Source organism: Pimephales promelas, chromosome 10 (assembly GCF_988280905.1).
Source record: "Pimephales promelas chromosome 10, fPimPro1.hap1.1, whole genome shotgun sequence".
NCBI lineage: Eukaryota > Metazoa > Chordata > Actinopteri > Cypriniformes > Leuciscidae > Pimephales > Pimephales promelas.
Window position 1 is genome coordinate 5,478,085 of NC_142778.1, and position 288,358 is coordinate 5,766,442.

The 288,358-nt window shown below is 38.1% G+C and overlaps 1 protein-coding gene and 3 long non-coding RNA genes across 8 annotated transcripts; 1 reads left to right on the plus strand and 3 right to left on the minus strand.

Annotated features, from left to right (window-relative positions):
* Positions 1-39,095: 39,095 nt before the first annotated feature.
* Positions 39,096-40,140, plus strand: LOC148977293 (E3 SUMO-protein ligase ZBED1-like). Its single transcript, XM_089116634.1, has one exon. The coding sequence runs from the start codon at positions 39,121-39,123 to the stop codon at positions 39,982-39,984; it is 864 nt and encodes a 287-aa protein (XP_088972760.1). The 5' UTR covers positions 39,096-39,120; the 3' UTR covers positions 39,985-40,140.
* A 13,583-nt stretch (positions 40,141-53,723) lies between these two features.
* Positions 53,724-64,497, minus strand: LOC120459912 (uncharacterized). Of its 5 annotated transcripts, XR_016169843.1 has the most exons (10): positions 63,184-64,497; positions 62,947-63,036; positions 62,750-62,852; positions 60,651-60,873; positions 60,455-60,521; positions 58,687-58,743; positions 58,534-58,593; positions 58,318-58,364; positions 57,804-57,914; positions 53,724-55,592 (listed from the first exon to the last, which is right to left on the minus strand). It is a non-coding gene; the product is annotated as an uncharacterized LOC120459912 (long non-coding RNA). The 5 variants fall into 5 exon arrangements; XR_016169846.1 differs by lacking the exon at positions 58,687-58,743 and having other exon boundaries at positions 62,750-62,812; XR_016169844.1 differs by lacking the exon at positions 58,687-58,743 and having other exon boundaries at positions 62,750-62,847.
* An 8-nt stretch (positions 64,498-64,505) lies between these two features.
* LOC148977294 (uncharacterized) lies at positions 64,506-217,651 on the minus strand. The gene is made up of 3 exons (XR_016169847.1): positions 217,374-217,651; positions 65,076-65,749; positions 64,506-64,858 (listed from the first exon to the last, which is right to left on the minus strand). It is a non-coding gene; the product is annotated as an uncharacterized LOC148977294 (long non-coding RNA).
* On the minus strand, positions 79,860-82,314 carry LOC148977295 (uncharacterized). The gene is made up of 3 exons (XR_016169842.1): positions 81,730-82,314; positions 81,016-81,126; positions 79,860-80,841 (listed from the first exon to the last, which is right to left on the minus strand). It is a non-coding gene; the product is annotated as an uncharacterized LOC148977295 (long non-coding RNA).
* Positions 217,652-288,358: the final 70,707 nt, after the last annotated feature.

Below are 288,358 nucleotides of genomic sequence, written 5' to 3' on the forward strand. Positions count from 1 at the left end.
AAGGGGCTAGAGCCTCCATTTTTGCACTCAGGTCTAAGTCTCATGGCCATCTATCAGAATCCAGAGTTTTGTGAAGATTGGAGAAACTTAATTTTTCGCCCAAAAAAAAAAAACGTAAGGGGTACCACTGTCGTTTTTTTTTTTCGGGGCGAATTTTTGAGTTTCGATATCTCAGCTCTGGAAAGGGCTAGAGCCTCCATTTTTGCACTCAGGTCTAAGTCTCATGGCCCTCTATCAGAATCCAGAGTTTTGGGAAGATTGGAGAAACTTTATTTTTCGCCCCAAAAAAAAAAACGTAAGGGGTACCACTGTCGTTTTTTTTTCGGGCCGAATTTTTGAGTTTCGATATCTCAGCTCTGGAAGGGGCTAGAGCCTCCATTTTTGCACTCAGGTCTAAGTCTCATGGCCCTCTATCAGAATCCAGAGTTTTGGGAAGATTGGAGAAACTTAATTTTTCGCCCAAAAAAAAAACGTAAGGGGTACCACTGTCGTTTTTTTTTCGGGCCGAATTTTTGAGTTTCGATATCTCAGCTCTGGAAGGGGCTAGAGCCTCCATTTTTGCACTCAGGTCTAAGTCTCATGGCCCTCTATCAGAATCCAGAGTTTTGGGAAGATTGGAGAAACTTAATTTTTTGCCCAAAAAAAAAAACGTAAGGGGTACCACTGTCGTTTTTTTTTCGGGCCGAATTTTTGAGTTTCGATATCTCAGCTCTGGAAGGGGCTAGAGCCTCCATTTTTGCACTCAGGTCTAAGTCTCATGGCCCTCTATCAGAATCCAGAGTTTTGGGAAGATTGGAGAAACTTAATTTTTCACCCAAAAAAAAAACCGTAAGGGGTACCACTGTCGTTTTTTTTTTCGGGCCGAATTTTTGAGGTTCGATATCTCAGCTCTGGAAGGGGCTAGAGCCTCCATTTTTGCACTCAGGTCTAAATCTCATGGCCCTCTATCAGAATCCAGAGTTTTGGGAAGATTGGAGAAACTTAATTTTTCGCCCAAAAAAAAAAAACGTAAGGGGTACCACTGTCGTTTTTTTTTCGGGCCGAATTTTTGAGTTTCGATATCTCAGCTCTGTAAGGGGCTAGAGCCTCCATTTTTGCACTCAGGTCTAAGTCTCATGGCCCTCTATCAGAATCCAGAGTTTTGGGAAGATTGGAGAAACTTAATTTTTCGCCCAAAAAAAAAAAACGTAAGGGGTACCACTGTCGTTTTTTTTTCGGGCCGAATTTTTGAGTTTCGATATCTCAGCTCTGGAAGGGGCTAGAGTCTCCATTTTTGCACTCAGGTCTAAGTCTCATGGCCCTCTATCAGAATCCAGAGTTTTGGGAAGATTGGAGAAACTTAATTTTTCGCCCAAAAAAAAAAACGTAAGGGGTACCACTGTCGTTTTTTTTTCGGGCCGAATTTTTGAGTTTCGATATCTCAGCTCTGGAAGGGGCTAGAGCCTCCATTTTTGCACTCAGGTCTAAGTCTCATGGCCCTCTATCAGAATCCAGAGTTTTGGGAAGATTGGAGAAACTTAATTTTTCGCCCAAAAAAAAAAAAACGACAGTGGTACCCCTTACGTTTTTTTTTTTTTGGGCGAAAAATTAAGTTTCTCCAATCTTCCCAAAACTCTGGATTCTGATAGAGGGCCATGAGACTTAGACCTGAGTGCAAAAATGGAGGCTCTAGCCCTTTCCAGAGCTGAGATAACGAAACTCAAAAATTCGCCCCGAAAAAAAAAACGACAGTGGTACCCCTTACGTTTTTTTTTTTGGGCGAAAAATTAAGTTTCTCCAATCTTCGCAAAACTCTGGATTCTGATAGATGGCCATGAGACTTAGACCTGAGTGCAAAAATGGAGGCTCTAGCCCCTTCCAGAGCTGAGATATCTAAACTCAAAAATTCGGCCCGAAAAAAAAAACGACAGTGGTACCCCTTACGTTTTTTTTTTTTGGGCGAAAAATTAAGTTTCTCCAATCTTCCCAAAACTCTGGATTCTGATAGAGGGCCATGAGACTTAGACCTGAGTGCAAAAATGGAGGCTCTAGCCCCTTCCAGAGCTGAGATATCGAAACTCAAAAATTCGGCCCGAAAAAAAAAACGACAGTGGTACCCCTTACGTTTTTTTTTTTGGGGCGAAAAATTAAGTTTCTCCAATCTTCCCAAAACTCTGGATTCTGATAGAGGGCCATGAGACTTAGACCTGAGTGCAAAAATGGAGGCTCTAGCCCCTTCCAGAGCTGAGATATCGAAACTCAAAAATTCGCCCCGAAAAAAAAACGACAGTGGTACCCCTTACGTTTTTTTTTTTGGGCGAAAAATTAAGTTTCTCCAATCTTCCAAAAACTCAGGATTCTGATAGATGCCCATGAGACTTAGACCTGAGTGCAAAAATGGAGGCTCTTGCCCCTTCCAGAGCTGAGATATCGAACCTCAAAAATTCGGCCCGAAAAAAAAAAACGACAGTGGTACCCCTTACGTTTTTTTTTTTTTTGGGCGAAAAATTAAGTTTCTCCAATCTTCGCAAAACTCTGGATTCTGATAGAGGGCCATGAGACTTAGACCTGAGTGCAAAAATGGAGACTCTAGCCCCTTCCAGAGCTGAGATATCGAAACTCAAAAATTCGGCCCGAAAAAAAAACGACAGTGGTACCCCTTACATTTTTTTTTTTTGGGCGAAAAATTAAGTTTCTCCAATCTTCCCAAAACTCTGGATTCTGATAGAGGGCCATGAGACTTAGACCTGAGTGCAAAAATGGAGGCTCTAGCCCCTTCCAGAGCTGAGATATCGAAACTCAAAAATTCGGCCCGAAAAAAAAACGACAGTGGTACCCCTTACGTTTTTTTTTTTGGGCGAAAAATTAAGTTTCTCCAATCTTCCCAAAACTCTGGATTCTGATAGAGGGCCATGAGATTTAGACCTGAGTGCAAAAATGGAGGCTCTAGCCCCTTCCAGAGCTGAGATATCGAACCTCAAAAATTCGGCCCGAAAAAAAAACGACAGTGGTACCCCTTACGTTTTTTTTTTTGGGTGAAAAATTAAGTTTCTCCAATCTTCCCAAAACTCTGGATTCTGATAGAGGGCCATGAGACTTAGACCTGAGTGCAAAAATGGAGGCTCTAGCCCCTTCCAGAGCTGAGATATCGAAACTCAAAAATTCGGCCCGAAAAAAAAACGACAGTGGTACCCCTTACGTTTTTTTTTTTGGGCGAAAAATTAAGTTTCTCCAATCTTCCCAAAACTCTGGATTCTGATAGAGGGCCATGAGACTTAGACCTGAGTGCAAAAATGGAGGCTCTAGCCCCTTCCAGAGCTGAGATATCGAAACTCAAAAATTCGCCCCGAAAAAAAAACGACAGTGGTACCCCTTATGTTTTTTTTTTTGGGCGAAAAATTAAGTTTCTCCAATCTTCCCAAAACTCTGGATTCTGATAGAGGGCCATGAGACTTAGACCTGAGTGCAAAAATGGAGGCTCTAGCCCCTTCCAGAGCTGAGATATCGAAACTCAAAAATTCGGCCCGAAAAAAAAACGACAGTGGTACCCCTTACGTTTTTTTTTTTTGGGCGAAAAATTAAGTTTCTCCAATCTTCCCAAAACTCTGGATTCTGATAGAGGGCCATGAGACTTAGACCTGAGTGCAAAAATGGAGACTCTAGCCCCTTCCAGAGCTGAGATATCGAAACTCAAAAATTCGGCCCGAAAAAAAAACGACAGTGGTACCCCTTACGTTTTTTTTTTTTGGGCGAAAAATTAAGTTTCTCCAATCTTCCCAAAACTCTTGATTCTGATAGAGGGCAATGAGACTTAGACCTGAGTGCAAAAATGGAGACTCTAGCCCCTTCCAGAGCTGAGATATCGAACCTCAAAAATTCGGCCCGAAAAAAAAACGACAGTGGTACCCCTTACGTTTTTTTTTTTGGGCGAAAAATTAAGTTTCTCCAATCTTCCCAAAACTCTGGATTCTGATAGAGGGCCATGAGACTTAGACCTGAGTGCAAAAATGGAGGCTCTAGCCCCTTCCAGAGCTGAGATATCGAAACTCAAAAATTCGGCCCGAAAAAAAAAACGACAGTGGTACCCCTTACGTTTTTTTTTTTGGGCGAAAAATTAAGTTTCTCCAATCTTCCCAAAACTCTGGATTCGGATAGAGGGCCATGAGACTTAGACCTGAGTGCAAAAATGGAGGCTCTAGCCCCTTCCAGAGCTGAGATATCGAAACTCAAAAATTCGGCCCGAAAAAAAAAACGACAGTGGTACCCCTTACATTTTTTTTTTTGGGCGAAAAATTAAGTTTCTCCAATCTTCCCAAAACTCTGGATTCTGATAGAGGGCCATGAGACTTAGACCTGAGTGCAAAAATGGAGGCTCTAGCCCCTTCCAGAGCTGAGATATCGAAACTCAAAAATTCGGCCCGAAAAAAAAACGACAGTGGTACCCCTTACGTTTTTTTTTTTTGGGCGAAAAATTAAGTTTCTCCAATCTTCCCAAAACTCTTGATTCTGATAGAGGGCCATGAGACTTAGACCTGAGTGCCAAAATGGAGGCTCTAGCCCCTTCCAGAGCTGAGATATCGAACCTCAAAAATTCGGCCCGAAAAAAAAACGACAGTGGTACCCCTTACGTTTTTTTTTTTTTGGGCGAAAAATTAAGTTTCTCCAATCTTCCCAAAACTCTGGATTCTGATAGAGGGCCATGAGATTTAGACCTGAGTGCAAAAATGGAGGCTCTAGCCCCTTCCAGAGCTGAGATATCGAAACTCAAAAATTCGACCCGGAAAAAAAACCGACAGTGGTACCCCTTACGTTTTTTTTTTTTGGGCGAAAAATTAAGTTTCTCCAATCTTCCCAAAACTCTGGATTCTGATAGAGGGCCATGAGACTTAGACCTGAGTGCAAAAATGGAGGCTCTAGCCCCTTCCAGAGCTGAGATATCGAAACTCAAAAATTCGGCCCGAAAAAAAAACGACAGTGGTACCCCTTACGTTTTTTTTTTGGGGCGAAAAATTAAGTTTCTCCAATCTTCCCAAAACTCTGGATTCTGATAGAGGGCCATGAGACTTAGACCTGAGTGCAAAAATGGAGGCTCTAGCCCCTTCCAGAGCTGAGATATCGAAACTCAAAAATTCGCCCCGAAAAAAAAACGACAGTGGTACCCCTTATGTTTTTTTTTTTGGGCGAAAAATTAAGTTTCTCCAATCTTCCCAAAACTCTTGATTCTGATAGAGGGCCATGAGACTTAGACCTGAGTGCAAAAATGGAGACTCTAGCCCCTTCCAGAGCTGAGATATCGAACCTCAAAAATTCGGCCCGAAAAAAAAACGACAGTGGTACCCCTTACGTTTTTTTTTTTGGGTGAAAAATTAAGTTTCTCCAATCTTCCCAAAACTCTGGATTCTGATAGAGGGCCATGAGACTTAGACCTGAGTGCAAAAATGGAGGCTCTAGCCCCTTCCAGAGCTGAGATATCGAACCTCAAAAATTCGGCCCGAAAAAAAAACGACAGTGGTACCCCTTACGTTTTTTTTTTTTTGGGCGAAAAATTAAGTTTCTCCAATCTTCCCAAAACTCTGGATTCTGATAGAGGGCCATGAGACTTAGACCTGAGTGCAAAAATGGAGGCTCTAGCCCCTTCCAGAGCTGAGATATCGAAACTCAAAAATTCAGCCCGAAAAAAAAACGACAGTGGTACCCCTTACGTTTTTTTTTTTTGGGCGAAAAATTAAGTTTCTCCAATCTTCCCAAAACTCTGGATTCTGATAGAGGGCCATGAGACTTAGACCTGAGTGCAAAAATGGAGGCTCTAGCCCCTTCCAGAGCTGAGATATCGAAACTCAAAAATTCGGCCCGAAAAAAAAAACGACAGTGGTACCCCTTACGTTTTTTTTTTTTGGGCGAAAAATTAAGTTTCTCCAATCTTCCCAAAACTCTGGATTCTGATAGAGGGCCATGAGACTTAGACCTGAGTGCAAAAATGGAGGCTCTAGCCCCTTCCAGAGCTGAGATATCGAAACTCAAAAATTCGGCCCGAAAAAAAAACGACAGTGGTACCCCTTACGTTTTTTTTTTTGGGCGAAAAATTAAGTTTCTCCAATCTTCCCAAAACTCTGGATTCTGATAGAGGGCCATGAGACTTAGACCTGAGTGCAAAAATGGAGGCTCTAGCCCCTTCCAGAGCTGAGATATCGAAACTCAAAAATTCGGCCCGAAAAAAAAACGACAGTGGTACCCCTTACGTTTTTTTTTTTGGGCGAAAAATTAAGTTTCTCCAATCTTCCCAAAACTCTGGATTCTGATAGAGGGCCATGAGACTTAGACCTGAGTGCAAAAATGGAGGCTCTAGCCCCTTCCAGAGCTGAGATATCGAAACTCAAAAATTCGGCCCGAAAAAAAAACGACAGTGGTACCCCTTACATTTTTTTTTTTGGGCGAAAAATTAAGTTTCTCCAATCTTCCCAAAACTCTGGATTCTGATAGAGGGCCATGAGACTTAGACCTGAGTGCAAAAATGGAGGCTCTAGCCCCTTCCAGAGCTGAGATATCGAAACTCAAAAATTCGGCCCGAAAAAAAAACGACAGTGGTACCCCTTACGTTTTTTTTTTTTGGGCGAAAAATTAAGTTTCTCCAATCTTCCCAAAACTCTGGATTCTGATAGAGGGCCATGAGACTTAGACCTGAGTGCCAAAATGGAGGCTCTAGCCCTTTCCAGAGCTGAGATATCGAAACTCAAAAATTCGCCCCGAAAAAAAAAACGACAGTGGTACCCCTTACGTTTTTTTTTTTTGGGCGAAAAATTAAGTTTCTCCAATCTTCGCAAAACTCTGGATTCTGATAGATGGCCATGAGACTTAGACCTGAGTGCAAAAATGGAGGCTCTAGCCCCTTCCAGAGCTGAGATATCGAACCTCAAAAATTCGGCCCGAAAAAAAAACGACAGTGGTACCCCTTACGTTTTTTTTTTTGGGCGAAAAATTAAGTTTCTCCAATCTTCCCAAAACTCTGGATTCTGATAGAGGGCCATGAGATTTAGACCTGAGTGCAAAAATGGAGGCTCTAGCCCCTTCCAGAGCTGAGATATCGAAACTCAAAAATTCGGCCCGAAAAAAAAAACGACAGTGGTACCCCTTACGTTTTTTTTTTTTTGGGCGAAAAATTAAGTTTCTCCAATCTTCCCAAAACTCTGGATTCTGATAGAGGGCCATGAGACTTAGACCTGAGTGCAAAAATGGAGGCTCTAGCCCCTTCCAGAGCTGAGATATCGAAACTCAAAAATTCGGCCCGAAAAAAAAACGACAGTGGTACCCCTTACGTTTTTTTTTTTGGGGCGAAAAATTAAGTTTCTCCAATCTTCCCAAAACTCTGGATTCTGATAGAGGGCCATGGGACTTAGACCTGAGTGCAAAAATGGAGGCTCTAGCCCCTTCCAGAGCTGAGATATCGAAACTCAAAAATTCGCCCCGAAAAAAAAACGACAGTGGTACCCCTTATGTTTTTTTTTTTGGGTGAAAAATTAAGTTTCTCCAATCTTCCCAAAACTCTTGATTCTGATAGAGGGCCATGAGACTTAGACCTGAGTGCAAAAATGGAGACTCTAGCCCCTTCCAGAGCTGAGATATCGAACCTCAAAAATTCGGCCCGAAAAAAAAACGACAGTGGTACCCCTTACGTTTTTTTTTTTTGGGCGAAAAATTAAGTTTCTCCAATCTTCCCAAAACTCTGGATTCTGATAGAGGGCCATGAGACTTAGACCTGAGTGCAAAAATGGAGGCTCTAGCCCCTTCCAGAGCTGAGATATCGAACCTCAAAAATTCGGCCCGAAAAAAAAACGACAGTGGTACCCCTTACGTTTTTTTTTTTTTGGGCGAAAAATTAAGTTTCTCCAATCTTCCCAAAACTCTGGATTCTGATAGAGGGCCATGAGACTTAGACCTGAGTGCAAAAATGGAGGCTCTAGCCCCTTCCAGAGCTGAGATATCGAAACTCAAAAATTCGGCCCGAAAAAAAAACGACAGTGGTACCCCTTACGTTTTTTTTTTTTGGGCGAAAAATTAAGTTTCTCCAATCTTCCCAAAACTCTGGATTCTGATAGAGGGCCATGAGACTTAGACCTGAGTGCAAAAATGGAGGCTCTAGCCCCTTCCAGAGCTGAGATATCGAAACTCAAAAATTCGGCCCGAAAAAAAAACGACAGTGGTACCCCTTACGTTTTTTTTTTTGGGCGAAAAATTAAGTTTCTCCAATCTTCCCAAAACTCTGGATTCTGATAGAGGGCCATGAGACTTAGACCTGAGTGCCAAAATGGAGGCTCTAGCCCCTTCCAGAGCTGAGATATCGAAACTCAAAAATTCGCCCCGAAAAAAAAAACGACAGTGGTACCCCTTACGTTTTTTTTTTTTGGGCGAAAAATTAAGTTTCTCCAATCTTCGCAAAACTCTGGATTCTGATAGAGGGCCATGAGACTTAGACCTGAGTGCCAAAATGGAGGCTCTAGCCCTTTCCAGAGCTGAGATATCGAAACTCAAAAATTCGCCCCGAAAAAAAAAACGACAGTGGTACCCCTTACGTTTTTTTTTTTTGGGCGAAAAATTAAGTTTCTCCAATCTTCGCAAAACTCTGGATTCTGATAGATGGCCATGAGACTTAGACCTGAGTGCAAAAATGGAGGCTCTAGCCCCTTCCAGAGCTGAGATATCGAACCTCAAAAATTCGGCCCGAAAAAAAAACGACAGTGGTACCCCTTACGTTTTTTTTTTTGGGCGAAAAATTAAGTTTCTCCAATCTTCCCAAAACTCTGGATTCTGATAGAGGGCCATGAGATTTAGACCTGAGTGCAAAAATGGAGGCTCTAGCCCCTTCCAGAGCTGAGATATCGAAACTCAAAAATTCGGCCCGAAAAAAAAAACGACAGTGGTACCCCTTACGTTTTTTTTTTTTGGGCGAAAAATTAAGTTTCTCCAATCTTCCCAAAACTCTGGATTCTGATAGAGGGCCATGAGACTTAGACCTGAGTGCAAAAATGGAGGCTCTAGCCCCTTCCAGAGCTGAGATATCGAAACTCAAAAATTCGGCCCGAAAAAAAAAACGACAGTGGTACCCCTTACGTTTTTTTTTTTGGGGCGAAAAATTAAGTTTCTCCAATCTTCCCAAAACTCTGGATTCTGATAGAGGGCCATGAGACTTAGACCTGAGTGCAAAAATGGAGGCTCTAGCCCCTTCCAGAGCTGAGATATCGAAACTCAAAAATTCGCCCCGAAAAAAAAACGACAGTGGTACCCCTTATGTTTTTTTTTTTGGGCGAAAAATTAAGTTTCTCCAATCTTCCCAAAACTCTGGATTCTGATAGAGGGCCATGAGACTTAGACCTGAGTGCAAAAATGGAGGCTCTAGCCCCTTCCAGAGCTGAGATATCGAAACTCAAAAATTCGGCCCGAAAAAAAAACGACAGTGGTACCCCTTACGTTTTTTTTTTTGGCGAAAAATTAAGTTTCTCCAATCTTCCCAAAACTCTGGATTCTGATAGAGGGCCATGAGACTTAGACCTGAGTGCAAAAATGGAGACTCTAGCCCCTTCCAGAGCTGAGATATCGAAACTCAAAAATTCGGCCCGAAAAAAAAACGACAGTGGTACCCCTTACGTTTTTTTTTTTTGGGCGAAAAATTAAGTTTCTCCAATCTTCCCAAAACTCTTGATTCTGATAGAGGGCAATGAGACTTAGACCTGAGTGCAAAAATGGAGACTCTAGCCCCTTCCAGAGCTGAGATATCGAACCTCAAAAATTCGGCCCGAAAAAAAAACGACAGTGGTACCCCTTACGTTTTTTTTTTTGGGTGAAAAATTAAGTTTCTCCAATCTTCCCAAAACTCTGGATTCTGATAGAGGGCCATGAGACTTAGACCTGAGTGCAAAAATGGAGGCTCTAGCCCCTTCCAGAGCTGAGATATCGAACCTCAAAAATTCGGCCCGAAAAAAAAACGACAGTGGTACCCCTTACGTTTTTTTTTTTTGGGCGAAAAATTAAGTTTCTCCAATCTTCCCAAAACTCTGGATTCTGATAGAGGGCCATGAGACTTAGACCTGAGTGCAAAAATGGAGGCTCTAGCCCCTTCCAGAGCTGAGATATCGAACCTCAAAAATTCGGCCTGAAAAAAAAACGACAGTGGTACCCCTTACGTTTTTTTTTTTGGGCGAAAAATTAAGTTTCTCCAATCTTCCCAAAACTCTGGATTCTGATAGAGGGCCATGAGACTTAGACCTGAGTGCAAAAATGGAGGCTCTAGCCCCTTCCAGAGCTGAGATATCGAAACTCAAAAATTCGGCCCGAAAAAAAAACGACAGTGGTACCCCTTACATTTTTTTTTTTGGGCGAAAAATTAAGTTTCTCCAATCTTCCCAAAACTCTGGATTCTGATAGAGGGCCATGAGACTTAGACCTGAGTGCAAAAATGGAGGCTCTAGCCCCTTCCAGAGCTGAGATATCGAAACTCAAAAATTCGGCCCGAAAAAAAAACGACAGTGGTACCCCTTACGTTTTTTTTTTTTGGGCGAAAAATTAAGTTTCTCCAATCTTCCCAAAACTCTGGATTCTGATAGAGGGCAATGAGACTTAGACCTGAGTGCCAAAATGGAGGCTCTAGCCCTTTCCAGAGCTGAGATATCGAAACTCAAAAATTCGCCCCGAAAAAAAAAACGACAGTGGTACCCCTTACGTTTTTTTTTTTTGGGCGAAAAATTAAGTTTCTCCAATCTTCGCAAAACTCTGGATTCTGATAGATGGCCATGAGACTTAGACCTGAGTGCAAAAATGGAGGCTCTAGCCCCTTCCAGAGCTGAGATATCGAACCTCAAAAATTCGGCCCGAAAAAAAAACGACAGTGGTACCCCTTACGTTTTTTTTTTTTGGGCGAAAAATTAAGTTTCTCCAATCTTCCCAAAACTCTGGATTCTGATAGAGGGCCATGAGATTTAGACCTGAGTGCAAAAATGGAGGCTCTAGCCCCTTCCAGAGCTGAGATATCGAAACTCAAAAATTCGGCCCGAAAAAAAAAACGACAGTGGTACCCCTTACGTTTTTTTTTTTTGGGCGAAAAATTAAGTTTCTCCAATCTTCCCAAAACTCTGGATTCTGATAGAGGGCCATGAGACTTAGACCTGAGTGCAAAAATGGAGGCTCTAGCCCCTTCCAGAGCTGAGATATCGAAACTCAAAAATTCGGCCCGAAAAAAAAACGACAGTGGTACCCCTTACGTTTTTTTTTTTTGGGGCGAAAAATTAAGTTTCTCCAATCTTCCCAAAACTCTGGATTCTGATAGAGGGCCATGAGACTTAGACCTGAGTGCAAAAATGGAGGCTCTAGCCCCTTCCAGAGCTGAGATATCGAACCTCAAAAATTCGGCCCGAAAAAAAAACGACAGTGGTACCCCTTACGTTTTTTTTTTTTTTGGGCGAAAAATTAAGTTTCTCCAATCTTCCCAAAACTCTGGATTCTGATAGAGGGCCATGAGACTTAGACCTGAGTGCAAAAATGGAGGCTCTAGCCCCTTCCAGAGCTGAGATATCGAACCTCAAAAATTCGGCCCGAAAAAAAAACGACAGTGGTACCCCTTACGTTTTTTTTTTTGGGCGAAAAATTAAGTTTCTCCAATCTTCCCAAAACTCTGGATTCTGATAGAGGGCCATGAGACTTAGACCTGAGTGCAAAAATGGAGGCTCTAGCCCCTTCCAGAGCTGAGATATCGAAACTCAAAAATTCGGCCCGAAAAAAAAACGACAGTGGTACCCCTTACGTTTTTTTTTTTTGGGCGAAAAATTAAGTTTCTCCAATCTTCCCAAAACTCTGGATTCTGATAGAGGGCCATGAGACTTAGACCTGAGTGCAAAAATGGAGGCTCTAGCCCCTTCCAGAGCTGAGATATCGAAACTCAAAAATTCGGCCCGAAAAAAAAACGACAGTGGTACCCCTTACGTTTTTTTTTTTGGGCGAAAAATTAAGTTTCTCCAATCTTCCCAAAACTCTGGATTCTGATAGAGGGCCATGAGACTTAGACCTGAGTGCCAAAATGGAGGCACTAGCCCTTTCCAGAGCTGAGATATCGAAACTCAAAAATTCGCCCCGAAAAAAAAAACGACAGTGGTACCCCTTACGTTTTTTTTTTTGGGCGAAAAATTAAGTTTCTCCAATCTTCGCAAAACTCTGGATTCTGATAGATGGCCATGAGACTTAGACCTGAGTGCAAAAATGGAGGCTCTAGCCCCTTCCAGAGCTGAGATATCGAACCTCAAAAATTCGGCCCGAAAAAAAAAACGACAGTGGTACCCCTTACGTTTTTTTTTTTGGGCGAAAAATTAAGTTTCTCCAATCTTCCCAAAACTATGGATTCTGATAGAGGGCCATGAGATTTAGACCTGAGTGCAAAAATGGAGGCTCTAGCCCCTTCCAGAGCTGAGATATCGAAACTCAAAAATTCGGCCCGAAAAAAAAAACGACAGTGGTACCCCTTACGTTTTTTTTTTTTGGGCGAAAAATTAAGTTTCTCCAATCTTCCCAAAACTCTGGATTCTGATAGAGGGCCATGAGACTTAGACCTGAGTGCAAAAATGGAGGCTCTAGCCCCTTCCAGAGCTGAGATATCGAAACTCAAAAATTCGGCCCGAAAAAAAAACGACAGTGGTACCCCTTACGTTTTTTTTTTTGGGCGAAAAATTAAGTTTCTCCAATCTTCCCAAAACTATGGATTCTGATAGAGGGCCATGAGATTTAGACCTGAGTGCAAAAATGGAGGCTCTAGCCCCTTCCAGAGCTGAGATATCGAAACTCAAAAATTCGGCCCGAAAAAAAAAACGACAGTGGTACCCCTTACGTTTTTTTTTTTTGGGCGAAAAATTAAGTTTCTCCAATCTTCCCAAAACTCTGGATTCTGATAGAGGGCCATGAGACTTAGACCTGAGTGCAAAAATGGAGGCTCTAGCCCCTTCCAGAGCTGAGATATCGAAACTCAAAAATTCGGCCCGAAAAAAAAACGACAGTGGTACCCCTTACGTTTTTTTTTTTGGGGCGAAAAATTAAGTTTCTCCAATCTTCCCAAAACTCTGGATTCTGATAGAGGGCCATGAGACTTAGACCTGAGTGCAAAAATGGAGGCTCTAGCCCCTTCCAGAGCTGAGATATCGAAACTCAAAAATTCGGCCCGAAAAAAAAAACGACATTGGTACCCCTTACGTTTTTTTTTTTGGGCGAAAAATTAAGTTTCTCCAATCTTCCCAAAACTCTGGATTCTGATAGAGGGCCATGAGACTTAGACCTGAGTGCAAAAATGGAGACTCTAGCCCCTTCCAGAGCTGAGATATCGAAACTCAAAAATTCGGCCCGAAAAAAAAACGACAGTGGTACCCCTTACGTTTTTTTTTTTGGGCGAAAAATTAAGTTTCTCCAATCTTCCCAAAACTCTGGATTCTGATAGAGGGCCATGAGACTTAGACCTGAGTGCAAAAATGGAGACTCTAGCCCCTTCCAGAGCTGAGATATCGAAACTCAAAAATTCGGCCCGAAAAAAAAACGACAGTGGTACCCCTTACGTTTTTTTTTTTGGGCGAAAAATTAAGTTTCTCCAATCTTCCCAAAACTCTTGATTCTGATAGAGGGCAATGAGACTTAGACCTGAGTGCAAAAATGGAGACTCTAGCCCCTTCCAGAGCTGAGATATCGAACCTCAAAAATTCGGCCCGAAAAAAAAACGACAGTGGTACCCCTTACGTTTTTTTTTTTGGGTGAAAAATTAAGTTTCTCCAATCTTCCCAAAACTCTGGATTCTGATAGAGGGCCATGAGACTTAGACCTGAGTGCAAAAATGGAGGCTCTAGCCCCTTCCAGAGCTGAGATATCGAACCTCAAAAATTCGGCCCGAAAAAAAAACGACAGTGGTACCCCTTACGTTTTTTTTTTTGGGCGAAAAATTAAGTTTCTCCAATCTTCCCAAAACTCTGGATTCTGATAGAGGGCCATGAGACTTAGACCTGAGTGCAAAAATGGAGGCTCTAGCCCCTTCCAGAGCTGAGATATCGAAACTCAAAAATTCGGCCCGAAAAAAAAACGACAGTGGTACCCCTTACGTTTTTTTTTTTTTTTGCGAAAAATTAAGTTTCTCCAATCTTCCCAAAACTCTGGATTCTGATAGAGGGCCATAAGACTTAGACCTGAGTGCAAAAATGGAGGCTCTAGCCCCTTCCAGAGCTGAGATATCGAACCTCAAAAATTCGGCCCGAAAAAAAAAACGACAGTGGTACCCCTTACGTTTTTTTTTTGGGCGAAAAATTTAGTTTCTCCAATCTTCCCAAAACTCTGGATTCTGATAGAGGGCCATGAGACTTAGACCTGAGTGCAAAAATGGAGGCTCTAGCCCCTTCCAGAGCTGAGATATCGAAACTCAAAAATTCGGCCCGAAAAAAAAAACGACAGTGGTACCCCTTACGTTTTTTTTTTTTGGGCGAAAAATTAAGTTTCTCCAATCTTCCCAAAACTCTGGATTCTGATAGAGGGCCATGAGACTTAGACCTGAGTGCAAAAATGGAGGCTCTAGCCCCTTCCAGAGCTGAGATATCGAAACTCAAAAATTCGCCCCGAAAAAAAAAACGACAGTGGTACCCCTTACGTTTTTTTTTTGGGCGAAAAATTAAGTTTCTCCAATCTTCCCAAAACTCTGGATTCTGATAGAGGGCCATGAGACTTAGACCTGAGTGCAAAAATGGAGGCTCTAGCCCCTTCCAGAGCTGAGATATCGAAACTCAAAAATTCGGCCCGAAAAAAAAACGACAGTGGTACCCCTTACGTTTTTTTTTTTTGGGCGAAAAATTAAGTTTCTCCAATCTTCCCAAAACTCTGGATTCTGATAGAGGGCCATGAGACTTAGACCTGAGTGCAAAAATGGAGGCTCTAGCCCCTTCCAGAGCTGAGATATCGAAACTCAAAAATTCGGCCCGAAAAAAAAAACGACAGTGGTACCCCTTACGTTTTTTTTTTTTGGGCGAAAAATTAAGTTTCTCCAATCTTCGCAAAACTCTGGATTCTGATAGATGGCCATGAGACTTAGACCTGAGTGCAAAAATGGAGGCTCTAGCCCCTTCCAGAGCTGAGATATCGAACCTCAAAAATTCGGCCCGAAAAAAAAACGACAGTGGTACCCCTTACGTTTTTTTTTTTTGGGCGAAAAATTAAGTTTCTCCAATCTTCCCAAAACTCTGGATTCTGATAGAGGGCCATGAGATTTAGACCTGAGTGCAAAAATGGAGGCTCTAGCCCCTTCCAGAGCTGAGATATCGAAACTCAAAAATTCGGCCCGAAAAAAAAAACGACATTGGTACCCCTTACGGTTTTTTTTTTTTGGGCGAAAAATTAAGTTTCTCCAATCTTCCCAAAACTCTGGATTCTGATAGAGGGCCATGAGACTTAGACCTGAGTGCAAAAATGGAGGCTCTAGCCCCTTCCAGAGCTGAGATATCGAAACTCAAAAATTCGGCCCGAAAAAAAAACGACAGTGGTACCCCTTACGTTTTTTTTTTTGGGGCGAAATATTAAGTTTCTCCAATCTTCCCAAAACTCTGGATTCTGATAGAGGGCCATGAGACTTAGACCTGAGTGCAAAAATGGAGGCTCTAGCCCCTTCCAGAGCTGAGATATCGAAACTCAAAAATTCGCCCCGAAAAAAAAACGTCAGTGGTACCCCTTATGTTTTTTTTTTTGGGCGAAAAATTAAGTTTCTCCAATCTTCCCAAAACTCTGGATTCTGATAGAGGGCCATGAGACTTAGACCTGAGTGCAAAAATGGAGGCTCTAGCCCCTTCCAGAGCTGAGATATCGAAACTCAAAAATTCGGCCCGAAAAAAAAACGACAGTGGTACCGCTTACGTTTTTTTTTTTTTGGGCGAAAAATTAAGTTTCTCCAATCTTCCCAAAACTCTGGATTCTGATAGAGGGCCATGAGACTTAGACCTGAGTGCAAAAATGGAGACTCTAGCCCCTTCCAGAGCTGAGATATCGAAACTCAAAAATTCGGCCCGAAAAAAAAACGACAGTGGTACCCCTTACGTTTTTTTTTTTTTGGGCGAAAAATTAAGTTTCTCCAATCTTCCCAAAACTCTTGATTCTGATAGAGGGCAATGAGACTTAGACCTGAGTGCAAAAATGGAGGCTCTAGCCCCTTCCAGAGCTGAGATATCGAACCTCAAAAATTCGGCCCGAAAAAAAAACGACAGTGGTACCCCTTACGTTTTTTTTTTTTGGGCGAAAAATTAAGTTTCTCCAATCTTCCCAAAACTCTGGATTCTGATAGAGGGCCATGAGACTTAGACCTGAGTGCAAAAATGGAGGCTCTAGCCCCTTCCAGAGCTGAGATATCGAAACTCAAAAATTCGGCCCGAAAAAAAAAACGACAGTGGTACCCCTTACGTTTTTTTTTTTGGGGCGAAAAATTAAGTTTCTCCAATCTTCCCAAAACTCTGGATTCTGATAGAGGGCCATGAGACTTAGACCTGAGTGCAAAAATGGAGGCTCTAGCCCCTTCCAGAGCTGAGATATCGAAACTCAAAAATTCGCCCCGAAAAAAAAACGACAGTGGTACCCCTTATGTTTTTTTTTTTGGGCGAAAAATTAAGTTTCTCCAATCTTCCCAAAACTCTGGATTCTGATAGAGGGCCATGAGACTTAGACCTGAGTGCAAAAATGGAGGCTCTAGCCCCTTCCAGAGCTGAGATATCGAAACTCAAAAATTCGGCCCGAAAAAAAAACGACAGTGGTACCCCTTACGTTTTTTTTTTTGGCGAAAAATTAAGTTTCTCCAATCTTCCCAAAACTCTGGATTCTGATAGAGGGCCATGAGACTTAGACCTGAGTGCAAAAATGGAGACTCTAGCCCCTTCCAGAGCTGAGATATCGAAACTCAAAAATTCGGCCCGAAAAAAAAACGACAGTGGTACCCCTTACGTTTTTTTTTTTTGGGCGAAAAATTAAGTTTCTCCAATCTTCCCAAAACTCTTGATTCTGATAGAGGGCAATGAGACTTAGACCTGAGTGCAAAAATGGAGACTCTAGCCCCTTCCAGAGCTGAGATATCGAACCTCAAAAATTCGGCCCGAAAAAAAAACGACAGTGGTACCCCTTACGTTTTTTTTTTTGGGTGAAAAATTAAGTTTCTCCAATCTTCCCAAAACTCTGGATTCTGATAGAGGGCCATGAGACTTAGACCTGAGTGCAAAAATGGAGGCTCTAGCCCCTTCCAGAGCTGAGATATCGAACCTCAAAAATTCGGCCCGAAAAAAAAACGACAGTGGTACCCCTTACGTTTTTTTTTTTTGGGCGAAAAATTAAGTTTCTCCAATCTTCCCAAAACTCTGGATTCTGATAGAGGGCCATGAGACTTAGACCTGAGTGCAAAAATGGAGGCTCTAGCCCCTTCCAGAGCTGAGATATCGAACCTCAAAAATTCGGCCTGAAAAAAAAACGACAGTGGTACCCCTTACGTTTTTTTTTTTGGGCGAAAAATTAAGTTTCTCCAATCTTCCCAAAACTCTGGATTCTGATAGAGGGCCATGAGACTTAGACCTGAGTGCAAAAATGGAGGCTCTAGCCCCTTCCAGAGCTGAGATATCGAAACTCAAAAATTCGGCCCGAAAAAAAAACGACAGTGGTACCCCTTACATTTTTTTTTTTGGGCGAAAAATTAAGTTTCTCCAATCTTCCCAAAACTCTGGATTCTGATAGAGGGCCATGAGACTTAGACCTGAGTGCAAAAATGGAGGCTCTAGCCCCTTCCAGAGCTGAGATATCGAAACTCAAAAATTCGGCCCGAAAAAAAAACGACAGTGGTACCCCTTACGTTTTTTTTTTTTGGGCGAAAAATTAAGTTTCTCCAATCTTCCCAAAACTCTGGATTCTGATAGAGGGCAATGAGACTTAGACCTGAGTGCCAAAATGGAGGCTCTAGCCCTTTCCAGAGCTGAGATATCGAAACTCAAAAATTCGCCCCGAAAAAAAAAACGACAGTGGTACCCCTTACGTTTTTTTTTTTTGGGCGAAAAATTAAGTTTCTCCAATCTTCGCAAAACTCTGGATTCTGATAGATGGCCATGAGACTTAGACCTGAGTGCAAAAATGGAGGCTCTAGCCCCTTCCAGAGCTGAGATATCGAACCTCAAAAATTCGGCCCGAAAAAAAAACGACAGTGGTACCCCTTACGTTTTTTTTTTTTGGGCGAAAAATTAAGTTTCTCCAATCTTCCCAAAACTCTGGATTCTGATAGAGGGCCATGAGATTTAGACCTGAGTGCAAAAATGGAGGCTCTAGCCCCTTCCAGAGCTGAGATATCGAAACTCAAAAATTCGGCCCGAAAAAAAAAACGACAGTGGTACCCCTTACGTTTTTTTTTTTTTGGGCGAAAAATTAAGTTTCTCCAATCTTCCCAAAACTCTGGATTCTGATAGAGGGCCATGAGACTTAGACCTGAGTGCAAAAATGGAGGCTCTAGCCCCTTCCAGAGCTGAGATATCGAAACTCAAAAATTCGGCCCGAAAAAAAAACGACAGTGGTACCCCTTACGTTTTTTTTTTTTGGGGCGAAAAATTAAGTTTCTCCAATCTTCCCAAAACTCTGGATTCTGATAGAGGGCCATGAGACTTAGACCTGAGTGCAAAAATGGAGGCTCTAGCCCCTTCCAGAGCTGAGATATCGAACCTCAAAAATTCGGCCCGAAAAAAAAACGACAGTGGTACCCCTTACGTTTTTTTTTTTTTTGGGCGAAAAATTAAGTTTCTCCAATCTTCCCAAAACTCTGGATTCTGATAGAGGGCCATGAGACTTAGACCTGAGTGCAAAAATGGAGGCTCTAGCCCCTTCCAGAGCTGAGATATCGAACCTCAAAAATTCGGCCCGAAAAAAAAACGACAGTGGTACCCCTTACGTTTTTTTTTTTGGGCGAAAAATTAAGTTTCTCCAATCTTCCCAAAACTCTGGATTCTGATAGAGGGCCATGAGACTTAGACCTGAGTGCAAAAATGGAGGCTCTAGCCCCTTCCAGAGCTGAGATATCGAAACTCAAAAATTCGGCCCGAAAAAAAAACGACAGTGGTACCCCTTACGTTTTTTTTTTTTGGGCGAAAAATTAAGTTTCTCCAATCTTCCCAAAACTCTGGATTCTGATAGAGGGCCATGAGACTTAGACCTGAGTGCAAAAATGGAGGCTCTAGCCCCTTCCAGAGCTGAGATATCGAAACTCAAAAATTCGGCCCGAAAAAAAAAACGACAGTGGTACCCCTTACGTTTTTTTTTTTGGGCGAAAAATTAAGTTTCTCCAATCTTCCCAAAACTCTGGATTCTGATAGAGGGCCATGAGACTTAGACCTGAGTGCCAAAATGGAGGCTCTAGCCCTTTCCAGAGCTGAGATATCGAAACTCAAAAATTCGCCCCGAAAAAAAAAACGACAGTGGTACCCCTTACGTTTTTTTTTTTGGGCGAAAAATTAAGTTTCTCCAATCTTCGCAAAACTCTGGATTCTGATAGATGGCCATGAGACTTAGACCTGAGTGCAAAAATGGAGGCTCTAGCCCCTTCCAGAGCTGAGATATCGAACCTCAAAAATTCGGCCCGAAAAAAAAAACGACAGTGGTACCCCTTACGTTTTTTTTTTTGGGCGAAAAATTAAGTTTCTCCAATCTTCCCAAAACTATGGATTCTGATAGAGGGCCATGAGATTTAGACCTGAGTGCAAAAATGGAGGCTCTAGCCCCTTCCAGAGCTGAGATATCGAAACTCAAAAATTCGGCCCGAAAAAAAAAACGACAGTGGTACCCCTTACGTTTTTTTTTTTTGGGCGAAAAATTAAGTTTCTCCAATCTTCCCAAAACTCTGGATTCTGATAGAGGGCCATGAGACTTAGACCTGAGTGCAAAAATGGAGGCTCTAGCCCCTTCCAGAGCTGAGATATCGAAACTCAAAAATTCGGCCCGAAAAAAAAACGACAGTGGTACCCCTTACGTTTTTTTTTTTGGGGCGAAAAATTAAGTTTCTCCAATCTTCCCAAAACTCTGGATTCTGATAGAGGGCCATGAGACTTAGACCTGAGTGCAAAAATGGAGGCTCTAGCCCCTTCCAGAGCTGAGATATCGAAACTCAAAAATTCGGCCCGAAAAAAAAAACGACATTGGTACCCCTTACGTTTTTTTTTTTGGGCGAAAAATTAAGTTTCTCCAATCTTCCCAAAACTCTGGATTCTGATAGAGGGCCATGAGACTTAGACCTGAGTGCAAAAATGGAGACTCTAGCCCCTTCCAGAGCTGAGATATCGAAACTCAAAAATTCGGCCCGAAAAAAAAACGACAGTGGTACCCCTTACGTTTTTTTTTTTGGGCGAAAAATTAAGTTTCTCCAATCTTCCCAAAACTCTTGATTCTGATAGAGGGCAATGAGACTTAGACCTGAGTGCAAAAATGGAGACTCTAGCCCCTTCCAGAGCTGAGATATCGAACCTCAAAAATTCGGCCCGAAAAAAAAACGACAGTGGTACCCCTTACGTTTTTTTTTTTGGGTGAAAAATTAAGTTTCTCCAATCTTCCCAAAACTCTGGATTCTGATAGAGGGCCATGAGACTTAGACCTGAGTGCAAAAATGGAGGCTCTAGCCCCTTCCAGAGCTGAGATATCGAAACTCAAAAATTCGGCCCGAAAAAAAAACGACAGTGGTACCCCTTACGTTTTTTTTTTTTTTTGCGAAAAATTAAGTTTCTCCAATCTTCCCAAAACTCTGGATTCTGATAGAGGGCCATAAGACTTAGACCTGAGTGCAAAAATGGAGGCTCTAGCCCCTTCCAGAGCTGAGATATCGAACCTCAAAAATTCGGCCCGAAAAAAAAACGACAGTGGTACCCCTTACGTTTTTTTTTTTTGGGCGAAAAATTAAGTTTCTCCAATCTTCCCAAAACTCTGGATTCTGATAGAGGGCCATGAGACTTAGACCTGAGTGCAAAAATGGAGGCTCTAGCCCCTTCCAGAGCTGAGATATCGAAACTCAAAAATTCGGCCCGAAAAAAAAACGACAGTGGTACCCCTTACGTTTTTTTTTTTTTTTGCGAAAAATTAAGTTTCTCCAATCTTCCCAAAACTCTGGATTCTGATAGAGGGCCATAAGACTTAGACCTGAGTGCAAAAATGGAGGCTCTAGCCCCTTCCAGAGCTGAGATATCGAACCTCAAAAATTCGGCCCGAAAAAAAAAACGACAGTGGTACCCCTTACGTTTTTTTTTTGGGCGAAAAATTTAGTTTCTCCAATCTTCCCAAAACTCTGGATTCTGATAGAGGGCCATGAGACTTAGACCTGAGTGCAAAAATGGAGGCTCTAGCCCCTTCCAGAGCTGAGATATCGAAACTCAAAAATTCGGCCCGAAAAAAAAAACGACAGTGGTACCCCTTACGTTTTTTTTTTTTGGGCGAAAAATTAAGTTTCTCCAATCTTCCCAAAACTCTGGATTCTGATAGAGGGCCATGAGACTTAGACCTGAGTGCAAAAATGGAGGCTCTAGCCCCTTCCAGAGCTGAGATATCGAAACTCAAAAATTCGCCCCGAAAAAAAAAACGACAGTGGTACCCCTTACGTTTTTTTTTTGGGCGAAAAATTAAGTTTCTCCAATCTTCCCAAAACTCTGGATTCTGATAGAGGGCCATGAGACTTAGACCTGAGTGCAAAAATGGAGGCTCTAGCCCCTTCCAGAGCTGAGATATCGAAACTCAAAAATTCGGCCCGAAAAAAAAACGACAGTGGTACCCCTTACGTTTTTTTTTTTTGGGCGAAAAATTAAGTTTCTCCAATCTTCCCAAAACTCTGGATTCTGATAGAGGGCCATGAGACTTAGACCTGAGTGCAAAAATGGAGGCTCTAGCCCCTTCCAGAGCTGAGATATCGAAACTCAAAAATTCGGCCCGAAAAAAAAAACGACAGTGGTACCCCTTACGTTTTTTTTTTTTGGGCGAAAAATTAAGTTTCTCCAATCTTCGCAAAACTCTGGATTCTGATAGATGGCCATGAGACTTAGACCTGAGTGCAAAAATGGAGGCTCTAGCCCCTTCCAGAGCTGAGATATCGAACCTCAAAAATTCGGCCCGAAAAAAAAACGACAGTGGTACCCCTTACGTTTTTTTTTTTTGGGCGAAAAATTAAGTTTCTCCAATCTTCCCAAAACTCTGGATTCTGATAGAGGGCCATGAGATTTAGACCTGAGTGCAAAAATGGAGGCTCTAGCCCCTTCCAGAGCTGAGATATCGAAACTCAAAAATTCGGCCCGAAAAAAAAAACGACATTGGTACCCCTTACGTTTTTTTTTTTTTGGGCGAAAAATTAAGTTTCTCCAATCTTCCCAAAACTCTGGATTCTGATAGAGGGCCATGAGACTTAGACCTGAGTGCAAAAATGGAGGCTCTAGCCCCTTCCAGAGCTGAGATATCGAAACTCAAAAATTCGGCCCGAAAAAAAAACGACAGTGGTACCCCTTACGTTTTTTTTTTTGGGGCGAAATATTAAGTTTCTCCAATCTTCCCAAAACTCTGGATTCTGATAGAGGGCCATGAGACTTAGACCTGAGTGCAAAAATGGAGGCTCTAGCCCCTTCCAGAGCTGAGATATCGAAACTCAAAAATTCGCCCCGAAAAAAAAACGTCAGTGGTACCCCTTATGTTTTTTTTTTTGGGCGAAAAATTAAGTTTCTCCAATCTTCCCAAAACTCTGGATTCTGATAGAGGGCCATGAGACTTAGACCTGAGTGCAAAAATGGAGGCTCTAGCCCCTTCCAGAGCTGAGATATCGAAACTCAAAAATTCGGCCCGAAAAAAAAACGACAGTGGTACCGCTTACGTTTTTTTTTTTTGGGCGAAAAATTAAGTTTCTCCAATCTTCCCAAAACTCTGGATTCTGATAGAGGGCCATGAGACTTAGACCTGAGTGCAAAAATGGAGACTCTAGCCCCTTCCAGAGCTGAGATATCGAAACTCAAAAATTCGGCCCGAAAAAAAAACGACAGTGGTACCCCTTACGTTTTTTTTTTTTTGGGCGAAAAATTAAGTTTCTCCAATCTTCCCAAAACTCTTGATTCTGATAGAGGGCAATGAGACTTAGACCTGAGTGCAAAAATGGAGGCTCTAGCCCCTTCCAGAGCTGAGATATCGAACCTCAAAAATTCGGCCCGAAAAAAAAACGACAGTGGTACCCCTTACGTTTTTTTTTTTTGGGCGAAAAATTAAGTTTCTCCAATCTTCCCAAAACTCTGGATTCTGATAGAGGGCCATGAGACTTAGACCTGAGTGCAAAAATGGAGGCTCTAGCCCCTTCCAGAGCTGAGATATCGAAACTCAAAAATTCGGCCCGAAAAAAAAACGACAGTGGTACCCCTTACGTTTTTTTTTTTGGGCGAAAAATTAAGTTTCTCCAATCTTCCCAAAACTCTGGATTCTGATAGAGGGCCATGAGACTTAGACCTGAGTGCAAAAATGGAGGCTCTAGCCCCTTCCAGAGCTGAGATATCGAAACTCAAAAATTCGGCCCGAAAAAAAAACGACAGTGGTACCCCTTACATTTTTTTTTTTTGGGCGAAAAATTAAGTTTCTCCAATCTTCCCAAAACTCTGGATTCTGATAGAGGGCCATGAGACTTAGACCTGAGTGCAAAAATGGAGACTCTAGCCCCTTCCAGAGCTGAGATATCGAAACTCAAAAATTCGGCCCGAAAAAAAAACGACAGTGGTACCCCTTACGGTTTTTTTTTTTTGGGCGAAAAATTAAGTTTCTCCAATCTTCCCAAAACTCTTGATTCTGATAGAGGGCAATGAGACTTAGACCTGAGTGCAAAAATGGAGGCTCTAGCCCCTTCCAGAGCTGAGATATCGAACCTCAAAAATTCGGCCCGAAAAAAAAACGACAGTGGTACCCCTTACGTTTTTTTTTTTTGGGCGAAAAATTAAGTTTCTCCAATCTTCCCAAAACTCTGGATTCTGATAGAGGGCCATGAGACTTAGACCTGAGTGCAAAAATGGAGGCTCTAGCCCCTTCCAGAGCTGAGATATCGAAACTCAAAAATTCGGCCCGAAAAAAAAACGACAGTGGTACCCCTTACGTTTTTTTTTTTGGGCGAAAAATTAAGTTTCTCCAATCTTCCCAAAACTCTGGATTCTGATAGAGGGCCATGAGACTTAGACCTGAGTGCAAAAATGGAGGCTCTAGCCCCTTCCAGAGCTGAGATATCGAAACTCAAAAATTCGGCCCGAAAAAAAAACGACAGTGGTACCCCTTACGTTTTTTTTTTTTGGGCGAAAAATTAAGTTTCTCCAATCTTCCCAAAACTCTGGATTCTGATAGAGGGCCATGAGACTTAGACCTGAGTGCAAAAATGGAGGCTCTAGCCCCTTCCAGAGCTGAGATATCGAAACTCAAAAATTCGGCCCGAAAAAAAAAACGACAGTGGTACCCCTTACGTTTTTTTTTTTTTGGCGAAAAATTAAGTTTCTCCAATCTTCCCAAAACTCTGGATTCTCATAGAGGGCCATGAGACTTAGACCTGAGTGCCAAAATGGAGGCTCTAGCCCTTTCCAGAGCTGAGATATCGAAACTCAAAAATTCGCCCCGAAAAAAAAAACGACAGTGGTACCCCTTACGTTTTTTTTTTTTGGGCGAAAAATTAAGTTTCTCCAATCTTCGCAAAACTCTGGATTCTGATAGATGGCCATGAGACTTAGACCTGAGTGCAAAAATGGAGGCTCTAGCCCCTTCCAGAGCTGAGATATCGAACCTCAAAAATTCGGCCCGAAAAAAAAACGACAGTGGTACCCCTTACGTTTTTTTTTTTTGGGCGAAAAATTAAGTTTCTCCAATCTTCCCAAAACTCTGGATTCTGATAGAGGGCCATGAGACTTAGACCTGAGTGCAAAAATGGAGGCTCTAGCCCCTTCCAGAGCTGAGATATCGAAACTCAAAAATTCGGCCTGAAAAAAAAAACGACAGTGGTACCCCTTACGTTTTGTTTTTTTGGGCGAAAAATTAAGTTTCTCCAATCTTCCCAAAACTCTGGATTCTGATAGAGGGCCATGAGATTTAGACCTGAGTGCAAAAATGGAGGCTCTAGCCCCTTCCAGAGCTGAGATATCGAACCTCAAAAATTCGGCCCGAAAAAAAAACGACAGTGGTACCCCTTACGTTTTTTTTTTTGGGCGAAAAATTAAGTTTCTCCAATCTTCCCAAAACTCTGGATTCTGATAGATGGCCATGAGACTTAGACCTGAGTGCAAAAATGGAGGCTCTAGCCCCTTCCAGAGCTGAGATATCGAAACTCAAAAATTCGGCCCGAAAAAAAAAAACGACAGTGGTACCCCTTACGTTTTTTTTTTTGGGCGAAAAATTAAGTTTCTCCAATCTTCCCAAAACTCTGGATTCTGATAGAGGGCCATGAGACTTAGACCTGAGTGCAAAAATGGAGGCTCTAGCCCCTTCCAGAGCTGAGATATCGAAACTCAAAAATTCGGCCCGAAAAAAAAACGACAGTGGTACCCCTTACGTTTTTTTTTTTTGGGCGAAAAATTAAGTTTCTCCAATCTTCCCAAAACTCTGGATTCTGATAGAGGGCCATGAGACTTAGACCTGAGTGCAAAAATGGAGGCTCTAGCCCCTTCCAGAGCTGAGATATCGAAACTCAAAAATTCGGCCCGAAAAAAAAAAACGACAGTGGTACCCCTTACGTTTTTTTTTTTTGGGCGAAAAATTAAGTTTCTCCAATCTTCGCAAAACTCTGGATTCTGATAGATGGCCATGAGACTTAGACCTGAGTGCAAAAATGGAGGCTCTAGCCCCTTCCAGAGCTGAGATATCGAACCTCAAAAATTCGGCCCGAAAAAAAAACGACAGTGGTACCCCTTACGTTTTTTTTTTTTGGGCGAAAAATTAAGTTTCTCCAATCTTCCCAAAACTCTGGATTCTGATAGAGGGCCATGAGATTTAGACCTGAGTGCAAAAATGGAGGCTCTAGCCCCTTCCAGAGCTGAGATATCGAAACTCAAAAATTCGGCCCGAAAAAAAAAACGACATTGGTACCCCTTACGTTTTTTTTTTTTGGGCGAAAAATTAAGTTTCTCCAATCTTCCCAAAACTCTGGATTCTGATAGAGGGCCATGAGACTTAGACCTGAGTGCAAAAATGGAGGCTCTAGCCCCTTCCAGAGCTGAGATATCGAAACTCAAAAATTCGGCCCGAAAAAAAAACGACAGTGGTACCCCTTACGTTTTTTTTTTTGGGGCGAAAAATTAAGTTTCTCCAATCTTCCCAAAACTCTGGATTCTGATAGAGGGCCATGAGACTTAGACCTGAGTGCAAAAATGGAGGCTCTAGCCCCTTCCAGAGCTGAGATATCGAAACTCAAAAATTCGCCCCGAAAAAAAAACGTCAGTGGTACCCCTTACGTTTTTTTTTTTGGGCGAAAAATTAAGTTTCTCCAATCTTCCCAAAACTCTGGATTCTGATAGAGGGCCATGAGACTTAGACCTGAGTGCAAAAATGGAGGCTCTAGCCCCTTCCAGAGCTGAGATATCGAAACTCAAAAATTCGGCCCGAAAAAAAAACGACAGTGGTACCCCTTACGTTTTTTTTTTTTGGGCGAAAAATTAAGTTTCTCCAATCTTCCCAAAACTCTGGATTCTGATAGAGGGCCATGAGACTTAGACCTGAGTGCAAAAATGGAGACTCTAGCCCCTTCCAGAGCTGAGATATCGAAACTCAAAAATTCGGCCCGAAAAAAAAAACGACAGTGGTACCCCTTACGTTTTTTTTTTTTGGGCGAAAAATTAAGTTTCTCCAATCTTCCCAAAACTCTTGATTCTGATAGAGGGCAATGAGACTTAGACCTGAGTGCAAAAATGGAGGCTCTAGCCCCTTCCAGAGCTGAGATATCGAACCTCAAAAATTCGGCCCGAAAAAAAAACGACAGTGGTACCCCTTACGTTTTTTTTTTTTGGGCGAAAAATTAAGTTTCTCCAATCTTCCCAAAACTCTGGATTCTGATAGAGGGCCATGAGACTTAGACCTGAGTGCAAAAATGGAGGCTCTAGCCCCTTCCAGAGCTGAGATATCGAAACTCAAAAATTCGGCCCGAAAAAAAAACGACAGTGGTACCCCTTACGTTTTTTTTTTTGGGCGAAAAATTAAGTTTCTCCAATCTTCCCAAAACTCTGGATTCTGATAGAGGGCCATGAGACTTAGACCTGAGTGCAAAAATGGAGGCTCTAGCCCCTTCCAGAGCTGAGATATCGAAACTCAAAAATTCGGCCCGAAAAAAAAACGACAGTGGTACCCCTTACATTTTTTTTTTTTGGGCGAAAAATTAAGTTTCTCCAATCTTCCCAAAACTCTGGATTCTGATAGAGGGCCATGAGACTTAGACCTGAGTGCAAAAATGGAGGCTCTAGCCCCTTCCAGAGCTGAGATATCGAAACTCAAAAATTCGGCCCGAAAAAAAAACGACAGTGGTACCCCTTACGTTTTTTTTTTTTGGGCGAAAAATTAAGTTTCTCCAATCTTCCCAAAACTCTGGATTCTGATAGAGGGCCATGAGACTTAGACCTGAGTGCAAAAATGGAGGCTCTAGCCCCTTCCAGAGCTGAGATATCGAAACTCAAAAATTCGGCCCGAAAAAAAAACGACAGTGGTACCCCTTACGTTTTGTTTTTTTGGGCGAAAAATTAAGTTTCTCCAATCTTCCCAAAACTCTGGATTCTGATAGAGGGCCATGAGATTTAGACCTGAGTGCAAAAATGGAGGCTCTAGCCCCTTCCAGAGCTGAGATATCGAACCTCAAAAATTCGGCCCGAAAAAAAAAACGACAGTGGTACCCCTTACGTTTTTTTTTTTTGGGCGAAAAGTTAAGTTTCTCCAATCTTCCCAAAACTCTGGATTCTGATAGAGGGCCATGAGACTTAGACCTGAGTGCAAAAATGGAGGCTCTAGCCCCTTCCAGAGCTGAGATATCGAAACTCAAAAATTCGGCCCGAAAAAAAAACGACAGTGGTACCCCTTACGTTTTTTTTTTTTGGGCGAAAAATTAAGTTTCTCCAATCTTCCCAAAACTCTGGATTCTGATAGAGGGCCATGAGACTTAGACCTGAGTGCAAAAATGGAGGCTCTAGCCCCATCCAGAGCTGAGATATCGAAACTCAAAAATTCGGCCCGAAAAAAAAACGACAGTGGTACCCCTTACGTTTTTTTTTTTGGGCGAAAAATTAAGTTTCTCCAATCTTCCCAAAACTCTGGATTCTGATAGAGGGCCATGAGACTTAGACCTGAGTGCAAAAATGGAGGCTCTAGCCCCTTCCAGAGCTGAGATATCGAAACTCAAAAATTCGGCCCGAAAAAAAAACGACAGTGGTACCCCTTACGTTTTTTTTTTTTGGGCGAAAAATTAAGTTTCTCCAATCTTCCCAAAACTCTGGATTCTGATAGAGGGCCATGAGACTTAGACCTGAGTGCAAAAATGGAGGCTCTAGCCCCTTCCAGAGCTGAGATATCGAAACTCAAAAATTCGGCCCGAAAAAAAAAACGACAGTGGTACCCCTTACGTTTTTTTTTTTTGGGCGAAAAATTAAGTTTCTCCAATCTTCCCAAAACTCTGGATTCTGATAGAGGGCCATGAGACTTAGACCTGAGTGCAAAAATGGAGGCTCTAGCCCCTTCCAGAGCTGAGATATCGAAACTCAAAAATTCGGCCCGAAAAAAAAAACGACAGTGGTACCCCTTACGTTTTTTTTTTTTTGGGCGAAAAATTAAGTTTCTCCAATCTTCCCAAAACTCTGGATTCTGATAGAGGGCCATGAGACTTAGACCTGAGTGCAAAAATGGAGGCTCTAGCCCCTTCCAGGCTGAGATATCGAAACTCAAAAATTCGGCCCGAAAAAAAAACCGACAGTGGTACCCCTTACGTTTTTTTTTTTTGGGCGAAAAATTAAGTTTCTCCAATCTTCCCAAAACTCTGGATTCTGATAGAGGGCCATGAGATTTAGACCTGAGTGCAAAAATGGAGGCTCTAGCCCCTTCCAGAGCTGAGATATCGAACCTCAAAAATTCGGCCCGAAAAAAAAAACGACAGTGGTACCCCTTACGTTTTTTTTTTTTGGGCGAAAAATTAAGTTTCTCCAATCTTCCCAAAACTCTGGATTCTGATAGAGGGCCATGAGACTTAGACCTGAGTGCAAAAATGGAGGCTCTAGCCCCTTCCAGAGCTGAGATATCGAAACTCAAAAATTCGGCCCGAAAAAAAAAAACGACAGTGGTACCCCTTACGTTTTTTTTTTTTGGGCGAAAAATTAAGTTTCTCCAATCTTCCCAAAACTCTGGATTCTGATAGAGGTCCATGAGACTTAGACCTGAGTGCAAAAATGGAGGCTCTAGCCCCTTCCAGAGCTGAGATATCGAAACTCAAAAATTCGGCCCAAAAAAAAAACGACAGTGGTACCCCTTACGTTTTTTTTTTTTGGGCGAAAAATTAAGTTTCTCCAATCTTCCCAAAACTCTGGATTCTGATAGAGGGCCATGAGACTTAGACCTGAGTGCAAAAATGGAGGCTCTAGCCCCTTCCAGAGCTGAGATATCGAAACTCAAAAATTCGCCCCGAAAAAAAAACGACAGTGGTACCCCTTACGTTTTTTTTTTTGGGCGAAAAATTAAGTTTCTCCAATCTTCCCAAAACTCTGGATTCTGATAGAGGGCCATGAGACTTAGACCTGAGTGCAAAAATGGAGGCTCTAGCCCCTTCCAGAGCGGAGATATCGAAACTCAAAAATTCGGCCCGAAAAAAAAAACGACAGTGGTACCCCTTACGTTTTTTTTTTTTTTTGGGCGAAAAATTAAGTTTCTCCAATCTTCCTAAAACTCTGGATTCTGATAGAGGGCCATGAGACTTAGACCTGAGTGCAAAAATGGAGGCTCTAGCCCCTTCCAGAGCTGAGATATCGAAACTCAAAAATTCGGCCCAAAAAAAAAACGACAGTGGTACCCCTTACGTTTTTTTTTTTTTGGGCGAAAAATTTAATTTCTCCAATCTTCCCAAAACTCTGGATTCTGATAGAGGGCCATGAGACTTAGACCTGAGTGCAAAAATGGAGGCTCTAGCCCCTTCCAGAGCTGAGATATCGAAACTCAAAAATTCACCCCGAAAAAAAAACGACAGTGGTACCCCTTACGTTTTTTTTTTTGGGCGAAAAATTAAATTTCTCCAATCTTCCCAAAACTCTGGATTCTGATAGAGGGCCATGAGACTTAGACCTGAGTGCAAAAATGGAGGCTCTAGCCCCTTCCAGAGCTGAGATATCGAAACTCAAAAATTCGGCCCGAAAAAAAAACGACAGTGGTACCCCTTACGTTTTTTTTTTTTTGGGCGAAAAATTAAGTTTGTCCAATCTTCCTAAAACTCTGGATTCTGATAGAGGGCCCTGAGACTTAGACCTGAGTGCAAAAATGGAGGCTCTAGCCCCTTCCAGAGCTGAGATATCGAAACTCAAAAATTCGGCCCGAAAAAAAACGACAGTGGTACCCCTTACGTTTTTTTTTTTTGGGCGAAAAATTAAGTTTCTCCAATCTTCCCAAAACTCTGGATTCTGATAGAGGGCCATGAGACTTAGACCTGAGTGCAAAAATGGAGGCTCTAGCCCCTTCCAGAGCTGAGATATCGAAACTCAAAAATTCGGCCCGAAAAAAAAACGACAGTGGTACCCCTTACGTTTTTTTTTTTTGGGCGAAAAATTAAGTTTCTCCAATCTTCCCAAAACTCTGGATTCTGATAGAGGGCCATAAGACTTAGACCTGAGTGCAAAAATGGAGGCTCTAGCCCCTTCCAGAGCTGAGATATCGAACCTCAAAAATTCGGCCCGAAAAAAAAACGACAGTGGTACCCCTTACGTTTTTTTTTTTGGGCGAAAAATTAAGTTTCTCCAATCTTCCCAAAACTCTGGATTCTGATAGAGGGCCATGAGACTTAGACCTGAGTGCAAAAATGGAGGCTCTAGCCCCTTCCAGAGCTGAGATATCGAAACTCAAAAATTCGGCCCGAAAAAAAAAACGACAGTGGTACCCCTTACGTTTTTTTTTTTTTGGGCGAAAAATTAAGTTTCTCCAATCTTCCCAAAACTCTGGATTCTGATAGAGGGCCATGAGACTTAGACCTGAGTGCAAAAATGGAGGCTCTAGCCCCTTCCAGGCTGAGATATCGAAATTCAAAAATTCGGCCCGAAAAAAAAACCGACAGTGGTACCCCTTACGTTTTTTTTTTTTGGGCGAAAAATTAAGTTTCTCCAATCTTCCCAAAACTCTGGATTCTGATAGAGGGCCATGAGATTTAGACCTGAGTGCAAAAATGGAGGCTCTAGCCCCTTCCAGAGCTGAGATATCGAACCTCAAAAATTCGGCCCGAAAAAAAAACGACAGTGGTACCCCTTACGTTTTTTTTTTTGGGCGAAAAATTAAGTTTCTCCAATCTTCCCAAAACTCTGGATTCTGATAGAGGGCCATGAGACTTAGACCTGAGTGCAAAAATGGAGGCTCTAGCCCCTTCCAGAGCTGAGATATCGAAACTCAAAAATTCGGCCCGAAAAAAAAAAACGACAGTGGTACCCCTTACGTTTTTTTTTTTTGGGCGAAAAATTAAGTTTCTCCAATCTTCCCAAAACTCTGGATTCTGATAGAGGTCCATGAGACTTAGACCTGAGTGCAAAAATGGAGGCTCTAGCCCCTTCCAGAGCTGAGATATCGAAACTCAAAAATTCGGCACAAAAAAACAACAACAGTGGTACCCCTTACGTTTTTTTTTTTGGGCGAAAAATTAAGTTTCTCCAATCTTCCCAAAACTCTGGATTCTGATAGAGGGCCATGAGACTTAGACCTGAGTGCAAAAATGGAGGCTCTAGCCCCTTCCAGAGCTGAGATATCGAAACTCAAAAATTCGCCCCGAAAAAAAAACGACAGTGGTACCCCTTACGTTTTTTTTTTTGGGCGAAAAATTAAGTTTCTCCAATCTTCCCAAAACTCTGGATTCTGATAGAGGGCCATGAGACTTAGACCTGAGTGCAAAAATGGAGGCTCTAGCCCCTTCCAGAGCTGAGATATCGAAACTCAAAAATTCGGCCCGAAAAAAAAAACGACAGTGGTACCCCTTACGTTTTTTTTTTTTTGGGCGAAAAATTAAGTTTCTCCAATCTTCCTAAAACTCTGGATTCTGATAGAGGGCCATGAGACTTAGACCTGAGTGCAAAAATGGAGGCTCTAGCCCCTTCCAGAGCTGAGATATCGAAACTCAAAAATTCGGCCCGAAAAAAAAACGACAGTGGTACCCCTTACGTTTTTTTTTTTTGGGCGAAAAATTTAATTTCTCCAATCTTCCCAAAACTCTGGATTCTGATAGAGGGCCATGAGACTTAGACCTGAGTGCAAAAATGGAGGCTCTAGCCCCTTCCAGAGCTGAGATATCGAAACTCAAAAATTCACCCCAAAAAAAAAACGACAGTGGTACCCCTTACGTTTTTTTTTTTGGGCGAAAAATTAAATTTCTCCAATCTTCCCAAAACTCTGGATTCTGATAGAGGGCCATGAGACTTAGACCTGAGTGCAAAAATGGAGGCTCTAGCCCCTTCCAGAGCTGAGATATCGAAACTCAAAAATTCGGCCCGAAAAAAAAACGACAGTGGTACCCCTTACGTTTTTTTTTTTTTGGGCGAAAAATTAAGTTTGTCCAATCTTCCTAAAACTCTGGATTCTGATAGAGGGCCATGAGACTTAGACCTGAGTGCAAAAATGGAGGCTCTAGCCCCTTCCAGAGCTGAGATATCGAAACTCAAAAATTCGGCCCGAAAAAAAACGACAGTGGTACCCCTTACGTTTTTTTTTTTTGGGCGAAAAATTAAGTTTCTCCAATCTTCCCAAAACTCTGGATTCTGATAGAGGGCCATGAGACTTAGACCTGAGTGCAAAAATGGAGGCTCTAGCCCCTTCCAGAGCTGAGATATCGAAACTCAAAAATTCGGCCCGAAAAAAAAACGACAGTGGTACCCCTTACGTTTTTTTTTTGGGCGAAAAATTAAGTTTCTCCAATCTTCCCAAAACTCTGGATTCTGATAGAGGGCCATGAGACTTAGACCTGAGTGCAAAAATGGAGGCTCTAGCCCCTTCCAGAGCTGAGATATCGAAAATCAAAAATTCGGCCCGAAAAAAAAACGACAGTGGTACCCCTTACGATTTTTTTTTTTGGGCGAAAAATTAAGTTTCTCCAATCTTCCCAAAACTCTGGATTCTGATAGAGGGCCATGAGACTTAGACCTGAGTGCAAAAATGGAGGCTCTAGCCCCTTCCAGAGCTGAGATATCGAAACTCAAAAATTCGGCCCGAAAAAAAAACGACAGTGGTACCCCTTACGTTTTTTTTTTTTGGGCGAAAAATTAAGTTTCTCCAATCTTCCCAAAACTCTGGATTCTGATAGAGGGCCATGAGACTTAGACCTGAGTGCAAAAATGGAGGCTCTAGCCCCTTCCAGAGCTGAGATATCGAAACTCAAAAATTCGCCCCGAAAAAAAAACGACAGTGGTACCCCTTACGTTTTTTTTTTGGGCAAAAAATTAAGTTTCTCCAATCTTCCCAAAACTCTGGATTCTGATAGAGGGCCATGAGACTTAGACCTGAGTGCAAAAATGGAGGCTCTAGCCCCTTCCAGAGCTGAGATATCGAAACTCAAAAATTCGGCCCGAAAAAAAAACGACAGTGGTACCCCTTACGTTTTTTTTTTTGGGCGAAAAATTAAGTTTCTCCAATCTTCCCAAAACTCTGGATTCTGATAGAGGGCCATGAGACTTAGACCTGAGTGCAAAAATGGAGGCTCTAGCCCCTTCCAGAGCTGAGATATCGAAACTCAAAAATTCGGCCCGAAAAAAAAACGACAGTGGTACCCCTTACGTTTTGTTTTTTTGGGCGAAAAATTAAGTTTCTCCAATCTTCCCAAATCTCTGGATTCTGATAGAGGGCCATGAGATTTAGACCTGAGTGCAAAAATGGAGGCTCTAGCCCCTTCCAGAGCTGAGATATCGAACCTCAAAAATTCGGCCCGAAAAAAAAACGACAGTGGTACCCCTTACGTTTTTTTTTTTTGGGCGAAAAGTTAAGTTTCTCCAATCTTCCCAAAACTCTGGATTCTGATAGAGGGCCATGAGACTTAGACCTGAGTGCAAAAATGGAGGCTCTAGCCCCTTCCAGAGCTGAGATATCGAAACTCAAAAATTCGGCCCGAAAAAAAAAAACGACAGTGGTACCCCTTACGTTTTTTTTTTTTGGGCGAAAAATTACGTTTCTCCAATCTTCCCAAAACTCTGGATTCTGATAGAGGGCCATGAGACTTAGACCTGAGTGCAAAAATGGAGGCTCTAGCCCCTTCCAGAGCTGAGATATCGAAACTCAAAAATTCGGCCCGAAAAAAAAACGACAGTGGTACCCCTTACGTTTTTTTTTTTTGGGCGAAAAATTAAGTTTCTCCAATCTTCCCAAAACTCTGGATTCTGATAGAGGGCCATGAGATTTAGACCTGAGTGCAAAAATGGAGGCTCTAGCCCCTTCCAGAGCTGAGATATCGAAACTCAAAAATTCGGCCCGAAAAAAAAACGACAGTGGTACCCCTTACGTTTTTTTTTTTTGGGTGAAAAATTAAGTTTCTCCAATCTTCCCAAAACTCTGGATTCTGATAGAGGGCCATGAGACTTAGACCTGAGTGCAAAAATGGAGGCTCTAGCCCCTTCCAGAGCTGAGATATCGAAACTCAAAAATTCGGCCCGAAAAAAAAAAACGACAGTGGTACCCCTTACGTTTTTTTTTTTTGGGCGAAAAATTAAGTTTCTCCAATCTTCCCAAAACTCTGGATTCTGATAGAGGTCCATGAGACTTAGACCTGAGTGCAAAAATGGAGGCTCTAGCCCCTTCCAGAGCTGAGATATCGAAACTCAAAAATTCGGCCCAAAAAAAAAAACGACAGTGGTACCCCTTACGTTTTTTTTTTTTGGCGAAAAATTAAGTTTCTCCAATCTTCCCAAAACTCTGGATTCTGATAGAGGGCCATGAGACTTAGACCTGAGTGCAAAAATGGAGGCTCTAGCCCCATTCCAGAGCTGAGATATCGAAACTCAAAAATTCGCCCCGAAAAAAAAACGACAGTGGTACCCCTTACGTTTTTTTTTTTGGGCGAAAAATTAAGTTTCTCCAATCTTCCCAAAACTCTGGATTCTGATAGAGGGCCATGAGACTTAGACCTGAGTGCAAAAATGGAGGCTCTAGCCCCTTCCAGAGCTGAGATATCGAAACTCAAAAATTCGGCCCGAAAAAAAAAAACGACAGTGGTACCCCTTACGTTTTTTTTTTTGGGCGAAAAATTAAGTTTCTCCAATCTTCCCAAAACTCTGGATTCTGATAGAGGGCCATGAGACTTAGACCTGAGTGCAAAAATGGAGGCTCTAGCCCCTTCCAGAGCTGAGATATCGAACCTCAAAAATTCGGCCCGAAAAAAAAACGACAGTGGTACCCCTTACGTTTTTTTTTTTAGGGCGAAAAATTAAGTTTCTCCAATCTTCCCAAAACTCTGGATTCTGATAGAGGGCCATGAGATTTAGACCTGAGTGCAAAAATGGAGGCTCTAGCCCCTTCCAGAGCTGAGATATCGAACCTCAAAAATTCGGCCCGAAAAAAAAAACGACAGTGGTACCCCTTACGTTTTTTTTTTTAGGGCGAAAAATTAAGTTTCTCCAATCTTCCCAAACCTCTGGATTCTGATAGAGGGCCATGAGACTTAGACCTGAGTGCAAAAATGGAGGCTCTAGCCCCTTCCAGAGCTGAGATATCGAAACTCAAAAATTCGGCCCAAAAAAAAAACGACAGTGGTACCCCTTACGTTTTTTTTTTTTTGGGCGAAAAATTAAGTTTCTCCAATCTTCCTAAAACTCTGGATTCTGATAGAGGGCCATGAGACTTAGACCTGAGTGCAAAAATGGAGGCTCTAGCCCCTTCCAGAGCTGAGATATCGAAACTCAAAAATTCGGCCCAAAAAAAAAACGACAGTGGTACCCCTTACGTTTTTTTTTTTTTGGGCGAAAAATTAAGTTTCTCCAATCTTCCTAAAACTCTGGATTCTGATAGAGGGCCATGAGACTTAGACCTGAGTGCAAAAATGGAGGCTCTAGCCCCTTCCAGAGCTGAGATATCGAAACTCAAAAATTCGGCCCAAAAAAAAAACGACAGTGGTACCCCTTACGTTTTTTTTTTTTGGGCGAAAAATTAAATTTCTCCAATCTTCCCAAAACTCTGGATTCTGATAGAGGGCCATGAGACTTAGACCTGAGTGCAAAAATGGAGGCTCTAGCCCCTTCCAGAGCTGAGATATCGAAACTCAAAAATTCGCCCCGAAAAAAAAACGACAGTGGTACCCCTTACGTTTTTTTTTTTGGGCGAAAAATTAAATTTCTCCAATCTTCCCAAAACTCTGGATTCTGATAGATGGCCATGAGACTTAGACCTGAGTGCAAAAATGGAGGCTCTAGCCCCTTCCAGAGCTGAGATATCGAAACTCAAAAATTCGGCCCGAAAAAAAAAACGACAGTGGTACCCCTTACGTTTTTTTTTTTTTGGGCGAAAAATTAAGTTTGTCCAATCTTCCTAAAACTCTGGATTCTGATAGAGGGCCATGAGACTTAGACCTGAGTGCAAAAATGGAGGCTCTAGCCCCTTCCAGAGCTGAGATATCGAAACTCAAAAATTCGGCCCGAAAAAAAAAAACGACAGTGGTACCCCTTACGTTTTTTTTTTTTGGGCGAAAAATTAAGTTTCTCCAATCTTCGCAAAACTCTGGATTCTGATAGATGGCCATGAGACTTAGACCTGAGTGCAAAAATGGAGGCTCTAGCCCCTTCCAGAGCTGAGATATCGAAACTCAAAAATTCGGCCCGAAAAAAAAACGACAGTGGTACCCCTTACGTTTTTTTTTTGGGGCGAAAAATTAAGTTTCTCCAATCTTCCAAAAACTCTGGATTCTGATAGAGGGCAATGAGACTTAGACCTGAGTGCAAAAATGGAGGCTCTAGCCCCTTCCAGAGCTGAGATATCGAAACTCAAAAATTCGGCCCGAAAAAAAAAACGACAGTGGTACCCCTTACGTTTTTTTTTTTTTGGCGAAAAATTAAGTTTCTCCAATCTTCCCAAAACTCTGGATTCTGATAGAGGGCCATGAGACTTAGACCTGAGTGTAAAAATGGAGGCTCTAGCCCCTTCCAGAGCTGAGATATCGAAACTCAAAAATTCGTCCCGAAAAAAAAACGACAGTGGTACCCCTTACGTTTTTTTTTTTGGGCGAAAAATTAAGTTTCTCCAATCTTCCCAAAACTCTGGATTCTGATAGAGGGCCATGAGACTTAGACCTGAGTGCAAAAATGGAGGCTCTAGCCCCTTCCAGAGCTGAGATATCGAACCTCAAAAATTCGGCACGAAAAAAAAACCGACAGTGGTACCCCTTACGTTTTTTTTTTTTTTTGGGCGAAAAATTAAGTTTCTCCAATCTTCCCAAAACTCTGGATTCTGATAGAGGGTAGTGTTGGGCGATATGCTTAATTTTCAGATCGCCATATCGTCAACCTGTGAGATCGCCGATACACGATATTATCGCATGGGGGTGGGCGGGGAAATAATTTACTTATTTCCTAATTTATTTTAAAATTTATCGACTTATTTATGTACTTTTTTACGTATTTCACTTATTTAATTAATCAATTCATTTACATTACTTACTTTTAATCTCTGAATGACGTACCGGAAATTTGTATCATTGTCATAATTCTGCGAGCCAAGATGGAGCTGGTTAACAAGAAAAACGTCACTTCGCCTATTTGGCAATTTTTTGGTTTTAAATCAGACGCGAAAGGCGAGCCAGTTGACAGAACACAAGCAATCTGCAAAGTTTGCACGAAAGTTGTGTGCGTGAGAGAGTCTCAAACGACTAACCTGTTCGTACATTTGCGAACTCACCACCCGGCGGAGGCTGCTAAACTAGCGCCAGAAAAAGCTGGAGTGACGGCTGGAAAAGATCCAACACATCAGCCATCCATCGTCGAAGCTTTTTCAAAAAGCACCAAGTACAAACGGAACAGTGAAAAATGGGCCCAGCGCACGGCAGCTGTTTCCAGGTATATCGCAAAGGAGATGGTTTCCTATCATACAGTTGAAAAGGAAAGTTTTAAACAATTACTTCAGACGTTTGACAAACAATACGAGTTGCCTGGCCGCAAGTATTTCGCCAAAACTGCTATCCCTGATCTCTACAATAAAACAAGGGAGATCATCACTAAGGATTTAAAAGCAGTTGACTTTGTCGCTTTGACCACAGACATGTGGTCAAGCATAAATATGACCCCCTACATGTCCGTAACAGTCCATTATATTTCAGAGGATTGGAAATTGAACGCAAAATGTCTTGACACAACATTCGTCCCGGAGAACCACACTTCAGAAGTTCTGGCGGAGGCGCTGACAGAGGTCGTGCATGATTGGGACATAGAAGAGAGTAAAATTTCTTGTGTCACAACTGATAACGGGGCCAATATTGTTGCAGCCATACGGGGGCTCAAATGGCCATGGCTAAACTGTTTTGGCCATAACTTGAATGTGGCAGTGAATTATTCACTACAGAAGGAAAAGGCAAGAACTGAGCGTGCTTTTGGCATCTGTCGTTCAATTAATGGAGCATTCTCTCACAGCTGGCAAAGACGACGAGAGCTCAGCAAGGCGCAGGAACAGCTCAATCTACCACAAACTATGCTGGTAACGGTAAGTCAACGAACAAATCTTAATTTTGTTGGTTTAAAAAAAAAAAGAAAAAAAAAAAGAATCCAAGCCTATTCCTAATAATAATAGACCACGGAAAATAAGGAAAACTTTAATACCTAAAAGGCGAGGGGAATTAATAAGAAGAATGAAAATGAGAATAATTGTTATTATTGTCATTAATTAATTATAATATTATTATTATCATTATCATTGTAGGATTGTGCAACTCGTTGGGGATCAACGTATGCAATGGTGGAAAAAATACTGGAACAACTCCCTGCAATCAAACGGGTTTTTGCTGATGACAAGAGCCGTCGCACACTCCCAAACGTAACTTGGCAGGACACTGCTGTACTTGAGGCTGTCAAAGATGGATTGAAGCCTGTCGCAGAATTTACTGATATTTTATCAGCTGAGAATTACGTGACAGTCTCATCTCTGCTGCCCATGCTGCATCATATGAAGGATATCCTGAAGGAGGAGGAGACGGATGTAAAGATGACGGCAGAAATTAAAAAGGGAATCTTAGAAAAACTTGAATCAAAATATGACGACAACAGACTTCAGTTGATGCGCAAAGCCACCCTCCTTGACCCACGCTATAAGGGGGATCATATCAGTGCCGAACAGCTGGATGAGATCAAAAGTCAGCTTGAGGTTGAGATGGTTGCATTCTCGAAAGCCAAAATCAAGACACCTGTACGCATTAGAGTGGAGGAGGAGGAAGGCGGCGAGAAGGAAGAAACAGAAGTAGCGGGTGCAGCAGCTGAAGTGCAGCCGGCTAAAAGGGCTAAAACTCTAGGAAGTCTTCTGGGCAGAGTGAAGCAGGCGTCCACCACAATTCCCGCAGACCAGCGAGCAAAATCAGAGCTCACATCATATTTACAAGAGGAAGTTATTGATGGTGATGACAAGCCACTGGAATGGTGGAGAAAAAACGGAAGTCGCTTTCCTTTAATGGCAAACATGGCTCGAAAATACCTGTGCATTACCGCAACCAGCACTCCATCAGAGCGCGTGTTCAGTGCAGCGGGTAACATAGTTACTCCCCACCACAACCTTCTCAAACCAGAGAGAGTAAACCAGCTTGTTTTCTTAGCTAAAAATCTATAGACATAGATAGCCTACCTGAATGGCATAAAAGTTATATTAGGCTAATTGTTTCTGGCCTTGTGTTTGTTTTAGGAATACGTTTATTCGGGAACATTTGAGGTAACCTAATTATTTTGCTCTTTCTTTTTTTTTGTAATTTTTATTTATTAAAGCCTATTTTGTTATTTTCAATAAACATATATTTTTTTATACGTTGTCTGCTGATATTTAAGTATTTCACTGCACTTTATTTACTCTGAAGTATTTCGTGTTACAGAAAGTCGTATTCTGAAGTCATCGTTAAATTGTTTGAAATAAAGCAAGCTGATGTCATTTTTTATTGTTGACTGATTGTTGTGTGTTCGGACTTCGGCCATATTAGACTGTTATTATCTATCCTTTTAATTACACAATAATATTAATATCAATTTGTTATTAATAGCCTATCAATAAAATTGTATGTTTAGGCTAATGCAATACCCCAAGGATAACGCGATCCCAGAGAACTACACACGGAGATTATTAAATGATAATAATCTCCATGGCTCATGTGAAATTGTGAATATAGGCTAGGTCCTTGCGATTCAATTTTGAAATTATATGTATGCCTAGTTTTTTTTTTATTTTATTTAAACATTTTCACTTAAGAGTAGCCTTGGCCTAATTCTCATTTTTAAAACTCAAATGTGCGTGGTGTTGCAAGTGTCGGTTAGGCTTTGCGGTGATGTTAATGTGAACAATAGGCTATGGGCAAATTAATTGTAGGCTAATTCATTTATTAATAACAATAATAATAATAATATTTTTATTTATTTAGTAATAAAAAAAATATTTATACATTCATGGGAAACGAGCCAAATATCGTACCAAATAAACAGCCATCGGCGATATCTCTGACTATCGTCGATACACGATACTATCGTCGATCGGCACAACCCTAATAGAGGGCCATGAGACTTAGACCTGAGTGCAAAAATGGAGGCTCTAGCCCCTTCCAGAGCTGAGATATCGAACCTCAAAAATTCGGCCCGAAAAAAAAAACGACAGTGGTACCCCTTACGTTTTTTTTTTTTGGGCGAAAAATTAAGTTTCTCCAATCTTCCCAAAACTCTGGATTCTGATAGAGGGCCATGAGACTTAGACCTGAGTGCAAAAATGGAGGCTCTAGCCCCTTCCAGAGCTGAGATATCGAAACTCAAAAATTCGCCCCGAAAAAAAAACGACAGTGGTACCCCTTACGTTTTTTTTTTTGGGCGAAAAATTAAGTTTCTCCAATCTTCCCAAAACTCTGGATTCTGATAGAGGGCCATGAGACTTAGACCTGAGTGCAAAAATGGAGGCTCTAGCCCCTTCCAGAGCTGGGATATCGAAACTCAAAAATTCGGCCCGAAAAAAAAACGACAGTGGTACCCCTTACGTTTTTTTTTTTGGGCGAAAAATTAAGTTTCTCCAATCTTCCCAAAACTCTGGATTCTGATAGAGGGCCATGAGACTTAGACCTGAGTGCAAAAATGGAGGCTCTAGCCCCTTCCAGAGCTGAGATATCGAAACTCAAAAATTCGGTCCGAAAAAAAAACGACAGTGGTACCCCTTACGTTTTTTTTTTTTGGGCGAAAAATTAAGTTTCTCCAATCTTCCCAAAACTCTGGATTCTGATAGAGGGCCATGAGATTTAGACCTGAGTGCAAAAATGGAGGCTCTAGCCCCTTCCAGAGCTGAGATATCGAACCTCAAAAATTCGGCCCGAAAAAAAAAACGACAGTGGTACCCCTTACGTTTTTTTTTTTTGGGCGAAAAATTAAGTTTCTCCAATCTTCCCAAAACTCTGGATTCTGATAGAGGGCCATGAGACTTAGACCTGAGTGCAAAAATGGAGGCTCTAGCCCCTTCCAGAGCTGAGATATCGAAACTCAAAAATTCGGCCCGAAAAAAAAAACGACAGTGGTACCCCTTACGTTTTTTTTTTTGGGGCGAAAAATTAAGTTTCTCCAATCTTCCCAAAACTCTGGATTCTGATAGAGGGCCATGAGACTTAGACCTGAGTGCAAAAATGGAGGCTCTAGCCCCTTCCAGAGCTGAGATATCGAAACTCAAAAATTCGGCCCGAAAAAAAAAACGACAGTGGTACCCCTTACGTTTTTTTTTTTGGGCGAAAAATTAAGTTTCTCCAATCTTCCCAAAACTCTGGATTCTGATAGATGGCCATGAGACTTAGACCTGAGTGCAAAAATGTAGGCTCTAGCCCCTTCCAGAGCTGAGATATCGAAACTCAAAAATTCGGCCCGAAAAAAAAACGACAGTGGTACCCCTTACGTTTTTTTTTTTTGGGCGAAAAATAAAGTTTCTCCAATCTTCCCAAAACTCTGGATTCTGATAGAGGGCCCTTACGTTTTTTTTTTTGGGCGAAAAATTAAGTTTCTCCAATCTTCGCAAAACTCTGGATTCTGATAGATGGCCATGAGACTTAGACCTGAGTGCAAAAATGGAGGCTCTAGCCCCTTCCAGAGCTGAGATATCGAACCTCAAAAATTCGGCCCGAAAAAAAAAACGACAGTGGTACCCCTTACGTTTTTTTTTTTTGGGCGAAAAATTAAGTTTCTCCAATCTTCCCAAAACTCTGGATTCTGATAGAGGGCCATGAGACTTAGACCTGAGTGCAAAAATGGAGGCTCTAGCCCCTTCCAGAGCTGAGATATCGAAACTCAAAAATTCGTCCCGAAAAAAAAACGACAATGGTACCCCTTACGTTTTTTTTTTTTGGGCGAAAAATTAAGTTTCTCCAATCTTCCCAAAACTCTGGATTCTGATAGAGGGCCATGAGACTTAGACCTGAGTGCAAAAATGGAGGCTCTAGCCCCTTCCAGAGCTGAGATATCGAAACTCAAAAATTCGTCCCGAAAAAAAAAACGACAGTGGTACCCCTTACGTTTTTTTTTTTTTGGGCGAAAAATTAAGTTTCTCCAATCTTCCCAAAACTCTGGATTCTGATAGAGGGCCATGAGACTTAGACCTGAGTGCAAAAATGTAGGCTCTAGCCCCTTCCAGAGCTGAGATATCGAAACTCAAAAATTCGGCCCGAAAAAAAAACGACAGTGGTACCCCTTACGTTTTTTTTTTTTGGGCGAAAAATAAAGTTTCTCCAATCTTCCCAAAACTCTGGATTCTGATAGAGGGCCCTTACGTTTTTTTTTTTTGGGCGAAAAATTAAGTTTCTCCAATCTTCCCAAAACTCTGGATTCTGATAGAGGGCAATGAGACTTAGACCTGAGTGCAAAAATGGAGGCTCTAGCCCCTTCCAGAGCTGAGATATCGAAACTCAAAAATTCGGCCCGAAAAAAAAAACGACAGTGGTACCCCTTACGTTTTTTTTTTTGGCGAAAAATTAAGTTTCTCCAATCTTCCCAAAACTCTGGATTCTGATAGAGGGCCATGAGACTTAGACCTGAGTGCAAAAATGGAGGCTCTAGCCCCTTCCAGAGCTGAGATATCGAACCTCAAAAATTCGGCCCGAAAAAAAAACGACAGTGGTACCCCTTACGTTTTTTTTTTGGGCGAAAAATTAAGTTTCTCCAATCTTCCCAAAACTCTGGATTCTGATAGAGGGCCATGAGACTTAGACCTGAGTGCAAAAATGGAGGCTCTAGCCCCTTCCAGAGCTGAGATATCGAAACTCAAAAATTCGTCCCGAAAAAAAAAACGACAGTGGTACCCCTTACGGTTTTTTTTTTTTGGGCGAAAAATTAAGTTTCTCCAATCTTCCCAAAACTCTGGATTCTGATAGAGGGCCATGAGACTTAGACCTGAGTGCAAAAATGGAGGCTCTAGCCCCTTCCAGAGCTGAGATATCGAAACTCAAAAATTCGGCCCGAAAAAAAAACGACAGTGGTACCCCTTACGTTTTTTTTTTTTGGGCGAAAAATTAAGTTTCTCCAATCTTCCTAAAACTCTGGATTCTGGTAGAGGGCCATGAGACTTAGACCTGAGTGCAAAAATGGAGGCTCTAGCCCCTTCCAGAGCTGAGATATCGAACCTCAAAAATTCGGCCCGAAAAAAAAAACGACAGTGGTACCCCTTACGTTTTTTTTTTTTTGGGCGAAAAATTAAGTTTCTCCAATCTTCCCAAAACTCTGGATTCTGATACAGGGCCATGAGACTTAGACCTGAGTGCAAAAATGGAGGCTCTAGCCCCTTCCAGAGCTGAGATATCGAAACTCCAAAATTCGGCCCGAAAAAAAAAACGACAGTGGTACCCCTTACGTTTTTTTTTTTTGGGCGAAAAATTAAGTTTCTCCAATCTTCCCAAAACTCTGGATTCTGATAGAGGGCCATGAGACTTAGACCTGAGTGCAAAAATGGAGGCTCTAGCCCCTTCCAGAGCTGAGATATCGAAACTCAAAAATTCGGCCCGAAAAAAAAAAACGACAGTGGTACCCCTTACGTTTTTTTTTTTGGCGAAAAATTAAGTTTCTCCAATCTTCCCAAAACTCTGGATTCTGATAGAGGGCCATGAGACTTAGACCTGAGTGCAAAAATGGAGGCTCTAGCCCCTTCCAGAGCTGAGATATCGAACCTCAAAAATTCGGCCCGAAAAAAAAACGACAGTGGTACCCCTTACGTTTTTTTTTTTTTTGGGCGAAAAATTAAGTTTCTCCAATCTTCCCAAAACTCCGGATTCTGATAGAGGGCCATGAGACTTAGACCTGAGTGCAAAAATGGAGGCTCTAGCCCCTTCCAGAGCTGAGATATCGAACCTCAAAAATTCGGCCCGAAAAAAAAACGACAGTGGTACCCCTTACGTTTTTTTTTTTTGGGAGAAAAATTAAGTTTCTCCAATCTTCCCAAAACTCTGGATTCTGATAGAGGGCCATGAGACTTAGACCTGAGTGCAAAAATTGAGGCTCTAGCCCCTTCCAGAGCTGAGATATCGAAACTCAAAAATTCGGCCCGAAAAAAAAACGACAGTGGTACCCCTTACGTTTTTTTTTTTTGGGCGAAAAATTAAGTTTCTCCAATCTTCCCAAAACTCTTGATTCTGATAGAGGGCCATGAGACTTAGACCTGAGTGCAAAAATGGAGGCTCTAGCCCCTTCCAGAGCTGAGATATCGAACCTCAAAAATTCGGCCCGAAAAAAAAACGACAGTGGTACCCCTTACGTTTTTTTTTTTTGGGCGAAAAATTAAGTTTCTTCAATCTTCCCAAAACTCTTGATTCTGATAGAGGGCCATGAGACTTAGACCTGAGTGCAAAATGGAGGCTCTAGCCCCCTCCAGAGCTGAGATTTCGAAACTCAAAAATTCGGCCCGAAAAAAAAAACGACAGTGGTACCCCTTACGTTTTTTTTTTGGGGCGAAAAATTTAGTTTCTCCAATCTTCCCAAAACTCTGGATTCTGATAGAGGGCCATGAGACTTAGACCTGAGTGCAAAAATGGAGGCTCTAGCCCCTTCCAGAGCTGAGATATCGAACCTCAAAAATTCGGCCTGAAAAAAAAAACGACAGTGGTACCCCTTACGTTTTTTTTTTGGGGCGAAAAAATAAGTTTCTCCAATCTTCCCAAAACTCTGGATTCTGATAGAGGGCCATGAGACTTAGACCTGAGTGCAAAAATGGAGGCTCTAGCCCCTTCCAGAGCTGAGATATCGAAACTCAAAAATTCGGCCCGAAAAAAAAAAACGACAGTGGTACCCCTTACGTTTTTTTTTTCTTGGGCGAAAAATTAAGTTTCTCCAATCTTCCCAAAACTCTGGATTCTGATAGAGGGCCATGAGACTTAGACCTGAGTGCAAAAATGGAGGCTCTAGCCCCTTCCAGAGCTGAGATATCGAAACTCAAAAATTCGGCCCGAAAAAAAAAACGACAGTGGTACCCCTTACGTTTTTTTTTTGGGCGAAAAATTAAGTTTCTCCAATTTTCCCAAAACTCTGGATTCTGATAGAGGGCCATGAGACTTAGACCTGAGTGCAAAAATGGAGGCTCTAGCCCCTTCCAGAGCTGAGATATCGAAACTCAAAAATTCGGCCCGAAAAAAAAAACGACAGTGGTACCCCTTACGTTTTTTTTTGTTTTGGGCGAAAAATTAAGTTTCTCCAATCTTCCCAAAACTCTGGATTCTGATAGAGGGCCATGAGACTTAGACCTGAGTGCAAAAATGGAGGCTCTAGCCCCTTCCAGAGCTGAGATATCGAACCTCAAAAATTCGGCCCGAAAAAAAAAACGACAGTGGTTCCCCTTTTTTCCTTTTTTTTTTTTTTGGTGGAAAATTAAGTTTCTCCAATCTTCCTAAAACTCTGGTTTCTGATAGAGGGCCATGAGACTTAGACCTGAGTGCAAAAATGGAGGCTCTAGCCCCTTCCAGAGCTGAGATATCTAAACTCAAAAATTCGGCCCGAAAAAAAAAAACGACAGTGCTACCCCTTACGTTTTTTTTTTTTGGGCGAAAAATTATGTTTCTCCAATCTTCCCAAAACTCTGGATTCTGATAGAGGGCCATGAGACTTAGACCTGAGTGCAAAAATGGAGGCTCTAGCCCCTTCCAGAGCTGAGATATCTAAACTCAAAAATTCGGCCCGAAAAAAAAAAAAACGACAGTGCTACCCCTTACGTTTTTTTTTTTTGGGCGAAAAATTAAGTTTCTCCAATCTTCCCAAAACTCTGGATTCTGATAGAGGGCCATGAGACTTAGACCTGAGTGCAAAAATGGAGGCTCTAGCCCCTTCCAGAGCTGAGATATCTAAACTCAAAAATTCGGCCCGAAAAAAAAAAAAAACGACAGTGCTACCCCTTACGTTTTTTTTTTTTTGGGCGAAAAATTAAGTTTCTCCAATCTTCCCAAAACTCTGGATTCTGATAGAGGGCCATGAGACTTAGACCTGAGTGCAAAAATGGAGGCTCTAGCCCCTTCCAGAGCTGAGATATCGAACCTCAAAAATTCGGCCCGAAAAAAAAAACGACAGTGGTACCCCTTACGTTTTTTTTTTTTTTGGGCGAAAAATTAAGTTTCTCCAATCTTCCCAAAACTCTGGATTCTGATAGAGGGCCATGAGACTTAGACCTGAGTGCAAAAATGGAGGCTCTAGCCCCTTCCAGAGCTGAGATATCGAAACTCAAAAATTCGGCCCGAAAAAAAAAACGACAGTGGTACCCCTTACGTTTTTTTTTTTTGGGCGAAAAATTAAGTTTCTCCAATCTTCCCAAAACTCTGGATTCTGATAGAGGGCCATGAGACTTAGACCTGAGTGCAAAAATGGAGGCTCTAGCCCCTTCCAGAGCTGAGATATCGAACCTCAAAAATTCGGCCCGAAAAAAAAAACGACAGTGGTTCCCCTTTTTTCCTTTTTTTTTTTTTGGTCGAAAAATTAAGTTTCTCCAATCTTCCTAAAACTCTGGTTTCTGATAGAGGGCCATGAGACTTAGACCTGAGTGCAAAAATGGAGGCTCTAGCCCCTTCCAGAGCTGAGATATCTAAACTCAAAAATTCGGCCCGAAAAAAAAAAACGACAGTGCTACCCCTTACGTTTTTTTTTTTGGGCGAAAAATTATGTTTCTCCAATCTTCCCAAAACTCTGGATTCTGATAGAGGGCCATGAGACTTAGACCTGAGTGCAAAAATGGAGGCTCTAGCCCCTTCCAGAGCTGAGATATCTAAACTCAAAAATTCGGCCCGAAAAAAAAAAAAACGACAGTGCTACCCCTTACGTTTTTTTTTTTTTGGGCGAAAAATTAAGTTTCTCCAATCTTCCCAAAACTCTGGATTCTGATAGAGGGCCATGAGACTTAGACCTGAGTGCAAAAATGGAGGCTCTAGCCCCTTCCAGAGCTGAGATATCTAAACTCAAAAATTCGGCCCGAAAAAAAAAAAAACGACAGTGCTACCCCTTACGTTTTTTTTTTTTGGGCGAAAAATTAAGTTTCTCCAATCTTCCCAAAACTCTGGATTCTGATAGAGGGCCATGAGACTTAGACCTGAGTGCAAAAATGGAGGCTCTAGCCCCTTCCAGAGCTGAGATATCGAACCTCAAAAATTCGGCCCGAAAAAAAAAACGACAGTGGTACCCCTTACGTTTTTTTTTTTTTGGGCGAAAAATTAAGTTTCTCCAATCTTCCCAAAACTCTGGATTCTGATAGAGGGCCATGAGACTTAGACCTGAGTGCAAAAATGGAGGCTCTAGCCCCTTCCAGAGCTGAGATATCGAAACTCAAAAATTCGGCCCGAAAAAAAAAACGACAGTGGTACCCCTTACGTTTTTTTTTTGGGCGAAAAATTAAGTTTCTCCAATCTTCCCAAAACTCTGGATTCTGATAGAGGGCCATGAGACTTAGACCTGAGTGCAAAAATGGAGGCTCTAGCCCCTTCCAGAGCTGAGATATCGAAACTCAAAAATTCGGCCCGAAAAAAAAAACGACAGTGGTACCCCTTACGTTTTTTTTTGTTTTGGGCGAAAAATTAAGTTTCTCCAATCTTCCCAAAACTCTGGATTCTGATAGAGGGCCATGAGACTTAGACCTGAGTGCAAAAATGGAGGCTCTAGCCCCTTCCAGAGCTGAGATATCGAACCTCAAAAATTCGGCCCGAAAAAAAAAACGACAGTGGTTCCCCTTTTTTCCTTTTTTTTTTTGGTCGAAAAATTAAGTTTCTCCAATCTTCCCAAAACTCTGGATTCTGATAGAGGGACAAGAGACTTAGACCTGAGTGCAAAAATGGAGGCTCTAGCCCCTTCCAGAGCTGAGATATCTAAACTCAAAAATTCGGACCGAAAAAAAAAAAACGACAGTGCTACCCCTTACGTTTTTTTTTTTTTGGGCGAAAAATTAAGTTTCTCCAATCTTCCCAAAACTCTGGATTCTGATAGAGGGCCATGAGACTTAGACCTGAGTGCAAAAATGGAGGCTCTAGCCCCTTCCAGAGCTGAGATATCGAAACTCCAAAATTCGGCCCGAAAAAAAAAACGACAGTGGTACCCCTTACGTTTTTTTTTTTTGGGCGAAAAATTAAGTTTCTCCAATCTTCCCAAAACTCTGGATTCTGATAGAGGGACAAGAGACTTAGACCTGAGTGCAAAAATGGAGGCTCTAGCCCCTTCCAGAGCTGAGATATCGAAACTCAAAAATTCGGCCCGAAAAAAAAAACGACAGTGGTACCCCTTACGTTTTTTTTTTTTGGGCGAAAAATTTAGTTTCTCCAATCTTCCCAAAACTCTGGATTCTGATAGATGGCCATGAGACTTAGACCTGAGTGCAAAAATGGAGGCTCTAGCCCCTTCCAGAGCTGAGATATCGAACCTCAAAAATTCGGCCTGAAAAAAAAAACGACAGTGGTACCCCTTACGTTTTTTTTTTGGGGCGAAAAAATAAGTTTCTCCAATCTTCCCAAAACTCTGGATTCTGATAGAGGGCCATGAGACTTAGACCTGAGTGCAAAAATGGAGGCTCTAGCCCCTTCCAGAGCTGAGATATCGAAACTCAAAAATTCGGCCCGAAAAAAAAAACGACAGTGGTACCCCTTACGTTTTTTTTTTCTTGGGCGAAAAATTAAGTTTCTCCAATCTTCCCAAAACTCTGGATTCTGATAGAGGGCCATGAGACTTAGACCTGAGTGCAAAAATGGAGGCTCTAGCCCCTTCCAGAGCTGAGATATCGAAACTCAAAAATTCGGCCCGAAAAAAAAAACGACAGTGGTACCCCTTACGTTTTTTTTTGGGGCGAAAAATTAAGTTTCTCCAATCTTCCCAAAACTCTGGATTCTGATAGAGGGCCATGAGACTTAGACCTGAGTGCAAAAATGGAGGCTCTAGCCCCTTCCAGAGCTGAGATATCGAAACTCAAAAATTCGGCCCGAAAAGAAAACGACAGTGGTACCCCTTACGTTTTTTTTTTTGGGCGAAAAATTAAGTTTCTCCAATCTTCCCAAAACTCTGGATTCTGATAGATGGCCATGAGACTTAGACCTGAGTGCAAAAATGGAGGCTCTAGCCCCTTCCAGAGCTGAGATATCGAACCTCAAAATTTCGGCCTGAAAAAAAAAAACGACAGTGGTACCCCTTACGTTTTTTTTTTGGGGCGAAAAAATAAGTTTCTCCAATCTTCCCAAAACTCTGGATTCTGATAGAGGGCCATGAGACTTAGACCTGAGTGCAAAAATGGAGGCTCTAGCCCCTTCCAGAGCTGAGATATCGAAACTCAAAAATTCGGCCCGAAAAAAAAAAACGACAGTGGTACCCCTTACGTTTTTTTTTTCTTGGGCGAAAAATTAAGTTTCTCCAATCTTCCCAAAACTCTTGATTCTGATAGAGGGCCATGAGACTTAGACCTGAGTGCAAAAATGGAGGCTCTAGACCCTTCCAGAGCTGAGATATCGAAACTCAAAAATTCGGCCCGAAAAAAAAACGACAGTGGTATCCCTTACGTTTTTTTTTTTTGGGGCAAAAAATTAAGTTTCTCCAATCTTCCCAAAACTCTGGATTCTGATAGAGGGCAATGAGACTGAGACCTGAGTGCAAAAATGGAGGCTCTAGCCCCTTCCAGAGCTGAGATATCGAAACTCAAAAATTCGGCCCGAAAAAAAAACGACAGTGGTACCCCTTACGTTTTTTTTTGGGGGCAAAACATTAAGTTTCTCCAATCTTCCCAAAACTCTGGATTCTGATAGAGGGCCATGAGACTTAGACCTGAGTGCAAAAATGGAGGCTCTAGCCCCTTCCAGAGCTGAGATATCGAAACTCAAAAATTCGGCCCGAAAAAAAAAACGACAGTGGTACCTCTTACGTTTTTTTTTGGGTGAAAAATTAAGTTTCCCCAATCTTCACAAAACTCTGGATTCTGATAGAGGGCCATGAGACTTAGACCTGAGTGCAAAAATGGAGGCTCTAGACCCTTCCAGAGCTGAGATATCGAAACTCAAAATTTCGACCCGAAAAAAAAAAACACGACAGTGGTACCCCTTACGTTTTTTTTTTTGGGTGAAAAATTAAGTATTCCCAAGCTTCACAAAACTCTGGATTCTGATAGAGGGCCCTGAGACTTAGACCTGAGTGCAAAAATGGAGGCTCTAGACCCTTCCAGAGCTGAGATATCAAAACTAAAAATTTCGACCCGAAAAAAAAAAAGACAGTGGTACCCCTTACGTTTTATTTTTCGGGCGAAAAATTAAGTATCCCCAATCTTCACAAAACTCTGGATTCTGATAGAGGGCCATGAGACTTAGACCTGAGTGCAAAAATGGAGGCTCTAGACCCTTCCAGAGCTGAGATATCGAAACTCAAAATTTCGACCCGAAAAAAAAACGACAGTGGTACCCCTTTCGTTTTATTTTTTTTGGGTGAAAAATTAAGTTTCTCCAATCTTCCCAAAACTCTGGATTCTGATAGAGCGCCATGAGACTTAGACCTGAGTCCAAAAATGGAGGCTCTAGCCCCCTCCAGAGCTGAGATTTCGAAACTCAAAAATTCGGCCCGAAAAAAAAAACGACAGTGGTACCCCTTACGTTTTTTTTTTTGGGCGAAAAATTAAGTTTCTCCAATCTTCCCAAAACTCTGGATTCTGATAGAGGGCCATGAGACTTAGACCTGAGTGCAAAAATGGAGGCTCTAGCCCCTTCCAGAGCTGAGATATCGAAACTCAAATATTCGGCCCGAAAAAAAACGACAGTGGTACCCCTTACGTTTTTTTTTTTTTGGGCGAAAAATTAAGTTTCTCCAATCTTCCCAAAACTCTGGATTCTGATAGAGGGCCATGAGACTTAGACCAGAGTGCAAAAATGGAGGCTCTAGCCCCTTCCAGAGCTGAGATATCGAAACTCAAAAATTCGGCCCGAAAAAAAACCGACAGTGGTACCCCTTACGTTTTTTTTTTTTTGGGCGAAAAATTAATTTTCTCCATTCTTCCCAAAACTCTGGATTCTGATAGAGGGCCATGAGACTTAGACCTGAGTGCAAAAATGGAGGCTCTAGCCCCTTCCAGAGCTGAGATATCGAAACTCAAAAATTCGGCCCGAAAAAAAAAAACGACAGTGGTACCCCTTACGTTTTTTTTTTTGGGCGAAAAATTAAGTTTCCCCAATATTCTCAAAACTCTGGATTCTGATAGAGGGCCATGAGACTTAAACCTGAGTGCAAAAATGGAGGCTCTAGACCCTTCCAGAGCTGAGATATCGAAACTCAAAATTTCGACCAGAAAAAAAAAATTACAGTGGTACCCCTTTCATTTTTTTTTTGGGCGAAAAATTAAGTATCCCTAATCTTCTCAAAACTCTGTATTCTGACAGAGGACCATGAGACTTAGAACTGAATGCAAGAATGGAGGCTCTAGACCCTTCCAGAGCTGAGATATCGAAAATCAAAATTTCGACCAGAAAAAAAAAAAAAAACGACAGTGTTACCACTTATGTTTTTTTTGGGGGGTGAAAAATTAAGTATCCCCAATCTTCACAAAACTCTGGATTCTGATAGAGGACCATAAGACTTAGACCTGAGTGCAAGAATGGAGGCCCTAGACCCTTCCAGAGCTGAGATATCGAAAATCAAAATTTCGACCAGAAAAAAAAAAACGACAGTGTTACCCCTTACGGTTTTTTTTCTGGGGACGAAAAATTAAGTTTCCCCAATCTTCTCAAAACTCTTGATGCTAATAGAGGGCCATGAGACTTAAACCTGAGTGCAAAAATGGAGGCTCTAGACCCTTCCATAGCTGAGATATCGAAACTCAAAATTGACCCGAAAAAAAAAACGACAGTGGTACCCATTACGTTTTTTTTTTTTGGGTGAAAAATTAAGTTTCCCCAATCTTCTCAAAACTCTGGATTCTGATAGAGGACCATGAGACTTAGACCTGAGTGCAAGAACGGAGGCTCTAGACCCTTCCAGAGCTGAGATATCGAAAATCAAAATTTGACCCGAAAAAAAAACGACAGTGGTACCCCTTACGTTTTTTTTTCGGGCGAAAAATTAAGTATCCCCAATCTTCACAAAACTCTGGATTCTGATAGAGGGCCATGAGACTTGGACCTGAGTGCAAAAATGGAGGCTCTTGACCCTTCCAGAGCTGAGATATCGAAACTCAAAATTTCGACCCGAAAAAAAAAACGACAGTGGTACCCCTTACGTTTTTTTTTCGCGTGAAAAATTAAGTTTCCCCAATCTTCTCAAAACTCTGGATTCTGATAGAGGACCATAAGACTTAGACCTGAGTGCATGAATGGAGGCTCTAGACCCTTCCAGAGCTGAGCTATCGAAACTCAAAATTTCGACCAGAAAAAAAAAAACGACAGTGTTACCCCTTACGTTTTTTTTTTTTGCGACGAAAAATTAAGTTTCCCCAATCTTCTCAAAACTCTGGATGCTGATAGAGGGCCATGAGACTTAAACCTAAGTGCAAAAATGGAGGCTCTAGACCCTTCCAGAGCTGCGATATCGAAACTCAAAATTTCGACCCAAAAAAAACGAAAGTTTTACCCCTTATGTTTTTTTTTCGGGCGAGAAAAATTAAGTATCCCCAATCTTCTCAAAACTCTGGATTTTGATAGAGGGCCATGAGACTTAAACCTGAGTGCAAAAATGGAGGCTCTAGACCCTTCCAGAGCTGCGATATCGAAACTCAAAATTTCGACCAGAAAAAAAAAAAAAAGACCGTGGTACCTCTTTCGTTTTTTTTTTCGGGCGAGAAATTAAGAAGTGCTGCCATGCTTCTCTTCAATGCAGTTTATATATATATATATATATATATATATATATATATATATATATATATATATACTGTATATATATATATATAATTACTACATGCAGAGCGTTACTGGCATTTGATTGGATGACAAACGTCCAATCTCATGGATTGCAGGCTTTAAACTAGGTGAAATGCTCCAGAAGTTAAAAAAAAGGGGGCTGACATGTGATGTCCATTGTAATGGACACAGGGTCTGAATGGGTTAATCAATGTCTGACTTGCTTGCTTTTGGGCTCCTGCTGTGTCTTTTGTCTTTAATATACAGAATCAATTCATGATACTGTACCTGTTGTTGGAAAGAGAAAACTACATGGGTCAATCTCCCATATTTCTTTTTTGGGGCAAAAAAGGCAATATATTGTATTTAAATCAAGTCATTTTTCTCTTTCACACAGAAAATAATATTATGGTAACATTGTTAACATTAGTTATCAGGAACTTACTAAGACTAATAAATGCTGAAGAATTGTTAATTATAACTTTAACTGACATTAGTAAAAGCAAAAGTTTTATGTTAATATTATTTAATGGACCTGAACTGACATTGAGTTGTATTTTTATTAACATTTTCAAAGACGAATAAATACTATATCAAATGAATTGCTTTTTGTTAGTTAATTTTATAATGCACAAATGGTAACTTACTGTATGTTACTAACAGTTTTCAAATGATTTGTTTTTCACATGAAGAATTTGAGATCTACCTTGAAGTAACTGTAATAAAACAGTCTGGAAAGGTTTAACATGAACATATATGATAATCCAATGAAAAATAGTAGAGACAATGTTATATTTCAGGTTCATTGTCTTAGGTAGTACTTAATGTCGCCTCAGTGGCGGGATCAGAAGATTATCGTCATGACTAAAACTAAGCTGACATTACAAATGGTAATTTGCTCTAATCCAATTAAAAGGCTTTTTGCGGAACTTTGCACATGCTGTGTACGAGTAATATGATGATTAAAAGTGCTACTGTTTGAAGGTGTGTGTGTACTAGTCTGATTACAATTTAAGGACTTTGTGTCCTCATGTAGGTGTATTCAGGTTTTAGGCCACGTCCGCTACATTGAGGACTGATGTCCTTGTAATTTAAAACGTTAAATAAACATGATGAATGAAGTATGTAATAAAACACAGTTTACTGTGATTGCTAAGTTTAGAGGTTAAAAAATGCCATCAGCACAGTATAAAAACCAGGCGTCCTCTTGATAATGATAGGTGTACCAACATGTGTGTGTTGACATTTGCTTTCACTTATATTCTCTGAACTTTATAGTGAAGTAGTGTGTGAAGGTCACACAGAACAAATCTGAAGAATGGCTGATTGTTTTTTTTATCAAGAAAAGCATTTCCCAGAGGGACAGAAGAAAGTGATTGTGATTTTGCAGGTATTGCTCATCGTCATACTAGCGGGAACACAATGATGGCTGAAGTGTTTTCATTTATCTCATTACCCATTTATTCTTGCGAAATTGAAATTGCACAAATAGTTCGATAAGCTATGAAACATTTTAAACAGAGCTGCCTGCTAGGTTGGCGGTCTGCATCATTGTCTTTTTAAATTGTGACTGGCATACAATCTCAATATGTCTTAATGTACTGAATAAAAAAGATAGATGGGTAGATAGATTGAGTGAGTGCAGTAAAGAGGGATATTAAGGAAGTGGTTGTGAAACGAATGATGGAAAAGGGGATCTTGCCAGAGGAGGGCGAGCTAGCAGGTGTTGCAAACCCAGTTTCTGTGGGTGAGGAAGCGGAGCAGACAAAAACCCGAGGAGCCATTCAGCAAAGATTCCACTGAGCTGCCATCTCCACCAGACCCATTATTGGAGTTGGAACTAAGCCGGCAGAAGTCCCAAAGTCAGCTGTTGCACATACAAACAGTCAAGCTTGAAACTCAGAGTGCCATCCATCTGAAAGACAGTCAAATTGAGATACACATAGTTAAATTGATAGACTATAGCTGACTATTTGCAAATAATAGCTCATATTAGCATCTTAAATGCTAACATTTATATTCTCCTTTATACAAATTAGGAAATAAGTAAATCAGTCCACAGCCAAACAAAATGCTCCACTCTTCTCCACAATGGTAACCACTGTAATAGGTGGTTTGCAGTCACGTGATTGTGTTGACGCGCGGAATGCAGATGGAGGGCAAGGAGTGAAGAGCGCAATGGACGAGACGGAGGAAAATCCGTACTTTACTACTTTAGACGCTATTACAAGAGAAATATATCAACAGAAAATCGAAACATATGTTGGACGTGATCCTTACGTTATGAAGAGGAGCGATTTTCAACTGAATTGAGAGATTTGCCTGCCATCGAGGCTGTAAATATCAGCAACTAACTCGTCTTACAGACATACTTTGACTTTACAAAGTTCGGAAACTGGTACGTTACACAAAGAGCCACATAAGTGTATTTAAACACCTGAATAATGTAATTATAAGCCACATAAATATTAACTCACTCACAGTTGACGAAGTGATCACTGCGCGCACACACACAGGCATTTTCCCATTCGGCTCCTCCCGACCGCAGATGTAGGTTTTAAGGCATTTTCCCGGTGTTTTCCTGTCAATTTCTTGTATTTCCCCCCCTTATGAACAACAACTTTTGTCACACGATAAAAACTCCTCGTGTTTTGATCGATTTGAGCAACCGTAAACGACGCAAAACACAGGCATTTTGAGTGTGTTAAAGTGCTTCCTAAACATACAAATCACTTCCTGCCCTCCATTTGTGCTTCGCGCCATGGCAACGCAGTTGCGTGACGTCACGTGAAAACAAGCTATTTAAATGGTTCCAATGTAATTTAACATTAAACACAATTGTACACTATCAAGTCTTCCCCTTTTCTAAATTTCACAAAAAACAAAACATGAAATAACACTTAATTTTAAGCACCGCCCAGTTTCAGTTAATGCAACACAAATCAATCATGTCATCTAACACAAACGAATTAAGTAAACTTTAATTATACATATATTTAAGCAGATTGAACACAATCAAATTAAGTTCGGGCAAAATGGCAGTTGACTCGCACTATATGCCACTCTCTGGATGTCAGAATTTTTTACTTTATTTAATAGTTTGTGTTTAGACAACGCATTACTATTTTGTACTGCTAAGTTGAGACATAATTACATAGACCTTATTGGGAAAAAAAAAAAGCGTTTCAAGTAAAAAAAAATGCAATTATTATAAGTAAGCTAAATATAAACATGTAAAGTGCACAACCTTCCCAGTTATTTATTTTTTTTTTTTTGAGTTCTCCAACTACTGGTCCATCTGGCACGAGTATAGCAATGTTTTCTCCGATCACTTTCACTCTTACTTTAATGACGTCTTTACTACCTTTCAGTGGTGGTAGTTGTGTAGGCTGTCAATGGGGGGACAGAAAGCTTGATTTAATTGAAAAGATCTTCATTTGTGTTCCACAGAAGAACGGACAGTGTTGGGGAGTAGTTAACTACAGGTAGCGACGCTACTAACTTTAACAAGTACGTTTTTCAGTAGCTTGACTGTAGAACGGTCACTTTTAAAACAGTGTAGCATTTCTAGTTGCTAACTACTATTTTCCAGGATGTAGCATGCATGCTAGACTAGTAGTTGGTGATGCTACTTTGTAAATAAAGACTATGCGCTTGCACACACGCATTCTTTTACTACAGTGCACTCGAACCCAACGCATATGACTCTGTGTGGACACAAATTACATAGGCCTAATTAGTCTTCTGGCTAAATTTCATCTTCACAAAGCCAGAATCATTCACTTGTAATCACATTTTTAGAATTGTTCTCATCTCCTCCTTTTACAGACTCACGTTTTTGTTGATTACATGGAGATGTCATTTTCGAAAACTTGCACTTTGTATCCGTTTTCAAAAGTTTGCATTTTCAGGCCAGCAAGGTGCCATTGTTGTGTAAATGAACAGCCAAAACACATAAAAAAGTTGGTTGTGTGTAAATGGCCCCTACTTTGAAACAGCTAGCTTTACAAGCTACAAGCTAAGTTAGAGTAGCATCCCCAAAACTGTAAAAAGAAAGTCTTACAGGTTAGGAATGATATGAGGGTGAGTAATTAATGTCAGAATTATCATTTTGAGGTAAACTTACCCTTTGAGGTGTGATCACTGCGGTCAATATTCATGATTTATGAAGCACATGCTGCTCACACAGAAGTCACTTTCAAACCAAGCTGCTCTCTGTTGGTCAACGCAGAGAAATCTGTCCACACACAAAATTTCTGATTGCATGGATTCCTACAGAAATGACTGGATTTCGCCCGTAAATATTTGCAGAATAATGCTGCTTTAAAAAAATGATATGATCAATAACTCACGGCGACATACGTTTTAACATTAATTTATCAAAATAAAAGTTTTCAACGTTTTCAATTCCATTGTTCTTTTATAAGTTCCAATCAATTTAACTTCAAAGTACTTTTTTTATAATATAATTTGAAATTACTTCTAATGCTAATGCCAATTTGATTCTACACAACTTCAGTTCAGTTGCTGCCTTACATTTTTAAGTTTAAATTCTTTAGGTGAAAATTTACAGTGTGTGACTTTGACCACAACTTTACACATTTCACATAAAAGGGCACTTAAATATCCCATAGACTTACATTGTAGATGGTAGGGCTCCTTTGATTTGGAACAGATAGCAACACACCTACAATCACACAGAACACCTTAGCAAACACATTGCCACAACATGGCAGACAATTTACCCTGACAAGCACCACCAAGTTTCAAAATCAAATTATATTCGCAATCCCTTTTGATACCACTATCAGCGCAGAAATTATTCACTTTAACTGCACACCTACACCAATACTAACCATTGGAAAGTGAATTTTGTTGTTGCAGAGGTCAGAAGGCCAATGAGTGCAGTGGTCCATCTGAAATTATAAGGGTGTATCCATATCCATGTTATTAAATCATTTATAATGTGGGTCTTGAACCCTGACAGTCTGAGTTATATTTCCATTCACCAGTTGTCTTCAGCACAAGGAAATCCTAATCAGAGAGCTGAGAGGAGGCGGATCCGTCTGTGAGGGAGGAAAGGGAACTGAGGAGGGGGGCAATTTTTCTTTGTGGGAACATCATTAGAGTAACCGATCCCATACATGAGGTGAATGAGAATAGAGCTGCCTGTGAGGCACCATATCGCTTTATTGTGGAGAGTTCAAGCCATGTCTGATCATATCTGTGTGTATTCGACTGCCAAATGGATCCTTTTATCAAAGATGGCCGCATGCTGTTCTCACACCCTCACACTCTAAATCCCTTGAAGTCAGATATTTAATGTGTTCAGTGTAGAAATGATGGATTACAGATGCATAATGGCCAAACTAGACTAACATTTCTCCACCATGTCTAGTATGTGTTACAACATAAGATGCACATACCATCTGTTCCCTATCAGTCAGTCACGTCAGAACTGAACTGAATCCCAACCGAGAATCGAGATCCCAACCAAATTGGGATCTCGTCTGAGAGCTCAATCACCTTAGAGTGGTAACAGAACAAGCCAATGGCGAGTGAGATTTGCACCGCAAGCCGCTCCCCTGCTTCTATGTATATGGCTACGTCCACATTAATCCGGATACATTTGAAAACGGGGTTTTCGTTTAAAAACACTCTCCGTCCACACTAGCATTTTCAGGTGTTTTCCGACGTTTCAGTGTGGATCAGAAGCTTCTAAATTCACTTTACTGCGCATGTGTGAAACTTCACAAAAGCTCACTGAGATGATACAAATGGGAAAATAAATAATAATGTCATCGCACAATAATAGGATAATTTTATTTAGCAAAATATCTCACCATCACGGATGCGTCCAGGTCGCATTCAGTCACCATATGTCTGGTCTAAAACGCAACTGCTCTCCTGTTTTGCCGCAGGACAGCAAATGTGAGTAGACTACAATGGTGGCATGGAATTCTCTTCCTCAGTTTTTGAATTTGGGAACGAATACAATGAATTTTCGTAAAAGATTAAGACTTTATTTATTTACATTTGAATAATAATAATAATTTTTATTATAATAATTTTTATTATTTTTGTGTTGTTCCTGATATTGAAGGTTGGAAAAACATCGTGATATCTATGAACCCTAAGAGTATGGCAACAACTGTGTATTGTGTTAATGTATAATGTAGAGCTGGTTGTTTTTTTTTTTTTTTTTTGTGTGTTTCTTGGTACGTTGCCGTGTTGTTATGTATGTATGTGTACACTCCTTCTTGTCAACAAAATGTATGGTTTTATGTTATAAGAATATTTTTTGTGTTGAAGTCTATAGACCCCAGGAAGAATAGCAACTGCTTTTGCAGTAGCTAATGGGGATCTTAATAAACAAACAAACTACATTAGCTGTCATCTTTGCAGTACTGTGCTATGAAGAACCGCACATATTAAGTAACATAGAAAGTAACATATTTTAGCAATAGTGTAAAAATGAATAACACACAACAGGCACAATACCGATAAACATGAACATCTATTGGTACTACATGGATCACATGACTAAACTTACGTCATCGTTTTGAAATACCTCCGGTTTCACTGTCCACACTACAACGCGAACACGGCGTTTTCAAATTTATCCACTTTGGAGAGCGTTTTCCAAACAATACGTTTTTGTTGACTTAAAACGGCGTCTCAGTGTGGACGGAAGGCCAAAACGGAGAGAAAAATAAACGTTTTCAAACGAAAACGTATTAGTGTGGACATGGCTTATGGCAGCGTGCGAATACTCACATCAAGATTTCGCTTTGGAGCCAAGTGGACAATTGTCTTCTCTCTGCTCGCAATCCTTGTTTCGTTTCTAGAGAACAAGAGGAAAGCTGTTTGTGTGTGGTGTGAAGTAGTGTTTCAGCGGAGGTCATGGTTGCTATGTGTGTGCATAGTTAAGGGCATTACATTAACTGATCAAAAATAATAAAATTATACTAACCTGGCAGTGAAATTGGGAGCTCATTTTCCTAGAGGTCCCACTGTATATGCTGAGCGTAAGCCGCTCTGCAACAGAGTCTAGAGATTCGCAGTTCTTGATTGAGAAGATCTCCTTCTTTTGAACCTCTGTCTGTTTCCATAATCTCAACTTTGTTCCCGATTACATACAGCTGTGGCTCGGGGTTCTGATACAGGAAGTAATCCTCTCGCACCTTGCCACCTCTCTTTCTCAGCAGACCACACAAAAAGAAAGAGAAGGAGAGAAAGAGACAGCTTATCAGGAGAAACCAATCGCTATGTACCTCCACAGGCTAATCTGATCAATAGCTCTCTCTTTATGCATGAATACACAGGAGCTGCCGTATACAGATTCAGCTTACTACAGTCCTGTGTAAACACACCTGTGCAAAACCATTCATTTAATCACTGTGCTTTGACCTCAGATGTGTTTGAATAAACCTCACAGGCACAGAGAGTTCAGGCAGAGCTGCATCGATTGGCTGTGGCCTCTGGACCATTTGGTATTCATTACAATAGAAGAGATAATGGCTGAAAAATAGATTCTAAAAACCAATTTTAATTTAAATACACGCACTAAATAAAGGAATATCGATCTGGAAAATAATTTGATTCTTTCAGAACGGTTTTCATCTGCATCTGTTCACCCGAGGACTAGTGTTCTAAGTTTGTTGTCGCATTCATCATGTGTTAGTTCAGTTTTAAAATATCAATATGTTTGTGTTGTGAGCATTGACATGCATGGTGTCTGTTTTCGACCTGCTTTTCTCTTTTTGAGGCTTTTAAGTTGACTCTGAATTAGAAGCATTGCTATTTTAAAGGCAACTTTGTCTATTGCTTTATGTTGGATTAGCAAACACCATGGGCTGTCCGCTACTATAGATTAAACTGAGTTTGGTTCTTGAACTTTAATTTAATGTTAATTTAGGTTCTGCCTGTATTCTAGATCCTTGTTTGTTATTATTCTCAAACATTTCTTGTTCTGCTGAATGCGTTCTATGTGTAATTAATCCCTTTGTCATGATACTGCCATGTCTTAGATTTTTCCTGCATGGTCTTGTGGCAGGATCATGACAGAACCATGTTTTGTGTACAAGCCCGTTTGGGGCCATGTGCTTGTGTTGTCTCGTTTTGAAACCCCGCCCCCTTGTTATCCTTGTCTTGTCGTTATTGTCTAGTCAGTTTCACCTGTCCTCATCATTAGTGTTCCCTATTCCCATTGTGTTGACTTAAATGTTTAAAAGTGAATCTTTTGTTTGAACTACATTAATTATTTTTGTTGAACTAACTAAAATCTATATTTTTTTTATTCCTAGCATGCTTTGAGAAGGACTAATAGAAAAATGATGAAATCAATAGTTGCATTATTAATTATTTTTAGTAAATGGAAAAACCTGTTGTGTAACATTCTGATGGACAGTTTCTAATGTTTAAGTTTTTGTGTATACAACTGTAGTGAGGCGGTAGCTGCACTTGACTACGCCACTCCAATTTAGTTTGGGTAGGAGACCCCAAGTCACTAGAGGGTTTCCCACTTGGCTATCCAATTAAATGAATCAAGGCAAAATTAATATTTAATCAAAGCATCACTTTTATTAAATACAAGGATTCTGATCTCATCTGCTTTCACTCAAAGCTGGTCGATTGTAAGCTTGAGAGAGGGTGGTACAATTAGCTAGGGGAAGCAGATCACTTCAAAAGAAAATACACACAACAATGAAGAAATACAATAAACCCCAAAAGAAAATACAAAGTTTCTACATGCCACGCCAAACACACAAAAACTGATTAGTCATGGGCCAACCAAACAAAAACACACAAATCATGAAAACCAAAAATAAAGGTAGGGAAAAACAATGGTCAGTTGAACAGGACAAATCGAATTCTACAAAAGGAAAAACAACAGTAAATAACAAAAAACACATTCTCATTAAAACAACTGGAATTAAAACATAACATTGAATACTAGCACCACAGCATAACACCATTTCCAACTAGGAACAACTTGACCATATATTTATTTCAATCATCATGGTTAAAATATGCTAGCCATTCCAACATTACATCAATAGAAATAAATACCTTTTGGCTAACTTCAGAAGCCCCAGGAAATACAGCAGCGGTTAATGCCCATCGCTCATCCAACTCCACATGGCAAAACATGAGAGCCTATAAAGCAACTTCTCTACAAAAATCATTCACCCAATACATAAAACACAGGGTTGTCAACAATCACTTAAAAAAAAAATAGAACTTGCTTTGATAGTGTCAACACTCACGTGCTGTGATGATAATTCAGTATTCACCACTCATCCAACCAAACTTTATCAGCATTGGGGCGTTTAGGCCTCTCTTCTAAAACAATCCAACTACAAGACAATGAACAGATTAAGTACAACTGGCCCATTTGCATTAACATTTTCACCAAACATCACTGGCTCTTTGCCAACACATCAAAAAGATTTGAAACATCATAAGTATAAAAAAAAACCCACTTCTTATTAAAATCAACTTACCAAAGCTTGTTCTTCCAGTGACCATGCCAAACAATTCAGCTACTGCAACTATTCTTCTTCTTCTTTTGGTTTTATGGCAGGTTGCGAACCAACTTTAAAGGTGCATACCGCCACCTACTGTGATGGAGTGTGAAAAGAATGAACTAAATTCTAAATCCTATTATATAGCCCACTATTCTTAATAAACCTCATGATTGCCTTTATTTGTTTTCCTGAATTTGAACCATCATTTAATAATTTGGTTATAGTGAATTCCTGGCACCCTACTGCTTGCAATTGTTCCTTAAGAATGCTCCTTTCTTTATTATACGCCTTACATTTCTTCAATATATGTTCTGCTGTCTCCTCTATTGAACATACTTCACATAAACCTGTGTAATGTTTCCCTATAATGTGTAATAGGTTTGAATGTCCTGTTCTTAAATGTGTGAAAATAACTTGTTCTCTTCTACTTAAGTTGTGGATTATATTGCCTCGCTTTATGTTTTTTGTACCTTATAATAATGCCGACCTGTATGACATGAGTCCCAAACTGTCTGCCATTTCTTATTACACGCTTCTAAAATTAAATGTTTTCCTTCTGCTCTACTGAGTGAAATGTTTATATGTGGTCCTTCACTGCAACTATTCCTCTCACAGGAAGTGGCATATTTAAAGGGAAATTACACCCTCTATACATACCCTCATCAGCGCCCCCTAGTGACTTAGCTACACAACTGAAGAGTAACTTCATTACATTAGTGCGCAAACATGTAGTGTAAGAGTATTAATTAAAATGGACTAAATTTAACTAACAATGTTTGTCTAAAATTAAGATACAAGTAACTTCATGCAACCTAATAATATTTGTAATGCACCTATTGAATTTTTTAAATAATTATTTAATATTACTGAATTACATAAAATAATACAGCCATTTTATGAACTATGGTGGAACACTGAAAAGGGTAAACATTTACTGTCAAAAAGATATTTAAGAAATTTCACATAAATAAATAAGCATAAATTATTGATGATTAATATTAATGATGTTATCCTAAACATGTTTTGGACTAATGAAATTAAATGAAAGTAAATTACGCATCATGCACAACTCTTCCAAACAACTTTGGGCTTAAAATGGTTGGCCAGCCCTACTTTTGAAATGCCATATTCTTTCTGATACCATCCTCTGCTATCAATTCGACACACATTTCCATCATCTATATGCAATGCGTTTATCACATAAGTCATTTTATGTTTAGCACCTAAGTTGTTCATGATTCAGGGATGATGATGATCATCAGTATAAACATCACATTCAAGGCAAAATGGTCGCCTTGCTGCTCGCTGTTTTATGCAGGTAGAAAGTTAAAACATTTCAGAATGAAGCATTTCCTGTGGACTGTGCAGTAAAAAAATATACACAAATACACAAAAACAATATTAAGATAACCAAGCAATGTGCGTAAAGTGCAGTGCAGTGTACTAAATAATGTATCACCATCAGCATTCTTAATTAAAGTGCAATGTTTTTCATGTCAGAGTTGAGTCGTCTGATGGTCTGAGGAAAGACGCTCCTGAGCCTTTCCACTTTTCCGTCAGACCACAGTGGCGTCTGCAGGTTAAATAGTGAGTTTACAGAGTGGGTTTAGTCCTTAGTGGATTTGACTTTGCATTGCTTGATGTGAATGACCTGTTGAGAAGAGACAGTTATAGTTATACTCATGGCTACGAGCACCACTCTCTGCAGGGCTTTACGATCCTGAGCTGAGCAGTTCCACTACCATGATCGGATGAATTGAGTTCAATTAAATTACTAATTAACTAATGAATTAATTTATATAGCCCCAGTATAAAAAGTTTTTAAGATTGCCGGGGAAACCTAGTCTCACTTGGTATACAGCCTTCACCTGGCTTTCTTTACTTGGGCTTGAATGCGATGAGTCAAATCCTCAGAGATGTGCCCTCCAAAGTATTTGAAGCTGCTCACTCTCTCTACTGGTGTCTACACATAATTCCCTTTATTGCTGTTAGAGTGGGTAAGAGTAGCAAGCAGGATATGGAAGAGAGCATCCCTCAGCAGACCTATTGGGGCGATAGGCAAACTCGAGTGGGTCAATCTTGTTAGGGATGGAGGAGCACATGGTATTCTTGATAACATTCACAATTTGCGACACAAGTGCCGCTGGTCTCCTGCTTCAGAGCTTTACGAACCTCGTCCTCCAATACAGTGATCGCACGCTCGTCTCTAACGCAGCTGTTTATTCCCCCAGTGGTTGTCGGCAGACTGACAGTAGCACAGTTTGTCTCGAGGCACGCATAAAAGGTGTTCATTTCATCGGCCAGAAAAGCATCTGCACTTACCGCAACCGTGGGTCTTCGTCCAAAAGTGCTAATAGTCCTCAATTCCTGCCGCATGCGTCGGCTGTCATTCAGTTGGAAATGAGGCTCCACTCGATCTCGGTACCATTCTTTAGCGGCTCTCATTGCACGTCAGAGAGCATAAAATGACGCTTTTTAGTCGCTCATGTTACCCACACAGGCCTTTGTTAATATTCCGCAATGGGGAAGATAGTGGCGTGATCTGTAAAGAACAGTAAAGTTATCGGATGGTGTTACAGCTATATCCGGAGCTGAGTGGTTCAACCATGTTTTGTAGTACCTAATGTCCCTCTGGAATCTTATCCTGGCTTTGAGGTCATTCATCTTATTCTCAAGCGACTGGATATTGGCGAGCAATATACTGGGCAAAGGTAGACTATGTGCTCCAGTGTAGAACCCCAGCACGTTTTCCTTTGTGTTTTTTGTTCCGTCACATCGGAGGAGATCTCTCCTGTCTATTATTCCCGTCCGTCGCTCAAAGTATCTTAGGTGGCCACGTTGGGTCAATGGATAAAACGCCACAGAATAGGTGAGTAAAGTGGTTTCTGATGGTAAGGTAAGGTAATCACTGCAGATGTTGTATGTGCAAAGGCAAGAGTAATTCTAAATATTGCGGACCGTCCTAGTCACTCAGCTTAGACTGTTTGTTTTTATCTAGTATTTACTCGACACAGCGTAAGCGGAATGACCAGGACAGCGTCCGAACATGGCGGAGCCATCGACTTAAAAAATTCAAGCTCTCTAAGTCCTCACAAACTTTTACCTGTCTTTGGGTTCAGCCTTGACAATGTTATTGCATCTTTATTTGTTGTTATTATAGTGCTCTAGTATTGTTGTGTCATGAAAGGATTTATGTTGTTTCTTGTTGTTTTTATGAGGTGCATTTCTACCCCCAATAAAACATGATTATTGATGAGTTGAATTGAGCCAAATGACCTTGTGCAATTCCTATTCAATGGAAAGAGACTGTGATTTATAGCTGTCTTTGCCCATTTAAATATTTGGCCATTCAACGTGTGTATATGTTATGTCAGGGAATAAGACACAGCCGTCACATCTAAATTTATTCCTGACTGAGCTTCAAAGGAGACAGGAAACAATTCCATTTAATAAAAGAAACTTGCATATTACAAAATAACAAAACCACCCAATTGATTCCAATGAGTGCGGAAAACAAAGTAGAAAAAGAAGCATGTATTCAACAGTATTCTAAAGTGTTACAGTATTTTCTTGTAAAGTATATTGTTCTTGTAATAAGTACTCTTTTTAAAAGTATAATAAAATGTAATACTCTTTTTTTTCTCAAGGGCCCCACTTATTCAACAGTTACTAAAAAAAATAATTGAAAATTGTTTTCTTAAAGTTTATTCGTACTGTGCTGTTATCTAATAGGGGTAGAAAAAGACACACTATTAATTTAAATTATTATAATATTTTCACCTTTACTGTTTTAATAACACATGTCAGTTATTTAATTTTGGTTATTTATTGATATCTATAATATCTTGCTATTTTTCTCGGACTGAATAAATGCCTATCCACTGAATAACTTTGCGATTTAGATTGTTAAAGGGATAGTTCACTTTGAAATTAAGTTTTGGTATGTTTTAGCTTACCTCAAGGGCATCCAAGATGTCAATGTCAATGTTTCCACAGTATTTTCGATTTTGATATTTTTAGGTCAAACCGTTCTTGTCTGTCAGTCATGTAATGGAAGTTTATGGGGTTCACCGTGAGTCTACCTCAAAGAGCATGCAGAGAAGTCCAAATTAAACATGATTTAATGACTTTATCCCTTTAATGGTATTCACTATTATACCTGAAAGCGTTAAATTCAAACTGCCGAGGCCACTTTGGCATCATACAGTGTCTTATTTTATATGCCATCACTGCTGCAAAGTGCCTTGTCATTGTGTGGAAAATGCCATGTTAGAACAGACGCTTTTGTATTGTAGCAAACTGGACTACGGAATGCATAGCGGTCTCTAATAGCAGTGTTTACATTGCTGACAACAGTACACCCATCCCACTGCAGGAGACAATTGCTGTCGAATCATACAGTAGTGGAAGGTGCGTCAGTCAAGCAGGAATACAAGGGGGAAAGGGTCTGGGGGGAACGACAGGGAGGAGACAGAAAGTACTGCACTTATCGCAGCTGCACAGATGGTGCGACAGATGAGATGGGAGTGGAAGACGGACAGATAAGGAGGGAGAGCAAGATGCCAAGAGGGATGAGAAATGGCAAGTATGTGTGTGTGAGACAGCGTACTTAAAGAATAGTGTTATAAAGATCTACATTGGGAACTGTTTTGATCAACATTGGGTCATTGGGGGAAAAAATGGCATCTACCAAAATTTTATAAAAATCCAAAAATTTACCAATAGATTCTACAGTTTACAGCTGAAATGACCACTAGTGCCATTAAAACACCAACAAATTTCACACCAATTATGATTACAGTGGCAGATTCTCGATTAATGAAGACTTATCTTTGTGCGGTTGCTAGCACAATACTGTGTTATAAACTCAAAACACTTTTACCATAGTCCAAGATTTGTAAACAAACACATTTTGGCATTTGGATCACATATGTTCCGTATCTAAGCTCCATATGTTAGGAAACCTACTCTGGACCTGTTACAGTACATGCAAACATAGGCCTGGTAAATAATTGGATGGTTGCTTCAACAACAGATTTATCTCACATTTGTTTGAACTGGTTAAGTTTAGGTTAACCGAATTTGGCAAACATTTTTCCCAAAAGCCCTGGTTTTGATATTTATTATTCAGAGAGCTGCTGGGAAACTCTTTTTCCACACATGGTCTCTGAAATTCATAGTCATTAGGGGGACAGTCTCAGGCTCTTGATTCTTGAACCACCCAATCCATTCACTAGCTATGTTTCCATCCACCTATTTTTATGCACATTTTGGGATATTGCATAAAAAAAAAGAAAATTCTCCATGGAAATGCCAAGATGCGCATAAATTCAAAAAAATTGCATAAAAAATGGATGCTCTCAGTTGAGGCTAAACATTTTTTGTATCCAATAAAAAGACATGCATAAACTACGATGGAAACACATTTACTAAATAAGTCCCTCGACGCACAACAACCTCACATGACTACGGAGGATGTGATTGGATAACTGGACCAACCAGCTGACCAATTCCATTTTACAGCATCTCAAGTGTTAGTTTGATAATCTGAAATGCTGTTCTTTTTTCTTATTTTTAACACATGGGCTGCTTTATTAGCTAATGTGTTAAGTGATATTCCAATTTTGCACGTAAGTTAAATTCACAACTGGAAACATATCTAGTGACTGTTTGATGCATTTTGCAACCAAACTTTTAAAGCTGTTGTGAAAATCGTAAGCCCAAAGAGCAATGCAATGGGGAATTGCATTGCGGAGGTTCTTATCAATGATTTGGTTTACAAAATCATGATTTAAAATGATCAGGTTGACATGATGGGTGAATTAACACATGGATTTGCCAAGCCAGGATGATGCTAACTTCTGGGATGGCCTAATACATCATAACTGCTTAGCTCTATTGCAATTACATATTTCTGATACACTCTATTCATCCTCCATCCATCAGACAACCAGGTAGTCCCATCCAAAACTCACCCTAGTGGTTGAGCCAGAACTTCACATGCTCCAATAAACAGAACAATGTTTTGACAGCACAAGGTTTACACTTTTTGAGAAGTCAACCTGCAGGCTTACTCAAAATTTACTCATTAAATCATACATTAAACCTGGATAGGAAGGAAAATTTGACACCTGAAAATTTGACACCACACACCGCCTTATTATTCAGAAAAACTCAAGCCAAGATCTCAGCACATTAATGCAGGCAAGGACAGGTGGGAGGACAAGTAGTAATACGAATATGACAGCGTTTAATCAGATCCATTTAGTATAATTCAAAGTAATAAATGGAACTAAGAATAGACTACAATGTGAGATCAGCAAGGGCTCTCTTGTATGAGAAAACAATCATTTCTCAGGAAATGTCTGTTTGAACGGAGCTGAGACTCTTGTGCTCTGCTTTTGCATGGGATGAGCTTCGTAGTCTCCTCTAGATGTCCACCAGATGCTTTCAGTGCTGTAGGTTTATGTCTAGCTGTGTGAGTGTATGCTGACTCAAACATAGACTACATTGAGCAAGATTTTTTGAGTGAAGCTGAGTGCAGTAATTCGCTTTTGATGACTAGATGTGTTCACTTTCTAAACTTGCTTATTAGTGGTCAAAACTTGAGCCTCGATGATATTTTTTTTGTGTCTAAATATGGCTTGGATTTCTGTGGGAGAGAAGTCTGTGGAAAATTTCACCCCTTTAATTGCACATTAGGCTGATAACGTAGAAACTTATTTGCACACCTCTCATTTAAAATACCGATGATCATTCATGCATATACAGTAGCAAGTTTTAAACAAAAATTACCTTAAACATTTAATTAAGTTATGGCTTGTTTTTAATTAAAAGTGGTTCCATAAAAACCCTCACCTAAAGGATTATTAAGAACACCATACTAATATTGTGTTTGACCCCTTTTAGTCTTTAGAACTGCCTTAACTCTACGTGGCATTCAACAAGGTGCTGAAAGCATTTTTTAGAAATGTTGGCCCATATTGATAGGATAGCACCTTGCAGTTGATGGAGATTTGTGGGATGCACATCCAGGGCATGAAGCTCCCATTCCACCACATCCCAAAAATGCTCTATTGGGTTGAGATCTGGTGACGGTGGGGGCCATTTTAGTACAGTCATCTCATTGTCATGTTCAAGAAACCAATTTGAAATGATTCAAGCTTTGTGACATGGTGCATTATCATGCTGGAATTAGCCATCAGAGGATGGGTACATGGTGGCCATAAAGGGATGGACATGGTCAGAAACAATGCTCAGGTAGGCCGTGGCATTTAAACGATGCCCAATTGTCACGAAGGGGCCTAAAGTGTGCTAAGAAAACACCCCCTATACCATTATATCACCACCACCAGCCTGCACAGTGGTAACAAGGCATGATGGATCCATGTTCTCATTCTGTTTATGCCAATTTCTGACTGTACCATCTGAATGTCTCAACAGAAATCCAGACTCATCAGACGGCAACATTTTTCCAGTCTTCAACTGTCCAAATCTGGTGAGCTCTTGCAAACTGTACCCTCTTTTTCCTATTTGTAGTGGAGATGAGTGGTACCCGGTGGGGTCTTCTGCTGTTGTAGCCCATCCGCCTCAAGTTTGTGCGTGTTGTGGCTTCACAAATACTTTGCTGCATACCTCGATTGTAACGAGTGGTTATTTCAGTCAAAGTTGCTCTTCTATCAGCTTGAATCAGTCGGCCCATTCTCCTCTGACCTCTAGCATCAACAAGGCATTTTCGCCCAGAGGACTGATACTTTTTCCCTTTTCACACCATTCTTTGTAAACCCTAGAAATGGTTGTGCGTGAAAATCCCAGTAACTGAGCAGATTGTGAAATACTCAGACCGGCCCATTTGGCACCAACAACCAGGCCACGCTCAAAATTGCTTAAATCACATTTCTTTCCCATTCTGACATTCAGTTTGGCGTTCAGGAGATTGTCCTGACCAGGACCACACCCCTAAATGTATTGAAGCAACTGCCATGTGATTGGTTGATTAGATAACTGCATTAATGCGAAATTGAACAGGTGTTCCTAATAATCCTTTAGGTGAGTGAATATCGCCCAGTTTTTAGTGTCACATGACAAATTATGACACATTTGGACCTCCTGAGAACATCTTTTGTGTTTCATGAAAGAAAGTAATAAGCACGTAAGTAGTGCAGATTTAGAACAACATGAGGGTGAGAAAATATGATTTCCATTTTTAGGTAGGCTAAACTATTCCTTTAAGTATAGACAAATGACGCTTGTCTTAGCAATTGCTGCTAATTAATCCCTAAATGATTACTGGATGATTGCGTGAGAAATGAAATATTTAAATGACAGAAAACAGTCTTCCTTTCACTTCATCGGTCTCATTTCAAATGCAGAGTACCTCAGCAGTGAGCTAAAGGTGGTGAGTCAAGCGGCTCCAACTGTCAGAGACCTGCTGCATCCTCATGGGTTTGATTAACATGGTGGCAAAGTTGTTTCGTTTCATCAACACTACACATTATATGAATTCTCGAGAGTCTTCTCAGCATCGTTCAAATCATGAGCACCAGAGAGGGAGAAAGCAACAGACAGACAGGAAGCTCACCCACCTTGTTCTTTGATTATGTTTTAATCAGTACCGTCCAAGTGATAATCTCCTCGTCTTTCTACAAGAAGCCCTCCTCCTTTCCAAGTCTCCTGAGCTTCATTAATTGGAGGTCTAGCCTTGATGAATAAACGGAAAAAAGGAAACCGCATGCATTTGTCCCTCCGATTGAAATCATTCCTTTGGCCGAAATACTCCAAGGCCTAGTTTCATAAAAATTCTTGCCTCCAGCTTACATCTCTGAGTAACTGAATTTCATATAGAGTCAGAGAGTTTGAGATCGCTATGTTCAGAATGTTTACACTCAGTCCGGCTTGCTTTAATTGGCTGTATCTGATGTAATTTTCTGTTTCCTGGAGTCATTCGGGAGTTAACCAAGACTTTACTAATGAAATTGTGTTCTTGGCATTAAAAGCGATATTGATTCAGGGGACTTTACTGAAATCCAACTTGTCTCAATGCCAACGGATAAGAATGCAGTTCACCAGCATAAGGAGCTGCTTGATTCTGCCTTGTCATAGCTGAAGCTAGTGCATTTCTGATTTAATGGTGTAGACAGAATCTGCCTGGGAACTATAGCAACTGCTTTTTCCTTTGCTACGAGTACTTTTCTTAGGGTGTCTCTTCAGATGGTGTTCCACCAGTGTAATGGATTGGGATAGAAATGGTAATGTTGTCTCTGGCATCGACTTTAACTTTAAAGTGGGAGGAAATCCTTCCCTCAGCTAGGTTATAGAGAAAAAGCTTGGGGCAGGACGGATTTTCTAGCATTCTGGCAGGGGTCCTTGCCTCAGGGCTTGATTGACTCGGAGACTGCTAATGTTTGGAACCACTGAATTATATTTCGCATGATCCATGGGAAACTCAAGACAACCATGGCTGGTATGAAGAGCTGATGGAAGTTCCCTCAGGGTACACAAAGGTTGACTAATACCAGAATAGCGCAGTGTGAAGGTTGCTGGCAGTGCTACAGTGATGTTCCAGCAGACACAAAATGTTTTACATTTCACTATATTGCATTTTGGTGGCAGTTAGATTACACCGTATTAGAGCAGAAAAGCAAATTGGGGTTATTTTGAGTTGGTGAATTTAAACTGAAAATGAAAAACATTAAACTGACTATAGCAGCATGAAGTCAGATAGGCATTTTTTTCATTTACAAATCATATTAGTAACTTCAAAAAGGGAAAACATTACGCAAAATAACACATGCAAGCAATGTAGCCAGTTAGATTTGAATTCAGAAAGGCAAATTACTGTTTCACGAGTACATTTGGCCCGAACCCAGAATACTCACCCCTTATCCCTGGCTAGGAAAGTAAGGCGAGTGTGAGGAGACGGGGTGTAGAAAACTATCGAGGAACATAGGTGAGTCGGCTATACATATATAGGCCTCCTCTCGTGCAGATCGGATTGTCAATTTGAACATGTTCCTCCCAAGCTTTAGTTAATAAAATATATCAAGTGTAAAAACCATAGACTGTAAAAAATATAGACAAAGCGTCTGTGACGTCACCCATAGACTTTCTGAAGAACAGTTTTGAGGCTGTTTATGGGGGGTATGGGCGGCGCCATATTGGAAAAATCTTGGGAAATACAAAATACAAATGTTCAGAAAGGATACAGAGGTGGTATGATGTGTCATAAAAAAATCACCCCCTCACAGTTGTCAGGCACTCGGAACCTATCCAAAAATACAATAAAATTCATGGGACCAAACTGTAAAAGCATGAATTTATGCTGTGAAAACGGACATTTTAACATGCTGTCTATGGATATTTGCTCCCTTTTGGGACCTCCCTCTTGCGGATTTTAGATGTATTGTAGTTTTTCGCACTTCTGGGTAGGCTTCATTTTTCAGATTAGAATGTTGCCGCTTGGTAAAAACACATCCCTGGGGTAACACTTATTTTCTTGCAAAAGTTTCAACATTTTTCTCACAAATGTCACAATAAAAAATATTTCATATGAAACATTGCACTCATTCGTCAGTGAAAAACATATCGTTGAAAAATGGTGAGAAGAGGACTGATGGTTACACTAGCAAAGCTCATACCTCACTTTAGCATGAATGCTAGAACATTAAGCTCCTGAAGAGCAGTGAGCTGGCGTGGGCTCACATTCACAAGAATGACAGGGTGGGAAAAAAAATACAGCTTAAGTAGGTTATGAGTGGTACTAAAAAAGGAGAGCGTGTGACTGAAGAAGTTGTGCAAAAACTTTTGAGTAGTCTGTCAAAAGTAAGTGAATATCCAACCGCAAGTGAAGCGTGTTTTGCTCGGAGCTCACCTCTCAGGGGAATCTGTGATGTGCTGTGCCAGGTGACAGCTTTACATTTATCGTCTGTCTTATTTCATTCAGGTAAATTAAGGTGAGCTTGAGGGCAAACATGTCTGTCTGTTTGGGTGATGTGGTTATTGCTTTGGTGTTGTGTAGTGCTCTGATAACAAGGATGAGCGTCTGTTGTCAAAGCCAAGGAGGTCTATATTACCTGCAGAAACCTGTGTAAATAATCTGTCACTGGCAAAACATCCAGTGTGCATCCAATAAGCAACTTATGCATTTCCTCAGAATGCACAGTTGTTTATGAATGACTGTCAATGGAGAAGATTCCTTTCGCCAGCAAAATGGTGTAGATATGACCATGTAAATCAGAGAAATCAGAGGTGTCTTGCTCATGGACACCTTGACACTTGGTCGGGTGGAACCACCAAACTTCTGGTTTGTCAGACTGATCTCATGAAGTAGCGTGTGTATGACACGCCAATTCGTATTTCCATTTTTGGCGTGCTATCAAGACGCATAATCGCCTTTCAGAGTGTTTATGAACGCTGTTGACTTAACGTTATATAAATATATGACTTACCTCAACCCTGTCCCTAAACCTAACCGTCACTGGGGTTAATGGCATTTATGACTGGAGATTTGACTGTGTGTACAGACACGCGGAATGACTCGGACGTTAATGGCGTAGACATATACGCATACACGCGGATAGCTCAAAATGCGTAGAGATGACACGCCACCTGACTCGAAAGTGGCGTATATGTTTACGCAAAAGTCATGATGTCATGTTGGGTTTGTAGAAGGCCTACATGAACCTATATGTATAAAGATGATTCCACTGGGTGGTGGATTCCTACATAGACACTACGGTTACACCGTTATTTTAAGGTGTCATTGTTACAGTGTAATTATATATTTAAGTACTGAATAATATTAAGCAACTATAGGGTTAGGATAGGATTAGGATTTGGTTGAGGGTTAGTTGCATGTAATTATGCATAATTTACTGTTATTATGGTAAGTATGTGTAACATATGTAACAAGGACACTGTGAATTAAATTGTTACTGACACTTATTAATCTTCTGTTTGCTGACCTTCTTCAGGTGTCCGTGAAATGCAGCAGAGGTAAGCTTTGCCACCTGTGTATAATGTCAAAATCCAGGACTTTACTTGTCCAGTTCCAGTTTCTAAGCTACTGTTTGCCTTAATCCAGATGCCAGACCAGCAGCTTCTACAAGTTCCATATAAAATGTTAAAATATTGTCAGGCTCTACAAATAATTTGACTTCTTTGCATTGTCTTTTTACGTGGAGGTAGCCAATTTGCCAGCCATTTTAAACAACACCGCTGAAGGCATAAGGGTTGTTTGGTATCAAACTGTCTCAATCCTCGCTTCATTAAATATGAATGAGTTTTGTAGAATCCATGAAATTTTTTACAGACTTTGATGGAAGTTAAAATCCTGAACAGTGACAGGAAATACTTCCTTTTCTTTTTCCTTTATCTTTTGTAGTTGTTAGACTTTTGTATGACATAAGGGTGTCCAGCCAGGGGGGTATTCCAGAAAGCAGGTTATGTGACACATACCCAGGTAAGTTTAAGTGTAAGTAATTGGTTAACCTTAGATTTCAGTTCCAACTTTCATTGTATTTAAGTAGTCATAGCAACTTAGGCTCTGAACATAACCTGCTCCGGAGGTGGCAGTGTCAGAATTGGGTGGGTGTTTAGACCACGTATTGATGTGTTTCATGATCCAAATGAATATTTGCGGGAGCGTTACCGTTTTTCTAAATAATCGGATAATTGGTCATCCCAGAGAGGGTATGTGATATTACAGTTTCTTGTGTTGTTCTTTAATACTTCGCCACAATAAGAGGTAAAATGACATTTAAAAAAAAATTCTCTGATGTAATAAAGGGGGAATGTATTATATATTCATAACTCTATGGGTCTCCCAGCATTTTCAATTTCGGTCACAGCAGAAGTGGTCTCTTTATCATCACCCTACAGTGCAAATAAGTATATGGATGCTTGGTATAGCAAACAAAAACCTGAAGACAATAATCGCTTACAACTGCGACTGAGTGTGGTGTTGCAGGAGGGTCAAATAATACAATGTCGCCATCAGCAACTGCAAGACAATAAAACCATGATAGCCGATGTATATTCTCAAATGAATACAACTAATAAAAAAAGACATTAGGAACTCTAAGAGTGCCAGATTACATACAGCATATGCAGAAAAAAAAATAATGAAACAAATAATAAAAAGTGAAACAATGCCTGTAAAATGCCCTTTTTTGATGGTGTCGATGATTTTATTAATTAAAAACACATGATTTATTAACGTTATCAATGCTTTTATCAAAGTACTAATATGCTACACCAACATTTTACTAAGCCACTTGTGTTGGTAGCAGAGTCCGACGAACTGCCCCCTGGAATCCTATGGACCACAGGTCGCTCTTAATTAAGGCCAGGACAGTGCCAGATCCTCAGCCGGAGTGAGGAAAGGTGGAGGTGGTCCCTAACTTGTTTTATGGGCCTCAGCCTTCCTTGTATTGGCTACATAGGACTGAATAAAATTGGCTTAAATTACATGGCTTCAGTAACAGATTAGTTTTAAAAAAAACAACCTTTTTGGAGATTGTTTTAATGTTTCATTTTGACTAGGGTCGTTCTTCTGGCTCCAGAGGATTACACCTGATTAAACAAGAAGCCAATATATAACTAGCCAATTATGCACATTATTACAGTAATATTAAGAAATGTATGGAGGCAACATGACATCATGACTTTTGCGTAAACATATACGCCACTTTCGAGTCAGGTGGCGTGTCATCTCTACGCATTTTGAGCTATCCGCGTGTATCCGCGTGTATGCGTATATGTCTACGCCATTAACGTCCGCGTCATTCCGCGTGTCTGAACACGCAGTCAAATCTCCAGTCATAAATGCCATTAAGCCCAGTGACGGTTAAGTTTAGGGATGGGGTTGAGGTAAGTCATATCTTTTTTTTACCTAGGATGGTAAGGGAACAGTCATAAATGCCATTAACCCCAGTGACGGTTAGGTTTAGGGACGGGGTTGAGGTAAGTCATATATTTATATAACGTTAAGTCAACGGCGTTCATAAACACGCTGAAAGGCGATTATGCGTCTTGATAGCACGCCAAAAATGGAAATACGAATTGGCGTGTCATACACACGCTACTTCATGAGATCAGTCTGATGGAGGGCAAAAATTTCAAATTTCATAAACTCATGAATATGGTAGTACTCTGTCCGTTATTTTTTTCCAAACCAACTGTTTCTTTTGCTGATGCAGCAGTATTGATTTTTTAAAAAAAGTTATATGGACATATATTCTTCATAAGCAAGCATTAACTCAGTTTCACTGAAGTATGTAGCTCACGTTTTTCTCGGTGACTCCTGAAATCGGCGATCCATTGAAAATGTCTTTATGTACACGCCTTGTGCACGCATTAACTTTGGGTTACCAATAGGAGGTTGATTGAACAAACTCCTCAGGGGTGTTTTGGAACCTATATAACCAGTGTAAGCAACCGATTAATCAGCCGAGAGTTCAGTTTATATGTAGTTAACCTTGCTTTCTGGAATACCCCCTAGTTCTGCCCCTGGAAGGCCACTGTCCTGCTGAGTTTAGCTCCAATACTAAGTCAAAACTGCTAATCAAGGTCTTCCTCTATACAAAAGAAAAAAAAAAGAATAAAAATTGCACGCAGGTGTGTTGCAGGAGGTTCGAGCTAAACTTAGTAGGACAGTGGCCTTCAGGGAGAACACTGAACACTCCTTGTGTGGCATTTCCATTTATTTCCAAGGTTATCCAATCCAGCTCTTGGAGGGCCTGTCTTGTTGAGTTTACTGTAGCTTCAGCCCCAATTAAACACACTGAACAAGCTAATCATGGTCTTCGGGATTATTATATATTTCCAGGCAGTTGCTTTGGGAGTTAATCCTGTAGGACAGGGGTGCAAAATCAATTCCTGGAGGGCCAAAGCCATGCAGAGTTTATTTCCCAGCCCTGCTCCAACACACATACCTGTAGTTTTCAAATAAAGCCTGAAGAACTTAGCTGGATCTCCAGGGACAGAGTTTTGCACCCCTACTGTAGGACGTGGCACCCTTGCTCCAGAAAAATATCTGACATTTATCAAAGCATTTTTCAGGTTTCATACACATGTGCCTGATGAAGACCTGAGGATCGAAACTTAGCCTTTTATTACATTAGTAATAAAAGGCTTAGTTTATTACATTAGTTTATTACAGTAGTAATTTTCAGTGTGCGGACTTCACACTTCTTTATTTGTTTATATCACTTAGTTGTCCTGCACCTGAGCCCAATCTGGGTGTTTTGATGTGCACACCATTTTTGTATTTTTTGATGCTTGCATTAACCACATAGAAATGCAAATGAGACAGTTTACTCAGGGTATGCAAATGTACAGTGTAAAATAATGAAACAGGCCTATTGAACAAGATAAAACCCAGGATTAAATTAAACCCATATTAACCATTTCAGCGGTGAAAAATAAACAGATTGGAACAGAACTTTAATCTTAAAATCCCTAGTTGAATAATTGAATTTCTAGTCAGCACACAACCTGCACAGGTGGCAGAGAAAGTAAGAAAAGGCTATACAGTGTTCTTGCACATGTTCAAGTAGTCTTGTGACAGTAAACACACACAAGTGCTCAATGATCCTCACGTAAACAGTCTCCCTCCTCCATATGTTACAGTGGCTCTGTCCTCATTTCTCATTACCCTATGGAAGGTGTCACTACAATGGGTGGAGCACAGGGTTGTAAAAGATGCATAGATCAGACAAATGGAGCATCTCCTTATGGCTCTCTCGTGACAAGAGCTCTGTTGCGTATGAAGACTTCTGATCTCAGCCAGATGTTTTTTATCGTGCTTAAAGGGAAGGCAGAATTTACCACTTACATTCCCGCCTCATACCTCTGCAGCGCTAGGAAGCTGGTGTGGCTCATTGACAACATCGTCTTGGATAATAAATGTCAAAGGCTTAAGGTTTATGATGCAGAATATGACAATTTGCCTGTGCTTCAATTCATTTTCTAATTCTTGCTTTTATGGCGTGTTCAGGAGACTGTGATTTTTTTTTGCTGCTGAATGTAATGAGGCCTCCATGAAGGAGTATTACTTGAATTATGGTTGAAATAATAATTAACCAAAAAAAGTTCTGTTATCATTTATTTACCTTCTTTTCAGTCTATATCCCCAGGTGAAAAGGAAATGTATTTAAAATGTACTTATTTTGATATACTTAATGTATTTTAAGTGCACCGTATTAAATATGTATTAAATGTGCTAAATTGAAACAACTTCAAGTATATTAAGTGTACTTTAATATGTATTTAAGTTCAATTTTAAGGTAATAGTAATATATTTTATTATATTAAATTGTGCTAAAATGGAACCATTTTAAGTACATTTAATGTAATATAATAGCACTTATTTAAAGTGTATTTTAATACACTTTAAATCGATTTTAGAAATACAGCATTAGTATATTTTAGCTTCACATTAATGCGTTCTAAGTATATTTTAAATATAATTTCAGCTTATTAATAATGTATTTGTAGAACAATATAGGACCCACTATTAACATATTAAAAATATATTTTTTCCAAAAACCATTTAATATAAAAATAATATATTTTAATGTATTAAAAATACAGTTAAACATTTTAATTCAACAAAACCCAGTAAAAAAATATTTCTACAAAACACACAAACACTCTTTGAAAGATAAACTTTAATGCACTACATCAGTAAAGCATTATGAAAACTAAACAAAATACATTAACATAAAATGCATTGATTTGCAGAGGTATTAAACAGAACAAAAAATAAATAAATAAATAAATAAACTAACTGAAAGGAGTAGTTCACTTTTTAAAAAAAAAACTTTTGCTGATAATTTACTCACCCCCATGTCTTCCAAGATGTCCATGTCTTTCTTTCTTCAGTCGAAAAGGAATTAAGGTTTTTGATGAAAACATTCCAGGATTTTTCTCCATATAATGGACTTCACTGGGAACAAAACGGTTCAAGGTCCAATGGCTAACAGTCAATTTGTCGTGAAAGCATGAGAATTGCTCAATTGCGAGAGTCTCGTGCTGAATGCTTGAGAGTTGGCAGCCCTGACAAATCTTTTTTCAAGTCAATTCATTCATTTCGTTCGTTGAATGAACCTAATGACTCAGAAAAAGATTTGTTAATTTTGATGAACGAGTTTGAATAGGAGAGTTATGAACATGCATAACAGAACAGAGCATGGCGACCATTTGAGCTTATAAAACTTAAACGTTGTTTTTTTTTTTTTTTTAAATGACCGATCGTTTCGCTTGATAAGACCCTTATTCATCGTCTGGAATCGTTTAAAGCCCTTTGAACAGTTTGCACAGAAACTGCCTTTTGGACCTTGAACCGTTTGGTTCCCAATGAAGTCCATATGGAGAAAATCCTGAAATGTTTTCATCAAAAACCTTAATTTCTTTTCAACTGAAGAAAGAATGACATGGATATCTTGGCATGGGGGTGGGTAAGTTATCAGCAAAAGTTTTTTTTTTTTTTAAGTGAACTAATCCTTTAAGTCAAACAAAGTGAAATACAATAGCAAAAAGTAAAGTGGCCAAGTCGTGAGTAAAAAGAGAAGTTCGTGACTTGTTCAGTCTGCCATAGACTCTTTTGGGGACATCAGAACCACCGAGGGAAATCTGGAAAGAATAAAAAAAACAAGCATTAGTATAAACTTGTTCGTTTATAATTCTAATAAAAAGCTGTCACTTTGTTACTTAATTCAGAACACTTACTGAAGTATTAATGCACAAAAGTCAGATATAATTATTATAACAAATAGGATTTTTCTTTATCATAAAGAATTTTCTTACCATGTCTGAGGTTTCAGGAAGACAGCTCAGATGATCTTGGGCTTGAGCTGAATGAACCTCGTTTCATGGACTCCAGGGCCTCTTTTAGAGATGATAGTATCCCTGGAAGCTCTACAAAAAAAAAATAAAGTTGCATGTTATACAAAGTTAGGGCAGAACAAACACTAGTTTGTGTTCTTCATATATAATTTGTATTTTGTTTAAATGGTAAAACATATTTAATGAACCATTACTGTAACTTCCACGCTATTATTGAAGTAATTATTCATTATTAATAAAGACAGAACATTCTATTGAAAGTTACAAGTTGGTGACAGCTGATAACTTAGTAACTAATAATTAATTAGATTTTACTATGAATTAAATATCACAAATGTGAAAGTTTTATTAGAGCTTAAAATATATTATAATATTTAAAACACAAGAAGTTACTTAGGGACAATCAAGCCTGTCGTGTAATCACCATTAATAACCTTTTTTCTGAAAACACAGTGTGCAATGTTTTTATAGTTGCATTATGTCACTGTCTAGATCTATAACAATTAAGTTGATAGACGTCAATGGATAGACGTTAATGGATAAACTCGCTTTAGTGTCAAATCAACAGAAACGCCAGTAATCCACAGAACATCGTCATCAACTTCTGAAAATATTTTCTAAACCCAAAGTGAGAATAAAGCCAATTACACTAATCACTTAAACTAATAAACTTACCACCAAGAAGTAAGATCTTTTCTGGCAGTATCTTGCTCTGTCCATGTCGTGGCGGCGCAGCTCTGCGTTGTCCTCTTCACTGCTAAATTGTTCGCGGGAGCTGACGACCTGGTAATCTGCTCGTGTGTTCTCTTAATATTAGATCGGTGCTATCCACATTCACTAGGTCCGAGTCAGTGAAATAACAAAGCAAAATTTGGAAAATACATGATTTCTGTTGAGATATCCGTCCGAAGCTAATGGAATACCACAGACAGTCAGTATCCGTTGTCCGCGCCCCGCCCAACATGTAAGTTCAAATGGCAGTGTGTGATTGGACGATTGCCGGCAAGCTTGTTTTGAAAAGATTGGCTCTGATTGGTCCAAATGAATGCAACTGGAAATATTAACTAACATCCACAAAAAAGAAACAACTCTGTTAATATAAACCTAACATGCTTTATAACAAGTTTTTTTATTCATTTTGACTAAACAAATGTAAGAGTCAAGCTTTAAGAAATTTATTTTGTTTTTCTAGTATGTACACCTGATCTTTTATGTTGATGTGTGCACGTACTGGTATTCACTTGTTTTGTGGAAAAGACTATTTGATTAATTAATGCAGAAGTATAGAAGTGCATTACTTGTTAGTCAAATTTTAGTGCTTTTCATAATTATAACAAATTAATTTAAAAAAGTAGTATTACAAGTATTACAAAAAGTGTGGTAGTTTTTGGTATATTTCTTAAAAGCTTAACTGAGCACATATTTATAATTAAAGTGCTACTTCTAGTCTTTGTAGAAATATACAATTAATTTCGATACATGTTTAATTGCCTTCATGTTAGGAAGGGAATTAAAGGGACTTGAATTTTTAAACTTGAAGTGAACACAAAAATACTTTAATTTAGCAACAAGTATGCTTTCTGTAAATACACTAAAACTTCACTAAAACTGTGTTTGTTTTTAGCATATTTCTAAAAGTGTAATTAAGTGTATATTTATTATCATTGCGTTTCTAGTAAAACATTTTTAAATATAATTAAAATATGTTTGTATTTAGCATATTTCTTAAAAATGTAATTAAATACCAATGTACTTCTAGTACACTTTTTAGAAACATATTTAAAGCATGATTGTCATTAGCATATTTATTAAAAATATAATTAAGCACACATTTATTACCAATGTACTAATAATATACTTTTTTAGAAATACATTAAAAGTATGCTTTTCTATAGTGTATTTCTTAAAAGTGTATTTAAACATATATTTATTACCAATGTACTTCTAATATACTTTTTAGAAATACATTTAAAGTATAATTATCATTAGCATATTTATTAAAAATATAATAAAGCATACATTTATTACCAATATATTACTAATATACTTTTTATAAATACATTAAAAGTATGCTTTTCTATAGTATATTTCTTAAAAGTGTAATTAAATATATATTTATTACCAATGTACTTCTAGTATACTTTTTAGAAATATACTAAAATGCAATAAAATACATTTTTAGTACACTTTAAATAAGCATGTTGTAAATACAAATGTATTATAAACACACTATTTGTATTTCAAATATATTTTTAATACATTTAATACAACGTCTTTTTCACCTGGGTCCTTTACTGTATTTTCGTATGTGGAACATAGAATATAGAATATAGTGGGTGAAGATTGCTTATACTGTTCTGGGCTGCGTTTCACAAAAGTATTGTAAGCCTAAGTTAATCGTAAAGAACATTGGTGGCATTTTTTCTAGGATAAACTTAGGCTTACAATGTTTTTGGGAAACACAGCCCTGTTCCATACAGTGAAAGTGAAGGAGCATGGACCACTATCCAGCTTCAAATATGACAAATAAGCACCATACAGTACAAGTATTATAAAAAGTTATCTGTTGTTATCTATCTAAAAATCTCCAAAATTTTTATTTGGTTAAAAGACATGTGAAAAAAAAAAAAAGCATTTAGTGTTATCACTGACATTAAACTTTGTGTTTCTTTGCACAACATCTCCTTTTGGAATGAAGAAAATGGTAACACTTTATTTCGCTAGTCCACTTTAGACATTCTACTAACTATAAGTAACTTTTTCAACTACATGTCAACTGTCATTAGAGTATTAGTAGACTGTCAGCTTAATATCTGCTAACACTTTATTTTGTTGGTCCCCCAACAGACAGTCAACTGACTAAGTAACTTGGCGACTACAAGTAAACTTATTCTCCTAACCCAAAGCCTAACACCGAAACCATAAGCTAACAGTCTACTATAATATACTAAAACTCTAATGAGAGTTACTTGACATGTAGTTGAAAAGTTACTTAGAATTAGTAGATCGTCTAAAGTGACTATCGAAATAAAGTGTAACCAAGAAAATTTTTAGAACAATATGTGGGAGAATAAATGATGACAGAATTTTCATTTTTGGTTGAACTATTTTTTATGTTATTCTACTCTGGGTTCCATGCAAAGCACAAAAATAAAGTTGTTCAATTCCATTTCTCCCTTTTCTTTTGAAAAACAAGTTGTGACATTTCAACAAAAATAAATCAATGAAAAGCGAACCGTAGCTTATTGAAACAACACAGCAGTTGGTGCTGCGACATGGTGTCCTCAACCCGAAAGCAGGTGAGGCAGCGTATGCTTGTAAACACACCGTGCTCACATTGTCAGAATGTTCCTAATGCACGCAGAACCTGCCTCATTCACCATCTGCATTATTATGCTCATGTAAATTCTTGCTCAACTGTGTTTCTGCCAAGTGCCTCCCTCAGACTCACAGAACAACCGATACCTTACCATCTGCACACAGCAGGAGAGATATACCACCAACCCCCCTCCAAACTGCCACCCATCAGAAAGCTGACAGCTCCTTAAGAGAGCGGCGAGGATGAGGCGGAATAGGTTGGTGGATAACGGAGTGGAAAGTGAATTGCGTTATTGATTTAAATGTGGTCTCATGATCTCATTAACAGCTGGAGAAGGTATGATAAAGAGCACAGGGCCTGCACATAAATGTCGGTCTGCTGGTTTCAGATTCTCTCGTATAATGTGCTAGAGCTGTATGCCGATGTGGGAAATGAGCCACAAAATACACCAAGACTTTGGTTTGATGAAGTGCCTCTGAAGTGCTGCCTTAAATGATTTACAGAATTTGGGAAAATAGGAGACTTGTGTCCTGGATAGAATATTCCAGCCCAGGCTCATTCGAAAAACTTACCCATGGCAACGTGAAACGCTAAAAGCGTTTTTAGTTTTTTTTTTCCTGAACAGATATTACGTCAGTGTTTGTACATATCACTGCAGTTTGGAAATGAAATGTCCGGGGAGTTGCACTAAAAGATGAATGCTTCATCACATTTTAAAATAACGTCCACTTACACTAAAGGCTCATACACACCGGGACGAATATCAGCACGCGTTATTCGTCAGCGTTTTTTGTGTTCACACCTACGCGATTTTTGCTGACGATGAGCCGAGTGAACGTGCAAATTCATTCCCTGACATTAGATGGCGCCAATTTGCTCTGCAATACTACTCCATGTCAGTTATCTTTTATCAAGATGTTTGTAGTCCCTGTCGCGTTTATCATATAGTTCTTTTTGTTCTAGCACCAATGAGAACAGCAGCATTCATCTTGCCTCGTCTTATTTCTTCCTGGCTGTGTAGACGGCGATGCTACTTGGTGTATATCTTCTTCACCGTTGCATATGTGTGCTCGGCAAGACCGTTTTGTGTTTGAGCGCCCCCAAGTTGTGTTTTACTTTAACTTCAGAAGCTCCAAACTAGTGAGCAAAAGTGGCAATCTCATTGGTCGGATAGTTTTTGACGCAGCGCGTCAAACAAAAAAAAAACAAACCCGAGGCGTTTTTTTAAAAAATGACGCTTTTACGCGTGGCGTTTTTACTCGTCGGTGTGCACACTCACATTGCAACATGACATCGTGACTTTTGCGTAAACATACACGCCACTTTCAAGTCAAGTGGCGTGTTATCTCTTCGCATTTTGAGCTATCCGCGTGTATGCATGTATGTCTACGCCATTAACGTCCGCGTCATACCGCGTGTCTGTACACACCGTCAAATGTACTAGCGAAACGAAGCAAAATGTACATCTACATCAGGGGAGCTATCTTTTTTTTCCCTAGGATGGTAAGGGAACAGTCATAAATGCCATTAAGCCCAGTGACGGTTCAGTTTAGGGATTGGGGTTGAGGTAAGTCATATATTTATATATACAGTAATAACGTTAAGTCAACGGCGTTCATAAACACGCTGAAAAGCGATTATGCGTGTTGATAGCACGCCAAAAATGGAAATACGAATTGGCGTGTCATACACATGCTACTTCATGAGATCAGTCTGCACATTGGTGCCCTTTGTTTAGTCACGAGGCGTTAAACGTCGGCGAATAACGCGTGCGGAATTCGTCCTGGTGAGTACACCTACCAGATAGGTAGGCCTTAAACCTACCAGATAATGTAAACAAAAGCAAATGCTACATAAAAACGCAATTGAAACCATTGTACTTTAACTTGTTTTTGAACTTTGAGCTCTCATATATCGTGACACGTCTTTCACAGGGTTCGTACCTGAACTCTCCGCATCACAAGTACAATTCTGTACCGGCTACTGAAAAATATGAACATGAAAAACTGAACATATGGAGCTGGTTAAGTGATGCAAACTCTAAAATATATTCGTTTAAAAAACTGCACAATGGTAAAAAGTGTTCCCTTTCGAACGGTCAATCGTATTGCGTAAACTTGCAGAGCATCAAGGTCTTTCATTGCAGTTAGTTTGTTAGTCCCTTTAGTGTGGAAGCTGATTGTAGAAGGTGTTTCATTATTGAACCTGACCTTTTCTCTTGCACAAGGTTGGATTTATTGTAGACTCATTATGTTACTTTGACTTTCGTTATTTCAAGCTGTGTTAGAGAATAAAAGGCAACAGGGAGTGTTTCTTTACAATAAGTTCAAATGTGGGGGCTTTCAAATTGTCGTCAAAAAGATATTTGTTTTGTTCATGGTGTATTGTCCAATAAGTGACACTAAAACCATGGTTAATTTTCTCAGAAACAGATAAACGTGAATGTGGAAATGAAATGTCCAGCGAGTGGCCCTAAAAGCCCTTGATGCTTAAACACATATGAAAATGATGTACCACCCATACTAAACCCTACCCGAAAACTAACCTTAGTGCTAGTTATTGGCTGAAGCCATGCCATTTTAGTTGCATTCTACAAGTCTTTTAGATCCTTACCTGTGGACTGTCACAAAATCCATATGCAACTGGTTATGTGATGCAAATGTGAAAATGTTTACAAATCATTCCCTATGGTAAAAGTGTTTGGAGGTAAAAACTCTTGTGCAAGGAACCGAGAGAAAATAAGTCTTTGTTAATGGCCAATCAACCCTAAAAGGATTAAAAATGTAAAGGTATTTTACTGTCACTAGTGTTCATTTCAGCAGACAAGTGAATTGTATACAGTGTACATATTTGGAGTTTAGCAAAAGTGTACTGTAGGTAGAGGCGTGTTTTTCCAATGAGCCTATGTTGCAAAGTGTGAACAGAGAGAGCAGCAAGAGGAAGTCTGGAAGGGAGTCTTAACTCGGGTTTTGACCAAGTAATCAAACTCATTTGAGAGTGTGAAAGCACCCTCGAGGGCACTCTTTATGCCATTGTGAGACACAGCAGAGAGAGCCGTAGACCTGCCAGGAGTTTGTCTCTGCATCTGTCTCTGGCTTGGAGCAATGGCATGGGAAGCCTTGCGCTTGTTGTGCAAGAGATGCAGGATCAGCTTTCAGCCCTTCTGCTGGTCTGTCAGCAGTCTTCAGTCAAATCTTCTCACCAGCTGGCCCCACAGGTGTCTGGGAAATTAACCAGGAGTGAGGAGACATACTTCCACAGCTTCCTTTCCTGTTTATACCAGTGTCACCTCCTCATAAAAAGGCACCATTATGATAGCCGGCAGGCATTTTTTGTCTGAGTCCTGTAAGGACAGTTGGAGACTTAAACAGAATGGCCATTTCAAAATGCCTGCTAGGAAGCCAGTATGTCCCTATAACTCAGAGAAACTCCTCTATTGTCCATCTTGACCAACTTTAAAATAATCTCTCCTGACAAGTACTTTTTTCTTTATAGAGTCAATATAATGCTTGGCTACCTTGTTTTTAAAGACCCCATGTGCCTGAATACAAATTGAAAAAAGGGAAAGTGAAGGCCAAGTATGGTAACTCATGCCTGAAATGTGTCCTCTGCATTTAGCATTCAAGTTAGTGCACACACATTAAGAGTAATGAGTAGTGAACAAACTGCAAACCGAGAGTACACAAACCTGGAGCAAACCTGGCGCCCAGGGAGCGATTGGGGGTCAGGTGCCTTGCTTAAGGGCACCTCAGTCGTTTCCTGCTGGTACTGAAAAGTACCGAAACAGGTTGCGAACCTGCAACCTTTGGGTTAACCAGAGGGTAAGTGTCTTGCTTAAAGGGAACAATGGTGAAAGTCATCGATTTAGACTAGCAGAGTTTAAACCTACACATTTTCAATTACTAACCCAGACCATCATATAACGCCAACCATTCTGTGGCATGAAGCGGGTCAGGGCTGGGAGCCGTGGTAGTGCAGCGAGGCCGGTGGCGTGAGTGTCAATGAATTTCACCTGGACACCACACTTTTCTTGGAAGGATACGAGTAATGCCTAGATACCTACATGATTTTAAAACGCACGCTTCACACTACATGACTTGGTCTCTGTGAAATCAGGAGTGTTCAAGATGTTGAGCTGTTCACACCACACGACACAACGTGATTGATCCACAACAGGAGGTAACGCGCTACTCGAGTTGACAACAACTCTGTCACCCAATGATTCTATCTTGTCTACAAACCACGTTATGTCACGAAAAATCACGAGATTAAACCAACTGGAAATGATGTGAAATAGCAGGCGCACCAATACCCAGAGAATAAAACGAAGAACACAACACGCGAATATGGACGTCAGAAACTAGTGCAGCAAACTGTTTGCGAGATGTTTTGCTGTGAGAAAAAAAAAACGATTTACCCGGTACCTCAACCAATGCCTTGCTCTGATTGGCTGTAGCTCATGACATCATGTGAGGTTGAGTCGTGCGACAGCTCTGGATATCTAGCATGCTAGATATTTTTCTGGGCTCGGCGGCGCGTCTGCGAGCGTCTTTGATGTGTTGTTGGCTCTTTTATACTAACAGATTGGCGAGCGTTTATCGCCCCCTCGATTTGCACACGATAACACCCTGACCTAGGGTTGGGTATCGTTTTGAATTTGAACGATTCTGATTCCGATTCCTTGTTTCGATTACGGTTCCTAAAGATTCTCGATTCCGATTCTTTTAAGAGGCAGGGTCAAAAAAGTTTAGCTAACCTTGCTAACCAACAGTCTTTCTGAAGGAAATACTCCTTCTGTCAGAAATACTCCTTTTGTCACAAATTTTGCATTTTGCCGAGATTTCGTTATTTTTAGAAAAGTGAAGCCACACTTTGGACCACCGACGTAAGCTACTCACGTTCGACTCGCGTGGTTATGCCAACACTTCCAGTAGACGCTTCTTCGTTGGTGTTGTTCAGCGGTTTCCGGTCGGCGGACTGTGAATATCGAAACTAGGAATCGAAATTTTAACTCTTGAACGATTCCGGGCAAAACGAAAAAGTTAGTCCCGGTTCCAATCGATACTCGATTCTCGATACCCAACCCTACCTGTCGGCGAGCTCAACGATTTGCAAATTGGGCTTAAAATCATGTAGTGTAAACTAGGCTTAAGAGTAATGACAGTGAGGAGGGAGGACGTTGTTGTTTGGTTTTGCAGCAGTCATCCACTACGAATTGCCACTTTACTCTCATTTTGTTGTTTGTTCATATGTGATTAAACTTATATTTTACTTCACCAATTTTGGACACGCACACATGTACGCATTGTGACTGTAAGTTAACTCTTTCCCCGCCAAACACAGAATTTTCCGTGTTTAATGAAAAAACGCATCCCCGCCAAACACGGAATTTTCCGGGTATCCGTATTTTAGGTGGTATACGGTAAGGAAGACCCGCGCGCATGTCCTGAATGAGTGCGCAACTCTTTGATCAGAGAAACAGATTGCAATCGTCTCAAACAGTGGAGTAGTGAGAATGTATCAGACAGACAATGCAGAGGTATATGGCTGAAGTACTGGAGGTTAATGGACTCGGAGTCCGATCACTCTTTATTTGATAATTCTGAATCTGATCGGGATGAAGTAGTCAGTGAGAGAGATGCACATGTTGTCACAGAAAGTTCTAGCCATGGACGTGCCGCAGATAGATCGTATAATATTATTACACTATAATATTTATGTGTGTGTGCAGGCATTTATGTGTGGCTGTCTAAATATGAAGGTGTAATTGTCAAATTATTTCTCTCTTTGTGCACATTTACCACATTGTAATATGTATTTGTGTGTGTGTGTGTCTAGGCCTGTTTATTGTAATTCCAATTATTCATTATTCACAGGTAGAACACAGAGAGGCAGAGGCAGAAGTTTTATTGCAAAAGTTACATTTCCCTTACATCCTGGGAAATTTGATATATTTTACATTTATTTATGTTTTTAATTTATTTTGGAAAGTTGTATATATGAAGGAAACAACATCTGAATGTATTCTGCTTTTAAATGCACTTGTTTGATAAAAATACCTTTTTCTCAGTTTTTTGTCCAAAATGTTGTGTTTTTGACAAAACCTACCTCTGTTCAAGAGGCAATAAAAAAAGAACAAATGAAGATAAAATAAAAACGTTTTTTTTTGCCTAAAAGCAGAGGCTCAGATTTTTATTTTTATATATATCATCTTCATATATTCATGGAAGAAAATATTCAGCGGGGCATTAAAATTTAGCGAAAATCGTCAAAAACCCTGGCGGTGGCTGGCAACTTTTTTTTAAAACGCTGGCGGGGAAAGAGTTAATGCAGAGCCTGAGGTGTAATATCTCAGTAGGAGTTAATGGAGGACTGTGAAAGGCTTTTGTCCTTCTCTCTCTGCGTAATAGCAGCACTTGATTGTCTGCCCGTCTCACAGTGTGAGGCTAAAAGCGTTTCACAGAAAGATGGTTGCATTTAAAAGATCTTTAATTTGCCATCTTATGGTCAAGCATGTATTTAATTGTTTGTGATGGAATGGCTAATGCACTGCGAACAAAGGCCTGTTGTCCATGTAGAGAGATGACAGACGGACTGCTGATGAATCCACTGATGGTCGTGACTCAGCACTGCTGCTGGTACACTGTTTTCCTCACAGATAAATGTTCTGCTCTTTTTCAGAATCTTTTCTTTTCTGCTGAAGTGAAGTTCCTAATGACTATAACGCCTAGATGGTTAATGAGAGGGATGGAGAGAAAGTGAAGGCAAAAAAAGCAAAATGGATAAGTAGCCTAGGAAGTGCATACATATGTTTGATCTCTGGCCAGTGAAGATGTGGGAGTTCAACAAATGCATGTATCCATGGGGAATAACCCTCCTCTCAACTCTTTGCTTCTCCTTTCTCATCATCCCTATTTCCAACTTTCCTCTCATCCTCAAGCCTTCAATTGGACTTAAGATTGATCTTTATTTTCGTTGTTTGATCTCAGCTTATTCATCTTCTGACTTTCCTTCATATAAGGTATCTGACATCAGAATGATTTTACTAATCTCGCAAGTCCGGTGCTTATGATGCCAAACCAGCTGAGTAACCTGTTCACACTTAGAATGAGATATATAATGATAACTGGATTAGAGTCCACATCAATGGATGAGAACGTTTTATGCAGCTTTAAATGCTCAAGTTCTTTAAAAGTCATGTGGCATGTGTGGCTGAAAAAAAATTCTAAAAGTGATTCCAATAATAATGTTCCTCTGATTATTATCATTACTGGCACAGACATCTCTATTCTTTTAGAATTGGAATGATTTTAAAATGTTATCGTCCTTGGTGTGAATGGGCTTTAAGCAGTCTGTCTGATCTTTTCTTTTGCAATTTCCATTAATTGTCTAGTTTTGCAAACCACATTTCTTATCATCACTAAAGTAATGTACAGTTTGCGGCTTATTTTGGTCAGGAAATGCTTATTTAGAAAAAAAGGGTCTCTCTAATCAACATGAGAAGTGTTGGCACGTCAAAACACTGTTTGTTTTGACGTGCCATTTAGGTGAAGGATTGTTTGAAATAGTAACAATAGACAGGGGTAGAAAACACTCATTCAAATAATTACATAGTAGTGTCAATCAATGAATGTTCAGTTCTTAGCCCATTGTCTGTCAATTTCTTCATAAAAACACACCCACATCTTTCCTGCTTTATCATTTAATAGCTGAATATGCTTTCGTTTGTAATGAGGGCTGATCAACCAAAGTCGCTCACCCAGTCACCACACACCTAAAAGTCACAAAACCCTACATAGTTAACTCTGCACCACAATGCAAGAATACAATCTGCTGTTTACCATCTAAAGTAGCACGAATGTGCAAGAGAACAAGCTCAACATGACATCTCAATTATTATTTTGCATAAACAGCAGCCTGTGCCAACGATTTGTGCAAGCATGCCCAAATGAGAGCGGTGATGAGATCACTGTTCTGTGTGTTGGGTTAAGCTGTGGGCTGCATGTATCGAACAAGCTGGAAACCCACTTAATCACACCCAGCCAATGCTCCTCATCATCTACAAAATCGAGTCAGCCGTGAAATTAAATTGGTTTATTCAAAATATAACATTCGATCAAATGAGCACTAGAGACCACATCATTCACAAAAGGCTTAGATACTGGTAATTCACTCTTGTTTTTTTTTGTCTTTGTCAGAAAGGCAGCAGGCTTACTACACTGTAAAAGTGATTATAATTTAAAAACCATAAAAAAAAAAGACCATAAAGCAAGACCATAAAAATGCAACGGTTAAATCCTGTTAATTGGTTAACTGACGGGACATTTCATTTCATTTTTACAGCAAAAAAACAGTTAAATTTACAGCTTATGGAAGTAAAAAAATAAATCATATGCCATACAAAAACAGTACATTGTCATTTCCTGTGCAACACTTAACACTTGATGGTTTTACATTGAAATAACTATGTTTCTTATGGTTTTTTTTGATGGAATGGTTATGTATATTACAGTTTATGTTCCATCTAATGTTAAATTAAAGGTAAACTATGGAATTTATTCCCCCTCTAGTGGTTAAAAACAAAACTGCATGCATTTTGAGGAATAACATTGTTTTGGTTGTGCTTTGGCTCTGTGTGACTGTGCGGATGAATCAACACATTCTCATCCTTTAACGTCATATAGAACGCTATGTGCAAAAACGGCGCTATACTACGCACATGGCACCCGTTATCGTTAATTTAACACGCGCTGTGAGGGCTAAGTTTAGGTGTGGGGTAGGGTCTGCGTGTCATATTCACACTAAAGGATTTATGACGTCTTGGGTTCGCGTGTTATATTAACGATAAAGGGTGCCATGTGCGTAGTATAGCGCCGTTTTGCATAAAGCGTTCTATATGACGTTAAAGGATGAGAACGGGCTGGTTCTCTTTCAGTCGAGAACGAATGGGGATCACGGCAGGGAGCCAATCATCTTCGAGTACCATTTAACGAGCCAATGGGAATTGGCTTGCGTGATGACATCACACACTCCGCCAGTTGGGTCTTCGGGTCAATAATCTCGAATAAAAATTCTTCCGGCCTGCTCAATCATGCCGCCAATGAGCCTGGAGACTCCATCCCCTGGCTGTCCAGCTGGGCAGGGACCACATCGGGGCAGCATAGTTACATCTCTTGCGGCTCCTCAGCGAAAAAGCAATAGCGGATTCTGTGACACGCCAATTCCCATTGGCTCATTCGATAGTACTTAAAGATGATTGGCTCCCTGGCGGGATCCCCATGCAGTCGACGTCGACTATGTCCGGTGGGTTGCATACGCAACCAGGACGTTCTTTCTCATACTGTAACTTAAAAGAGAGAGATTATCCTACTGCTCATAAAACATTCACTAGTTTTAAGATTTACATTTAGACTTGAGATTTAACCAGTTTAGATGGAAAGGATCTCGAGCTGACTAGCTGAAGACATTAGCTATATCCATTAATAGACACGGTACTTGAAAATAAATTCCAGCACAGCGCTACAACAACCATAATGAAATGACCCTTACCAACAGATAATGCTTTACAATAAACTCTGTTGGGGAGCTACATATGACCATTTATCTGTTCAATAAAATACTTTACTCACATGTTGAGGATTAAAATAGGCATCTCTGCATCACTTACACAAAATTTTAAATCCCTCAGCTCTTACCATCTCTGAAACGCAAAAACTTATATATGAGTACTGTATTTACCTCAGTTTGTGAAAAAGCTTGGGATGAGCATTGATTCTACATGGTTTGGAGGTTGTCAGTGTATTATAAATGTGAAAAACAAATTTTATTACTTCAGTAGGTTGGTATATTAACATAATATCAGTTAATGATGAATGTTAATTTAAGCTCAATCTTCCGTTTTTTTGTTTTTTTTTTGTTTTTTTTTTGTTTGTTGTTTTGTTTTTTTACAGTATCTAACCGCGGCTTTGATTCTGAGTTTCAGTAGATCAGTAATTATTCAGCTGTGCATCAATGTTTCATGAAATTAATTTGTGAATGCATTGTAAAATGAATTACAAACATTACAATTAATTACAATAATGTTATTTTGTTTTGATAAATTAGCTATGATTTTGACAAAAAAAGAGATTGTAATAGATGCAAAAGTTCAGCGTACAATGGTTTAAGTATTTCAAATTACCTGCATACATGAATATATTGGTTTTTTGATGTAGAGTATTTTCATGCGTAACCTTTTGCAGAATCTCATCTAGGCTTGGCTGAGTGTTGTTTATTTCTGCTGTTAGCAGTAAAATGTCAGCATATAGCCATCTCTCAGCCGCCTCTGTAGTTACTGACCCCAATTTATGAGAGATGCAGAGGAGGTGCATGATGTTGGAATCTGTTATTGCGACATATTTAGCATTTTGTAAATCTTATGTTAACTGATGATGTGTTTAAAATTATAATTTTAGCATTCATTATACACATCTAAGCCTCTAGGGGTACTTGTAGGACCAAGCCCTATAATTTTGTTGTTCTTGTTATATTACAGAAGGATGAATTAATTAAACAGTTGTGCTGCATACAATATTTGCATACAGTATTTCAGCACAAATACCTTTATAAATAAATCGTGAGTTATTGATATATCATCACTCAAGACCCTTCACACAAATCTCTGATTGATCATGCATATCCACATTGTTTGTAGTCTTAACTTTTTAGTCATGTTGGTAGTTCTGAATCAAATCTATTTTTGATCGAATCCTTTAAAAATGCTATGGGTTGTTAGAGTTTGTATGAATACTCTCTTCAAATTGTTTCTATTAAGGGCACGCTAATTCTAATTTTCAAATATTTTTAGCCCGTTCTCATCCCAAGGCGTCATGTAACTGACGCTTTTGACTATGCGTCAATATCCGACGCACATGGCACCCTTTAGCGGCAATATGAGACGCGCCTCCTAGTGGTCTAACCCTAAACCTACCCACGTCATCTAACTGACGCTAAAGGTTGCCATGTGCGTCGGATTTAGACTCATGGTAAAAAGCGTCACTTAGATGACGCCCTAGGATGAGCGTCATCTAACTGACGCTTAAGGTTGCCATGTGCGTCGGATTTAGACGCATATGGTCAAAAGTGTCAGTTAGATGACGCCCTAGGATGAGAATGCGTTGATATTTTGATGCAATATATTCATTCACCTTGATTCCCTGGTTTAAAAATGTCTAATAGGGTTGGAACTTATTTCTGTGGGACGGTGGCCATTCAGGAACAGGACTGGACACCCCTGGTCAATGGGGACTTTCATTATACACTCTTAAAAGAAAACGTTAAAACCTTTTAGGTGCCACCATCATCATTTTATGGATATAGATTTAATTAATTAGTTGAACTGGATTGGATGTTACATGATTTGATATCATCTCATATATTTATAGTAACTGTTTCGAGAGAAAGCTATATGAATGGCTTGCATTCTGCATTTATTTTCTGCAGACGACACAGACCTCCCGTACAGAATATCTCAGAGGAGCGAGCCATCTCTCTCAATCTGTGATTTCAAATGAAGCCTATCTTTCTCTCCAGGCCCCGCTGCACCATTACTTCACTGATATTGTGAAGATACGTCTCAGTATCTCTCCTCTAAGCAAGGCAAATAGCAGAGCGTGTCTGTGGCGTGGCGCGTCACTCTAATGGTGCTTTCTGTCACTCTGACACCACTTCATGTCTAATCTTTATTGAGTGTTATTTTCAACTGCCATTAAAGTGGGGACATGTCAGCGGCAGCCAAAAAAACACCAGTGGGATCGAATCGCCTTTTTTACATGGAAAAAAAGTGGGGAAGACGTGCGAGAAAAAAATGACTAGATGTAGTGAAAACAGCTAAATGTGTTGTGTACGGATGGCAGTCATTTGAACCCTGATCGTCACCGTACTTTTGCCTATGAATATCAAATGCGAACACTTCAGCGGCGGTGCTCACATCTTCAGCCATTACTTCGGAATAATACACACGTTAGCTTCCCCCCTCACTGATGGTCCTAGCGACGAAGAGAAATCTTTTCCAATCGTATAAAATCATTTACCAACATAATTTGAACCGATGAATTTATTCAGTAGCCATTCAGGAGAATTGCCTCGCCATTCAGAGATTCAAAAGTCAACCAAAGTAACGACCTCAGTGTGGATGGTGTGGAAAGCATGGCTCTTCACTGGAAGCGTAGTGTCAGGTGCATACGTTATAGGTCAATAACACTCATTATTTCCTGGTTAAATGCCATGAATAATGCAGTCTTTCCATGTTATATTTAAATCTTTCCAGAGAGCTGTTAGCAAGTGTTTCAGAATACATGCGGGAATGAGGTGCATCTATTTCCATATTTTCAAAAACATCTTTCTTGGAAACATCTTGCACTTTCATGAGTTTGCACGTCATGATTTGGAAACACTTCACATCGAAACCAATATTAAGAAGTGTTGAAAGACATCTGTATATACCACTCTGCACATCGGAGTGTTGATATTCAGAGTTTCAGTAAATATAAGACCCAGAAAGATAATCGTTGGTCATTAATTTAAAAAAAAATGACAGATTTTTGCTTACAGTAAATCATGGGAATGTTTTGATCTTACTCAATATGGCATAACAAATCAATAACGAGATGGCATGTGTTATAGTGTGTCTAAAAGTCCTTTATTGTAATCATTTTAAAATGAGTCACTCTTAATATGGTCCCTACTTTATATTGGTGTCTTTAAGTACTTTGTTTTTTAAAAATGTTTGGTACAATAATAGCCCTACTTATTGTGTTCATGTATTGCGAAACCCTTTTTTTCTACTATTGAGGTGTGACACGGGTAAGGTTAGGGACGGGTTTGGTAATATGGTTAGGTTTAAGGGTGGTTTAGGAAGTAATGAAATGGTCAATCAACAGTGTAATTATAGATGTAATTACAGAAGTTAATGACAGATGTAATTACACGTAGGCATTTAAAAAAATATATATTTCTGTCATGACAACTCTCGGAGTATTGGCATGGTAATGGGTATGATGGCTTTTCTCACATGTTGGGGTTAAGCTGGTGAAACTGTTATTAAACCCTTAAAATCGCTATATAAACAGACATTACAATTTTTGGATAAAAAACCTAACCATTTTCATTCTTGTGGTATCATAGGGAAACATAACTTTGACAATTTTAGACTTTTTTTCAAGTTTGTGTATGGTTAATAAAATCCTAAACGGTCTGTGTTACGTGACTTTATTCATCTTAGCTGTTAAACCTCTGTGAGATCTATACCAGACTATCACTTATGAACTATTAAGTACTGTAAAAAACATGTACCGGTAAATTGTTAAGAGTAATTCTGATAAAAAAATAAAAAATAAAATAAAATAAAAATTTAAAAGAAGTAATTTACGCTCACAAAGGCTGCTAGTCAAACATAAAATAAAGCATGAATATTATGACATCAGTAAATCAGCATGTTAGAATGATTTCTAAGATCACGTGCACTAAAGTCTGGAGTAATGGGCATTCAGGAATAAATTACATATATATATATATATATATATATATATATATATATATATATATACATATATATATATATATATATATATATATTTTTTTTTTTTTACTATATTCTTTTATCAAATAAATACAGCCATAGGGAGCAAAATACACTTCTTTAAAAAAAAAAAGAAAATTGAAAAAAAATATTATTAACTTTTTACCAGTGGTGTATTGTGATGATCTGCGGCTGGAGTGCCCGCTTGAGCCTCTGGGGGGCACTCCTTCCTAGTTTATTGTTTCATTTATGTTTTACCCTGGACTGATTATGGTTTATTTCATGCACCTGTGTTTTATCATCTTGTTTAGTTCACCTGTCTTAAGCCCGAGTTTCCCCTTTGTTCGGTGCTCAGTATTGTTTGTGTCTAGTGTCTGACTGCTTCTAGTGTTTTTCTAGTATCTCCTAGTTTCCTTAGTATTCCCTAGTTTCACGGTTCCTGGACTCTCTGCCTGTATCTGGTCCTCCCGTTTGCCTTATCCCTGAATTGTTTGATTGCTGATCTGGACTGCTTACCTGGTTTTGACCCCTGCCTGTTTCCTTGTACCTGTCTCTGGATTCTCCTCTTTAATAAAGCCTGCGTTTGGATCACCTCTGTTCATGTTCCATGTGCAGTTTCATGACAGAATACTGAGCCACTACTGATCCAGCGGCTGAGAAGAACACGGACCTCGCAATGGATCCCACAGCACAGATCGTATGCCTCCGCCAAGGAGAACGTCCTCTCAAGGTTTTTGTGATGGATTTTTTGAAGCTCTCTCATCAGTCCTACTTGGATGATTTTTGTTTAATGATATTCTTTCGGGGAGGACTGTCTGAACCGCTCGGCTCTGATATACCGTTTCCGAGTCCAAGCTGGACTCTTTCCCAATATATGGATCTGGCCCTTTCCATGAGCGGTTCGCTTTTTACTGTGGATTTTTTGGAACTGTTGCTTCACAGAGGACCCGACGATTCGGCATTTTACAAGGTACCCACTGAATCCATGCATCTAGAGTCTCCCGGTGAACCAGCGTTTCACACGTGCTCCGCCGAGTTTGCGCTACATAAAATCCCAGTAGTTGAACCAGCACTTGGTGAGGAGTCCCCCGAATCCACGCGACATGTGAATCCTGTTGTTCTAACACTTCACGTGAGCTCCGTTGCATTCCTGCCTCAAGAGTTTTCCACTGAGCGCGTGCCAGCCGAGTCAAGTGCCGGGCCGAACGAGTCAAGTGAGTCAACGGCCGAGTCAAGTGAGTCAACGGCCGAGTCAAGTGAGTCAACGGCCGAGTCAAGTGAGTCAACGGCCGAGTCAAGTGAGTCAACGGCCGAGTCAAGTGAGTCAACGGCCGAGTCAAGTGAGTCAACGGCCGAGTCAAGTGAGTCAACGGCCGAGTCAAGTGAGTCAACGGCCGAGTCAAGTGAGTCAAGTGTGTCCAGGTCCAAATCAAGTGAGTCAAGTGTGTCCTGGTCCAAATCAAGTGAGTCAAGTGTGTCCAGGTCCAAATCAAGTGAGTCAAGTGTGTCCTGGTCCAAATCAAGTGAGTCAAGTGTGTCCTGGTCCAAATCAAGTGAGTCAAGTGTGTCCTGGTCCAAATCAAGTGAGTCAAGTGTGTCCTGGTCCAAATCAAGTGAGTCAAGTGTGTCCTGGTCCAAATCAAGTGAGTCAAGTGTGTCCAGGTCCAAATCGAGTCAAGTGAGGGAATCTCCACTTCAAGTGAGCGCTGAATCTCCTCTTCAAGTGAGCGCTGAATCTCCTCTTCAAGTGAGCGCTGAATCTCCTCTTCAAGTGAGCGCTGAATCTCCTCTTCAAGTGAGCGCTGAATCTCCTCTTCAAGTGAGTGAGTTGTCCAGCCCAGCGAGTGTGTCTAGCCCTGTGACGCGCCGCCGCAGGAGGAGAAGGAGGACTCGTTTGGTTCGCCAGGCCCCGGTGAGCGTGCCCAGACTCCTCGCTCTGCCGGCCCCGCCTCTGCGCCTCGCCCTGCCGGCCCCGCCTCTGCGCCTCGCCCTGCCGGCCCCGCCTCTGCGCCTCGCCCTGCCGGCCCCGCCTCTGCGCCTCACCCTGCCGGCTCCGCCTCTGAGCATCACCTTGACTGCACCCTTCAAGCTCCGGGAGACCTTTCCTGAACCCGTTTACCACCCAGAGGTTCCTCCCGTGAATTTTCCCAAGTATTTTTTGGGGGGGGGCACTAGGTACTCTGCGGAGGCCATGGAGGCGACACTGACATGGACCGCACCTGAGTCTGCTCCGCCCTCGTCTCTGCTTGAGCCTGCTCCGCCCTGGCCGCCATCACGTCCGGCTCCGCCCTGGCCGCCATCACGTCCGGCTCCGCCCTGGCCGCCATCACGTCCGGCTCCGCCCTGGCCGCCATCACGTCCTGCTCCGCCCTGGCCGCCATCACGTCCTGCTCCGCCCTGGCCGCCATCACGTCCGGCTCCGCCCTGGCCGCCATCACGTCCTGCTCCGCCCTGGCCGCCATCACGTCCTGCTCCAACCTGGTCACCCACGCTCCACGGCCCAGGCCCACCTTGCCTGTGTCCTGGTCCCGTTCCCCTGCACGGGCCTGGCCCTCCGTCCCTCCCCCGGGATCACCTTCACTCTGCCCCCCGCCTGGATTGTTCTAGGAGCGTCTGGAAGCCGCTCCTTAGAGGGGGGGTTATGTGATGATCTGCGGCTGGAGTGCCCGCTTGAGCCTCTGGGGGGCACTCCTTCCTAGTTTATTGTTTCATTTATGTTTTACCCTGGACTGATTATGGTTTATTTCATGCACCTGTGTTTTATCATCTTGTTTAGTTCACCTGTCTTAAGCCCGAGTTTCCCCTTTGTTCGGTGCTCAGTATTGTTTGTGTCTAGTGTCTGACTGCTTCTAGTGTTTTTCTAGTATCTCCTAGTTTCCTTAGTATTCCCTAGTTTCACGGTTCCTGGACTCTCTGCCTGTATCTGGTCCTCCCGTTTGCCTTATCCCTGAATTGTTTGATTGCTGATCTGGACTGCTTACCTGGTTTTGACCCCTGCCTGTTTCCTTGTACCTGTCTCTGGATTCTCCTCTTTAATAAAGCCTGCGTTTGGATCACCTCTGTTCATGTTCCATGTGCAGTTTCATGACATGTATGTACACAATAAGTGCACTCTATCAAATTATAAACAATATTAATTTAAACATTAGTAGTAAAATACACTCAATATAAAGTACACTGTAAAAATGAATGCGCTAGATCTAATCATCAATAGAACTGTGACAACAGATTACATGCAATGTCATTAATTAAATTGAACAAATTAGAACTGAGTAATAATTAATCAAATTAATTCCTTAAAAGTTAACCATTTAAAATGAGTAAAATTTACAAAAAAAAATAAACAAACATATCTGAATAACAGATAGACGTCAAAGATGAATGAAGAACTCTTTATTTTATATTGCCAATCAGAATCACTGAAGGAGAAAAACATAATTTCCAGTCACCATTATGGTGATCAGCGTTTCTTTTTGGGCTCTTTACCCTTAAATTTTGTTTGGCTGATATACCTGAGTTATAACAGTCAGATGAACAAATAGAAAAGGTGATCTGATGATGGTGGATATGTTTAAACAATCATTTTTTCACACTCATTTGACAGGTTAACTTTTACTGGTTATTACTGGTAATTATTACTCAATTCTAATTTGTTAAATTGAATTAATGATATTGTTTGTAATCTGTTCCCACAATTTTATTGATTAGATATAGCATATTCATTTTTACAATGTAGGTCCCTTAATACAGTTAATTAACCAAATTAGCCAAACAATTTAAAGGACGTTTTACACGCTCAAATTTAAAACGATTATCAGCATTTTGCAATGGCTTTAAATGCAGCATATTCAAACTGAATCATTATAGACCTCTTTCTACATGCAGACTCTGATGATACTTTTCCACAATTATGAATTATTAAAATTGGAAAGTGGTTGTAATCTGATTGCAAATTGCAACATGGCATATACATTTTTTTTTTCTGCGCTACCTCGAAATGATTGATTTTGGAGCTTCTGACCTGGTTTCGGATGTTTTGGCCATCAGGAATTATAGGGTAACCGGTGCTTTGATCATGCAGAGGTGACTGCGGTGCCCACAGGTGTAACTGTGAGTGCTTCAATCTGTAAAGTGCTCACACCTCACAACTTTTACCCCCCTCTCTCTCTCCATCTCATTCTATCCATCCCCTTCCATTTCCCTTTTTCTGACCTTCCACAGGTGCCCTATTACCTCAGAATAAAACCATGAGGTGTCAACACAGGAAAGGCTCAAATCTGTTTTAAAGCACTAAAGCGGGTAGAGGACTGTGAGAGTAATACTAGCTCAAGGCTCACATCTTCTCCCTCTCTCTTTATCTATCTGTCATTGCATCGCTCCCTGGCACCACCTTCCGTGCCCCTCGTCTTTCCTTCGTAATGGGATCTTCTGCTTGAAGAAAAATATCTGTGATAGAATTACTGTATACTTTTATTTAAAGGAATAGTTCACTCAAAATGAAAATGATATCATCATTTACTTACTTTTGAATAACTATTTTGGTTGCTATCTTTCATGCAACTATATTCATTGGTCAATAGTGGGCTGTAATTAATTAACGAGTAATCTAATTAGAGTCATTTAATTTTTTTTCCCTTGAATAAGTATTACTCTTATTATATTTTTATATTATTACTCATTTACAGTCACTTCTGATGTAATTGCATTAAATACTGTATGACAATTTCATTTAAAACAATAGTAGATTTTAACATCGAATATTTAATGTTAAAATGCATGTTTTTATTGTAACTGGTTGAGATTAATAAAAAACTGGTCGAGTTTGATATAGAAAGTACTAGAAAGATCCACTACTTTTTACACAGAGTAATTTAAAGATAAATAATAATAATAATAATAATAATAATAATAAGGCAAACCTTACAAAATTCTATATTGTTCAATCGATAGGTTGAGTTCTTACCTGCGACTGGATCGCTAAAGGCCCAGAAATACTCACAATGAAGTCTGATATACCAATATCAATTCTGTTCTTTTGAACTTTCTATTCATCAAAGAATCCTGAAATAAAAATGTAAAAAACTGTTTTCAACATGGATAATAATCATAAATGTTTCTTGAGCATCATATTATAATCATTTCTGTAGGAACATGTGACACTGAAGATTGGAGTAATGATGCTGTAAATTCAGCTTTGATCACAGGAATAAATTGCACTTCACTATATATTCACATAGAAAACCGCTGTTTTAAATTGTAATAATATTTCACAATATTACTGTTTTTTTTTTTTTTTTTTTATCAAATAATTGCAGCCTTGGGGAGCAGAAGAGACTTCTTTTAAAAACATAAAAAAAATCTTACCGATCTAAAACTTTTGACCGGTATAGTGTGTGTGTATATATATATTATTAAACCTCTGTTATGGTCTAAAGAAGTACACTTACTATCCTTGTCATGACATTCGACAATAGAAGTAATTATGAAATTGCATATCAAGATGCAATTATGTCCTACTTATGTGGGTAAAAAAAAAGGACCCCTAAATTCAACTAAATGCATTTAATATACATTTAAGCTAATACATTTTAATGTAATTGTAAATAAAATGCAATTAAGTATCAAAAAGCATTACATTCAGTTCACACTCAATTCTATTCTTTTAAAGAATATAATTTACACAATAAGTACTCATTTTAAATGGTTACTAAAGTGTACTTTTTGACATGAGCTTTTTTATTTTGTTTGCATGACCAAGAATGACCACTATATGCTTCCTTTTCTAGAGAGAAATTTAAATACGAAATGACAGATTTTTAATTGTTTTAATTTCGAGTGAACTATACCTTTAAGTCTTTAATCAGAATGAGTCAGTCATTGGAAAATACTTCAGCACTCACTGAGCAACAGTCGACACAACTGAAACAACAACCGGTTTGAAAAGCAGTCATGAAAAAAAACTTTGAAAAAAGTTTTACTTTGGCATTTGTCTTTTTTTCAGATAGCAAATGTGTAAAGAAAACACTTATCTCTAACATCAACTGCTGACACGGTGAAACAGAAAAACAGCAGACCATCAGAGTAAAATGATAGCGAATGAACAAAATGACTTTCATCCTTTTTTGCTCGGGGGGGTTTGATCATTAGCATGATTTCCTCACACACAAAAGTGTTTGATGTTTTTTTTTTTCCAGATCATAGATGCGTTGCAAATAAATTCTAATGTTATCTTTAGGACAGACTATCGCTGTCATTTTGAAAATTATATATTTGTTCAGACAATGTAGTGAATCCACAAGGGTTTCTATAGTAATGATGTGCAGCATCAGCACAATGCCAAGACGCTTTCTCCTGCAAAAACTGTCAAAGTGGAAATCTGCTCGTGTCAATTTATGACATCTCGCCACGATGCTAAATCCATGAGGCGTGTGTGAGAACATGCAGTAAGTGACAGAGAAACTTTACACGTTCATGCATGTACTGAATTCAAAATTTGTCCACTCATTTATAATTTGCTACACAGTAAATATCTGAAACCTGTATGAGGAACAAGTCATCTGTATTCCGACACACTTTGTATGACAGTAAAGTGTTGCATTGCGAAATCCAAATGATTAAAAGTACACTATGTAACTTTTTCTTATTCAAAATGAACAAAATTTCAATAACAAGTCAATATGTCATCTGTTTATATTTTAGAACTATATGGGTTTCACAGGAAATTGCATACATCCCTCATCCGTATAGGATTTTCATCAGATTTCAAAACACATATGAATGTGTTTGGGATTGGGTTTCTAAACATGAAGCCATTTACAAAAACCTGAAATATCACTGCCTGTCTCAACAAAACTTCTTTGTGATGTTTAGAGACTCGGAACGGTTTGTTTGGTCATCACCTTCCCTTCATCTTCCCATTGTTCTCATCAGTGTGTACAGCACAGTCTATCCCTAAAGCATTATTGAGTGATGGAGTGATAATGTTCCCACATTGGGAAAATCATGTTCAGACTTATAATGTGGCTTTTCACCACACACCAAAGCTGTTAATCATTAGCACTTTGTGCATTCAGAGTATTCACCAAAAGTGATATTTTAATGAGTTCATATCGTAAAAGACACTCCAATATCTCGTGCTTTAAGGCGCTCTTACAAGGATTGCTGATTGTCATGATAATTACAGCACAGACTCACGGTTCGTGATGATTTTTTCTTGGCACCAGCCATGCACGACTTGGGCTCTTAAAAACATTTTAATACAAAGCCCAATCAAGGCATAAACAGAAGCTCAGAGCTATCAAATCAAAAAGCTTTCATAAACCTTTATGTCTCTCTTGGTGCCACCATCCACAGTCCTATAGTGTCTTCATAACAAAAATGAAAGGAAAATCAAATCATAAACAAGGCCTACAGATACAGCAATAAAAGATAAAATGATTTGTACTGACATCTCAAAAAAGAGTCTGGCACCAAAAAAAACCCAACAGATAGATTAAGTTTGCACTTTAAATCCTAAAATATTTGATCTAATAGCCAGGCTTGATATACATGCCAGTGTGGCCTTGCAATCATGGGTCAAATGAACTATAAGGCACCTGTTTTAAAAAGTCAATCTAAAAATTGTTACTTTTGTTAAACGTCCTGTGTAAATTGCTAATTATTATTAAGTGGCACCATTTGTGTCTACATACAGTAGTGGCCAAAAGTGATATCCGGCCTAGAAAAATGGAACAAATTGACCCTTTATTCAAAATATAACTAAAAACTTGTTAAAGATTTTGTAATACTGCATGTTTAGTGGTGTAGGTAACACACACAAAAAAGGAATAGTTTAAATAGACTTTAATAATAAACAGTACACAGGAGATAAACAACACATTAAATAAAGATGATAACCGAAAGAGTACTAAAAATGGAGCATATAAGCAAGAGATAACAAGGAACTTAATGAAAAGTTCATGGACATAGGCTACATCCGAAAACTGATAATGCTGCCTTTGGAGGGCACATTCCAAGGTAGAAAGCAGCATGTCTGAAAGCTAGTTTTACTTCCTGTCTCCTGAGATACCTTCATCTGATCGATATTTCAAGGTATACTTCACTGCTTTTGATATCCCAATATCAAAGCTTTCCATTCAGTGACAGCTGAGCCTGAAAAAATAATGCTGGTCATCAATTTGTGTGTAAATGTACATTTTTGATCAATGTTTTCCACTTATGATGTATTTTCTAGTGAGAAATTGCTACTGTAGTCATTAAATATTCACTTAGTTTTCACCAAAGCTATAGTTCTGTGCTAGAAGTCTGTCCTAAATCAGTTTTGTGAGGTAACATTTTGCGCAAATGCTGCCTGTATAGTCATTGCCTGATAGGGCAGTGAGGTAACAAGTTTTCAGATGCAGCCATAGTCAGAAAGCAAGAAACCCTAAACTAAATAGAGCAGGGAAACAGGAACTAAGGGAAACAGAACATAATATCAAAATAAAAGTCCATAGAGCCAAACATAATCATTATAAATAGATTACATTTTGAAATACTAGTGATGTCTTTGGTTATAGGTAAACAGCACATAATGGAGTAGTGTTACTTAGCGATAGTTCACTTTGAAATTAATTTTTGATATGTTTTAGCTTACCTCAAGGGCATCCAAGATGTATTTTCAATTTTGATATTTTTCGGTCAAACCGTTGTTGTCTATCAGTCATATAATGCAGGTTTAGGGGGTCCACCTCAAAGAGCTTGCACAGATAAGTCCAAGTTAAACATGATTGAATGACTCGTAAATGTAAGTACACATTGATGGCCTAAGACACGAAACGAGCGGTTTGTGTGAGAAAACGAACAGTATTTATATTGTTTTTACCTCGTGTAACCACAGCCACGTCCAACTGATCTGACGGCACGGGCGCTTCGGTCTGCGCATGCGCCGGAAGTGATCGCTTACGTGTGTACGTCACTCATTGTTTACACAGAGATTTCGGAAGTTTCACCTTTCACTAAACATATTTAGATATAATGAAATCGTCTTCCATTGTTTAGATCTTCACAGTGAAAGGTAAAACTTCCGAAATCTCTTTGCTCGCTTTCATCACTTTCAGGGACTCGCCGAACAGAGTTCCCTCTCTCACCGACGGCTCGACCCTAATTCCCCATGCTAAATCGGCCCAAGAAAGATACTTTCTAGCCACTACTTTCAAATACTACTCAAACAGTCCTGAGCTGCCTGCAAGCAAACCCATTTTTTTAAAGGTTGTCTTTGAGGGACAGCTCAGTTCATGTATAAGTGTGGATTGAGTCTGGACCTGCGGGAGATCTATAGGCAGAGAGAGGTAGGAAAACAAGACAACTGATACCCGCTGTAAAGTCCTGGAATGAAGTGAGAAAGAGTGTTTACACAGCGATTTCTATAAAACACCTTCAATTTGTACTTAAATGGTAAATTAATTCCGGGAAATGTAATTTCTGATGGACGGCTGGTCTCTGTGGACCTGTCTGTGTAGATAGAGGAGCCTCAGGCAAGATGGGCTGGACTTTAGAAAGTCGATAGCGGTTGAGAGTATGTACCAGCGGGAGGCTGCTTCGGTATCAGCGTCACACATTGATAAGTGGGTAAAGCAGCTCTTTAATCCAATGCCCTCGGTTAAAGTGGCCCTATTAAAGGCTCTTGATGTTGTTTGCCACAGCATGCTGTTTACTCCCCACTATATTTGTTGCACCTTTCAGCCAGTCTCATTATTAGGTCGTCGCCCACCAGCGCAGGGACTCCCCGTCAAAGCGCTCCACATTAACACAGCCCCTGTCCCTCATGGTCCCAGCCAATTAATCCTAATATAATTAGAAAGTGGTGAGAAGCAAAGGGTCAGGTATTTATATCAAAATCTCAAGCTCCACTCCAGTTTTCCACCACAGCAGCCAGAGAGCTCTTCTCCAGGCTCCTTTAAATATAAAACACACACTGCTGTTTGGCTCCTGTTCAAGGATACGTCCTCAGACCCTGCAGGGATGCAACGAGGTTGGACAGAAATTAGTTGGTTGTGAGAAGAGCTCTGCGCTACGGTCCTCTTCCTCAGTGGAGGGGGAAACAAATGTTTATTTCCGGACACATTTAGTAAAGCACCCAAGTGCCATGTCGTACAAGTTAATGTTAAATGACGATATGAAATATTTACAGTGTTCGAGCCCAGATGCAGGGATGCGTGAATTGCAAAATAAATTAACAACCAAATGGCGCGTGGCATGAATTTATATGCAGATCGAGTTGCACAGGTGGAATTACCCAAGCCCAGCTCTTGTACAGTCAGCACATAGTTTATATTCCTGAATCCCATCTACCTCTTGAAAATTACACGGCTTCATTTCAAATGTACCTTTTATTCGTAGTGGAAATGGGCTGATTTATATGCTGCTGATATTTGAGAGCTGTGCTGACAGTGTGTGGATTCAACTTATGGTGACAGTGAAGTGAGAATATACTAAAGTGTGACTGACCTGGGTTGATGGGGTCATTGTCAGCTAGTTTGAGTGTTACAACATAACCAGCCCACAATCAAACATGTTACATCCCACTATTTGACTATAAGTGTCACGAGTTTTGAGAATATTTTTTAACATCCAACGTTAAAATATGTCTTTTGTTAAGATTTCATCGTAGTGTAAACTTAATGTTAACGTTGGCCACAGACTTTGATTGATCCTGGTTTGGTACCCTGCAAAGGTAACACTTTCTTTCAATAGTCCAACAACAATAACCGAGTAACTACAGTGAATAGGGTGCATTAAATATGCTCTCATTTGCATACAATTCCAGAGAAGAAATCTGAACATTGGACAAAGCCCATTTTGAAATTACATTTCAGCAGTTCGCTGATGTATTAGAGTTAAAGGTTTTACAGAGAAGTTCCTTTTTTATCACTCTTTCAGAAAAAAAATGTCAAAAGCCAGGAACAAACCAGGCAAATTGTATACTGTATGAACAAACCCCTCTGGGAATGCCTTCAGGTTTTAGATTTGAATAAAATTGGAAAGTGCTACTGAAGTGGAGATTTGGCTCAAAAACTAACTTTAAAAATATGTAGTGCAATTGAAATCATGTGTAATAATAAAGATAAAAATGTTTTGGATGTTTACTCTCAAATAGTCTGAAATAAGACACATGAGAGCAAAACAGCCCCAAATCTCAAAATTGACCCTATAGTGTCTTGCCTTAATTCATTTAATATGTTTCACTCAAAAAAAAAAAAAAAAAAAAAAAATCATTTGTCATCAGTTCATTCAATATTGAGCTTCAGCTCATGCAGCTCAAATCGGTAAACAATTAATGATTTTAATTATTGGATTATTTTCTTCAAAATCATTGTTGATGCTTTTGGTTATATAGATACAGTATATCTATAGAACACACAAAGTTATTTTCCATACCTAGATCTAGATCTTAGACTGAGTCGTTTTCACACCTGAAAGTCCGCACCAAGCTCCGCACCAAAGTTCATGTTTTGACACATTTTATACTTTCAGAAAGTTTTGGTTTGGTTTCACACTGCATTAGAGAGCCTAAGTCCCGCCCCTCCGCTTCCGGCTCATGGGACCTTATTTCGGAAAAATACGAATGGCAGTCAATGGCAAGAGACAACTTATCTTTTTATTCCGTCTGAACTGTGCCCTCAATTACACATATGATGTTTGTCAATTTAAAAGATAATTCTGAAAGTCAAAAATGTGGCAGTTTGTCATAAAACAGAAGAGTAACATTTAGTTTTATGTGAAAATGGCTCTATGAACTACATCTCCCAGGAAGCGAAACAACGATTGAGATCCGCTGCTCGTGTGTGTGCAGTCTGGTACAAAACACTCAGGTATGATGGCGTAACGTTATGATTATAACGTAAGACTATAGAAACAATGACAGACAATAGCCTCAGTAAAGTTAGCTTCATTTATTGGGAGAAAATGTGCGCCTTTGGGGTTTGTAGTCTTTGTAATTAAGTCTTATACCTCAACGGTTTTACATCAAACTGCGACTTTCTTATAAGAAAATCTATTATTCGAATATTACATAAAATAAGGAATGGAATTCGAATAGTATTATAGAGGAAGATTGACAGCCCTACTATATGTTGGTTCGTTTCATCAACTCATGAGCTGATTCGAACGAGAGCAATCAGTGTGGTGTGAAAACGAACCAAAACCCCTGAAAAATGCTACAAAGTATCATTTATCACCCTTACTACATGTTAGTAGCAAACACCTAACTACATGCAGTCCCTCCAGAAAAACACGATTATGCGATCGCTGAATTCAATGCAAAATCAGCCAAAGTCCGCATATTTATGCGGGGGCCGCATTTTTTCAAATACGCCGCAGTTTCGCCGCATAAATTGCCGATTTCCATGCAAAATATGCGGGGTTTGCATAATTTCATAATCCTCGCATTTTCGTTGCAAAAAAGTCACATGTATCTTAGCAGAAAGTTGAAAATGTTGCGTTTGCTTCACATAAGAGCAGCCATTTCCCCCTGTTTCCATGGGAACGTTATGAAGTGACGCAATTACGGGACGCCAGACAGACTCACGGAGGCGATTGACATCTCACAAATCGAACTCGTATTCTGTCTGTCGCACGTTCTACTGTCACATCGTTACTTAATAAACAACATAAGATAAAAGAACTATAATCAATCAGAAATTACCCGCACACATGGGGTGTTTGAGGCGCACATATAACACTGCAGAGAGTTCGCATAATCAATCAATTTTTGCCCACAACAATCACAAAAAAAACTCCACGTTTTTCTGGAAGTACTGAATACTAGTATGGTAAATGTTAAATATAAATCGCAAATTTTTTCACAAATTGTTGGAAATTACCACCACAAAATCAGTCAATTTAATCGCAAAAATCACAAAAAAAAAATCGTGAAATCCTGGAGGGACTGTACATGTTAGTAACTACATGTCAAATACCAGTCATTAGAGTATTAGTAGACTGTATGCTTACTATCTGATAACTCTTTATTATGATGGTCCCCCAACAGACATTCAACTTACTAACCATATCCCTAACCTACTAACTATTCGACTAACCATATCCTGCGCTGGTGTGCGACGACCTAATAATGAGACTAAAGAGCTGCTTTACCCATTTATCAATGTGTGACGCTGATACCGAAGCAGCCTCCTGCTGGTTCATACTCTCAACCGCTAACCTAACCTACCAATGCTATAATAAGAGTTAGTTTATATGTAGTTTCAAATTAATGAGAGTTTATATTCATTTGAAAAGTTTCTTTTGGTTAGTGTCTAAAGTGCAAACAAAGTGTAAGCCCTGCAAAATTGAACATTTTAAAGATCTGGCTTTTCTGTGGTAGTGACATTACAGATTGGACACCAATTCTTGCATCATTTTGGCATAAAATTGACATACAGTAGGGGGCCTATCAGAATTGCCAGTGCACCAACTACGTACCATATTGGATCAAGCTGTGCGACCCGCCCTTCTCGTTTACCCTCTATCAGTCCATCTGTTGTGGGATGCACTGGTGCGAGAGGTGATTCCTGCTTGGCATTGGGTGTGTTGAAGACTGTAGGGTAAGCTCTTTCACAAAAGGGCCATGGTGACATCTGTTGTCCAATGTCCCAGATCAGCTTTCCTCACTGGTTCATGGTGCAACTCATGTCAAACAGATGAGTATAATCTGTCCATCCAATGTGTGAATCGTATTCCTACGGTCATCGTGTCCAACTTGTCCTGGTTTTTTAAACCTCAGCTCCTCCCCGAATCTCTCATTACCTCAAAGTCTCATGTCCCAAAAGTGATTAATCATGCTGTTTGGACACCTTCCTCCCCCCTCCTCTCCCCTGGCAAAAGCATGATTTCCAATTAAATCTCCTAACTGCAAGGTTAAAAGCCAATTTCATGCACCTTACTCTTGATAAATGGGTGATTGACTCAGTCTTTCATTCGCTCTTCTTCCTTGGGTTACCTTTTGACATTGCAAAGTTGAAAGACAATGACCAGATGTGATGTTCTTTGTTTAGCTTCGGATTTTGGTGGTCCGAAGGCTCCCGCTCTCTCACTTTATTCCTCGTCTATTATTTTCTTCTTTGTTTATCCTTATCCTCTTCCCATAAACAATAAAAATAAAATGAGCATTAGTAATTGGACTCATGCCATTATTTGCTGTTCATAATTCGAAGCATGCTATCTGACTTTCTAATTATGATTTTCTAAAAAGAATATTAAAAGAGCCACAAAATACTGGATACAAGGTAATTGTTATGAAAACTATTTATTATTTTTTTAATGAATATCTCTCTAGCTGGGCACACAAAATATTGCCAATTAAAGTGCTTAGCAATCCACAGAATATAATTAGAGTCTCTCTGCAGGTAGAACAGTACACCTTTAAAATATAATAAGGCCGCTAACAGCCATGAACACAATTTTTTTTTTTAGTTCATGAGAACTCTTGAATTCACTTTTAAAAGATGTAGGCCTACACAGTCTTTCTTTCTGACCACAAATATTTAAGGCTTTTGCTGGAGCCTTTTTGACCTTTTATTTACTTGTATGGACTACTTTTATGGTGCTCTTATTGGCATTTTATATTTATTATTATTAGTATTGTATTTTGTATCTTGATAAATGTGGTCACTATGAACTATCTGTCATTATATACAAGTTGAGATTCTTTAAGAAATCTTCTTTTGTGTTCCTGTCTCTAGCATGGCAGGCTCTCCCTAACTCATCCAGGGACACGACAACGACAACAAATATTTTCCTTATGCACAGGTACTGACGTCATCAAAATGATCCCTGTTCATGGGGATCATCCGTAAAAACGATGTAGGATGCATGCCAGGCCAGTAGATGGCGATGTCACTTTGTAAAGAACACTATAGACTATAGACAGGCCTAACCATAGATATCTATATAAAGGCTAGATATGTCGTCCACGCTGCTGGCCAATGGAGGTCGACGTCTGCACCTGGCGGCCATCTTGTCACAGGCAGCTCGCTCACTCGTAACATTGTGTTAATGGTACATGTACTATTTAAATGACCATAACTTGCTCAATTTTCTACCGATTTTCAAACGGTTTGTTTTGTTATAAACGTCAGAGATGTAGTTATGACACTGCATACTTATGAATAAAAAGTGTATAAATAAATAATCATCCAGATAATTATAGCCACGTTAATAACGTTTGTAAACCAAACCGTTTGTAAATCCGTCAAGATTTCAACGAGATAAGATTATTTGTGTTCGTGCTGACCACTCATCTTACATCAACTTGTCTGTGACAAGATGGCCGCCGGTGATGACGATGGAAACTCCGCCGTAACACATCTAGCCTTTATATACATATCTATCGGCCTAACACTATAGACAGGCCTGTACACTCACTGTATTCCAGACATCACGGTATTCCGAACACTAGACCGTTTCCGCAAATTCTATAATAGACACTTCTTGGTTATTTCATCTTATGTTTTCTTTGCCTCATCCTCTTTCGCTTATGACTAACCCAGCTTATAGTTGTTAAAATGTATGCGTTATATATTAGAAATGACTCCTTCTACCTGTCCGAAACACTGTGAGTAGAATTTTTCAGCCATCCGGAACACCGTGAGTCAAAGTTATAGATAATACGCATGCGCATGACGTCAACATTTTGCACAAATTTACATTTCTGAATTTTACATGGAGATGATAACACTTATTTTCCAAAAACTTGCACTTTAAAACCTGTTTTCAAAAGTTTGAGTTTTCAGGCCCCCGAAACACCATTGTCATGTAAATGGACTGGCAAACCGCATAAAAAGTATTCTGTTTTTATTTGAAAATGGTGTCATAAACGCCCCCTCAGCTTTCACAGTCACCAGAGTACTAGCACCTGCCACTCACTAGCCCTCATAAACAGTGTAATAGCGAGCACGCACACACACACACACACACACACACTCTATTTGTTTGACCTCGCCATTACCTGGGAAATTCCTAAGCCCTAAATTCCGTAAGCTTCATTGATTTACTCATTACTTTATTCATTACTTTGTTCCAGATCATGTCATTGTTATGAAGATGTCATGCCAGTCTCATGCACACCCCTTCAAGTAAAGTGTTACCCAAGAGGGTAAATGCAACTGTTTTTAACTGAATTAGCCATTAATTCACCAAAAACTTAGTTATGAATTGCCATTTGATTATGTAAATGACATTTTTGGGGGGTGAACTAACCCAACTTGCCATTTCATGGAGTGTTAAAACGAAGCTCAGGAAGGAGGAAACCTGCCTAAGTTTGACAGTAATTACATTTCAGAAGTTTTATTTTAAAGCAGGACCTGAATGAATAGTAGCTACTGTATAGTGCGGTCCTGGTATCCCGAGAGAAAAGACCATGCCTCGGAGCTTTCTGAAACTAATGATTCATTACTTTCCTTCAACCTGGAAAACGAAACATTGATCTTAGCATGTGACAAAGCGGACAAGATTAACAGTGTTAGCGTCCATTGATTTACGAGGACTGTCCATGCCGAGGAAAAAAAAAAAAGCGAAAAAACAAGTTTGTTTTTCTCTGACACTTTGCCAGTCATTCTGCTCTAGGGATGGTGCTGGTATTTATGGTTCAGTAGACTCTCTATCGGCCCAGCCAGTGTTCAAGCATGCAAAAGGGCACAAGATCCACCAGGAATTATGCTGCCAATGGAAGATTATGGGTGCCAAGAAATCACTGTGGTGAAACTAGACTCCAACTAACCGACTGTCCCCTTCAGGTCATTTTAACAAGCAGCAAATTGCAAGAGAATAGTGTGATGGTCTTTAAAATACAATGAAAGAACTCACATGGAACAAATATGTATTTCCCAGCTGATCTGGATTTTGCAGTCTTGAGCATGTAAATCTTTACTGTTGAACTCACCTCATCCTAATTGGAAGCGAGCGATTTTTCTGTTCTTATCGAAAGCAAAATGCTACTCAAAGCAACAAATTCACAGCCAATCAGAAGCATATTTGAAATACACAGTGACGGTGTGTAATATCAAATTGTTTTGGACCGGTTAGTTTTGGTGCCGTGACCCAGGTGGGAGTGAGTTTTAGAGGTTCCAATCGTTCTTCAAAATATCTTCCTATCTTCTTCCAACAACTTGAGGGTGAGTAAATGATGACAGAATTTTCATTTTTGGGTGGAGTATCACTTTAAGACAGCAGTCGTTCACTTTGAAATTAATTTTTGGTATGTTTTAGCTTACCTCAAGGACATCCAAGATGTCCCCCAAGATGGTTTGTTACCGCAGTAGTTTCAATTTTGATATTTTTAGGTCAAACCGTTCTTGTCTGTCAGTCAGATAATGGAGGTTTATGGTCACCACCTCAAAGAGCATGCACAGAGAAGTTCAAATTAAACATGATTTAATGACTCGTAAATGTAAGTACACATTGATGGCCTAAGAAACGAAACGAGTGGTTTGTGTGAGAAAACTAACAGTATTTATATTGTTTTTTTACCTCTTGTAAACACAGCCACGTCCAAGTAATCTGAGGACGTGGGTGCTTTGTGGCCGTGGTGACAAGAGGTAAAAATTATATGCTTATTTTCTCACACAAACCGCTCGTTTCGTGTCTTAGGTCATCGATGTGTACTTACATTTACGAGTCATTAAATCATGTTTAATTTGGACTTCTCTGTGCATGCTCTTTGAGGTGGTGACCATAGACCTGCATTGTATGACTGACAAACCTTTTGACCTTAAATATCAAAATTGAAACTACTGTGGTAACAAAGACAGCTACATCTTGGATGCCCTTGAGGTAAGCTAAAACATACCAAAAATTAATTTCAAAGTGAACGACTGCTGTCTTAAAGGGATACTCCACCCAAAAATGAAAATTCTGTCATCATTTACTCACCCTCAAGTTGTTGCAAGAAGACAGGAAGATATTTTGAAGAACGATTGGAACCAAACTGTTGTTCGGCACCATTGACTTCCATAGTAGAACAAAAATATACTATGTAAGTCAATGGTGCCAAAGTTCCAATCGTTATTTAAAGTTTCTTCCTTTGTGTTCAGCAGAAGAAAGAAACTCATTCAGGTTTGCAACAACTTGAGGGTGAGTAAATGATGACAGAATTTTCATTTTTGGGGGGAGTATCCCTTAAAGTGTCCTTGTTAACGCCCCCACCTCCCACGCCAGATACCCCGGTTCGAATCCTGCTCGGAGCGGGTGGAGTAGGACCGATTACACAGTCATTAACAGCATTTTAAAGAGTCAAATCACGAGCCTAGATTGCAGGGATGGGGCGCTGCTGCTGTGAATTTATTTCAACCCTCAGACTAACAAAGAAAATATCCAGTTTATCTGTGATTATGACACTGCGTTAACTAGAAACATGGACTATGAAAGTGAAAGTTTTTGTCGTTTCCAATTTTCTTCCAAAGTTGTTACATTATGGCCTATTTCATCCATATTCAAATGAATGATTCAGGATATTCTGTGAAGAGACAGATGGTAATGTGGGGCGTGAAACGCATAAATAGTTTTCTGAGCCAATTAACCAGCGCCAGCATAAAATTCTATGTGATGGGACTAACTCAGTAGAGCAACAGATTCACAGCTAACTAAAAAAAAAAAAAACTCATTCGTGCCAGAGTTTGCTGCTGGAGAAATCTGGCCAGTTCTGAAGGCTTTTGTGCGCTGAGGTAACGCGCATGAATTCACTTGGCATTTAACGGGACATTCTCTTGATGTAAATATATTTCTACTTAAATTGCTATTTGGTTTTGAGACATCAAAAATATATTTTAGCTGAAAACCATGCAGGCACATGATGCAATATTGAATATTTTATGCCAAATATCTAACTGAAAACATGAAAACTATTCAAAAAGCTGAACAGATTTCACATACATTGAACGCTGGAAGCGAAACAAGTGTTTCTAGAGATAGCCTACTGTTAGGGATTTGTGAGGTGAGAGTCAGACAGACGGTTTAAAATTTGCTTTTGAGTTTTCCATGTGACACCAGCCGTTTTCACGTCCAAATGAATTTTATCTGCATGTCCAGCTATTTGCTGATCATTAAGCGTGGCGCTCAAGCCCTGGATTGCCACGAGACCCGCTTCGGCCTTCACTCCGGTTTGTTTACTCATTCATTTATTTATGCAATTCATATCTCTGCCCCGTCACTGTTCATTTGGGAGGCTAACAAACTGGTTCAAGGTTGCTGAACCGAGACGTCAAAAGTTGGGGCAGCGTGCTGTGCCAACTCGCTTTAATTTCCGGGATTTCGGCATTCTCATTCTCCCCTAGTATCCTCAATCTACTTGTGTGTAAAATGTTCAAAACATTGTGGAAATTGGAGTCGCTCGCCTGCCAAATGCAGGCCAAAAAGGCGACCTGGGGAGTGGGTTGCACTGGTGAACCGGAGAGAGCCACTGCAGCTGGATCCGTATGTGAATGCCAGGGAGCGCGTGCCAAGAACAGCCCTCCATTTAGCACGGCTTCTGTCGACACTCGCAGATCTAACAATGGAAAAAGTCCTTCCAATTTGTTTTTGGCCTACAGAGTGCCACTTCTCTGCATAATGAGCCATTATAGCCAGTGCTTTATAATGAAGATGTCTTTTCTAAGTGGGTGATTCAATGAGTAATTGAAAACTGAGATCATAATTTTGAGATCCACACAAAATTTTGTTATTTATAGCTGAAATGCTACACTCTTAAATGCTAGAAAGCAAAGTACCTTTCAAAAGTTTGGAAACATTATTTATTATGTTTTTGAAAGAAATCCCTTATGCTCACCAAGGCACCACATTTTTAGTATAATGTCGTAATATTTTGTATATTGTAATATATAGTGATATTTTGAAATAGTATTACAAATTAAAATAACTTTTTTTTTCTATTTGAAAATATTTGAAAATGTAATTTATTCCTGTGATGTCAAAGCTGTATTTTCAGCATCTTTAGTCCATTCTTCAGTGTCACATGATCCTTCAGAAATCATTCTAATATGCTGATTTGCTGATCAACAGTTCTTCTTGTTGTTCTTCTTCTTTTTATTAATGCTGAAAACAGTTGTGTCTCATCCCAAGAAGTCATATAACTGACGTCTTGGGACGTCTTTTGACCATACGTCAACATCCGCCTTTTTAGGGTACCCTTAAACGTCGGTTAGATGACGTTATCGGATCCTAACCCTAACCCAGACCTAAACCTACCCCTAAACCAACCCAGTCACCTAACTTACGTTAAAGGTAAAGCGTCAGTTGTATGACGGCCCGGGATCGGCATGTAACCGATGTTTAAGGGTACCCTAAAAAGGCGGATGTTGACTTGTATACAATGATGATACAGTTAATACAATGAAGGAGATTAATTTAACCATCAGAAACTCAAAATTATATGTTATCTGAACTAAATAGTTGATTTGACAAATGAATAAATGTTGTGATTACTACACTTTAAAAAAAATATTGTTGGTTTAACTTAAAAAAGTACTGTAAGTAACCTGGGTTGCCTTAAAATTTTAAGTTGATTGAACTGGAAAAAGTGAGTTAATACAATGAAGTACATTCATTTAACCATCAGAAACTCAAAATAATAAGTTATCAACTAAATAAATTATTATAAATTTGATTTGACAAAAGAAAATATGTTGGGATAACAAATCTTGAAAATATTTTTTTTACAGTGTATGACGTCTTGGGATGAAACTGTGTTAGTTGTGATGCTTAACATTTTTGTGGAAATGGTGATACTTTATTCAGGATCAGTTGATGAATAGAAAGTTCATCAATTTATTTACATTTTTTACATGTATTTATAATCTTTTTTTAAAGCATTTATTAAACGTACATCTTTTGTAATATTATAAATGCATTAAGGGTCACTTTTGATCAATTTAATGCATCCTTGATGAATAAAAGTATTAATTTATTTCGCATTTTTTTTTTTTTTTAAATCTTACCACAAATGTTTGATTTTGGTTGTTTGTGGTTCCCATCATTGCAATCATTGTTTCCACAAAAATGCTAATCAGCACAAACTGTTTTCAACATTGATAATACTCACAACAACAATCAAATCATCATTAGAATGAAGAACTGAAGGATCATGTGACACTGGAGTAATGATGCCAAAAATTCAACTTTGATGAATAAAAAACATTTTTAATAGGCTAAACTATAAACTATTTTCAATTCCAATAATATTTCACAATATTACAGTTTTTTTGCTGTATTTTTTATTTCATAAATGTAGCCTTGATGAGCATAAAACACTTAATTAAAAAGTTGTAATGTTTCTTACACTAAAAAGTTGTTATGTTTCCAAATGTTTGACAGGTTATAGTTTTATTTTAGCTTCTCTTCATTGTATCAAAATTAACAACGAACAAAACAAATCTAAAGATTTATAACTAAAATAATGGCCACACATTAGATTAGGATCCAACTCTCACTATTAACTATTAACTTTTGCCTCAATAAACTCCTAATTACTGCTTATTAATAGTTAGTAATGTTAAGTTTAGGTATTGTGTAAGATTAAGGGATGTAGAATATGGTCATGAAGAATAAGGCATTAATATGTGCTTTATAAGCACCAATAAACAGACAATATCCCAGTAATATGCATTCCGAATAAGCTAGTTAGAATAAACTATTTAACCGTGAGAAATGGACCCATAAACTAAAGTATTACCAAAATAATTATTGATAACAGTAAAGTCCCATTAGTTAATGAATTATGATGAGCAATACATTTATTACAGAATTTATTCATCTTTGTAACATTAGTTTAATTTGAGTTAATGTCAGCTCAGGTCCATTAAATGATATTAACAGATACAACAAATTATATATATATATATATGCATTAGACATATGTTTTACTGTTAGTTAATGTGTGAAATGAAAAATATGCATTTATATAAAATATCCATCTGACTCTCAACCCATTCTATCATAGTAATATATGGGAAACTTACTGTGTTGTGAAAATGGAAGAAAATGGAACAAAGGAGCTTGTACCAGTGAATAGACGACTACACAGATTATTCTAAAATAAATTGTTTGTACGTAAACTTTTTTTTCTTTAGTTCTGTAGTGTGCTGTGTCCCAGTATTTAAGAATCAGTGGCTAGGCTCATTAGCTGTCAGAGATGCATTGAAATGGTGCCATCTTCTTTAGAAAGCCCGTTGAATGATTTAAGCATCTTTTCATAACACGGCTGATCGATTGCTCCTTTGCCAGCTTTCGAGAATCACACCCAGCCATGTTCCCATCTGTGATAGATCAAGCCTGGGGCGAGACACGTCTCAGATGCAGAGCTCACACTGACCACAGGAAGGCGCTAGTGTGCCACTTTGGTTTCTCCTGCCGGTCAACACATTTTCATTTAGTTAAAGGAATGTTACCACAGAATTTGTCAAATAATGATGATTAACAGAAAATAATTTTGATTTGTCCCTCAATAACAGCAACAGTAAGGTTATTACAATAAAAGTATGCAGTGCCGACTGTATTGTAACTGTATTGTATGACTATGACACAACACAAGACCAGTGATATAATTGCCTACAAACCATATCTGTGTAAATTTTATCCAGTCTGCAGGTTTGTTGCCATGACAACACAATATGCACACTTGTGAAAAAGAAGTGTGCTTAATTGTCTTGAATGTGCATATTTAGTAGGGCTGGGTATTGTGACAAATTTCACAATTCAATTCGATTTCGATTCACAAGCTTGCAATTCAATTCGATTTCGATTACGATTCGATTCGATTCAATATCGATTATTTTGGATATCAGTTACAATAAATGGCCATTTTTCTCAAGGGAATCAAATCTCTTTATCTAATGCTGTAAACCATGGGAGTCTAGTTGTAGCCTATAGACTTCATTAGCCTAATATGAAGGTAATAATAAACTTTTTGTAGTTATACAAACACTTAAATTACACTTTTATTTATATTTATAATAAGAAGATTATATGAAATAAATGGTGGCTGTCGCCAGATTTATTCAAATATGCATTAAATATTGAAGAACATTAAGATTATAATGTATATGTAATATGGTGTATATATTTAGCAAAATGCTCCTCTCTAGAGTTATTTTTTTCTAGCTGACTAACGAGTTTATGTGGGTTTCCTGAGGTAAATATGACGATATGACATTGATTAGTTTAACTGACGTCTTTTCACGGTTGAAACGCTGATTGAGCGAATCAATGTGACATGATACGGATTTCGATAAGTTGTACTCTATCTTTAACACACTTTCAGATGCTCATTCATGTTTATTTCGCGCTGTAACTGGTATTATTAACCCGGAAGAGAGATCAGCGCTGCTGCTTCTCTTGAGCTGAGCCAGAGCGATCTCACGCCACAGCGCCAAAACGCTATTTATGTTTTTGAATTTCTAAAGAAAATGGACGTAATTTGAAAATTGAGACTTTGTTTCATATCAATAGTAACAAAGGACAAATATTATTGCGATTTTTTGGATGCGGACAGCCGCGACACAATGTCCCATTCATCAAATGAAACAGGATGACTAATCGATTCTTGAGATTTAAGAATCGATATCGGTTCGTAAAAATGAGAATCGATTAATATCGAGAAATCGATATTTATTACCCAGCCCTAATATTTAGTGTGCTTCAGATCTTAAAAGCACATTTAAAAAAAGCTGTACTTGCAGATAATATACTATTGATTAAATGAAAGGCCACTTATATGTGGCACTTTCCTGACCGTTTCATTTAAAAAGTGCCCTTTGCAATAAAGTAAAATTAAAGGTTTTACTTTTAAAGTACATCTTGAAACATTGTTTTAACAATATTTTGTCATGCTTTAAAGGTGCAGTTCTAGCAGCATCTAGTGGTGAAGTGACGGTGGCCGACAGTAACTTAAGAAATAAGGTTTAATTAATTATTCATTTTTAAATTTTAATGATACTTGTTCATCATTGTGTCAAGTGTTTTATTCACTGACTTTAGCTTATGCACGAAGAACAACATAGTCATAGTAACTAAACGCATTTGTCCGTTTAGGGCTACCATAGAAACATGTCGCCACTTTTCACTGTAAAAAGTGGCTACATTTTTTTTTACAGCCAAAAAGTGGCTGTAAAAAGTTTTCACTACATACAGTGACACTTTTCACTGTATGCAGATAGAAATGGCTCATTCTAAGGTAATCAAAACATAATGGTTCATTAAAGGGATAGTTCACCCAAAAATGAAAATTCTGTCATTATTTACTCTCCCTCATGTTGTTCCAACCCCGTAAGACCTTCGTTCATCTTCGGAACACGAATTAAGATATATTTGATGAAATCTGAGAGCTGGATCACTCCTCCATACTAGTCCATAGGCTTCTTGAGGAATTGAAACTTGCCGGCCTCGAAAAGTTATTAAAGACATCTTTAAAATAGTCCAAGTGACTACAGTGGCTCAATCTTAACTTTATCAAGCAATGATAAGACTTTTTGTGTGCAAAAAAACCAAACAAAAATGATGAATTTATTTCAACTATTGATTTCCTTCTCTCTGGGCCTCGAGTTTAACAGCATATGATCTGTTGTTGTACGTCACTCACACGCATCACACACATGGCCATCGTCGGCCAATAGTGAGTCTACGTGTGACGTTTAACTGACTGGAGGTCCAAAGAGAAGGAAATTAATGTTGGAGCACTTAAAGAGGAAACATCCCGTCAAAAGAGGAGCCGGTGCGAATTGAGTGTTCTCCAGCTTGAGCTAACTAACTAGTGGTAACATAAATCCCTTTATTAGATAATGCAATCCTACTAATAATAGTAATAATATTATCAATAATAATATAATTACAGTAATGTGATGATTTATTTTGCATATTATAAAGCTTGATCGAGCCGAGGAGTTGGGACTGTTTTTATTATTGTAACACTATTAGGTATTATAGGTATTATAGTCTTATCACTTAACTATTTTTTGTTCCATAATCATGAAGACTTAGAAAAGGAGATGCTAGGAAGAATATGGCAGTTACTTACAGAGAACGTCTGTGTCAGCTCAATTGTCATGTAAAAAAAGATTGTAATAATTTTATATTTATAATAATTGTTTGCAGATTCATATTTAACCATTTTTGTGTCCTGAAGTAAATGAACATTTTTCTGTTTCAGTTCTAAGAAAAGCAGTGGTCCTATTAAACAATGCTAGAGCGTTTGTGTGTGATTTGAGTTGGACCGAAATCTGAAAACTTAAAGAGAATGACCTGTTTAGTTGGCACAAAGTCCATTAAAACAACTATTTCAAAAGCTGAACTGAATTAATTTTTTGACATTATAGTAAGTATATGTATAACTCAATGTTTTACGTAATTGAAAAAGCTGAATAAACGTTCCAAACGTAATGATTAGCCGGCAAAATAATCGATGATTAGTCGATTAATCGTTCAAATAATCGTTAGATTAATCGATTATCAAAATATTCGTTTGTTGCAGCCCTTGGCGCTCTGCCCACCCCACATCACTCCTCTGCTTCACGAACTACCTGTGGCATCACGTATACACTTTAAGGTATTGCTTTTAACCTTCAAAGCATTAAATGGTCTTGCTCCACCATATTTGTCTGACCCAAATAACACAGTCTCATCCCAAATCGTCATATAACTGACGTTTTGGGACGTCTTTTGACCATACGTCAATATTCGCCTTTTTAGGGCCCCCTTAAACGTCGGTAGATGGCGATCCCGGGCCGTCATACAACTGACGCTTTACCTTTAACGTCAGTTAGGTGACGGGTTAGGTTTAGGGTTAAGTTTAGGTATGGGGTAGAGTTAGGATCCCATAACCTCATCTACCGACGTTTAAGGGGGCCCTAAAAAGGCGAATATTGACGTATGGTCAAAAGACGTCCCAAAACGTCAGTTATATGACGATTTGGGATGAGACCGGGTTGACCCAAACCACCCTTACCATCCAACGCGGTCCCTTAGATCAGCTGAACTTGGTTTACTGTCCATCTACCCCTTGTTTCCGTTTGTTTGTCTATACATCTTTCAGTACTAATGCTCCTCAACTATGGAATTCACTACCTCTTACACTACGTAATGCCTCATCTGTGGTAACATTCAAGACCCAGTGAAAAACATATCTTTTTAACATGCATTATGGATAATGTGATTATATGTGGCTGTAATGTATATGGGTGTTTAATGTTTTGTACGTATGTACAAGTAAAGCAACCTTGAGCCTCTGGAAAGGCGCTATATAAATAAAAACTTCTTCTGCTTCAGAAACTGCCTGGTTACTGATATTCTTCTAAATATCAGAAAATCGTCTGAATGGAAACAAACTGGTGCGGTTCAAATGAAATATGAACATATCACAGACCAAAGACATGTAAGCAAACCAAAAATGGGAAGATGAGATCCTAAAAAGTGCAGATTCCTCTTCATAGTTGTGATATTGCCTTTCACAGTTCGGCACAGGCGTAGTTTTGGTTTGAACATTGAGGGGTTGAAGTGTGAACAGGGTCCCAGGGCATGATCCCTCATGAGATTTATTTGTTAGTTTGCTTATTTCTTTTTTGCAAAATGGTCTTTTGTGGCATCGTACATAACTGCAATAAAATAATTAACAATTACTTGTTTACATAGGATTTTTGATGTATTTTATATCAATTAAGCAACTGGAAACTGTATCAGGCAAGTCAAGCTTAACATTTTCTTAGGTTTATTGAAATTATGTCCTATTTCTTAACAGTTCACCAGGCTCTTAATGATTTTTGGTAATGTCTCTTAATATCCGAAGGTTTTTCCTAATCATTAGAACAGAACACATTTTACACCTGGGAAAGCGATTTTTGATCAATATTTCAAGAGGGTACATATACTTGAAAGCTCTTGACTTGTACATGCGCCTGAACTTCTATTGATTTAAATGACTTTTTTATTGCACAATGCACATTTCTTAATATTAAGCCTAAAATGTGTTTAACATCACTATTAGTAAGGATAGTATGATCACTGTATAATATCAGTCTTTAAATTCAAGATATTTGAAGTGTACCTAAAGTATGCTTGCAATAGTTCCACTTCAACACAATCAAATATACTTTTGATTGTGATATTTTTAGTTGAACTTCAGCAGTTTTTACGAATAACTAAAAAAAAAAAGGTATATTACAGACTTTAAGTATATCAATTTATTATACTAAAAGTACAATTACAGGGTATTTATATGAAGTACATAAATATGTAAATGTATTTTTAGTATACTTATCTTAAAACAAATGTATTTCAAATTTATTTTAGTATATTTATTTTTTAACTAGTGTTTGTGTGTGTGACGGAGGGATTCCTGCCGCTGTTTTGACTCCTATAAGCTCTTCACGAGTAGTGCTAAAACCACCAAATGTAATAATGTACAGTATTAAAAAAAAAAAATCTACATGGGGCGTTACCACAGCTGTGGTAAACATATTTAAACGTGTAAATTTAATTAGTGTGATCTGCAATGGCAATATCTGCCGCTCAGCTTTAAGCTTGCTTTGCCATAGCCATCATCAGTGGTGGATTCCTTTGAGCAGATATTCTTCTGCTCATCTCTCATCCGTGGAAGTAATGTTTTGTACATTACAAATTGCATTTTTTTTCTTTCTTGCAGAATGTTATATTTTTCTCACATTCTTTTCCATTCCTTTAAGATGGACAGAGAGAGTCTGAGAGGAAGCGAGAAAGAGTGGGTGGTAAAGCATCTGTCTCTGACTTCTCCTCCTCACCCATCTCCCATGACAAGGTAGCTCAGTCTAATTGCCCTAACGCATTCTTTTCCTCATTAGACCTCTTGAACTTGCCAGTGTGATAATAGAAGGTCGTTGAGGATTACAACCAAGTCCCATTCATGTCCCTCCATAGCAAATCATGCCTCTCTTTGCTAGATGTTAAATGGTTCAGTTAAAAATGAAATTTATGTCATCATTTAATCACCCTTGTGTCATTCCAGACCTGGTTGACTTTCGGTCTTCTGCAGAACACATTGTGTAATTCCCATGCAATTACATAGCTAATGAAGAAGAACAGTTCTTCAAAATATCTTCTTTTGTGTTTTACAGAAGAAAGAAAGCCACACAGAAGCAAAATTAGGCTAAGTAAATGATGACACAATTTTAATTTTTGGAAGAATTATCTCTTCCTTCCAGTCGCAAAAGAGCGATTCCTCGCCTCTCTTCTGCTGCCATGTTTCATTTCAACGCGATCTCATGAGAATACGTATGTATTTGTACTTAAAGTGTCGTTCTATCATATATATATATATATATATATATATATATATATATATATATATAATTATATTATATATAATATATATATATATATATATATATATATATATATATTAGGGGTGGCACGGTTCACGAAACCGACGGTTCGGTTTGTATCACGGTTTTAGGGTCACGGTTTTCGGTTCTGTACGGTTCTTGTTATTTTTTTCTTTTAATCTTTAACACTCCAGAAATGTACTTCAGCATGTGATATATAGATTAATTATCCACACTTTAGGATACAGTATAAAATGATATTCATGCAATCATGCACAAACTGAATTTGACTCTTTGACTTTAAGCACATTTTGGGACTATCTCAGAGGAAAGCTAGGTGAGATTTTGATACAGCAAGAGAGAAGACATTGACATGCTTTTCGTTTATTTGGCAAAAAAAGGAGAATGTGTATCACACTATATCTACAAGAACTTGTGCATTTTTATCACACAAATCTTATTTACACAAGAAATAAACTTGCATTTATCAACTGCCAACTTTTGTAGCTCTTACAAAAATTCTATCTTTTAAAAGAAAAAAAGAGGAACTATTAAAACAATGTCTTTTATGAATAAGTCAATATACATGAAACCTCATTGCCTATAATTAGTTAGGCTATAGCAATAGCAAAGGCCATAAACATAAAGTGAAACATAAGTTCAACCTCAACACAAAAGACAGTATCAACAATGCTTCTATTCCCAGAGAGTCCCACTTAAAATTAAAGTGCAGGATTTGGAAACATTTGACTGAAGCTCTTATCTAAACATAAAGTGCCACTGTAGCGTTATATTAAAATATAATAACATGAAATCCAAAATGTTCCCACACACCGCCGGACTTATAGCATAGACTTATACGACGCTGGCGCATCCTCCAACTCCCTCATCTCTCCCACTTGCCATTTCTCCGCGTGCCGTGACCTGCAGCGCTCCATACTCCACTTTTACTGGCTTGTTTACTAACTTGAACCGGCGCTGCACAGAGCGATCGGTAATGACATCAAATACCGCGAAAGTGAGTGACGGAGCCGTCGCTCTCGGGCTAGTTTGATGTTATTCACCGGTCGCTCTGTGCAGCGCCGTTCCAAGTCGAACAAGCTTATGTCGCGCGAAAGAAAACACACGTCACTATACGGGCACGAGGCGCATGCGTCGAACCGTGAGACGCACACACGCTCCGAACCGAGACAAGCGAACCGAACGGTTCGGGTGTTTTTCATGTACCGTGCCACGTTTTATATGCGCAGAAACGTATAATACTGACGTATTTACAGTACTAAAACGTAAAATATTTACGTATTGACAGCACAAAAACGTAATTTATTTACGTATCAATAAATCCACCGACGTACACATTTGTACGTATCACAATTTATGCATATTATTATCGTAGCATTATGTTTTGACTCTATTGCATTCCACTGTCTGTGTCCTTTCCAGAAACAAGACTAATTGGAACTTAGGCTACGTTCACACTGCAGGCTGAAATGACCTAATTCCAATTTTTTTGCCCCATGCGACCTGTATCTGATTTTTTCATGACAGTCTGAACGACACAGATCCGATCTTTTCAAATGCGATCCAGGCCACTTGGGTATGTGGTCCAAATCCGATATGTATCCGATCTTTTGAAATGCGACTTCAATCTGAACGGCCAGGTCACATAAAACACATGTAAACATGCTTTAAAATGTAGCGAAAAAACACCCAATCTGGCAACACCAACCACCAGTGTCGCACCGCGGCCGCAGGTGACAAAGCAAGGAGCGCCGAGGACGCGCACTATCAATTAAACGGGGTTTATGACGAGCCTCGGTGAGGATCGGAAAAATCGTACATTTATGTGCAAATTTGCCCGTCGATAAAATAAATGTTGTCTGTGTTTGTATATGGGCTGTGGCAATAATAATAATAAAACAAAAGCTCGCAACATATGGAAAAAAAGGACTATTCCGCAAAAAACAAGTGACGTCGTTGACCGTTGATTAATCTTCTGCGCATGCGGGTCACTTCTGGGTCATTTCACGTTCACACAGGAGATCACAAAAGATCGCATTTAATTGGAAATGTGAATGGCCTTGCAAAAAAAACAAATTTTTTCAAAAAATCGGAATTGAGCATTAAGCCCTGCAGTGTGAACGTAGCCTTAGAATACAGTTGTAAACTAAATAAAAGTTGAGTTTAGCTCATTTATAAGAGACTCGAACAGTTTAGCCAAGACAGATAGTCTGGAGATTGGCCGATAATTGTATAAGACTGATGAGTCTACACTTTTTAATAGTGGGAGAACAAATGCAGATTTCCATGACTTAGGGATAGAACCACTGTATAGACTAAGATTAAAAATGGAGGAGATAGGATCAGCAATCAGATTTGCAGCAGTTTTGAGAAAATATGGCTCAATCTGGTCTGGGCCAGCAGATTTTTTCTCAGTCCAGGCCTAACAATGCCATTCGTATACTTCAGAGAAAGATACAAGAGTAAAATTAAAATTATTCAAACTTACATTAGTCAAGTTTGTGATAGAGGTTACACTACCTACCTGCCATTTGCAATTGCTTGCAAAAGCACTGAAATATAGCAAATCCAACTTACAGTATATTTTTTTAATCACAAACGTTTTCGAGAACTTCTCATTGTTTTAACCACCACCATGTAATTTCAGGGGCTCCGCAATAAACAGTATCATGAAATAATGGCAAAAATAGAAAGTGGTCAATTATGGATTAACAGATCTCCCTTATGTACTGTAACAGTAAAAGCATGAAAGCTGGATTCTGGAAAGGCAGGGCTGGTGGGAAACACACTCTTGATTTATTTATGTGCAGAGAGCATACTTAGATACTACAGATGAGTAGCAAGCTTCCTTTTTGATGTCTTCATTACATGACCGCAACCTTGCGGGGTTCGCCTGACTGACACAGGCAGAAATAACAAACAAAGGGCTTGTTTCCGAAGGCATTTATTATCCGAATGGCTCGGTTTTGGCATTTCTGAGGAAGCCGCTGCTCTCCTGCTGCGCGCATGAGTGTTACCGTGACACACGCTGGGATTGTTCTGGGAAAAATTGCAACAAGAGCTGTTCAAAATCAATAGATGTCTATATGTGTGATGTTCTGCTTCAACACAAAAGCGGCCACATCAGACATCTCCATCAGAGACACGGCTCACCGACCTTTCACCTCACCGAGAGCTTCCAAGGAGGGAGTCTATTTAACAGGCCATGTGACTGACGTGTGTCCAGCCGCGATTGTTGCTCACTGTGAATGTCCATGCCGAGCACAGCCTTAAAGCCGCCGATATGGAGGCTTTTCTGAGAGAAAATGACATCTTTGGCTGCAATGTTGACCATTTTTAACATGTTGAACATTTTAAGTCATATCACATTTATTTTTAAATTTTTTTTTACATTTTCTCTTGTTTCAAGCATAAACCTCATCAATGGTTTAACAAAAATAACCTTAATTCAAGATACATTTTCTGAATGTTGTCAGATTTTCTGCTTGAGTAAATTTCTTTTTTTTTACACACACGCACACAAACTTAATTCAAGATACATTTTATGAATGTTGTCATATTTTCTGCTTGAGTAAATTTCTTTTTTTTTACACACACACACACAAACTTAATTCAAGATACATTTTTTGAATGTTGTCATATTTGCTGCTTGAGTGAATTTATTGTTTTTACACATGCACACACCCATCACAAAATACTTATCAAAATGTGTTAACACTTTAGATTAGGGAACACATATTCAATATTAACTAGTTGCTTATTAGCATTTATATTACTAGCATATTGGCTGTTTATTGGTAATTATAAACAGTGTTGGGAGTAACGCATTACAAAAGTAATACATTACAGTAACATATTACTTTTTGCTGTAACGCAGTAGTGTAAGGTATTACTAATCAATTTTCAGTAATATTTTACTCGTTACATGTTCAGTGAGCCTTGTATTACAGTTGTATTACAGTGTATTGTCTGCTTTTACTTCTTAAAGGCAACAGACTATGTGAAAGTTTTAAAGCAGTCTTTTAGTGCCAGTTCAGAGCGGTCGCGTCTGTAACATTGTTTTTTCCTCATAAATGCGAACACGAAAACTAAAATAAAATGAATATTTTAAGTTCTATGGAGACTGGAGAGCCAACCCTTCCTCATCCGATTTGCTCAGTGTAATTAACAGAATTACAAAAAATATATTTTGCCTCCTATTTTTTTTTGTCACGCATGAATGTTTGTCTTTTCCCTAATAATAAAAATAAAACATAGACTGATATTTGTCTAATGTCTGGAGTCCTTTGAGGAAGTAGCCTATATATGTTTCAATACATATATTTTCTGAGAATTTTTATTTCAAGTTTTGACTGCAAATGTCCATAATGCTCCTTAACTAGTTTTGTGGTGTAGGTCTACGTATTTTATAATGTTAACTTCAAATAATACTAATAGCCTAATTTAAAGATAAGGCAGCATTGGATCTGGACGGTAAGGAGAATAACGCTGGAGTTGGAAGAGGTGTGTCGCGATTCTGTTCGTGGATCTGAGTCGTGTGGCGAATCGCGATTTCGGTTTCATATTGCATATCGTTACAGCCCCAAAGTTGTTCTAGTTATTTTGGTGAAAGTAACTCAAAAGTAATACATGAGTAATGTAACGCATTACAATTCTGAGACAGTAATATTGTAAGGTAATGAATTACTTTTAAATAACAGTAACAAGTAATACCTAATGTATTACAGTTTGGAAGTAACTTGCACAACACTGATTATTATACTATATTTAAATTAAGCTAGTTGACCAGGCAGCAGAGGTACCTGGAGGTACAGGCTAGCTGCCAAATTAACAGGAGCCCCAGTAACCCAATACACGCGCCCACACACACACACACACACACACACACACACACACACACACACACACACACACACACACACACACACACAAGTGAAGACTGAATGCAAGAAATTAGTCGGCCTATAGGTGTAATCATCACACACTATAGCAGCTATCCCCCCCGCTCCAGAAACCCCCAGCTCATGCAAAGAAAATAACACAGAATCACAAATCAACAAATACAACACAATATAGATTTAACATAGCAACAAGGAACAACCACAAAAAGAAACATACAAATGACTTCTCTTAAGAGAGAACGAATTAAAAGCACACAAATTCACTCAGACTCTCAGAAGTTATAAATTTGCACTTACTTGCCTTACTTGTGGTCAATAAGCAGTATTGTGTTCCCTAAAGTGTTTTTTAAAGTGCAATTTACTAAGACAGTCCCTTTCCATTTCTAAGTACAGTTCCTATCTTACCATAAAAAAGGTTAAACTGTCATAAATCAATTCATATTTTTATTTGAAGCAGGTCTGGTCAATGTGCATGTTTTTAATGTACTTTGCTTGTACTCAGAAGGCGGGACTTCCTTTACTAGAGCCACCATATTAATTCAGGTTGAATTAAATTTGAATTTCTCCTGTCTGCTGTATATGGTCTCTGGTATTACCCCACTGTCATAGGCCTATAACACACAAAGAGCTCTCACTGATGTGTAAATGTGCGTCTGACAAAGTTCCAGAAAACTGTAGTTTATTCTTAAAACTTATATGTGCGTGTAGTTAAACACTCATCCGCACACACACACACTCACATCAGTGGATAATTATGTCTGTTTCTGGCAGGTCAACAAGAGCTAACATTCATGTGGAGAGCCAATCCATCTCAAGCCATAATCAGGCAGTACTTGTCCCAGGTCAGGCAGGGGCCAAATACAAGGGCCACAGAACATTATCAACAACAAAGTGATCCATAAACAAATTAAAATCCACCCTCTAAAGCCACAAACTGCACTGATGCATGAATAAATGAATAGAGAACAAGGTCAAAATATGTTACACACCCAAATGGCTTTCACTGCAAATCGCTTTTGAAATGTTGCCTGGAAATTTACTCTCGTAGATGCAAATAAAACGCGACAGCGATGCATAATATATACATATAAAATACAACATTGAACCTTAGAAGGGAAGCAGAAAAGCTTATCAAGACTGAATTTATTTTAATTATAAACAGCAGTATTGTGAAATCTTGTTCTCTGTTTTCATATATTTTTAAATGTCAGTTTTAAGCTATTTTCAGCAGCCAAATTCAGCTTTAAAATCACACGAATGATTCACATTAATTATTTTTTTAAAATATTAGTAGTGCATAAATATTACTAGAGCCCGACCGATAAAGTATTTTGAAGGCCCATACCGATACAAATATTTTTGGGTTTTTAAAATCCGATATATCGGCCGATATTTTTTTATTTTTATTTCAGAAACGCACAACAAAACATTAACAGATTTCCCTAACATTAGTTATTTGTAGTTATTTATGAGTTTTAACTAAAATAATGATAATACATTTTAAAAAGAAACTTGTTTATTTTATTGTCACAACAGAACAGACTAATGATAGTCACATTAGCTAGCTTTATGGTTAGCTAGCCTATGACGAGCAATAATTTAGCAATGGATTAAGTCATACTGCAAACTGTAAAACATACATACGTCTCATTGCTATAACTGTCACGCGCTATTAAAGAAATACTTCAGTCACATTGTCATTGTCAAGTTAAAAGAACGATCTGTCAACTACACTAACAATGTAACATAACTATTACTAGCTAATTCCGATTCACTCTCTATTTAACAGCAGCAAAACTGAACAAGATAGTCACATATTTTGTCATGCTTATTTGAGTTAAGAGAACTGATGGGGATGTTCTTTTAATTGTTATTCCAGCCCGTTCTCATCCTTTAACGTCATATAGAACGCTATATGCAAAAACGGCGCTATACTACGCACATGGCACCCTTTATCGTTAATATAACACGCGAACCCAAGACGTTATAAATCCTTTAGCGTGAATATGACACGCACACCCTACCCCACACCTAAACTTAGCCCTCACAGCACGTGTTATATTAACGATAACGGGTGCCATGTGCGTAGTATAGCGCCGTTTTGTCATATAGCGTTCTATATGACGTTGAAGGATGAGAATGCGTTGGTTATTCAAGCAATGTACGTATCGTGACCAACTCAACGAGTGTTGCCAACAGGAACGGTGTAGTGCCCTCTGGTGGACAAACTATACTCCAACACTCATGACATGGTTCAAGCGTGTTTCGTCCGTTTTTATTTTTGAAATATTCATTTATCAGCCATTATAACTGGCGATACCGATATTTTGGAAAGCCTAATATCGGCCGATAATATCAGCCTGCCGATATATCGGTCTGGCTCTAAATATTACATGGACTGATGAATGTAATCTAATGGGAAAGACCAACCAGAAATGCATAACAATTGGCAGAGACTCATCTACCCCCTAAAGACAATAGACGAATCCGACGAGCGTTCTGTGTAGGCTGCCATCTTGTGGCGACGCCATTACTGAGCTGTTACACTGGCATAGACATATGCACCGGTATGTAAACAAACCTCGGTGATAACGCGAACGCACCCTCGATGACGGCTACAGCCAGGCAGAATGACTTGTTGGGTTGATGATGTTAGACAGTGGCCTCCAGTCACAGATGAAGGTACAAACGATCTTACAGATTATTTATGAAAATAGCTTGGTAAGCTAGCTAGGCTAACGTTTGCTAACGAGGAAACTATAAAAAGATCTGTCCATTTGGCAACAATAAATAAATAAATGAAATCAAATAAACAAATTCATGTTTTTCATTTGTGTCCATTATTTATCTCATTTTCACATTGCAACGGGCAAGGGTAAGGTAACGTTAGAGCTAGAAAGTATACATAATATCGACCAATTAGTGTTTTTAAACCATGGAAAGAGGTCAATATAACGTACAGCAGGAGAACAATTATGTCACATAACGTTATATTTAGCTCAGGAAAGCCATTTAATGACCATAGCATGTTAATTGAATATAAAAAATAGCAAGAGAGGAGATTTTGCTGATCACTATATCACATATTTATTATATTTTTTACTTATGTCATTAAATAATTTATTATTATTGTATATAATTTATTCTAATTTGTTATTTTACGCGAATGTCCGCGTCTTGTACTCGCCCAGGAAATCTTTGTAAACCGTACGGCACCAGACAGGGGCACTCGACCCGGGGTATTCACAATGTTTTCTCTTCAAAATTGAAATTTTACTGCCACCATAGAAACAATTTATAACGGAAACTGTTTACCCACTCGACATTATACAAGGGCTAACGTTGTAACGTTAGTGACAGTCGTAAAACGCAGGCTGTTTATTCCAGTGGACGCAAGTTGCAACTAAAACAATAGGAGGCAATGGCGCAACGCTACCCAGCAACAGCTCAGTAATGGCGCCCGCTTACTTCCGGTAGTTTCGCCGGATTCGTCTATAATGGGAAAAAAAGTAAAAATGGATAAATTGCTCCAGGTTATTACCTCCTTGAGATTTGTATAGACCATAATATACTCACTCTCAGGCTATCCAAAATGTAGGTGTTTTTTTTTTCTTCAGTAAAAAAGATTTTTTTCTGAAACCATGGTCCTTGGTGATTCATACAATGCAAGTCAATGGCCACCGTTACTTTGAGATTCATGAGAGTAATGACTCATGCAAAGGTGCAAACTCACCTCTGTGTTTGCTTACAACAGAGCAGGAAGATGCGTGTGTTGTGTTGTTCAAAGTGGTACTTACATGTGCTTATCCCGAATGCCACAACCTACATATATACATTTTACATTCACTTGCGAGATCTCAATTGGGAACATTGACTTTTCACAGTTTCGCATTATGCGTCAAGAAGCTTGTGCTCCAGTACGCGCTCAGGACCGTTTGCCGAGGCAACATCAGGTAATAATGTTGTAAATAATGTTAAGCTTCTTGCACAAACAGATCGTTTAAATTTATAAGACCTCCTAGACAGCGAACTTGTGTCGGCTTTCTTTTTTCCACAAAATGACGGTGCTTGCATTATTTGGGTGAAATAACCATTTATTAATAAAAAAAAAAAACAGTATTTTTTGAGGGGTGGCGACTAGACATCCATGGAGAAAGTTAAATTAAACATGCAATGTAATTAATTAGTAACCTATTCAAAGTATTGTTGAAATTCATTGTGATGGAGTCTTCTATCCAAACACACTGTGTGGATGACACTGCCTTCATTACCACTTGATTAGCAGGTTCAGTCATGGGAGGGAGGCATGCTAATTATTCAACTCAGTATAGCTCAACATCATTCACACAAGACAGGCACAGGCTGTTAAATGAGCATCATTTTAGCTTGTTATCATGGGAAACGATGAGAGACCTGAAGATGTAAGCGTGTGAGAGCGCAACTGTTTTGTAAACTTTGAAAGTGTATCCTAATTGTTCTTTGTGTCTATGTGTGTGAAAGATTGATTATCTGCATACTGGGACTTTGTTTGAAGAAGTGTTGGAAGATGTGTGAACTTTGACATGTTTCAAACAGAGGTGTTGATGATGATGTTAATGGTCCTGCATCAGCATTTTAGTTTACCCTGAAGCAACATTCCAATTAACCAATCGGATTTGACGGTTTGAAGTTTACAGTTTGTGTCAAGTTTAGGCTTACAACCAGGGTTAGGTGCTTCTACATCAGTGTTATTCCCCTCTGATTTTAGTGGTAAGTTCAGAGGTGGACGTAACGAATTACAACTACTCAGATTACTGTAATTAAGTAGTTTTTTCGTGTACTTGTACTTTTATGAGTACATTTTTTAGTCTGTAATTTTCCTTGTACTTGAGTACAAATTAAGTTAAGTAATGTACTTCACTACTTTAAAAATCCCATTAATTGCAAAGTACTTGTACAATTTGAATTCAACAATTATTCAAATCTTTGACCAGCATTTGGGTATCCAATGGAAATAACTGATCGTGGGCGGGCCAATAAAAACCCTTGTATTTGGAGCGGGAAAAAAGCCCGGTTCCTGGAGAGCTATATTCGTCCTCACACGTCCTTCAGTTTGTATTTTAGTGTTATCAAAGAACTTTGCCGTAATGGACATGGACATTTGAGACACTGAATTCATTGAAAATTCCGTAGAAATACCAGATGACGAGTGCCCATGACCCCACATGGAGGAGTTGTTCTTATACAGAGGAAGGAAAGGAAACGTTTTATATTGTCATTTAAAAAGTGAAGTTGCAGCCCTCAATTGTCATGTTGTGTTTTGGTCTGATGCTCCACCCTCCACCGATCTACCAATCACGAAGTCAGTAGTGTTGCAGCATTCGGGTTGCCAGCTCTGCTCTAGTTACCACAGCTGCAGAAACAAACGTGTGGGATAAAAAATGTTGGATCCTGCAGCCTATCTGGCAACCTCGAGTCAGGGGGGAGGGGATACACTGCTCTACAATAATTTGAAACTGATTGCAGTACCAGTTTTGGCCACAATCTTAAATACAGCTCCTTTAAATGTGCTGACAGCTCATATCACCTGCCAAACAGATTACACTGAGCGGAGTGGATGACCGGTTTAAGATGGCGGCCCCACGGCTCATCTGTGCCAATAGGCTGTAGCGGTCGATGGAGCGTCTACATATATGATGTCTATGGCTCTCAGTACAGACAAACACAACAAAAATCGCGCGTGTGTACTCGACAATCGACTACTGTGGACTTCGACTGAAAACAGGAAGTAAAACAAGTATGTGAGCTTGCTAAATTAACATCATTTTTATTTATATCTTTCACATCTACTGCAGTCAGATTGACCGTGGTCACTCTTAATAACACCACTCACTTGGCTGTGCACTTGTAATGACAAATCAAGGATGAAAAGAGGCTAAAAGCAGGTTTAGAACATGCCCCATTGAAGTCAACAGGGTGCAAATTTTAAAAAGACAATAACAAGGTGTAGGCATATAGGTGACGCCATATGACATTTCGTTGAAATATTATGCACATGGCACCCTTTAGCGTCAATATAACACACAATGTTATGGGTAGGTTTAGGTCTGCATCTCATATTGACGCTAAAGGATGTGCGTAGTATTTCGACGAAATGTCATACGGTGTCACCTATATGACGCCAAAGGTACTGACAGCACATCAAAAATTTGCTCAATGTTAAAATTGACCACAGTTCTCCTTTAATAATTCATGATATTTGTACACAAGTACTTTTAACCTGTAAACATTTATTTAAAAACCTAATTTTTTATTTGTATGATTCTTGGATGACATTTTTTTTAAAGCTTTATTCCCATAACACTTTAATTTACAGTGTTACTTATTATAAGCAAAGTTTAACAATTTTAAGCATCTTCACAAATGAATTATTCTGTAACTTGTTCATCATTAAGATTGCTTACTTATATAATATAGAAGTGTGGCACTTTATTCATCATTTGAGAAAATATTGCAAACCTATACAAATATTTTGTCGGGAAACATCCAGTAAAAATAGTAATATCTAAAGCAACTGGTTTAATTCAGGTCAAAAATGTTACAGGTAACACCTAAACACTTTAACTTGTTAACATTAGTTAATGTATGAACTAACAATGAGCGATACATATGTTGCAGTATTTATTATTAGAATGTTAGTTAATTAAATACAGTCATTAATAATGTATTAGTAAAGGCTATAGAAATATTGTTCATTCTTAAAGTAGTTAACTAATGCTAACTAATGAAACCTTATTGCAAAGTGTTACCATACAGTATTATTTAATATGACCAAATCAACCTGACTACAACCAGGTTACACCAATGACATTTTTAAGAGTTAGATCATGTAGAAACAGGCCCGTAATAAATGCACATTTTCCATTTTTACAGGTAGAATATAACAAGGAACTATGAATGTTGAGGCAGCGTCTTAAAATCCTTCAAAGTAGTCTAAATTTGCTGTGCTCCATCAGATTCCTAGGGTGAGGGGAATGAAGTCACAGAAATCTCAGACAGGAGATCTGCGATGAGCCTCAGCTAACGAGAGCTTTGGTGATGCTGACAGGCCACAGCTTGGAAGAGATGATTTGGAAACAACCTTTGCTGCTACCCATCAGTGTAATTGGAATAACATACACCTCCGTATGGCTGTGCTCATGGCCCATCAGAAGGATGAACATTTCACCTGAGCCTTGTGAGAGAAAGAGCAATACATTTTGTGTCAGTGAGTGTGTCACATATACGGATATATCAGAGAAGTGAGGCACATGCGCGTTTCAGACCACCCATCAACATTTATGAACCATCTGACGCATACTGCACACAAGAGTCTTCTCAAAAATTGTCGCTCTAATCTTGTTGTCTGGCTTTCAGTGTGTTTTTATCAGTCCATGATCCCCTGATTTAGATGAAAAACTGTTGGTAACACAATTTTAACACAGGCGGTGTGAGAAAAACACAACCTTGTTCAAATAATGTCTGTAAATCAAACTTACACTTCCTGATTTTCCAAATTTAAAGGTGCAGTGTGTGATTTTTAGCGACATCTAGCGGTTCGGTTGCGAGTTGCACTAAGGGCTCAGCCTTTCGAAGAAGCTACGGTGGCTAAAACGGGACAAACGTATCGTCTGAGACGGCAGAGAATAGCCAGAGTGAGCCAAGTTTCTGTACCACAGTCCATTATAAACCACATCATGGATAAAGTTTACAAAGCCATTGTAGAGTATAATATGATAATAATAATCAGCTGATTATCTCACGAACGTAACCAGCACATTTCTCCCCACATAGCAAACCCATAATACAGCGAGGGAGAAGAACCACATGAAACTATCCAACTACGTATTTATTCTGTCAGGGTAGTAAAAGTTTAGCTGGCTAATATGAGCTGTAATATGAGCCTTGTTTTACGCGCCCGCATGAGCGCAAAAGTGAGCACGGCAAAAATGACGGAATTGTAAGAGTGCGCGTGCCTCTGCATCCCCTAGACACTGTTTACTACATACAAATGAATAAATAACAGTGTTTCCCCTACCATTGTTTTAGGGGGGCGGCCCGCCCCCCCAAAACGCCCCCCGCCCCCCCCTAAAATGCTGACAAAATCCAGTCATAAAAAAGGATTTTACTGTAAATTTTCGAGGAATAAATAGAAAGCGGTTCAGTACACTTAAAAATAAATATGTAGGTGTAAATAAAAATCGCGATGTAGACTAGTGTGTGTGAATATTAAACCACAAATACTATTTAAATACGAATTCTGTTCGTATGAATCGTATGTTCCGTGTGAATGAATAGTGCAGCCGACATGCAGTTGTATTTACCACACACACACAGCACGTGTGACGCTTGCACTGTTATTTTGCGCCTATATGAAGACAGAAATGATTGATCTTCCTCTCCAGGCTCTAGATCCACTCTGAAAGTCACTTCGTGATCATTTAACCGCTTCATTTGTGAAACTATCATCATGATGATCATGACAAACACACAGAAACTCCAAAGGGCTTCACGGCAACCCGTCAAAATAAAAGTTCGGTTTAACTTGATAGAAATATATTGTTGTACAGTACAAATAGGAAATGTCCAGATGTAATAATACATTAACACTGATACGAATAAATTATGATTTTTTTAAACAAAACTGAATTTAAGGAATAATCCATGTTTTAATTTTAACAGTAAAGCTCATTGTGCAGCATGTTATTTTTACAAAAAGTTTATGATAAAATTAGTGTTTTATGGCTTAATTTTATTAACAGAAAACCAGAATTAGTGTGAATTTTTTCATATATCTATATATGTAAAAAAAAAAAATAATAATAATACATGATTTGAATTATTAGACATGCTTTTTTATGTCTAAAAAAACAAAAAAAAAACAAAACAAAAATACCAGCCCTTTGAACAGTTTGCATTTTGCACTGAAAGTGTCTTTTGGACCTTGAACCAGTTGGTTCCCAGTGAAGTGCATTATATGGAGAAAAATGCTGGAATATTTTCATTCAGTAAATTAAATTCTACATTATTGCAGCAAGTTGCAACCATCGAAACCCAACAAGCAACAAAAGAAGAAACTACAGTGCAGAAAAAAGGCTGTGCATAAAGATGAAACCTGAACTGAGAACCTGACTTTGGTGAAGAAGACGGGTCTATCAATTTAATGCATTAATTTAGTGTAATTTTATAATTCAAAATGTGTGATTAAAATAAATGCAGGAAGACAGTGATACTGTAGGCTTCTGTGAGTGGTTTAGTTCAATGATATGTAAAACTAACCATATTGATTTCAAAAGCCATTATTTATCTATTCTGGGTGTTAACTTCACTTGTCTGCCACAACAATTTATTTTCCTCATTTAGGGGCTTTTCTCAAAAAAGATTTTTTTTTCCCATAAGATGTTAACTCGGCTTTCCCCTTAATGATTTGAATATGAAATTGTTTCAAAACACATCAATGTTGTGCAATCATCCAACTGACAGATAACCATCCCTCCAAATCTCACTGACATAAACAGACGGTTTTTCATTACATGTGATGTTCGCTATGATGCCTAATGAGAAAAGATACATCTTGACAGGATTTGTCATCAGTTTCTAGAACAAAATAATTTGAGTATTATAGTTTATTTAATCATCTATATTTCATGCTTATCAGCTTTAACTATTTTACACGTGTTCTTTAAGAATTGAGCTGAATCTCTTACATGGACAATCTCTATAGAGACTGCCTAATCTCATTATATCAGCTGTGCATGACCATGTCTAACCATATCTGATCTCCCGTGTACACAGACTAGGGGCGCGAAAACAAATATCAGACTCAACAAAGCAAAGAGCTCATTTGCTTCATGGTGATCTGTCATTTGCAATTGGCTTGCATTGTACCACTGCCAGGAAGTCCTTTCCGATGGTGTTTTGGTGTCTGAGGAAGCACATTTGGTGGATAGGTTGTCAAACACTGCAGTTCATAACTATTTCACTTATCGCCTGTCAGGTCAACCTACAAAAATGAAATGTGGACTTGGAACGACAGAATTAATTTAAGATTTGTCATTAATTTTCTAACAAATTCAATTAAGGCAGCCCTTCATTTTCCGCTGATGGACCTGTCTTAGGTTTTTTAACGAATGAGACCTGATAGCTGCCAGCTTCAAGCCATGTTATGTCGAGCTCCAGAAAGGGGATGGCTTTGAATACTCAACTAATTTAAGGCAAAGGTTCAAACACTTCTCAAATAGAACGACTCTTACTAGTATTCTACATCTAGAGTCATTAAAAGTTCAGAACTCGGTTGCACTTTTAACATGAGTGATACTGATACACCGATTCATCTTTCCTCTTAAAGTGAAGGGTTCGTGGCTACATGCGGAACATCAAACATCCTCATCTAATAAATTAACTATATGAAGTTTAAATCCTTTGAACATAAAGTTAATAAAGAGGAGAGGTTGAGAACCACCAAAACAGACTAGTTTCACAGACCGGGCTTAAGCCTAGTCCCAGACTCAAATGCATGTTTGAGTTGAAAGCCATCTTAAAATATGTTCCATTGTTTTGTCTCAAGTTACACACAAGTAATGTTTCTCATTAGGCGCGTTAACAAAATCTACTTATAGAACTAAGTCTTAATCGAAGCCCTGTCCGTGAAATGGCTTGAGACCCACGGAGGCCACAGAGCTGCTTATCTGTCCTGACTAGGGTTGGGTATCGAGAATCGAGTATCGATTGGAACCGAGACTAACTTTTCGTTTTTCCCGGAATCGTTCAAAAGTTAAAATTTCGATTCCTAGTTTCGATATTCACAGTCCGCTGAGCGGAAGAAGAAACCGCTGAACATGAAGAAGCGTCTACCAGAAGTGTTGGCATAACCACGCGAGTCGAACATGAGTACCTTACGTCGGCGATCCAAAGTGTGGCTTCACTTTTCTAAAAATAACGAAATCTTGGCAAAATGCAAAATTTGTGACAAAAGGAGTATTTTTACAGAAGGAGTATTTCCTTCCGAAAGGCCGTTGGTTAGCAAGGTTAGCTAAACTTTTTTGACCCTGCCTCTTAAAAGAATCGGAATCGAGAATCGTTAGGAACCGGAATCGAAACAAGGAATCGCAATCGGAATCAGAATCGTTCAAATTCAAACGATACCCAACCCTAGTCCTGACAGAAGCAATTTCCAGCTACGGCATCCTAAACAGAAAGGTTCTTCGAACAAGCAGAAGATGGGTAGGTCTCCATGGTATGGATAATATGAGACAGACATGTTGATCCCCTGGGCCGAGACTGAAATCGCTCTCCAGGGAACACATTTGATAAAAGGCTAATACTGTATCTATCGCATTTGGAAATAATGTACCAGCTACACTAAACCCTCCCTATCTCACCGATAGTGTTAAAAAATAAATAAAAACATGCCATTTTATATTGTAAGCTTCTTTGTTTTTGAACTCTTTTATTGTGATTTGTTTCGCGGTACCCACATCCGCTCCCACTTCGCAAGTGCAACGCTAAACCAGGTGAGTTATCGAGCAAGTTTACGTCAATGTTACGTCAATGGATTGAGTAGGACCGGTTACATTTGGTGCCGTGACCCAGATGGGAGTGAGGTTGAGGTTGAGACAGTCTCATCCCAAGAAGTCATATGACTGATGTCTTGGGACGCCTTTTGACCATACGTCAACATCCACCTTTTTAGGGTACCCTTAAACGTCGGTTACATGATCCCGGGCCGTCATACAACTGACGCTATACCTTTAACGTCGGTTAGGTGGCGGGGTAGGTTTAGGTTTGAGGTAGGGTTAGGATCCGATAACGTCATCTAACCGACGTTTAAGGGTACCCTAAAAAGACGGATGTTGACGTATGGTCAAAAGACGTCCCAAGACGTCAGTTATTTGACGTCTTGGGATGAGACTGCGCTGGTGTAACGGACGTAGGCCAGTAATAGCTGTGTGTAAACCTCACTCCCCTGATCACAAGAGGCGCTCTAGCGATTGACACTAGAGGTTGCAGTCTTTAGCAACCGTGTTAGAGTGCCCGCCTCCTACGCCAAAGATCCCGGTTCGAATCCCGCTTAGAGCGTGCGAATAGGAAGAATTACATCAGCAAATACTATATGGAGCTGGTTGAACTCACGTAGGCCAATACACTCTTACAAATAACTCTTTTTTTTGTGGCTTCTATGGTTTTATGAGGAATCTTTAACATCCTTTCCACAAAGCATTCTTCATAGTGGAAAAGGTTCTTTAGATTAAAAAAAAAAAGCACAGTTCACTGAAAGGTTCTTTGGGGAACCAAAAAAGGTTACTTTATGGCATCACTGCGGAAACCCTCCTTTTGGAACCTTTATTTTTAAAATGTACAGGGGAAACTTCCTCCATTGAGCTGCTTATCTGTCCTGACAGAAGCAATTTACAGCGACGCCATCCGAAACAAAAAGGTGCATCGAACAAGCAGAGGACGGGTAGGCCTCCATGCAACAGATAATAAGAGACAGACATGTTGACCCCCGGTGCCGGGACTGAAACGCTCTCCAGGGATAATGTTTGAGATAATGCTTGCTAAAAAACTAGAGTCCCCTCAGAAGTTGATTTTCTACTGGGTATCTGGCTTTGATGGATCTGAGAGGTGATGTATTGAGAAAGGCGAATAATAAAGCGAAAGTATTGGGCACACGAGGCAGCTCTTCCGCAGAGTGTAAAAGTGTTATTTTGATGCGACTTGCCATCTCCTAGATATTCATGGCGGATCGCCTGTCCAGACCAAGGGAATGTTGGGGAACATTTCAAACAATAACTGTCATATTAAGAAACACCTGAGGGACTGGCAAACAATAAGACCTCATGCAGGTGCGGTGGATAGACACACTGTTTATGGACTGTCTGACAATAATGAGGCAGTAAGAGGAAGTTGTATGAATGTGTCAACCCAGGTTCACTTCATCGCTCGTCGACAATTTTAGTAGCTGCTCAGCTTGTCAAAATAAAGAAACATATCAAAAATACCTATGCCTTGAAAGGTTGGAAAGTTGAATGGAATTCTGCAGCATTAAAACACTCTTCGTGAGCCTCACTTGTTGGATGATGTGACATTTAGGGCTTCTTGGAAACACCAATTTTTTTTTTTTACTAACGCAGCATTTATGAAGTCCCGAAAAATTTTTTAGCCTTTTTTCTGACAGTACTTAAAATTTTATCACATCATTTCCTCAAAATTTTCTTTTTATTAACCTTTCTGAGAAGTAATGTGGAGGTTACAAATACAAGACACAATTATAATATCATGCGCCAAACGTAACATTTAAAAACAAATGGTTTAAATTAGATTTAAGTATGCTTAACTTTGAATGCAAAAAAAATCGAATTAGTTTTAATAATGCAAAAGGGGATAATTACTGTATTTGCTTTGCCATTTACCAGACTGTATTGTTTAAAATGTGCTCTGCTGTTATTTATCAAATTTTATGTTCATACATTTTTGTTTTCAATTAATTTTTGTCTTTAGCCACGGTAGATATTTAGAGATAAAAGATGGAGCCAATTAGCTGTTTTGTTGTATTGATTTATACTATCTCATAAATGTATCACACCAGTGCCATTGAACAAAGAGGCAGAGAGATATACTGTGTAAAAATAAAAATGTTTTTTTTTTCACATATACCTATGAATTATAGTGTGATCATCAGAATATATATATATATATATATATATATATATATATATATATAAATATAAAGCAGGTGATAATGTCGGTGCCATATCAAGCCGAATCTGAACAGGAAAAATCCAGATGACCAAGCTGATCGAGCAACTTGCCAATGCGACTGGACCAGATTAGTAAGGTTGTTTTTCTTTATAATAAGTAACACAGCGAGAATAAAAGTTACACCTTCTTTCTTTGCGTATACATTTGGGTGGTGTAATGAAACTGCCTCCACATACTTACGTATTTGTGGGAGCGTTTTTGAATGAAGCATTTTAGGAAGCTGTGGCTGAGCCTTAACTCTTATAAAGAACACAGTCTTTTTAGGTGTGACACTTTGAGCTTTGTAAAACTCTACATGCACAAACAGCTACATAACACACTCAAGTAAAAGGAAAACAAGAAATCGCATGATATGACTCCTTTTAACAATCTTTTGTCTTGCTTTATAGAAGTACACCTATTTTGAGTTGCACTCTTTAAACTTCACTGTAAAAAAAGTTTCAACTTAAAAAAAAAAACGTTCAAGCACAGTAAGGCAGTGTTCATGCTGCCTTAACATTTTAAGTTTAGTCCACTCAAATATTCAAGTTTTCACTTAGTACAACTTCACATTTCAAGTTGGCTACACTAAAAACTTTAAGGAAGCGTGGATACTTTTTTTTCTACAGTAGCATGCAACTACTGTATGTGTTTGAAAACATTAAGTATATTCTTTTAAATTATATTATTTCCATAAAAAAGTACTCTTTTTTTAAAACGTATTGGTAACATTTTATTTTATGTTGTCCTTTTTACATATGACACATTTACTCACTGAAGTAATAACAGTAAGTTATGCGTAACTACATGGAACTAACCCTAAACCACACCGCAACGCTGACCAAAACCTTATGAACATGTTGTTAATTAATATTACTTACGTAATAGTACGTAAATGTGTAATTCCACTGTAACAAGGACATCTTAAAATATACTATGTATTCCTAATTCACAAGGGACTGACAATAAAAATAAATATATATAAAAGAAAAAAAAAAACCCAGTAAAAAGTAACTGAAAATTATAATGACTGATGTAATATTTTTAGAAACACATTCACAACTTGAAATGAAATGTATATATTCACACGTTTTTTTAAAGATAAAATGTGTTTTTTGGGATGAATCAGCCGTGTTGTTTCAAATGGCGTGCAGGTGCATAAATAAAATCAAATGATTATTCTAGGATCATTTTAAATGTATCAAATGATGGAAGATGTTAATTATTACAGTAATATTTAGTCTGAATACTATAACATACTAGAAAATTATCGTTCCATCTCTTCAGACCCTAAAAATATATCTGTGGTATATCAGCATATTGTCAAAGCAACCCTTTGAGGTGTGTTTCATATAACTACAACATTTTCTCTTTTCATGGATCCCTTGACCACACAAACAAATGCTCGTATCTCCAAAGAGAAACTTCTTGGTGAAAAATAACAAGTCTGTGAACAAGGTAGCGGGCACACACGAAATAAATGAGAAAGGAATGAAAGAGTAGCACTCACTGGGAGGCTAACAGCTCCGACCTGCTTTCCTTTAATGTGTGTGAGAGATGAAAGGACCAATCACTGTTTAATTCCCCAGTTTAATTACAGCACACAAAACGCTGGCTCTTGAGGAGCAGATACGCATTGTTTCCACTGTTGTTGCATCCTATCACAGTGCCTTACATTTTTTCACTGCGGCTCTGTTTGAAATCCACACGGCAAGATTATCTGCAGTTGTAATCTAGTGGAAGTCAGTGGTCTGACAGTTTTCTATGTTGAGGGGAGGAATTTAATAAAAGGCTTGTCTTCATTTCCATTTTTATAACAAGTTGTCAGCTTTGCCTCATGTAATGAGGGTTTTACTTTACACGAAATAAGAGCCAGATTAAAGCATCACAGGATGGCCATATAAACCTGAGTTCACAAAGACATTCAATCACTCCTCACAAATCTGCTCTCATCCGAAGACTTTCATTTGAGCACTCCCTGTTTACACTACCGTTTTAAAGCTTCTCTTTTTTATCTTTCTTTATTTCTTTTCCCCCTCTCTCGCCTGTTTTCTCCACAGCAGGGTTTTGAATCATGACATATGTCTAAAAATAGGCCACGGGACATGTCGTTCTCCAAAGATTATTCAGATTTAATACACTGTGCTGATAATACTAGTCACAATCTTCACGTATTTCCTCTCCGTTCTGTCAAAAGCAGAATAATCTATTACTTCTTTGCATTCCCAGCAACCATTTTCTAAAATGAGTCTGCTTTTTATTAGAATCCACAGGGGAAATGAAAACAGTGCACTTGTTAGAAAAAGGGTTAAAATAGATAGAGAGGCTGTAGCCTGAGGTCTGGATTCAACACAGATCATTTTGCCATTCCTTTTTATACTATTGTTTAACAGATAAAGGCGAAATAAAGGAGTTATTGAAAGGACTATTTGTTAAATTCTGTATTTAAAATAAAGACTCCAAACAATGACTGTATTTCTTTTGTGGAGCACAAAGGGTGAAATTCAACATCATTTTAAATCCATTATACATACAAAAAAATAAATAAGGTGATGACAGTACCCATATCCATCAATTCACCAGAATCACTACAAACAATGCTGGATGGAAGAGCTCCCTACCAGCCCATTCTCACCCCCAAGAGGTCACTTAACTGACGCCTTGGGAAGCATTTGGACATGCTTCAATATCTGACGCTTTAGGCGCCCTTTAGCGTCAGTAAGATGACGCCCTAGGATCGCGTGTACCCTACCCCCACCCCATACCTAAACCTAACCGCGTCCTCTAACAGACGCTTTCCTTTAGCGTCAGTTAGATGACGCCGTAGGATCGCGTCATGTAAGTGACGCTAAAGGGCGCCTAAAACGTCAAATATTGAAGCATGGTCAAAGGTGACGCCTTGGGGTGAGAATGCGTTGTCCCTACTTATTCTGCATTAGATGCCATCATAACAATACTCCCAAGTCTAGTTTGTTGCTTTCTTGTCAAGAACGACTCATGCAGGACACCAGAAATGAATGTAACTTTTAGCCCTCTAGCTGTTAAAAAACAAAACTGCATGCATTTTGTGGAAGAACATTGTTTTGGTTGCGCCATTTGCGCTCTGTGTGACTGCGTTCCCATTACGGTACTTCCTTGAAAATAAATCCAAGCACAGCGCTACAACAACATTAATGAAATTACCTTCACAACAGATAATGCTTTAATGAACTCTGTTAGAAAGCTATGTTGCAATTTATCTGTTGAATAAATAGGGCTGTAGTCAACCAAAGAAATCCTTAGTCGACCAAAGTCTTGTCCTGCGCAACAATTAGTCGACCAAAAATAAATAAATAAATATAAAAAGACGGGATGTTTTGATTGAACATTTTTTAACAATTTAGAAAAAAACAATGAAAAAACATCAAAAATACATAAAACTATAATAATAATACAATTCTTTGCAAAATTAAGTGATGTTTTTAACTGCAAAGTGAGGAGCTCTGTCGTAGATCTGTAGTGACTATCACAATCGCGCACCTGACCACACCACACGCTACAAAAAATATAACTGCTATCTGCCACATAATGAAAAATCGTTTAAACAGGCGGTGTATTCTTCTTTACTTACAAAGCTATGGGTTAACTTTCGTCCAGCTGATATAGGTGTAGTAAAACAAACACACAAAAGAACAAACAAAATAGCCTAAAAAACAATCCGAATAATAATAATAGGCTGTATTGTAGGACCGCATTTAGGTTTATTTTCGTTTTGTTACATTATTTAAGCTATTTTTAAATGTGTAAAGTGTACAAATAAAAATAAAAACATACCAAGAAAACAAAATCTGTTGAGTCAGCATGATAAAGTCGTTAAAGGGACTGCTCACGTCTTTTGCGCGGTCAAGTTCAAGTTCAAATGTAGGTGGGCGGTGTGCGCGCTCATAATGGAAGCAACGCGGTCGCGGTGCGACGCGTTCTTTTTAAGTGCGTCCACGCCGCATCGAGATAAAAAACATATAGCCTAGTTTATAAAAAGATAAAAACCAAAACAAGTAGCATTCTAACTGAATGAATACAGCTTAACTACCTATATCCCTTACTGAGCGCGAAGCAGCAGCGCAGCCAGCCACAGGAAATAGCCTAAATTAAAGCATTTATAATTAAAGTTATAATTAAAGCTAATTATAATTAGAATAGCCTACAGTAATATATAACTGCTTATAAAGGAATAAATATCAAGGAGTAAATCACTGAAAATGTCTTTCTATTGGTAAAAAAAAAAAAAATGCAACTGGTCGACCAATAAGAATGTCAGTCGACCAAGACTAAATTAGTCGACTAAACGACTAAAGTTGACAACCCTAATAAAACACTTTACTCATCTGTTGAGGAATAAAAGTGCAATCATCCCCTTCCGTTCTCACCATCTCCAAAAAACCAAGCCAGCCATGACTCGTTTTATAACGAAATCTGTCATGTTCTCTTTTATGTTCTCTGACTACGTCAGACTTCTGCTCTATTTAATTTCGCTTCTGTACTCAGTCTGAGACAGCGATTAAATTGTGGTAATTTTGAACAAGAAAAACAAAAAAGTACACCTTTAAAACCAAAATTTATTTAAGATATTTGATTCATACTCAACATATTTGAAATAAAAAGCGTCCCATTTGTTGGGAACTTTAGCAACCCTCACCATGCTATCTAGGTAGTCAGCTAGCTTACAATTCTGGAATTTCAGTCAAATAAATGCTGTTTTCTCTGTGTGAAATACATACAATATGTATCAAATGGTTATACACTCACCTAAAGGATTATTAGGAACACCATACTAATACTGCGTTTGTGTGTTTGACCCCCTTTCACCTTCAGAACTGACTTAATTCTATATGGCATTGATTCAACAAGGTGCTGAAAGCATTCTTTAGAAATGTTGGCCCATATTGATAGGATAGCATCTTGCAGTTGATGGAGATTTGTTGGATGCACATCCAGAGCACAAAGCTCCCGTTCCATCACATCCTAAAGATGCTCTATTGGGTTGAGATCTGGTGACGGTGGGGGCCATTTTAGTACAGTCAACTCATTGTCATGTTCAAGAAACCAATTTGAAATGATTCAAGCTTTGTGACATGGTGCATTATCCTGCTGGAAGTAGCCATCAGAGGATGGGTACATGGTGGACATAAAGGGATGGACATGGTCAGAAACAATGCTCAGGTAGGCCATGACATTTAAACGATGCCCAATTGGCACTAAGGGCCCTAAAGTGTGCCAAGAAAACATCCCCCACACCATTACACCACCACCACCAGCCTGCACAGTGGTAACAAGGCATGATGGATCCATGTTCTCATTCTGTTTACGCCAAATTCTGACTCTACCATCTGAATCTATTGACAAAAATCAAGACTCATCAGACCTGGCAACATGTTCCAGTCTTCAACTGCACAATATTGGTGAGCCCTTGCAAATTGTAGCCTCTTTTTCCTATTTGTAGTGGAGATGAGTGGTACCCGGTGGGGTCTTCTGCTGTTGTAGCCCATCCGCCTCAAGGTTGTGCGTGTTTTGGCTTCACAAAAGCTTTGCTGCATACCTCGGTTGTAACGAGTGGTTATTTCAGTCAAAGTTGCTCTTCTATCAGCTTGAATCAGTCGGCCCATTCTCCTCTGACCTCTAGCATCAACAAGGCATTTTCGCCCACAGGACTGATTCTGGATGTTTTTCCCTTTTCACACCATTCTTTATAAACCCTAGAAATGGTTGTGCGTGAAAATCCCAGTAACTGAGCAGATTGTGAAATACTCAGACCGGCCCGTCTGGCACCAACAACCAGGCCAGACTCAAAATTGCTTAAAATCACCTTTCTTTCCCATTCTGACATTCAGTTTGGAGTTCAGGAGATTGTCTAACCAGGACCACACCCCTAAATGCATTGAAGCATCTGCCATGCGATTGGTTGATTAGATAATTGCATTAATGAGAAATTGAACAGGTGTTCCCAATAAACCTTTAGGTGAGTGTATATGTATATACAAATGTACATATATACATAAAAGCAATGTAGATGTTGTGTGGGGAAAATAATAAATACACAACAATAGTACTCTCCTCCGGCATATTTAAAGTTTATGGCCCAACCAACTTGGAAACTCGGGTATCAAAATTACGATATACGAGTTTTCCAGTCGTATATATGACTTGAGAGGACGTTCATGTCCAATTTCTTACTACACTCTAAAAATGCTGGGTTGTTTTAACCCAAACATTGGGTTAAAAAATGTAAATTAAAAATGTAACCCAATGGCTAGGTTTGTCCATATTTGACCCAAAGTTGGATTAAATCAACCCAGCAATTTTTAGAGTGTAGCAAACTCATAAAGTTATTCTGGTAGCATTATTCCCATCAAGCTTTGTGAATGAAGTAATCATTTTATACATTATGATCATTTAAATCCAATTGTTTATATACATATAACAAGTGATTATCCTACTTCATTTTATATTGTACCATCAAGACCACTAAAACAGTGGACTAGTACAGCTTTTATAGGCCATACATGCTTTGATAAATTATCTGATAAATGATCTTTCATGGAAACAACGTGGAGCGTCAAATTATAACACAGTCTCATCCCAAGACGTCAACTAACTGACACTTTTGACCATACGTCAACATCCGACGTTTTAGGGTACCCTTTAACGTCAGTTAGATGACGATCCTGGGGCGTTCCAGGGCAATTGATCAAGAATAGTGAATTTCAGCAAATTTTTTTTATCATAAATCTCATTTAATCTTCTATGAGATTCCGCCTATTTATTCATGGTGACGCTCTTATTGACAATAAAATAAGCTGCATTTAAGCAGATGATCTTGTCCCCCTTCAATAAACTTAATTCAATTTAATTTAATGTAATCTGTACACAAGAATAGCTCTAAACTATTTGTTTTGTTTGCACTTTGTGATTGGTGTTCTAGTAAAATAATTGACATGCACACCCATGCATATTACTATATCAAAGGCACAAAGTATTATTTTTTAGCTGGATTAGGATTCTCTAAACAGAAATAACTAAATGCAATCTTTATACAGTGCATCTCCTTTGCTCTAAAACAGATGAGATGCATCCAGCATGAGATTAAAGAGAACATTAAACCCCTTTTTTCCTTTTTGGATAAAGCCTGTTTTTGTCTTCATCTTTAAGCTTTATGGAATCATTTTAGTTACAGTACCATGGTGGATGCCCTTGAACAGTGCTGGCTGAACTGTGAGTGGAAATCTGGGCTACTAAAAGCTTGCTTTCTCCTTTATCTCACTAACAGACATTACTGAATTACATAAGGCCACACCATCAACCCTCGAGAGAGCAAATAATAATCTGTGTGGTGTGAAACTTTTTCCTATTTTCCTCAAAGTCGCCAGTTGAGAGGGAAAAAAAAAAATCGTCTACCCAAAGGTCAGACACTTGACCTCAATGGAAGCAGGTCAGAAACAGTCAAGCTGGCACCGCAGAGATAGCAAAATGGAATATGACAGGCAAAAAATAGTATCCATGAAAAAATGGCTGACTGAGGAAAAAACAACCCTTTCAAGACAACACAGTCATTCTGAAGAGTAAAACAATATCAAAGCAATTCCATTTCTGAAATTAAACTGCCTGCCTGAACCGTTTTCATGAGAAAGATACAATCTTGAGAGCATGCGCCCTGAGAAAAGGTCAATGATAAGACTTGGCACTCAAACTCCATTCATCTCCCAATAAAAATGCACTGTTTTATGAAAGATATTATCTTTTGTTTCAATGTGAAATCTTTCAGTTTGGCTCCGCCCCTCTCCATAGGCACCGTGTTAGCGTAGCTAAATCCGTCCTCTGGGAGTTATTAAACTCTGAAGACAATGAGCCTGACCTAAATCATAACTTTCGTTTTTATAATGAAGTGAGGCAATGTGACCTCACGACTATCTTCACTTAAGAACAGCATTAATTAATCACACAACCGAAAGCAAGCCTTTGTTCTAATCGTAGTGCTGAGCCGTGAATGTATTAAAGATCAAGGAGTCACCGTCTTCTCGCTCTAACCTTATTATACATCCTTCTGCCTCATTAACGTTATGTTGTCTAATTGCTACAGGTGAGTTTTTGCAAGAACACTTTGAACTTTCTTGCACATTCTGGCAAATTTGACCTTTTTAGCAAATATATTTAGATTAAGATGTATGTCTAAAAAAAATGTCCCCTCAGAAATGGACTTTAAAACTTGCAATTGCAAGTTAACATATCGCAATTGTGAGAAAAAAAGTATAAATCATGCAATTCTGACTTTATAACTCACAATTGAGAGTGTATACAGTACAACACAGTCTCATGAAAGTACGAATCTATACCACGAATGTCATTTCTTGTGCCATTTATACGTCAAAAATTGTTTTCACGTGCATATGCTACGTACTGAAACCCCAACCCGATCTCACAGGAATCCGTACGAATTTTATGAGTTGGCTAAATCGTAACAATTCGTACGACCTCACTCTTGCGAATTAGTACGATTTTGCTAAATCGTACATATTTTTCGAATTAGCCAATTCGTATGAATAACCTACCCCTGACTCCGCCCCTAAACATAACCGTCACGTGGATTTAGACAAATCGTACAAATTCGTACGAGTGAGGTCGTATGAATTAGTACTAATTAGCCACTTTTGAATCACTCGTACGAATTCGTATGAATTAGTCGTGAGATAGCGTATGAAACCCCTTGGGTAGGTTTCGGGGGGAGGGGGGTGGGGAGTTTGTGCGTATTGCACGCCATAAAGTGCGTATCATATTCACGTGAAAACTGCGTATCATATAGACGCAAAAACTATTTTTGGCGTATAAATCGCAAGATATATGACATTCGTTGTATAGATACGCACTTTCATGAGAACGGGCTGGTGTACACAGTATTTCACAATTGTGAGAAAAAAAGAAAGAAAAAAAAAACGTCAGAATTGTGAGGAAAAAAAAATTTCGCAATTATCTTTTGAAATGTTTTATTCCATGGCGGAAAAGAGCTTCCATATTAAACTGAATGTAATGCAGTCTTTTATAATATGTATTATATTATTATGAACAATACAATTTAATTAAGATTGTTACTTGCAAGTACAGCATTTTAAAAGTATAATTTTGAACACATAACACACAACAAGGGCATTTTTAATACAATTAAGCGCATTGATTTTTACAAGGGTAACTAACATGGATTATAATCATTTATTGGCTATAGTCAGATTGCAGATTTCTCTGTAATATTGCATGTTAATATTGTTGAGATTTATAGTCCAAACAGTGTAACAATGCAAATGACATGTAATGCCACTCATTTGCATTATTGTTTCTATTTGCTAGTATTATGATGTTTGTGTTCTGTTATGATTCAGCATCAATAAAATCATTCTAAAAACAAAAAAAAATCAAGTGGCATTGCAGTTTTGGAGCAAATATTAATGCGATCAGTTTTTCTTTCCAGCTGCACACCCCTATGGCCACATATGGGCAGTTGACCTTTGACCTATACTGAGTGTAGACTTAAAAAAAGGATTTGAATTTCTTCGAGAAACAGCATGAGTTTCCTCTCCAGGAAGAAGGCATTAGGAAAACCAGTCACTTCATAAATGAGACCAGTGGGAGGCTAATAATATCTCTTCCAATGTCACTGTCTCAGAGACTTGACCACCCCAGGTATCCGGAAACTTCTGCCACCAACAAGCACCTCATGGCAGGGTGCTGGACTTGTTTTGAGAGTAATGTACTTTGACAATTTATTTTCGGATGTTTAAGAAAAAGGAAAAGCACAAGGGTATATAGGCATGAAAGTCAAGACTCCATTGGCCGTAGCTGTAGTGTGAACTCTGCTTTTCTTTAATATAGAAAATTAATTTTAGAACTATATCAACCTTGGTGTGAACAGGCCTCTAGAACAGGCCAATTCCAACCCTAATCAGGAATTGATTGAATCATTGTGGTTTGCTTATAATCTCATGCGAGAGAAAGGTTGTCCCGATCCTGCTGTTTTCTGTAACTAAACCATGGTTTTAAAATACTTGGAATATGCAATGGACTTTATTCAGATTAGCACCATATTTATTTATTTGACAGGAATGAAAACGAGGCTGAAAAAGTAAAGTAAAGACCAAGTCTACCCCTCACAGCCGTGTTAAATTCAATATGGCGTCTACCCTGACTATAAGGTCTATAGCCATATGAACAACTTTTATGACCATTTTTTGTCTAGTTTTTGAATCCTCACCATTCACTTTCATTAAATGGAAAGCAAGAGCATGGGCATTTTCCTTTTGTGTTAAATGGAAGATGTCATATATTTCAGGGTCAGAATGACATGTCCATGAGAATGAGTAAATTATAACAAAAAAAGCGATTCCTTTATATTCTACCACACACGATTTAGTCTCCAACAGAGTTTCTTGTTGGTGTAAAGCATGGCTTAAAAAGTCTCTGCAACTTGATGGATCACTCAGTCTTATTATTTTTTTCCTCCCTGGTGTGCAGTCTTAAAGCACCCATTGTGATGAACAAAGCAAGTGGAGTGTCTTTTTATATGCCTAAAAAAAAGACACCATGACAAATCCCCTATATCCCTCTATCCATTCACTTCAACATATCAGTCTGCCAGCATGTGTGCAGCCTTACACTGAGTTCTGACACAATTAGAAGTCAATGTGAGATATGCATCTCATTTGTCCCTATTAGATGGTAATGAAATATAACCGTGAACTGCCATAAGATGGAGGAGGGAGTTTAGAGCATTCTATTAATTTTGTGAAGACTTTATGCAGGCTTGACACTTATCCTGAGGCATGACAGCACGTTAGTCAAGACTATCACTGAAGGCGTCTCTCAAGCGGTGTAATTCCGTCCCTGAAATGTCAACGTGTGCATAGATAGAAAGCCATTGTGGAAAAATGAAGTGAAGGAGAGGGTTGAGGCAGAATGTTTCTTTTTACAGGCTCTTTTTCTCGGTGAGTGATATATGTCGCTGTGCACGGCAGCATGTTCAGACAACACAGGATGTGACTCAAGCACTTAATGAGTTTAGGATAAATTGAACAACAAAACCCTATTATAGGTTCCTACTCAATGGTTCATTAACATCAGGAAGGAAAAGGCCATTTGTAGTGTTCATGTCTTCTAGGAGCAAAGTGAAACTTTTTCTTTGGGCTGCAATCTCTGATAAAGCAATCCTGAAAGCGGTGACAATTGCTTGCCATGCAAATTATTGTACATTGGCACCCCTGGTATTAGATCACCTTATCTGCAGTACTTTCTAAATATTTTCTAAATAAGTAAGGGATAAACCATGGCTAGCTGTGCATTAAACAATTTGAATGCACGACGTGGAGGCAAAAAAACACCCATTGTGAATAGTTTAATGCACAGCTAGATGTGGATTATACCCACTTATACCATGGTCATTTGCCAGCATTGAAAACTTAAATCTGTTATTGATGTTTGAAGCACAATATTTGACCGGAAGGGTAAAATTGATGGTTATTTTCATCAGTTGCGGCTCGTTAGATCAAGTATTCAGTCCGCTTTGAATAAGAAACAGATCAATAGTCCATGCGATTACATTTATGTAAATGAATGCATTATAGCATTTATTTGAATTCATTTCCAAGAGAGAGATAGAGAGCTCTCTATTAACAATGAAGCTGTGAGTTTAATTACTTCAAAACCAGCGATGTTACGTCCTCATTGCTGAGAAATATAATGTAGTGATTCAGTAGCGAAGCTATTTTATTTCACGGGGCAATATTGTATACGCAGCACGATCTCCGAGTGACATACCTTATAAGGTTCTATCAGCGCTACATATTTGGAACCCCTAAAAGGTTTATATGGAACAGTCATTATCATTTGTTTTGTCCTTTGCGGATTAAATATTTCATATTTTTGACAAACATCAAGACCCTAAAATGTATTTATGAATGCATGTGAATGATCACAAAATTCGAGATAAGACGCTCTGCGTGAGTGGTATTTACGACTGTAAAATTAAAATACAAGTACTCCACAGCGACTGTAGGGGTTGCTGTTTGACAAAAATGGAAATCCTGCATAGTGTGCCTTTAAAAGAATGCTGATGTACTTCTTTGTCATAAGGGCTTGAACAAGAAGTTAGTAAATACGCTGATTTAAATCTCACGACATACATTCACATAAAGGATTAACAGTTTTTAATAACTCACTGAAATCTAACTAATTGTGTTTTTCAGTGGCAGAACTGTGGGAAATGTCATTTAGACATAATGCTTCAGACCGTTCAACTGTATAAACCCATTCAAGTTTCTCAACACCTAATTAGTAAAGGTCACTGTCACACCTCATTTCAATTCATATGAACTGAACCGCAATGACTGGAAACTCAAAATATCCCCTTTAGCAGAATCTATTGTATCAGTTAATATCTATTTGATATAGTAACTTTTCGAATATCGTAACAAGCCTCTGATGAGCGTACTTTATCGCTATGTTTTCAGTCTGAAACACTTCAATTGATGTGAACCATATATACTGTATTCACCAGATGTCACCTTGGCTACAACAGTTCATTGGATGCGATTTTCAAAATTTTTTCGTTCCAATGGTCAGACAAGTATTTATCGAGTCCAGTAGAGGAAAAGAATAAACAAATTATATATATATATATATATATATATATATATATATATATATATATATATATTCTTCCTATTCAGATTTAGTTCGTGTGAACAATCCATACGCAGCACAAAATTCCGAAAATCCATGATTTCGAAGTACAGGTGGAGATAGGAGCGTCACAGTAGCTACTTTCTATGACAAGGCCCCTGTTCCAAGATGGCGGGGGTTTTTACGCTGGATTTCAAGCTGGATTAAAATTGTCTGTGTTTTAACAGCGCAGTCTCATCCCAAGACGTCATATAACTGACGTTTTTGGACGTCTTTTGACCATACGTCAATATCCGCCTTTTTAGGGCCCACTTAAACGTCGGTAGATGAGGTTATCGGATCCCAACTCTACCCCAGACCTAAACCTAACCCTAAACCTACCCTGTCACCTAACTGACATTAAAGGTAAAGCGTCAGTTGTATGACAGGCCGGGATCTCCATCTAACGACGTTTAAGGGGGCCCTAAAAAGGCGGATATTGACGTATGGTCAAAAGAAACCCCAAGACGTCAGTTATATGACAACTTGGAATGAGACTGTGTTGGTTTTAACTTTGCATAAAGTATAAAGATCGAAGCCTTATCATAGTACTTAAGATTTTTTTAAACGAGTTAATCAATTATTTGTCTCTGGAAATAAGTAGTCTATGCATCATGACACCCATGGTGGAACACCAATGTAGTTGAAACTTCTTAAGTTTAATCAGTTCAGCAAATGTATCTTAGCCTGATCAAAGTCCATTATCAGCCAGAGGCAAACAAAATCTGTTCTTTTGTAATGGAAATCTTAATTACACACGTTAATTATGCCAAAGAGAATGACAATAAAATGATATAGGCAACATCATCATAATCACTTGAACCATGCTGCTCTTTCAGATGGACTTCTGTAATGCACGATCCCAACTGGATTTCAATCCTAAAGATTGAATGATCTCCATCCTAAAGATTGAGGAGGAGGTTTCCAGACACAAAAAACACACAACCAAACACCTAATGTACTTTTGTTTCAATCACGTCTCACAATGATGGGTTTTTTTATCAGTAGACCTGAGGGAAGAGTCTTTCCGTACAGCAAGCAGACAGGTACTGAGATAGCCTGGCATTATCCACAACCACCATCAATCTCAACTCTCACGCCTGCTTACCAACATCAGCCTACTTCTCTTTATGGGGAAGTGATGAATGGACAACTTGCCTACATGCTCTTAAAAGACAGTGATTTAAAATGTACTTTAAAGTAAAGCTTTTAATTTGACAATATTACAAATTGCACTTAACCAAAGTGCCTTTACCTAAGTGTGGTAATTATGGAATTACTTGTTTTCCGCGACAAGACTTTTTTTTCTTGCACTTGCGAGTTAACATCTCACAATTCTGAGAGTTATGAGAGATAAAGTTGCAATTCTAAACAATTAAGTCAAAATTCGAGTTTTTGTCGAAATATACATACGTAAATTCCTCCAAATTGCAAGATTTAAAGTCCTAATTGCGAGTTATAGTCAGAATCGTGAGATATAAACTAACCCTAATTGTGAGCTGTCTTTTTTCTCGCAATTGCAATTACCATCACTGTTAAAGTCGTATTCCGTGGTGGAAACAAGCGTCCGTAGATTATAGTCATGAAAAAATATATACTAAGTGGCCTTTTTAATTTTTAAATACAATAAGTTTTGATTTGAAGTACACTGCGAGTGCAAATTCACTATGATTAAGTACACTTCTTATTCACAAGTTTATCCAAAGCAACTTATATTGCATTCAAGGTATAGCCTACATTTTCATGTATTCCCTGGGATTTGAACCCACGACCTTGGCATTGCAAGTGCCATAGATTTTCGCTTGCACCTGGCAAAGGATCTAGAATAAAGTGAAGCCCAGAAGGCATTTTGGACCAATAATAAAGAGTTTTTGTTCATTGGCATTTTACAAGGAGATTTCTGAACAGATCCTATTATCAAAAGAGACTTACAAATGAGGAATAGTACACCAAAAGAGAGTCCCAACAGGGAGAATTGTTAAGCTGACTTGAAAATTAAGGGCTAAGTTGTGTTCAGTTTTGCAATCAAAATGATCATATATTTTGTATTCTTTATGTAGGGAATGTGTGTTGCTTGTTGACGTCCATGTTTCTCCACATCATTGTCTGTAATTCAGCTTGCTGAATTTGAATTTTTTTTTTTTTTTTTGCATTCAATAACTTCAAAATGAATAAGTAATTTTTTTTTTTTTTTTTGCATTCAATAACTTCAAAATGAATAAGTAATAAGCTATTTTCAATCCTAGTTTTGAGCCTAGCTCAAAAACGCTTGGCTTTTATGGGCGTCTCGCTCTGAAGACTTGGAAGTAAACGCCCACTGCTGTGAGTGGATAACAGTTTTGCATATTATAATGAGTTTCAACTTACTCGTCAGTGCACGTGGGGGAAATTGTTTTGAAAACGTCCAATGTTGTAAAATTCAGCGCGTTGTTGTGGAATAGCGCGTCCAGAACAGGGATTAGCCAACCCGATCTCACGACCAAATCGTACGAATTCGACGAATGATTAAAAAGTGGCTAAATCGTAACAATTCATACGACCTCACTCAGAGAGAGAATGAAGGGCGGCAAGTGTCACTTTGAGTGATTTATTGCCCCCCATAAAAATAAGCCCCGCCCCTTTTTTACCCCTCCCGCTCACTTCCGGTCTGACCGTGTGACCGTGGGAAATTCCCCCGGTCTCCCCTCCTCTTACCACCCACCAACACCCCTCACCACCACCACCTCTTCTGGACTGGTCACGTGATCGTGGGAAAATTTTCCCACGATACGGAACCCCATCTGATCCGGTACCAGACTGTACACCTGTTACACCTGTCTTGTTCAATGTAAAAATGTTCAAAATGATGGAAAAACAATACATTTTCAAACTTTAATGATGACAGAAAACAGATATAGGTTATGTTTTTTATTATTTATTAAACAATGGTCCTTTTACACTCATTGTTTAAAACCATTTAGTCAATTTATATCATTAAAACATAGTACAGGTCTTTTCCTTTACACGTTATTTAGTAAATTACTCCATTTTTAAATAAAACATCTGTTTTAAAAAGTTTTCATTCACAAAAATAACATTTTGGAGCAAAAGTTGTACTTTTACACAATTACACATCGTTTAAAAGTATTAAATAATATTGATTATAACAATAATTATCGATGTTCAAACACTAAAATGTTAAATTGTTTAGACGTAAAAATAAATAATTAATAAATGTTATCAAAATGTGTATTAAAACAGTGTGTATTTAAATTACATCAAACAAATATTAAAGCATATCAAAACTTAAAAACATAAAAACTTACTTACGTTCTGTTTTGTTGGTGAAAGAAGAACAAAATTATCCCGTTTAAAGATTAATCACCTCCAAAGATTTATCCGGGTTTAAAGATCCATCAGCAAAGATATATCCAACAGCAAGGATTATCCCAAAGGTATATATCCAAAACTTTAGAGATATTCCAAAAGTTATCCGGTTCAAACTTGTGTAAATGTAATTCCGGGGAGCCCAAGAAAGCACGTCCGAACACACCTGAAACAACCCAAGAATGACATATCCATCCTCTGTAGTCTGACCAGACGTAAGCTCCACCCCTAGATCCCTCCCACAACACGTGATGAAGATGGGCGTGGAAATAGAAAGTTCCCACGCCTCTTCACGCAGGATTAGAGGAGGAGCGTCCTTGTAGCTCCTCCCAATTCTACAACCATTAATACCAAAAAATGTACAAAATGGTGGAAAAACAATACATTTTCAATCTTTAAGGACGACATAAAACAAATAGGTTTAGTGATTTTTATTAAAAGAAAAATCTTTTACACAGACTTGAAGTTGTACAAACAATATTTAAAACTATAACAAATATTACAAGTTTCAAATACAATAACGTTGTAATATCTCTTAGTGTTCTATTAAAAAAGTTTTCTAAAATAGATTTGTTATATTAGTAATATCTTTTAGTGTTTCATTAAAAATACACGGCTTCATATATATTTTATGTTAAAAACCTTTAAAACAGTTTAAAAATGCATTAAAAAGTCAAAGATCGGACATTTTACAGAAAAAAGTCAAACAAGTGGGTTTTTCATTAAAGAAAACTGTTTTCCTAAACCATTATTTTTTAAAAGACTTACGTTTTACAAAACAATATTTAAAACTATAACAAATATTACAAGTTTCAAATACAATAACGTTGTAATATCTTTTAGTGTTCTATTAAAAAAGTTTTCTAAAATACATTTGTTATATTAGTAATATCTTTTAGTGTTTCATTAAAAATACACGGCTTCATATATATTTTATGTTAAAAACCTTTAAAACAGTTTAAAAATATATTAAAAAGTCAAAGATCGGCCATTTTACAGAAAAAAGTCAAACAAGTGGGTTTTTCATTAAAGAAAACTGTTTTCCTAAACCATTATTTTTTAAAAGACTTACGTTTTACAAAACAGTGTTTAAAACTATAACAAATATTACAAGTTTCAAATACAATAACGTTGTAATATCTTTTAGTGTTCTATTAAAAAAGTTTTCTAAAATACATTTGTTATATTAGTAATATCTTTTAGTGTTTCATTAAAATACACTGCTTCGTATATATTTTATGTTAAAAACCTTTAAAACAGTTTAAAAATGCATTAAAAAGTCAAAGATTGGCCATTTTACAGAAAAAAGTCAAACAAGCGGGTTTTTTCATTAAAGAAAACTGTTTTCCTAAACCATTATTTTTAAAAGACTTACGTTTTACAAAACAGTGTTTAAAACTATAACAAATATTACAAGTTTCAAATACAATAACGTTGTAATATCTTTTAGTGTTCTATTAAAAAAGTTTTCTAAAATACATTTGTTATATATCTTTTACTGTTTCATTAAAAATACATGGCTTCATATATATTTTATGTTAAAAAACCATTAAAACAGTTTAAAGATCGGACATTTTACAGAAAAAAGTCAAACAAATGGGTTTTTCATTAAAGAAAACTGTTTTTCTAAACCATTTTTTAAAAGACGTACGTTTTACAAAACAGTGTTTAAAACTATAACAAATATTACAAGTTTCAAATACAATAAGGTTGTAATATCTTTTAGTGTTCTATTAAAAAAGTTTTCTAAAATACATTTGTTATAATATCTTTCAGTGTTTCATTAAAAATACACTGTTTCATACATATGTAAATGTTAAAACCTTTAAAACAGTTTTAAAAATGCATTCATATGTGAAAAAAGTCAAAGACCGGTCATTTTACAGAAAAAGTCAAACAAGACAGTTTTTCATTAGGACTTACGTTTACAAAAATTATCCTGTTTTAAAGATCCAACAGAAACACTTTTATCCAAAACTTTAGAGATATTCCAAAAGACCTCATGAGGAGCCCAACGAAACACCTCCGTTCGGGTCAGCGGGAGAAAACGATTGTTTGAATGTGTGAGCGTGAGCGGAGCCACACGCAGACTCCTCCCACGACACTCCCACATCACGTGACCCTCTGTGCATGCGGTATCCATACGTACAACACGTCCACCCCCAACGTCATACGACGGACTGTTTTAAAAAACGTCCGTTCAGGACGGAGCATGAAACTTAAATGAGAGAATTAACGCCTTGCAATGAGGCGCGCTAACCACGCCTCCTCACACGCCCCGTAGAAGACGCACGTGCGGCGGATTGGCCCGCGCTCTATTCACGCCCCGTAGAAGACGCATGCACGAAGCATTGGTCCTCGCTTCATAGAGACACACGTAAACTCCTCCCATTCCTCGGCAGCGGCTGTTCAAACCAGAGCCGTTCAAACTAGCCACAAACGCGACCCTCAAAAGTGCCCTCACTTGGATTTTACGTTACCCAAAGACTCTCGAGAGATGTATTTGATGAAGCTGATGGATTTAACTTTTTAGCTCCGCAAAAATGACGAGGATCGTGATTAGCGTGTTTTCTTCACGAACCGGAACATATATGGATTATATTTTTCATTTGATTGGTTATTGTGGATATAAGATTTAACTGTTAAGTTACATGGAATACGACGGAGCACCCACGATTTGGTTTTCACAGAGCTTCTCTTTTCTTAAAGGAGACTTGGATTAACAAGTGGATTAACAAACGGGAAATATATTTTTCATTTGACTGATCGCAGTGGATATAAGATTTAACGTTACATGGAATATACGGCGGAGCACCCACGATTTACACACCAACCTATTTATTTAGTCACTCTAGTGATTTCAATGTTCTATCTACACTCTTGTAAAGCCATTGGATTAACTTTAAAACATAATCTTTATACAGAAATCACTAAGAAAAGCATTGTTTATAAGAAATACACGAAAGTTTGCAAACAGTCATCTTGCTCAGATATGGCACCGTTCACATCCTGTTTTCTCGGATTGTACGTGTTTTAGGTGAAGACTTACAACAACAATACAAATTGTTTAAGTTGACATAAACAAAACACCCCTCTGATCATCCCATAAGTTATAGTAAACATTTACAATGTGTATTTCTGTTTGAGAATCTTCTTCTATGATGCTGAATCACACAAAGTAGCCTATTAACACAAAAAGTAAGTGTTTTTACATTACCACAGAATCCTGATGTACCCATTTAAAGCTTGAGTTAAAACTAAACGCATCTTCATACCTGTTGTGCAAACATAATCTCTGATTTTTATCCATATCCTTTACAAGGACAGATAAAATGCTTAAACCCATTTTAAACGAATTTCGGCACGGATATTACGCATATTCTAATCATCCCCGCAGGTCTCCTATTTATAATGGGGGATATCCCCACAATCGTAATGCACACAGATTACAAAATCAAATCATTAATTTAATAACTATCTGCCATACGCGATTTCACCACAGCATGAGTGTTCACCAACTCTTCTCTCAAATTGTGTTGTGGAAGGCAAGCATAAAGCACCGTGGCGATAATACACACTCGCGTTCAGGAATAGGGACATGACGGAATATTCACTTGCACAATCGGGCCAGCATTGCATTGAATGAAGTTTACCATTTGTTGTACGTATTTTTAGTATTACCAGTTTAACATTCAAGCGATTTTAAACTAACCAGCGCTCGCGCGCTCTCTGGGATGCGCACATTCAAAATCGCCCCATAAACAGCTGGCGAGTAACAAAAGTTATTTTTCACGGATTATATTGCTTTAACACACGAAACTATGTCGATTTCGGTCTTCGTGAGTATAATAATCTAAACATAGTCGGTTTTGTCTTTAATAACCATAAAATGCATGACAGTAGCCTATATAATGAACAGAGTATCCATGCACTGACTCTTAAAGTGACCGCAACCATATGTGTTTTATGTAATTTTAATTTTGTGATTTTATACCTTAAGGTTGCCTTTTTTATTATACCCTGTTGAGGACTAGCGATGAAAATTAGCACTTTTAAGCTAACTTACACTTATGTTACTTACACTTGTGGTACATTTACACTTATGTTGATTAATGTAACACTACCCCTTTCAAATAAAGAGAAAATGAAAAAAGTACGTTTCAGATATGTTCGAACAAAGCTCACGTTGGTGTAAGCTAATCTCACCCACAAACGTTAAACTCTGGGATAACCCCAGGCATAGATTTACTAAAATAAACTTTATGGAAGTAATTTTCTAGCTACGAGTATATGCTTTGACACGTAACTATACAATTATATATTCATATTGATCCATGTAGCTTTAAAGTTTCTGTTTGTTTGTTTGTTTTTAACTAATACATTTTATTTTTAACTAACACTTCAACATCCTACACCAATTAAAGAAACATGAGCTAAGAATCTTCTCTAACCCCTCAAATAAACAGATAATGGAATATTTGCAATCTACAATATTTATAAATATGTTAAGCATGGTTAACATGACAGTAAAAGTTATAGCGAACCATGCCAAATAAATCATTATTCCATTCTAATTAATAATTTCTTGTGCAGTTTTTTAAATTTTAAATATTAAAATGGTGGAGATTTTAGCTGTAAACCATGTGCAAATCCCATAGGTGTAAGGAAAATAAAATAGAGAGATAAGTTTACGATATGTTTATAAAATTAATTAAAGTAAAATTAATTAAAGCCTTACAAATCTGATATATAGAGCTATAGGCTAAACTATTCATTTGACTTAACACGATCTTACAGAAAAGATGTTTTTATGTAAATGTAACAGTTCTGTAAATGACTGAACGTTGTTCTTTTAACGTTTTAACATTTCACAAATGTTTAAAACACTAAGGAAAATTAAAAGAGTGATAAATGAATTGATTCACTTAAAAGAAAAACAGACTCGGATAGTTTTGACTCACCCTCTATGAGAACATAAAACCCTGAAACACTAGTATCAGAACACATCATCATCACTCCTTGCTATCATTCTTTTAATTTTGTGATTTTATACCTTAAGGTTGCCTTTTTTATTATACCCGGTTGAGGGACTAGCTATGAAAATTAGCACTTTTAAGCTAACTTACACTTATACTTACACTTGTGGTACATTTACACTTATGTTGATTAATGTAACACTACCCCTTTCAAATAAAGAGAAAATGAAAAAAGTACGTTTCAGATATGTTCGAACAAAGCTCACGTTGGTGTAAGCTAATCTCACCCACAAACGTTAAACTCTGTGTAGGGATAACCCCAGGCATAGATTTACTAAAATAAACTTTATGGAAGTAATTTTCTAGCTACGAGTATATGCTTTGACACGTAACTATACAATTATATATTCATATTGATCCATGTAGCTTTAAAGTTTCTGTTTGTTTGTTTGTTTTTAACTAATACATTTTATTTTTAACTAACACTTCAACATCCTACACAAATTAAAGAAACATGAGCTAAGAATCTTCTCTAACCCCCAAATAAACAGATAATGGAATATTTGCAATCTACAATATTTATAAATATGTTAAACATGGTTAACATGACAGTAAAAGTTATAGCGAACCATGCCAAATAAATCATTATTCCATTCTAATTAATAATTTCTTGTGCAGTTTTTTAAATTTTAAATATTAAAATGGTGGAGATTTTAGCTGTAAACCATGTGCAAATCCCATAGGTGTAAGGAAAATAAAATAGAGAGATAAGTTTACGATATGTTTATAAAATTAATTAAAGTAAAATTAATTAAAGCCTTACAAATCTGATATATAGGCTAAACTATTCATTTGACTTAACACGATCTTACAGAAAAGATTTTTTGTTTTTATGTAAATGTAACAGTTCTGTAAATGACTGAACGTTGTTCTTTTAACGTTTTAACATTTCACAAATGTTTAAAACACTAAGGAAAATTAAAAGAGTGATAAATGAATTGATTCACTTAAAAGAAAAACAGACTCGGATAGTTTTGACTCACCCTCTACGAGAACATAAAACCCTGAAACACTAGTATCAGAACACATCATCATCAGCCCTTGCTATCATTCCTGAAGACGACGTATTTAATTCACCGAGAGATACAAATCAATCGCTACATTATTTAACAATTGTTTGTATCGATATAATTGAGATTGTTTATCTGTTTTACAAATGTAAATTTATCTATAGGCCTATCATAATTATGTGACTGTGTTTTAAGATGTTTATTGTTTTCTGATGTTAAAAAAAAAAGAAAGAAAAGAATGGCGATCATTTAATTATTGTTATTTAATACCTCCTAATGGACTGGATTAGGATTGCATGTTGTATAGGTTTTATGATCTCAGACATGACTGCAACATTTTTAAAAACAATTTATTTAAACAATATATTGATATACCGTACATTGAAGCGAGCGTTAAACAATAGGTAAAAGTAAAACGATAGTAATGACATTAAAGTTGTCTAGCCTGCAAATAATTATTTTGCAGCTTGCGTTGTCTTGCTCTAGGATGTAACTGACGAGAGTATCAATCATTACGCGTAGCCTACGTCACAGAATTTCTCATTTTTGAAAACAGTAAAGCGCATAGATCCGTTACAAACGTACACACACAGAGAACTCCACACCCAGAACTTTTCTGAGGATTACACAGATCGGCTCGCTGGCATTAAGATACACGATCGTAACATCACTCCATGAATTTGTTAGGTCTCTTACAATCATTTAATTTTTGAGATTTGTTACACGTCTGGTATCTCCCGAGTCGTTATTCGGATCACACACAGCATCGATGATCTTATGCATCAAGACAGCCATCTGACCTCTAAAATAATCTTCAAACATAGAGTCTATGGTAGCTCTTAAACAGCACTCTTTGCTCATGGCACAGTTGAACACCGTAGGTTTGTGCGTAGCATCTTCAGAACTCAACAGGAGTCATGCTCCATCATGCTTTTAGTTAAAAGTTTTAGTTAGAAGTTTTTCAGAACAAAACTTCATGGATGTTGTAAACTTTTCCCCCTATCCTATGCTGAAAGATTCTGATCGTTCCTGGAATGTCATGTGATTGAGTCCTTGCAGCATGATCCTCCAGGTCTTGTGCGTTAACACTCTGAAGTTTGGAGGTATGGGTCAGATCCTCCATAGTGATGTCAGTCGAAGAAACACAATACATGTCATGTTCAGCTGGAATGTCATGTGATTGAGTCCTTGCTGCACGTTCCTCCAAGTCTTGTGCATTAACACTCTGAAGTTTTGGGTTATGGGTCAGATCCTCCATAGTGATGTCAGTCGAAGAAACACAATGTGTGTCATGCTCAGATATACAAGAATGTTGAAGTGTTCTTTGGTTGTCCATGTAACAATCAGACAATGTTCCTTCGACCTTTGATCGGTGAGATGTTGTAGTAGTATAGGCGTCTACGGCGGAACTTGTACTGTCCTGTTAGGTCAGCTTTGTCAGGAGGTCAGCAGCTCTGTGTCTCTGAGATCTTGAGGTCTGGTATATAAGATCGCTGGAGGGGCGTGTATAGTGGGTGTAACCGTCATGACGTCATAAACAGTGAGTGTAACTGTTGTTTAGTGACTTAGTGATCAATTACAAGATTTGATTAAACATTACAAGATCAAAAACATATGTGGGTGGGTTGTAACAAGTATTAAGAAAGTAGATAGAATGTATTTAATTTTGTGCATAAGTTAACTTTAACCAAATATCATGCTGTAAAAGTTCAGTTATAAACCTTTATAGCATTCAAATGTATTGGGTCACAATTAAAACAAGATATAAATATTGCATAAAACACACCATTACCGAATTCGGTCTTGTTAAATAACTTCTTCAAACAAATATTCTTCAAACAATGTGACAAAAGTAATTTTTCGATAAATCATCGTACACGGATGCTCTGTGTTTTGTCCAGGGCACCAGACTAACTTTTTCACCTCCGTCCTGCAACCGCCCTTAAAAACAATTTGAACTATCCTAAAGTGAATCTCAACCGTCCCAAAATAAAAATGTTGTTTCTGTACTTTGTTATTATCACCCATAGCTGATAGTTAACTAAAACAACTCAGATGGCTAAAATATAATGGGTTTAGTTCAGCTGTAATGCATTAATTTGTAATTTCTCTAAAATTTCCAAACATACTTCCAGAGAAATAATCTATTAAGTAGTTAATATGAATGATTTTAAAGTTTGAACATGCAATACAGATACAGATTTAACTACTGTGACTTAAAAAATACCTTAATTTTGCCAAACAAAATTAATATTTATCTTGTCTGACTGTTTACGATCATTGCATTTTACAATTGTAATGTTGTTAAGAATTTACACAACACGAAGCTTGGTTTAAATTGTTCAATTAAATTGAAAAAAGTTGTGCAAATAAATACAATAGAATAAAGATACAAATAAAGACAAATAAAGAGAAACGTTTTGAATAGGTCTAGTATTCCAGAAACTGAATAAAGTAATCAGATGGAAATTAACAGTGGATAGTATATTAGTCCTGAATAAATTAAACACGTAGGCTATTACTGATTCCTTTAACTTAAAGGTCTCTTTTGTTGTTTTGACGACAAAATTAATGAACGACACATATGGTTGCGGTCACTTTAAGAGTCAGTGCATGGATACTCTGTTCATTATATAGGCTACTGTCATGCATTTTATGGTTATTAAAGACAAAACCGACTATGTTTAGATTATTATACTCACGAAGACCGAAATCGACATAGTTTCGTGTGTTAAAGCAATATAATCCGTGAAAAATAACTTTTGTTACTCGCCAGCTGTTTATGGGGCGATTTTGAATGTGCGCATCCCAGAGAGCGCGCGAGCGCTGGTTAGTTTAAAATCGCTTGAATGTTAAACTGGTAATACTAAAAATACGTACAACAAATGGTAAACTTCATTCAATGCAATGCTGGCCCGATTGTGCAAGTGAATATTCCGTCATGTCCCTATTCCTGAACGCGAGTGTGTATTATCGCCACGGTGCTTTATGCTTGCCTTCCACAACACAATTTGAGAGAAGAGTTGGTGAACACTCATGCTGTGGTGAAATCGCGTATGGCAGATAGTTATTAAATTAATGATTTGATTTTGTAATCTGTGTGCATTACGATTGTGGGGATATCCCCCATTATAAATAGGAGACCTGCGGGGATGATTAGAATATGCGTAATATCCGTGCCGAAATTCGTTTAAAATGGGTTTAAGCATTTTATCTGTCCTTGTAAAGGATATGGATAAAAATCAGAGATTATGTTTGCACAACAGGTATGAAGATGCGTTTAGTTTTAACTCAAGCTTTAAATGGGTACATCAGGATTCTGTGGTAATGTAAAAACACTTACTTTTTGTGTTAATAGGCTACTTTGTGTGATTCAGCATCATAGAAGAAGATTCTCAAACAGAAATACACATTGTAAATGTTTACTATAACTTATGGGATGATCAGAGGGGTGTTTTGTTTATGTCAACTTAAACAATTTGTATTGTTGTTGTAAGTCTTCACCTAAAACACGTACAATCCGAGAAAACAGGATGTGAACGGTGCCATATCTGAGCAAGATGACTGTTTGCAAACTTTCGTGTATTTCTTATAAACAATGCTTTTCTTAGTGATTTCTGTATAAAGATTATGTTTTAAAGTTAATCCAATGGCTTTACAAGAGTGTAGATAGAACATTGAAATAGAGTGACTAAATAAATAGGTTGGTGTGTAAATCGTGGGTGCTCCGCCGTATATTCCATGTAACGTTAAATCTTATATCCACTGCGATCAGTCAAATGAAAAATATATTTCCCGTTTGTTAATCCACTTGTTAATCCAAGTCTCCTTTAAGAAAAGAGAAGCTCTGTGAAAACCAAATCGTGGGTGCTCCGTCGTATTCCATGTAACTTAACAGTTAAATCTTATATCCACAATGATCAATCAAATGAAAAATATAATCCATATATGTTCCGGTTCGTGAAGAAAACACGCTAATCACGATCCTCGTCATTTTTGCGGAGCTAAAAAGTTAAATCCATCAGCTTCATCAAATACATCTCTCGAGAGTCTTTGGGTAACGTAAAATCCAAGTGAGGGCACTTTTGAGGGTCGCGTTTGTGGCTAGTTTGAACGGCTCTGGTTTGAACAGCCGCTGCCGAGGAATGGGAGGAGTTTACGTGTGTCTCTATGAAGCGAGGACCAATGCTTCGTGCATGCGTCTTCTACGGGGCGTGAATAGAGCGCGGGCCAATCCGCCGCACGTGCGTCTTCTACGGGGCGTGTGAGGAGGCGTGGTTAGCGCGCCTCATTGCAAGGCGTTAATTCTCTCATTTAAGTTTCATGCTCCGTCCTGAACGGACGTTTTTTAAAACAGTCCGTCGTATGACGTTGGGGGTGGACGTGTTGTACGTATGGATACCGCATGCACAGAGGGTCACGTGATGTGGGAGTGTCGTGGGAGGAGTCTGCGTGTGGCTCCGCTCACGCTCACACATTCAAACAATCGTTTTCTCCCGCTGACCCGAACGGAGGTGTTTCGTTGGGCTCCTCATGAGGTCTTTTGGAATATCTCTAAAGTTTTGGATAAAAGTGTTTCTGTTGGATCTTTAAAACAGGATAATTTTTGTAAACGTAAGTCTGTAATGAAAAACTGTCTTGTTTGACTTTTTCTGTAAAATGACCGGTCTTTGACTTTTTTCACATATGAATGCATTTTTAAAACTGTTTTAAAGGTTTTAACATTTACATATGTATGAAACAGTGTATTTTTAATGAAACACTGAAAGATATTATAACAAATGTATTTTAGAAAACTTTTTTAATAGAACACTAAAAGATATTACAACCTTATTGTATTTGAAACTTGTAATATTTGTTATAGTTTTAAACACTGTTTTGTAAAACGTACGTCTTTTAAAAAATGGTTTAGAAAAACAGTTTTCTTTAATGAAAAACCCATTTGTTTGACTTTTTTCTGTAAAATGTCCGATCTTTAAACTGTTTTAATGGTTTTTTAACATAAAATATATATGAAGCCATGTATTTTTAATGAAACAGTAAAAGATATATAACAAATGTATTTTAGAAAACTTTTTTAATAGAACACTAAAAGATATTACAACGTTATTGTATTTGAAACTTGTAATATTTGTTATAGTTTTAAACACTGTTTTGTAAAACGTAAGTCTTTTAAAAATAATGGTTTAGGAAAACAGTTTTCTTTAATGAAAAAACCCGCTTGTTTGACTTTTTTCTGTAAAATGGCCAATCTTTGACTTTTTAATGCATTTTTAAACTGTTTTAAAGGTTTTTAACATAAAATATATACGAAGCAGTGTATTTTAATGAAACACTAAAAGATATTACTAATATAACAAATGTATTTTAGAAAACTTTTTTAATAGAACACTAAAAGATATTACAACGTTATTGTATTTGAAACTTGTAATATTTGTTATAGTTTTAAACACTGTTTTGTAAAACGTAAGTCTTTTAAAAAATAATGGTTTAGGAAAACAGTTTTCTTTAATGAAAAACCCACTTGTTTGACTTTTTTCTGTAAAATGGCCGATCTTTGACTTTTTAATATATTTTTAAACTGTTTTAAAGGTTTTTAACATAAAATATATATGAAGCCGTGTATTTTTAATGAAACACTAAAAGATATTACTAATATAACAAATGTATTTTAGAAAACTTTTTTAATAGAACACTAAAAGATATTACAACGTTATTGTATTTGAAACTTGTAATATTTGTTATAGTTTTAAATATTGTTTTGTAAAACGTAAGTCTTTTAAAAAATAATGGTTTAGGAAAACAGTTTTCTTTAATGAAAAACCCACTTGTTTGACTTTTTTCTGTAAAATGTCCGATCTTTGACTTTTTAATGCATTTTTAAACTGTTTTAAAGGTTTTTAACATAAAATATATATGAAGCCGTGTATTTTTAATGAAACACTAAAAGATATTACTAATATAACAAATCTATTTTAGAAAACTTTTTGAATAGAACACTAAGAGATATTACAACGTTATTGTATTTGAAACTTGTAATATTTGTTATAGTTTTAAATATTGTTTGTACAACTTCAAGTCTGTGTAAAAGATTTTTCTTTTAATAAAAATCACTAAACCTATTTGTTTTATGTCGTCCTTAAAGATTGAAAATGTATTGTTTTTCCACCATTTTGTACATTTTTTGGTATTAATGGTTGTAGAATTGGGAGGAGCTACAAGGACGCTCCTCCTCTAATCCTGCGTGAAGAGGCGTGGGAACTTTCTATTTCCACGCCCATCTTCATCACGTGTTGTGGGAGGGATCTAGGGGTGGAGCTTACGTCTGGTCAGACTACAGAGGATGGATATGTCATTCTTGGGTTGTTTCAGGTGTGTTCGGACGTGCTTTCTTGGGCTCCCCGGAATTACATTTACACAAGTTTGAACCGGATAACTTTTGGAATATCTCTAAAGTTTTGGATATATACCTTTGGGATAATCCTTGCTGTTGGATATATCTTTGCTGATGGATCTTTAAACCCGGATAAATCTTTGGAGGTGATTAATCTTTAAACGGGATAATTTTGTTCTTCTTTCACCAACAAAACAGAACGTAAGTAAGTTTTTATGTTTTTAAGTTTTGATATGCTTTAATATTTGTTTGATGTAATTTAAATACACACTGTTTTAATACACATTTTGATAACATTTATTAATTATTTATTTTTACGTCTAAACAATTTAACATTTTAGTGTTTGAACATCGATAATTATTGTTATAATCAATATTATTTAATACTTTTAAACGATGTGTAATTGTGTAAAAGTACAACTTTTGCTCCAAAATGTTATTTTTGTGAATGAAAACTTTTTAAAACAGATGTTTTATTTAAAAATGGAGTAATTTACTAAATAACGTGTAAAGGAAAAGACCTGTACTATGTTTTAATGATATAAATTGACTAAATGGTTTTAAACAATGAGTGTAAAAGGACCATTGTTTAATAAATAATAAAAAACATAACCTATATCTGTTTTCTGTCATCATTAAAGTTTGAAAATGTATTGTTTTTCCATCATTTTGAACATTTTTACATTGAACAAGACAGGTGTAACAGGTGTACAGTCTGGTACCGGATCAGATGGGGTTCCGTATCGTGGGAAAATTTTCCCACGATCACGTGACCAGTCCAGAAGAGGTGGTGGTGGTGAGGGGTGTTGGTGGGTGGTAAGAGGAGGGGAGACCGGGGGAATTTCCCACGGTCACACGGTCAGACCGGAAGTGAGCGGGAGGGGTAAAAAAGGGGCGGGGCTTATTTTTATGGGGGGCAATAAATCACTCAAAGTGACACTTGCCGCCCTTCATTCTCTCTCTTCACTCGTACGAATTAGTACGATTTTGCTAAATCGTACATATTTTACGAATTGGCCAACTCGTATGAATTCATACGAATGACCTACCCCTTACCCCGCCCCTAAACCTAACCATCACGTGGGTTTAGACAAATCTTACAAATTCATACGAGTGAGGTCGTACGAATTAGACACTTTTTAATCATTCGTCGAATTCGTACGAATTGGTCGTGAGGTAGTGTTGGATTAGCTACACATTGACCAGCACAAGTTCGATTGTGCATTCACGTCCTTTTGTGCAGATAAGTCGTAATATAAAGCTGATGTAATATAAATATCTGATTAAACTCAAATATCATGCGTTTCGTGGATTTAAACAACCTAGAAAAGTTCTTCAGTTTCCCGGTGCTCGTTCTCTTCAGCTACAGCGTGCACAGATAAAACAATGCAAAACATTAAAAGCTATGATTTGCACATATAATTATATTCACCACTGTAATAAATTTGTGAATTCTTTGGGTTGCATTCTTCAGGAACCATCGAGTTGATTAACCTTCTAGCGAAACGATTCAGTTTAACGTTCGTTCTCTTCAGCTTCAGCTCGCGCAGCTCACATAGTAATATTATTTGAAACAGTAATGCTATTAAAGATGTTTACTATTAGGCTATTATTTTTATTTTTTTTTACTATTATTTTTTTTTTCAAAAACATTGCGTTATAATTAATAACTAACATTATTTTGTTCTCATTTTATTTTCATCAACGGTATGGTTTGATTAAAATAATTTCGCTATTGTACGTGCGGAGGCGATTCCATTTTATTGATCCATGGCACATGCATTTTGTTTCTTTATATACTGCCCAATGTTAGCCTATCGAATGACTTGTTTGCAATATTTAGGTAGGCTATTTTATTTTTTGTTAGGCAATAGATTTTTTGATAACACTTACAATAAGGTCTCATTTGTTAATGCATTAAGTAACAGAGAGCAATAGCCTTAATTGTTAGTTAATAAAATATGTGTGTTCATGTTAGTTCACAGCGCATTGACTAATGTTAGATACAACTTTCTTAAAAATGATTTATAAAATTGTTGGTTCATGCTAATTAATGCTAACAAAATTAAACCTTATTATAAAGTGTTGCCATTTTTTTAATAAAGAAAGTTGCCCAGTGTTAAATTAATTTAAAAAATTTTCAAACTAGGTTATACTGTAGTATATGTTTGATTTATGTTAAAACTGTTTGAAACAAGGCTTTTAATTGTGAGCCTTTTGGTTATGTAAACAGGCTATCAAAGTATATAAAACAAATATTTTTGATTTATCGGCCAATATATCGGTTATCGGCTTTCAAATGTAAAGAATTATCGGTATCGGCCAAAATGTTCATATCGGTGAATCCCTAATAATAATCATACAAAATAGCATATGGAACTTCCAATAGTTAAAAAAAAAAAAGTATTGTAGCTGTTTTTATTTCATGTACAACAAGTGATATTTCAATGGATCTCTGAGCTAGGAGATGTTATCATTTCAGAAATCTGGTCACCTTAACAGTGTTTCCACTCTTTGTAGGTTGAAGGCTCTCAGCATTCCAGTGGAAAGACATTGATGAATGGTGTTGAACTCATCATGGTCATATGTTCAAAGCCAGCAGCTTCTTGATATAACTCTGATCGATGTGATGAAGTGAACAAGCAAGTAATGCCGCTTTAATCTCTATGAACAAGTTGTTTTCCATATTTGCATTTCTAATTTTAATTGTTACAATAGACGTACTGTATGCTCTTATATTGCATTTAAGCTCGCCATAGATCCTTTCTGGAAATCATACCACATAATTCATTCTGACATTCTACGGTATACACAATGCATCCATCTGAAACACCAATTATCTTCTCTCAATTAAATGAAATCATAGTAATTCACATTTATTAAAAAGTTTCAAATTATTATGAACAAAGAAATGCCTTCACCATCAACACTGGGCAAAGAGACAGTCAGCAAAGAGATTTTTTTTTTTTGGTCAAAGATTTTTTGACTAATGGCTCTGCACGATAAAAACAAAGATATTCTGGATGACAGATGCTTTTATGCAGAACCGTAACTACACAAAATGCCTCATTCATGCAACACAAGCAGAACGAATCATCCCAAAATCTTTTCTTGCGCAAATTGCTGAACTGAATTGAAAGCGACAATTTATGTAAGAATGATTTTACGAACAATTTAAACAGAAATTAGTTCTGCTTGTTTTGAGATCCCCTGAAAGCCACATTTTGACATCTCAAAATCTCAAAAGCTTTTAACAGTCCTTTGCACAAGGATATGAAATCATATTTCAATAACGTATATAGCACCCATCTGCCTCTTATGGAGGTGTGGTGCCGCCTCTGCCCACACATGATAATTGGGAAGTGAAGACAAAAAGTCTGAATCATCATCTTTACACAGTGTGAATCTTGGAAAAACGTTTCGACTTTCCATACAAAATCATCAATATTAGTAAAAACCAGAGCCCTACCCAACTTATTTGCCCTTTCCCCGTCCTTTCTAGAGCCGTGTTCATAATACGATGTTACAAAACTCCCCTAGAGGCTCCATATGAAACACACAAAATTCATTTTTTAAAGTGCACATTGCATAACAGGTCAGCTTGTGTGCTCAGGCCACAGATTAACTACAGCAGCGAGCTCTCCTGCAGTGAACTCTGCTCAGTTCACAGGCGTTTTAAACGCAGATATAGCTGGCTCACTAGAACCATGTTACAAAATATCCATAGCCATAAAATATTCATTGAATTCTTCGCTGCCAATGAAAAGCAGACAGAGCAGAGGCAGCTATCCTCCCGTAATGTGGCATGACAGATTTTCAGAGCAGGCCTGACTTCACAATGATAGCTTTGAGGGCGAACTGAACAGGCCTGGGTTCATTTTTCTTCATTGTGTGTGTTTGAGAAGTCACCGTAACAGACAGTGATTTGCGATTGATGTTTAAAATGTACAAAACTGTACGGGGAAATTTCAGGAGAGTGTCAGCGAAACCTCAAGCAGAAGGTGCAGGGTGTATACATACATACACACACATATAATTTAAACAAATTATTTCCTTTTTATGTCCTCGTATGTAGTAAATAAAACAACCTACACCCATTCGTTCTTATAATGAAAGCTCCTTTCACAAAGAATGAAAGCTTCATTGTTCATTGATAAATGAGAGTTCATGGAAACACGCCGCCCATTATTACACAGAGTTTTAAATGTTTTGGTTACACTTTATTTCGATAGTCACTTTAGACGCTCTACTAATTTTAAAGGGTTAGTTCACCCAAAAATGAAAATTCTGTCAGTATTTACTCACCCTCATGTTGTTCCAACCCCGTAAGACCTTCGTTCATCTTCGGAACACAAATTAAGATATTTAAGATATTAAGATCGCTCCTGCATACTAGTCCATAGGCTTCTTGAGGGAATGACTTGCTGTCCTTGAAAAGTCATTAAAGACATCGTTAAAATAGTCCAAGTGACTACAGGGGCTCAATCTTAAGTTTATCAAACGACGAGAACACTTTTGTGCGCAAAAAAACAACAAAAATAACGACTTTATTTCAACTATTCGTTTATTTCTCCCTCTGCGCGAGTCAGGTTACTAGTTTAATAGCGTAAGCTTCTGTTATTGTACGTCACACGCATCACACACGACCAGTGTCGGCCAATAGTGAGCCTACGTGTGACGTAGCTCTACGCAATCACACTACGTTAACTGACTACAGGCCCACGGAGAAGGAAATGAATAGTTGAAATAAAGTCGTTATTTTTGTTGTTTTTGCGCACAAAATGTATTCTCGTCGTTTGATAAAGTTAAGATTGAGCCCCTGTGGTCACTTGGACTATTTTAACGATGTCTTTAATGACTTTTCGATGCCAGCAAGAGTCATTCCCTCAAGAAGCCTATGGACTAGTATGCAGGAGCGATCTTAATATCTTAAATATCTTAATTTGTGTTCCGAAAATGAACAAAGGTCTTACGGGGTTGGAACAACATGAGGGTGAGTAAATACTGACAGAATTTTCATTTTTTGGGTGAACTAACCCTTTAAGTAACTTTTCAACTACTGTACATGTCAACTAACTCTCATTAGAGTATTAGTATATTATAGTAGACTGTTAGGGTGTTAGGCTTTGGGTTAGGAGAATAAGTTTACTTGTAGTCGCCAAGTTACTTATAGTCAGTTGAATGTCTGTTGGGGGACCAACAAAATAAAGTGTTAGCAGATATTAAGCAGACAGTCTACTAATACTCTAATGACAGTTAGTTGACATGTAGTTGAAAAGTAACTTATAGTTGGTAGAATGTCTATAGTGGACTATCGAAAAAAAGTGTTACCAATGTTTTTAATATTTACATGTTCCAGTTTTACTCTACGCAAACTGACAACTGTAGCTGCCATGAAATGGATTTTGTTATGCAAATAATTACACTGTTAAGAGAAGAAAAATTAGATGACTATTAGCCTTTGATTCACACGTGCATAATGAAAACAAATGGATGTAAAAGTCTTTAACCTTGTTGCAGTACCATTAGGTTTTAAGATTGATAACTTGTACACTGATGTGGAGATACCTGCCCACATCCATTTTTCTTGTTTATGACTAGTTCGCTGAACCGCCTGCATCATTCATTTATAATACAGCAATTACCTTCATAAATCTGGGTTAAAGAGTGAATCAGGTGCAAAGAACAAGACAGCAGAGCTGTGCTGGGACTCAACGCTTTTTCTTCTTAGAAAGCCTTCTCTCTATGAACTGTCAGAAGCTTTGCTCAGCACTCTGATTTAAGATCAACATCTGCATAAACAGAAGGCATATTGATATCACACTTGAATCAATGCTCACAGAATCTGCTCAGCAAATTGGCTCAGCTTTTCCACGAGCAACCAAAAAGATGAAGGCGTTCATATATCAAATGTTTCCAAACTGAGAGGAAAAGCAGCTACTGTATAGTTTGCCTGCACTCTCAACTCATTAGATGTGCTCTCTGAAAGATTTAATGAGCACATTTCACATGAATCCTTGCAATATTCTTGTGTTGCTTTTCATAGTTACTCTTCTTGAAAGTTAAATGCATTGCAGCAAAGGGAAATATTGTAAATACTTTATTTGAAGACTATACTGTACATATACATGTATCTATGTCTAGTTAAACCTTTACACTATACCACTACTGCTACTGCTAGTATTATTACAAGGAGCAGGGCACAACCTAAATGCTTGTTCACACTGAGATGAATTTCGCATGATATTCGCTGACGTTTAACACCTTGTGACTGAACAAAAGGCGGCAATGTGAGTTTGCACACCGACGCGAAAAACGCCACGCATAAAAGTCATATTTTTAAAAAACACCTCGGGTTCGTTGGTTTGAACGAAACTCTACGACCAATGAGATCGGCGCTTTTGCTCACGTGTCTGGAGCTTCTGAAGTTACAGATAAACACAACTTGGGTGCGCCAAAACACAAAACGGTCTCTTCTCTTCTCATAACTATGGGATGAATCCAATATCGGCGTCTTTTCCGGCGTCTTTCCTCATTTAACAGGACAATAATTTCTTCATCACTGGAGCTGGACCTACTGGTGCTTGAAATATTCATGTCTTCTTTGTATGATTTTGACAAGCGCGTAAATACCGTAAACACGTGCTCTCTTCTTCTGAGAGACAATCGAGTGTCAGAAGTGCAAAGTTGCGCAACTCCACCGTATATACTGGGGTATTTCTGTTTTACATTTAGCGCCATCTAATGTCAGCGAAGATCGCTTGAACCCCCCCCAAAAAAAAAAAAAAATGTTGAAAAACGTTGGTGAATAACGCGCGCCGGTATTCGTCCCCGAGTGTACGGTCCTTTACGCTTCATTTTTTTTGTTTTGTTTTAATCCACTTGGGGTTCAGAGTATTTAAAACGATCCAACCATCTATCCCATCCTCCCATCCATCCACCCAGCCCTCCCTCCTTCCATCCATCCATCCCACCCACCCCATCCATCCAACCCATCCCACACACCCATCCCATCCATATTTCCATCCATCCAACCCTCCCTCCTTCCATCCATCCAACTATCCATCCCAACCACCCATCCCATCCATCCATCCATCCATCCCTCCATCCCACCCATCCCTCCCTCCCATCCATCCATCCATCAATCCATCCTCCCATCCATCCATTCTATCCCATCCATCAATCCATCCATCCATCCATCCATCCATCCAACCCATCACATCCATCCATCCCTATCCCTCCAACCCACCCATCCCATCCCATCCATACATCCATCCATCCAGCCATCCAACCCTCCCTCCCTCCCATCCATCCATCCATCCATCCATCCTCCCATCCATCCATCCATCCATCCACCCAATCAATCCATCCATCCATCCATCCAATCCTCCCATCCATCCATCCATCCATCCATCCACATTTTGTGAACAAGTTTTGGTTGGTTTCCCTCAAATAACAGCTGTTCTTCTCATTAAGATGATGATGAAGTAGTTATTTTATGCCACATTCTAGAAATGAAATAACTCACATCTGAGTTGGAGGCGCTACAAAGTGAATTACTCTATCACGAAGGATTCATGTTCCATAACGGATCTAGAATTGAGAGAGTGCTAATGCATGACAGAATGTGTACCTAAATCCCGCGACCGACAAGCGGTTTGGAAAATCGATAGATAGATGGATATACCTGAATGAAAGCTAAATGCATTCTGGAAATTCACACACTATAAAGCAATCCATTTCTTCACTGTAACTGATATTGTCCCGTACTTTAACAGTATCAGAAACAAATTTAAATAAAAATGAAAATATTAATAATAATATTAACATAATTACAATAATATTACTGCTGTTTATCAACTATTATTTCAGTTCAAACAAAAATGTAACATCTATATGAGATTACGGTTAACACACAGGCCAAAAGCTTCTTATTGGTCAGTGCAGTGGGTTATACACCAATCTTTTAGACATCATTGATATTAAATGAAGAGTACATGAAGAATCTGCGAAAAAAGATATCAGAAATCTCACTTAGTGTCTTCACAGAGATCCAATCTCAAAACAGATCACAGGTCTCAAAACAGCATGTGCTCAAATTTAGCAATATATCAAAATCATGATATACTCAATTAATATAATCATTGAACTATTATGAAATCAAAGACTTATAACCAAATTATCCTAAACCCAAACTGATATCCACCTTTGATATCTCCAATAGGTTATTGCAAATCCACAATTGAACCATTTATGATTTTTTTTTTCCTCCCAAGAAACATCAACAGTCCTAAACTAGGAAAGGTCTGTGAAAATAACCAAGAGCTCAAAAAATTGTCAGTTTAAATGTAAAAGTATTTCATATGGAGTAACAACTCTACCCTTCTTTAAGATGCAGTGAGATTTAAAGCATTTAGTTCACTTTTCCCAAAAGCATTTAACAGGCTCTTTTTCCATCAAAACAAAATGGCTTCCCACTTTTGCCATCTGATGCAAAATTTCCATAGTGTCATACTCTAATTTACCACTTCTCTCACTTTATGTCTGCCATGTTGCTATTTTAAAACAAGTCTCATCTGGCTCGAGCTCACCACAATATTGCCCAATGAACTTTCATTTCCTCTGTTGTTAAATAGAAATGAGACTGGCCTCAATCACAGGTGGGAGGCAAACCTAATTGACTTCTGTCTACCTCTCACTTTGCCTGCCACACCTGAGCTCTTTTATCTCATTCCCTCTGTAGAACACAGCCAACACGGTTACGTCTCTAACTGTCACATCCAGTCATCCCACCTGTCTGAGAACACTGCGGCCCGTTCCGAGTTTCATGAGAATCCATCGTCTAGTGTCTGATGACATGGTCGGCTCCGTCATGGACAGTGAAAATAAAAACTGGAGATCGAGTGTCTCTAGAAGGTTCTCTGTGAAGCGACTGCCATTATGCCACATGGAAGGTTTTAAAAACTGTATTCTGCTAGTCTTCACGGCTTCTCTAACCGAGCAGTGTCTCGTTTTATGAATATATGAAATAATGCATAAACTTAATACAGTAGGTGGTTGTTGTTGTTATGTGTGTGTGCGGGATCAATGAAATATGCCCAATTGGCATACTTTTACACAATACTGTATAAAGTTATAACAGTTTAATTGTTTTCTGCTGTAATTTACTGTACACTTTAAAAAAGATTGCTGGCTTAAATTAAGTACAATAAAATTTCATCTTAAATTACGTTAAATTGACTTAAAAAGTTGAAAATTGCTTAACTTAATTTGATGAGCAATGCAAAACACATGTTGTCATAACTTACAGTGATATTATTCATCTTGTTTGGACTCGTTCCATAATTGTACTGCAAAAAATCATAATTTAATTGTTGCTTAATCTCGAAAAATACTTAAAATTACTGTCACTGTGCATTTATCCACCTAGTATGCATTTCATATTGTAAAGTTTATGGTTGTGTGATGGTAGGTGTGAAATCTAAAACAATAAAATGTGTATGGAAAATAATACAAGGTGCTTAAAGTGCTTGAAATACTTGAATTTGATTTTTTGAAATTTAAGTCATGGAAACCCTTGAAAACCAGCCCATTCTCACTCCCAAGGCGTCACCTAACTGACGCCTTGGGAAGCATTTGGACATGCTTCAATATCTGACGCTTTAGGCGCCCTTTAGCGTCAGTTAGATGACGCCCTAGGATCGCGTGTGCCCTACCCCCACCCCACACCTAAACCTAACCGCGTCCTCTAACTGACGCTTTCCTTTAGCGTCATTTACATGACGCTGTAGGATCGCGTCATGTAAGTGACGCTAAAGGGCGCCTAAAACGTCAAATATTGAAGCATGGTCAAAGGTGACGCCTTGGGGTGAGAATGCGTTGTGAAAACAGGCATATTTCTGAGAAGGTACTTGAAAAGGGCTTGAAGTATTGAAATTTCTAGAGTTTGTGTTTTCCGATTAAACACAAAGTATTTTCACACAAAATGAACACTGAATCCAGTCTGAAAGAGCTATTTCGCATAGAAATGAGTGTGATATTGCTCATATATTTCCAAGTAAATTACTTATTCAGGTCAATCATAAAATCAGTAAAGATTTCACAGCAAAAATACATGAAGAAACATTTTTAGAATTATATTAAAAGTATTAAACATACTAAATGTATCCAACAAATTAGACCACAGACATCATTTAGTAGGCCTACATATACAACAGTTTTGTCATCAAAGTTTTGATCAGATTCATTATTTAGAGATACAGTATAGGGTTAATATATCTAAAACCGTGCACATTGTAGATAAAAACCTTGGAGCACACATTTCCTCAAAAATATTAAGTTTATGGTTAAATCATCTGGAAGTAGCATGAAGCTGTCAATTATATACAGTATGAACCATCCAACACTATCTCACGACCAATTCGTACGAATTCGACGCATGATTAAAAAGTGTCTAATTCGTACTAATTCGTACGATCTCACTCGTACTAATTTGTACGATTTGTCTAAACCCACGTGATGGTTGGGTTTAGGGGCGGAGTAAGGGGTAGGTCATTCGTACGAATTCATACGAATTGGCCAATCCGTAAAATATGTACGATTTCAACCCGGTCTCATCCCAAGACGTCATATAACTGACGTTTTGGGACGTCTTTTGACCATACATCAATATTCGCCTTTTTAGGGCCCCCTTAAACGTCGGTAGATGAGGTTATGGGATCCTAACTCTACCCCATACCTAAACCTAACCCTAAACCTAACCCGTCACCTAACTGACGTTAAAGGTAAAGCGTCAGTTGTATGACGGCCCGGGATCGCCACCTACCGACGTTTAAGGGGGCCCTAAAAAGGCGGATATTGACGTATCGTCAAAATACGTCCCAAAACGTCAGTTATATGACTTTTTGGGATGAGACTGTGTTAACGATTTAGCAAAATCGTATTAATTCGTACGAGTGAGGTCGTACGAGTTGCTACGATTTAGCCACTTTTTAATCATTCGTCGAATTCGTACGACTTGGTCGTGAGATCGGGTTGGAACCATCATATTTCTTTGAGCTCGGCATGATCCATCAACGGGTGTGTGGTGCATTGGTGTCCGCTCTGATGCTGAGACTAGTAGGCCTATATATTCACTTGTTAATAAAATGTTTCATATGTAGTCTAGAATATCTCTGTCTCACATTCAGCATCATGTAGAGATCTGAATGTGTCCTGTGCAGCAGGAGAATGAGACTGAATTATGTGAATGATTGATGTCCCACCTAAGCAAGTAATCAAAACACAGGAAAACATGGTTCTGTTTAAAGTTGTGTGTGGGGTTGAGTGCTCTCTCATTGATCTCTGTTGAACTGATGAACAATGCTTTGAGCTTTTACCTTGGTGTGTTTGTGGGAAATCAAAAGCATTCATTTAGCAGAGAAATGTGTTTACAGCAGTCAGAAGCATATGAAGCAAGCGGCTGGCCTTGATCATCAGAGAGGCTGAGAGAGCAGAAGGACGCTGAGCCTTTGATGACCACTAGCTAAAATGATGGGCAACACATAAGCATTGACTCCAAAGCCTAATGGAAACTGGAATGAAGCAAATGGGTCTCTAGTGTGGCGAGAAAATCAAGAAAATAGCATCTTTGCATTTTCTGCTTTGCCAAATATTATTTCAATGAACAGCATTTGCCTTGAAACAACTTTTCAAGGTATCAGTTCACACATTTTCAGGGAATCTAACCCATGACCGTTATTCTTAATGCTGTGTTCTACTGTTTTTGCCACAAGGATCTGATTGTCTGTATATTATTATCAGGGTTCGCGTAGTGGCTAGAAGCACGAGGAATCACAGGAAACAGGAATATTTAATGAACAAACTCTAGAACCACAAAAGACGCAGTACAACGACGAGAACGGACCAGGAGTAAGGAGAACACAGGGTTCAAATACACCGAGAACAAACTGAAGGCTCAGCTGGGGCAAATTAACTAACACAGGTGAATGAAATGAGGACAAACGAGGAGCGGGAAAACTGAATAGGACTAAAGCGAAACACTAAGAAAAAGGGGAAAACAAAGAGTTAAACTGTGACAATTATATACATCAATAAGGTGTATATATTGAAATTAATCTTTTAATTTCATTGTTTTAGTACATTAATGCATGTCAAGCATTTACCGGTTTTAAATTCAATATAATAGCCCCTGCCAGACTGATATTATCGGCCGATATTAGGCATTTTCCAAAATATCGGTATCGGCAGTTATAATGGCCGATAAATTAATAATTAAAAAATAAAATAAAAATGGACGAAACACGCTTCAATCATCTCTCCTTGGCCTGTATTGAAAATGTATGTTTTACAATTTGCAGTATGATGTTATCTATTGCTAAATTATGGCTCATCATAGACTAGCTAACCACAAAGCTAGCTAATGCCACTATCATCAGTGGAAGACCGCTAACGTTAACATTAATGAGCTTGAAAACCACAATGAACTTTTTCTGTCTAAATAAAGTAATGATTACTGTATTTATAACTAGCATAATTCTAGTTACAATCCCTGCATTGTAAAATGAAGTTATACTTGCGAGGAGTGAACATTTAGACATAGAGAAAAAGTATCAATTGTATCTTGTGCAGAAAAGTTAGCTTTTCTTTTACACGTGTGTGAAATCCTACAATATTTAAAAAAATATCGGCCGATATATCGGAATATCGGATTTTAAAACCCAAAAATATTTGTATCGGTATCGGCCTTCAAAATCCTTCATCGGTTGGGCTCTAATTGCAACTGCCCAATGGAGTTTTCACATATCTTTCATTTTCTTCCTTTGAGAAGAGATCTAAATATTCGTGGCTTGATGTGAAAGAATTCCCAGGCCAGTGCTCCAGGTCTCTACAAAACTATGAATTGTGGTCCAATTAACCTGTAAATATGTTGTATGAAGCTAAACTACATTTGCATTGTCTAATGGTGCTTTCTGTTATAGCCAACGAACCGATGTCGAGCTCGGTGTCCTTGCGGTTGTCCGACATCTGAGAGGAGAAATCCGAGGAAAGGGGGCGTGATGCTAGGGAACGTCTGTCTTCCCATGCGGATCTCCGAGACGGATAGACAATAGTAGAACGCACCATAATGCTATGTTCACACCGGACGCGAATAGCGCATCAAATTCGCGTCTACCACGCCTAGTTTGACGCTTCACCACTTTTAATTCGCTTTTTTTAATTCACTGTTAATTCGCACGTCAAGAGTGAAACTGATGCGCGTTAAAAATAAAAAGTTTGAAGTGAAATTTACACGAAATTTACAGACGCGAATTCGCATCAAACGCGTGAATGCACAAATAGCACTAACTAATTCATTCGCGCGTAATAAGCTTAACGCGTCAGACGCTCAATTCACGGTATTCACGTCTACCGCGCCGCACTCTACGCCTCATTTGCGCTGCAGGAATTTTTTACGCACGTCTTTGCATTGACTTAACATTGAAATCATTTGCGCCTGACGTGCTATTCGCGTCCGGTGTGAACGTAGCACAAGTCTGTTACTCTTTCCGAATGAGTTAGTGTTGCCTAATTCGCTGCCCATAACCCATTCACTTGTAGTAAAAGTAAAAAATAAAATAAAATACAAAACCAAATGGATTCCACTTTATTTCGAGTACACTTAAGAAATTATACTAACTATAAGCAACTTTGCAACTCTGTTAGGTTTATGGTTAGGTGTTAGGGTTCGGGTTTGTAGAATAAGTTTACTTCTTGTTGCCAAGTTACTTATAGTCAGTAGAATATTGGGGGACCATCAAAGTAAAGTGTTGGCAGATATTAAGCATACAGCCAAATACTCCAATGACAGTTAGTTGACATGTAGTTGCAAAATTACTTATAGTTAGTAGACTATCAAACTAAATTGTTACCAATAACCGCACACCGACTGTGCCGAATGACTATTCCAATGCACATTTCGTGTGACACGTTTGCTCAACAGTAACATGGGCCATGCTGTATTTGTGGAGTCAATATGGTGCCGCTGGGTATCAAATTTCTACAAACCATTTGTGCGTCTGTGCATCTACACCTCATCTGTCCTAATCTATTGTGGAATATAGAAGAGACAGATATGAAAAGAGAGCGAGCGAGAGAGCGAGAGATAAACCTGCTCCAGCAAACCATGCATCCGTGCAGCTGACAGGGCCATCCACTCTCACAGGGACAGAAATGCTCTGATTTAAATGTATCTGCCTAAAGTCTCGGTTTCACGCGAATCCCCAGCCCTTCAGTGGACACACATGAATTGCAAGTTATGCAAAAGCATGACAATTCTTCAACTTTGTTGCTGTCCAAATAGTGAGGAGGGTACAGTGTGTGCTCAGGGACATCAACCATCCTTTCTGCTTTCATGCATATTTTCATGACAACCAAAAACACCTTCATCTTTAGAATTATTTGTTCAAATCTGTTATTTGGTTACCTTACCAATACATAATGCTGCTCTTCTAGCTATATAATACGTAAACAACTTAAAGGGCACCTATGATGCCCCTTTTTACAAGATGTAATATTGGTCTCGGGTGTCCCCAGAATGTATTTGTGAAGTTTCAGCACAAAATACTCCACAGTTACTTTATTATAACCATTTGAAAATGTCATTTTTGAGGCCTGTTTTAAAAAGAGCTTGTACCACCTTACATGTACTGTAAATGAGCAGCATATCCTCACCCTGCTATTGGGTGAGGGCATAACTTGCATACCTATGGCAATAAACAGTCGGTAGAAACAGAATGGCTGAGAGTGAGAGACGCGCTGTTTTATCCAGGACGTCTCGGAATGGTTATTTGATACATTCATGTACTTATAGAGTTGTAATCGCGTCCCCTTTGCTATTATGGATGTGCAACACACACACATCCACACAGCTCCACCCCTGATCCCTAAACCCACCCCTAAACCTAACCATCCCCACCCCCTGATCCCTAAACCCACCCCTAAACCTACCCAGCTCCACCCCTGATACCTAAACCCACCCCTAAACCTACTCAGCTCCACCCCCTGATCCCTAAACCCACCCCTAAACCTACCCAGCTCCAACCCTGATCCCTAAACCCACCCCTAAACCTACCCAGCTCCACCCCCTGATCCCTAAACCCACCCCTAAACCTACCCAGCTCCACCCCCTGATCCCTAAACCCACCCCTAAACTTAACCATCCCCACCCCCTGATCCCTAAACCCACCCCTAAACCTACCCAGCTCCACCCCTGATCCCTAAACCCACCCCTAAACCTACCCAGCTCCACCGCTGATCCCTAAACCCACCCCTAAACCTACCCAGCTCCACCCCCTGATCCCTAAACCCACCCCTAAACCTACCCAGATCCACCCCCTGATCCCTAAACCCACCCTTAAACCTACCCAGCTCCACCCCCTGATCCCTAAACCCACCCCTAAACCTACCCAGCTCCACCCCTGATCCCTAAACCTACTCAGCTCCACCGCTGATCCCTAAACCCACCCCTAAACCTACCCAGCTCCACCCCCTGATCCCTAAACCCACCCCTAAACCTACCCAGCTCCACCGCTGATCCCTAAACCCACCCCTAAACCTACCCAGCTCCACCCCCTGATCCCTAAACCCAGCCTTAAACCTACCCAGCTCCACCCCTGATCCCTAAACGCACCCCTAAACCTACCCAGCTCCACCCCCTGATCCCTAAACCCACCCCTAAACCTACCCAGCTCCACCCCTGATCCCTAAACCTACTCAGCTCCACCGCTGATCCCTAAACCCACCCCTAAACCTACCCAGCTCCACCCCCTGATCCCTAAACCCACCCCTAAACCTACCCAGCTCCACCCCCTGATCCCTAAACCCACCCCTAAACCTACCCAGCTCCACCCCCTGATCCCTAAACCCACCCCTAAACCTACCCACTCCCTGATCCCTAAACCCTTGCGCCGAATTTCAGAACAGCTCGTTCTGAGACAGTGCTTATGATTTATTGAGATGCTAATTTCTAGCAACCACTCCTGCCATTGTTTTACAGAGTGATATCAAGTTATATCACACAACAATTTGGAAAAGAAAACAGCACTTAGTTTAAAAACGCAGTTGTGGAGTGATTTTGACAGGACTGACGCTGCACTAGGTGTTGGATTTTCTAAGATGCTAAAGTGTCCAAACCAATAAATGGTCAAACCAGAAACGGCCTGAGACTTGATATAATATTATTCATGAATTAAAAGATGACAGAGGTTAACTCATTTAAAACCAATGCACTATTTGTCTGTACACTCACTCACACACCAATGTCCTCTTTAAAGGTCAGTGTTAACCTCTGAGATAAATTTCAGTGAAGGTGATAAATAGACCTTTGTTTCACTGTCAAGAAACATAGCATTTGACAGTCCCTTGGCAGTATATATATATATATATTTTTAATCAAAATAGCCGTTATCAGTCCATCATTTACGGTGGTGACGGTTGTGACCTTGAGATGGCCAACCAATAGCGGCATTTACCAGAAAGCCAGTAACACACAGACAACTGAAGTGTGTATGGAGCAATGGGTCATGGAGAATGTACTACATAATTCATTATTTCTGAGAAAAATGCATTAAACCTGCACTGAAGCAGACGTATGGATTCAATTCTATCTCCTCATTTAATTATTATTCATATTCATACTTGTACGGACAGTGAATCTAGCACATTATTGTACTTGATACAGGCTGTTATACAGTATAAAGTACAGCTATAAAGTAAAACACATTCTACATTCATTCATTTATACATTCTAATGAAGTAAATTTAAATATGTTTATATTCTGCTTGATGTAAAATGAATCTTTCTCTGCAGAATAACTAGGCAGAAAGATGAACCTGTTTATATTGGTGAATCTCTATTTTAAGCATGTGGCAAATATCAAGCCTGATCTACTGTATTTGCCTTATATATGCGCAATTTGATCTCTTTATTTTCCCTGATACCCTTCTACCTTTTTAAACTTCTGGTTTAATTCATATAGGCAATAAATGCTGAAAGCTTTCTAGCAGATCGGTGAGAATATTAAAAACCAGATGCATGAAAACAGGCTTCATTGCAGCGTGGAATACTTAAACCCGACTCTGTTGGGTCATTTCATTCTTTTGAGCTTATGTAAGGACGCAAAATGCTGGGTTTGGGAGGGATTCAAGCTTCCAGTAAACTTTCAGTCAAAGTTTACAATTATGAGAAAGTTGGATAACTTTTTCCTTCTGTTGTATTTGGTCATAAGTCAAATAGAGAAAGACAAGACTGATTTAAATCTATTCATCTTCCATTTGCCTTTGGATTCTATAAGGTGTATTCTACTCATGCTGTATATTCATATACTTGTGGATAGCATATGATCCTTTAAAATTGTTTTCATTTATTTGACAGCCATTCTATTGGCATAGGCTTAAAAAACAACTGGCTCTGCTCAGATCTCTTTTGCCCAGTCTCTGCAGAGATGTTCAAAGGTAAAATATCAGAATCCTGGCGTCTGTGTATCCTCTCAGGCTGCTGTTGTTCCACATCTTAAAACACTGACAGGTTTGCTCAACCATCCTCAGACATATGGAAGGTTTGCCTGTGCAGTCGTGGGTTTCCATTATGAAGACAGAGCAGATCTGTGCACTGGCAGTCATGCGTTGATCAGTGTGCTATTGCCTGAAAATTTAGCCTTGCATTATGCAAATATGATTGGAGGTTTCCCTAATTCTTGCTTGGATGTGAGCTACACCTGAAATGGTTGTCTTTAGGTAAGTGAAGTTACAATGTCTAAAAAAATAAAAGAATAATTCACCTGAAAAAATAAGGTTTCACTTTAACACATTCTGTTGATTATAAGTAAGTTGCACCTACATGTCTACTTGCTCTCAGAGTGTTAATGGAGTAGTTAACTATTAAAAAAATAATAATTTTGCTGATAATTTACTCACCCCCGTGTCATCCAAGATGTCCATGTCTTTCTTTCTTCACTTCTAAGGTTTTTGATGAAAACATTCCAGGATTTTCTCCAAATAATGGACTTCATTGGGTGCCAAACGGTTCAAGGTCCAAATGAGAGTTTCCGTGCAGCTTCAAAGGGCTTTAAACGACACCAGACGATGAATAAGGGTCTTATCTAGCGAAACCTTCGGCCCTTTAAAAAATAAATAAAAACGTTTGTTTATAGGCACAAAATGCTCGCCTTGCTCTGTTCTGTGATGAGCGTTCGTGACTTTCCTGTCCGAACTCGTTCATCAAAATGAACAAATGAAGAGTTCAGATGCAAAAGCCTCTAAATGCCATTGGAAATTTTCTTCTTTAACTATGATTTTTATCAAACTTGTATATTTAAGTTCAGTAATTTCACTTAAATAACAATTAATAGGTAATTATCATTGCCATTTAAGTGAAATCACTGAACTTAAATATGCAAGCTTGATAAAAATGATCATTCTAGAAGAAAATTTCAAATGGCACTTAGAGGCTTTTGCATCTGAACTCTTCAAATCTTTTTTCGAGTCATTCCGTTCATTTCATCCGTTGAATGAACCAAATGACTCAAAAAAAAAAAGATTCGTTAATTTTGAACAGGAGAGTCACGAACGCGCATTTATCTGTTAAAGCCCTTTGAAGCTGCACTGGAACTCTCATTTTGACCTCGAACCATTTGGCAGTCCATTACATGGAGAAAATCCTGGAATGTTTTCATCAAAAACCTTAATTTATTTTCAACTGAATTAAGAAAGACATGGGGGTGAGTAAAAAAAGAAAACTTCTGCTGATAATTTAAAGTGAACTACTGCTTTAAGGTCATTGCACACTGAGTCAGAAATTCGAGTCCGAAATTTCCGCACGTTAAAAAATTAATACGACCTCACGTTATGTCAATCATGCTTGCACACTGCCTCCGAAACTTTCGTCCGTCATAAAAAAAATAGAATCGGGTTCGATTTTCTGCTTTTTTCGCATCTGAAGTGAGCAGGTTGAATGGTGTTTGAATGGTGTTTTTGAAAATTCAGAGCCACCGAATCACGAATACGAAAAAACGCATACAAAAATTTCGGACTCAGTGTGCAATGGTCTTTAGTATTAGGATTTTAGGATATTAGGGGCGGGCCGCCCCCCTAAAGCAATGGTAGGGGAAAAACTGCAACCAATCAAAATGCGGCATGAACTCCAACCAATCAGCATGTTCAGTGCCCAAGTCCCACCCCCGGAAGTTCCTGAACTTTGAAAAAGTACTACATTCAGGGACTTTCGGAGGGAGGAAATAATTACCCGAAACTTCATTTAGACCCTGGTTCTTGCGGTGTAAGTACCACCCCAAACTCCCTATTTCCCGGGGGAAATTCCAACGGTGGAACGCAACAATTTTTGTATTCATCCAAACGTATAAGTGCAGTCAAAACAACACTATTACTGTATATCAAGCCTCTTTCAAACCCCCACCTAAGCAAGCCAAAGGAAACAGTGGCAAAGAACCCAAACTCAATCGGGCAACAAAATGGTGAAATCCAGAGAAACCAGGATCAGTCAGGGGTTCAGTTCTCCTCTGTCCAAATGTACAGTAAATGCCGTCAATATTTGACATACAAGTGCACGGTCTGATGAGTTCAAGGCTTTCAAAAGCAATTTAACTTCTGTGTCCTAAAATAACATCATAAATGCTGCATCCGTCTGGGAAAGTTTGTCTGGTTGGTAAAGGGGTCTTTACAGGTCACAGTGAAGTGTTCTCAAAGAGCCAAATGGACACAATACTACAGTAGGACAACCTCAAAGCCTAAGAAAAAGGCGGTTAGAATGTAAATATTCACAGGAAGGACGTCATATGCACCCACGAGGGAAAATGTATGTCAATTCCTAAAGCTCTTCATGCCTGTTCCTCAGCATGCAAAGGTGTGGCCATGGATATAATGTGATTTGGTTCTTTGGCTGAAAGGTCCAGGTTTTTTTGCCAGATCTCATCTCGAGGGATTGTTCTGCCCCCTCTACACAGTTTGGACCTTTGCCCCACTAGAGAGACATTCATCTTGAACACAATGTAAAATAAACGTGAGATGCGAGATGCTTGCCACATTTCTAACACTGCCAAAGTCTGATATAATTCAAGCCCAGGGACTAGAGTAAATACTGTATAAATCCCATCTTTCACAGAGACCGCACTGCAATCAGCCCTCAAACATTTGAATACACAACTGCTGGGGAAAATTGTATAGCACTATGCCGTACTGAATTGTAGAGCAGTATTGTACATATACTCTCAATAACCTTGAGCAAAGTTGGGCTGGATGAACAAGTCCGATCTCCTTTCTTTTGACCGTCAAATGTACAAAAAATAACTCGGATAGAGAATGATAGATAATTTATATGTGTTGCCTTTTATTAATGTCAACCCATTTTAATAGATTTGTTCTGTTGTCATAACAGATGTACCATTTCACTTGAGCGAATCACATTTCACAAATGGAGCTGGAACTGGACTATTTTAATTTGCTTTAGTCCAGTAATTCTCAAGCTTTTCGACTGCAAGGTCCTCAACAATATTTGAATAATTTATAAAAACGAGGAGGTTTCCATAGATTCAATTAATTAACTAAAATGTTTATGATTAAAATTTAGGGTAATTCATTTTCTGAATTTTAGTTTCAGGAGCAGAATGTTCTTCAGGGATCCTTCTTCAGGGATTTTTAACCCTTTATGACCTGCCATAGAACAATTCCACAGAGTATATCTTTCTATTTTTACATGATGTGCTGTCATTCTTTTGAGCATTTTCATATGCCATACATCAAAATAATCCTTACTCTCCCAATTTGAAGACTATGTTTGTAATAAATCAATAGTAACTAGATAAATATCTCAAATGTTTTTTTTTTCCAACATATTTTATTCAATACAAAAAAATGGATAAATGTCAACCTCAAACTTGTCAACGTGAAAAACGTGCATAAAACAATTTTAAACTAAACAGAGTTGATTTGAACTGTTTACATAAATTAGTTTTTGCGAGTGTATAAACGAGAAAGAAATGAGAATGAAGCAATGGTAAAAAGACAATAACGATAAGAAGGAACATATAGCAGATGGGAGTCAAATGGGAGTCCAAACGCACTGGCGCTCCCGTCGGTCTTAGAGGGTTAAAGGATTAGTTCACTTTTGATAAATCTTTTGCTGATAATTTACTCACCCCCATGTCATCCAAGATGTCCATGTCTTTCTTTCCTCAGTCGAAAAGAAATTAAGGTTTTTGATGAAAACATTCCAGGATTTTTCTCCTTATAATGGACTTCAATGGGAACCAGGTCCAACCGAGGTCCAAACGTCAGTTAATAACAGTTTCAGATGCAGCTTCAAATGTCTTTAAACGACACCAGATGATGAATAAGGGTCTTATCATGCGAAACGATCGGTTATTTCAAAGCTTATTCCAAAAATGTAACTTTTCTAAGGACAAATGCTAGCCTTGTAATATATTGTGAGGCGCGTTTGCAACGTCACGTAATACGTAATTACGCTCAAAAGGTCACGGGCGACGTAGCCGGAAGTACAGAATCAAAATCGTCCGACATCGTTGTTTTACCTTTTAATTCCTTTTTTGTAAACGGCGTTTGAGTTAGTTTTCACGTTCAACCTATGCGTTCAACTTGTAAACACTCTGACTCTGTACTTCTGGCTACGTCGCCCGTGACCTTTTGAACGTAGTTACGTATTACGTGACGTTGCAAACGCGCCTCACAGAATGGAGAAAGGCTAGCATTTGTCCTTAGAAAAGTTAAATGTTTGGAATAAGCTTTGAAATAACTGATCGTTTCACATGATAAGACCCTTATTCATCGCCTGGTGTCGTTTAAAGACATTTGAAGCTGCATCTGTAACTGTTATAACTGTCGTTTGGACCTCGGTTGGACCTGGATCCCATGGAAGTCCATTATAAGCAGAAAAATCCTGGAATGTTTTCATCAAAAACGTTAATTTCTTTTCGACTGAGGAAAGAAAGATATGGACATCTTGAATGACATGGGGGTGAGTAAATTATCAGCAAAAGTTTTTTCAAAAGTGAACTAATCTTTTAACTATTTCCCGAAAATTGATGAGATTTTCCGTTATTTATAACAACGCTTCTCCGTCATTGATGACTTTTTAACGGCAATCCATGTTTTCACTTTTAAACGGTAGGAGGCGCAATTGCAGATCTTCTTAAATAGCGCATCATTTCCAGATCCAAAAACAACAACACATTCTCATCCCTCTAGTTTAAAAGTCCAACAGAGTACTTTTCTCTGTTATTGCAAACAGTAGCGAGGGACCGACAGAGCTGACGTTACTTTTATCACTTTCAATGGAAAACAACAAACGACTGAGCCTGCTACTATTAACTGAAAGATAATATTTGTGCCTGTACGTGTAGTCTACAAATGTTAATCCTCTCTGAAACCATCGATACACAGCCGCTTCTCTCTCGCACGTGCGTTTCTCTTCCGACTCACTTTTTTTCTCCCGCCCCTTTAAGTGATCTCTAATTGGCTCAGTTTACATCAATCAAAATAAACTAAAATCACATTGGCCAAGTTATCAAAACACTGAAATTTTTTCAAAAAAAAAAAAAAAAAATCACAAAAAAAAAAACCAAAAAACAAAAAAAACAAAGCATCATGGAAGGTGTAGTTTTTTCATTAAGATACCACAAGCCAAGAAATTGTCTTTTAATTTGACCATAGGGTTAGGGTTAGACCACTAGGAGGCGCCTTCTGGCCCATATATAGCTAAAGGGTGCCATGTGCGTCGGATACTGACGCATTGTCAAAAGCGTCAGTTAGATGACGCATTGGGATTAGAGCGGGCTGAAAACAAGCGAAGAAGAAGATCTGCATAAACCAGAAGGAGGGGGTAGAAGTTACTTACGTGCAAGCTAGTGAACATGATTACCAAATATATATCAAAACTGCCAAACATTACTGAGAAAAATGATGAGGACTGTGAAAGCTTAAGGGTGTTGATGGACTAGATCTACTCCATCTGTTTTGAGCATCTAACTCAATTTCTACAGAATTAAATATTTTAGAGCTTGCCATATCCAGAAAAATGACTGGTCTGATTCACTTTTACAATTATATTACATATATCTAGGTTTTCCAAGACTGAAAGGGGTGAATTATCAATATCTTGATTCTTATTATTATTACTACCGTATTTTAATATTTTTGTCTTATTTTGAGTCATCATTGTAAGTTTGCTGGCCCACTGTTTGAGAACATCTACGTCTAATAATACAATCATGAAACTGAAGGTGTATGCGTATAATTCAAGCTCAAATGGGTTGAATTATGTGTTCAGTAATGTCTTGCCATTAGTCTGACATTTCAAAAAGACCGCACATATTTTTGCATGCTGAGGATAATCATATACTCTGTTGGGAAATAATGTATTTTCTGTTCTGAATCACATTTCCAGCACTCTCTGGCTCTTTATTTCCTGTGTGGTCTATGAGTGGGTGAAATTAGTCAGGCCTGTCAGGGGTCCGGACTGCCTAAATCGAGGAACAGTTATGTCTCAAAGGCTCAGCCACAGAAAAGAGGCTTGTGACCAACACAAAAATGAGTTTCTGTTGTTTTGTATATGTCTTTTAGGAATGGCAGCTCTAAAATACATGAAACTAAAGTGTCATGTCTAGTAAGAGTGCAGTTTCTTCCCGCTTCTCCCGTTTTTCAAAGCAAAAACGCTTTCTGTGTGAACCAGCCTTAAGAAGGCGAGAAAAAAAAAACAAAAAAACATAGCATTTAGCCCACAAATATATACGCTCTTTAAATATCAAATATTTTCAGAGAAATAAACTAAATGTCTGGTCTGAATCAAACACATGGATACGAGTATAACTATGAATATATGATGTTAAAATATACAATAGACAAAAAGCATAAATGGATCGATACAAGAATATTATTTGAAATGATTAATAGAAATAACCATAAGATATTTTTTTTGTCTTTTTCTTATATACCAACCCGATCTCACGGGAATTCGTACAAATTTTACGAGGTGGCTAATTCGTAACAATTCGTACGACCTCACTCGTACGAATTAGTACGATTTTGCTAAATCATACATATTTTACAAATTAGCCAATTTGTATGAATTCGTACGAATGACCTACCACTGACCCCGCCCCTAAACATAACCGTCATGTGGGTTTAGACAAATCGTACGAATTCGTACGAGTCAGGTCGTACGATAGCGTAGTATATAGCACAAGATTTCACCTTTAACTTTTAACTTTGGTTCTTTGTTTTAATTATCTCGAACAATAATTTGGATTTGTATTATTAAGAGGTTTGCATGAAACTATAAACTGCAAACATTAAACTTTGCTGAAATTAAATGTCTTTAGCCCGAAGTGTTCTGTTAACTCTGCTAAATATAACTATATAACTAAAACTGAAACTAAATATATAAAAACTAAAGAGGTGAAAGACTGAGAAGTGAATACGCATGCCACTGCGGCTCTGGTTCGTACCCTGGAGCGTCTCAACCACAGAGCACCATCAGAAAGACATCTGACCAAGCTTTGACCCGACAACAGCACTCCACACTGACTCTCTCCGGACTAAAGGATCTGCATTAAGATGAATCTCTCACCTGAAGAGATCAGCAGAGCATCAGCAACTGCACAGTGGAGAATTGCTCAAGTCCTGCTTTAAATTCACCAGCTGAAGTCCTATAGTGTAACTGACAAGACTGGCATTGTTCATATATCAGGACACCTATCAGCGAATTGGCGTTAAAGGGATACTCCACCCAAAAATTTACTCACCCTCAAGTTGTTGCAAACCTGTATGAATTTCTTTCATCCCTCGTCTCGAATCGGAAATTCGAAAATGGTTTTCACTAATACAAACCTTATGCTAAATGATAAACACTAAATGCTAAACCCTGAAGTATATCTCTGAAGTATGTAAAGTCTTACATCAAGAAATGCATGATGAAGGAAATACTTTTCAAATGATTCCCTCCAACCACATGGTAGCTGGAATGAATAATTGCTCTGATCTTCAGCATGGCTCAATCTACAGGAGCTGGTAAAAAGCAGAAGGAAGACTTGCTGGTAAATTACAACACGAGCTGCACGCTCTGCATGTGGTTTAATGAATGAGTGGCAGATGAAACTTGGATTGAGAACCCACAATTCATTCCATTTTATGCAGTATTTTAGATGCACAGATAGAAAACAGCGTAAAATCTAGTCCAAAAGAGAAAGATGGAAAAAGCAGCAATCATACAAAATAAATAAAAGTGATGCCTATAAATACCAAATCAAATGTGAAATGATTTCTTTTATAGTCAGTGAGCTCGGGCCAACCAGCTGATGCTGAGCACCACAACTAGTACGCCGAACACACTCGTCTTATTTTCCACCCCAGAGGAACGAAGAAGCATCTTCGAGGATCTGAGGGCTTAAATCCTCTGTGTACTATAACAAAGACTCCTCTATTTTGGGAACCACAATCATTAATCTATCCGAAAATGTCCCTTAGGCATGAATGTGTTCAAAACAGACAGTAAAACTTAAAAAGAATGAATTCTGTCATTGTTTACACACTCTCATGTCGTTCCAAAACCTCTCTGCTGTTATTTTATTTTCATGGAGCACAAAAACAGAAATGTTCAAAAGCCATTTTGTTTCATACAAGTTCAGAGTCAGAGTCATGATTTTAAGGAGGAAAAGTGTCATTAAAACAAAAGAAGTAGATGGGAAGACTTGAAATATAGTGCACAAATACTTATTTATGGTGTTTGTTGTCCTTTTTGGAGCTTGACAGATGTCACCAATTTAAACTCTACCTTAAAAATGGTTGGATTTACTTCATAATTGTCTTTTTTCAGAAAGTGCTATAGTAGAATATTTCACAAATATTTCAAAGTCCAAACACCGACTCCATGTAAAACATACTCTAATAATCTTTTTTTTTTATATATATATAAGGTTGATTTTTTTTTTCTTTTTTACAGCACATTGATATGGACAAGAACTGCATGGATTATTTGATATTTTTCTGTTCCACAGAAGAAGAAAAATAAAGCATACAGGTTTGGGATTGCACATGAGGGTAAATTATGACGGGGAATTATACTTGGGTGAATAATTTTCTATTTTTAGGATAAAAAAGGGAATTCTTAGGTATTAATGTTTTGAAACTGCTCATCAAATATGTAGTGCCAGTGTACACAACAAGTCACACAGCCCAGAACAGAGTTTAGACCTTGAGATTTCTGCTCACATAGAGGTATCATCCTCCCTTTACAGCCACTCAGAGGCTTGTTTATTGGGTTCTCAAAGCTCCATTCTCTCAGTAGGTGGTTCAAAAGCCAGGGCCAGTGTCTCAAGGCTCTGATTCTGATGTTCTGTATCCTATAAAACATTCATGCTTTGTGTAACGACACTGCAGTTACTTTAATAAGTAGATTTGTGGTGGAGTGGCAGAGGATTCAACGTTTTGTAAAGATTGTAAAGAAATTGTTGATTTTGCTGGTGTTTTAACCTTTATTGGACATGAATTGCATTATTATTAAGAGTTAAAATGTTTAACATTAAAATGTTTACAAAAAAACATTAAAGGGATAGCTCACTTTGAAATTAATTTTTGATATGTTTTAGCTTACCTCAAGGGCATCCAAGATGAAGGTGTCTTTGTTTCCACAGTATTTTCAATTTTGACATTTTTCAGTCAAACCGCTGTTGTCTATCAGTCATACACTGGAGGCTAAGGGGGTCCACCAAAAAGCATGCACAGAGCAGTCCAAATTAAACATGATTTAATGACTCGTAAATGTAAGTACACATTGATGGCCTAGACACGAAACGAGCGGTTTTTGTGAGAAAACAAACAGTATTTATATCGTTTTTACCTTGTGTAATCACAGCCACGTCCAAGTGATCTGAATCAGTTGTGCAATGTCCAACTGAACCGAACTGAATCAGTTCAATGTTACGCCGGAAGTGATCGCTTGCGTGTGACGTCAATCAATATTTACACGGAGATTTCGGAAGTTTTACTTTTTACTAAACATATTTAGATATACCGAAATCGTCTTGCATTGTGGTTTCCCGTATATCTAAATACGTTTAGTGAAAGGTAAAACTTCCGAAATCTCTGTATAAACAAAGAGTGACGTAGGCGCGCAAGCGATCACTTCCGACGCATGCGCAGACCGAAGCGCCCGTGGCGTCAGATCATTTTGTCATGGCTATGATTACAAGAGGTAAAAACGATATAAATACAGTTCGTTTTCTCGCACAAACTACTCGTTTCGTGTCTTAGGCCATCAATGTGTACTTACATTTATGAGTGGACCCCCTTAACCTCCAGTGTATGATTGATAGACAACAACGGTTTGACTGAAAAATGTCAAAATTAAAAATACTGTGGAAACAAAGACACCTACATCTTGGATGCCATTGAGGTAAGCTAAAACATATCAGAAATTAATTTCAAAGTGAACTATCCCTTTAAGCCGGTCTCCAAAGCTAAACCTAACTAACCAACTGTCAATAAAGGAATTCCGTAAACACATCAAAAAGGATACGGGGTAGGTTTAGGGGAATGAAAATTCAATTTGTACGGTATAAATCACATTATTCATACAGAAAGTCCCTATAAAACTAGGAAAAACCAATGTGTGTGTGCTTGGAGACCTTTTTTTTTTTTAATGAGTGATCGTTTCGCTTGATAAGACACTCATTAATCATCTGGAATCGTTTAAAGCCCTTTCAACACTTTGCAAATTTATGGAGAAAAATCCTGGAATGTTTTTATCAAAAACCTTTTTTTTTTTTTTCGACTGAAGAAAGAAAGACATGGACATCTTGGATGACATAGGGGTGAGTAAATTATCAGCAAAAGTTTTTTTTTTTAAAGTGAACTACTACTTTAAGCCCGGAACACACCAAGTCAACGCTGACGAACTAGCGCTGATGAAAGCCGACTGTGTTGTCGCCTCTCGTCGGGGTAAAAAGCTGCACTTGAACACACAGAGAGAACTACAGGCGACTGTCAACTATAATATCCGTTCTGCGCCTAGGTGTAATGAGCCAACTGTCTATTTCTGCAGATATATTAGTCTATATTCGTCATTCAAAACGGAAAACCGACGCTGCCGGCTGCAGATACACATAACGTAAACAAAGCAGGCGTGCTTACCGTTTTGAATATCAATCCTGCTAAACGCTTTCTTTATTCAACTCCGCTCATGTTAATATTGAGATATACGCCAAAGAACACGTCATTTGTAAGATGACGTAACATAAGTACAGCCTTCTGTCTTTACTGTTTTGACTTCTTTGCTTGCTGTTTTGCTTTTATTCTCGTGCACTGACTCTTTCACTAAGCTGAACAGCCAATCAGAGTTCTCTCTTTCCCTGACGACCCGACGCAGATTCAACATGTCGAATCGGGCAAAACAAAGCCGACGGGGACTATTTTCAGCCAACGGCACGGAACCGTGCGGAACACACCGAGGAAACTTAGTCGTCCGACGCACAAAAACTGCCCGACGGCCGACCGTCGGCTTGGTGTGTTCCGGGCTTTACAAAGCGCTTGCTTGCTGAATCATCCAGAATGAATGTTTAGAGAGTTATTGTCCCTCTGGCTGAATGAGGTTTGTGATCTTTCAGATTCTCCCCACCTTGCTGTAACCTGATCAGTGTGTCTGATATGAGAAAATATTTTCATACTTGTCAAACCCAATAGAGCCATCATCGATGAGAGCTTTGAGTTGCCTGTTACCTAATCTAGTCACAATGAGAACATTAATCACTCCCTCTCTCAATTACTGTTATTTCCTTCTGTCATTCTCTCGCCTCTCATACCCATGATTAAGACAAACATGTATGGGCCTGTGGAAGAGTTTCTGAGAGCTTAACTTCTAAATGAAAGTGCATTTCTCTTGTCCGTATGCCTTTAGGGCTTTCTGAGACCCTGGTTCAAATTCATTGAACTTCATGTAACAAAGAATGGGCACAAAAAAGCAAATAGATAATAAAAGAAAAAAAAATAAATAATTATAGAATAAAATTATAATTGTATACGGACTACTTTTATGGGGAATTGTTGTTCTTTTTAAAGCTTGATATCCTATGCTTTTCCTATATACTGAAGTGTGAACATTCAATACAGTTTGCAACGTCCATCAACACTGATTTAAAGGAGTAGTTCACTTTAAAAAAAAAAACAAGAATTATCGAAAAGATAATTATCAGCAGTCGAAAAGAAATTTGCTCTTGCTCTGTTCTGTGATGCGCTTTGGTGAATCTCCTGTTCAAACTCGTTTATCAAAATTAATGAATCTTTTTTCAAACCATTTCGTTCGCTGAATGAACAAAATGACTCGAAAAAAGATTTGTTCATTTTGATGAACGAGTTCTAACAGGAGAGTCATGAACGTGCATCACAGAACAGAGCAAGGTGAGCATTTGTGCTTATAAAACTTAAACTTTTTATTTATTTATGAAATGACAGATAGTTTCGGTATAGATAAGACCCTTATTCATCGTCTTGTATCGTTTAAAACCCTTTAAAGCTGCACTGAAACTCTCATTTGGACCATTTGGGACCCAATGAAGTCCATTATATGGAGAAATGTTTTCATCAAAAACCTTAATTTCTTTTCAACTGAAGAGAGAAAGAGATGGACATCTTGGATGACATGGGAGTGAGTAAATTATCAGCAAATGTTTGTTGTTGTTTTTTTTAAAGTGAACTACTCCTTTAAATTACTAGTATCTCAAAGATTTATTTACAACACTTACTTCAGTAAATTAATGAATGACACTTCATATAAACCGTCATCAATTGACTGAAACCAGCAGGGAACATTCAAAATGTATACATTATTATTATATTATTATACACAATGAATGCATCACTTGCTTTATTGAACAAATATAAGACACAGCGTCCAGGGATATTCCAAAAGGATCCATTTGTGTTCTAATCTGTTAAAGGATTTCTAATATACAAGTGGATGAGACGATAATTCTGTATATGTCAATCAAAATCAAACCTGCACAACTAGCACGTGTTTCCAACATAATATTGGAGGACATAAAGGTATCTGGAGAGCTTTGTTCTACTATCTCAATTTAGCTACACATGTGATCATCTAAAACGAATTACCCCCCCCCCCCACCCCCACCCCCAAATGACTGTCGTCAAAACACATGTAAACACTTACTCACATTTACTTACAATCTATAATCCATCAATAAAACTTACTAGCAGATGGTGCCACCATTGTGATTTCATAGGCTGTTTAGGAACTCAATTGCTTCCCATCTAAATTCATAGAAGGAGATTATGTGCGTAATCAAATGAGCGGCTGTAAATGAGTGTGTTTGTGTGGCGTTTCAGAGATCAGGGTGAGTATGATGTGAGCTGTGAGGCCAAACTGTGGCAGAGTAGAGACAATAAGCCCCTTGAGTCTTTTATTATGACAACATTATGACTGGCAACAAGTCATCATTTAGCAAATGGGCAGTGAAACAAGGAGAGAGAGAGATAGAGGACAGCAAAACTTGCCATATAAAAAAATGTAAGCAAAAATCATGATGGTAAGGGTGTACTCACACTAGGCATGGTTGCCTTGTACGGAGGCGTATTGCATTCACTTGAAGAAAAAAAATCTACTCTGTTTTTCTGAATAAACGAGTTAATTTTTCATGAGAGAAAAAAAAATTGCTCTGTTTTTCTGAATTAATGAGTTAATTTTTCATGAGAAAAAAAATTTTGCTCTGTTTTTCTGAATTAACGAGTTAATTTTTCATGAGTAAAATTTTTTTTTGCTCTGTCTTTCTGAATTAATGAGTTAATTTTTCATGAGAAAATTTTTTTTGCTCTGTTTTTCTGAATTAACGAGTTAATTTTTCATGAGAAAATTTTTTTTGCTCTGTTTTTCTGAATTAACGAGTTAATTTTTCATGAGAAAAAATTTTTTTGCTCTGTTTTTCTGAATTAATGAGTTAATTTTTCATGAGAAAAAAAGTTTTTGCTCTGTTTTTCTGAATTAATGAGTTAATTTTTCATGAGAAAAAAAATTTGCTCTGTTTTTCTGAATTAATGAGTTAGTTTTTCTTGAGCAAAAAACGTTTTTGCTCTGTTTTTCTGAATTAATGAGTTAATTTTTCATGAGAAATGTATTTTTGCTGTTTTTCTGAATTAACTCATTAATTCAGAAAAACAGAGCAAAAAAAAAAATCCATTAAAAATTAACTCATTAATTCAGAAAAACAGAGCAAAATTTTTTTTTCTCATGAAAAATTAACTCGTTAATTCAGAAAAACAGAGCAAATTTTTTTTTCTAATGAAAAATTAACTCGTTAATTCAGAAAAACAGAGTCGATTTTTTTTCTTCAAGTGAATGCAATACGCCTCCGTAGCCTTGTACCGAGCCCGAGTGCGATTGATAAATCGAGCCTAGAACCTCTTCGACCCGGGCCAGGGACGATTAAACGATCCGCGCCCGGATGTGGTACGGAGCGATCACACTACTTAAACACACCAGACTTTGGGGGTCAAACGCACTCGGGCATGGTTCAGAATGCCTAGTGTGAGCACACTTTCAGGAAACAAGTGTTGAATATGTATGTATGTATGTGTGTGTTTGGATGCTATTTACCGCACTATATAGATATAAAGTTGCCACCATCAGCCACCAACATATGAAATAGAGCCCATCCAAGTTTTAAACACAAGAGTGTACTGTGTGAATGTGGACAAAATTGGAAAACATATACATCACACCTGATTGTATACTGTATGTGTTGCACGAAGCAGAGAGAGAGAGAGAGCAGGGATTCTTAGGTTATCAGTCTTTCGAGTGACCAGGGAAAGCGGAAAAGAGATTGACCACAGTTGTAGGTGCCCTTACATTTGTGCTGAAATATTATCTCCACGCCTGGCTGCGACATCCGCTTAAAAAAAACAACAACACCACAAGCCAGTCTTCCCTCAGAGTTGATTAATATTGATTCTGTGTTTGCACAAGCATGTGGGTCTCTTCAGGTGGAACCAAATTACTCTGAAGCGCTCCAGTACTGCTCAGCTCCTTTAGGAACACAGCAGAGCATTAGTGGTCTGCTTGCGAGAATAAAACAAAATTAAAGAAAATAAACAGGATTTAATGGGGAAGCTGCAGAGGGAATCAGGTTCATGGCTGTTGATTGGGCGAGTCTTAAAGACACTTTTATACTAAAGTGTTAGGTGCAGACCTGCTAATGTAAACTCCGGTATGGTCCGCATTTGCCTTCAGAGAACATCACATGCTTTTTACATCACTTGCAATGTGTTTATGGCAAACAAATTGCTTTTCTCAGCAACTTAAGAGGTCCATCCAAAGCTATAAATACTTCAGTGACACAGTAAAGCAGGCTTGCTATCCTTCTGATTAGTGATGGCTGGCTCACAAATGAACAAGTTCACCAGATTAGACTGAACTCAAATCAGCATGGAGTTCAGACTTATTTATAAGTCGGATAGAATAGTGTGCATACAGTATTTGGCACACTGTCCGAGGTGCATACAGTATTTGAAGGAACAAGTCAAGAGTGAGGAGTCGAACATCATTTAAAAAATCACTATCGGACATGCCTGACAGTGCAATCCTACCTCACTATCTCACGACAAATGCGTACAAATTCGTATGAGTGATTAAAAAGTGGCTAATTCATACTAATTCGTACGACCTCACTCGTACGAATTCATACGATTTGTCTAAACCCATGTGATGGTTAGGTTTAGGGGCGGGGTCAGGGGTAGGTCATTCGTACGAATTTCTTACGAATTGGCCAATTCGTAAAATATGTACGATTTAGCAAAATCGTACTAATTTGTACGAGTGAGGTCGTATGAATTGTTACAAATTAGCCACCTCGTAAAATTCGTACAAATTCCCGTGAGACCGGGTTGCGCAATCCGACTCGAAATGAGCCAATCTTGTTATGTAGCATGGCCACATAAGGGTTGTATAATTATACACAAGCATGCTGTGAAGTATTTTAATTATTATTATAAAGACAGCTGGTATTGTATAACTCTTAAGCATGTGTTTATTGCCAGTATTTGTGTTTTGAGCTCCCGTTTTATTCACGCGAGAGTTATGTCGCGTAGCCCGGGGAATTCCCCTTGACGTAGCTGGGTTGAACTTCCTGAGGGGCTTTAAACAATTCCAGATGATGAATAAGAGTCTTATCAAGCGAAAAGATCGCTCATTTAAAAAATACAACAACAAAGTTGAAGTTTTATTAGCTTAAATGGTCGCCTTGCTCTGTGATGAGCGTTCGTGACTTTACTGTTCGAACTCATTCATGAAAATGAACAAACCTTTTTCCGAGTCAATTTGTTCGTTTCGTTCGTTAAATTACCCAAATGACTCGAAAAAAGATTTGTTCATTTTGATGAACGAGTTCGAACAGGAGAGTCACGAACGCTCATCACAGAACAGAGCAAGGCGAGCATTTGTGCTTATAAAATGTAAACTTTGTTATTATTTATTTATTAAATGAGTGATCGCCTGGAATCGTTTAAAGCCCTTTGAACAGTTTGCAGTTTGTACTGAAAGTGTCTTTTGGACCTTGAACCGTTTGGTTTCCCATTGAAGTGCATTATATGGAGAAAAATCCTGGAATGTTTTCATCAAAAACCTTAATTTCTTTTCGACTGAAGAAAGAAAGACGTGGACATCTTGGATGACATGGGGGTGAGTAAATTATCAGCAAAAGTTTTTTGAAAAGTGAACTAATCCTTTAAGGTGCCATAGTTGAATTTATACTATGCCCTACCCTCAACTGGTACACTTTCCAAGCTCATGTCTGTTTAACCCGAGACTAGCGAGTGGGACTCGGACAATCAGGAAGAATTAAAGAAATTGATTTCAACCTAACCATCCACAACATCAACAACCCTGGGTTTTATTTTTCAATAGTAAAACACAAAAAATCATCTTATCTGATGACATACCCCTCAAGTCACAGGCTTATAGAGTTTCTCTACTAAAGAAGCAGGTCATTGAGGAACAAGTAGATCAGATGCTGCGAGATCCAGACACAGAACCTAGACAAACTAGACCGACTTGCCGGGATCCAAACACCATGCCCCACATATGAAACAAGGCACACAGACAAGACAAAACAGGAGTGTCAGAGCTCTGTCACAAAACAAAGAAACAGACTAGACGGAAAGTAACAGAACCCTGACAGTGAAATACCACATTCAACTGAGCTAATCAGAGTTTCTTGGCAGTTACTAATTTTAATAGTGCGTTCCATTTGTTTCTATGTAGTTTTTCACTAATGATGGAACAGTATTCTAAAGCATTGTTTTTTCTTAAAAAAATTTCTAATTTCATTTAGTTTAGATCAAACAAGGTGTTTATGCTTTTTTAATATGATTGAGTGATCATACACTGCTGGCTAATTTAGAGGTTCGGACCCAGTGTGAAAAGAGACCTGCTGAGTGAAAGGGAAGGAGGTAAAATCAAACTATTAAGCAGACAATCAATCAAACCAAGTATAAAACTAACCAATCTCGTAGAAACCCCTACCCTGAAATTATTATTATTATTATTTTTTTTTTTTGAAATTGGCTCCAATATGCTTTTTTACATGAATGTTCTGCTCTGAGCCCTGTGCAAGCTGTTTACAGAGATGGCCTGCAGCAAATTACCCATCATGCTTGCCGACTGTGAATAATTTATTCACCTTCTGTGAAGTATTGCGGAGGGAGACCTCTTCGTTTCCCAGTCATACTTTTAGCTCTAATTTGGGGTCTCTGATTAATTATTCCTCCCATTAAATATATGATTGTGAGTTTTTCATGATGATAATTTCCCAGAAATTGGGAATTCGGAGCTATCAAAAGCCATTGCTGCATAGATTCCTCACCCTACGATCCAAGCACGATTCCAAGAGTTGAGGTCAGCCAGACTATAGAAATGCTAATGAGCTCCTAATAAACCTCCGATATGGACTGGTTAGGCCCATTTTGTTTCATGTCTCGTACCACTGAGGAAAACTAATGAGGAGGACCTGGAATGCTGAGGCGTATTCCCCAGCGTAAGGTGTTCACGTGCTACTACTTTATTTTCTTTGAAATAAACAACCACACATTACTTGTGCATGTAACACAAGTTATGAATTTTTGAATTTTGATGTGACCTCCAGCTGAGAAGCTCATGGCCGTCCATAAACTGACCTCCCACAACAGCCAGAAAGAAATAAGAGTTCATTTGCAAATCACAATGTAATTATGACACTTCCATCTCTGGAAAGATCTTGCCCCCACTTTCAGGACACTTCAATTCGCACCTAGCCTTCGCCAAATTGAATGCTGTCAACGGACCTCGGAGTCGGACATGCATCATATGGGTGGTTCTGAAGAAGGTTGGAGGCCCACGCTTGCACAAGACAAATAAGCAGGGAGCGTAACGTATCAGTTACAGCCAAAGATCGGCAATGAAAACAACGATCAGAGAGAATTCAGTTGCAGTGTTGTAAAAGCAGCATGGTGCTCCTTTGGCTGGCCTGATTTGCACTTGTGAGATGGAGCCCAAAGATGCAAAGATCTCCAGGAATGACAGAGGGATGAAGTGAAGAAAGATGGCCCAACAGCTGCTCTTTGAAATGCTGAAATGCCTCCAGCATTTCCAGAGTCCAGCAGAAAGATACTGAAGGACAGACAGCAGGAAAATAAGAAGGCTTTGATCTCTGTGGCATGGCCGAAGTAGTCTTTTCTTGGAAGTGTGGTTGATGTGTGTAAGTATTATATGATGAAATACATAGTTCCAAAGCTAAATTTTGATTTTGGATTTTAATGTACTAAGATGCTGGTGCTTGGCAACAGTGAATTACCTAACATTAGTAGGTGGAAGAATTGTTTATGGTATAGCTTATTTTTTTGGTGAATATAAAAAGCCTGACTATGTCACTGCTGAACACCTATAAGTATTGTGGTATTCCACCATGTTTCTCGCTTAATCCAACTCATAAAGATCGGGATTGTAGAACATCTAGAGTTTCCCACTAGTATTTACGACTTTGTGAGTTCAAATCGAGTTTCAATTTACAGTAACTTTATTTTAAAGGAAAACTATGTAGTTTTCCCAAAGACCCTTGTGATGGTACAGACTTACAATAAAGGTTAAATGGCACGTCTACCATAGCCTGACGTGGTCTTTTTGGCTTTTACTTGCACTATAACTTCGGGTTTCGGGTAGTAACCGGAGCACAAAAAGAACTACAAAATTCGACTGCTTTACGCCATACGGCAATTCCCCCACCACTTCCTCAAATTGTCTGTGGCCATTGATTCCAAAGCCGTTGCTGGATAAACAGCGAGCGTGCGCGTGCGACAGACTGCGGTAGGCTAAATTATTTACAACAGCGGTAATGGACAATTCCCCTTCTAACCTGTAGGGTTAGAATCCTTGGTGTTGCTTTAATGTTCCCTTTTGAACATTCTTTTGATTATTGGCCCTTTCACACAACAATCCCGGTATATTACCGTAAAAATACCACAATGACTTTACCGGTAAATATACAAATATGCTGTTCACACAAGCAAAGGCGTTTTGGCTTTTAACCGATAGACCATTAACACATCAGCAGCAAAATGTAAGCAGCAGTAATGATGTCAGTCATCTGAAATTATATTTAAAGGGTTAGTTCACCCAAAAATGAAAATTCTGTCAGTATTTACTCACCCTCATGTTGTTCCAACCCCGTAAGACCTTCGTTCATCTTCCGAACACAAATTAAGATATTTAAGATATTAAGATCGCTCCTGCATACAGTCCGTAGGCTTCTTGAGGGACTGGCTCTTGCTGTCCCCGAAAAGTCATTAAAGACATCGTTAAAATATTCCAAGTGACCACAGGGGCTCAAACTTAAGTTTATCAAACGACGAGAACACTTTTGTGCGCAAAAAACAACAAAAATAACGACTTTATTTCAACTATTCGTTTATTTCTCCCTCTGCGCGAGTCAGGTTACTAGTTTAATAGCGTAAGCTTCTGTTATTGTACGTCACACGCATCACACACACATGACCAGCATCGGCCAATAGTGAGCCTACGTGTGACGTAGCTCTACGCAATCACACTACGTTAACTGACTACAGGCCCATGGAGAAGGTAAATAGTTGAAATAAAGTCGTTATTTTTGTTGTTTTTTTTGCGCACAAAAGTGTTCTCGTCATTTGATAAACTTAAGATTGAGCCCCTGTAGTCACTTGGACTATTTTAACGATGTCTTTAATGACTTTTCGGGGACAGCAAGAGCCAGTCCCTCAAGAAGCCTACGGACTGTATGCAGGAGCGATCTTAAAATCTTAAACATCTTAATTTGTGTTCCGAAGATGAACGAAGGTCTTACGGGGTTGAAACAACATGAGGGTGAGTAAATACTGACAGAATTTTCATTTTTGGGTGAACTAACCCTTTAAACGCTGCACCATTGTGTTTATCCGTCCGCATGAGGAGAAGTGCTTTACTTTCACTATCTGTTCAATTTGACAACATCTTTTTGATGTCTGAGTGACAGGCATAACGGACGATCAAACAGAATGCGTTTGCTCTTAAAGGGATACTCCACTTTTTTTTTTTTTTTTTGTCGAAATAGGCTCATTTTACAACTCCCCCAGAGTTAAACAGCTTTTACCGTTTTCGAATCCACGCATCTGATTTTCTGATATTTAGAAGAATATCAGTAACCAGACAGTTTCTGGTCTCATTGACTTCCATAGTATATTTTTTTCCCTACTATGGAAGTCAATGAAACCAGAAACTGTCTGCTTACTGATATTCTTCAGAAAATCGGCTAAGTGGATTTGAAAACGGTAAAACTCAACTGTTTAACTCTGGGGGAGTGGTAAAATGAGCCTATTTCCAAAAAAAAGTGGAGTATCCCTTTAAAAACACGAGACGCGCGCAATAGTATCCAGCTGCAGATCCAAAATGCTGATAATTGGAAAGAATGCTGGGTCTCGAGCGCAACACGTTGAAAAAGTTGTGATGTGTGGCGCATATTTAAATAGAAGAACAATTAAATTAAGAGATCACTTCCGGGGCTTTCTGGAGCGCTTGCGCAGACCAAAGCACCCGTGCCTTCAGATCACTTGGACGTGGCTGTGGTTACAAGAGGTAAAAACGATATAAATACTGTTCGTTTTCTCACACAAAACGCTCGTTTCGTGTCTTAGGCCATGAATGTGTATTTATATTTACGAGTTAAATTAAATTCTCTTTGACTTCTCTGTGCATGCATCCATTATATGACTGACAGACACGAACGGTTTGACCTAAAAATATCAAAATTGAAAATACTGTGGAAACAAAGACACCTACATCTTGGATGCCCTTGAGGTAAGCTAAAACATATCAAAAGTTAACTTCAAAGTGAACTATCCCTTTAACATTTATGATATCAGAGTAAACGTATATGGGACTTACGATGCAGCTTTGGAAAAATTGGAATTTTGTTGTAAATCTAAACATGACAAAAACTGTAAACTTGTCCCTCAAATCAATTTGGGTTGATTGGAATGTTGTTCCAAGATCAACAAATATGTTGATTTAGGAATATGTTGCGCTTGGTGAAATCATCTTCACCACTTTTGAGCCTACTTAACAGCCCCTGGTTCTGCAATCACAACAGAGTATTTCCAATTTTTCTGACTTCAAGTACTTTAAAATTTTATGCATATTTTTGTCATGCGATTTTCATGAGTTGCACAGAAGAGGCACAGATACTTTTTCATGAGTTACACAAACAGATTCAATTGCATTTTGTTTCTTTAAAAATAACATATCTGGAGAAGCAGAGACAATTTTAATCACTGCTTTTTGAATAGCATTACAGTTTTCTCCTGCACAGCAATTAACTTTCTGAAGAACAAGAAAAAAAAAAAAAAACGTCAAAAAACAATAACAAAACAAGCTAAATAATTGAACAAGCATTTTAAGCTTTTGATTTGCCAGAATTTCTTAGTTGTACCTAAGAGACAAACTTTAATAGAAAAAAACCATAAAAGGTTGAAAGCGGGAGCTATGTTTAAGGCAATCATGCAAAATTACTTCTCATGTGATGGCCGTGGAGTTGTGTTGGGACAAAGTTACTCTCACTCTCTGTACAACCCTAAATCTGCCCTTTTCCCCCTCATTTCTGCACTGCGCCGTGGGGAAAATGTCTGATTTATCTACACAGTGCAGACTATGCTCTTCTGGGGGCAATAATTAATCCCTCATTTATGAAAAATAAAAGCTGGTTGCTGATAAGCCAGTATGGTCAGGGACTCATTTCTCTGTAACCTCTGCATCGGGACCCTCAGGCCTGCCTGATTCGACTCAAACAACCACCGCACGCAGCCAAACCATCGGTATCAGTCACTGAAGGGCAGGAGCATTTAGCTTTCTTCTCTGTGCTCCTGAACCAGCTATAAAGACGCAGCCTGGTGGAAATGAAGTATTGCATCAGTATTACAAACTCCATTTATTCCGTATTGAGTTCTCATCAATTAGTTATTAACCTTCCACACATTTCCACAATGCAGTTATAGTGAAATAAACCGCAGTATGAAGGCATGCTCTCAGAAACCTTAAAGCGTTTTGTCAGGCACTGTTTTTATGAATATAGTATTAATTAATTTTGTCTTAATACATTTTTATTTGTAATAAAATTGTATGAATTAAACGGCTTGTACTTTATCACTAGAAAAACCGAAAAGAGACTGAAAAGGATAGACAAAAGTATTATGCAATCATTTAAGACAATTATATAGAACTTATATATAGATCCCAGGGTATACCAGCCATCTTACCCACCGAGAACAACTATCTATTCTAACATTTAACTATTTTACATTTTTAAACAAGTTGGCTTTAAGACAATCTAGATAATTAAAGGCACAATATGTAGTTTTTTTGTCACAAGATGGCGCATTTGCAACAATAACAAAGATGTAGGTTGATGACGCAGTGATGAGCTGAATGATGGGACTTGCTGTTAAGCTGATGGATCTAATAATGTTTATGGATGAGTGCAAACATTAATGTTTTCAGGTCGCGAATGCTAAAGAGACCAATATCATACGAGAGTCCCGCGGATATGAAGGAATAAGGACATTTAATTCTACCGAACTGCCCGCACGTGCTGGATTACTCACACAGGTCAGTTTATTAGACAAAGTAAACTTGTGAGGTAACAGCGTTGCTCACTTGGTCTAACATTACACTATCACACTAAACGGCATTTAAATGTGTGCTAAAAGTTATGCGGGTTAGTTTGTTTGCTATACGAAACTAGCAGTTAGCTAGATCAACATTAGAATAACATACTGACCATATTCTAACATTCCATTATGTTGAGCTTACGTTATATAACATGGATTTGTTTAATGTACATTTGCTCACCTGTCTAATAAAGCTGTCAAGTCCAAGTTAGTCGCGGACGTGGAGCTCTCGGCATCTGCAAAAACGCCACGCTGATATTGATCCTCATTTTAGTTTTCCATCTTTGTCCCAAAGTCTGCTTTCGATATTCTATATTTGAAAGAGACAAGAACTGCGTGTCGCTAAATGTCTGTCGCCATAGTTACGTAATGCTATGGCAGTATCAATGGAAACGAGGATAGCGCGGATATTGACAGGCGACATTTTTTTTCAAGGACAGCCACTTATTTCAAATTAGAATATCTCTAAAATGAAAAAAATCTTTGGAGACTTTTGGGATATTGTAAGTACACAACTGCATGAAATATATCACACCGTGCAAGTGATTTTATTACATAATTCTTGTTTTACCTTTAAGATTAGATTCTTACCTTTCTTCTCTGCTATTAGGCGTTTTGGTCGATCGCATGTATGACGCTAAACATAGTTGTAACCATTTTGAGCTTGTCCACTTTCAACTACGTCTTGAAGTAGTCGAAAAAAACATTTAGGCCACGTTTACACAAAGCCGGGTATTTAGCAAAACGAATATTTTCACCCTCTCCGTTTTCAAAAACAACATCGTTTACACACCCACATAAATACGCCGTCGAGCGCCATCATAACTATGCCAAACCTATTGGCGGCAGTGTAGGGGTTGAGGATAAAGCCTATCAAGCCAATCAGAATCCTCAGAAATGACAAGAGAGAACCTACTGTAAAACGCCGTTCCTCCCATTTCACACGACAACACATAACCGGCGTTTTCAGAAATCTCCACTTTGGCCGGAGTTTTTATAAATAATCGTTTTCAGTGATAAAAACGGCGTTTTCGTGTAAATGAGAGGGAAAAGTGCAGAGAAATAGCTGCGTTTTCCCATCGTGTAAACAGGGCCTTAATCAGATTGTTTCATGGTGTAAACAGTCATGTGGTTGAATGCGTTCAAATGCCGCAACCACCCCCGCCTACTGACCACATTGACCACGGATTAAAACACCAGGTTTCAACGGGTTTGTGTCTCCCTCGTCTACTTGCGATCCAGTCGACCAAAACACATGTTAATACCATGTAGTTCCTATGATTTTATTGACTATTGATTCTATTGATGTATTTTTTGTCTGTTGGATGGCAAATGGCCAATATTCCAATGCATTCTCATCCTTTAGCGTTATATTGAACGCTATATGACAAAACGGCGCTATACTACGCACATGGCACCTGTTATCGTTAATATAACACGTGCTGTGATGGGTAAGTTTAGGTGTGGGGTTGGGTAGGGTAGTCTCATATTACGCTAAAGGATTTATGACGACTTGGGTTCACGTGTTATATTAACGATAAAGGCTGCCATGTACATAGTATAGCGCTGTTTTGTGACGCTAAAGGATGAGAACGGGCTGAATATTCATGATAACCTTCCCATTTGTCATGCTTTTTGGAACTGGCTGTTTCATTGCTTTTTTCACTTTCCATTGTTTTGTCCTATTGTTTGTAATTAGCTTTTTTTGTTGTTTTTGAGGACTTTTTTTTAACTTGCATTAGTTAGCAGTCTGTTCCTCACACCAAGCTATCGTATGGCTTCATAAACCCCCGGAATATTATGCATTAATCATTTTGACTGCTACTACTGCTTCAGTCTCGCTCCACATTTATTAAAGTTGTTTGGAAAAGAGCAATTTTCACAAATTTTTAACTTTTTTCTTGTGTGTTTATTGAAGAGTAAAATCATGATTTAAAATTACATTCCTAGTGAAAAACAAATACAAAAAATATATTTGAAATACATTTATTTTATATGAATCATATTACAAATACATTTACATATTAATATATACTTAAAATACCCTGCAATTAATATCGTATCCTAAATTTGTACTTGATGTACTTTAGTTATCCGGAACTAGTGCTGAGGGTCCAACTAAAGATTTAAGTGTGCTAAAATTGCACTATTGCAAGCATACTTTAGGTACACTTAAATTTTTTGCATTTTATCATACTATCCTTGCTAATAGTGAGGCTTAATATAAAAAAAAATGTGAATTGTGCAATAAAGAAGTGCCTCAAACAAAGTTTAATTATAATTTTTATATCGGTAAGTCTCAAGTGATAACATGTTAGTGGATTTGTAGCATACGTAGTATGAAATAAATGCGTTATAAATATTTTGGTGAAGGGTTTTTTTTCACTATAGTGTTCATTTTTGGGTTAACTGTTCCTTTAACTTCAGATTTGGCTTGTCACACCTCATCAGCCCAGTTTGCTACTGTACTCCTCCTCTCTTTTCTGCTCCTGTCAGGAGCCTGGCTGCAGGGTGGCGATCAAAAGGATGGGCTGACACAGACTCAAAGGAAGGTGGTTGTACTGTCACATCAGATAGTCAGTTACATTAAATGTTCAGCTCTCAAGTCAGTGGACACACGGTCCAGGTATGAAAGGCTCTCACATCCCCAGCCAAGCGTCGACTCCAACACGAGCACTATTTCAGTGGAACAGGGTCGGCTGAAGGAGAGCGTGCCCATTTCTCAGCACCTCACTCTTGTCCACTGGCACGCTATCAGGGTTAGCAAAGACCAGCTCAAGCAGAGAAGCTTCATCCTCTGATAATGTGCGTTTAATAAGTATTAGATTGGATGGCAGATGAATATGGTCTCAGCACTGCAAGAATGACAGTTTGACTTTTCATACCATTGATGCGTGAGTTGACAGCCCGCATGTATTAGCTAATGGCGCGGTTCCACTGCATCTGTTAGCGATGGTTCAGTGAGCTCACAATTACCAGATGCCATGGATCACTGCAGGGGCCCATTACAAACAAGTGTGTGTGTGTGTGTGCATGTGTAACTGCTTTGTGGAACGCAGGGTCAGTGTCTCTCGAGAGGCGTTTTCTCAGAAACAATCTCATTGGTTTGGCTTTGGATGCCTCATGCTCAAGAGAAGCTTCCACCATATTTGAAACACCAATAAAGGAAAAATGTTGGGTTTGTCATTTCCCATATGTTTTCACAGTCTTGTTGACCCTGGTAAATCACTGTATGTGCAAACAGGATTACCTAAAAACAGATAGCGTTAATTTTCTGCTGTATTGGACAGGAGAGCGTTATTGAGTAAAAACCCCGAACTGACAATATCCATGGCACATAATCTCTTAAAGCTCTAACACATGCAATATATTCTAAAGACGAATATTGCCAACTGTTTTTACATTTTGTATCTCAAAGGATTAATGTTCTGGCAAACATGCAAAATGTGAGCTTTACAGTAGATAGTTTGAGAAAAAAAAGCCTATAGAAGGATTTTATATTTTAATATGAATGGAATAATTGATTTGATGCACTCTTGTTGTGAAATTTAGTAGTGTGCGTGATTAATTAGCTGGGAATGAAAAAGTTCACTTTTGAAAAAAAAAAAAAAAAAAAATTGCTGATAATTTACTCACCACCATGTCATCCAAGATGTCCATGTCTTTCTTTCTTCAGTCGAAAAGAAATTAAGGTTTTTGATGAAAACATTCCAGGATTTTTCTCCGTATAATGGACTTTAGTGGGAACCAGACAGTTCAAGTTCTAAAAGAAACTTTAAGTACAAACTGCAAACTTGTTCAAAGGGCTTTAAACGATTCCAAACGATGAATAAGGGTCTTATCAAGTGAAACGATCACTCGTTTTATAAATAAATAACAAAGTTTAAGTTTTATAAGCTCAAACGCTCGCCTTGCTCTGTAACACACTCCTGTTCAAACTCGTTCATCAAAATGAACAAATCTTTTTCCGAGTCATTTGGTTCATTCGGCGAAAGAAACGAAATTGATTCGGAAAAAGATTTGTTCATTTTGTTGAAGGATTTCGAACAGGAGAGTCACGAACGTGCACCACAGAACAGAGCAAGGCGAGTGTTTGATCTTATAAAACTTAAACTTTGTTGTTTTTTTAAAAAAACGAGCGATCGTTTCACTTGATAAGACCCTTATTTATCGTCTGGAATCGTTTAAAGCCCTTTGAACAGTTTTCAGTTTGTACTGAACGTTTCTTTTGGAACTTGAACCGTTTGGTTCCCACTGAAGTCCATTATATGGAGAAAAACCCTGGAACGTTTTCATCAAAAACCTTAATTTCTTTTCGACTGAAGAAAGAAAGACATGGACATCTTGGATGACATGGGGGTGAGTAAATTATCAGCAAAAGTTTTTTGAAAAGTGAACTACTCCTTTAAATGTGTATGAGAAATAACTACCGATTAACATTAAAATAAAGAGCCCATATGTTGTATGCTATTAATATTTAATGAATTTTCTATATTTGAAATCGCACCTGGATAAATTTGAATATTAATTATGAGATCATTATCTATATAATAATTATTAATGTTAATTTTATTGACAACAGGGGAAGAATCATTTCCCAGAATGCTGTCATTTTCTCCATATATGTATTATTTTCACGTTCAGGTTCAGATGAAGATGATAAAAAGGTTCAAACTAGTTTCCACAAACAAAAGGTTTTTTAATAAAACAAACTCAGTTAATCCAATTTCAGGAAGGCAACGTAACAGCGTGTGAAACGCAAACAATATCAGACAACTCAATGAAAGGAGGAATCACAGAGGGTGATTGAACTCAAATGATGAACAGTTGGGGACACATTAATCAAAAACCACAGTTGGAGCTATAAAACCATAAATGAGGAGTGGGAAACTGGAACAAAGGAAAACAGGTGACTCAAACTAAATAGAAAGTGAAAATGAAAATAAAACAAAAACAGGCAGTTTGTGACAATTATATAAGTTTGCAACTACATGTTAACTAACAGTCATTATTAGACAGTGAATGTAATTTCACCAAGTCCAAAATGTTCCTGGATCAACATCCCAATCAACCAATCAGATTTGAGAGACAAGTTAGTCAAGTTTAGGCTTACAATCATCAGGTGCTTCTGTTATTCACCCATCATTCCCTCTGATTTTAGGGAGACGTTAAGGGTAGGGTTAGATTTAGATGTAAATCTTGGCAAAAATACACTTGAAGAGTTCAGATGCAGAGTTGAGTTCAAGAGTTCAGATGTTCAGATGAAGAGTTCAGATGCAAAAGCCTCTAAGTGCCATTTGAAATTTTCTTCTAGAATGATCATTTTTATCAAGCTTGTATATTTAAGTTCAGTGATTTCACTTAAATGGCAATGATAATTACCTATTAATTGTTATTTAAGTGAAATTACTGAACTTAAATATACAAGTTTGACAAAAATCATCATTAAATAAGAAAATTTCAAATAGCATTTAGAGGCTTTTGCATCTACACTTTATCATTGTGTTCCCCCAACAGACATAACACCAAACTCTAACCTAACAGTCTACTAATACTCTACTGAGAGTTAGTTAACATGTAGTTGCAAAGTTACTAAATGGACCATCAAAATAATGTGTAACCCATTTATCTTAACTTATGAGTTCTCTACATTTCCTAAATGCTTCTCACAATAGCTACTGGCTGTATTGCTTTCTTTCTCTTAGACATGCTTTATATTATACAATTATATACATTGTACAGACAACTGCACCTTAGAAAGACCCCCTGAAGACGCTCAATGGAACCATATGGTGAGGATCCTGATGCATATTCCCACACCTCAGGTATTTTTGAACATCCTTTGTGACTGCCTCCTGCAGAATAAACATGATCTAAACCTCCTTGAAGTCTCCCACAGGGACCAGCTGCACCCTCCACCCTCTCCCCCCATGAGAAAGAAGACCGCTGAGAAACAGCCATGTGAAGAAAAACCTACACCTCAACGACGCTTTTTTTCCCCAACATTCACCCAAACCTTCCATTCATTACATGTCTGGAATTGCATCCACATCTCTTGCCTAGGCTGTTTCAGAGCTCGCCTCTGAATCATTATTACCTGATTAGATGTGATTAAGCAAAGATCATTAGCAGCTGCATGTGCTGTCACTAACAATTAGAGTGATGGGGGAGACATGTCCAATACGTTTGCCCGCTACACCCCTGAGACCCTCTCTCTCGCCCTGGGAGACATTGTTCGCCAATCGACTTGGACACTGTGAGCTTGTTACAAGACAGTGAGTTTCTTTCTTCTCGTTTCTAATTGAGAAAATCTTCTATGATCTGCCCTGAACTAATACATTTGCACTTCAGATGAGTTTGATGAGCTTTTGCTGTTTGATGATAAAGAGCGTAAATTAGTTTGGGAAAGAAAGCTAAAGTTCTGTGAGGTTCTGTCAGTCATGATTTAAAAGAACAGTTCTTCCAAAAATTTAGTCATTATTTACTCAGCTTTATGACAACCCTTAAAGGCGTATTTCACTTTGAAATAAATTTTCGATATGTTTTAGCTTACCTGAAGGGCATCCAAGATGTAGTTGTCTTTGTTTCCACAGTATTTTCAATTTTGATAGTTTTAGGTCAAACCGTTCTTGTCTGTCAGTCATATAATGGAGGTCTATGGTCACCACCTCAAAGAGCATGCACAGAGAAGTCCAAATTAAAGATGATTTAATGACTTGTAAATGTAAGTACACATTGATGGCCTAAGACACAAAACAAACGGTTTGTGTGAGAAAACAAACAGTATTTATATCGTTTTTACCTCTTGTTACCACAGCCACGTCTAAGGGATATGAGGGCGGGGGCGCTTCGGTCTGCGCAAGCGCCGGAAGTGATCTCTCGTGTGGTTGCGAAAATAAAAAAAAATAAAAAATCAGTGTTGTATCTAAATATTTTTAGATCTTCACAGTGAAAGGTAACACTTGTCTGCTGAGCAGAAATCTCGGTGTAAACAATGAGTGACGTACACGCGTGAGAGATCACTTCCGGCGCATTGCGCAGACCGAAGCGCCCTCGCCCTCAGTTCACTTGGACCTATACTGTTCGTTTTCTCACACAAACCGTTTGTTTCGTGTCAAACCGTACATTTGCGAGTCATTAAATCATGTTTAATTTGGACTTCTCTGTGCATGCTCTTTGAGGTGGTGACCATAGACCTCCATTATATGACTGACAGACAAGAACGGTTTGACCTAAAAATATCAAAATTGAAACTACTGCAGAAAAAAAAACAACGACACCTACATCTTGGATGCCCTTGAGGTAAGCTAAAACAACCCAAAACATATAAACATGTAAACATATAAGGAAATACTAATACATAATTCTAACATATTTCCCCAATGAAAAAGTGCAGGAGGTGGATTTTAGTTTTATTAAAATTAAGAGGGAAACACCCTTCACATGTCGTTCTATGCGAGGGGTATGACCCTCTTGCATTATTAAAACTAAATACAAATACAATTGAAGTAAACTTTCAGAATTTAGCATATATAATATTGACAATATAGCAAATTTGACAATATTTCAAAGTCAACAGTGGGCCCACACTAAATATCACTAACGTCATACTCCAATTAGCATATTCATGACGCCATTACATCACATTTGCATTGTGCTTATTACATTGGTTTGCTTCTCTGCTGCTCTCTGTGCACATAATGTATTTTCATACACCCATATTCCAAATAAACCGCTTTCATCGATATATTTTTCCATCTCTGTTGTTAGACAACAAACAAATATGAAATAGTAACTGAAAAGTGGCCCATTAAGACTAAAAGTCAACCAGCAGTCACTTCCAAGCTGCTGTTCTGCACTAAAATCCTCAATTATAATCAACACACTGTCATCATACACATACAATAACGACACTTGCTGTGATTTTGGCTATATTTAAACGTAGGATGATCACTCAGGTGAGGAGCAAAAGAATATATATACAGTATATATATATATATTTTGTTCTGTGACAGAGCGCACAGCCTCAAATGAATGTGCCGCTCCTCTCAGCCGCTCACTGAACAGAGCAGATGCCGAGACAGATGTGCCTGCGGCGGGAAAACACGACTTTAGCTCATAGGGCATTACTGGCGAGTCTCATTAGCAAAATAAGGTTTGTCGAAGGCGTCCCTAGATATGTTGCTAGGCAGTTTTTTGGGGAAAAAGTCGCAAATAGTGTATGAAAAGTAGCTTAGTAACAACAAAGTCGCTAAGTCTGCAACACCAATTGGGCTGCCCTTTTGACAAAGTACAAAATGGCGTTTTTTTTTTTGGCAAATTTTTTTTTTTTTTTGGCAAAATGGTGCAACAATTCTCAGAATATTCTGAAATCATTTCTCTATACTTTTTTTTCTGTTAAATTGCCTAAGGATGACTAATGACACCAGTTTTGGGTTAACTATTTCTTTAAGCACCTGTGGATTTTCCCTATAATATTCCAGTATTTTTCATCATCATGTTCCAACATGTAAAACAATGCACACAGCATTTTATCTCTCTTGCGTGTGCAATATATATGCCAGCACGTCCTCAAAAAATACCTATAAATCTTTACAGCATATAAAGCAAAAAATAAAAACTTCTTGATATATTTGTGAGAGTGGAGCTCAAATTGAAAATTCTGTGGGTATGATTAAAGAGTGAAGCTTCTTGCCTCTGAACCTAGGACTAACAGGATTTGAAATAAAAAGTATGAATATAAATATCCTTCTTTCAGACTTAACGTTACAGCAGAGAGGGGAAGGAGAAACCAAATCCTGATGCAAAAGCTTCTGTGTGGTTCTAAAGCCTATTAGCTTGACCTAATCATCAGAATACTGGGGGATTATCTGAAACCTAGTAATTGAGATATTCCCGCTGAGGAAAACTACACACATCTGCATCCGACACCTGTGGCCATGGCCATACTGGAATCCTTTTTAAGGTTTATCTTGGCAAAAAAAAAAAAAAAAAAAAAAAAAAAAAAGCAGATGAAAAGTTGTGGAGCTGCGGTCTTGGGGTTATCATATTGAGCTTTACTGCTAAATAAAGGTTGCAGGTGTTTAAGTCTGGTTTGTTATGATTCATGTTCCCCTCTCTTCTCTTTAATATCTCAGTTGTTTCTCCAAGACAAAATGAGATTACATTTAGGCCAAGAACCTGGGCGCCAAGTAAAAGTGAAATGTTTTGCTACTTGCTACTTAAAGTAAATGAGAAAAAAGCCATTGATTTATTTCAGGCGAACAATGAAATTAATTTGTTAGAAAATGCTCCGTGTTTTCACTATTGTAAGATAGGGGGTGCTATAAGGTATCTTCTGAAAGAGTACCGAATTTCCAGATCAAAACACAGGCCAAGAAGCAGCAGAAACAAGTCTCATATGTAATCATATGCATATGTAAAATAACACGATCATCAACACTAATCACAACTAGCAGATGCTACTGAATGAAATGTTGACCAAGGACGAGCTATTGGACTGTTCAAGCGTTAGGGGTGTTGATGGACTCAAACTACTACATCTATGTTTGATCATCATTCTGAATCTGATCTAGATGTGAAAACAATACGGGTGCACTAATAAGCATTAATTCATGCTCAACTAATGCACAGATAATACTGAATTAATGTGTAACTAATGATTATCTAAGCTATTCATTAATGATTACCACATTAGGAACTAATTAAGAGTCTGTAAAGTTAATGTATTAGTTCATACATGAATTGTTATTAATTAAATATGTAATTGTGGATTAATTCCATAATAACTCATTTTTTTTTGTTAATTACCAGAATGAGCCAAAGCCTTGTATTTCAACTTCCAGAGGTAAACTAATATGCATTAATACATGATTAATTACTTCATTGTTAGTGCAAATTCATGTGCAAATTACTACAATTACTTAATTACTAGTTAATAATGATGTGCCCCAACAAGTAAAGTCATAACATAATGATACCTCTGCAAATCATTAGCTAATGATTAATTAAAGCAGACAACTGGAAGTTGAAGTGCATAGCTTTGACTAATTGTGGTAATTAACACATTCATTTACACTAATCACTTAATCTATTAATCATATAGACTCTTTATTAGTTGCTGATGCAGTAATCATTAATTAATGGTTTAGTTCTTCATTAGTTATACATTAACTCATGATTATCTGTGCATTAGTTAAGCATGAATATTAGTGCACTCGTCTTGTAAAGTGTTACCAACTTATCCATATTCAAGAGATAAAAGAATACATAAAGCTTTAAAAAAACTTTTTTTTTTTAAAGCAGAGGCTCTGTTTTTTCTTTGATAGGCTATATTAGTTCCGATATTCATACATACACCCTCACACACAAGGGATAGTTCACCCCAAAATGAAAATTCTGTCAGTAATTACCAAGGGGGTAATCCATCAGCCGGAAGTTGAAGCCTCGCAGGAGCTACCATTGTAGCAGAACTTCACCTGCTGTTAGAATTCCATTGACTCCCATTCATTTTCGCGTCAATTTGAGAGCGAATAACTTTACATTTGAGGCGTCCAAAGACTTCATTTGTTCATTATTTATTTCTAAAGAAACATGGCAATTAGGGGTGTAACGATTCACTCGTTTTCTCGATGCATCGATTATAAATCCTGGCGATGCATATGCATCGATCCTGAAACATGTATTTTGAATCGTGAATCGTTTATTTACGTGAATAATCGATTTAAAAGGCTAAGAATCGAATTAATCACGATTTTATAGCGATTCAGTGGTTTAAAATATATAAACACAACCTTGAATTGTTCCTGGTACAAGCTGCCTCACGCATTGGCCGTCATACGACATCCGCATTTGATTGGTTTCAGGAGCTCACACACCCCTGATTTCTCACACTGAAGCCCGGTCGGTTAAATGCCTGAAAGATGAGTTTATCTTTCTACCTGTTGAGCTACTCATGTCGTGATCAGCTTGTATTACCGCAAATTAGTTAAAATCTCTCGGAATCTAGAGCGAGCGTGCATACGAGACAGAGGTTGTGCTCCAAACCGCGTATCGCGCGTTCACACACGGCTGCACGCACACGGCAGAGAGGGAAAGCGAGCGAGAGACCACCTTGCGTGTACGGAGAGTCCATGTAATAAATGAATGAAAGCGTTTTATTTCATAGTGCCCACGCAATGGCATGGCAGCTTTATCAATGGCTTGAGCGGTTTGCCTCAAAACTATTGCTTTCTCGACAGAGAGCTCAGCTGGAGATCGAGCTCAAACATGGACTGCTCAAAAATCTGTAGTTAACGTTATGAAAGCATGAGAGCTATGGGACCGAGCGCGAGCAAAATCCAGTGAAAAGATGATAACGAGTGCACTGAGAGGACGCAAAATGAAACTAATGAAAACGTCTCCATTAATTTGTGCATGTAGTCATTTAATGCAATACTTTAAAAGCCTTTTTCAAAATATTTGCTACTTGCAAATGCAAATTTGTAGGCCATCGAATTTTTTTTAATAATAATATATTCATTAAAATTAAAAACAAACATGAACTAACATTAACAATGGACAAAATCCCCACTATCTGATCCCCGAAGGCCGCTGTAGGCTAATTCAAACCCAGACAAAGATGGGTGAAGCATTGAAATAATACTATAACGCATATACAAAATTAAGAATCGAATCGAATTAATCGAATCGGATCGAATTTGGATGTGAATCACATAGAATCGTTCTGAATTTGCACAAATCGTTCATGAATCGAATCGAAAACCTGTGAATGGTGAATCGAATCGATTCGCTGTCTGCCCAAAGATTCACAGCCCTAATGGCAATGTATAAAAGGCTCCATTACCTTGTATCTTATTTTATGGTCGAGCAGTGTTTCTAAAAAAATAGTTTAACAATTGTGTCATAACGAATTGACACTTCGTCACACATTACAGAAATTACCGTATAGACAGGAGGAGAAGCTCGCACTCAATCAGGGGGACGTGGAGGCATAAAGTCCGATAAAGTCGAGGAAGAAAGCCCATAGATATCCATAAAAAGGCTAGATGTCTCATGGCGGAGTCTTTGTCGTCATCACCGGCGGCCATCTTGTCACAGGCAGGCTCTCATCTGATGTAAGGTGAGTGATGAGCACGAACACAAATACTCTTATCTCGTTGAAATCTTGACGAATTTACAAACGGTTTGGTTTCTTACAAACGTTATCAACGTGGCTATAATTCGGAATCATAATTCATCTTCGGAAAACAAATTAAGATATTTTTGATTAAATCTGAGAGCTGGACTACAGTGCCTCAACATGCGCAATAAAAGTATTATCGTCGCTTGATAAATTTAAGATTGAGCCACTGTAGTCATTTGGACTATTTTAATGATGTCTTTAACTTTTCTCTTTAAGATTCCTGTTGAGGAGAGAGCCTCTCAGATTTAATCAAAAATATCTTAATTTGTGTTCTGAAGATGAACGAAGGTCGGAACAACATGAGGGTAAGTAATTACTGACATAATTTTCATTCTGGGGTGAACTAACCCTTTAATACTGATCTCATGGTCTGTGTCCCTCATAAACTTTTCTTCTAACTCATTGGACTCTGCCCTCTTTCGTGGGTTGTGTGTGTGAACGGTTGCGGCTTCGAGCATTGATCGTTGAGTATGAATTCTGAAACTGCTTGGATATGCTCATTAACAACTGAACTGAATATTATCTATGTGCATGTGTAAATATTATAAATGGTTGTTGTATTATCTCAATGTAATATAATCCACAACTTGGCACCGCAACCTTATGTCTGTGTTTTATTAAACTCTGCCTTTTCCTCCTTGAGCTAAACCTTGTTTTTCTGATACTGGTCTACAATTTCTAAAATAAATACAACACAGAAATAAAATCAGACGTAAAATAACAATGCATAGTTTTCTTTTTATAAATGCAGTATAGATTAATCCTTAAAGTTATTCAGTCAAGATCAGGGTCCTTTTTTTCCTTTGATTTCCATAACCACAGACGACAGCAGGCTCATTAGGCTGCTGTCACTTTAAGACCAAATACACGGAACGCAATCGATAAGCAGAAATGTGTGCGTCTTATCGAATCAACAGTTCTTGAAAATTTAGAATGGTTCTCGATACCCAATCCTAGTTATTCATACATAGGCATCCTCGCTCTGATTGGCTAGATTATCTGAACATGCTCCTCCTGAACTTTACTAAAATATCTGACGTTTTCCCATAAATGGGAATGTTGTTTTACGATCAGTTTGATCATTAAAAAGTTAATTTGAGTTTCATTTTGTTATGGTCACATCTGCATACAAGCCCATATAGAATTGGGCTGTGGGAAAGAATGGTGAACTGCAGTTCTAGAGGCTATGCAAAGGAATACTCAGTTTAAATGGCATAAAGCACTGTGAGAAGTGTGAAATAATGAAATTTATCTTTATCAGACAAATTGAGCCCAATGGCCAATTATTTCCATTTGCCAATTAACCTTCCCAGCAGCCCTTGCTCTTCCCCCTGGTGGCATACTGACTGCCAAATGCATTTGCACTCATCAGCTCCAGCTAGCTGATGAAAAGAGACAGGGGACTCAGTACATTAGCCCAAGGGTGGGACAAATATCAACCTATCTTTCCATAAGTAGCTCAGTGTTAAGGTGTGTGAGGTAAGCCCATCCACAGAACATCAATAAAATCAATGAAGGAAGCAAGCACTGGCTCCAAGAATCTATCGTCCCTCAGACCATAGATATGTGGCTTAAAGAGGGCACTCACCCAAAAATGAAGCATGAAAGTTCTGTCAATATTTACTTTGGGAGATAAAATGAGGAGCAACTATTTTTTTCTAAACAATTAAATTAATAGTTACCGTATCTGTTAACCTCGAAAAATATTAACATCTGGTTTCACAGACTTGGCTTAAGCCTAGTCCCAAACTAAAATGCACCCACTGTTTTGTTTTTTTTTCCTAAGGAACCTTTATAAAAGCTACTTAAATGTCATTATTGACATTTAGGCCTAATCCTGCTTAATCTAAACCCTGTCTGTGAAACCAGAACTACAAGCTAAATCCAAAGTTTTTGCGGTCACGCAGGTTGTATGAGAGAAAACATATTAACCCGTCCCCATTAACACACTTACGGCATTACCAATGATTGTCTAAGGCTATGATATATGACTAAAATAAGTGTAATGAAACATTTTTTTAAGTCACAATTAAAGCAACACACATCGTTATACTGAACCACACTAACACATCAAAAATGCAATCCACCAAATTTACATAGACCTATATACTTATATTATTAATAGGGATGGAAAATTGGTGCGCCAAACACTAGTCCCAAACAGATGAATGTAACATTTTCTTGCGGTGCGTAGATCCAAAATAACTCAAAAATCAGAAAAAGGATCCACACGTGACACGTGCACTCTAAAAAATGCTGGGTTGTTGGGTTAAAAATGTACAGTTGAAAGTTAAAGTTGAAGTTGGGTTAAAATTGTAAATGACATTTTTAACCCAACAGTTGGGATTGTCAATATTTGACCCAAATTTGTGTTGAAACAACCCAGCATTTTTTAGAGCATGTAGGTATTGTTATGGTACTTTTTAGATATTCAATACTGGGAATGAGAATATTTTCAATTTTTTTTGAAAATTCCGGTGCATTACATTGATTACGGTAACAAGTTCGTAAATTGCCGCGGGTGTTTGCTTGGTAACACATGGCACTGTTGAAGGGTTGAATCAGAATTGTTTTGTGCACCTTCAACATGACATCATAACTAACATACACGCCACTTTCAAGTCAAGTGGCGTGTTATCTATACGCATTTTGAGCTATCTGCGTGTATGTCAATGGCGTTAAATGTTCGAGTGATTTTGCGTATATGTACACGCCAATAAATGTCAGAGCGAAACTAAGCAAAATGTAGATCTACATCCAGCGCAGTCTCATCCCAAGACGTCATATAACTGACGTCTTAGGACGTGTTTTGACCATACGTCAACATCCGCCTTTTTAGGGTACCCTTAAACGTCGGTTAGATGACGTTATCGGATCCTAACCCTACCCCGTCACCTAACCGACGTTAAAGGTAAAGCGTCAGTTGTATGACGGCCCGCGATCGTCATGTAACCGACGTTTAAGGGTAACCTAAATAGGCGGATGTTGACGTATGGTCAAAAGACGTACCAAGACGTCAGTTATATGACTTCTTGGGATGAGACTGTGTTACTCAGCGCAGTCTGGGGAGTGATTTTTTCCCCCTAGGATGGTAGGGGAAGACTCATAAATGGTATTAACCCCAGTGACGGGCAGGGTTAGGGCAGGTCATACATTTATAATGTAACGTTAAGTCAACGGCATTCATAAACACACTGAAAAGCGATTATGCGTGTTGATAGCATGCCAAAAATGGAAATACGAATTGGCGTGTCATACATACGCCATTTCATGAGATAAATCTGGCACATTGAACTTTTTTTCACTTTTGAACTTTATTTGTGGCCAATACAATCCTGTGAGCTTTTTGACCTATATGACCTAAAAACCTATATATTAATAGAGATAACCGAGGCAACATCACGATAACACAGTTCGCCAATACCAGAAGAGGCTCCTGACTGTAAATTTATGGAGGGCAGATTCTGGGTCATCATTTAATCAACATATACAGCGAGGCAGTGCCAGTTTGAACATTCACACGCATTTACAAACCTCTCACAAATTAAACGGCGGCCACAGGTTAAGAAGGCAAGAGCTTGTTATCTCCCATGGTTTAATATTTTAAAGGCAGACTTTCATGAATTACCTAAAACAAACCGGAGTGAAAATAATGATGCTCCAGCGAAATAAATCAGAGATGGAGAGCAGAGGAATTTAAAAAAGGAAAGTCCGGCTAGTTTGTTAAATCAGATCCGTTTTAATGAATGTGCTAAAAAGCCATTCTGTCCATATCACATCCCATTTAGAAACCAGGCATATTCTTAGGAAAATAAGGCTCACTCTTCTGTGCCTGAACAAATGAGATTCCCTCAGCAACATTAGATTCGTTTAATGAATTCCATACATCAAATTAAATTGCTGCTAGTGTGACTTTCTTGTACCGAGTGTTTAGAGAATTGCTGAACACTGCCCTCCAGTTCCATCTGAGAGCTATACTTTACAATCAGGAAACATTGACTGAATAAAGGCTACCTGAACTTGATCGTTTGCATTTAAAGACGTGAAAAGGCATTTATAATGCATTTAATTGCCGTCCTGTGAGATATTTTAATCCATACTTAGTCACTGTGAGAAATACTGTGCCCCACAATGCAATTTACTCAATCTTCATTATGATGAATTAACAAGAAGTAAAATTGGCTCTTACTTGATATATGATGTATATCTGAGTGAAATGGCTTCCCAAACAAAACAAAATAGTGCGGGACTTGATTTTGTTCAAGGGGAATTGGTCAGGTGGTTGGATGGTTGTGGTCTGCAATTGGCCGATCACATGCGAGTGACAGGTTGCCCCGCCCTCACGCCAGTAAACACGTAATCAGAGAAGAGATGTCGCTACAAGATGAGAGGAAGTTATTTTCATTAAAGATTACGAGGGCAAATGAATAAAATAATAATTATATAATAATTAAAACTTCCATGGGGACTTTTAGGGTTAAGTATTTAATATATAGTAAAAATACCCAGTATTTGTACACTAGTATTTAATTCTGAAATTGTCTAAAAATCTGGATATTTAAATGGTAGCACACTTGAACTACCAAAATGCTGTATTTCCTAGTGGAAAAGTCTGGATTTGGCACTGAGACAAATTGGTATTGATCACAATTACTTATAAATATTCTGTTTATTGCTGATGATGAATTGTTATAAAGTTTATGAAACAAGTTTGTGTGTTTTCAATCATTCTCTGTGGCATCATGAGAACGATATAATACATAGCATCAATTACATTTGCAAAACTGATTCATTTTCTATTCATTGCATCACACCTAAATGATTTAAACACACATTGTAATTAGATTTCTAAGCTTGAACGTAATCATTTCTCAAGATGACTTGAAGGTTTAAAAAAAAAAAAAGAAATGGATGTGACCTTAAAAATGCAGAAGTACAATTTGAATTAATTCTCACAGTGGTTCCATTTTTTCTGGGAAATGTTGACTGGAGTTATTACAAGTATTAATAATGTGCAATAAGAAAGGAAATCGGGTCAGTTTTGGTTTTGTTGTCTTTTTAGTTGACACCTATTCTCTATATATAAGAGACCCTTTTCTCTGCAGACAGTCTTGATAGCCTTAAAGGCAAAGATCTTGTTTATTTTTAGAGCTTGTGTCTACTGTCTACAGACACTCGAGATCATATAGCTAGCAGGCTGCTGTCTCAGCTGTGTAAACAGAGGTGACCGGACGCTCGAGCGTCCCTCGTCTAAATGCATGTGTCACCTATGAAGTGCTGCAGGTTACTCCGAGTCCGCGGAGGGGGTTTCACTGCTGTTGACAGCGGACTGTGTGGGCAACAGAACCAAAACAGGTTTTTCTTGTGTGTGAAAAGGCAATATACTCCAGCTACTAATGAAAAAAGATTCAAAGGATTATGGGTGAAGTCGCTGTCAAGACAGAGAACACAGTTTTTCTGAGATTCATTTAACACTATCCTTTCCAACGGGAATCCAAAGGGAATCATCTTTGGGACAAATAGTACCAATGTTTCATCTGTATCAAGAGAGAAATAAACAAGCCTTAAAGGGATATTCTTACATTATCTAAAGTGCCCCTATATGCTTTTTTGGATATTACCATTCATTGTAGAGTTTTCAAAAGTACCGACTTTGGTACCAATTCGGTATTGAAATTTAAAAAATGTGACGATACCGGCATCTCCCTCTAGCATTTTTTACGCAGTTGAATGGATTCTTAAACAACTCTGATTGCCCATTATGTTGACGCGTTCAACAGTCTCTGATTGGCTACAATGATTAACTCTTCAAAAACATGTTGTCTTTGACGCTCTTCATCGAACACTTACACAGATACACACGAGAGCGCTTGAAAGTGCCATCTATCAGCGGATCCTTCTATCAGGGGATATATCCGCTGATTGACACCTGTTTTTGAACGCTCTCGTGTGTATCTAGGCAAATGCTCGGTGAAGAGCGTCAAAGAAAACATAGTTTAGAAGCATTATCATTGTAGCCAATCACAGACATAATATGTTGTGCCAACCAGAGGAGTCCATTCAACAGTGCTCATAATGCTACACTGTAAAAAAAATATTGTTGGTCTAACTTAAAAAAATAAATAACCTGGTTGCCTTAAAATTTTAAGTTGATTACACTGGAAAAACTGAGTTAACCTTCTGATGGTCCTCGGTATATTCGAATAATTTTCTGTTTTGAATTACTAAAAATCACAGCTTCATCGGAAGGTTATGATACTTGGTGACTTTTTTGGCATTTGGTATGTGAATACAAAAAAAAAAAAAAAAATTGAGGTCATGATCCGAGCATGCTAAGTGGTCGTAAAAAAATAGTCACACTCGTGGTCTTCGGTCAGAAATGACAGACCGATAGGAAATGAATGGGAAATTTACAAAAAAACAAAAATTCACTTTTTTTTTTTTTTTTTACAATTTTTTAAATAAGAAATAGTTTTTGAGATTGTTTCAATTATATATTCAAATTCAAAAAAAGTGTTCATAAACAGCTGGGGAATTCACATGCCTCTCCATAGAGAGCTGTTACATGGTTACACCATGATTCTATGCTTTTTCTCTATACTGTAACCAGATGGTGCTAATTTTCTTCAAAAACAATTTTTTTTCTGAAGGCTTAGACTCTATATTAAACAAAAATACTGCATTAATAAATAAAAAAAAAAATATATATATATATATATATATATATATATATATATATATATATATATATATATTTATATTTACATTGAAAAAATGGACCATAAATATTGCATAAATATTAATAAATTCAATCAAATTGTCTCAAAATACTAAATTAAAAAAAATAAATATTATAGAACAAAAATAAATTGCATTGGTTTTACTGGGATGGAAGAAGTTTCATTTTTAGGCCTCAGGTCACTTCTGACCAGGAAGGCCCAGGACGTGACTCATAAAGGAAGACCATCAGAGGGTTAATACAATGAAGGAGATTGATTTAATCATCAGAAACTCAAAATAATAAGTTATCTGAACTAAATAAATTATTTAAGTTGATTTGACAAAAGAAAAAAATGTTGTGATAACTAATCTTGAAAATCAGTTTTTTACAGTGTAGAGGGAAATGCTGATATCGTCACCTTTTTCAAATTTCATTAATTTTGACAACTCTAATTCATAGTGTGCATTGTAGCTGTTTTTTTTTTAAAAAGTTCAAATATCGAAGTACACAACAAATGGAGTTATTGTCTTCCCAAAAGAAAGAATGATCCTAAACTGCCTGCAACAAATTGTCAGGAACTCCAATCTTAGTTCCTGCACAAACCTACACAGGTTTGTAACAGGTTTACATGATGCCAGCCTATGGTCTCCGTTGGCTACCAACGAACAATGTCTATTTTGACCTGCCCTCAAACATGAGGACTTGGGCGTGAATTGATGTGGTAAAACTGACGCCATGGTTACTGTTCATGTCACTGTGTATTCAAGTGATAGTAATGGCTGTTTGCTTTTTTTTTTGACACGCGCTGTCAGCGGTAGACCAAGCACAACAGATTGGGCTGACTAACCAAATTAGATCAGAGTAGGCTTATCAAACCATTTAGACACTGCATGAGAAAAGTAGTGATTCTGCACTGTATATCATGAGAAAAAAATTATCACTCCTAAACAAACTTAGGAAACTTTACAATAGCATAATTGGGGAATTTTAAATAATCTTTATGTCACTCTTTTCCATAAAACAACTTTAACCTTGATCAAATATAACATACAGTACTTATTATTTTAGAGTATGAGTTTTTTTTTCTTCTCACAGTTCTGTACCTTGTGAGGCCTGTGTTGTAATTGAGAGGTTTCCATGTCAGCCAATAGCTGGGTCACAGTGGGCCTGCTGCTCTGGCAGAGAGGTCAGATGCATAGACGGATTATCTTGTTTTTTTGGACTGCAGGGTCCAAGGCCAATAGATCCACAGTACTGTCAACGCAATCTGAATTAATCCCATTAACCTGGCCGAAAAGGTGACTTTTTTTCCCTGCAATATTGACACAGCACTTTCCTCCATTGTATTTTTTTTCTTTCTGACTGACCTTAGACACACCAATTGTGAAAATTCCTTCATCATCACTATAATAATTATAAAAAACATCAGTTGAGTCATACAAAATTTGACGATCCAAACCTAAGTATGATGTCCAATTCCTTACCCAAACTATGATTGTAATTGAACAAAAAATAAAGAATGTATAAGAACAACTTTGCCATGTTGTACACATTATTACAAGTTGTCCTGAGATCCTCATTTTATGTCTTTCCTATATTAGCACGTTGTGTGCCTGGCATTTTGCTTCTGAAAGATGTACGATTCTTCACATCAGTTTTAAATGGGTGGTATAATGCCCTTTTCACAACAGTGTGTATATGAAGTTTTAGCTCAAAATACCCCGCAGATATTTTTACATAGTATGTTAAAATTGTCACTTTTTGAGGGTTAGCAAAAATGCACCGTTTTTATGTCTGTCCCTTTAAATGCAAATGAGCTTCTGCTCCCGACACAGTGGGCGGAGTTTAATGAGCTTGTGTGTTAACAGCTCTGATTACCTGTTCTGCCTTTTATGTTTAAAAGATGGAGAAGAAGTGACAACACAGAATGCAATAGGACTTCTCTGAATGGTTAGTTGATGAATTTATGTTGCTCATGTAAAGTTAACTATCTTTAATTAGCATATTCTGTCATGATAATCTATAAAATCAACCGTATGAACTCTCGCAAGATGCATTAGGGTTAGGATTTTATTTCATGTGAAAAGACGCATACTACAGTTTGAGCTGACTCACAAATGTGCTCTTCTACAACAACTCTCCCTCTTCTCAACATGGACTGCCTGTGTGTAAATTAAATTTCAGGGTTGGTGATGTCACTAACCCGTGATGAATGTTGTGTAGTCCCTACCAGAAAAAAAAATATTTCTTAAAAAGCAAATATCTTCCTTTTCTTTTAACATTGCTGATGTTGTTTGTGCTCAAACAGCAACATTACACACTAACTAAAGTTAGAAAAGTGAAATCATAATCAACCACCCCTTTCAAACAGAAAATTGTGTATTTTGAAAATCAGGAATGTGACAGCTCTCGCATTCTACAATTAAAATAAATGCACCCATAATATACTGTCATATACATTAAAATATCATTTTGATAGATTTCTCAAGTGTGCTGCACCGGTCATCTGATATAAAGCTCAGTTTTATTGTTTGCTCGTCCCTGTGATTGTTCACAGTGAGACTCTTCTAGCACTCTGTTGCTGGGGCTGGAGAGACACTCTACTGCTCCCATACCAATCATTTGCTGTGATGACGAGGTTTTGCCCACATCCCCTCTGAGTCTGTTGAGGAATATATGACTGACCGTCAGAGTTCCTGAAGAACTGACAAACACACCACATCTCAAGTCTGACAGCCAGCCAGGTCTCAAACAGAATTAGTGCCGATTTTCAAAGTTTATACTATTTTAAGTATAGATCAACCCTATGTGACAGGTTAACAGGATAGGTCGCGCAAAGTCAAATTTTTGACTTTTGCCATTAATCTGGCCCACTTTGCAGGCAGATAACTATTCAGGCCAATAACTGCCCACAGACTTAAGGTGCAGTCACATTTACAGTGAAATCCAGTCATTTCAATAGAAACCTGTGCGCTCAGGAGTTTCGTATGACATTTTCACACATGTTCAATCTCGTCACGCAATTTCGCCTCATTCACCAACAGAAAGCTTCTTGTTTTGAAAGTGACTTCTGTGTGAGCTGTGGTTCGTAGATCGCTGCACAACTGAGAATAGTCAATTAACCTTATTCTTTTTAATTCACCAAAATTTGCTAATGTGACCACTACTCAAAGAAAGCCCTCTGACCAGTATTGGTGATATTGGTGACCAAAATGTTTTGGTAACCATTGATGAAAACCAAGATATATTTCTCCCAATATCTTATGATCCACAGAAGAAAGTCAGACAGGTTTGGAACGAACATAATTGAGTAAATCATTGAGTTTTTGGTTGACCTATCCTCTTAACAAGATTTCGTCTTAATGGAAGTTAAGGGATGAGTAAGGGGCAATCCCAATTCTACCCCTTACCCCTTCACTTTCCCCTAGCCCTACCCCTTCGCCTTCCCCTTGACCCTTGAAACAGAGTGGCAATGCATAGGGGTGAAAATATTCCCCTAAGAAATGGGACACCACTACGCCTCCGTTAAACGTCATTATAAGTCGTCGCTAGCGCCTGCTACGTCACAGGAGATGCGCTGATGTTTATCACAACGTCCAAGATGCCGTCGACAGCTGCAGTTATCTCAGTCGCGTGGGTTACAGCTATTCTCTTGCATTTATCTTGTGAAGTTCGCAGGAAACAACGGAGACGACGAAAATATGTTGCGGGACTATCGTTAGCAAACTACAGTAATTTTAGCGATTTTTTTACAAACGTTTCTGTGAAGAAACTGACCGTAAATATGAACACAATATTGAATGTACCATAAAGCAAATCATTATTTGTCGTTACAATACTTATTAAAGCCACAAATACTTAAATTTATGGGTCTCCTTTGTCGCTTGGGCAGCCAGCCTGGGTTAGCAGTGACACTTCTCATACCCCTTCGATTGAAGTGTGCTCCCGAAAAATCTTCGTTTGAAGGGCTATCTGGCCCTTCCCCCTAGCCCTCCCCCTCCAACCAAAAGAGAATTGGGACAACCCTACCCCTTCACGTGGACGCGCAAAACGGAGGGGAAGGGGAAAGTGAAGGGGTAAGGGGTAGAATTGGGATTGGCCCTAAATCTGAATTGAAATGGAAATGAACTTAGTCAAAGGTGCATACAAAGACAGCTCTAAGGAATAGTTCAATATTTTGTCCCGTCTTGGTCAAAGTCATGTAAAATTTTCACAACCCATGTTTTTAGGAGTCTTTTTATGAGGATGTATTTAAATTTGTCGAGTAAACGTTTGGATCTCAGGTACGAGATATTGCACAGTCCATATAAATGGTATCTACCCTGACTAAGCTCCACACCGCAATAACAGCCCAGCAAAGTAAAAAAAATGGAGCAGAAGTCTCTGAGAAAGTCTGTAAGTCAATTTTTATTAGAAGATGTGTAAATCCTGAATGTCCATTCGTCCCAAAAGTAACTTTGAAAACAACGCATAATTGCCTCAGGCAACTTTCTTCAACAGAAGCACTTGAACAGGGACTTTCTCAGGAGAACAATAAAAAACCTGAAAATCAAATTGAAGTCTGTCAATCAGATAAGAGGGAAATGTCTTAAATCCAACATAAGCACCTAGACCAGGGGCCCGTTCTTCGTACGTTGCTTAAAACATCCGAGATCAAATGAGACATCCAATATAATATCATCGTGCTTATCATGATCCGGCTAATTGGGTTCTTTGAACACTCCTGCCGGTTATGATTAGTATAGCTGAATTGAGTCAGCGGTTGAGTCAATTGAGTTTAAAAGGGTACATGTATCGATAGCAGAAAAAGTGATCAGCAACGCTGCTATTGGCTGTTCAGCATGGCCAAAGAACACACACAGTTTTTCTCCCAAGCAGAGCAAGTGCTTTTAATGAAAGAATTTGAGTCTTTAATTAAAACGCCAGGGAACCAACGCATTCTCACCCCAAGGCGTCACCTTTGACCATGCTTCAATATTTGACGTTTTAGGCGCCCTTTAGCGTCACTTACATGCCGCGATCCTACGGCGTCATCTAACTGACGCTAAATGAAAGCGTCAGTTAGAGGACGCGGTTAGGTTTAGGTGTGGGGTGGGGGTAGGGTACACGCGATCCTAGGGCGTCATCTAACTGACGCTAAAGGGCGCCTAAAGCGTCAGATATTGAAGCATGGTCAAATGCTTCCCAAGGCGTCAGTTAGGTGACGCCTTGGGGGTGAGAATGGGCTGAGGGAACACCTCAAAGTGTGCAAAAGCCAGGAGAGAGTGCTGGCAAAACTACGAGACAAATTAAATGCGTTTGTGGTGGCCATGTTAGATGTTTTAATAACTTATTATTATTATTTTATTTTCATAATTTCATCATTACTTTGTAAAGTCAGAGTCACCACACTATAATGAACATGGTGAAAGTGAAGAACAAAAATATTCTACTTAATGGTAATTTTTACTAGGCCTTATATAATAGGCCTACTAGTTTCTTTTAAAAAGGCACTGTTAAATAAATGATTGTCTTCCTTTCCCTGTTGCCCTGAATGATTGTCTTCCTTGCCCTGTTGTGAAGGGCATCCCTGGGTTCAGCTCTTCCAGACCCAAATCAGGGACCATTAGCGGCAACACCTTCATCACTGGGAAATAAGATTTAAAATATAGCTGCGAGCAGCGATTGCGGGCCCAAGCCGGTGGCACCGCAACCCCGATGCCTTTAGTTACCCAAAGGCACCGGGATGGTGGTACCGCCGGCTTTGGCCCTTTATCGCTGCTCACAGCTATATTTATATTTAATATAAAGCCGGTGGCACCGCCACCTTGGTGCCTTTGGGGTTATTCTGTACGACGTGTGAAAACGTAACCCCCGCTTTGACTATCAAAAAGAAGTGTATTGTAGAGCTTGCATCAATGCGGACTCGATGCGCTGTGCGCTGTAACTCCATGTGGCTCTAAGCGCATCATTCTCCACTCGGGATGCGCATAAGCGTTTTGTGCCACACTGTACTGAGCCTTTCATATCATAATGCAGTGACGCAATGACAGATTATTAATTGCCTTTCTTGTTCTGTTCCATCTATTATATGTTGATAATAGATAGGACAGAGCACTAAAAACCTCAAACAAAGCACTGAAAAATAAAGCTGTTTGCTGTGTAGTCTGAGAATGAGCTGTTTGATTTGCACCCTCTTACTCTTCACTGTCCTCCATAAAAACCAGCTATCCAGGTCCATGTTGTTCTAGAAAGTTTGTATGTTGCTGCCTCAATTAACATCTCTGCTATACATTTAAAACATGGCTATATCTAAAATAATTTATCTTTTTGATTTTTGTTATCTTGTTTTTCATGAATATTTTACAACAATACAAAGAGCAATGTGTATTTTCCATTAATATAGTTTTTAATGGCTTTTTTGTCATAGATGATAATCATATATTTTTTGGATTTGTTATTTATCTTTATAATGAAGTTGTCTGTATTAAGTAGATTGTGTTTAACACACACAAGAGTGATGTATTAGTTCAACACATAGTTATAGAAATTCTACTTCATCTAAAAAAAACCCTGCACTTTATATACACACACACACACACACACACACACACACACCACACACACACACACATAAATACATGTAAATAAAAATCCAAAAAAAAAAAACCATCAAATGTGTTTTTAGTCAGAGTATTATTTTATACAGAAACAAATATTTGTAATTCCGATAAGAATGAAGTTAGTGTTTTAAAATCTTAAGGAAAAAAAATATATTGAAATATAGCACATGAATTTTAAATTCATTCAACTTCAATTACAAATACAATCTTACTTTTATTTAAAGCAAACTATACAGACAAGGACTTAGAGACAAGGACTTGTAGGAAAAATCGCAGCCAGCCACACACACACACACATAAACACAGACAACAGCCCTCCCCTCCCCACACAGACACACACACCCACACACACACACACACACACAGAGAGAGAGAGAGAGAGAGAGAGAGAGAGAGAGAGAGAATCGCAGGGGAAATAAATCCATTCAAACTACAATATCTGACTTTCTGTTGCTCAGAGCGAATGACTTTAAATTGGAAAGTTGATCGGCTTGACGAGAACAATATACGTGGTAAGTTTTGTAACTGTAGGTAAATTGAGCAAAGTTATAACACACTTTATGTGTCCTTTTTTAGTCATAAAATTCATTTCCTCGCCACGGCCAGATCGTTCGAGATATCAAAAATCCGTCCGGAATTGAGCATCCTCAATGTCTTGACTTCATGCACACCGAGTTTGGTTGTGATTGGTAAACACATGCCTTGTGATTTGATGTATTTCTCCTAGGACAATTATTCAAACAACCCATAATTCATAATTCATAAATAACTTCCATTTGAACTGTCATAAAACTTAGAGCACGAAAGTTGTTTGGCCTGATGTGATCTTTAATTGTACCGAGTTTCATATTAATTCATGCAAGTGTGTTTGATTTATGGACAAATTTTTGAATCCCAGTCCAGGGGGCGCTGTCGAGCCGCCCTGCCACGCCCGGTTACCAGCTTCAGCCCGGCCCTGATGGCCATGGGTTCTGACCCGTGTGCAAAGTTTCAAGAGTTTTAGAGGATGTTAAGGCCCCCGAAAATGCCAGAGAAGTTGCACACAGCAAATAAAGGGTTAAAATTAACCTGACAGGCGCCCCTCCTCTCACTCACACAGAGAGACACTGAGAGACTGGCAAAATTCTGAGATTTTCTCTACATTCAAACAAACATATCTGACTTTCTGTGGGTCCTAGCTAATGAGTGTCAATTAGAAAGTTGTCCGGCTCGAGGAGTACAATATACATACTGATTTTTGTAACTGTAGATAAAACTAACAACCCCACTTTTGTCAAAAGGTGGCGCTACTGAGCCCTCACCACACCCGTTTCTGAAACTTTGCACATGTCTACTGGCTAATAAATGTCATGTGTCTGTCGAGTTTCATGCAATTTGAAGCATGCTAAGAGTCTCAAAAGCATCCTAAAAGAATGGTAAAGTTTGATGCGTTGCCACGGCAACAGTTTCAAAGATATCAAGAATCCATTTACAGGTCTTCATCTGCCATGTATTTGCATTATACAGATGAAGTTTGAAGCAAATCGAGTTAAAATTAGAGGGTGATTTCAAAGCATTTTGAAAATGACACACTTCCTGCTGCCAGTTGGTGGCGCTATAACTTTGACTCACAATAGTCACATCCATGTGATCGTCCTCTTACAGCGAACACACTGCTGAAGTTTCATCAAGATCGGTTGATGTGTGCTGAAGTTATGATACACTTCCTGTTTCACGTTTCTCGCCATAATTTTGTTTCCTCGCCACGGCCAAACCGTTCGAGATATCAAAAATCCCCTCGCAAACTTTCATCCTCAATGTCTTGACTTCACGCTGACCGAGTTTCGGCGAATTTGGATCAAAGCTCTAGGAGGAGTATTAAAAATTCCATTGCGAGTGTTTTACGAACAACCCTAAATAGCCGACTTCCTGTTGGGCTGGGGTAAAAAGTAAAAGCACGAGGTATAGATGAAACGATGAGATCAACATGTGTACCGAGTTTCATATTATTAAATGCAAGCGTGTTTGATTTATGGACCAAGTGTTCGGACCCCGTTCCAGGGGGCGCTGTCTAGCCCCCCTGCCACGCCCGGGTACCATCTTCAGCCCGGCCCTGATGGCCGCGGGTTCTGACCCGTGTGCAAAGTTTCAAGAGTTTTCGAGCATGTTAAGGGCCCCAAAAGTGCCCGAATAGTCGTTAGAAAAATAAAAGAAAAAAAAAAAAAAAAAAAAAATAATCGGAAGGAAAACAATAGGGCCTTCGCCCTTTCAGGGCTTGGGCCCTAATTATCTTTGTACACTGTGAAATTATTTGTTGGTGCATTAAATGAAGTAGACCTATAATCCAAATTGGCTGGTTTAGTCATTTCGACTGTTAAATCTTGAGTAATGACAAAGTGCTTTGTCTTGTGAAAGTAAAAACTGATAAACTTATGTTAATGTAAAAATATTTTGCCATGAGTTATTCATCACATTGCACTAGAGAGTGAAGAAAACTTCTCAGATGACTGTCCTTTGGAGGAAGAACTTTAATTTAATTGATGGCTTTAATTGATTTCTACTTGTGCCTATGCCTATTATTTCTGTCTGCACACAGCAGTGATCCAGGGGTGGGCAGTGTAGAGACAACTTTTCCTTTTGATTGGTTGCATGAGGCATGTGTGACAAACGACACTGGGTGAAACTCGTTCCCTATATGAGTCAACAGAAAATAGAGTATATTGAAAAAAAACAAACAAAAATCAAGGGGAGAAAATAGAACTTGACTACTTAAAGAAAAAAAAATGCACTAGAAAATAGAGTTGCTTCAAAATAAACTTCAGAGCAAAATACACTATTTCACACAGAGTACTAATGCTGACCTTGCGTAATATCTCTTATTAAAAGATGACTGAATAACTGGCCTTTCTTTACAAAGAACTATTGAAATAAAACTCAAGGAACTAAGCAAATTTGTCTTGTCTTTTATTTTAGGATTAATTAAACTTTTTTTTTCTGATGTTGGCAATGTTGTATAATATGGCACATGCAATGTCACAGGCCCTGTCAAGTGCAACCCTCAGGCTTTTCAGACACTGAAATCTTCCCTTTAGCATGGCAAATCGCCAACAATCAAATCCAGCTAACCGAATTAGCGACGTACGAAGAACGGGGTGCCCAATCCTGTTCTTGGAGATCTACCTTTCTGCAAAGTTTAGTTCCAACTGTGATCAAACACAACTGAACCAGCTCATTAAGATCTTATATATTGATTGATTGATTGATTGATTCCTTTATTGTCATTGTACTTGCATACAATGAAAATTTTAGCACTTGATAATACATACAGGTGTGTTGGATCAGGGTTGGATCTGAACTCTGCAGTTATAAGCTGTGTCCCAATTAAGGAGCTGTTTACACAACACCTGAAAACGTAAACCTTTTTACGCATTTTTGAGCGTTCGTTTACACGACAACGGCTTTTCTAGAGCCTAAAAACGCAAACTTTTGAAAACGGGTTTCAAAGTGCAAGTCGAACTTTGTCGAAGTCGAAGACGACGTCATGCACATGCGTATTATGTGTTCAGTCTGTAATCTTTCATCGCCATCTAATGGCCTGGCAGCAAAATGCAGCGTTTTTAGTGTTTTTTTTTTATGCGGATCCGTGTGAATGGGGACTGTTTTGACAATGGTGTCGTCTGTAAGCGGAAAAAAGCATCCTTCGAAGGACTTGGATTTCAAAGGCCACGCCTTCGAAGGTAGCGGAGGTCGGACTGAGCATTGTTAAATAGGACAAATCTAGCCTATGGAGGATATAAACTTCATATAATGGCATCTTAGTAAGATACAAGTCAACTTTTGAACTGCTTTAACGTTTTATTTAACTTTTTTACATTTGTGTCATTAGATATTTGAGTAAGTTGAAACCCAATGCTTACTTTTAAAAGTGTTATTTGGTAAAAAAAAAAAAAAACAGTTTTCACTGGCGCGCAATGAATTCTGGGGTGGAAAAGGCAGTAAAGGATCCATCTGTCGCATCCTTCATTTCACGGAAAACGAAGGACGTATTTGGAGAAGACTTGGAGAAGCAATCAGTCAATGCAGTCTCTGAATTGGGAAGCAGCAATAGAGCAATAGGCGGCACCCCTGAGCTAGACAGTGCATCCTCTCAAAAAAGAAAGGAGGAACTGAGGTGATTTATTACATCTGACACCTATTAAAGCTTCATTAGAAGGTTCCAGTTTGCCTCTGAAAGACATGTCCTCAGATTGAGCTGTTTTATTTCCAACAAGCAAAGCACAGCACAAAGAGTTTGAAGCGTTATTGAATTACATAAGGACACACAGGCACACACAGACACTTGACTTTAGCCCCTGCGGCTAATATCAGTTTGGTTTCAAAGAAGAGCAGTTTCATACTCGAGGTACACAAATATAAAGTTTAGAGTTCACAAGGTACATCGAAGGTACATCGTTCACTAAGCTCCAAATTCGACAGCATCACATTGCCTCGACTTTGAAAAATCAATGTCCACAGTAGGTTAATTATGCTTTTTAACCATGTCTGTTGAACAGTTCAAAGACTCTATAACTGAATAGATGAGACTGATATAGGTCAGTGTATGCAACTCTTTAAAATAGAATAAAGAATGCTTTAAAGCAATAGGAGTCTGTTTGGTGGAGTTACAGTGGACTTGGTTCAGTCAGTCTGTCTGGTTCAATCACAGTTCTGTTTTGAGATTGTAAGTTTTGTGTTTGAACTATTGCACAGTTGCATCATCTGCGTCAATACCACTATGATTTTGACTGTTTTCCACTGCAGATACTGCATGTAACAAACTAAACGGGAAAAGATACCAGTTTCATGCAAATATGATGAAATAAAAGAACATCATGACCAGTGCAAGTCAATGCAACGTGGCTTTATTTTGCCCTATATTTCAAAGTTTTATTTTATGACTTTTTGTTATTATTTACTTTATTACACTATTTATCTGATATAAGGAAAACGGTAACACTTTACTTGAACAGACAAGAAAAGACTTAACAGACAAGAACGGTTTGACGTAAAAATATCAAAATCGAAAGTACTGTGGAAACAAAGACACCTACATCTTGGATGCCCTTAAGGTAAGCTAAAACACATCAAAAATTAATTTCAAAGTGAACCATCACTTTAAGACATCACAACCTGTCATAAACATGATATAGCAGATTAATTATCAAACTTAAGAAACCACCTGGCTTTATTGGTTTACATTACATCAAACTGTCAGGTGGTTGGTTTTGACATTGGCCGTCATGAAGCCATTATAACATTTTAATGACAAATTCAATTAGTACACTATAAAAAATAAAACCGACGGCAGCTGTGGTTGCCAGAACTTTACCGTTAAAAAAACGGTAGGAACGTTAATGGTTTTACAGACTTAACTTAAAATTAACAGTAATAAACCGTATTTTATTTTCTGATAAAATGTTGATTTACCAACTTATTGATATCTGTTTTAGACCATTGTAATACACTGACAACCATCAATCATCACAGCAGTGATGGGAGTTACTTGAGCAATCACATATTTAAGTAATACTGATATAAAGAAGCTTCACAGTGTCATTCACACAAACATTAAACACCATCATGGTAACACATGAAATTAAAAAATGCAATAAACATTAATTTAACAACATTAAATGTAACATAAAATCCTTATGTACATAACTGATTAGAAAAAAAAACAATAAAACTATGAGGAACTAGTTATTTCAACAAAAATACATCAAATGTGAAGCGTCACACAGGGAATTGTGGGAATGTCAATTTACGTTTTTTCACTGTAAATTATACAACGATTTGTTCTTTTTCACTTTCAAAAACTGTAAATTTAACGGTATTTTACTGTAACATTATATCACAGTTATTTACCGTATAAAGTACAGACAATTTCTGTTAACCAATTAACAGTTTTGCACTGTAGCATTTTTACAGTCTTTTACAGTTAAAATCACGAATATTTTTACAGTGTATCACTACAGTTGAGCTCACGTATAGTTGAGTCATTGTTTATATCAAGATGTCATAACAAAGACATTAAACAATGTCATATTTGCATTCGAAATATTATCATTATGCGAAAGACACTTAATGACAGTTGTCATAAACATGCATAAACCCTACTTTATATTCAAGACATATTTCATGTGATGGTTATGAAGGTCTCATGTCAGTCTTATGCACACCCCTTCAAGTAAAGTGTTACCAGTAAAGGAATTTCACCCACTACAACAGGATCCTGGATAAACAACAATCAATCAGATTTGAGGTATATCAAGATTAGACTTACAAGCAGGGTTAAGTTTAGGTTAGGCTTCTACATCAGTGTTATTCACCATAATTTCTCTCTGATTTTAAGGTGAAGTTATGGGTAGGTTTAAGTTTAGAGGTAGGGATAGGGTTAGGACTACATTTTCACACAGGGAAACACATAATATGTTGACCCATGTCTTACTTGGCTAAATCACAGTTACATATACCACACATTTAGACAAACTATCAGGGACCCTATCAGGACAGGTATGCAATGTCCCTCTACAAACTCAGTTCACAGTGTGATGTGGGAAAAAAATAGGACATTTTCATGGTACTTTGGATATTCTTGTTCTGTGGTGACTGGAGGGTGCTTTTTACTTAACAAAACACACTGCATTAGTGTAACCTGCTGTACATTCTCATTATTAATGCTGTGTGCTTGCTCCCTAACTCATCTTCACTATTACATAATGCAGGAGATTGCATACCCAGAATAGCGCTGCGGTGCTTTAGGGAGGAAAAATGCATAAGTGTCATGTTGCGTGAATGTTAAAGGGGAAAAAAAAATGAACACCGAATCAGTGTCAAGCCAAACGTCCAACGAAATGGGCAGACGCACTTATTTCGAGTCCTATGAGCAGAAGGGACGTATTGAGCACCACTGGTATCAATCAGCAAACGGGATGCGAAGCTCTCAGATCTCTCCCTGGAGAACAATGTTCATTGCAGTGTTGCAACAACTGCGTATTTATCGTGTACAGTAAGAACAGCTGAGCTCGACAATGTTGAACGAATGCAGCGCTGGCTCTGATCTCAGCTCAGAGTTTATCGCCAGCACTGAGTCATTAATCGATGCAGCTCAGCAGAATCATAGCGGCGTGAAGTTTGCCCATCCAGAATGATGCCGCACTGCTGCGATGGGGCCAATTGACTGTAGATGGGCTGAAATTGTTTTTCCTTCAGCATCTGAGAGGTTCTCCTGTGGGACGGAGGAAGGGAGAAAGAACGGGGAGGGTCTATGTGAATTACTTTGATGGCAAGGTATTTGTCAAGAAAACGGCAGATAGGATCTGAAGTCTGTAGAGGAAAGATAGTGCGGCAACAGCGAGTGGATCTACCCGCTGACAGCTCCCTGTCATTCATTCACCTCTGAAAGTTCAAAGCCAAGGCTTTCCACGCACTCCTAATCAATAATGACATGAACAAAATTTCACACAGCTCTCATAAACTTTAATGGCTTTTCCAATTACTCTGACTGACAAATTTAGACCGGGGCATTAAAAAGGCTGAAAATTAACTATAACTTAGCCACTCATGTGCATCCATGCGTACATACTGTGGGATTTGTTTCTCATCTTAATTGCGAGTTATTTAGAGGTATGCAAAGCTGTGAAGGGCAGAAATGACCAGGAGTGTGATTTCATAGGGTTCGTTGTTATTTATAACGGGAGATCGAGGTCTTTGCATCTGATGTGTTGACTCAAGGGTTTACGCTGCTGCACTGGCTCAGACTACTGTCATGTCAAAGAGCATTATAGCTTTGTTCACTTGTCCCTGAATGCATCCGAGTAAACACCGAAACTACTGAGGACATTTGTATACCGTGGGAGACTTATTGCCTGAGAATATTTATAGGGTTAGTTCACCCATTTTTTTTTTTTTTTTATTAAATCAAAGAGATTTCTGTCCCTCCTTTGAAAGTCTACTCTTTGATGTTTCAAACAGTTCATTGAAATTGTAAAAATAATCAATATGAATTTGGCGGTGAAGAGACACAATCGGTTTGCTGAACAGATTTAATTTAAGCTTTTATTCACTTATAAACATTCATCAACTCACACATCAGTTGTGGTAAATGGAATCTCAAGCATGTTCGTTTGATGTGCGAGAACCAATGAGGTTTGTTCATGCTCGTCAATGGTTGAGCGTAATGATGTGGTTGAAGCGAGGAGGAAGCAGGATCCACATGCAGCACACTTTATTCAATAAACTGAAAACTTCACAAAGACCCAGACTAGGAATAGAAGCAGGGCATCCAACATCGACATTAACAACACAAGAACTCACAAGGAATGGACTAAAACACAGGGCTTAAATATAGGGCTGGGTATTGAGACAAATTTCACAATTCGATTCGATTTCGATTCACAAGCTTGCAATTCGATTCGATTTCGATTCGATTATTTTGGATATCAGTTTCAATAAATGGACATTTTTCCTCAAGGGAATCAAATCTCTTAACTAATGCTGTAAACTATGGGAGTCTAGTTGTAGCCTATAGACTTCATTAGCCTAATATTAAGGTAATAATGAACTGTTTTGTAGCTATACAAACACTTAAATTACACTTTTATTTATTTTTATAATAAGAAGATTATATGAAATATAAACATTTAAATGGTGGCTGTCATAAAAACTTGCCAGATTTATTCAAATATGCATTAAATATAATTAATGCATATGTAATATGGTGTAGCCTATAGATTTAGCAAAATGCTCCTCTCTGGAGTTATTTTTTTTCTAGCTGACTAACGAGTTTATGTGGGTTTTCTGAGGTAAATATGACGATACATGACATTGATTACAAGCTGTTTAACTGACGTCTTTCCACGGTTGAAACGCTGATTGAGCGAATCAATGTGACATAATACGTATTTTCGATAAGTTGTACTCTATCTTTAACACACTTTCAGATGCTCATTCATGTTTATTTCGTGCTGTGACTGGTATTATTGATATCAAGGGATCAGCACTGCTGCTTCTCTTGAGCTGAGCCAGAGCGATCTCACGCCACAGCGCCAAAACGCTATTTATGTTTTTGAATTTCTAAAGAAAATGGACGTAATTTGAAAATTGAGACTTTGTTTCATATCAATAGTAACAAAGGACAAAGATTATTGCGATTTTTTGGATGCGCGCAGCCGCGATACAATGTTCCATTCATTCAAATGAAACAGGATGACTAATCGATTCTTGAGATTTAAGAATCGATATCGGTTCGTAAAAATGAGAATCGATTAATATCGAGAAATCGATATTTATTACCCAGCCTTACTTAAATACAAGGCCAAACAAGCTAAACAAGATAACAAAGGGGTGTGGTATACATGAACACAAACGAGGAGCGGGAACACTGTGAACAGGACTGAACGCACAACTAGCAATGCACAACTAGCTTGGCTAACGTCAGACCACGTGGTCTGGGAACCACATGTTAATTTTCTTGTATTTGAGGCAAGGTTTACGAATGCCCAGAGCCGTTTATTGGGTGCTACGAATGTCTATCAAATGCGCCTGTACGTAGCTCATAGCCAGTAGTTTCAAGTATACCAGATGACGTATGTAGAGCGACAGAAATTATACTGAAGACGATGATTTATGTGTACACGATGGCGTATGTATCTAAGGCTCATCGAAAGGTAACTTTGCATCTGCTGCCATGTTTGATCCATAAGTATAAACAAACTGCTTCGGTGTGTCGCATAGACGTCGTCATCGTCTTGATGCTCCCTCCCCATTCTGTGATTGGTCACCTCGCTGAGGCAAAAATCTGGTCCATGGTATCCGTGAATAAACTTACGCTGCGCAAAGGCAGCATAGGAAAACCCAGGCAAATACACAACTAATAATAACTATGATGGGGACTGTCCAGCCCGTTCTCATCCTTTAGCGTCATATGTGATGCTATATGACAAAACGGTGAAATACTACGCACATGGCACCCTTTATCGTTAAAATAACACGCGAACCCAAGGCGTCATAAATCCTTAATATAAGCGTAATATGAGACTACCCTACCCTACCCCACACCTAAACCTACCCATCCAACCCGATCTCACGACCAAGTCGTACAAATTCGACGAATGATTAAAAAGTGGCTAAATCGTAACAATTCAAATGACCTCACTCGTACGAATTAGTACGATTTTGCTAAATCGTACATATTTTACGAATTGGCCAACTCTTATGAATTCATACGAATGACCTACCCCTGACCCCGCCCCTAAACCTAACCATCACGTGGGTTTAGACAAATCGTACAAATTCGTACGAGTGAGGTCGTACGAATTAGACACTTTTTAATCATTCGTCGAATTCGTACGAATTGGTCGTGAGATAGTGTTGACCCATCACAGCGCATGTTATATTAACGATAACGGGTGCCATGTGCGTATATTTGGCCGTTTTGTCATATAGCATCACATATGACGGTAAAGGATGAGAATGCGTTGGACTGTCATATTACATAATATCACAATGAGAACACTATTTTTATAAATCGGTGTGAATTCATTGGGTTTAGTTGGCGTGTTTTCACATGTTTCCCACAACAGGGGTTACAGTATATATTCATAGTCATTATATTTGATTATTAAAAAAGTCATTTAATTCAATGATCAAATCAAAATCGACTCATTTTACAATCCTACTAGCCTTTTATTTAGACTTATTCATTTGGTGAGGAACATGGCATTTTGAGCAGTATTTACACACCCTGTCATGTGTTTGGCTATGTGCCACTGCAGTAGACGCATGCAGTATTAAGGCCAACGATTAAACAAGTAATCATGGGAATTTGTGTAAATTGACATCCCTAACACAGACATTAACTTTATATACCCAATGTTCATTCAAAATAATACTGTAAGAACAAGAAATATTTTCATATTGGTTGGGACTCTCTTCCAATCCATTTTCCATAGTTGTGTTCCTTTCCTTTTATCTCTTTGCTGACCTGTTTATTTCTAGACACATGGGCTCTCACAGGAGCACAGAGTTATAAGTTTCAGCTCTCTGTGCATGTCTTCACAATGACACCAGTCACAAGAAGGGCTGTGCATCTGAATAAAGCATCTCAGCTGGAGCTGAAATCTCAAAGGCCTCTGTGTTGCGGAGGAAAAATAATCCCCGGAAAACCTGTCCAATTTACCTGTCCTCATAAAAACACCTGTCCCATGCTCAAAATGTTGCCACACACAGTACACAGAATGAAGAAAATGATACGACCATCAACTGTCAGCACTAGGGTTGCATATCATAAAAAACTTGCTTACTATGCAAATTGCATTCCTCACTTAGATTGTGTGCTGTAGCTTGACTGGTCTCATATGGTGCTTTTGGGGAATACTTTTAAACAGGTTGTGCTGTCCCCTCAGCAGGTTTTATTATAAATAAAAGCACATTTAAAAAAGAAGCATCTACTTACGCACAATGTTTACATTTCACATTGAGGTCATTTTAATGAGCCCAAGCAGTGTATATTTAGGGGTTTATCCATGTTGCTGCCGAACGGAAACCTTCAGTCTAATTGGGGCTTAGCTAGTAAACTAAGGTTAAGCAAAAAATATGAATAAAGTATTCTGCATTCTTGTTAGCTGTGCCAAAATCAAGTAAGCTGTACATCTAGATATCATGTTAAAGGTGTCCTCCTGACTGCACTAAAAGAGAGGCAGCAACATTATACTTTCCCTTCTAACTGACAACAATAGAATGAGATTAGCTCAGTGAAAAACATATATTCCTTTTTTGGCAGGTGGAGTCAAGAGATACAGAAATGCATATTAGATAATCCCATTATCATCTTCATAACGTGATAACATCAAAACATTAGGATAAATTGAGTATCCCTTTGCTTCACATGAGGATGTGCTTCATGTTGTTTATCAAATCAGTAATTCGGTTTCACACTGGAACATGTCACCCACATATGCTTCAATCTTAAGGTGGAGCTTGCTGTAACAGTAGTATCAGTAGGGCTATTGCTGAAAGACAGGAGTTTTGAACTCTAAAGATTAAGAAGGATTCTGTCATTTTCACATATATGGTTAGATGATGCTACCATGTGGGTATGCGTTTTGGTATTTGGGGTGCACTTAGACTGAATAGGATGCGGTAACACTTTATTTTGATAGTCCACTTTAGACATTCTACTAACTATAAGTAAAACAGTGTTGGGTAAGTTACTCTAAAAAAGTAATTAATTACTAGTTACTAATTACCTCTTCAACAGTGTAATTAGATTACTGTACTAATTACTCTCTCTAAAAAGTATTTAATTACTTTTAATTACTTTCAAAATCCCATATCAATCTCAACCAGCTGAATAATTTAAGGATAGACATGAATCTGTTTTAATTCTTTCAAATAAATACTATAAAATTGCATGAATTATCCTTAAACTGACCAAGGAGAAGGTTACATAATAAAAACATACTTTTTAACATCAGACAATACATTTTGATGTTGAACCTACTATTGTTTTATGTCAGATCTCATGACATTTCTCACTTTTTTCATACATATTTTACAAGACGACTAATTCATACGAATTTGTACGAGTGCGGTCGTACGATTTAGACACCTCATGAAATGCATACGAATCGCTGTGAGATCAGATTGATCCATACGCAGTATTTACCTCAATTACATCAGAAGTAACTGTAATTAAATTACAGATAAATGAAGAGTAATCCCTTACTTTACTTTTTCAAGGGAAAAGTAATTAAATTACAGTAACTAATTACTTAGTAATTAGTTACACCCAACACTGCTTTTAAACTACATGTCAACTAACTGTTATTAGAGTATTAGTAGACTGTCCGCTTAATATCTGCTAACACTTTATTTTGTTGGTCCCCCAACAGACATTCAGCTAAATACAAGTAACTTGGCGACTACAAGTAAACTTATTCTCCTAACCCAAAGCCTAACACCTAACCATAACCTAACAGTCTACTGACAGTCTACTATAATATACTAATACTCTAATGACAGTTACTTGACATGTAGTTGAAAAGTTACTTTATAATTAGTAGAATGTCTAAAGTGACTATCGAAATAAAGTGTAACCTAGGATGCTTGTCCACTTATTGTCTTCCCATGCAATATTTCATGGGTTGGCCAATGTAGCTGTGATTAGGGAATGGGCCCTACATGGGTTTTCCATTAGGTATCGGCCCTAGATGGGTTTCATGTCAGCCTGATCTTAGCCCCAGTATAAACCCATGAGCAAACCCATGTAGTACTTCAAGCTAGAGGTCTTCACGGGTCCAAAAATTCCTGCCCGAACCGGACAAGACCTGGAATGTGCTACACCGAACCGACCCGGACCCGTCGTTCATTTCAAAAGTTGGACCCGGACCCGTGCAGACCCGAGAAATACCATAAACGTACTGCCCGGACCCGACCTGGACCCGTCTATTATTTGAAAACTAGACCCGAACCCGGCAGGAAGACACAAACCCGACTGTCACATATTATTTCACACGAGTTGCGAAAAATAAAACTTTTTGCCTTACCTAATTTTAGTAGCCGTCGTCTCACTTCCTTGCAACGTTACCTGACTGACTGATGCATTACAATCCACCGACAAGAAAGTTCTATCCATGTTATTTCTCTCGTTATTCCAAGCTTAATCCACTCATTTTTTCAGCTTTAAAAGTCCACTTGATGTCACGGTGATGGATGACAAATGCAACCTTGCACATGTACATTCTGACTCGAGTTAACTCGCATAATAACTTGAACTGTTTGCCCTTTTGTACTGTAATAACGATTGCTTGTTCAGCTTGATCATATCTGTGCTCTCTGCTCTTCATTGAGTCTGAATCTGACCACCAAAACTTTAAGATTAAACAAGACGGTTCATTTATATTATTATAAACATTGGAGAAAATGTAAACCGCGGTTTGGCGGAAGCTCTGCTCTGGTTGCCATAGAAACATGACACGCGCTTGAGATATTATCGCACGGTTATTACACACAATGTTAAACAGACCCGAGACACGAAGTAATAGATTCAGACCAGACCCGGCTGATCATTTAAAATATAGACCCGAACCCATACGGGTCCCGGGTCAGGTTCCGGGCCAATGGGTCTCGGGTGCACTGTGAAGACCTCTACTTCAAGCCAATTCCGTGTTTAAATTGAGCTCCACCATTGAATCTTGGCTGGGTTGCATGCTAGGCTAAGTGTTTTGATCCTGACTCTGGCAATGATATGGGGCTAATGGAAGAAGCATAGTAGATGTGTGTCATGGGAGCAATTGGGAAGGTGTAATGTCAGCTGGCCTGCAGTATTGTGGATCAGCTGCAGAGGTTTTATTGCTGGGAAGCCGGCCAATACTGATTTAATGTAAATCGAGAAGAGAGAAGACTGGGGTTTGTACCAGAACCTGAGTAGCTTCCCTGGTCTAACTTGGCAGATTGTTTGCCGGAAGAATCTGCATGTCTTCACTCTGGTTACTATGAGTTGAGCCAAGACTTTGTCCAGTGCGACACCTCTTGGCTTTCTGTGTCGGCGAGATGATTGAGTTGTCTATTGAAATGACAAGGTCTTGCCCAGGATGAAAAGCAGCTTGGTTTTTGCCAAGTTTAGCTCAAGATGATGGACACTTGAAGATCTCGGGACTGCCTTTATGTGCTGTACAGGGAGTTAAATGACCGCATACGGGTTGCACTTTTGTCAGGACATGCACTTCCTTGTCTTCACAGTTTTGAATGGTCTTGGAAAATCTACTTTAGCAGTATTCAATTTCCAATTACTGCAATTTTATCAGGTCATGGGAATGGATCGCATGAGCTAGCTATGTGTTGCAACTTTTTGAGCAACAGTACAGGAATTTCTACCAATTATAGGGAGCACTGCCTGTTGTAAGGTATTTGGTTTATCCGGCGGTGTGGTCGCTCAAACCGACTCAAGATGATTCAAGTGTATAAACATGGCTAGGTAGTTATAAGTCCCAATGGAGATAAACAGAATTATAAAAAGCCCATGTATGGGTGTAGTAAATCTACATTTTTGAACCATCTAAGAACAATTTGAAACCTCATCACAATGCAGTAACCAAGAGCGAAAATATGCCACTTATTGGACAATGCTTTCTTGAGCCATGAGTCATTACTGCCTTCCACACTCCTTCTCTCCAGGGATTGCAAACATCAAATAGCCGAGAACTAAATGTCCCTATTGCACAACATATCCACCACTGGCAGGACCCTCAGAGGGAGTCCTGTTCAAGGCTAAATACAACACATTTTAAAACACACCTCAGACTGAAATTTAATTGATCTCTTTTGGGCTGTCCCCCGTCTGCAATTTAAGGTGTGGGAATGAAAAAGTGAGAGAGAGTGGCTCAAATCTGAGGTAAAGTTTTCAAGATAAATTGCTTATCAGAGATTATGTAAGTGGTGGTCGCTGCCTGACTTTGCACAAGGACGGTCATACAGTCCACACAGTGCACTGGAGAATTCTGGGGATTTTCACACATCATGTCACTCCGGCCGGCCCATAACTGACAATGAGTTGGGAGTGGGAATAAAAAGATGGATAATGATTGGAGGTAGTGTTAAAGCCAAAAATAGTCTAATGCAACTGCACTGCAAGTCTGTTCGTTGGGTATCTTGCGCACGCACACACACAAATGTTGATGTTATGAAAGCTAGAGAGGACTAATTACTGAAGGTTTGTTTAACCTTAATAGCACTTAATAGCATGCAAACTCGATTATCACATGTAGAACTCTACTGTATATTAGGATTTTTTTCTGTTAAATAATGCTAATAAATACAAGATTTCTGTCAATCCATCTTCAGTGTTCCATTTTGGTTCTACTGCAATAAACTGCACATAAATACAAAATGGCCATACAGTATTGGTCGGATTGCCTGATTTCTGTGTTGTTGTTTTTTTTTTTTACTCACTACAATGAAATAAATTGATATTTGTCTCAGATGAGTCCTGGCTTAAGGTCTTTTCCTGGCTGTGCGTGTTTCCCACTCTCCTAGCTCAAAAAAAAAGGTTCAAAAGGAGTATTTTTGCAGCTCCGTCATATAAGAACCAGTGAACAGTTTTTAAAATAACCCTTTAGAACATACTTAATATCAAAACAATCTCGTTCCACTATAAATAACATTTTGTGGAATAGAACGGTTCCAATGGATGTTAAAAGTTGTTCCTGACCAATAGATAAAGAACCTTTGTGTAACAGTGTACTGGGGGAAAATATTCATGCAGAATACGTTATAAGAGAAGATCACTGACAACATGAACATTGAAAGAATTGACAGAAAATGTTGGGGCGAAGAGGTAAGAATGAGATGGGTAAGTGACAAACTGGGCTTGAACTCATGATATCAAGTCGCACACATAAGCATCATACATCTTGTGGATGACCTGCTCGGCTATATCTCTGATCAAGATTTTATCATAATTTGAGTGGTGTTGAACAGATGTATTAGCCAATGTGCACATGGTTCTTATATGTTTGGAAATAGAATTCAAGAAACATGATTTTATTGTCTCCATGCTAGATGCACAAGCATAATTTGCATCTGTTATTTTTAAACAATATAGCATGTGACAATAATTGCTTCAGCAGGCAGCAAAAAATACGTACGATGTTGCAAAAAAATAAATAAATAAATAAATTTAAAATAACCCTCCAGACAAGGTGTTAAGTTTATAGAGGTGTTTTTTTTTCACCTGATCTATTCTTTATTTTCTGAAAAAGACAAACTCCGTAATTTTAGCTCAGAGCTAACAGTTAACCTCTTGTTACAAAGGTGAAAACGTGAGAATGATAATACATACACACTTCTGACTGCAGCATACATTTTCAAGTTGTTTGTCTTATCTCATTATCTCATCTTTGTTTAATTCAGTAATACAGTTTTTTTTTTCTTCTCACTGTGTAACTTTTTAGCGATTCATCAGTTTATGCATGATACTTTTGATTGATTAATGTCATTGATTTATCATACAATCTACCATAAAACACTAACTAAAGACATACTGATAAAGTCACACATGCGTTCAGTCTGAAGAGTTTAATTCAAAAATAACCGTTCCATTTGCTCTATTTTTGAATGAAAGAGTTTTAGGCAAATCATGCCACTCGGCCGCCATCTTGGCATCGCCTCAGGGCAGCTATTTCTAAAAGATAAAATAATTGTTGCCTGTGGTTGTATATGGGCTGTGGCAATAAAAAAAAAGCATGCAACATATGGAAACAAAGAGCTATGAATGAACTAGTTAATTTGGTAACACTTTACAATACGGGTGCACTAATATGCATTAATTCATGCTTAACTCATGAAGAACTAAACCATTAATTAACGATTACTGCATCAGCAACTAATAAAGAGTCAATATGATTAATAGATTAAGTAATACATGAATTGCTATTACTTCAATGTGTCATTGTGTATTAATTTCTTAATAACATATTTTATTAACTAACAGTGTAAATTAATGTGTTAATTACCCCAATTAGTCAAAGCTATGCACTTCAACTTCCAGTTGGCTGCTTTAATTAATCATTAGCTAATGATTTGCAAATGTATCATTATGTTATGACTTTACTCGTTGGGGCACATCATTATTAACTAGTCATTTAGTAATTGTAGTAATTTGCACATGAATTTGCACTAACAATGAAGTAATTAATCATGTATTAATGCATATTAGTATACCTCTGGAAGTTGAAATACAAGGCTTTGGCTCATTCTGGTAATTAACATATTAATTAACACTATTAGTTAAAAAGATTGTTATTACGGAATTAATCCACAATTACATATTTTATTAATAACAATTCATGTATGAACTACATTAACCTTACAGACTCTTAATTAGTTCCTAATGTGGTAATCATTAATGAATAGCTTAGATAATTATTAGTTACACATTAACTTTTTTTGAAGTATGAACTATGAATTGAACTGAAAATGTGTGAACTGAACTTTGAACTAGCTCATGTAAAAAGTGAACACTGATAGATGTATTAAGGATTGAGGAAGTGGCATGTCTCTATATAAATAGTCTCTGGCAAAGTCCAGGAGGCCTGGACACTCATTTGAAAATGAAACTTTAACTCGATAAAACATTTTAAAAATGTAACACTTGTCACGTGGTGCTCATAAATGGTGAGACATGAGGCAATAGCCAAATAAAGCCATCCACTCTTTTCCCAAACCAGTCTGTAGGGACGTGTATGGTTTTAGTTCTTTACTACAGGAATAAAAAAAATCCTAGTTTTTACAGTGCAAATTGTCAAGTCGAAAGCACAGCATGTGTAATATATATATATATATATATATATATATATATATATATTCAAAAATAGCTATACAGTAAAAAGAACAATTTGTGAACCCTTTGAATCTGGATTTCTGCATTAATTATTCAGATGTCTTCTGATCTGGTTCATGAAGAGCGTGTGTAAGGCAGGCAAGGGTAGGCCTTCTCATGTATGCCCACAGACTTGTGACTAGCATGACATTTTCTCATTCAAACCAATGCCTGCTGCTGCTACTTACATGCTTTTATAGTGCATCAATTCATCTTACAGGAGGTTAGGACAGCAGTTCATGACTTGAGGACAATGACCAAAACCACACAAGTAAATCAACTGTCCCTCAAGGTCCTCTTTTCAGCAGTTCAGTTTCAACATTGATGAAACTCGCCTACCTTGATTAAATTTGTCCAAGTGTGTTTGATTAGGTTTGAAGCTAAACTCCGTAAAAGTGCACCTTGAGGGCCAGAGTTAAGAACCCGAGAACTAAAGAATGGCAGAGCCCTGACCTTAAGTCAATTGTGATGCTGTGCCACACAGCTGTGCTATAAAACAGATTAGTAGGGTCGGATGATTCAAAATGAGTCAAAAATCTTAAGCAGCTACATAAAACATGTAATTGACCGTCCTTTAGCACAAAATCTTAGAGTTGCTAAATTCAAAGGTTATACTTTCTCCACCCTGCACTGTGAATGATAACTCAATGGTATCAATTTAAATGTGAAAAGTACAATTGTTTGATATAAGTTTAGTCAGAATGTGACTTTAAGTGTAATCAATTAAGAAATCCAGATATTTTCAGATTCAGATCTGTTAAAATTTAAAAACCTTGAAATATGTTCCTGGCTGCTGCTGCATCCTAAAACCATTTCTGTTCTTTACCCGCCTTTTAAATGCACTCTACCGCACCGTGACCATGTCAACAACAGGTACGGATATAAAAGAGAATACAAAACTTTTTTGATGGTGAGATGTCTCATCTGTGGTTTGATGGGACTGTGGAGTCTGTGAATGCAGGGATGTTATAACAGAAGCCCTGTGAATAAACTGCTCCATGTCGACATGCAAGAGAAGCACAATTTCAGATGCATGGGTTCAATTTCCCTGCATGCACTTTCGCTGACAGACTTCTGCCATCTTAAAGAGAAAATATAATACACTCACGCACACCCTTTTATCTAATACATATGCACATACAAAAATGTTGAGAATGTACATGCAAACACGTCTATAATGCCGGGGGAGAAACTTTTATACAAGACAACTTATACATCTACGATACCACCCAATGGAAGAACAAATGGGAACAGTCGCGTAACTGTTGTTGTGGCGTCCCACAATGTCAATTGAAAACAACTGTGATTGTTGGACAGTATCTTCCAGGCAGTTCTTTCCCAGAATAAGCTTGGAGTAGACTGTGAAAAGTCTGGCTATGTGAAACTATCAACCTTGATCTTGGAAGCAAATCATTAAATATTTTAAGGAAAATCCCCTGAGGCCAAAATTCGAGCTTCAACTTAAAAGAGAAAGACAGATGATGCAACTGATAAGGGTTTACAATCTACCATACATCCTAAATTATAGAAGATATTTGAACTTTGTTCATCGGTTCATGGGCTTCAAGTCTTTACTAAGACTTTACACTACAGTTGTAGAATAAAGCAGGGGTTTTCATTCAAACTAGGGTTCTGGGATAGAGGGGGAAATGGTGGAAAAAATGGGGGAAAAAATGGTGGAAAACCATAATAAATGCAGCATTTTACCAAATTTAACATTACTGTTCCATTTTGCTTTCTAAAGACTGATTAAAAGATTAATCTAAATCATTTAATTTAATGGACATCCATAATTTTATAGATATAACTAACAGTTATAATGGTAATAACTAATATTCTAATGGTGGGCAAAAAAAAAAAACAGCTATAGACTGTTAAGTTAACCAATTAAAGTGATTTTCTATGATTCACTAACAAGATTAATTCAATCAAGTTCATATATTTTGTGGCAAATTACTGTTATATTATAAGTTAGTACTAGTTATCTGTTGGACGGTTAAGAGCAATAGCACATATTAGCATGTTAAGTGTTAATTCATAAAATGCTTAATGAACAAACAGCAAACCAAGGTAGTGTGTATATAAATATAACATCAAAATTAACTAGTTTTAAGTCATAAATACGACTTAATATCCCTAATCACCTAAATACATCAATATATACCCCCCCCCCCCCCCAAAAAAAAAAAAAAACAGTTTAGTAAAGCTCTTTAAGGTAACAATTGCAGGTTTCTTACGTAAATTAATCATGAAACCACTGACATTCAAAACACATTTATCTATGAAAGCATGCTATTTGAAAGCAAGCTATGATACTAACTTGTTAAGCTCATACATTTCAATGTTTGATTTGTTTACTAGTATGCTAAACATTTCTTTGAGTTACCATTTGTCTAATGTAAAATCTGGGTCCTGCAATATACAATACACTTTTGCCCAGATTGCATCAGCATGAAGCATTACATACAAAGCCTAAACCACATCTGAGGCAATCTTTGAGTACAGTCAATAGGTAGGTGGGACAAGTGATTTTATTGAAATTGTCAGAATAACAAATTTGTAGCCATACAAGACTGAAGCTGAGCCAGCTGAGTATATTTGCTTATAAACCCCCCATAGCCTAAAGACCTTGAATGTTAGCTGGGAGGATGCAACATCAAACTTGTGAAAGTTGCCTGTTGGAGATTTCGGGGCGAGTTTTGCGCTGCATGTAAATAGCTGGCAGCGATGGGAAGCCTCTGCAGAGCTCTGACAATGTGCCTCTTCATACTTCAATGAAAAACTAAATTCCTCCAGCTTCCAGACGCTGCTTGTACAGTGTGCATGTAACAAACCCTTTGATTTCAGAGAATGTATTGTCTATGGCAGTTCACAGTAACTCTTAGATCAAGTAAACAACACATGTTGAAAACAACCAAACTTCTCGACGACTGACTTGATTATTGTAGTTTTATTGGCTTGCTATCTTGACATTCTAAAGTGCAATGCATATTGCGTGTACGTTAGCTTAAGTGCACACACTCTCAGAAAAAAAAAAAGGTACAAAAGCTGTCACTGGGGCTTTTCAAAAGGTGCACTTTTGTACCCAAAGGCTGCATAGTGGTACATATTAGCACCTAAAATGTACAAGTACATATTAGTACCTAAAATGCACATGAAGAGTTCAGACGCAAAAGCCTCTAAATGCCATTTGAAATTTTCTTCTTTAATGATGATTTTTATCAAACTTGTATATTTAAGTTCAGTAATTTCACTTAAATAACAATTAATAGGTAATTATCATTGAAATTTAAGTGAAATCACTGAACTTAAATATACAAGCTTGATAAAAATGATCATTCTAGAAGAAAATTTCAAATGGCACTTAAAGGCTTTTGCATCTGAACTCTTCACATATTAACACCTAAAATGTACATATTACCACCTAAAATGGACATATTAACACCTAAAATTGACATATTAGCACTTAAAATGTACATATTAACACTTAAAATGTACATATTAGCACCTACAATGTACATATTAGCACTTAAAATGTACATATTAACACTTAAAATGTACATATTAGCACCTAAAATGTACATATTAACACCTAAAATGTACATATTAGTACCTAAAATGTACATATTACCACCTAAAATGTACATATTAGTACCTAAAATGTACATATTAACACCTAAAATGTACATATTAGTACCTAAAATGTACACATCACCACCTAAAATGGACATATTAACACCTAAAATTGACATATTAGCACTTAAAATGTACATATTAACACTTAAAATATACATATTAGCACTTAAAATTTACATATTAGCACCTAAAATGGACAAAAGTTTTCCTTTTGAAAAGGTACAACCCCAGTGACAGCTTTTGTACCTTTTTTTCTGAGAGTGCATGCAATTTTACTGTATAGCTTTTCAAAGTATACTTTATTTGTTGTGTAAATGTACACAGCCGGTCGAAGCATGCACAGTACAACAACACTTGCACTACCAGTACCTGAGCAATCTCTTGCAATGAGTTCTAACTCGTATACATCTTTTAGTTGTATATCATTTAGTTGGTACTTTCTAACCTCTAATACAAGTAGCCATTCATTTCTACGCTTAAGTTCCATTTCTGTCTCTTCAGTTTTATCTTTGACTATGAAATCAACAGCCCTGGGACACTGTTGCAAACTAATTAAGTGCAAAAAAACAAAAACAATGCACTGACCATGTGGATACAAAGTACAAGTTCGTGTGACACACACTTTATGCGGACAAACTACATGTTAATGCAATGCCTAATGCATGCAACTTTTCTGTTGTGATATATATCCTTTTTTTCAGTTAAACCTACAAGTATAGTAGGTTTAATTAAACATGATTAATGCATTTATTTTCTGCATATTTCTGTACATTTACCACGGTCTTGTTTGCCCTATTCATCCTCTTTCCAGCTTGCACAGGGGCATGAATACTCAATATGGTTGTAACATCCGCTCAGAGGAAGAAAACAAGGTGAGGTGAAGCAGATCTAATAGCAGGTACAGCTTTATTATACAAAACAAAAGAGCAATATCAACATGAGAAATCAATGCAACAGTGTACTGAAGCGCAACCAACACCAGAAAATGAACAACTGAAACTGAGGACTATAGATAGAAGAGAGCGGGGCACAAGCTAATGCTTTTTGATTTCTCAGTATGTGTAAACCTACATTGGGTTCACAGTATTATTTTTTTTTACTGCATTCATTTCACACAATTAGTGCAATTATGTGGTTGTTTCATTAATACAGTGTATACTTGACAGAAAGCTGAAAGCTTCAGTACCTTTTAGAGCAAATTCCAACACCAAGGAGCCGCAGTCTTTCCAAATTCAGTTGTTATTTAGAGCCAGAATGTTAACGGAGCGGAGATTGTAAATTGAATGATTCCAGGTCAACAGACTATAAGATAGCGGAGTAAATTACCACTAATTACTTTATAAATAAAAATGTGCCATGGAAACAGTGTTGTTTTTGGCAGCCCTTTTAGTTTTAGTCTTAGTCTTTTGGACAAAAATGCCTTTAAGTTTTAGTCACATTTTAGTCACTTATAAACTTAATAGTTTTAGTCAAGTTTTAGTCGACGAAAACACCAAAAGGTTTTAGTCAAGTTTTAGTCGAAGAAAACACCAAAAGGTTTTAGTCAAGTTTAATCAATTTTAGTAAAAAAAAAAAAGTAGTCTTTAACAAATTAATTTAGTTTAAAAAGTAGTGGAAATGGGCTTAGGTTTGACAAATTTAGCAAGTGTTGCAATTCATAAAACAAGCTAGCCTTACAACTTTTGCATAATAAACTAGACTTTTTAATTGATGGAGATGCAGTGCTGCCATTGCCAAGTTGTACTTCATTGTCACATTGAGCAGAAACCTTTTATCCCCATATTTCAAGTTATAGTTTTACCCCTGAATATTAAAAACTATTTTCACCAGTTATCACAGGAATACAGGAATGGTTAAAAGTTTAAAACAGCAAAAACGTTGAGCTACTAGAACATTTTACACAGATAAAGTGGTAACAGTGGAATCACTGTTTTACTCCAAAAAAAGCCAAGAATAAAAAAATTCTTACTTTGGCAATTGTGGCTTTATTTGCGAAATTTCTAAAGTGCAATGAACAAAGTATGCAACAATAACATGCATATTATTTGTAAACACAAACATTATGTATATAACCCAGTCTATCCTTAACTTGTGCAAACTGCAAAGTTGCAATCATTCTGAAACAAAATAATAAAATAAATATCTAATACTGATGTGCATTGAACAAAGAATGCATACTTGAATATAAAGTATGAAACAAACATGACACTTGTCTTGGAGTGTGTTGAACATAAAAATGAATAAGACAATCCCTGAATAAACACTGTATTTGGTCTTGGTTAGTTCGGTATTTTACACTTAAAGCCCTGTTTTAAGATTGTTTCTGATTAAATAGAACGGTTAAGATTGAAATTTGGACAAATGCTGTTGTCCCGAGAATTTTAGGTTTGTGTGTTATTTGCACCCACACAATCATGCATAAAACGCATTAAACATTCGTTTACAAAGACGTCAAACTCACCGAGTGGTCAGGGATGTTCACTGATATGCTCACACAAACATCGCTGCAAAATATGCTTTCCAACAGGTTTTATCCTAGTTTTTGTCCGACTCTATTGACTTGACTTGGTACAAAAACTACCATTAAACCCTGTGGTGGTGTTGTTGTGTGGAAACTGGTGCGCTTATTTTTAGCTCCATACAGACCGATTTCATGCAAAACAGGCATAAATTACATGCATTGTGAACGTCAGACTTATAATCATTTTCGTTCCGTCTCGTCTCGTCAACGAAAACTCGAAAACGTCTCATCATGTTTTAGCCACCTCAGAGCTATTTTTAGCTAGTCATCGTCACGTTATCGTCATAAAAAAACGGTGCGTTAACAAAATAATTTCGTTATCGTCATCACTGACGAAAACATCACTGCATGGAACCAGCTAAAACCAGTCGCCTCATAAAGACGACAGCGATGAGTGTGTGACTTGGCGTTCATAATAAACCGTAATGCACCATGGTAGACTGTGTCAAGTGTGTGCAGCGTGGTAGAAGCAGCGTGCAAATACATAACATCCCCATAGTCCAAGACTGGTAAGAAAGTGGCACTGATCAATTTCATCCTCGAAGAGTAAAATAGGATTTATGTCTAAAATAAAAAGCAAGCTTTACTGTAAGCTTTCTCACTAATTTATCAATATGAACTTTAAAGGTTAGCTTTTCATCAATCCGCAGACCAAGATATTTATAAGATGAAACATTTCCCACACACTTCCCATCTAGTGTGGAAATGGGTTGGGAGGTTAATTTGGCTACTGTGCTAGACTTTGTGAACTGCATCACCTTGGTTTTTAAAACCAGTCTAAGATCAATGAAGGTGGCCTGTAATAAATTAAAACATTGCTGTAGTGAATGATAAGCTTAAGCTAGGGTGGGGGCCTAACAATATAGTACTGTGTCGTCTGCTTAGAGGTGTATTTTGCCATTATCTGCTACAGAGGCAATGGTGTTTATAGGTAAATATATGGTAAATAGGACCGGACCAAGGATAGACCCTTGAGGGACACCTCGCCGGTCCCCCAGTGGGGCAGAACTATGTCCACCGACAACTACAGTTTGAGTTCTATTGGCAAGATAGTTTCTGAACCAATCAACTGCCTAAGTGAAGAAGAAGATTTTATCTATATAGCGCCTTTCCATAGCTCAAGGTTACAATTCATTTACACACCCACACACACATTATCCAAAATACAAGTTAGATATGTTTTGAGTCTTAAAGGTAGCCATAGATGAAATATTACGAAGTGTAAGGGGTAATGAATTCTATAATTTAGGAGCATTAACTCTAAATTACCTTCCACCTACAGTAGACAACCGAATACAAGGAGGTTCAGTGGATCTAAGGGACCAGCAGGGCGGTAGTAAAGTAGATCAGACAGATATGGGGGTGCAAGACCATTAACTGCCTTAAAATGTTAGAAGTAGTATCTTAAAGTGAATAGGTGATGCCACGGGTAGCCAGTGTTGAAGATCATACAGTGGAGAAGTAAGAGCAATGGAAGTCCCAATTGTTGAGAGAGAAACCTCTCATAGTTCTCATAATATCTCAGGGTTCAATATCTGCCCCTGTTCCAAAGCGTGTCCTCACAGCACACTATGCAACTTTAAAGCTAGAGCCTAAGGCAGCTGGATGAAAGAGGTCTACAGGGCATGATTTATATCGTAACTAGCTGAATAGGCCAATTTTTCAGTGTTAGTGTGAATACCTTTCAACATCAAAGGAATGCAAATGAAATCATGGGAATGAGACTTTCGCTATGCTTCGTCTTCCTCATCGATCACGGAGTGAAACACAAAACCTGGTTGTGTTTGGTAATTGATGCTGGTAATCCCTTCCCATTGACTGAGAAATGTTAAAGGGATAGTTCACCCAAATAAATCAAAATTCTGCCATCATTTAGTCTCACTCGTGCCTTTCCAAACCTATATTTCTTTATTTCTAGAAAGGAGATATTTAAAAAAAAAAAATTCTAGTGTTGTTTGGGCCCCATAATTCTACAAAATATCTTCTTCTGTGGTCTGCAAAAACATATACATATAGTTTACTACAAATACGTATAGTTTTTAAATAACGTTTAGCAACAGATTAGCAGTTCCACATACTGTATTAAAGGAAAGTTCACCCAAAAATTAACATTCTGCTATCGTTTAAGTCATTTTCGATAATCTACCGAGGCTTTCAAGTCAATTTTTCTTTTCATTTAATTTTTATTTTAATAAAACAAAAAAAGAAAAAAGAAAAAAAAAATGCTATATGACCTTCCTCCGAGTCGATTTCATGTGGGTTATGATTCCAGCTTCTATAATTTTCAGATCTAATTCTGCCTTTCCCAGACAGTGTTGGCCCGATCCGGCCCAAATCCGGCCCACATCTGGTATGCATTGAATCCACATGTTGATGCCCGATTTGGGATGACATCATGTTGCTGTTTGTGCTCTCTCTCTCTCTCTCTCTCTCTCTCTCTCTCTCTCTCTCTCTAAATGTACCCATCAGATTAAACACAAAATAAAATAGAGGTCTGACTGACTTTCAAACTGTGAATTTCATCAAGGGGAAAAGCAGTGATGGTCAACTTTGTTAATTTAATGCTGTCCTAATTTGCATTACAAATATGGAGAACAAACAGTTACAGATATTTTCAACCATTATGGTTCTGTGTAAAATGTTTTTTTTTTTTAAATAGCTTCATCTTTTGAGAGCAGTGTTCTGTTAAATATTCATTGAAAGACTTTGTTGTGCTTTTTTTTTTCCACTATTAGGCTGAGGTTTTCACAGTTAACTCACAAGCATGTGAATAAAGACCACTAGCCTAGAAATCTAGCTGGAAAAACCAAACTCTGGTCAGGCCAATCACATCGTGTATAGAGTTGGTGGGCGGGCTTAACACAATGACGGCAGAGTTGTGATGGTTCCGCGTGATTTCCATAGGTGACGTCTCTGCTATTTGAAAACAAAGAAGACGCTGCTGGCGAACATCGGTCTTTCGAAACGGCGTTGGCCGATACTCTGGAGGACTTGGAGTTAAGAGAACATCACTTAAGTCGTTCTTAAAAAAGGAAGATATGTTCGGAGTTTTGACGACCGGATACGACAAAAGTTTAATAAATCAACTAGCTCTGCTGGTAGGGAAAAAACATGGGACTCACTCATCCACAGCCGTTCCTTGCTCTAGGTGGTTGTACCGCTTGAGGGATTTTGATCGACAACTCTTTATCCCGCCCCTCGGATTGAGGCATGCCGATTGTGAGTTCCCAGAACTAACATCTACTTGATGTAGGTCTAGCTTTCCAGGCTAAAATACAACAGCTTCACAGCATTCATCAGTCACTCATTCAAACATTATTTAGATAAAGTGCTACAACATGTCTTTCTTTCACAAAAAAAATAAAAAATAAAAAATGTTTTTCAACTTGTGCTTTTTTTAATTTCTCTAACACATACACGCCTAAAAAATGTGTGTGCAAAGTTCTAAGAGGCAAATCCATGTCCCAATTAGTCTGTTAGTTTATTCTCTTTATCTCTCTTTCTCTTTTTCTGTTTTATTTGTGCCACAAAAAAATTAACTGGAAGATCTTAGAAATCTAAGTTCTAAGGAATCTCTTAAAAACAAAAAAATAAACACCAAGTGCAATTTGCCCATCTTGTTGGCAGAGGCTATTCACACTAACTCCACCCACCGTTGTCTGATAGAGCCACACGAAATTACAAAAGAAATGCTATGTATAACAGGATCAGTGGGGTGGAGAGTAAGGCGATTGGCATAAGCTTTTGATGCGATCGACCCGAGTTCGAATCCGCCTTTTTCTGAACTCATTCTTCTCCCTTTTCCCTTCGCATATCAGCTAAGAAAGGCATTTATAATAAATATAAATGTAAAAAAATTTTGAAAAGTGGAAATAAAGTCCCTAATGGTTATTTAATAGTGGGAATGAAGTGTTTAACATATGGGTTAGGGGTAAGAAGAGTAGGGTTTAGGAACAAGGGGTCCTATTTTAACCCTTTGGCGTCTAAGGTGTTTTTGGGGTCCTTGAGATGTTTTGACGAAAAAAAAAAACAGAAAAAAACCCCCAAAAAAACATGGTCTAAAACGCACGGCGCAAGTGTTCACTTTTGCTAGTTTAACGACAGGAAAAATGGTCGGTGCGCCCGGGCGCATGGTCTAAAAGGGTTTCTCACATTTCGTTTTCAGACCTGGTGCAGGATGTGAAAATCATAACTGCGTCGGGCTGAAACTCACAAAAAAACACTTGCATCGTGCCTAGCGCTGGGTGTATGATAGGGCCCAAGGACAAAAAATACAACTGAGACATATAATCATATATTAATATGTTGCTATTAATGCATACTGTTGTGTTTTATAATATACTACTATAAACTAGATGCAAATGTGTAAACTGCAAATAATGCTGAAAACTGAAAACAATGCTATTTTCACTTGTAAATAACATCTACTGCCAAGTGATGCAGTTTAAGTTTTGCAATACAAATCAAATGTATTTTACTACATTTGCAGTTTGATAATTGCATTTAATCATATTCACAATCATTCTGTAAATCGTCAAGTCTGTAATTATTGGCCTCCTCGTGCCTGCAGCCAATCACATCCGTGCTCCTATTCAGTACAACAGCACCCAGCATTTGATATTACTTAATTAACACACAATAAAAACACTTTATTGTATATGGAAATAGCTTTGAGATAACAAAAAAAGAAAAAGAAAAGAAAAAATATATATGTGCAGATGTAATGATATTTCTGGAGAAGAGATTATATCTGATTGTATATTCCTGAAAATCCGTATTGACTCAAATTACTCTGAAAGCATCATTTAAAATGCTCTCTTAAAACAGCATTTGCAAAATGTCGCCATCGGATCTTTATAAACTCCATCAGTCACAGTCCCACCGAGAGCTGTTCAAAGATGCTGGGATCTCTTTTCTCACAGTGCTTTCTAATAAATCACACAGAGATAAACACTGTGAGGTTGTGCGGTACTCAAGATGTCTTCTTTATTTTTTTTTTGCAATTTCCTTCATTTGTTCTCTATAAAAATAAGGAAAAAGACAGGTTTTCTTTTGTCCTTAACCCTTAAACAGGCGAGAGTGGAAAATGCTAAGCAAAAAATAATTTAATTTAATTTTTTTATATAATCTGGACTTAAATAAAACATATCCAAAATATATATTTTTTTAAATTTGATATTTTTTGGATTTTATGAATTGTGTCTCCTGAGATTCGTTGCCTGATTAGGGTATAAAAAAAGGACCATGTCATTAATCTGTTAAAATTCCTGTCACTGTATGTTTAAAACAATTATATCCTTGACCTGATCTAATGTTGACAAATCACATATCACTCGAAAGCTTCAGTTACCATAGAAAAAGTACTCTAAATTATTTTAACGGGCTTCCCCCCTTTTGGGCATCGTCATGTTTCATAATTCATGATCGAAACCTTTTTTAATCTTGACAAAACACATAGTCTCAAGGTTTCATATTTTGTGACAGAAGTGATATTTGGACAGAAGTTTATTCATTTGTTATGGCAGAATGCATGCAATTAAATTCAATTGAATGTAAGTCACCAGGTGGTTATTTTTGGCATTATGCCGAAACAAAATCTTATGGGAACTTCAATTTTTGCGATATCAACTTCAAATTTGGAACCCAACTTGGTTAGATATATGGCTAATTTTATAGGAAAAAAAAATATTTTGTAAAATACATATTTTATAAAAAGTAATAAATATTAAGTACAATATATTTGATTTATTGCAAGTTTTCAACTTCCTTAACTTTTTCATATTTTAATTTTAGGTCTAAATTAGGTCAAAGCATTCTTGAATTACAATCATTTAAGTTTGAATGATTGTCTAACTCTAACTTGATGTCCTTCTTTTCCACATCTAAAACACTTAATCTAAAACACTTAAAAGTAATGACAAAAATTACATACTTGAACCCGTCAATCGTGAATACATTCAAATCTTCGACTCCTTGTTTCAACACCATAAACTAGACAAAGAAAAGGATTTATGGATGTAAAAGGACCATCAATGCCAACAAAGAACCTTTATTTTTAAGAGTGTATGACAGGTCCCGCGTCACTATGACGTGGTCCCTTTTGTGTTTCATGGGAAAACTAATAGAATAGCAGTTGGGAATGACTTTAAAAGCTTGGTTCACCCTAAAATTGAAATTACGCTGCCATTCAATAAGAGTGAATAGCGACCAGCATTCAAGCTTTAAAAAAAAACATCCCATGTGAAAAAGAAAGAAACTCCATTGTAACAACACCAGGGTGAGTATATTGTGACTTACTTTCATTTTCGATTTAGGGTCACCGGTCCTGTTAAGGCAAGTAAATATGACAGTTTTTTGTTTTTTTTGTTTTAATTTCCGATTGAACAGAGATTAAACCAGCAAGGCAGAACAGCTTTTTTGCAAAACACATTCCAATATTGTCTTTCAAGTAGTTATACATGCATGAGGAAAATCAGAGGGTGAGTCCTGTGGCAAAACAATTTTGCTATCTTCAGGAAAAACTCCCAATTTCAAATAAAAGGGCCTAATTATTGTCCGATGCAAATTGAAATGCTGTTACTAAGCTATTACATGCGAGCGAGGATTATATTCTTGCCTTGGCACGCCACTTTTCCACCATTTTGCTGATGTTAAGGGGATATTTTGTGACTCCACAATAATTAAATGGCAGCAGCAATTCATAGATAATTCTAAATGTGAATTACCCAAATGCACACGGGTCTCATTAAATGACGCTGGAACATCGACGATCAATACATTTTAGGCATTCTGTCTAATCCTGCTTCATTACCAAAACTTCAATGCAACTAATTAATCGGTCGAGGAAGAAATGTTTGAAATGCCTTTCCGGAGGAAGACATTAGCAACCATTAACATTACTCATGCAAACAGATTGACGATCCGTGCTTGAGCGGCTTCTTGGGACACTAAAGGCACATGAAATGGAAAAATGATAGTAAACACTTAATTCGTAAACTAATTCTGCTGCTCGTGCAATGGCTGTGCTTTTGAGCTCCGTTAATGGAGACTGTGATTTCAACAGACCGTGAGTCACCCTAAAAAGGCGTCTTATTTTTCTGCCTTAATTTCAGCCCACAGACAGAAAGGTTTAATGAGGGGACAAGCTGAGAGCTGGAAATTACATTTTTAATGATTTGTTTAGAATCAGTCAGTGTCAAATGTTTTATCTAAATAGGGTAATCTTTGACTATTACTGAAAGCAATCACACTAAATGCGTCTCTATAGCACGCGGTGTGTTTATATGGGTTGGCTAGGGTCGGTTTAGTAGTGGTGTGGGGTGCTTATGTATTATACGCTTGGGTAGAATTAGTGGTGTGGGGTGCGTGTGTATTACACGCAAATGAACTGTGTATCAAATCATGCACGCGAAAACTGCACTTCATATGCCCGTAAAAACTCATTTTCGCATATAAATTGCATGATAATACACAATGTGTGCTTATTGAGATGCATTAACGACTGTGCAGTTGTTTAAAATCAACATTAAATCCTTTGCTTATGCTCATTTGTAAAGCGTCAACTTTGTTAACCAATAACTATGGAAGCTTGTTTCCACCACTGAATAAAAAAATAAAAATAAATAATTGTGACTTTTTATCTCACAATTCTGACTTTTTTTCTCACAATTGCGAGATAAAAAAGTCAGAATTGCGTGATATAAAGTCACAATTGCGAGTTATAAAATCGCAATTCAGAGAAAAAAAAGACAGAAGTGCGAGTTTTTACCTCACAATTCTGACTTTTTTTCTCACAATTGCGAGTTTACATCTCGCAACTCTGACTTTAGAACACACAATTGCGAGTTTATATGTCAAAATTTTGACATCTTTTCTCAGAATTGTGAGATAAACTCGCAATTGCGACTTATCAGGCCAATTCTAAGGGGAAAAAAAGACTAACTTTTTTCCCCCTCAGAATAGTTTAAATCTCACAATTCTGACTTCTTATCATGCATTTCTGACTTTATAACACGCAATTGCGACTTTATATCTAGCAATTCTGACTTTATAACTCGAATTGTGAGGTAAAAAGTCGCACTTCAGTCTTTTTTTCTCTGAACTGCAACTTTATACATCACAATTCTAACTTTATAACTCACAATTCTGACTTCATATCTGGCAATTCTGACTTTATATCACGCAATTCTGACTTTATATCTCGCAATTGCGACTTTATATCACACAATTCTGACTATATATTGCGCAATTGCGACTTTCCATCTCGCAATTGTGAGAAAAAAAGTCAGAATTATGAGATAAAAAGTCGCAATTACCTTTTATATTTTTCATTCTATGACGGAAACAAGCTTCCATAAATACCCAGAAACGGCGTCTCTCATGACATCGAAACAACGTTGATCTGGCATTGTTTTGCTCATCGAATTAACGTTGAACCAACGTCAGGCGCGGCATTTTTCAAAGCTAAATGAAAAGCGAAAATTGGTTTGCTTTCATAATGTTGAAACAACGTTGATTTCAAGTTGATTTTCCGTTACTTTTGAAAGAATGACGCGTCTGACGTTGGTTCAACGTTAATTCGATGAGAAAAACAATGTCAGATCAACGTTGTTTCGATGTCATGTTTCCACGTTGATTCAATGTTTGCTATCTGGGTAGGCTAACAGCTAAACTACTAGCTAGTAAAAACTAAGTTGCTAATGACAAACACTGCAAGTCATTTATCGGCAACATGATGATGATATTTCTGTTAAGAGAAGTGCCTACCTTATTCCCTAATGGTTTGTTGTTGTTAACACATATTCCTATTAAATAATGGATTGCTGGAGAAATGAGGCATAAATTCCTACGCAATAATTGGAGCTTTGTTCAGTCTTCCACAACCTTCCTCCTCCAACTTAAACACACGTGAGCGGAATGTGAGTTTCGAGAGCAAGAATTACCATTAGTATTCTCCGTTGCCGTTAATAAAATGTATTAAACATTCAGCGCTTCTGGCTTTCCGCCAGCACCTGAATTGTGGACAAATATTGCTTTGTGGGCTTTGACTAAACAAATCTTTTATACATTTACAGAGAGAGTACTCTGCTCAGCGGTGGTTTAATTTTGAACTCTTTGACTAATTCTCCTCTCAGTGTCCCTAATGTCCTTTAAACTGCGGGATGTGCTTTTTACGGTTACCTATGCTTTTACCTCTTCCTGCTTTATCTGGCTCTTTCAAAGTGAGGCAACTGGGTGCTTTCTGAATAGATTGATTTCATACTGTGCATTTTAATACATTTTTTGTTTGCTCTCACTCACTCACACAAACACATAAATATGCATTATTGATATGAGGAATATTCTGGGTTATATGATATTTAGACAACAGTTGTGTGACTGTTTTTGATTGGCACAGACAATAAGTCTGACACATTTATAATCAAATGAGTGTAAATTGCGAAAAAGTGTAAACAGCCATTCCATTAATTAATGTTATATTTTTGTTTATTTTATGAGATTATCCAACATAATATTGAAAGCATTTCTGTTTAATCACAGAGTGTGACTGTAGAACACAAATTTGTTTTTGTACATTACGGATGCACATAACGTTTGATATATGAACAACACATCTAAATTGCATGAATTCTTTGAGCCATCATTTTTGTCGTTAACTCAAACTAAAACTATTCAAAACCACTCATGTTAATCGCAATAAAGCTGAAACTTTGATGTTTGATGTAAACACACATTGATGTTACTTTCAACTATTTTAAAGGACAAGTTCGGTATTTTACAATTAAAGTACATTTTTAAGATCGTTTCTGATGAAATAGAATGGTTAAGATTGTTTTTTTTTAGACAGATGCTGCTGTCCCGAGAATTTTTATTTTCTGTGGTTGCACCCCCACACCTATACAATGGTGTACAGGAACAATCCTTCATTAAACGCATAGTTTACAAAGACGTGAAACTCACCGAGTGGTCTGGGGTGTTCATTGACAAAAAAAACTCTGCAAAACCTGTTTCCAATCGGTTTTAAAAAGTGCAAATCGTAGTTTTTATCGTAGTTTTTGTACAACTCCATTGACTTGTATTGTATGTTCTGTGATGTGCGGTATTACTCCGCCGCCGGAAACGGAAATGGGGTTGTTTGTATTCTTTCTGTAGTCTTAGGCTATGTTTACACGGAAATGATCTGAAAAGAAAATGCAAAAGTGGCACTGCGTTATCACTTTTTATTCTGCGTTTAGATGAGCGTTATGGGTGAGAAATCCGCGTGCATATGATGGCGAAAAAAGTGACACAAAAGTGTGTGTAATTCGATGTAGTATGCACTCCAGGTGGCTAGGTGGCGATGTGAAGAACTGCCACACAACAACCCCAAGTCTGCGCACCTGCGTACAACAGTGGAGCGTTTTTAAGAATTTCACTCTGGAGGGTGGTTTAAGACCCAAAAACGCCATCACCGTGTAAACGAAAGGCACATCCAATTAAATATTTTTACGTTTTCCCCCCGCGAGCGTTTTCGTGTAAACTGGGCCTTATGCAGTCGTGGTATCGTAGGCTACACTATACAAGTGGTTTGCTTGCAATTGGCAAAGGTGCATTATCGCCACCAGCTGGGCTGGAGTGTCTATTATTCAATCTCTCAACGGAAGAATGTACGGTTGTGAGGCGTTCGGAAAAATAGGTCTAACAACGAATGGTAAAACACCTGTTGGAAAGCATCTTTTGCAGCGATTTTTTGTGTGAGCATATCAGTGAACACCCCAGACCACTCGGTGAGTTTCACGTCTTTGTAAACTAAAGTTTTATGCGTTTTATGAAGGATTCTTCCTGTGCACCATTGTAGAGGTGTGGGGGTGCTACCACAGAATCCGAAAAATTCTTGGGACAGCAGCATCCGTCTAAAAAACAATCTATTTCATCAGAAACTGTAACTGTAATTGTAAAATACCGAACTTGTCCTTTAAGCTAATGTTTTTTTTTTGGAACTTTAACAACTTTTTTGGTAACACTTTAGCTAAGGATCCAATTCACACCATTAAGTTGATTATCAGCATATCAGGATTTCAGCTTTTTATTAGTACTTATAAAGCACATTTTAATGCATGACCAAATTCTAAATCCTTAATCATACCCAATACCCAAACATAACAACCTTACTAACTATTAATAAGAATTAATTAAGAGTTAAATTAAGATAATTAAATTATCTAATCTAAACATATTAGATATGATGACTTAGTAGTCTTATCTGGATTTTTAACAAAAGTATTTCTTGACCAAGTTTTACTGATAAAATAAAGTCTGAAAATTGTCCCTGTAAAGGCAGACTTTAAGAAGATCTATAAAGATTTGTACACCAGTAAAGTTGCATATTTGAAACTTTTTAGCTTCTTCGAAATGTGCAAAACCTTATATATACAGTACATTTATGAATCCCTACAAATATGAATGAGATCATTTACCAAAGCACACATAACGGTTTCACGTTAACATGCATTTCATGTGGGTCATCCTATCTGTATCTAAGCTAAACTGATTGCTTCCTGTTTTTGCAAAAAGCTGTGGTGGCCTCTGTCACCTTCGTAATGAAATACAAGTATCAGCGGGGTAACAGAATTAATCACGCTCCCAGCCCTCCTCTCGTCCTATCACACTTCCCATCTAAATGAATATTGGCCTTGGTTCAAATAGTCCTGAGAGTGTTTCATCTTGAGCATGAAATCAAATTGAATCAAAGTGGTGACAGAGGGACAGGTAATATTACCATGCTCATTTCTGCTCCTAGACACATTCGCAATAGGCATGGTTGTTCCTGCGCCATTCCTCCCTAAATAGGGTACGGAATAGTGTGTGAAACTCTTAGAAAATAAAGTCATGGGTTTTTTTTTTCCCAACAAAGAAATAGTAAAAATGAGGTGCTTAACCTTCAGAAAATCTTAAAAAATGTGATCGTCAACCTCAGCAGGTCAAGCTACATATTATACAAGAGGTTTTATTTTCAGTTAATTTTATATGTTTGCAACTTTTGAAATCTCAGCAAAGCTTTGGAACTACATGTCAACTAACTCTCGTACATTTTCAACTATGTCGACTAACTCTCATTAGAGTATTAGTAGACTGTTAGGTTAGCTTTAGGCATTAGGGTTAGTAGGATAAGATAAGTTTACATGTAGTTGCAAAGTTACCTTGTGGAATTTCTGTTGGGGAACCATCAAATATAATGTTAGCAGATTAGTAAAAAGTAAAAAATGTTGCAAAGTTTATGTCTAAAGTGCACTATCAAAGTAAATAAAGTCTTACCATAGAGGAATGTTGGATAAATGGAAATCATATCAGTTAGTTAAAAACCAAAGCAAATAAAATAAGTTTAAACAACTGATTTGCTGAATTGAGTAATGTTTTGTGATATCAGCATATAGCTCCCAACTGCATATTGTTTACACGGAGATTTCGGAAGTTTTACCTTTCACTATATACGTATTTAGATATTTAAATATGTTTAGTGAAAGTTAAAACTTCCGAAATCTCTGTGTTAACAGTGCGTGACGTAGACGCGCGAGAGATCACTTCCGGCGTACGTCGGACATGGTCCAGTTCAGTTCGGTTCAGTTGGACATCTGATTCAGATCAGTTCGACATGGGTGTTAATAAGAGGTAAAAACGATATAAATACTGTTGGTTTTCTCACACAAACCGCTCGATTCGTGTCTTAGGCCATCAGTGTGTACTTACATTCATGAGTCATTAAATCATGTTTAATTTGGACTTTGTGTGCATGCTCTTTGAGGTGGACCCCCTAAACCTGCATTATATGACTGACAGACAACAACGGTTTGACCAAAAAATGCCAAAATTGAAAATACTGTGGAAACAAAGACACCTACATTTTGGATGCCCTTGAGGTAAGCTAAAATATATCAAAAATTAATTTCAAAGTGAACTATGAACTATCCCTTTAAGTTGCACAGTTCAAACTGTACTGAAAAGGAAAGACCTTCCTGGTTTAAATAATCTGGTTCTTTCCTACTGATCCCCTTCCATCATTATCATTTTACAGATTTATTTTTAAATGCTCTGTGCCGCTGCAGCCTGTTATCTCTTCTCTGTGGTACAGATTTGGGTGAAAATTTGAAGGTGCCTTTAAGTGGACAAGCATGATTAAAAAGATGCATATCGCATAGCTTGATTATGGGCTGAGATGTGTTCAATTAAAACTGGAACAAATCAAGTGGGACTCTGTCGTTGTTCCACTGAATATTAATTGGGCCAATTAACTGAGATAAATTCGAATTTAAATTGTAATTGGTTGTTAGATGACACTGTAAGGAAGTTCACACAAGACTCGAGGAAAATAAGTTAATTCAACCTTTAAGCTAATAAATTATTACATATCCTGCTTTTTGATGTTAACGGATTCCTCATAACACATGCTTTTTGAGGAAAAATGTAAAGTGTCAAAATCTATTTCTGTTATTTTATTTTGTTTATTTATTTATTTATTACCTTGGAGAGCATTTAAAATAATGCATTTGAAACAGAGGTTTAAAGTCAAAATTGATTTTTTTTTTTTGGCTTTTAGTATAAATATGTTAGTCTTAGTGTCATCTATAAGCTAGTGTGCTCAAAATAAATAAATACAAAATTATCATTAAGATGATAAGCAATGATTTTGATGACATCACTCTGCTCTTCAGCTTCTCGTCCGGTTTGAATTCTGCACATGATGCTATATCTTAAAGTGATATGGACGAGATTAGGTGGAGAAACGGTTCGACATTAAGCGGAAACTGCTCTTTACCGAGATAAACAGCTCTGGTTGAGCTGTGAGATAAACTAAACGCTATTGGTTATTAAAAAAAGGGGAGGAGCTGTTTGATATGTAAGTTTCAAGGCGTGGGCATTTAAAGCAACAGTTAAACCAAAAGTGATAATTTTACAACCGTTTACTCATGTTATTAGTGCTCTTGTTTCAGATCCTTATGACTTTGAAACAAAAGGGCATTTTTACAAAAGGATTTCCTGCTATTTTCCATGCAGTGAAAAAGCACATTTAAACTAGTCCAAAGAGCTCTGTAGAGACGAAGAAATACATTTAGTCCTGGTTTGCTTAGCGTTCGCACTGATTTTTAAGAATGATCATAAATACGCAAAAAAAATAATAAAAGAACTCTGTAAAAATTTAAATCGTAATTTTTACGGTAAAAAAAAAAAAACAGCAGCTGTGGTTGCCAAAACTTTACCGTCAGCCTTAACCCTCAGAGACCGAAGGCATCACGGCACCTCCAGTAAGTATTTATATTATTCGATGATGGATTTATCGATTTTCTTACCTTTTTTTTTTTCCCAGCAGAAAGCTAACGAGCTAGCCATCACCATGTCTTTGGTGTCTTTCTAGCCTTTAAGGTTTTCTATCCAGCCTGGAACTTGTGTATCCTTGTGCATGTTTTACAAGCTTTTTTAATAAATAATACCAGACAGAAAATTAATTGTAAAAATATCCTCAAGTCTCTGAGGGATAACTTAAAATTTACAGCATTAAACCGTACTTAACTGTTATATTTCCCAGCCTAGTGTATCATTGTGATCCACTGACAACCAACATTCATCACAGCAGTGATGAGAGTCACATGATCAATCACAGCTCATCACAACAAACATAATACTTATTTAAAGAAGCTGCAGTGTCATTCACACAAACATTAAACACCATCATGGTAACACATGGAATAAAAAAATGCAATAAACATTCATAAAATGTTTAGTGTCATACTAGGAATTGTGGGAATTCTTTCACTTTTCACAAAAACTGTATTTAATGGTATTTTACAGTAAAATTACATTAAATGTACCATGAGATCTATCACAGTTATTTACCGAATATAGTACGGAAACTCTCTGTTAACCAATTAACAGTTTTGCACTGTAGCATTTTCCGTCTTTTACCGTTAAAATCAAGACTATGTTTTTACAGTAAAGAACAAGACGCTACGCTGTGGGAATGTTCCACACGATTGCGTTGTGAAGTCCAATGGTTTGATGAGACGTCAGAGGCGGGTAACGTCACGAACTAGGAAACTATACAAACATGCCCAAACAGTGCAATGCTGCCTTCTAATAAGCTAAAACAAAAGTTTACAGTCGTAACCGAGGCGTTCCCTTTCAAGGGAATTCACGCTGCATTGACTGACACTGTGGGAACGTTTGTTTGGAAGCCTTTTCAGTAGTCTCAGTCCACTTGCTTGGTGCACACCACCAGGGTTCAGATGGTAGAGTTCACACTTAATCAAATGAGCCTCACCTACAGAGGAATCGCATCAGTCACACTGTTACACTTCTTTTTGTGCTTTAGTTTTTCCCTCTCTCTTGCTATTTTTCTCTCACTCCGCTATTTTGCTCTCAGGTCCCTGCCGAGTGTGTGTGTCACCTGTTAGTCATCAGGGTGTCTTCTCTGCATAGAATCTGCCGCCACCCCGCTGGTTTAAAAGCCTTCCGACGTGCCTTGTGCCCAGTTCTGATCATGGATATCCAGTTTACTTCCAACCAAGTGCCTGAAGAAAAAAAAAAAGAAATAAACTGACAAAGATTCACGGTTTTAGCAAGGATATTTGAGTTTCTTATGGAAGCTTGTTTGGAATAATAATAAAAAGATATGTGCTTTAAATCTTTCAATTCTGAGATTACAGATAATTGTGAGATAGAAATGTGCAATTCTGACTTTTTTCTACTCATTTGAATTATTTTAATTTCTTTCCAATTCAGAATTGAAATATTTAAAGCACCTATTTTTTATTATTATTATTATTCCATGGCGGAAACAAGCTTAAAAAAAGCCGGAATTTCAAGATACAAATGTGCAATTCTGACTTTTTTCTCTAGTAATTTGAATCATTTTAATATCTTTTATATCTTCAAATTCAGACGTTTTCTCTCAGAATTGTGAGATATAAACTTGCAACTGCGAAAAAAACAATCTGAATTGTGAGTTAAAAAGTATCAATTACCTTTTTTATATTTTTATTCGGTGGCACAAACAAGTTTCTACAGTTGAGCTAACTTATTTTCCCATAAAATATGACTGTCTGATACAAATGCACAGAATACGTAAACTGCACACCGCACGGACACATTTGGAGTCCATCATGTCCAGCGTCTTTAATGAGGCCATACGTCTGTTTCTTTATTCATCCTTCACTGACTGAAATCAACCCATTCATTTACAAACGGGCTCGATGGTGACGGTAAAACCACAGTGCCCATGGTGTGTGAAATGTACCGAGCAGAACATACATCTAAATTTGGGAGCATCAGAGATTAGTGGAGACATTCACAGTTGGCCAGAAAGGCTTAATGAGCCGGTTAATGATGGCAGAGCCATTGATATGCCACAGAATAGGTACCCACTGATTATACTTATGATTTTTTCCCTTCCAAAAATGTGGAAGTCTCCTAGGGGGTAGAGCAAATGAGTTCATGGCCTTTGAGTACGCATAAAGCCCGTTAAAGCTTTTGAGCAGGAAAGCATGCTTCGTTTGAGAGCATAGAGAAACACAAGGGGGACTGTCATACCATGAGTTCGAGGCAAGGTTCAGGGTTATCCAGGGTCTACTGAATATTATCATTATTGTAAAATGAAGTGCTCTGCTGCTTCTAGCCTTCTGCTGAATCACTCTGTTTGTTGCTGTTACAGAAAGCCCCAAAATAATTGGAAGCCATCATAAATACAGTATATATGCTAATATTACAGCAGCTTTTTAAAACAAGAATGTGCTGATTTGTTTATGCCTGCGGCTTAGACGACATAAAATGCTAATAGAAGAAACCATTCTTTAAAAAGTTAAATCTATAGGGTGCAATTTTATTTCATCACAGAATACCTTGGCTCTAAAGACATGGTAATGACGGCATGCTAAACAGTCTGCTAGGATAATAGATTTCCCACAATTAGGTAGGAAAAGAAAACTAAATTAAAGTTTGAAGTTCAGGCTTGTACAGCGTATGACAGAATGTGTTCCTGGAATAGGAACAGTTATCAGCAGGTGTAAATGGATGATTTTTGGTATGTTCTTTGGGAGGAGATTTGCAGAAATGTGAAACTATTGTCAAATGTGTTCAACCGAGAAGATGGATTGAAGCATAACGCGACAATAACAATGATGATGCATTTCATTTATATTGTACTTTACACCCAAAATGACAAAAATACCACTGATACATCATACAAGTTGACCCCATGACTTACGCGAGGTATTTTAAGTTACGTCTGTTAGAGAATTAAATAGTTATAATGAATTTCGTTCTTCTTTTAAAATGTGGCTTTTTAGCATGCAAATATGTCTACATTGATTTTTTTATTCTGTTTTTTTTTTGTTTTGTTTTTTTGTGTGTAGTTGTTTTGGTTTGTTATGTTTTAATTATATTTGTATTTACATTGTATTTTTAGGTTGCCTATTGAACATCTGGCCCAGGACTGCAGATGAAAACTAGCCATTTGGCTAACTCTGGCATATTTTGACTTGTCATGTTAATATGCTCTGTCCTTGTAATAAATAAATAAAAAATAAACTTATGTTGAGCTTTTTGCAATTGCATTCTCACGCACAATTCAAGTCAAGTATATTTATATAGCGCTTTTCACAATATAGATTGCATCAAACCAGCTTCACAGTACCAATCAAAACATAATAACAATGTTCGTTTCTAAGTGGAAAAATATCTGCTGACCAATGGTATTCCTGATTGGTTAATTAATTTAAATATCCCCAACTGAGCAAGCCAAAGGCAACAGTGGCAAGGAACCGAAAAACTCCATCAAGTGACCTAATTGTGTATTAAAACTCCATCAGGTGACCCAATGGAGAAAAAAAAATGCAGATGTCCTCTTTAAAATAGTTCCCAACACAGTTCTACCCACAAACACAACATTAGTCTTTTTTAATCGTTAATCTACCACTGTAATCATAATTTGTGTGAAAAGCAATAAAAGTTGTTGGTTTTACTACCACTAGTGCTACGGTTAACTGTACGTATAGGTAATGTACGTTTTCGTGTTTTGCAAAAATGTAGGTTGAGGTATGTTTTAGCAATAAGCCTGTGTTGCAGACTTTGGTTTGTTTGGGATTATGATTTCCATTACATGAGAGTAAATGTTAAAAATTCATGCTGATTTGTAGGCTTTCGCCAAGATAAGAAAAACTAAGACGTAGCTTTATAGTAAACTATGCTTCTCCATCCATTTACGCTTCTTCGTATATGGTGGTGTGACTCCCCTTCTGTCCGGCGTTAACGGCTTCAGTGTACTTGGCACGTCAGCACACACGACGTCTGCAAATACAGTGTGGTCTCCCTAGTGGACCAGCACGACAACCGTCTGAATTGAGCCGAGTAGCGGACATCTGGTCTTCAATTGGGCACCTTCCGTCCTCAGTGTTTCGTCGACTTGCCCACGACATCTCAAGAGGTCGTCCCAGAGTCACCCCACTCAACTCAACCCAGCTTACTGACCTCTACATCCCTCCTGCTGCTGAGTCCTATCCACAATCTCACAATCTCTCCGCAACCCAACCATACTCGCCAATCCGTTTGACTAAGGCTGTCGAGCCCCACTGGTGCGTTAATGCAGTTTCAGTGGCAACGGTTACGCCTACCGCATAACACAATATCTGCCCAACCATCCGTCATTCACGCAATATACACAGAAACGTAATGACTGTATATACTATGCAACCTACAAATAAACCAAAAGACTCTTCAAGTTTTTCAAAAATTCTACGAAACCGTAGCGTGGCGGCCTGGACACAGCCAACTAGAATCTTTCCGTCTCAACCACAGCCAGTTAGGAATACAAATCTATCTTTTAAGGTGCAGTATGTGATTTTTGAAAAACACTGAATAGTGGATTGGACCGAGCACCAAAACCATAGCTGTCAACATTGAACACTGAAAATAAGGGAGTTTTCCCGGAATCCATCCCCAAAATAAGGGATTTTTTTTTTACACGATTCTTACCCACAAACTTTAAAAATAAAGCACTAATCCTTAAAAGTCTAAAGAGTTAATAACTAGCCTAGAAACTAGTGTCATTTAAAGAAAAAAAAAATCTACATTTGGATTAGCGGTGTGTTGCTCTTGCCTTTGCGACAACAATTTCAACTGTTATCACATCTTCCAAAACCCACAAAATAGGGAAGTGGGCTGTCTGTTTATTTCAATTACATTTACACATTTTAAAGAGCCTATATTTAGCCTGGTGGTGGACCGTCACTCAGAAGACACACTGTTGTTATTGTAGCCTATCGTATCTTTATATCCTCCTGAGGCCCAGAACGTTTTTTTCCAAAAGTTTTTTCTTCTTCTTCGTGTAATCACATTGTTAAGAGCATAAGAAACAAATGGAAAAAAAAGAAAAGATATTTTATTCATATGTTATATGACCTTAAATTATATATAGGCAAAACTAATGGCAATATAAATCGATTATTATAATTATTATTTGTTTAAATTACATTGATATCTGAATTTATGTAAAAACCTTGACTTTCAAACATCAAAATGTAAAATGTAGGCTATTCGAGTACAAAATGACATATAAACATCGTTTCCTATTTTTTATTTATTTTTTTGCCTGGAAACGCTTTCAACACGCTTGCATGTCGCTTGAAAAAATAGGCGTCAGTTCTATTTCTAGCATGCACGCGTTTTCTGGAGTGTGCAAGCTCTAATCTGTTAACATGGGAGCCGAAATAAAAACGGACACGCCACACAGCCAGTGTGTCTCCGGCCAGCACGCGCGGCGCCGCATCCGAGGATAAACTACTTCAAGCCGAATCAGCCCGAGCTCGAACGTCTCACACAATCATAGTAAAAAAACGGGATATTTTACGGGAAGATACTAAAACGGGAAGACAGCGGGAAAAGAGCAAAAATACGTGAGAAACCCGGAAAAAACGGGAGGGTTGACAGCTATGCAAAACACACTTGTAGCCAATCAGCAGTAAGGGGCGTGTCCATGATGGGGGAAGAGAGAGAACTCAGTGCACAAGACAGACTTGAGCAACATGGAACGGGTCATGGGAATATAACTTAAAAAATACGAGTTACAATCAGGCAAGAGGAAGCACCAGTGTTAATATCGGAGCTTTCCAGCGCGTAGATAGAGCGAAAAGGCCTGAAAACGGATGCCGAGGTTGCTTTTTATCTTCTCGATACGCGAGTAACGCTGGATTTGCTGTGTTTCACTGAACTAAGACATGCCGTCTTTTGCTTGAATATATTTGTGTGTCATCTTTGCTTATCTGTTCATTTGCATTATTATTATTCTTCGCTTCAGTCATGATAAAGTGACATTCATTTCCAAACCTGATAAGCCTGTAATGTTTAAACCTCGTCCACTGCCTGTTTCAAGCTCCAGCTTCCAAAGTGTGTCCAAAAAGTGAGATTTTTTTTCCATTTGGTTCCCCTTTTAGTGGTCAATATTAACCCCTTAATCTTGATATCCATTCACTTTTAAAAAATGCTGGGTTGTTTTAACCCAACTTTGGGTCAAATATGGACTAACCCAGCCGTTGGGTTAAATTTTTACATTACATTTTTAACCCAACATTTCGGGTTTGTCCATATTTGACCCAAAATTGGGTTAAAACCCAGCATTTTTTAGAGTGTATTTTGGTCCGTATTTGACCCAAAATTGGGTTAAAACAACCCAGCATTTTTTAGAGTGCAAGGAGGGTTTTCCCGGTCTATTCTAATTGCCCCTTTTGGTCTGTAGTAGACCTCATTTTCTAAACACAAAAATCACAACAGTGTTTTGTGTTGCTGAGGAGTAGAGGTGCAGATAGAAGGAAATTAATGCAATATTGTCTTCTGCAGAGCAAATAAATGTTGGAAAACCCGTCAGCTGAAGTTGCGTCTTCTTCATACCCTTCCACATCTGTTACACAAGCTTGTCTAACGTGACCTGGCAGAACTGACGCTACACTTGATTTTTGGGGTTAAACAAACCTTTAAAAAAGGTCCAATACCTGTCCAATAAAAAAAAAATGGTTCAACTTTCAAAACCATGACTGCATTGAAGGAAGAATAGCTCACCTGCTGAGTTTCTGTCCTATAATGCTCTCCAGAGTTGAGTGCTGTTGCTGCCCTGAAAGTCACCGCATTCGGTGTTAATGCAAATTGCTGGTCTGATGAGTCAAACCATAAACATCAAACATTGATATTATATTACTTTTTTTAGCTCTTATGTAAAACAAGTATAGGCTTTAGCTCTTATATAAAACAAGTATAGCCCTATCTGTTTTTTTAAGGTCTCGCTTAGGAGTACACCCTAGCCTACTGTATCATATTTGATATGTAAATTTCAAGACAAAACATATGCAAACTTTGTTTTAGATTAGATACACAATTGCATTTCAAACTAAATTCAAACTATTGACATATGTCACACTTTACAGGGGGCCTTTAAAGGGGTGAGGAACTGAGAAATCAAATTTTCCTTGAGCTTTTGACATCTAAGAGGTCATCATATTATAAGAATATCCTGTAAGTTTCAGAACTGAAAACGTCCTTGCTAATCCAAAAAAAGCTTTTATTGACACCAGCCTCAGCAAACGACTCGTTTTTCAAAGTGGGGAACTATGACGTCAAAGAGGATAACACACCACCCTTGCAGAAGAAGATCAACGCCTACTTCAACATGGCCAGTTTAGCCCCGCCCACCGATTCACGCATTACACGCATAGCTAAATAACATACCAGTAGGCCTACATCGTGATGACAAACCGGATCCAGCTACCGAGCAATACAAAATATTGTGCAGTGCCTGGTTGTGGAAGAAGACAGTCGCTGCATACGCTTCCTCTTGATTCCAATAGGACTGCATGGATACATTTTATTTTTTTAATGACGTTCCAGCTGATGAGGGTAAAACCGTCCGTTCGATTCATTTAACTGAGGATTGTTTGGTAAACAAGACTGGATTTGCAGACCGATTAAGAGTAAAGAACTGTGCTGTGCCGTCTATATTGGATCTGACAGGAATGGTGCAACACAAGGACTCTGGGTCGAACATGTATGGGCGAATCATTCCGGTTGCCATTTTACAACATTGGACATTTTCAAAACACCGACAGGTAAGTTGAAACTCATTATAATATGCAAAACTGTTATCGATTCACATGAGTGGGCATTTACTTCCAAGTCTTCAATGCGAGACGCCCATAAAAACCAAGCATTTTTGAGCTAGGCTCAAAACTAGGGTAGCAAATAGCCTCATTAATTTTGATGTTTTTGAATGTAAAAACCAAGCGAACGTCATAAGTTGACCTCAGACAACAATATGATAAAATTTAAAAAGCCAGTTCATTTGGTTGGTTCAGAATTTGGTTGGTAGCTAGACACGGCCCTGTTCTAATCAGCAGCTGAATGCGTAAGCAAAAGATTAAATATTTGAACACGTGAGCTCAAAAGTCGATGATGGGCATTCAGATATGCGTGGAAATCTGCCAATGTTTGTAGGTGCAGAGCCCGTGTGTGCCTGACCATCAGTGACACTCTTAAGAGGTTCTGAGTCACACGCTGTCTCCATCACCACCCCCAACAACCAATGTCGAAGCCAGCATATATCTCAAAGAGGCTCAATAATTGACTGAAGTCTCAGTGAGACTTTGATGGCCGATCTTTGCACCAGCATCTGTCATTGACAGCGTCCTTCAGAGGGGTCGTCGGAAAGGTGGAAGAGGCGAATCATCGCATGCAATAATAACTGAACAAGTGGGCTGATTACTGCAGGATTCTGGGAGATTTACAGGGATCAGCAGACTGCTGTGTTGGAGTACATTTGCATTGGTTAGCAAACAGTTTGGTTTTTAGATTTGATAATTAAATTCCATGATTATTATAAAATGGGTTTCTGTATCGAACCCTAGGGTTCTTGACTCAATTTTAAAGAACCCTTTATGAAGGTTAAAAGTCTGTAATAATTTGCATAATACTTTCGTGTTTAGTGGTTGTTTCATTGTTTTCTAGTGAAAACATGTTTACAAGGTCTTCAATTAATAATATTTCATTAGATTTAAAACAAAATGAATCAATTAAAACTAAATGCAGACGGAACCTTTTATTCTAAGTGGGTTTAGATACACAATCAATAGAGTCCCAAAATTGCCTTTTGGCAAATTTCACTGTTTTGAAGCCAAAATATATAATTTAGCCTATAATTTGCACAAAACCAATGAGTTTTTATGTGCTGGTGGTTTGGGGAATTATGTCTTGTTCAATTCACTTGCTATACACACTAACACATTCTATGAAAATGTCCAGTTTTTGGGTTAAAATATTATTTCCATATCTAAATTAGTCAACCATCCAAATCAGTTTATTAGAAATTAAATTAAAACTACTCAGACACACATAATAAACTGACAGTTGTTACACTGTTCTATAAAGACACGATGACGTGAACACACGGATTTCTCATTATTTTTAATTACACCAGTCCACCCACAATAGTTGGTACAATAATGAAAACAACAGATGATTATTTAAAAGAATGGTAAAATGGCATAGGAGTAGGTTATTATAAAATGTAAAAAAAAAAAAAGACATTATTTATATTTGATCACGGCTAATCTCTAATTATTCTAGCTATTCTCTACCTCTCCTTTGGTTATTTCTGTCTGTCAAATGTAAATAATGGAGTTCTTCCCCCCCCCAGTGAAAGATGTGTGACATGTTGACATGATTTGAGACTGACTTGGGGGCTGAGGGGGAATCAATTTAAATTCAGTGTTATCTATGCAAACATGAAAGATTTATATGACAACTGAAGAGAAAATACCGCCGTCACATTTGGTCTGTGGTTATCAGTGGTGGAGGAAGTACTGAATCTCAGTACTTAAGTAAAAGTACAAATAAACAGATAAATATTTACTTTAGTAAAAGTAGAAGTAACACAATGACAACCATACTTAAGTAAAACGTAAAAAGTACCTGATTTTAAATGTACTTTAAGAAGTAAAAGTACTTGCATAACAATTTATTCTCTTAATGTCTATTTTCTAATGATTAATAAAACCTTTAATTCTAACTCGTTCCACCTAATACTCCTATGATGATGTTCAATAATTATGGAAAAAAAAATTGTTGTCACCATTTCTGAAACAAGCTTGCAATTAGGCAATATGCACATCATGCTTATCCTTATTAATAACTATGTTTGGCAGTAAACGCGATTCATTTATGGTGTAATTCTGAACCTCTTGGCTTGCCATAATCCTAATCAAACGTATATTGCACACGGTGCATTTCCTATGCACATAAAAACAAATTTTCGCGTATAAATTGCACGATAAACACACTGCGTGCGAGACGCATTTAGTTGATGTATCTATGGCAACCAAACGTCACTGGTGAGACAAACGTGCAACGAACGGACGGTCGGATTACGTTTTGGCAGGGGAAAAACTGATCAGAAAATGTAACGAAAAAGTAACAGAAGTTGTAGAAATGTAGTGGAGTAGAAAGTAGAATAATTGCTGCAAAATGTAACGAAGTAAAAGTAAAAAGTATGCACT

Coding starts and splice junctions, on each gene's coding strand:
- LOC148977293 (XM_089116634.1), top strand. CDS start 39,121: ATGGTGGAAAAAATACTGGAACAACTCCCTGCAATCAAACGGGTTTTT.